Consider the following 288,358-nt stretch of genomic DNA (forward strand, 5'->3'; position numbering starts at 1 on the left):
GACCCGCACTCATTTCACATTACATTCAATTTACCAACTCTATTCAGAATATTTTGTTTATTTATGTAGAAAATATTTAAAGTACCAGTGGAACATTCACAATCTTACTCTTCATTTTCCTTGCAATTGGTCTGATCTTTACTACGATCTAGATTTTATTGTTTAATCTTTATTGCATCCCTTGTTCCTTTTATTTTTTCTCCTGCTGCTTAGACTTAAGGTTTCATGGTTTGATGTGTTGTATTTTCACTTGTGGAGCTCTACCTACAAACATGTACTATTTTTTCATTTTAGATTTAGATTTAGATTTAGAGATACAGCGCAGAAACAGGCCCTTCGGCCCACCGGGTCCGCGCCGCCCAGCGATCCCCGCACACTAACACTATCCTACATCCACTAGGGACAATTTTTACATTTGCCCAGCCTATTAACCTACATACCTGTACGTCTTTGGAGAGATTTATTGTGAGAAACTACAGTGTTTTCCAATGCCTCTATGTGGAGCTTAATCAGAATTAATTTACCTACAAAGAGACAAAATAGAAAGTCTGTGAATCTTTTTTGGTTGGTTTTCTTGGTGTTAATGACATTCCTTCATGTTACCCTTATTTCCTTTGCCTACCTTCCTTACCAATGGCACAACACCTGAGATTTTACATTTAATTTGATTTGTATCAGTGCATTTGGTGATTATTGCTTGCCTCAGTGGATGACCCCAGTACTCAGACTACAGAAACGTTCTGGGCTTGATTTCTGGCTGCTACCTGGTGGTGGTTTTGGCAATGCCAGATGATATTATGGTTTGCTATTACAAATTTCCTAGAAAATTCACACAGGTGTAAACAATATGACATAGAAATGAGGAACTACAGATGCTGGTTTACACAAAAGGACACGGAGCGCTGGAGCAACTCAGCGGTTCAGGCAACATCTCCGGAGAACATGGATGGGCCGAAGGGCCTGTTTCAATGCCATATGACTCTATGGATAGGTAATTTTTAGGGTTGGGACCCTTTGTCTCGACCTGAAATGTCACCTATCCATGTTCCCCAGCAATTTTGCCTGATCTGCCGAGTTACTCCAGCACTTTGTTAACAATATGACAATTAGTTTGATTCTCCTAAGAGAGCAGGACCACATGGCAGTCTGACTTTCAATGAGCTGAGATAATGGAGAGCTTTCCTAATATCAGTACCTTATGTAGCATTTCATCCACAGTTGGGAACAGTTTCTCTGTTGAATCCCTTCATAAATACAGCAGGAAATGAAAGAATTACTAGCTTTGCAAACATCATGAGCAGCAGGGTATTTTATTTTACCATTTTCCTAGTTGCTTTCTGACAGAAGTTTAATCCACTGCTCAGACAAAAAAAATTTGTCCAACACTAGACCATCGGTGAGCTGAACCAAGGTAAATCTCCTGCCATGGGGACTAACACAAGGGAAATCAAAAGAGGGGAGGGGTGAGGGGTGAGGTAACTGGTCAGTGGAATCTGATTGTGGAGGGTGGAAAGGGATTGAATGCAGAATCAGTTAGTGAGACTGAAGGGCAGAGGGACCATGAGGGGTGGGTGCAGAATTTTGCAATTGTTTAGTAGCTCAGCAGTCAGTACTGCGCCACTCACAACTCCAGCCACCAGCATTCAATCCTGATTTCAGGTGCTGGCTGTGTGGATTTGCGTGTTCTTCTTATAACCATATAGATTTTGTCGAGGTGCTCTGGTTTCTTCTCAATCTCAAAGACATGCTAGTAGGTTAATCGGCCACGGTAAATTAACATTTTCTATAGATTAATGGCAGGATAATCAGGGAAAATTTATGGAAGTTTGAAGGTAGAGAATTGTATGGATGGGAATGCTTTGTGATCTAGCAAAGAATTGATGGGCCAAATAACCTTCTTGTATATTATAAAACAAAAAGGTTTGCTGGGAAGAAACGTCTCTACGGTTTCTAGATTATGACCCGAGCAATAAATGCACTTATACAAACTTACCTCCTTTCACCCAATCGATTTCCCAAAGGCTAACGATACCCACACTATTACAATTAAGATAAATTTACCAATGAAATAAAGCATGCACCCTCTTTAAAATATCTCTGAGTATTGACCCACTTTTTCAAATATACTGGACACCTGTCCCTCATTGTACCCCTGTTAAGACTGAAAGGACGTCTGTTTGAGATCAGTGAGCACAATTGAAGGTGTATTCACTCCATGTGGATACAGTATTAGATGGAAAAGGAATGATCAAGTGATCTCAGTATGTGTTCTGAAAGGAAACGTCTAAGGTAACTATGAAACCTTAGATTTGACTATGAAACTGTAGATGAGAAAACATTTCTTCACACAGAGAGTGGTGAGTCTGTGGAATTCTCTGCCACAGAAGGTAGTTGAGGCCAGTTCATTGGCTATATTTAAGAGGGAGTTAGATGTGGCCCTTGTGGCTAAAGGGATCAGGGGGTATGGAGAGAAGGCAGGTACAGGTTACTGAGCTGGATGATCAGCCATGATCATATTGAATGGCGGTGCAGGCTCGAAGGGCCGAATGGCCTACTCCTGCACCTATTTTCTATGTTCCTATGTTTCTATGAAAGGAGCTTTATTACAAAATCATCGACTGGACTACTGCAACAGCCTCCTCTATGGCGCACCCTCAAAAATCATCAATAAACTTCAATACATTCAAAACTGCGCTGCCCGTCTACTCACACACACCTCGATCCGTGACCATATCAACCCCGTCCTTTATAAACTCCACTGGCTCCCCATCCCCCAGAGAATCCAGTACAAAATCCTCCTCATAACATACAAAGCCCTCCATAACCTGGCCCCATCCTACCTGACCGACCTCCTCCACAGGCACACTCCCACCTGCACCCTCCGCTCTGCCGCTGCCAATCTCCTATCCCCCCACATCCGGACCAAACTCAGATCCTGGGGGGACAGGGCTTTCTCCATCGCTGCTCCCACCCTATGGAACTCACTACCCCAAACCGTTAGAGACTCCTCCACACTCACCACATTCAAAACATCACTGAAGTCTCACCTGTTCAGTACTGCCTTCAACCACTGAAGGTCACCTCACCTTCTGTCTCCTTTCTCTGTTCATTTATTTATTTACTTATTTATCTATTTATTAATTTCCCTATGTTCTCAAAATCTCTGTAAAGCGTCTTTGAGTATATGAAAAGCGCTATATAAATAAAATGCATTATTATTATTATTATTGTAATCGGTTACCAACATGTGCAGCGTGAATGTATGTTACATGTTTTCTAAAGGGAACTGAGTTCCTTTGATTTTGTGGCCTCAGCAGATCACCTTTGGGTGCAGAAGCTTTCGGTACAGCAGCCTGAAGTCCCACCTCATTGTACTTGTACGTAAGACAATAACTCGACTTGACTTAGAGGTCAACAAATAAAATCAACATTGGAAACGTAGCAACTACAGGTGCTGGTTCACATAAAAAGTCACAAAGTGCTGGAGTAACTCAGTAGATCAGGCAGCATCTCTGGTGATCATGGATAGGTGATGTTACGGTTCAGGACCCTCCTTCAGATTGATTGTGGTGAGGGTGGGGAGGCGCAGGGTGCCGGTAGAAGGCTGTAAGAGAGCCTGGCAAGTGTTGGTTGGATACAAGTGATGGGGGTTGGTGGGGGGAGGGTTGATAGGTAAATGGTTGGACAAAGGCCAGAGATGAAGAGACAAAAAGCATGGGATAAGAATAGAATAGATGTGAATTATGAAGGCTGGGGAAGGAATATAGGTGGAAGGGGACAGAATACATGGGGATGGGGGGTGGGGGGTGGGGGGTGCGGGGGGGGGGGGGGGGGAGAGGGGGGAATAAGTGGGGGGGGGGTTGTTGTAGCAGATTAGATACCTAAAACAGGAGAATTCAATATCCAAAATCAACAGTGGAATGAACTGTGGGAACTACTGAGCTCAAATGCCAGGAAGATTGGGACCGCCATGAGAATAATGAAGTCCAAAACTTACTAACTGTGCTCTGCGGCTAGTTTGAGCTGCACTGAGGAGATTCCAGTGGCAGGACAGTATCTCACTGACATCATGAATTGACCCACAGATCCCGAAATGCTTCAGATCTATGACACGAGCCCACTGATTCCAATGGGATTGTTGGACAATGGGGAATAAAGGGAAGTAATGAACCGTTCTCTTAATTACTTGTGGTTTATTTAATTTCTTCAAATATTTAGTCATGTTTTTAAGTGTTTCAATTAATTATTTTTTTTAAATTTTTTTTTCTAATCTTTTATTTAAATTATTATAAATTTGAAATATTTCTGAATTGAGTTTTGTTTACAGATACTGTGCGGAAACAGGCTCTTCGGCCCACAGAGTGTCCACACCGACCAGCGATCCACACATATTAACATGGCCCTACACCCACTAGGGACAATTGTTACAATTATACCAAGCCAATTAACCTGCAAACCTGTACGTCTTTGGAGTGTGGGAGGACACCAGAGATCCCGGAGAAAACCCACGCAAGTCTCAGGGAGAAACGTACAAACTCCATACAGACGAGCACCCATAGCCAGGAACAAACCCGGGTCTCTGACACTGTAAGGCAGCAACTCTACTGCTGTGCCACCGTGCTGCCTTAAAGACATGTTAGAGACATTCAAAAATGTTTTTAAACTCTCACTGATTTGACAACCAGAACATCTGGAAATGGTACTTTACCAGTTGAGTGGTTTTGTGGGTAGAGCCCATTGCAGCCAAGCTAAGGCACTGCTGCTCCTCAGGGATTTGTCACTTGGCTCTCTGATTAGATGGGCCTTCTGGATTAGGTTATGGTAAATTCAGGAGAGGAGTGGCTGTGGGCAATGAGTAGACAATAGACAATAGACAATAAGTGCGGGAGTAGGCCATTCGGCCCTTTGAGCCAGCACCGCCATTCACCGTGATCATGGCTGATCATCCACAATCCAGAGAATGCTCATCTCCATTCTAAATGGCCTATCCCTTATTCTTAAACTGTGGCTCCTGGACTCCCGAACCAGAACCAGGGGCCACAGTTTAAGAATAAGGGGTAGGCCATTTAGAACGGAGATGAGGAAAAACTTTTTCAGTCAGAGAGTTGTGAATCTGTGGAATTCTCTGCCTCAGAAGGCAGTGGAGGCCAATTCTCTGAATGCATTCAAGAAAGAGATAGATAGAGCTCTTAAGGATAGCGGAGTCCGGGGGTATGGGGAGAAGGCAGGAACGGGGTACTGATTGAGAATGATCAGCCATGATCACATTGAATGGCGGTGCTGGCTCAAAGGGCCGAATGGCCTACTCCTGCACCTATTGTCTATTGTCTATTGTCTATTGTCCCCCAACATCAGGAACATGTTTCCTGCCTCTAGCGTGTCCAATCCCTTAATAATCCTATATGTTTCAAAAGATCCCCTCTCATCCTTCTAAATTCCAGAGTATACAAGCCCAGTCGCTCCAGTCTTTCAACGTACGACAGTCCCGCCATTCCGGGAATTAACCTTGTGAACCTACGCTGCACTCCCTTAATAGCAAGAATGTCCTTCCTCACGTTTACAGAAGGACCTCTTTGTTCCTATACTCAACTCCTCTTGATATGAAGGCCAACATTCCATTGGCTTTCTTCACTGCCTGCTGTACCTGCATGCTTCCTTTCAGTGACTGATGAACTAGGACACCCAGATCTCGTTGTACGTCCCCTTTTCCTAACTTGACACCATTCAGGTAATAATCTGCCTTCCTGTTCTTACCACCAAAGTGGATAACCTCACATTTATCCACATTAAACCTCATCTGCCATGCATCCGCCCACTCACACAACCTGTCCAAGTCACCCTGCAACCTCATAGCATCTTCCTCACAGTTTACACTGCCACCCAGCTTTGTGTCATCTGCAAATTTGCTAATTTTACTTTTAATCCCTTCATCCAAGTCATTAATGTATATGGACTTTATTGTATGAAGTACATGGACTTCCTCATCGGCAGACCACAATCAGTAGGAATTGGCAACATTTCCTCCATCAACACAGGAGCACGTCTGAAGAAGGGTTCTGACCTGAAACGGCACCCATTCTTTTTCTACAGAGATGCTGCCTGACCCGTTGAGTAACTCCAGCACTTTTTTGTCTATCTTTCGGTAAAGCCAGCATCTGCAGTTCCTTCCTACACAGGAGCACCTGACGTCTGTGTGCTCAGTCCCCTGCTCTAGTCTCTCTAAACCTATGACTGTATAACCAGACACAGTCTTTAAATTGCCATCTTTAAATTTGCCAATGATACAACAGTTGTTGGATGAATAATGACTAACAATGATTCAGAATACAGAAGGGGGATTGAATGGTGCCAGAATGACAATCTTGCTCTTAATGTCAGCAAATTCAAAGAGCTGATTGTTGGCTGCAGAAGGGGAAAGTTGGGGGTCAAGGAACCTGTCTTCATCTTTGGAAAGGCATAGAGAGTCAACAGCTTCAGGTGTGCATGTCTCTTAAGATCTGTCCTAGATGCAGCACATTGATGCGATCATAAAAAAGCTCATCAATGCTTCTATTTCCTTCGAAGGCTGAGGAGATTTGATAGTTCGCCGAATGCTTTATTGAACTTCATCAGGTGCACGGTAGAGAGCATATTAATTGCTGAAGCATTCAGGAATGAAGGAAACTGCAGAAAGTGGTAGACATTACCAGGGTCCCGATGACCATTGACGGGATCTACAATAGACGCTGCCTCAAAAGGTCAGCTAATATTTTCAAAGACCAATATCATCCTGGCCACACTCTCATCTTGTTACCACCACTGAGAAGAAGTTATAGGAGCCTGAAAACCATGACCCCCCAGGTTCAAGTCCAGCCTCTACCTGGAAACTATCAAGCTCTTGAACACTGCATAACACCAACCACTACCTCAGGAACTATGACCTACATACTATACCTTGGTTTTGGTTGCACAAAGGACTTTACTTTTGCATTATTATAGTCTGGTTACCTGGTATTACTGATTATTAATGTATGGTATTATTGATTGTTGTATATTTATTTATGTACTTTGCATTAATGTGTCTGTAAAGCTGCAACAAGTAGGAATTTCATTGTTCCATTGCCGTACGGCAATTAAACACTCCTGACTATTGACAAGGATACCATGGCATTAAAATTCTAGCCATTGCTTAAATTTGTTTAACCTTTCCCTGTGCAACTGTGGGAAGTTGAAGGAATGGAAATGGGATTAATGATCGAATTCTCATAACAGGAGATGACAGAATTGATAGCTGCGCTTAACCAGACCTTTTTCAAATATTAAATATCTCAACAAACTGCAGGTTTCAACTATTTATAATATGTTTGGCAGGGCCACCGACATGCAGCCCAAACACCTGGATTCAATCCTCTCTGAGAACAACATGAGCAGAGCGTAATGCGTTCAGTATGTCGACACCAGTTCCCTGCCAGCCTGGCAGAAAGGGTAAGTGAGAGCCAAAGTGCTGGAGGAACTCAGGGGGTAAGGCAGCATCTGTGGAAGGAATGCTTAGGCAACGTTTCGGGTTGGGGCCCATCTTCGGACTGAATGTAATAAGGGGGAGAAAGCAGGAAAAGAGAGGTGCAGGCAACACAGGGCTTGGCAAGTGAAACGTGGATGCAGGTGAGGGAGGTTTGATTGAAATACGGGTAAAGTAGGTGACAAAGGCTAGAGATGAAAAGGAGACAAAATGCAGCACGGTGACGCAATGTCGAGTTGCTGCCATTCAGCGCTTGCAGCGGCGGAGACCCGGGTTCGATCCCGACTACGGGCGCTGTCTTTACGGAGTTTGTACGTTCTCCCCGTGACCGCGTGGGTTTTCTCCGAGATGTTCGGATTTCTCCCACACTCCAAAGACGTACAGGTTTGTAGGTCAATTGGCTTGGTAAATGTAACAATTGTCCCTTGTGTGTGTCGGAAAGTGTTACTATGCGGGGATCGCTGGTCGGGGGCAGACTCGGTGGGGCCGAAGGGCGTGTTTCCGCACTGCATCTCTAAAAAATAAATACATTTTTTAAAAGGGCGATAGCTATGGGGAGAAGAGGAGTGAAACGCAAAGCCAGAGTGAGGGATATAGGCAGAAAGAGACAGAGGTGGGAAGGGGGGTTATGAAAAGAGCCAGAAAGAGAGCAAGTATAGTGGGAGAAATGTGTGGGAGAAATGGGTGGGGGGGGGCACAGGAAAAAGAGAGGGGGAAGAAAGCTGATATCTAAAACTGGAGAATTCAATGTTCATATCGTTGGGTTATAAGCTACCCGTGGAATATGAGGTGGTGTTTTTCGAGTAATGAGAGATGAGAAATAGTCATCTCAATGGCACAGCTACACAGAGAGTAGCTGAGCCACTAAGTCTAGGAAAGGTCCCAATGCTTGGCTGTGGGGCAGGGATGAGTGAACTGACCTTAATTGTGGAGGTAGGAGCATTGTAGAGCAGTGGGGGCGGGACAAAGCCTGGCAAATAAGATATGGGCTCAGCAGCATTGCATTAAGGTGGGAGGTATTGTCATGTCCTCCTGCTCTTAATTACAACACGACAGGCTTTGTGGCGCATGGTGCATGAGGGCAGTACAAAGCTTCTGTGATTTCTCCCCGTGATCAAATGGTCTGCCAGCTATCATTTGGGTGCTTTAGACAATAGACAATAGACAATAGACAATAGGTGCAGGAGGAGGCCATTTGGCCCTTCGAGCCATTCAATGTGATCATGACTGATCATTCTCAATCAGTACCCCGTTCCTGCCTTCTCCCCATACCCTCTGACTCCGCTATCCTTAAGAGCTCTATCTAGCTCTCTCTTGAATGCATTCAGAGAATTGGCCTCCACTGTCTTCTGAGGCAGAGAATTCCACAGATTCACAACTCTCTGACTGAAAAAGCTTTTCCTCATCTCAGTTCTAAATGGCCTACCCCTTATTCTTAAACTGTGGCCCCTTTGTCATCTTGCTTCTTGGAAGTATAACTGCCATGGATTGCACAACTTTATAAATGGGTACTACTCTTGGACAAGTGTGACCATGCTTGCATAGAAAATGAAAATGTGGGTCGGTGTAATAGGCAGCTGATGTGCAGGTCCTTATGATGAATGGTTGCCGGGAGAGATACTGGAGGGCATCCAGCACTGTGGAAAATGCACCAGCAACTGCCCAGAGGACAGGGCGTGAAAAGATTCGGTGGGAAGGAAATAAATCTTGGGCAATATAGGTCATCTGCAATCTCACGCCTCACACGGTGCAGAAACGGAGATCCAACCCAAAGTCTCCCACACAAAATGGGATGTGAAAGATCTATCTTCTGGGTGCGCTGGGACACATCCTCAGTGATGTGACCTGGGGTCATTGGGTGTTTCGGGTCTCACAATGTCAGACACCCTGGCCCAGGCGACCCAGCCGGGGTTGATCAAAAAGCTGTTAATTAGCAGAATTTAATTTCTGGATGAGCTATTTGTGCTTCATTAACTATTGTGAAGCACTGGCAAGGCTGATTGGGGCAAGTGTTCCACCACACGTCCCCAGGCTGGAACTATCCTCTGTTATCTCCTGCAGGAGTGAGAAACCTTGCAGAATGGAGCAACATTTAAAGGATTTTTACATTTCCAGAAGGTATGCCAGAGGGAATTGTAATCACCAGTTACATCTGCAGAGTAGACATCCTCACAGAAAATAATCCTTATGCAGAATCAGAATCTTTAAGTGAGACGTACTCATTCGGAAGTGGAGGGATGTTATAACTTGCCGTGAAATTAATTGGAGCAGTGAGCCATTCATCCACCTTGCTTTACGTGAAGTTCAGGATGGCACAGTGCCACAGTGGTAAAGTTGCTGCCTTACTACGCCAAAGACCCAGGTTCGATCCTGACTACGGGTGCTGTCTGTATGTTCCCATCTAACCGCAGGGGCTTTCTCCAGATGCTCCAGTTTCTTCCCATATTCCAAAGACATGCGGGTTTGTAGGTTAATTGGCTTCTGCAAATTCTTCCTAATGTGTAAGATAGAACTAGTGTAGAGTGATCGTGGTCCGTGCGGACTCAGGGCAGAAGGGTCTCCATGTTTCCATGCTGTAACTTTAAACTAAAGTTCAGTTTAGTTTATTGTCACGTGTACCTAGATACAGTGAAAAGCTTTTGTTACTAAATTAAACTAAAAAGTCTTGTGCATCTCCAGGGCTCTCGGACTGATGATTCATTTTAAGGATTGTGGTATGGAGTGGGTCACTATTAATTGGAGATTTTCATTTTACAAGTTACTTATGAACATTTTGGTTAGCTAGGTCTTTATATCTCATACAACCTGCCTTCCTCCACTGCGCAGCTGATGGATGAGCGAGGATATCCTATTGGTAGCCATCTTCTCCCTCATACCGCTCTGCAGCAGCTGGCTTGGGATCTCCCTAATGTGGATAAGTGTGAGGTTATCCACTTTGGTGGTAAGAATACGAAGGCAGATTATTATCTGAATGGTGTCAAATTAGGAAAAGGGGACGTACAACGAGATCTGGGTGTCCTAGTGCATCAGTCACTGAAAGGAAGCATGCAGGTACAGCAGGCAGTGAAGAAAGCCAATTGAATGTTGGCCTTCATAACAAGAGGAGTTGCGTACAGGAGCAAAGAGGTCCTTCTGCAGTTGTACAGGGCCCTAGTGAGACCGCACCTGGAGTACTGTGTGCAGGTTTGGTCTCCAAATTTGAGGAAAGATATTCTTGCTATTGAGGGCGTGCAGCGTAGGTTTACTAGGTTAATTCCCGGAATGGCGGGACTGTCATATGTTGAAAGACTGGAGCGACTAGGCTTGTATACACTGGAATTTAGGATGAGAGGGGATCTTATCGAAACGTATAAGATTATTAAGGGGTTGGACACGTTAGAGGCAGGAAACATGTTCCCAATGTTGGGGCAGTCCAGAACCAGGGGCCACAGTTTAAGAATAAGGGGTAGGACATTTAGAACGGAGATGAGGAAAAACTTTTTCAGTCAGAGAGTTGTGAATCTGTGGAATTCTCTGCCTCAGAGGCAGTGGAGGCCAGTTCTCTGAATGCATTCAAGAGAAAGCTAGATAGCTCTTAAGGATAGCGGAGACAGGGGATATGGGGAGAAGGCAGGAACGGGGTACTGATTGAGAATGATCAGCCATGATCACATTGAATGGCGGTGCTGGCTCGAAGGGCCAAATGGCCTACTCCTGCACCTATTGTCTATTGTCTATTCTCCCTGATCTTCCACCACTGACATCAGACCCAAGATTGTGCATTGCATAACTTGAGGAAATTCAGCATGTCGCTGCATTTGGTCCCACCTTACCAGTAATTTTTCCTTACTTTTACATGACCCACCCCAACTGTTCCACAATGAAAAATAACCTTTCCCCCCTCCCCTCTCTCTCTTTCCTGTCTGGCATCATCAGAGTGTGCACCCATTTCTCCCACCATCTTCCACCCACCCAGTCCTCCTGCTCCTTTGCCCTCCTCCTCCGTATACTCATCACCCATCGCCAAGTCACTAATTTCCCTTTTATTCCCCCTTTCTAAGCCTACCCTTGTCTCCTTCCATCTATATCCCTCCCTCTGACTTTACATTTCCCTCCTATAGAGTCAAACTGTGATACAGCATGGAAACAGGCCCTTCGGCCCAACTTGCTCACACCGGCCACCATGTCCCAACTACACTAGTCCCATCTGCTTGTGTTTCGTCCATATCCCTCCAAACTTGTCCTATCCACTTACCTGTCTAACTGTTTCTTGAACGTTGGGATAGTCCCAGCCTCAACTACCTCCTCTGGCAGCTTGTTCCATTCACCCACCTTTGTGTGAAAAAGTTACTCTTCAGATTCCTATTAAATCTTTTCCTCTTCACCTTGAACTTATGTCCTCTAGTTCTTGATTCCCCTACTCTGGGCAAGAGATTCTGTGCAACTACCCAATTTATTCATCTCATGATTTTATACACCTCTATAAGACCACCCCTCATCCACCTGCGCTCCAAGGAATAAAGACCCACCCTTCTCAACCTCTCCCTATAGCTTAGATCCTCTAGTCCTGGCAACATCCTGGTAAATCTTCTCAGAACCCTTTCAAGCTTGACAATATCTTTCCTATAACATGATGCCCAGAACTGAACACAATAGTCTAAATGCGGTCTCACCAACATCTTATACAACTGCAACATGACCTCCCAACTTCTATACTCAATACTCTGACTGATGAAGGCCTTTTTGACCACCTTATCTACCTGCGACTCCACCTTCAAGGAACCAAGCACCTGTACTCCTAGATCCCTCTGCTCCACAACACTCCCCAGAGTCCTACCATTCACTGTGCAGATCCTGTTCTTGTCAGACATCCCAAATGCAACACCTCACATTTCTCTGTATTAAATTCCATCAACCATTCCTCAGCCCACCTGGCCAAGGGTCATAGCATTTTCCCTGCAGCCCTTCTTGAAAAGAGGCACAACATTTGCCACCCTGCAGTCATCCGGCACCTCTCCTGTATTTAAGGACGACTCGTAAATTTCAACCAGGGCTCCTGCGATTTCCTCTCTAGTTTCCCACAATGTCCTCGGATATATCTGATCAGGCCCTGGAGATTTGTCTCTTTAACTGTCACCTTTCTGTCTCCTTTTCATCTCCAGCTTTTGTCACTTACTCCATTCATGGAGTAAAATCCTTCAAATTCCTTCTCACCTTTTGCCACCTACCACTGGCCAGCCTTCGTCCCACCTCTACCTCTCTTTTCCAGCTATCTTTCCCCTACTACCCCCCTTGGAAAACCTAAACTTGTGAATACATTGTTAATTATGGAGCTTCAGTTCGGAAATAAACTAGTTTAGGGAACAACTTTGTCCAAGGCCCCACGAAATCACAAGGAGTTGTGGACGTAACCCAAACCAACCTCCATTCCATTGACTCCATCTGCTCTTCATGCTGCCTCAGGAAGGCTGCCAGCATAATCAAGGACCAGTCTCACCCTGGTCACCAACTCTTCTCCCCTCTCCCATCAGGCAAGAGGTGCAGAAGTTTGAAAACACATTCCTCCAGATTCAGAAACAGTTTCCTTGCAGCTGTTATCAGGCAGCTGAACTGCCCACTCATCAGCTAAAGTGCCATCCTGACCTCTCATCTACCTCATTGGAGACCTTTAAACTATCTTTAATCGGACTTCATAGGACTTCAATGTTATATCTTGCACTGAATATTGTACCCTTAATCATTTATCTGTGCATTGTGGACAGCTTAATTGTATTCACTTATAGTCTTTTTTTTGAGAGACACAAAATGCTGGATTGCTGATTTAAACCACCATTTGCAGTTCCTTCCTGCACATTTAGTATTTTCTTTGACTGGATAGCAAGCAAGCAAACGCTTTTCATTGTACCTCGGTACACGTGACAATAATAAACTGAACTAAATTAAACTAAATGTAATACTTCTGAAGACTTTCTGAAGATAGACTCTTCAGATACGGCCATGTTGTTGCATCTTTCTCCATGATCTTTATCCATGCTGAGTGATCAACCATGCCCTAAACAGTGCTCCAGTGATGCAGTGCTGCCAACATTGTCATGACTGAGGCACCTTTTTTGCATGAGTATTTCTGCAGATAGAACCTCCTGTTAGTTGTGGCATAGTCTGTGAACTTTGGAAAATATTTCCATATTGTATCTGTACATTGTGGACGGCTTGAATGTAATCATATATTGTGTAGGAAGGAACTGCAGATGCTGGTTTACACTGAGGATAGACACAAATTGCTGGAGTAACTGAGCGGGACAGGTAACATCTCTGGAGAGAAGGAATGGGTGATGTTTTGGATCGAGACCCTTCTTCAGACTGAGTGTTAGAGGAGAGGGTGACTACAGATTTGGAAGGTGTTGTTTTCACACCTCACCCTTTCATATCTATACTCTCCCTCTCCCCTGACTCTCAGTCAGAAAGGACTCGACCTGATACATCACCCATTCCTTCTCTCCAGAGATGAAGTCTGTAATCCTATATTGTCTTTCCACTGACTGGTTAGCACGCAACAAAAGCTTTTCATTATACCTCGTGACAATAAACTAAACTCAAAACTATTTTGAGTTGCTTGAACTCACTTCTTAAAATACCCAGATCAGCAGAGGTTCCACTTAAATAGTGAAAACAAGACCAATGTGTTATGATGTATTTCATGTATTACAAAAAGTGTTTCATGATGGTTTTTGGGAGAGCTTTCTGCTCCATTGTCTGTTGCCATGGATGGAAATGCATATTGTTTGAATAATTACCTAATTTGAAGCTGTGTACATAAAGCCCAGTCCAATTTTGCATGGTTTTATGCAGAAATTAACTCTGGTATGATCTGATACAGATAAAGTTAAAATTGGATGGTGAATTTTCAAAAGAAACGGGCAGTCTGTAGTCCAGATTCTAGGTAAGTTATTTAAGGTCGTGCCGCTATTTTACACAGTATAATTCCAGCCATCTGGCACCCATGGAGAATGGGGGGGGAGGGAAAGGCATGGGGAGAGGGGAGGGTGGGGTTCCAGTGGCATGAGAATTCCTTCAAAAGATTACACCACACACTCTTCAGTGCATACATTTTTAAATAAATTGCCAAACAATATATATCATCATAAGTTCCCAAACTATATATCACTACTGGTGATATCCCCTCCACAGCGTCCAGCCTTATAGTTCCCCGGCCCTGCACTGCCCGCTTCTTTCTCCGTCCCAAGATCCACAAACAGGACTGCCCTGGCAGACCCATTGTTGCTGCCTGCTCCTGTCCCACGGAAATCATCTCTAAATACTTGATCCCATCCTATCCCTCTTATCCAGTCCCTTCCAACCCACATCCAGGACACCTCACACGCCCTTCAACTCTTCAATAACCTTCAATTTAAGGGGCACCATTGCCTCATCTTTACCATGGAGAGCCAGTCCCTTTACACCTCCATCCCCCACCAGAAATGGAGAGTCTCAAGACTCTCCAATTCTTCCTTTAGCGGAGACCCAATCATTCTCTCTCTGCCTGATGGAACTGGTCCTCATCCTCAACAACTTCTGTTTTGACTCCTCTCATTTTCTCCAAGATAGAAGCGTAGCAATGGGCACTCGCCTGGGCTCCAGCTACGCCTGCTTTCTGTTAGTTAGAACAACAGTCCCTGATCCAATCCCCCAACTCTATCACTGCTACATCAACGACTGCATCGAAGTGGCCTCTTGCACCCACGTAGAACTCGTTGATTTCATTAATTTTACCATTAACTTCCATCCTGCCCTCAAATTTAATTGGACTATCTCTGACACCTCTCTCCCCTTTCTTTATCTCTTTGTCTCCATCACAGGCGACTACCACAGTTATCTGGACAACACTTTTTCCTACCCTTTCTCTTGCAAAGGCACTATCCCCTACTCTTAGCTCCCATGTGGCTTTCCATTCCAGGAATGTCCTCTTTCTTCAGTAAACGTAGTCGTCGTCCCCCCCTGTTGTCATAGATGGATCCTGATACAACCTCTGTTTAAGAGCCATTTAGGCAGGCACTTAGATAACAACACACAGAACGATTTAGGCCCAATGCAGCCAAATAGTCCAGCTCTCTACTGTACAATTCTCTCATTCTATGACATGCTTTAAGATGTGTTACAGGATTTTTCTTACCTCTATGCCTGCTTTTTCTGAAGCTGCTTTGAGTCTGACATTCAAAGAGCTCCATTGAGGCTCCAACTGGATTCTTCTGATTCATACTGAGAGCTGAGACCTCTGCAATGAGCTCTCAGCGTTAACTGCGCGAGCGCACTGAGCACAACAATCAGGTCAAAAACAAATATTTTTCCCAACTGGATGCTAATCCTCTGCACAGTATCTATTCAGCGCATCAATGAAATGGGAATAATCCGATTTCTGGACATAAGTGCATTCTAATTAAGGCTGATAATAAAGAAGCCTCTGATCAATATTATATTTTAGATTAGTAATAAATGAATAGATATATTGAGGAAAGCCATCACTAAGACACTAAATTTACGGCAACGTGAGACAGATTTGATGAAGCAGCAAGCCTTTTCATATCCATCATCATATCTCCTTATATATAACATTTTGGTTTGGCCTCATTAGAATACTGTGCGCAGTTCTTGTTCCCCCAATACAGGCAAGAAGTGGAGGATTTAGAGAGGGTGCAGAAAAGGTTTACCAGGCGACTGCCTAGATTAGTGGGAATTAGTTACTCTGTAAGGAGAGGTTGGGCAGTAGTGTAATGGTAGAGTTGCTGCCTTACAGCGCCAGAGCCCAGAGTCAGGTTCGATCCTGACTAAGGGCGCTGTCTGTACAGAGTTTGTACGTTCACCCCATGACTGCGTGAGTTTTACCTGGGAGCTCAGGTTTCCTCCCACATTCCAAAGCCATACTTTTATTACTTGTAGGTTACTTTTGCTTCAGTAAAAATTGTAAATTGTCCCTAGTGTGTGGGATAGTGCTAGTGTATGAGAATCGCTGGCCAGCACAGACTTGGTGGGTTGAAGGGCCTTTTGTCGTGCTGTATCGCTAAACTAAACTAAACTAAAGTAAACTAGGATTGTTTTCCCTGGTGCGTTGGAGGCTAAGGGGGGACTTGATAGAAATTCATAAAAATTACATGAGACATTAATTGGGTAGACAGTCAGAATCTCGTTCTGTGAGTGGAAATGTCACACACCAGAGGGCATTGTTTTAAGGTGAGAGGGCGAATGTTTAAATGCTATGGGAGGGGCAAGTTTTTTTTTACATAGGGCTGAAGGGCCTGTTCCTGTGTTATACTATTTGTTTTTCTATGTTCTATATACCTATCCTTTAATATAGTTGTTTCCTTTACTTGTAACTTTCTCTTCTACGTGATCCCATGCAAAAAAATCACTCCAGATTGGAGTGCAGCTTTGGAGGTGCTGAAGATGGCAGCACACCGGAACAATATAATTGTTAAATTATTAAAAAAGGGGAGAACATAATTCCTGAAATTTGTTTCAATTTGCGAATTGAGGCCAAGCAGAAATCTGCTGCAATTTATGATTTGAACTAGACTTACAGTTTCTGCACATTAAGGCATTAATTTTAAATATTGATCTGCTAAAACAGTGAGGGAAAGAATACTGCAAAAAAAACATTACCATCATTTAAAAACCAAATGACTTAATTCTCCAATACAAATTTCCCAACCTATCCTACCCATGTACCTTTGGACTGGTACATGGATATGTTAGGTTTAGAGGGTTATGGGCCAAGTGCGGTCAGGTGGGATTAGTGTGGATGGGGCTTGTTGATCAGCGTGGGCAAGTTGGGCCGAAGGGCCTGTTTCCACGCTGTATGACTCTATGACTCGAAATAGTTTCAGCTGCAACTGTATTCATCTATTAAATCAGCAGAGTGATGTAACACGATTGAACTGCTGAATGACATACATGATTAAGCATTAGCATTAATACATCCAATTCTTCCAGAATATTGGTATTGTGCTTTACTCTCAAACCTTTGTTGCAGTCATCTCTAAGATTTAAGCCAGTCTCTTTCCTGTGCTCAGAAAATATTTAATGATTCCTATCTCCTTACTAAGGAGACTGATAAATGACTAAACTTATTATGCATGTCTGTTATGTGATGTTAATTTAACTTCAAAGTCAAATTGACCTGCATGTTTGCAATATCTTTTATGTAGCATGTGCCACAGCTGTTAAACACCAATCCCCCTGGCTTCAAGTATCTCAATAACAAGGTGAAAGGTGTACTTTGTAGCTTGATTGTGAGCACATGTGTGTGTTTTAGTTTCACGATCTTTCAGTATATATCAGCTTGATGCACTATGCATGGGAGCCTCATGCAATGGGTTGGATTATACCAGCGTTATTTCACCATTCTGAAAAAGGCCAACTTCTTTATCTAACCGCTATATATCTCCAAGCCTCTTTGCATTTTAAAAGTGAAGACTTACAAATCTATAAAAGCAACTTTTAAATCCATAATAATATTTTAGTTTAGATACAGCATGGAAACAGGCTTTCAGGCCACTGGGTTCTTGCCAATCATTGACCACCCGTTCACATTAATCCTATGTTATCCCACTTTCCCATCCACACTCAGAGCATTTTGACAGAGGCCATTTAACCTACAAACCCACACATCTTTGCGACATGGAGGAAAACGGAGCACCTGGAAGAAACCAACATGGTCACAGGGAGAATGTGCAAATCCACACAGACAGCACCCGAGGTCAGAATTGAATCTGCGTCTCTGGCGCTGTGAGGCAGCAGCTCCACCTGCTGCGCCATTTTTTATTTCTGTAATAATTGTTATAGAAATATGGAAGATGCGGGGAAGCCAATATGTTACATTTATAGAAGGGACAAACTTTCCCCATTTTTACTCCATCTTCAACCTGTTTTTCTCTGTAACTATTTCCCAGTTCTGGTGAAAAGTTATTGACCTGAAATTTTAAGTCTCATTCCCTGTCCACACGTGTTGAGAGTTTCCAGATTTGCTGCCTTGAAATTGAACAGTACAGTGTCTGTTTTTGTGCAAATAGTGCCTCGAATGAATTAACCTAGAATCAGATCATTCCAGTGTCAAAGCGAAAACATGAGAGTATAGAAGGACCAATTTTATCACAGTGGTCCCCTGAGTACAGTGGTCTCAGGCAGTGGGCTTTGAAGAGTTGAGGGGTTTTGGTAAGGAGGGCCTGTGAGTACTTTTCAACATTGGTCTTTGGTTGGATAGTGCAATGATGGCATCAATCAATGGATGATGAGAGAGTCATAGAGTCATACAGAAGGGAAACAGGCTCTTCGACCTTGCTGCCCAAGATGCCGAACTAAGCTGGACACATTTGCCTGCGGTAAATATTTACACTTCAAGTATGCTGGGAAGTAGATACAGTATTTAAGTATTCTTAAAGAAGCCCTTTATAAATTAAAAGTATGGCAGATGAGCTTAGTTCCATGTATTTCAAGTGGGTGAGACATTCCTTCTGGACTGGATGACTACAACCATGGACGATGTCTCTAGTTTGGCCAGCTTGATTGCTAGGTTTCAGACCTTGAAGACACTACAGGAGGCACAACCCATCTTAAGGAAAAGGAGTCAGAGAGGGATCACCAGTCTGAGGAAGGGGATCAGCCAGTGCATAGGGAAAGTTCAAAGTGCATATCGTGCCCAGAAAGGTTTCTCTGTATTGGCAAACGGTGGGGCTGAAGCGGTCACTGTCGGCCAGAGCTAAGACCACGACAGGGTGGGTACCTCAGCTGTATAAGTGGGGTAGGAGTCAAGTCAAGTCAAGTCAAGTCAATTTTATTTGTATAACACATTTAAAAACAACCCACGTTGACCAAAGTGCTGCACATCTGTTTAGGTACTAAGGAAAAAATGAAACATACAGTAGCACACAAACATAACAGCACATACAAAACAGTTCACAGCGCCTCCTCAATGGGCCTCAAACGCTAGGGAGTAGAAATAGGTTTTGAGCCTGGACTTAAAGGAGTCGATGGAGGGGACAGTTCTGATGGGGAGAGGGATGCTGTTCCACAGTCTAGGAGCTGCAACCGCAAAAGCGCGGTCACCCCTGAGCTTAAGCCTAGACCGCGGGATAGTGAGTAGCCCCAAGTCGGCCGACCTGAGGGACCTGGAGTTGGAGAGGTGGGTTAGAAGATTTTTGATGTGGGGGGGGGGGGATGTCCATTTAGGGCTTTATATGTGAATAGGAGGAGCTTGAAGTTGATTCTGTACCGTACAGGGAGCCAGTGGAGAGAGGCCAGAATCGGCGTGATGTGGTCCCTTTTACGGGTACCCGTCAGGAGTCTCGCTGCGGCATTTTGGACCAGTTGCAGGCGGGACAGGGATGATTGGCTGATCCCAGTGTATAGGGAGTTGCAGTAGTCTAGGCGGGAGGAAATGAAAGCGTGAATGATTTTTTCAGTGTCGTCGAATTGGAGGAATGGTTTGATTTTAGCTATGGTACGAAGTTGGAGGAGCAAGAGCGCAAGGGTAACAGTGACAGGTAACTAGATAGTGAGAATAGTTGGGCTCTTCTGCAGTTGTGGATTGGAATCCAGGAAGGTGCGTTGACTCTCTGATGCCAGGGTCAAGGATGTCACACAAAAGTTGCAGGACATTATTAAGGGTGCAGGCCAAATGGCCAGAGGTCTCACTGTTATGAAGTACCATAGTTGCAATTAAGTATGAGGTCCTGCATTATGAATTTGGGAGCAAGGTAGTAGATTAAAAAGCAGGACGGCAGTAATCTCTCTATGACTTCCACCGCAATGCACTACAGAGTAAATGAAGTGACTGCTAGTTGTTATGAATTTGGGACATAGAGTGTGTACCATGAAATATAAAAGTAAAGTCAATCCAGTAGGCAAAACATACTGTATGTAGGCAAGATATGGTATATGGGAGAAATACAAGGCTGAATTGTTTATTTTAATGTATGTCTGACTCATAAGACTACATCAGGAAATATTTCTGTGTAAGTGTTCATGTTGTCTTTTCAAATATATATCCAGCTGTAAGTTCAATTGTTTTATGGTTGTGGATCTTTTGCATTCATTCATCAAATGGCTGAGTACTCTTGGAACATACATTGCATTCAGCAATTAATCAAATTATCAGTGCATAGAATGCTCAGAAATCTGCAGTTACTTCTATAGCATATTCAAAGTTTTGGTTTACACCTGTCACCAATGTGTCTTTTGGACACTATTTCCTGGACAGCTCAATGGAACCTTATCCTATCAAGTTGCAAACGCGCTCAGTGTTTGCAAAGACTGAGGGAGGTTATTCTCATTTCACGGTGAATTTACCTTTCCTCTTGTTCCGTTTGAGTTAATTCCAGAGATTTGCTGCAATTTTCTGGTTGGGTTGTTGCAATCCAACACTAATTTTTGTTTTGTCGATTGTCCCTTTGTTCTCGAGCAAGTCGCATGGTCATATTGGACCACCCAAGGGAAACAGCAGGATGGAATATTATGTTCAAACAAACTGCACCACCTCTGCCTTGAAACCAGATATAAAAGCAAGGAAAACCTGAGGCACTCACAGCTGACTTATCATTGTTGTTACATTTTGAAATTGAGCAGTACATTGATTCATGGGACTTCCAGCACTCCTCTCTTTTCTGCTATTGTGAGGTATGGATTGATCAATCATTAAGTGGCAGGAATCTTTGCTCATGTATTTGTGTGAGATGAATGACAAGGTCAGCATTTACTGTCCACATCTAATTGCAGAAGAGGCAGAGGCTAAAGTTTCAAGTAAGCCAGCGTAAGGAAAGCAGATTTCCTTCTGTGATGGGTGTTAAGGAACCAGGTGTTAGTTTCATGGTTACCGTGAAGGATCAAGCTTTTTATTCCTGATTAATTTAATTACCTGGATTTAGGTTATTCAGCTGTCGTGGTGATGTTTGAACTAATCTCCAAATCAATTTCCAGGACTGTGGCCACTCATATTCTAATTTAATCACTGTGCTTCTGAATCATTACCGAACTCTCTTGCTTCTGAATTCACTCAGTATTTACAAAAAAAACTTGAAATCTCCACCCACTCCGAGTCTCTGTACCTTCTACTGAAACAAGAACTCATCCTCTGGCATTTTACAACTTTCCAAAGTCAACACTGTTCAAAAATGTCATTTAATCAGCATTACCGGTATTTTTGTGTGGTTCCCATTAGTGCATTTATTCATCTTGCTTTATCATCGCTTTTTCCTTTGATCCTGTCTTTCACACTCTTGCATAGATTCCCTTCTCTCTTCCCCTCCAGATTTCTTCTGCATCTTTAGCCTATTTACCTTTAACTTCTACCAGTGATAGTGAAAAGCCATTGACCTGAATTCACCTACTCACTTTTTTGTCCACAGATGCTGCCCGACTTGCTGAATGTTTCACCGGACTCCAGAAACTGAATTTTGTAGTACCCATTTAGAATGCGTAAGCAGCGCATAAAATGAGTTAGCCAGGGTTTTCTTTAACTTAGGGCTTATCATCCCTCTATCTCCACAGATATTACCTAACCCCCTGGTAACCGTCAACAGTTTGTTTTTAACCTGAAGTAAGATTGCTCTAGTGTTCATTACTATCGCAGTTGGTGCCAATCAATAAATTGAATGGCCAACTCCCCATATGGCGGTCTCAAGTTTTACTGCCATTTATGTAGCATCAGGAGCACACCTAATTATGTTATTATTTGCCTAAGCCCTTTTCTACTCTTGCTGCCATAAATAAAGTGCCCTCCATAATGTTTGGGCCAAAGACCCATCATTTATTTAATTGCCTCTGTACTCCACAATTTGAGATTTGTAACAGAAAAAAAATCACATGTGGTTAAAGTGCACATTGTCAGATTTTATTAAAGGGTATTTTTATACATTTTGGTTTCACCATGTAGAAATTACAGCTGTGTTTATCCATAGTCCTCCCATTTCAGGGCACCATAATGTTTGGGACACATGGCTTCACAGGTGTTTGTAAATGCTCAGGTGTGTTTAATTGCTGCCTTAATGCAGGTATAAGAGAGCTCTCAGCACCTAGTCTTTCCTCCAGTCTTTCCATCACCTTTGGAAACTTTTATTGCTGTTTATCAACATGAGGACCAAAGTTGTGCCAATGAAAGTCAAAGTTGTGCCATTATGAGACTGAGAAACAAGAATAAAACTGTTAGAGACATCAGCCAAACCTTAGGCTTACCAAAATCAACTGTTTGGAACATCATTAAGAAGAAAGAGAGCACTGGTGATCTTACTAATCGCAAAGGGACTGGCAGGCCAAGGAAGACCTCCACTGCTGATGACAGATTTCTCTCTAAAATAAAGGAAAATCCCCAAACACCTGACCAACAGATCAGAAACAGTCTTCAGGTGTGGATTTATCAATGACCACTGTCAGCAGAAGGCTTCATGAACAGAAATACAGAGGCTACACTGCAAGATGCAAACCACTGGTTAGCCGCAAAAATAGGATGGCCAGGTTACACTTTGCCAAGAAGTATTTAAAAGAGCAACCACAGTTCTGGAAAAAGGTCTTGTAAACAGATTAACTTATATCAGAGTGATGGCAAGAGCAAAGTATGAAGGAGAGAAGGAACTGCCCAAGATCCACAGCATACCACCTCATCTGTGAAACACGGTGGTGGGGGTGTTATGGCCGGGGCATGTATGGCTGCTGAAGGTACTGGCTCACTTATATTCATTGATGATACAACTACTGATGGTAGTAGCATAATGAATTCTGAAGTGTATAGACACATCCTATCTGCTCAAGTTCAAACAAATGCCTCAAAACTCATTGGCCGGCAGTTCATTCTACAGCAAGACAATGATCCCAAATATACTGCTAAAGCAACAAAGGAGTTTTTCAAAGCTAAAAAATCGCCAATTCTTGAGTGGCCAAGTCAATCACCCGATCTGAACCGAATTGAGCGTGCCTTTTATATGCTGAAGAGAAAACTAAAGGGGACTAGCCCTCAAAAGAAGCATAAGCTAAAGATGGCTGCAGTACAGATCTGCCAGAGCATCTCCAGAGAAGACACCCAGCAACTGATGATGTCCATGAATCACAGACTTCAGGCAGTCATTGCATGCAAAGAAATACTAAACATGACTACTTTCATTTACATGACATTGCTGTGTCCCAAACATTATGGTGCCCTGAAATAAGGGGGTTATGTATAAACACTGATGTAATTTCTACATGGTGAAACCAAAATGTATAAAAATTGCCTTTATTAAAATCTGACAATGTGCACTTTAACCACATGTGATTTCTTTCAATTACAAATCTCAAATTGTGGAGTATAGAGGCAAATAAATGATGGCTTTGTCCCAGACATTATGGAGGGCACTGTGGGAGCTTCTGGGTGCAAACTACTGTCATTGAATGTCACAGTACAATGGGTATAGATTAATTGAAAGTTACAGAATGGAAACAAGTTCTTTGGCCTGTCAAGTCCATGCCCACTTTCAATCACTTGTTCACACACTTGTTCATTCAATTAATCACTTTTGCATCCACTCCCTACACACTAGAGGCAATTTACATAGGCCAATTAACCTGCAAACTCACGTCTTTGGGACGTGGGAGAAAACTGGAACAGCTGGAGGAAACCCACATGGTCCCAGGGAGGACGTGCAAACTCCACAGATAGCTCCGGAGATCAGGATCATACCCGGGTCTTTGGCGCTGTGAGACAGCACAACCACTGTGCCAAGTATTGATGAACTGAGGAACCAAGTCCAATAAGGGCCGGTCGGAACCATGTGCACCCTGTTTTAGTGTATGTTTCTGGGTGCAAACCTAGAATGACTTTTCATGTGGATTTTTGGAGAAAATCTTGATTTCTTTTGCAAACAAACCAAATGCAATTCATTGCAATTGTCCATTTATCTCTTAATGTTAAATTGAGGATCAACAAAGCCTTATAGAATAAACAAGGTAATCACTACAAACATGGCACAACAGTTGTGGAGACATGACTACACCTTTGATCAAGTTGTAAATATTGTGTATTGTCTGTCTTTTGTACTCATCTCCCTATATTCATTTATTTTGCAGTCAATGGAATGAAATGTCAAAGGGCAGTCCAACTGGCTTGCTGATACTCTCATAAATATTCAGGGGAAGCCACTAATTCTAACTATTTCCACCTCATTTTAAGGACTGTCCTATGTGCAGTGGTCTAATTAGACAGTGCAGTGGGAATTATACAAATGTGATATTTGTAGATTCACTGCTGCTTTGGAAAACCGTTCCAAATTGGCTTGTTAACAAAAATACAAAATGAGAATTTCTAGAGTCAACTGAATTATTTTAATATTCTTCAATAAAACAAAACATGACCATTTATTGCTAAAGATATTCTTTACAGATAAAATTACTGTTTTGGAAAATTAGTAATCAATTAAAAGTAATTTTACAATACCTTTGTTCAGCATTGAAACAAGTAATAAAACAGTCATAAAATCAGCTCCCCAGTGCATTAAGAAAATAAATCAAAAACATTTTTCAACTGTATTTTTATTTTAGGCCAACTCTCAAATCATAATAAATAAGAGAACTCTAGTGTATTTTATGGGCAATAAATTGTTCATTTCTCATGCAATTTAACAACAAGCAGAATTTAAATACACAAGAACACTGGTAAACAGTGTAATTTTGACACAAAAGAAAATTATTCTTGGCAATAATATGTAACAACAGATCTGGGTAACTTCAGAATCACTGAATAGATTTAGAATGTACAATCTATTTAGCCACAATTTGATTTTATAATTTATCTTTATACGGCTTCCACTGTGGTACATTTCAAAAAAGTAAACTCCAGAATTCCAGTAAGTTATCGGGACCCACATACCCAGTGTTTCAGTTGGTGGTTAAAAGCATATTGCAATGCACCACTAAATAAAATAAGGTGAAGCAAAAGGCTCTCCCAAACATATCCATCAATTTGTTTTTCACAAGAGATCACTGTAAAAGATAAAGCTTTTAGTCACTGTCACTGGTTAAGGTTGTGGGTGGCTGTTGATAAATAAACCTGCAAACTGTACCCGTTTATACAGGGTTTTGTCGATTCTTTTTGCTTTAAGTTAGAAATTCATGTTCTTCAACTTACAGGGCAACTAGAGGAATGGGTTTGGGGTGGAGTAAAGGGTAGACTTTCCATATAATTTAGCTCCCCGTTCCCAATTATACCTACAACCTAGAGCATGCAATTTTGTGCCAGTTCGGAAAAGCATTTGGCTGAGCAGATGCGACCCACTGACATCACAAAAGGGATCTCACAGCATTTCGACTATCAGTTGGAATATTCTCCGACGAGAATAAATCCGACCAGCAATTAAGGTTTCTCTAACTATGCACACCATATTGGAATTAATTATTCTTGAGGGACATTATCTGTGGTGGGTACTTTGGTGACATAAGACAAAACACCCAAATGAATGAACTACATTGTTGAGTAGAGAACATTGTTGAGAATCAAAATGATTCTCAAGGTGGAAAACTGCCTTGAAGACATTCCTTCACAAAGATTATTCTGGAGAACACACCACTCTCGAAGGGAGTAAATATTTTGAGCTTTCAGTTTGTGCGCTCGATTCAAATTCTTCATTTTGGGACTAAATCTGGTTTCAGTGAGCTGCCACTATTTAAAAGCTGACACAGGTTCTACATTGGTGGTGGTGGTACGGGGGCATGGGGCAGGGCAAATATTTCATTTGCCATCCATACCTCCAATTACATTTTTGCAAATCTGAGTGATCTCCTGTGTTAAGCCAGAAAATTCCAGCCAGCACCATTTCCTTAGGACCTCCTTGAGCATGGAAGTGATATATGTTATGGACTGGGCTGTTTAAATGCCCAGGAGGTATACTGATACCAAAAAAACTAATCTTCTTAAGTTCACAGAAAATCTTTAACCTTTGGATAAATATGTTTTGTTTTGGAATGTCTCTTCTATTCATTTATGGCCTCTGGTATCCCATTAGGATCTACAGTTTTGGCTGATATCAGCCAGGAGTCCTGCTCCACTGCAGTTTTAGTGGCACAAACCAGACCCAGATTTTCAGGTCCTAAACATGCACTTTACTCCTATGCACCATTATTTAAAAGAATTGTGGAATTACATCTCCAGGATGATATAAAAAAACAATTCCCTCAAGCACAGTCAAATTGACATGTTATCTTTTTCCTTAAATAATCTTTTGATTAGCAACGAAGGACAGTGACTTGGATCTTTATCAATAGTAATTAGTAGAATTAAAATTAAGGTCTACAGTTTCTTAAGGACTTTATGGACACTACATTCCAGTTAGCAGCAATTGTGTACAGATTTCAAAAGCAGTACAGCTTATATTATATGGGATTGTGTTTGGTGTTAGATTTTCTGGAACTAATTTAAGGAGGGTGACCGGTCTGTATTCCACATGAGCTCTATATAGGGCCATTTTGTTTGCAAACAGCGCTTGATGGGAGTGTCATCAGTTCGCACCATTGGATCCTCGAAGCCCATAACAATAGCAGTTCCCTCGACGTACATGACCTTTTGAAGAAGGAACATAAGTTACTCTAATAGCCCGACAAACTGAAGTGTTTGGTCAAACATATATGTAAGTGCTTTAAATTTACTACATTTAAAAAAATAATGCAATTGATTTATATTTTTGGGTAATAGTTAAAACGTCATAAACTCATATCTTTCCCACCTGAAACAAATATTACATTCATGAGTAGAAGGACGAACACATATACAGAAAATAGCCATTCATCATGAACCCTTTTAGTGCTAAGCACAGCTGTGTAAGGTATACTTAATCCTTTGACCTCAGGTACAAAGCTAATGAAATGAAAGAGATCACGAGGATTCCAAACTAAGAGGTGAGAGTTATTTCAGCTCCCAAGCTCAGAGGCTGATAAATGATAAAAGGTCATTGTGTCCTGTTTTCTTTTCAGCCGAATCCTAATTATTCCCAGTGGTTGGTAAAAGTTTGTTTAAGGTAATAAAGAAGTGTTCAATCAACCTGTTTTTCCTTTAGTGGAGAATGTACCGTGACCTCCTTTAGAGGTGTTTGGGACACTGAACCACCTTACTAATATTCCACTTAAATTATTGTGGTATAGGTGTTTAAATGTTACCAAAAGTAAACCTTATGATTACACAAAACTTCTTATTCTGTTCAATTAAAGACTGTATAGCCGCTCTTTCAAAAAGACCACACCAATATCGAGGACCATTTGACCTCCTGTTGTGCTCTATGATTCTTCCAGCAATAATATGGCTGTCAGAATCCTTGTCCTTGTCATTCGGTAACAGTAATGCAGTGAAACAACTTCAGAGCCTTTATGATAATGCTTTTGTTATATTTGTGATCAATATAGACGATAAAACCATATATAGCTTTACATAACTTATGTGACTACATATTCGAACCAATGGCTTCTAAAGTGAAAGCAATTATAGTTACTGAAGGCAGACACAAGGAATTGCAGATGCAGGTTTACAAAAAAAGAGTAAACCCCGCTGGAGTAATTCAGCGGGTCAGGTAGCATTTCTGGAGAACATGGATAGGCGACGTTTCAGGTTGGGACCCTTCAGACTGATTGTGATAGGTGGGGAGAGAGCTGGAAGAGGTGGGAGCAGGACAAAATCTGACAAGCGATAGGTGGATACAAGTGAGGGTGGGGGATTTGATTGGCAGATAGTTGGATAAAGGCCAAAAATTAAAAGATAAAAAGTGTGAGGTGAGAATTGTGACGGTGAGACAGAGCTTCACATGCACCTCCTCTAACCTCAACTACTGTATTCAGTGCTAGTGATGTAGCCTCCTTTACACCGACGAGACCAAGCGAAGACTAGAATCATAGTGTGGAAACAGTCCCTTTGCCCCAACTTGCTCACGCCTACCAACTTGCCCATTTACACTGGCCTGTGTTTGGCCCATATCTCTCTAAACCTATCCTATCTGTGTATCCGTCTAAATGTTTCCTAAATGTTGCGATAGTACTTGCCTCAACTTCCTCTTCCAGCAGCTCATTCCATACACCTACTAGTCTTTGTGTAAAAAAAGTTACCCCTCAGATTCCTATTAAATCTTTCCCCCCATAAACCTATGTGCTCTGGTTCTCGATTCCCCTACTCTGGGCAAAAGACTTTGTGCATTTTTTCTTTAGACTTTAGAGATACAGTGGGGAAACAGAACCTTCAGCCCAGCAAGTCCTCACCGACCAATGATCAATCCATGCATAAGCACTATCCTACATACTAGGGACAATTTACAATTTACTGAAACCAATTAACCTACAAACCTGTACGTCTTTGGAGTGTGTGAGGAAACCGGAGCACCCGGAGAAAACCCACCTGGTCACAGGGAGAACGTACAAACAGGATCGAACCCGGGTCTCTGGCGCTGTAAGGTAGCAACTCTACCGCTGCGCCACTATGACTATTAGGCCACAAGGTAACTGTTTTGCCAAATACGTGCTCAGTCTGCCAATGCTCGCTGGATCTCCGGGTTCTTAACCATTTTAACTTTCCATCCTATTTCTCTCCTGGGCCTCCTCCATTGACAGAGTGAGGCCACACACAAACTGGAAGAATAGCACTTATTATTCTGCATTGGAGCTTAAAACAGTATGAACATTAGATTCTCCAATTTTAGGTTTAGTTTAGAGATAGAGCGCAGAAACAATGCCCTTCAGCCACTGAGTCCGCGCTGACCAGCGATCCCCGTGCACTAGCATTATCCTACACACTAGGGCCAATTTACAATTCATACTGAAGCGTATTAACCTACAAACCTGAGCGTCTTTGGAGCGTGGTAGGAAATCGGAGCTCTCGGAGAAAACCCACGGTCATGGAGAAAATGTAATATGTACAGACAACGCGCATAGTCAGGATCGAACCCGGGTCTCTGGTGCTGTAAGGCAGCAACTCTACCGCTGCGCCACCGTAACTAACCAACAAACCATAACCTCCTCCCCATCTACTTTATCCCTCTCTCTTCTCTTGTGTCACACATAGATATGCACCTATTTCTCCCTCCCCCCCCGGTCTGCTTTCACCCATATTCCTTCCTCTGGGTTCATAATTTGGCCATCTTCTCCCCTCGTCTCACATTTTTCTTCTTTTCATCACTGGCCTATGTCTAATCATCTGCCGATCAAAAATCCCTTTCACTTGTATCACTTGCTTTTATAAAAAATTAAGACTATTTTAGCTCACCTTTTCACTGTGGTTGGACTGCTTCAATCCATTGTAATGGTAAACTGTAAATGATTCTGGAATAGTAGATTCCTGAAAAAAACAGTAAAATGGGAGAATTTAACATGAATTTTGCACCTGTTTTCCAAAACAGATATATCTTTTGATTTTGATCATAAAAGTTAATACAGCACAGACAGGTACCGTTAATTTCTGTATATAAAATATATCTTTCATTAAGAAATATCACTCAAAGATTAAGATTGTTGCATTGGATGTTTATTTAATCTTTATTTTAAAATGTGGGGGTTGCTGGTCAAGCCAGCATTTATTGTCCATCCTTATTGCCTTGAGAAGGCAGTAATGAGCCATTGCTCTCAAGGATCACTGCAGTGCCTCTGGTGAAGCAGCCCCAAAATGCTGTTTCTTAGGGATTTCCTGAGTTTATACTAGCAATTAAGGAACAGCTGGAAAGAGTGCAAAGACGATTTACGAGGATGTTGCCAGGACTTGAGGGAGTTGTAGGGAAAGGTAACACAGGCAAGGACTTTATTGCTTGGAGTGCAAGAGGCTGAGGGGAACAGATAGGGTGAATGCAGTCTTTTACCAAGAGCCTAACATCTCATAATGTCATAGTCATACATCATAGAAACAGGTCATTTGGCCTAATTTGCCCACACCGACCAACTTGTCTTATCTATACTAGTCACCCTGTGACCTGCCTGTGTTTGTCCCATAACCCTCTCAGCCTATCCTATCCATGCACCTGTCCAAATGTTTCTTAAACATTGTGATGGTATCTGCCTCAACTATCTTCTCTGGCAGCTTGTTCCATACTCTTGTGTAAAAAAATTACCCCTCATGTTCCTGCTATAGGAAGGATGTCATTAAGCTGGAAGGAGTGCAGAGAAGATTTATGAGGATATTGTGGGATGGGGTTATAGGGAGAGGTTGGGCAGGCTAGGACTTTATTCCTTGGAGGGCAGGAGGCTGAGGGGCGATCTTATAGAGGTAAATAAAATGAGAATAGATATGGTGACTGCACAGAGTATTTTACCCAAGGTAGGGGAATCAAAACCAAGAGGACATGTGTTTAGGGTAGAAGGTTTAATATAAATAGGAAGGGCAACCCTTTCACTCAGAGTGTGATGGGCATATGGGACGAATTGCCATAGGGGGGTAGATGAGGCAGATACTTTAACAACATTTAATAGACTCTTGGACAGATACATGGATAGGAAAGGATTAGAGGGATATGGGTCAAGGACAGGCAAATGGGACCTAGATGGGGCATCTTGGTCAGCATGGATAACTTGGGCTATTGTGCCTGTTTCCATGTTGCATGACTATAATTTATCTTCACATTAGGAATGATGTGTGATTTGGAGAGAAGTTGGCATGCCGTGGTGTTTTGAGCTGTCGCTGCCTTTGAAAGAGTTTATGGATTTGTGAGAAACTGATGGTGTTGCCTAAATGATTAATTGCAGTGCATTTTGTAAATCAAACAAACTGCAACAATACACAATCATATGACCCTGTAACCTGCACTAAGGCTGTTAGGGAAATGTCCTTGGCCCAACCATTTTCATCTACTTCACCACTGACCTTCCATCATGTGGTCAGAAGGGGTATTACACCTGTGTAATCCCATTCACAACTCCACAGAAAATAGAGGTTCATTCCATATTCAGAAAAGGAGACAAATAGCATTCAGGCCAAACATGTGCCAGGCAATATCCATCTCCAGCAAAAGGCAGTTGATATGTTTAGCCTTGATATTCAATGGAATTACTGTTACTGAACACTCCACCTTCAACATACTCAGACTATCAGTATTGGTGGTGAAAATAAAAATGGCATTGTTCTGTATTGGGATATATGAATACAGAGCTGAGTAACCTACACTAAATAACTCACCTTCTCACATATCCCATACCACCATTCATAATGATTCTGGAATAATAGATTCCTGAATACATATTTCTTTCTTTCTCATGGATAAGATATACTGTGACAAATGTCCATATTTCCAGTTTTTGTAGCCACTTCCTACCTTTAGCTAAATGTTCTCCCTCATTAATAATGACCTGTGGCAGGACTGCCAAGCTTTGAAATGCTCAGATATTTGTAGCGTGCTTTCCTTTGCCTATAGTATGCTTAATTTGCTGCCTGCATGCATATTCTCCTCTGCTACAGCTCTATTGGGTTAGCATGTTATTTTGGGATCTTCTTACCCCTTTGCCATAGCTTTATCTGGTTAGCATGTCATTTTGGGCCTGTTTGTTCCCATCATGCTCTTCTGCACTTCCTATTGAACCAGAACTGATACCATACCTTGGAGAATAATGTAGAGTGAGGGTTACGCCAGGTTCATGAGGCTATGGATTCTCATGTAACACACCTCTGCTACTGATTGGCAACAAGGCCTCATGGATGTTCAGTTGCGTGTTGCTAGATCCAGGGACACTTCTATCCCATTTAGCATGATGGCAGTGTCACACAACATAATGTGTGGTGAGTAGGAAGGAATTGCAGATGCTGGTTTAAACCGAAGATAGATACAAAAAGCTGGAGTAACTCAGCAGGTCAGGGAGCATCTCTGGAAAAAGGAAAGGGGTAATGTTTCGGGTCGAGATCCTTCTTCTGAAGAGATGCTGCCTGATCCGCTGAGTTACTCCAGCTTTTTGTGTCTATAATGAGGAAGGGAAGCATGATGTTGATCAGGATGATGTTCCGTGTCCATATTGATCAAATGGCACAAGGTTTATTGATGACCAGAGACAATGTTCAGGAGACATTTGTTGGTGGAGCAAATAAACCCTTGGACGGCAATAATGGAGGAGTCCATTATGGGCACAATGTCCATTAAATATGATTCTGTAAGTACAACTATATCATGCTGTTTCATGACTAGTATGCGGACAACTCACTCAACTTCAGCACCTAGGTTGATGGTGGGTGATTTTATCCTCTTTATATTTGTGATATAAAATGTGACAATGAGGGGAAATGTGACAATAAAATGGAAATGCAGTGCATGGTGTGGAATGTCTGGAGCAAATAAACTAGACGGAGGATGTATCGGTTGGGATTAGGCTTGAGGTTCCCAAAATGTAGTAATCCCATTAGAATCTGAATACCTAATGGAATTTCTAAAATAATAAATTATTACTTTTGAATTTCATGGCATTTATCTATTTCTTAGTTAACATGGGAAAAAAGTAGCCACTTCTCGATATAAACTAAACAGTTATACACGACATATATTTTTCAAGCTTACAATATAAAGTCCCTTTTATTGCTTTGATAATGGCTAATATTTTAATAGTAAAAAAAAATATTTTTCTTCTCTTCCCTCTCCACACCAACTGGAATCTGAGTGGAAAACCTAATCCCAGCTCTTTGCTATTTCAGGTCTGCTATTCAGGAACTGCATTTGTTGTGGCTTCACTGGCCTACAAGGTTTATCAAAGATAATTATTCACCCACTTAATGCTTCTCCCACCATTGCAGCTGGAGCCAATAAATCATCATGTTGGGATCATGATGCACCATTGCACAGCTCCACTAATTACAATTAAAATTTGAACAGATTAAAAAATAGAACTCAATGTATAAAATATCATTACTGAGATAATGATAAATACACAAATTTATATCCCAAAACATTCCCTGCAAAGCCTTCAAGTGACCATTGCGACTAATCAATGTGAGAAGTACAAGTAATTACGTCAAAGGTTACAGGGAGAAGGCAGGAAAATGGGAAAAATGGCACGAGAGGGAAAAATAGATTAGCCATGATTGAATGGCGGAGTAGACTCGATGGGCCAAATGGCCTAATTCTGTTCCTATGTCTTATAGTCTAAGTATAATCCCACGTGTGAATTAAGGTTCTTAGAGACATCAGCATTAAACAATTCTTAGGCATTTGATTTTTCGGTTGCAAGTTGTAAACCTGAGAGGTTGTCCTGTCGCTAAAAATAATAAGCAGCATCAATCATAGTACTTACAGGGACATTGAATAATCATCATATATCCCTTCTGCTTTCATCCTCCTCCTAAAATATTTTTTATCTCTGGCTCTTTATTTCTTTCTTCACAACTTGCCTGAGATTTGAAAAGTCCGTTTTCTCTCCCTTTCTGTTGCTCTCCAGTTACAAAAAGGGAGGAAAAGTAATGGGTTTAGGGTTCTACTTTAAGCACTGTTTGATCAATACTCTGAACAAAGGAGGAAAGGAAAGGGAATGTGATCTTGTGCAATTCTGTTAATAAGTGCAGGAAACAAGGCAGGTCAGTGTAAGCAACACTGCTTGAGCAGATTGCACAGAAAGTTTAATGCCGAAAAGGAGAAAGGTATTTTTGGCCTTGGCAACAGATGGAAGAATATCTGGAATGTAGCGAACTATCTCTAACCTCAAAATTAAATGGGATGTGAATTTAATAAAAACGGATGTGACAACCAAGTAATGGTAGCAAATGTAGCTATATTTATACTAATAATAACTATAATTTCCCCATGAGGCCTTAAATCAGCCATCCCTTGTTTATTATTTTAAGTTATGAACTTACAAAGGTTGAAGATTTCTTTTGTTGGCCTTTTGATATCAATTTCCGAATGTGAATTTCTACTATCATTAATCATACCACATATTGTGTTGGTTCAAAAGGCATCCTTTCTCAGACAGTATATGTACAGATTTTAAAAAAAAATCTTGGAATTAAATAATTAATTGTCATTGTTGACAATCTCAAAAAGGGAAAAGGCTTGATTCTTGCTTAATGCTTGGAACAAGCAGCATATTTATTTTTCACTCTTGTTTATTCCTACATGCCTCAGAATTTCCAATTTCCACAACACAAAGTAGAATGCTGAAAACTGCAAATTCAGAAGCTCAAAAAAAAAAACCCAGCATGGAAAATCCATGGTTCGTTCAGCCAAACTCAATGAACTTTCTTTAAAGAAGTCAGTTTCAGCTGCAACAATTCAGAATGAATAAGGGTGTTTTGGGGATGTGGAGGCAACCAGTGCCATGGTGAAGAACAACGTTAAACCACCCATTGACAAAGGAGCACAAAGGTTGCTCTAGGAAAAGATCAAAGCAAATGCATGTAAAGTCAACTTTCAAGATAAAACAATGGGCTCCATGGTTGAAATAACTTAATGCAGGGGTTCCTTTAAAGGAGCCATTTGTTAAACATAATCATGCTAAAGCTGGAGAGTTAATACCACCTCATATGTTATAGACAATAGACAATAGGTGCAGGAGTAGGCCATTCAGCCCTTCGAGCCAGCACCGCCATTCAATGCGATCATGGCTGATCACTCTCAATCAGTACCCCGTTCCTGCCTTCTCCCCATACCCCCTCACTCCGCTATCCTTAAGAGCTCTATCCAGCTCTCTCTTGAAAGCATCCAACGAACTGGCCTCCACAGCCTTCTGAGGCAGAGAATTCCACACCTTCACCACTCTCTGACTGAAAAAGTTCTTCCTCATCTCCGTTCTAAATGGCCTACCCCTTATTCTTAAACTGTGGCCCCTTGTTCTGGACTCCCCCAACATTGGGAACATGTTTCCTGCCTCTAATGTGTCCAATCCCCTAATTATCTTATACGTTTCAATAAGATCCCCCCATATCCTTCTAAATTCCAGTGTATACAAGCCTAATTGCTCCAGCCTTTCAACATACGACAGTCCCGCCATTCCGGGAATCAACCTAGTGAACCTACGCTGCACGCCCTCAATAGCAAGAATATCCTTCCTCAAATTTGGAGACCAAAACTGCACACAGTACTCCAGGTGCGGTCTCACCAGGGCCCGGTACAACTGTAGAAGGACCTCTTTGCTCCTATACTCAACTCCTCTTGTTACAAAGGCCAACATTCCATTGGCTTTCTTCACTGCCTGCTGTACCTGCATGCTTCCTTTCAGTGACTGATGCACTAGGACACCCAGATCTCGTTGAACATCCCCTCTTCCTAACTTGACACCATTCAGATAATAATCTGCCTTTCTATTCTTACTTCCAAAGTGAATAACCTCACACTTATCTACATTAAACTGCATCTGCCATGTATCCGCCCACTCACACAACCTGTCCAAGTCACCCTGCAGCCTTATTGCATCTTCCTCACAATTCACACTACCCCCCAGCTTAGTATCATCTGCAAATTTGCTAATGGTACTTTTAATCCCTTCATCTAAGTCATTAATGTATATCGTAAATAGCTGGGGTCCCAGCACCGAACCTTGCGGTACCCCACTGGTCACTGCCTGCCATTCCGAAAGGGACCCATTTATCCCCACTCTTTGCTTTCTGTCTGTCAACCAATTTTCTATCCATGTCAGTACCCTACCCCCAATACCATGTGCTCTAATTTTGCCCACTAATCTCCTATGTGGGACCTTGTTGAAGGCTTTCTGAAAGTCGAGGTACACCACATCCACTGACTCTCCCCTGTCAATTTTCCTAGTTACATCCTCAAAAAATTCCAGAAGATTTGTCAAGCATGATTTCCCCTTCGTAAATCCATGCTGACTCGGAATGATCCTGTTACTGCTATCCAAATGCTCAAGAGTGGCCATCTTTAGCTCCCACTGGCATGGGTGGCACAGTGGTGCAGAGGCAGAGTTGCTGGCTTATAGCATCAGAGACCCGGGTTCAATCATGACTATGGATGCTGTCTATATGGAGTTTGTACATTCTCCCTGTGACTGCATGGGTTTTCTCCGGGTGCTTCCCACATTCCAAAGACAGGCAGGTTAATTGGCTTCTGTAAATTGTCCCTGGTGTTCAGGATGTGAAACTGGGTTAACATAGAACTAGTGCACGGGTGATTGCTGGTTGGCATGGATTTGGTGGGCCAGAGGTCCTGTTTCCACACTGTACTTCTAAACTAAACTAAAGAGGCCAGCCATTTTAATCCTCTTCCCATTCCCAGACCATCTGTCCTCAGCTTCCACCACTATCAAGGAGAGACCAAACAAAAACTAGAGGAAAAGTACCTCATATTCTGCCTGGGTAGTCTGTAATCCAATTGAATGAATATTGAATTCTCCAATTTCAGACAACCTGAACCCCTGACCCCTTCTCTCTCCTCCTATTCACCTTCCCCCTCACACCTCCCTTCTTCACACCCACAGCTCCCTATACCTTATTTATTTTACCTTCCCCTCACCGAGCTACCACACTCCTCCCAATGGATTCCCTCTCCCCCCTCCTGTCACTGCTCGCTAATCCCCACCATCATTTGCATCTGCCATCATCCCTCCACTTGTTCTCCTCTTTTCTTAGTAGATTCCAGAATCTGCAACCTTTTGATGCCTCCACCTATCACTTCCCCATCTCTACTGTTATTGCCATACTTCCCAATCCCACCTGACCAGTGTCTACTTCCCCTCTACTCTTTCAGTCCAGATGAAGGGTCCCCCACCAGAAATGTTGGCTGACCATTTTCCTGCAGGCCAGTTCAGGGCCCAAGCCATTTCATAACACCAAATCTGATTGAATTATAATATAATGTAATCATTCAGGTTTATCCACCAATGAAAAAGTAATTATAAACATCTTTCTAATTCCCTAACCCACAAAATTCCACATGGGCCCTGACTAATTTCAGTACTTTTATTTTGATCGATTGCTGCTTCACAGATATAATCTTGGTCTTGAGTTATTGATAAAGCAGATACCCATGCTCTATCTACAGCAGAATTTGATTCTCAGTCCTTGACCATTACTCTTAGCAATAGTGCCCATACCAGCGGGTAAAAATATTTTGCTTGGAGATTTAAGACTGTCCACTAGAAAGTCAGAATGATGCAAGTTCCATTGCACTGTATCTCATGGTGCTATTGCTTGTCCTCTCCTAACTCATGCACAGACTGTGCAATCAAAATTGAGCAGTAAATGTAGAAAATGGTCAGAAATCTTTTAAAAAGATGTGGTATATGAAAATCTCACTGAAACACTGTGAACCTGAAAGGCTAAAATAAAATGTTTAAAAGATGCAGATGTTATTTTCGAGCTCGTTAATCAAGTTATTCTTCTACCCTCAATTCAGAACTGTACCGAGAAGTCAGGAAATAGGTCAACATGATCTTTTGGCCAGGGAATCCTGGAATCATGATTTGCTTGGATAGCACGCAAAGCAATGTTTTTCACTGTATCTCGGTACACGTGACAATAAAAAAACAATGTTAATCTTGCATACGAGGAAGGTGCTAACAAGATGGGGGGCTGGCAGGTGGGGGCCAGGGGGAGGTAGTATTTGCCCAAAGAAAATTCTGGATATTTATTATTTTACAATTAATCTGCAATTCGTGGATTTTAGCATCTGAAGGAATATATTATGTGTAAAGCAGTCTCTGGGCTCAGATTACCTCGGTTTCCGTTGAACCTTGCTCTCTAGAGTGTTAGAACCCCCAACGACAATACAAGTTTTATAAACACAGCATGTTTTTCTATTGGCAGTGTGTATTGGGAATTCAGCAAAATTCACCTCAATAAATGAATGCTATAATTGATTGCTAAAGTATGATGGTTGATTTTCCTTATGTTTTTTTGGTTCAGTGGGTTCTCTTTCTCCTCCCTACCGAAGCTTCAAATACTTTTCAATTTTGCACCTGGTAGATCAGAGCATTAACATCATCTTCGGAGTAATCAAATGTAAATATATGATTTTAAAATCCTGCAAACATTATTTTGTTAAAATGTGAAATCAGACATTTTACCTGCTCAGGAAAAAATTCTTGTAGAAATGTTCCCAATAAAATGATGCCTAGTCCTTCTGGGTCTAATTTGTTCTTCATAATGTTCACACTGAAATAGAGAAAACATTTCATTGAAATAGTCATACGAAATATGTTATGCAGACTCTAAACAGAGATTCTGTTCATCATTGTGCAAAACATTCAAAGGCACTTGGAGTTTAACAAAACTAAACCAAGTGATGCTGGAGATGTCCTACGTTTTGGGGTACTTTTTCCATGGAAGCAAAAATGCCAAAGCTTTAGAGCGTTTCCACCATGTGTAAGATGCAAATCAGAAGTCTGATGGTATGCTCTCCACATACCTGGATGAACATCCCATTGCATGTTACACATCCAACACCTTGAACAGTTATTCCCACCATCATGTGAGTGCATATTCTATAAGATGCCATGCAGTGGCTCACCAAGGCTTCTTTATCAATGATCACGGCTGATTTTCTTCTGTACTGCCACTTTCCTGCACTAATCACATGATCCTTGATTCCCTTAATACCCAAAAATCTTTCCATCTATAATATGCTCCCTGGTTTAGTCTTCAAAGCCCTTCTGCGTACCTTTCACCCACTTGCTTATCAAGAATCTATTTACCTCCGCCTTAATAAAATTCAAAGACTCTGCTTCCAATGTTGATTAGTAAGGATGTCAGGGGTTGTAGGGAGAAGGCAGGAAAGGGTTGTGTCAGGGGTTGTAGGGAGAAAGTAGACTTGATGGGCCGAATGGCCGAACTCTGCTCCTGTGACCTTATGACCAAATGTCCTTTGAAGAGGAAAATTCCAACGAGCCATGCCTCTGATAGAAACAAATTCAACTTTTCTCTGTCTTGGGATACAGATCAAACAAAGACACAAAATGTTTGAGTAACTCGGTTGGTCAGGCAGCATCTCCGGAGATCATGGGTAGGTCATGTTTCGGGATAGAGATCTGCAGATACGTTTTCAGGCCCATTAATTTCTATCATCTTTTTATCATACTTTCTTAAAGGCTCCCTACCTATAAGATAATAAATTGATCCTATCCTATTTCAGTTCTAGATCTAAAACAGCTTGTTCTATATTTCCAGTCTGAAAAAGGGCCCTGACCTGAAACATCATCTTTCCATGTTCGCCAGGGATGCTACTTGACATGCTGAGTTACACCAGCACTTTGTGTCTTGTTTTGTAAATCAGTTTCCTGTTTCTGAAATTCCTTGTTTCTACATCTTACTATGCAGTTTGTTCCTCCACATACTAATCTAAAATATGACCCTGCTTGAAAAGATTCCTTCACAAACACTGGATTGTGACCATTCCACCCGTGATAATGGTGCCAATCTTTGGAAACAAACCACTGCAAATAAATTCTTCAGTGTTATTTCTGAGCTAAAGTAAGTGTTAATAAACAGTGGAAGGAAAATCCAAACATCAGGATTACCATGAATAGTCACTTTCGAATTGATGCAAACATTTCTGGGTTTATGTGTACAGTAAAATCAAAGAGTAAAAAGATCACATTGCTCCAACTATTTCAAATCTTAGCTCATTGTTCCTGATCCGTCTCTCCATAACAGTGATGCCAGAATTAGACTGAAATTGGCTCATTTGCCAGCACAATCTGGTACTATTCAAAACTACTTGCTTTGCATCGCCTTTTTTGGGAGAAAAACTCAGATCAGGTCATTCGTGCTTCTTATGCAAGCATAGAGAGTGAAATCCAGAGATTCCACCTGTCAGCCTTTGAAAATTGTACTGCATTGCTCAAGGGGAAAAAATCCACTGATTAAGTAGATATGCCCTGAATATATTTAGCTTCCAACAGGATCTTAATTTTGATACTTGAAGTCAAGAAAAAGGAGCAATAGTTGGAAGGTAAGCATGTGATGATTAACTTATCTTACAAAAACAAGACCATGATAATAAGCAACCATAGGTTCAAAGGCATAACTTACGTTACCCTAAACTTCACAGGAACAAAGATAGAAGTTGATTTTCATAACTTAAAATATGACATACATGTGTATTTTCTTATTTTTGCAATCTCAGTACACGTTGATGTAAACGGTTTGTATACAATTAATATGAGACTTCAGACACTGAAAATGTAGAAGTCTTTTGAATGTATTAATCAAGAATTCAGCTCTGGGCAGGAGAAGATTATTAACTGGACAGCAGTTGGCAACCACAATTTTATTTTAAAAGATTGATATAATTAAAAAAAAATAAAAATTCTAACAACAATCGTAACTGGGTTGCATTTGTAATTAGATTTTGATAATCTGCTTTGCTAAGATTTACACTGAAAATGGTTATTGCTTTAAGACATCGCTATTCATTTCTTAAGCCAGTGTGAAGAAAATGACATTAGAACGTGTAATGATAATCAGGAATAAATGGGTTAAATTGGTACGTGCAGAGTAACATGTTCAGTGCATAGGGACTGACGAAGTAGTCACTGTGGATCGAGTTGAGGAATTGTAAAGGTAAGAAGACACTAATGGGAGTTATCTAAAGGCCCCCAAACAGTAGCCCGGATATAGGGTGTAAGTTGCAGCAGGAGTTAAAACTGGCATGTAACAAAGGTAACGTCACTGTGGTTTTGGGGATTTCAATATGCAGGCAGATAGGGAAAATCAGGTTGGTTCTGGACACTAAGAAAGGAGTTTGTAGAGTGCCTCCGAGATGGATTCTTAGAGCAGCTTGCACTGGAGCCTACCAGAGAGAAGGCAATTCTGGATTTAGTGTTGTCTAATGAACCAGATTTAATAAGGGAACTCAAGGTAAAGGAACTGCTTGGAGGTAGTGACCATAATATGATTAGTTTTAATCTGCAATTTGAGAAGGAGAAGGTTAAATCAGAAGTGTCAGTGTTGCAGTTGAACAAAGGGGACTATGAAGGCATGAGAGAGGAGCTGGCCAAGGTCGACTGGAAAAGGATCCTAGCACGAATGACAATGGAACAGCAATGGCAGGAATTTCTGGGCATAATCCAGAAGATGCAGGATCATTTCATTCCAAAGAGGAAGAAAGATTCTAAGGGGAGTAAGAGGCAACCGTGGCTGACAATGGAAGTTAGGGTTGGAATAAAACTAAAAGAAAAGATGTCTAACATAGCAAAGAGTAGCGGGAAGCCAAAGGTTGGGGAACTTTCAAAGGACAACAGAAGGTAACAAAAAGGTCAACACGGCCTGAAAAGGTGAAGTACGAGGGGAAGCTGGCCAAGAATATAAAGAAGGACAGTAAAAGCTTCTTTCGAAAAAGATTAGGAAAGACCAATGTGGGTCCCTTGAAGGCAGAAATGGGTGAAATTATAATGGTAACAAGGAAATGGCAGAAGAGTTGAACAGGTACTTCGGATCAGTCTTCACTAAGGAAGACACAAACAATCTCCCAGATGTACTAGAGGACAGAATATCTAGGGAGACAGGAACTGAAAGAAATTTGTATTAGGCGAGAAATAGTATTGGGTAGATTGATGGGACTGATGGTCTGCATCCCAGGGTACTCAAGGAGGTGGCTCTAGAAATCATAGACGCATTGGTGATCATTTTCCAAAGTTCAATAGATTCAGGATCAGTTCCTGTGGTAGCTAATGTTATTCCATTTTTCAAGAATGGAACGAGAGAGAAAACGGGGAATTATAGACCAGTTAGCCTGACATCGGTGTGGATAAGATGTTGGAGTCAATTATTAAAGTAATAACGGCACATTTGGATAGCAGTAAAAGGATTGGTCCAAGTCAGCATGGATTTATGAAGGGGAAATCCTGCTTGACTAATCTTCTGGAATTTTTTGACGATGTGACAAGTAAAATGAATGAAGAAGAGCCAGTGGATGTAGTGCATCTAGACTTTCAGAAAGCCTTCAATATGGTCCCACACAGGAGGTTTGTGAGCATAATTAGAGCACATGGTATTGGGGGTCGGGTATTGACATAGATAGAGAATTGGTTGGCAGACAGGAAGCAAAGAGTAGGAATAAACGGGTCCATTTCAGAATGGCAGGCAGTGGCGAGTGGAGTGCCGCAAGGCTTGGTGCTAGGGCCGCAACTAATTACAATATATATTAATGATTTGGATGATGGAATTAGATGTAACACTAGCAAGTTTGCAGATGACACAAAGCTGGGTGGTAGTGTGAACTGCGAAGAGGATGTTAGGAGGTTGCAGGGTGACTTGGACAGGTTGAGTGAGTGGGGAGATGCAGTATATATAATGTAGATAAATGTGAGGTTATCCACTTTGGCGGAAAAAAAAGGAGGCAGATTATTATCTCAATGGTGTCAGATTAGGTAAAGGGGAAGTGCAACGAGACCTGGGTGTCCTTGTACACCAGTCACTGAAAGTAAGCGTGCAGGTACAGCAGGCAGTGAAGAAAGCTAATGGCATGTTGGCCTTCATAACGAGAAGATTTCAGTATAGGAGTAAAGAGGTTCTTCTGCAGTTGTATAGGGCCCAGGTGAGACCACATCTGGAGTATTGTGTAGTTTTGGTCTCCTAATTTGAGGAAGGCCATCCTTGTAATTGAGGCAGTGCAGCGTAGGTTCATGAGGTTAATCCCTGGGATGGTGGGACTGTCATATGGGGAAAGATTGGAAAGACTGGGCTAGTATTCACTGGAGTTTGAAGGATGAGAGGGGATCTTATAGAGACATATAAAATTATAAAAGGACTGGACAAGCTAGATGCAGGAAAAATGTTCTCAAAGTTGGGCGAGTCCAGAACCAGGGGCCATAGTCTTAGAATAAAGGGGAGGCCATTTAAAACTGAGGTGAGAAGGAACTTCTTCACCCAGAGAGTTGTGAATTTGTGGAATTCTCTGCCACAGAGGGCAGTGGAGGCCAAATCACTGGATGGATTTAAGAGAAAGTTAGATAGAGCTCTGGGGGCTAGTGGAATCAAGGGATATGGGGTGAAGGCAGGCACAGGTTACTGATTGTGGATGATCAGCCATGATCACAATGAATGGCGGTGCTGGCTTGAAGGGGCAAATGGCCTCCTCCTGCACCTATTTTCTATGTTCCTATGAGGATAGGATCAATTGCTCAGGTGTGTTTAAATGCCTCCTTATTGCAGGTATAAGAGAGCTCTCAGCACCTTGTCTTTCCTCCAGTCTTTCCTCCAGTCTTTCCATCACTTTTGGAAACTTTTATTGCTGTTTATCAACATGAGGACCAAAGTTGTGCCAATGAAAGTCAAAGAAGCCATTATGAGACTGGGAAACAAGAATAAAATTGTTAGAGACATCAGTCAAACCTTAGGCTTACCAAAATCAACTGTTTGGAACATCATTAAGATGAAAGAGAACACTGGCGAGCTTACTATTCGCAAAGGGACTGGCAGGCCAAGGAAGACCTCCACAGCTGGTGACAGATTTCTCTCTATAATAAAGAAAAATCCCCAAACACCTGTCTGACAGATCAGAAACACTCTTCAGGAGTGGATTTGTCAATGACCACTGTCCGCTGAAACTTCATGAACAGAAATACAGAGGCTACACTGCAAGATGCAAACCACTAGTTAGCCGCAAAATTAGGATGGCTAGGTTACAGTTTGCCAAGAAGTATTTAAAAGAGCAACCACAGTTCTGGAAAAAGGTCTGATGGACAGATGAGATGAAGATTAACTGATATCAGAGTGAAGGCAAGAGCAAAGTGTGGAGGAGAGAAGGAACTGCCCAAGATCCAAAGCACACCACCTCATCTGTGAAACACGGTGGTGGGGGTGTTATGGCCTGGGCATGTATGGCTGCTGAAGGTACTGGCTCACTTATCTTCATTGATGATACAACTGCTGATGGTAGTAGCATAATGAATTCTGAAGTGTATAGACACATCTGCTCAAGTTCAAACAAATGCCTCAAAACTCATCGGCCAGTGGTTCATTCTACAGCAAGACAATGATCCCAAACATATTGCTAAAGCAACAAAGGAGTTTTTCAAAGCTAAAAAATGGTCAATTATTGAGTGACCAAGTCAATCACCCAATCTGAACCCAATTGAGCATGCCTTTTATATGCTGAAGAGAAAACTGAAGGGGACTTGCCCCCAAAACAAGCATAAGCTAAAGATGGCTGCAATACAGGCCTGGCAGAGCATCACCAGAGAAGACACCCAGCAACTGGCGATGTCCATGAATTGCAGACTTCAAGCAGTCATTGCATGCAAAGGATATGCAACAAAATACTAAACATAACTACTTTCATTTACATAACATTGCCATGTCCCAAACATTATGGTGCCCTGAAATGGGGGGACTATGTATAAACACTGCTGTAATTTCTACATGGTGAAACCAAAATGGTTTATTAAAATCTGACAATGTGCACTTTAACCACGTGATTTTTTTCTGTTACAAATCTCAAATTGTGGAGTATAGAGGCAAATAAATAAATGATAGGTCTTTGTCCCAAACACTGTATTTCCGATGTTCACTCTGGTAGAAAGATTGCTGTTGAGGTAAACATTTTATCATCAGAAATTCATGTGCTCTAGTTCTTTTACAAGTCAGCCTCATGCTTTTGCAATTTGTTTCAGAGGTTGTATTTGTGCATAATATTTTTTGAGGATCCGGGAGATTCAACTCTTTTAGAATCAAAATATTATCATAGAATCACCCTAATTAATCTCCATTGGAAACATTTCCAGTTTCAACTGCTTAAAATCCCGGTTGGGCGGACTATCAAATTATTTGTACAAAAGATTGTATGGTTATCAAATTAGTTGTCCCTATTTGTGTTCCCTCCAACTGTAGATATCTTAAATGCTCAGAATTATATGTCAATTTATAAAACTAACTTAATAAAAGCTCAAAGGAGCTGAAAGAAAACTGATACAGAGCCCAAAGAGCTAACAATTTTGAAATTGTGGCCTGTAATTTGTGAAGACAAGGCAGCACAAGTGGAGGAGTATGAACTTTCCCTGAAGTTAAGGAATGCTTGCACCAATCCTCCCAACATTTATTTTTGTTATATTCAAAACAATTAGGAAGTTGGATTCTGGTTAGGAATAATGTTGTATTTGTACAAGAAATTAAACTATAATTACACATTTAAGTCAAAGTCAGGAAATTAAACATATAAGTAAGAAAAAAACATAATTTTGCTGTTACAATTTATAAATGAAACATATTTTAAAGCATAATAATACAGAAAACACTTACTACTCAGGTTCCGACACCAAGTCCAAGGCTCTCATCACATCCTCCAGCAAAGTGTCTGGAATAAATCCATTATCTGTAATGAAACAAAAAGATTGTTGTTTTGATAACCTCAGAATCTCACTGAAGGACACACAAATACGGACCAGTTTATCATCTTCTGTCAGAACAGATAAAGATCAGAAAATCAAATTGCTGAAGCTTAGTAATTTTGCTTGCTACATGTTGCAAAGAAATGCAGAGTGTCAAACATTTAGAAGCATTCGAGTCAAACTATGGTAGCGCTACACAGCATGGAAGCAGGCCCATGCCACCCAAGTTGCCAAACTAAACTAGTCCCATTTTCCTGCAATTAACGATTAATTAGAATTAAATCTCTGCAGGTTTTGGCTTTAATTGTACCTTTAACTTGAACTATTCAAGGAACAATCCTGTGTAAAAATTCTGAATCAATGTAACACTCTACCCTTCAGATCACAAATGGATATCCATTGAACTAAAAATTCTCGAGTCATACAAAAATAGTCTGCCGGTTTCATCTAATCTACTGGCAATCAACATTTATTTTAATGTTAAGATTACATTAGCTCATCCCGACTCTTCAGCATCAATCCAAAAAATATATTATGAAATTAAGAATTAACAATAGAGCTGTGCAAAAAACACAAGCACACCATCAATAATAATTGCTTGCAATGATCTGGTCAAATTAAATTAACTTCATGATTTTTGAGTGATTATCTGCAATGTTCTCACAGTTTTGCTGATGAAGATGGAGTGCGATTTGAAGTGCTCTAATTCAATTCAGTCAACAGGGGTCAGAATTAAAAATATTGGTTACACAAAGATCTTACAAAAAATTGATGAAACCACTCACTTGCCACACAGAAAATAATACTGTCAGCTTAGTCACTGATAACTTATGACTCAATAATTATTCATTTAAATAGTAAACAGGATATTTGGGATGGTGCTCCCTTTCCAGAAATTTACTTATGATAAACTGTGTCATTATATAGCAAGGAAAAACTTTTTATCGTGCAATTTTTAAGAAAGCAAAAACGTAACAATTATAGATATTTGTAGGCCTTGCAGCATCTGCTCTGAATAAGATCAGTTTATTGTATTTCAAGTCCACCCTTGCCTATTCCCTGTACTCTCCAATTTCCCGGTGTTCAAAATCTAAAAATTAACTGTAGATGCTGGTTTACATCAGATAGACATAAAATGCAGAACTAACTCAGCGGCTCAGGCAGCATCTCTGGAAAACATGGATAAATGACATTTCGGGTTGGGACCCTTTCTTCAGACTGATTGTAGTGGGTGGGGCAGGGGGGACTGGAAGCGTGAAAAATAAAGACGAAACAAGGACAGTTCCCCTGGTACTCACCTTTAACCACACCAGCCTTCGTATTGCACAGATCATCCTCTGACATTTCCGTCACCTCCAACGTGGTTCCACCATTAATCACAGCTTCACACCTCCATCCCTCTCTGCCTTCCATAGACACCGCTTGCTCCGCAACTCCTAGGTTTACTCATCCCTTCCCACACAAACTACCACCTCCACAGGTACTTTCCCCTCCAACCACAGGAGATGTAACACTTGTCCTTGTACCTCCTCCCTCAACTCCATCCAAGGATCCCGATAGCCTTCCAGGTGAGACAGAGGTTCACATGCACCTACTCTAACCTCATCTACTGCATCCGGTGTTCCAGATATGGGCTCTAGTACATTGGCGAGACAAAGCGCCATCGTTTCTCTGAACATTTACGCTTGGTCTGCCAAGGCTTGGATCTTCCAGTTGCTAACCTCTTTAACTCCCCTTCTCACTGACCTTTCTGTCCTGCGCCCCCTCAATTGCCAGAGTGAGGGCCACACACAAACTGGAGGAACAGCACTTCATATTTTGCTTGGATAGCTTATAACAATGGCATGAACATTGAATTATCTAATTTTAGGTAACTTCTACAAACACCTTCCTCCCAAAAAGTTTTCTTTATCCTCCTGTCAAATGCCACAGGACAGTTTTCTGCTATAAAGAACTTTAGAAACATAAGTTGTTCTATCCCCTCACAGATACTGAATAAGACCTTCAAGCATTTATACTTTGTTTCAAATTGTTATTTGGCCTTTTAGCTATTTTAGTGAGTGATTTCAATTGAAGTTTATGAAGGGTTTACAATAGTAAAATAAAATCAGTCTTTTATGTTAGTTATTTCCATCATTCCCACTATATTAACTTCCTGTTTTCATTTTTATTTTATGATTAATTGGCATTGAGGAGTTAAGCGGTAGAATCATTGAAAATTATGACACAGGAGGCAGCGATTTGGTAGTTTCCATGACAGTAGTTTAACTGCAGTATGTGGTCAACATCTGGTGTTCTTTAATGGAATTGTATCAATTTACATCAATATCCCAATGCTGCTGTTTTGCAGCTGGATAGCTCCAATGTATATCTTATTTACCTTGTTAATTCTTTTAGGGGACTTAAATCATCAAAAATAAGTGAATAAGGACCTGGCATTAATGAGGCCCATATTCAGTTATTTATGCACTCCAGTCCAGAGGAAGGGTCTCGACCCAAAATGAGACCGCATTTCCTTCCACGCATGCTGCCTGACCTTCGAAGTCTCTCTAACAGTTTGTTTTTTGCTCTGGATTCTAGCTTTTGTAGCCTTTTGTGTACCCAAGCACTTTATGTTTTTAAATTGTGGATAAACTGCAAGGTGTGAAACTAGGATGCGACATCTGCAAATTAATCTTGAGGTCTTTGGCTATAATGGTGAAGGCATCAGGGCATGCTATCTGGAGTTTGTTGACTGTGAATTCCATTGGGAGGTAAGAGGGGCGATATTTCATTGGTAGATATTCCTGGTGCACAGGAGCGAACGTTGGACAAGACCGCCACTTCAGAGCACTGCAAAGAGTTTACCATGAGGCAGACGCTGGCGCCTCCCCCTTTACCCGATGACACCGTCGGGTCCATGCAACGGATCGAGAAACCTTCAGTCTGAAAGGTTGCGCCTGAAGAGCTGGAGGTGAGCCATATCACTGTGAAACACAGTGTACAGCATTCTCTCATGTCCCTCTGGTTAAGCAATCTTCTACTAAGTCTTCAATCTTATTTTCTAAGGACTGTACATTAGCCAATAAAATGTTTAGTTCCCTCCGCTTCATTCTTACTTTGCAGGCTACCCCGACAACCATGTTTTCAAGGCAACTGAGAGGCCCACTCGTTACCTCCAGGTACTGTACTCATTGTTAATGTAGGTCGTGGATTAAACACAGATTAAAGAGCTACAGATCAACAAGGGTTAGAACATTAACGTCACCAGATACCATTTAAAATCAGTACCCCAAAAAGGTGAGGGAGAAAAGTGAAACTTGTGACAGAGCACAAGTTTCACAATGCTCAAAATTTAAAGCTCTATCATTTCAAGGAAGCAGACATCTGTTTATAACCAGAAGAATCAACTAGAATGTACTTTTGAAAGATTAGTTTATTTTACAAGTCTTCTGCCACTACATTCACAAAGATCATCAATGCACTAACTTAAAAGAGAACAAACAAGTTGAAATGTAATCTTAAGATTTGCTTATTAAAATAAAATGCGAGAGTCAAGGACCAGAGGACATTGCCTCAGATTAATGAAGTGCCCACTTAGGCTGCAATGATGATTTTTTTTTTCCCCTCAAAGGCTTAAGCCTTTGAATTACTAAAAACGTAATTCTTGAATATATTGAAAGTGAATAGTTTTAATTGGTAAGGAAATCAAAGGTTATGTGCACAGGGTGGGAAAGTAGATTTATTAGATTGCACAGCAGGCTCGAGGGGTTGAATGACTACCAACTGTTCATATTTCTTATCACTTATGATATAAGTACAAGTTACTACCAACATGGTTTCAGAAGATCTGCCCAATACTTAAAGGATTTCAACTTGGTAACTGATATGACCCAAGGATTAAGACGTCAGAACTGGAAAAAATGCCTGCCAACTTAACAATCTTGCATAATAATTTTTCTTTTTAAGAATTGTTACCAGTTATGAGGTGGAATAGTTTATATATTGCTTTAATGGTATAACTAAAGTGCCCTCCATAATGTTTGGGACAAAGACCCATCATTTATTTATTTGCCTCTGTACTCCACAATTTGAGATTTGTAATAGAAAAAAATCACATGTGGTTAAAGTGCACACTGTCAGATTTTAATGAAGGCCATATTTATACATTTTAGTTTCATCGTGTAGATATTACAGCAATGTTTATATATAGCCCCCCATTTCAAGGCACGATAATGTTTGGGACACAAAAATGTCATGTGAATGAAAGTAGTCAGGTTTAGTATTTTGCTGCAAATCCTTTGCATGCAATGACTGCTTGAAGTCTGCGATTCATGGACATCAACCAGTTGCTTGCTGGGTGTCTTCTCTGGTGATGTCTGCCAGGTCAGTATTGCAGTCATCTTATTCCACCAGGTGGTACTGTAATGGCAGCCTCGCCTACGAGGTCTGTCTGTCTTTTTCGTCAATTTTTGTTATTTTTAGTGTGTTTTAAAAGTATGTGTTAATGTTCTCTGAATTGTTTGCCGTATCGTATCTCCAGTCGCTCTGCGGCCTAACATCTTTGAGCTGGAGGCCGTGCCCAGGACTGATTTTGAGCCCCACCGCGGGGCCGTGGACTTCCCAACAGAACGTGCGATCCCTTCCCTGGGATCGACGCTCCAACCGCGGCCTGTGGACCTCAACATCGAGGAGTCTCGGGTGGAGACCGGTGTTGGGAGCTCCAAAAGGCACAGAAGATCTCGACCAGCCCCGACCCGGGTATGATTGCTCGGCGTGGGGGAGCTTCATCACCCTGATGCGGAGGCCCCTAACGCTGCTGGCTTCGGGGGCCAAGATCGTCCTGTCAATGAAAGGCTCGAGGTCCCTGACCACGGGAGAGCAAAGAAGGGAAGAGATTGAACTTTTTTTCGCCTTCCATCGCAGTGAGGAATGTGAAGTTACTGTGATGGATGTTTATGTTAAAATGTATTTTGTGTGTTCTATTGCTTTTTATTGGTATGATTGTATGGTAAATGAAATTCATCATATGTTGCAAAACATACTTGGCTAATAAAGTATGATCATGATTATGATCTTTAGCTTATGCTTGTTTTGGGGGCTAGTACCCTTCAGTTTTCTCCAGCATATAAAAGGCATGCGCAATTGGGTTCAGATCGGGCGATTGACTTGGCCACTCAAGAATTGACCTATTTTTTGCTTTGAAAAACTCTTTTGTTGCTTTAGCAGTATGTTTGGGATCATTGTCTTGCTGTAGAATGAACTGCCGGCCAATGAGTTTTGAGGCATTTGTTTGAACTTGAGCAGATAGGATGTGTCTATACACTTCAGAATTCATTATGCTACTACCATCAGCAGTTGCAACATTAATGAAGATAAGTGAGCCAGTACCTTAAGCAGCCATACATGCCCAGGCCATAACAACATCACCACCGTGTTTCACAGATGAGGTGGTATGCTTTGGATCTTGGGCAGTTCATGTTCTCCTCCATACTTTGCTCTTGTCATCACTCTGATATAAATCAAACTTTGTCTCATCTGTCCACAAGACCTTTTTCCAGAACTGTGGTTGCTCTTTTTAGTACTTCTTGGCAAACTGTAACCTGGCCATCTATTTTTGCTGCTAACCAGTGGTTTGCATCTTGCAGTGTAGCCTCTGTATTTCTGTTCATGAAGTCTTCTGCGGACAATAGTCATCGACAAATCCATACCTGACTCCTGAAGAGTGTTTCTGATCTGTCGGACAGGTGTTTGGGGATTTTTCTTTATTATAGAGAGAATTCTTCTGTCATCAGCTGTGGTCTTCCTTGGCCTGCCAGTCTCTTTGCAAGCTCACCAGTGCTCTCTTTCTTCTTAATGATGTCCCAAACAGTTGATTTGTGTAAGCCGAAGGTTTGGCTGATGTCTGTAACAGTTTTACAGTTTCCAAAGGTGATGGGAAGATTGGAGGAAAGACTAGGTGCTGAGAGCTCTCTTATACCCGATTGAAGGAGGCAATTAAACACACCTGAGCAATTACAAACACCTGTGAAGCCATGTGTCCCAAACATTATGGTGCCCTGAAATGGGGGGACTATGTATAAACACAGCTGTAATTTCTACCTGGTGAAACCAAAATGTATAAAAATAAAAATACCCTTTAATAAAATCTGACAATGTGCACTTTAACAACATGTGATTTTTTCTATTACAAATCTCAAATTGTGGAGTACAGAGGCAAATAAATAGGGGATGGGTTTTTGTCCCAGACATTATGGTGGGCACTGTAAATTGGTTCTAACTGCTGATTTTAAGTATTGCCTGGTAACACGATTTTTTTACTCAAATATGGTGTAACTCAGAGTGATATAGCGTTGAAACAGGCACTTCGGCCCAACTTGCCCACGCCGGCCAACATGTCCCAGCTACACGAGTCCCACCTGCCCGCGTGTGGTCCATATCCCTCCAAATCTGTCCAATCTATGTACTTGTCTGTTTCTTAAACGTTGGGATAATCCCTGCCTCAACTACCACCTATGGCAGCTTGTTCCATACGCCCACTACCTTTTGTGTGTAAAAGTTACCCGTCAGATTCCTATTAAATCTTTTTCCCCTTTACCTTAAACCTATGTCCTCTGGTCCTCGATCCATTTACTGTGGGCAAGGCACACGGTGCATTTACCCCCTCTATTTCTCTCATGATTTTCTACACCTCTAAGATCACCCCTCATCATCCTGCACTCTGAAATGGCTCTAATTGCTGATTTTTAAGTATTGCCTGCTTACACAAGTGTTTTGCTCTGTATATTAATAATTCACATTTCATACCAGGTAAAGTTCATGTGAACTTAGAGCATAAATTGCTGCAGCGTAGAATAAATTTGCATTATGTCACTGCAATTAGCCCCATTTTCATTTCCTTTTTTGCATGATTCACCAATATAATACATGCTTATGCCTATTGGTAAGTATTTTTAATCCCACAGTAAAGCAATATGTTTCAAAAGAGATACGACTGGGGGTAGGCAGGAAATCCCTGAAGCAGCATGTTTAAAATGTTGCATTTGTCTCATTAGTCACCAGTAAATGAAAAAAAAACTAATGGCAAGCCAATTGTAGCAGGGATATCAGTCGGGATGAATAAAGCAGATATACCACAGGGAAAAATGAAACTCCAGGTTTATTTTGTTCACAATGCAACCTGATTCAAAAGCTTTAACATCACAAAGCTCAGCATTAAACTTATTTATCATAGATAAATTGTGTATGTGGATTATTTATATTATATTAATCATTTATTTATATTTATATATTTTCTATATATATATACACATATACATATATAATATAAATATAGTACTTCTCAATAAAACTGCTTTCATCTGTTAAAAGAACTTCAGTAACATATTGTGGGGTTTATTTTGGCATTCTCTATGTTGAGACCAAACAACAGATACTACAAAAGATATTAAAAGCAGCAGCAAAATACATCAATAATCTGAAACTGAAAGCACACCATAGTTAGGAGTGCTTTTGTTGTAAGCAAAGAATAAGATCATACTTCCTGCAATTGTCAAGGGAAATTCTCAATTACAAAACCTTATTTGATGGCCCTGGACTAAATGAGAAATGGCATGCACTATCTCTGAACCCTAATGTGACAATAACTCATCCTTTAGAGAGAAGTAGTGTGCAGAACTGATTTTACATCTGTTTTACTGTGTTGATATTTTGTGGCATATGGGATTAAGAAAATATCTGAAAATTACCAGTACCCAATTTAATTCTAACTTTGCCAGTTGAAATCTGAGTAAACCATATCTATTTTACAACATATCAATCAATCAAACAACTATACAATACCGAGAAGATTATTTGATACGTGGTGAATTAAATTTCAAAAAAATGTTTAAAGGGAAAGAAAATCCTCTATGTTCAGAAAAGTGAAATAAAAATATACATAAACATTTTAAAGAAAAATAAACAACTTTTCCTCTGTGGTGACTAACCATGTCAAGGCTTATTCTTCTGAAGCAGCTGCAGTGACATATCTGAAAAGTAACAGCCTAATACCAATTTTGCAATTACATTAAAAAAAATAATATCAAAAAATCTGAGACAACATCTTAAGGAGAGGTATTCTAAGCTCAACTTTATCCTTAAACTGTCAATCGTTCAATAAATCATGGTTACACATTAACTGAATTATGCTTATTTATGGCATTAGCTTTGGCTTATGAGTCAGAAAGTTGCAAGATCAAGTTCTACCCCAGAGGCTTAATAATACCACCTAGTACTTCAGTGTAGCACTGTACAAAGTGCCAATCTCCCTTTTCCGATGAATGGAAAAATGTTTTGCACAACTTACAACCCTTAGGTGGAACACAAAGTGCTGGAGCAACTCAGTGGGTAGGGATCATTTCCAGAGGACATGTGATATGTGCTGTTTTGGGTCTAGCCCCTTCTTCAGACTTACAAACCTTAGGCCAGTTCTGTCTGGAGTGCCCCAGTACGTTTTAAGTTTGTAGGAAGGAACTGCAGATGCTGGTTTAAACCGAAGATAGACACAAAAAGCTGGAGTAACTCAGCAGGACAGGCAGCATCTCTGGAAAGAAGGGACGGGTGGCCCTTCTTCAGACCAGCAATCTCCACCATTCTTTCTTATTTCAAGCAGAAACTTTATTCCCAAAACTGGATCCTGACTGGAGAGGCCTTTGCAGGACAGGACTCTTATGTTGAAAACCCAAGTGCCAACCCCACATATTGTCAGGCAGCCATGCCACAAACTCAGTCTGGTTGGCACTTCAAAAAGACTGGGAATCTCTAAGAATTTCTGACAAACAGGCATTCAAAAATAAATGCAACGAATCTTAACTTTATTCTCTGACAGATAAAGTCTGAAGAAAGGTCCTGACCCGGAACGTCACCTATCCACGTTCTCCATCGAGGTTGCTTGACCCGCTGAGTTATACAAGGACTTGGTGTCTTTTTTTGTAAACCAGCACCTGCAGCTCCTTCCTCCTACATAACTGAAACAATCATTAGACTTAATCCTTGCATATTACAGAGGAAAAAGATAGAAGAAAAAGAGGTGGATATGTAAAAAGGAAACAGGCCCTCTGGAGGAGCGTAGCTGAAGATTTCTTGTGGTCTTGGGCAGAGCTGAAACCAAACCAAGCTATGATGCAACCAAGAGTATGCTTTCTATGGTGCATATGTAGTTATTTGTAACAGGCACTGGCGACATTCCGTGTTTCCTCACTCTGTTCAAGCATTGATGTGCCTTCTTGGCTGGTGTATTAATGTGGTAATATTTGTGCCAAGGAACTTGAAGCTCTCAACCATTTCCACAAACGCACTATTGATGCTGATAGGGGCATGCATTCTACCACACTTCCTGAAGTCAATTATGGCTCTTTTGTCTTGCGACAATGAGGGAGAAGTTATTGTCCTGATATTGCTATAAACAGTGTCCTGCACACGGGGCTAATGTAATCAGAATGTAGGTTCATATGGATGAATTAAAAGACCAGTATACATTTGATATTTCACAATCTCAGAACATCCCAAAATATCCTACAACAGTGAACACACCACAAGAGGTATCTCATTGGCTGTGATGCAGTGCCTACATAGAAATTTGGAACTGAGGAAATCAATGTATAAAATTACCACTAAATAATCAGAACAAATTTTGATTGTGATCAGGCTGGCAGAGGCACCGGCCACAAATAAAATGTCTGTACTCTCCGCCAAGTCACAGCTTTTCATTTATTCACAAAATGCTGGAGTAACTCAGCAGGTCAGGCAGCATCTCGGGAGAGAAGGAATGGGTGACGTTTCGGGTCGAGACCCTTCTTCAGACTGATGTCACAGCTTTTCATTTGTCAGACTCAGATGGCCAACGTAGATGCTTAAAGCACCCAAATCTCTAGTGGCATTATGTAGCCTGTCAAAACAAAATTGCTCAGAAGGGACAGGTTTTGCTGTAAGCTTCATTTTAAGAACAAACTGGATGGAAACAAACCATTTATCATGGTATCCTTGAGGATGGCCATAAAAAATGAGTCAGTTTTTCAATGTAAAATATGTTCTACATTCGGTTTATTCAAAGCTTTTGTTTCAAAGCTAATTAAGACAAATGCTGATTTATGCCTGAAACAATTTGAAAAGCTAGTTGTGTATGGCCTGGCCAATTACTCTGACATGCATGATAGTTGTCACAATATTAAAATATGAAGACTTTGGCTCATCTTTCACTATGGGAACAGTTTAACACTTAGTCTGTTTATATAAACATGATTTAATATGAAAAATATTTTGAGGCAGTTTTCCATTGCTAATAATTGTCAGCTTAAAAAAAGATCCAAACTCTGTAGATAAACTGAAATTTGTTTCAAACCTGGTAAATATGTTACGATGTACACCTACAAATTTGGCGCATGTCAAATTTCTACATTTAAAAATATGGTAAACCTTTGTGGCACAATCTATTGCTGGTTTAGAACAATTCAATAGACTTAAGGTTTCTAGACAGTAAATCCGTAAATATGCACAATTGCAAAAGGGGGTTTAGGCTAAAGGCACAAATCTGACAGTATGTTATCTTTTGGCAAATATCATTCAGAAGGTAAAAATTGCTAAATCTACTGAGCTGCGAGCTGATAATGACTTCTATAGCTTGTCTCAGTTCACAAAGGACAGATCTTGCTGAAGCAAGCGCATTGTCCAGACTCCTGGATCCATTTGCTCATCATCTCCCTCATCACTTTGATCCACCTACCAATTCTGTCCTACTCATCTTTTACACTTTTTTAACACTATTTTCCCAATATACTCAGTCCTGACCAGGGTCCTAACCCAAAACATCAACCACACCTTTGCCTCCATAGATGCGGCTTGATCAGCTGAGTTCCTCTAGTGATTTTTTTGCTCACTGCGTAGACTTGCTGCCCTGATGCGCCACCATCGTAAGTTTTTTGGAGGTGGAGAGCAAAATAAACTGACCTTCTGCACTCAAGACACATCCAGCAAGACAGAACAGGCTGAGTATAGTGCAGGCCAAAGGTAGCACATCACTGAAGCCTTTCTCACAGAATGGCCTGAACAATCTGTGGTTCAATTATCAGAGGCATTTACAAACTGAGCAAAGAGTTAAATTCTCAATAATTAAAATGAAAAATAGCAATTAATTCAATACATAAAAATTAAAATAATTCAAATAAATAGCTTTAAATAGTGCTAAATACAAGCAAAGGAGAAAGTTTTAAAACAGGGATATAGGACGGGAACAGGCAGCAAATCCTAGAAGCGTGCTTTGAATTGATGGCCAGTGTATTGAATATGCTGAAAGTCTGCTGAAACAATTGGTTGGGAGATTCACTGGACATTAATACAATAATAAAATCTATGGCAGAATTCTAATCTTCAGCCATTATTCAACTATATTCATATTTCCACCTTGCCCAGCAAAAATAAATAGTACCATTACCTGTAAACGGAATCCTGTCTAACTGTAAAAATCTATATTCAACTTTCATTCTTATTTGCCATTAATGGCCCTAAACATGCATGCATATTTAACACTTTGCATCCTGTTTGCAGAACATGTTAATTTCCTTAGAATGCGACCATTTCAGTCAGTCAGGTCTTTGCTGGTTCACTGATGCCATTTCGCCTCTCATTTTCCCAGCAACTATTCTCCTTGCATTCCCATCAATTCCCCCAGATTCTACCCTTCACCTTACACTGGGAGTACTTTACAGTGAAAGTTAACCAACCAACTTGCTCGTCTTTGGGATGTGGGATGAAACTGGAGCATCCAGGGGATATCAAAGCAATTACAGAAAGAGTGTGCAAACTTCACACATGCAGCACTGGAGTTCAGAATTGAAGTGGGAAGAATCACAAAACTGAGACAGCAGCTCTACTAGCTATGAAATCATACCAAAGACTTTACATCAGAAGTAAATTTGGAAATTGGGCATGTCTTCAACGACTTACCAATTTCTGTACATGAACCACAGAAAGCATGCTATCTGGAAGCATCACAGTTTGGTTTGACAATTGCTCTGTCCATGGCTGCAAGAAATTGCAGAGAGTTGTGAATGCAGCTGATCCATCACACTAATCAGCCTCCAACCTCCATAATTGACTATCTAAACTTCGCTCTGCCTTGGGAAAGTAGTCAATGTAATCAAGGACCGTAACAACCCCATCTCCTTCCCTACTCTCCCGTTGGGCAGAATATGACGTTTGAAAGGAAGTACCATCAGATTCAAGAATAGCTTAAAGTAGAAACAAGGAGCTGCACATGCTAGTTGACAAAAACAAGACCGAAGTAACTCAACAGATCAGGCAGCATCACTGGAGAACATGAAGTAGTAATATTTTGGTTCTGGACCCTTCTTCAGACTCCCTGCAATCCTGCAACTAGAATCTGAGGAGGGGTCCCGAAACGCCAACAATCCATGTTCTCCAGAGATGCTGCCCAATCTGCAGAGTTATTCCAGTATTTTATGTCTGTTTTTCCACCCCCCACCCCCCCCCGGATAGCACACAAGACAAAGTTTTTCACTGTACCCAGTACATGCGGCAATAAAAACCAATCTGCAGTGTTACTCCAGTATTTTATGTCTGTTTTTCCACCCCCCCCCCCCCCGGATAGCACACAAAACGTTTCTCACTGTACCCAGTACACGCGACAATAAAAACTAATACGCTAGTAGGCCACTCTTAAGCACATTGTAAATGTGTTTAGAGGAAATCTAAACCTGCAGGGCCAAATAGCTGGACAAGAGGTAGAAAATCCAAGCAGGATGTCAGGATGTGGAAAAGAAACATGTGTTAATAACAAGGAGTAGGAAGAAGCAAGTTTGAATAATAGTGAACGAATGGTGGGTTTTCTAAGAGGTGAACATTTTGAATTCTTAAGATAGGAGGCTAATGAAGATCAATATTATAAATACAAGAACATTGTACTCCGATTTTTATCAAGACCACTGCCAAAACACCCAAAAATGAGCTTCATGCAAACCACATGCTATATAACTTATCCAACTGCTTGAATGGAAAATTTCAATTATGGAGGAGCAACTGGGGTTACTATCACAGGATGAAAGGAAACTTAGTTAATGTGTATTACATTGAGGCCCAGACAGTGTGTACAGAAAGGATCTATTTCCTAAAGAAGCAAGAATAGTTTTGGAGAAAGAAGCAGTGAGGATTAACAGAGAGTTGAGAAGTTAACACCTTGCAAACCAAGCCTGATCCCAAAACCAAGCCTGATCCCAAAACCAAACAAAAATGGCAGACTGCCGCACGAGACACAATCTCTCATTATACTTCGGTAGATGAATGAGCCATAATATTATGCCATTGACTGATGACAGGAAATTAGGAATAACCTTAATTCTTCCTTGGTTGCAATTGACACATTGGCTTTTGCATGATTCTATGTTTAGTTTCTTATTGTCACGTTTATCGAGGTACAGTAAAAAGCTTTTGTTTGCATGTGATCCAGTCAAAGAAAAGACTTTACGTGAACACAATCAAGCCATCCACATATACAACATTTAGTAAATGTTGCTGTTGAAATAAAGATTTAAATGAGTGAAACTATTGTCATGGATGACAGCAGAACCTCTTCTTGGACCTGCGCATAAAGAGTCATGATGCATCATACACCATCTTGCAAGAAATACATTGGAAATGATAGCAGCTAAAGAATTATTTTTTCACACAAATACAATTGACCAAGTCAGTACACAATTTTCAACGATATGGTGGTTCAGTCAAGCTCCTGGAGAGCAATGGATGGATTGGTCGTAGAAAGAGAATGGCAAATGCATGAGGGCATCTTGATACAATATGTGAAACAGCAAGGATACTGAGTGATATTACTCATTAATTACTCTTTCTGACATGGGCCTCCTCCTGTGCCATAGTGAGGCCCACCGGAAATTGGAGGAATAGCATCTCATATTTCGCCTGGGCAGCTTGCAGCCCAGTGGTATGAACATCGACTTCTCCAACTTTAGATAGTTCCTCTGTCCCTCTCTTTCCCCTCCTCTCTCCCAGATATCCCTCTATCTTCTTGTCTCCACCTATATCCTTCCTTTGTCCCGCCCCCCTGACATCAGCCTGAAGAAGGGTCTCAACCCGAAACATCACCCATTCCTTCTCTCCTGAGATGCTGCCTGACCTGCTGAGTTACTCCAGCATTTTGTGAATAAATATCTTCGATTTGTACCAGCATCTGCAGTTATTTTCTTATATTACTCATTAATGGTGATGCAATCAGCAACAAACAGAAAGCCCGGGTTATCAGCACAAGAAATCGCTATGGGACGTCCTCAACGCTCATCTTTTTCTTTGCCATTTACCATTAAGCAAATGGATATTCATAAAAATGGAAGAAAATGTTAAACTATTGCATTTCCCTAACAAAATGTATTTCTTGCTTCCATTCCCAGGTGAAGGAAGCTCAAATTGATCCTGCCGAAGGAAAATACCATAATTTGGAGCCGAGTTTATATACGCAAAGGTGTTCAAGAGAAATAAAAGCCTCTACCCAAGATTCGAAGGTCCATTCCAGATCCTGCTAATTACCAACACTGTGATAAAGGTGAAAGATACGGCAACATGATTCATGCCTCACACTGCAAAAGAGCCCCAGAGCACATGGACAAAGAAGGGAGGAATGTGGAAATCTTATAGAAACATATAAAATCTTATAGAAACATATAAAATCTTATAGAAACATATAAAATCTTATAGAAACATATAAAATTCTTAAGGGGTTGGAGAGGCTAGATGCGGGAAAATTGTTCCCGATGTTGGGGGAGTCCAGAACCAGGGGTCACAGCTTAAGGATAAGGGGGAAGTCTTTTAGGACTGAGGTGAGAAAACATTTCTTCACACAGAGAGTGGTGAGTCTGTGGAATTCTCTGCCACAGAAGGTAGTTGAGGCCAGTTCATTGGCTATATTTAAGAGGGAGTTAGATGTGGCCCTTTTTGCTAAAGGGATCAGGGGGTATGGAGAGAAGGCAGGTACAGGCTACTGAGCTGAATGATCAGCCATGATCATATTGAATGGCGGTGCAGGCTCGAAGGGCCGAATGGCCTACTCCTGCACCTATTTTCTATGTTTCTAAGCACCAACCCCATCTGTACATGGAAATAATGGGCATTAGGACTTTGCTTCCTTGTGGGAATAATAATACCTGTAATTGCATGTAAATCTCCCTGCATAAGTCACACAAATACACTAGGGAAAATAGCAATGGATAAGGATGTTGGCTTTGTTTGTTTGCAAAAAAGGGAGGAACATACACTTTAATAGGGTCCAAATGTTGCATGTACATTCCTGACAATTCTGAGGAAATAGGTAACCTATTGGACCGTATCCGAAAAGTTGAAAAATTAATGGCACTAAGTTCTTGGGGAACCTCTGTTTGGGAAGGAAGGATGGTTTGGGTCTACAGGCCAGTCAGTATCAGGGCTGATCATATTCCTGGTTATTATCTTTATCCTGTATTTGGTGTTTGCCCTGATGATGTTCTGCGTGACTAGAAGCCGCAGCTGTACCAGCAGGGGCAGGCACCATAGTGACAATAACAATCCCAGAGACCTCAGAGAGGCAGTGACTGAAGAGATGGAAAGACTGTAAAATAGTTAGATTAGGGATCTAAAAGAGGACAAAAGGGAGGAATGTGGAAATTTGGAAAAAAAGGGGCAACAGTTTGCAAAGGTTAATGGGAAATAAAGCCATGTGGGCAATTTCAGAAATCTTCAGAATAGGAGACCACATCTTGCATAAGAGTCACAAAGGGCATCTATTGGTCAAGACAAGAGTGTAACCACACAAACAGGATGTCAGAAAGACGACTTCTCTAATTGCTAAATTAAGAAAAAAAACATATATGATAATTATACTTTTGTTGCTATTCTAATTCAGCTGTTGGACAAAGCAGTACTTGGGGAAGCAACATCAGATACTCCTCCATCAGCTTTTGTAACTGCACCTAAGAAGGACCATTGCATGATTACATGGAACTTGCTTATTTGAGTGCATAAATATGCTGCAATTACTGCTAATTATTGCTAGACAAGACTTTCACTAGGCACTCTCCCCTTGTATGCAAGCAAAATAAAGCTACAACCTGATGGCCATGTGTTTTGTGTGTATATGTTGTGTTCAAATTATTCATTACTTAGCATTCAATATTGCTGTCAGCATTTTCCATAACATTTCTTTTGTTAAACTGTAAGGATGCATTTACATGCTTTGACCAATGTGCCTCCACATGGTAGGCAAAGTATCATAACTTTGTAGACTAAGCTCCTGCAGAGATACAGCATCAAAAGCAATTTGAAAAGTTTTCTTCATTCTCCTGCACTCAAGATATTAGTTCATTTTCAATACATAATTCATACGACATTTTAAAATTTAAAAGTGAAAATATTTTATTCTCGGCTTAAAACCCATGTAAAACCAATGAACTGTATATTAATTTCGAGGATAAAATGGATCTTTATTTACTGATGAAAACCTGGTAGTATCTCTACTATAGTCTATTGTGTCGCACATTTCTCTCTATCACCTTGTCACCAAGACTTGCCATGGAAAAATCACAGTACTTTCATTGTCAAAACATTTGTACCCCTCGTCAAAGTAATCGAAAAAGCTCTTAATTTTTTCAATCCATTGCCCGATCAGATCTCAGACACTGTTAATTTGTCCAGATCTGTATTAATCAATTGGTATTAGAGTATGCTCAGTGATAGGAACAAGACTTAGAACAACGTAAAAACTTCACAGTCAAGTTACATTTATTTTATTATAAATAGCTCAGGATGCATTGGAGAGAAGGATTGTGCATTACAAAATGTTTATTCTCAATGGTCTACAACTAATTCAATTCCTGTATTGCGATATATTGTGATAATCAGCTGTGTCTGATTATGACAGGTGCTCATTATTATGACTGTTAGCCTGACAAACAGTAACAAGAATAATCTTTGATTGGAGCTGTTCACAATGCAACGATTTTAAATAGCTGGAAAATTATGATCTATTAATGAAACTAAATTACCTTCAGGATCATATGTTTGGAATACTCTTCTAGCTTGCTCCCAAGGAGATTCGGGGGCAACTAAGGACATCTCCTAGAAAATAAAAGCATGCCATATCTCAAAAGACCATTGTTTAGGTTCTGTCACAGAATAACATTATGATTTGCATTGAAAATTGTGCACAAGAGCATTTCAAATTGTCAATAATAATAATAATATATTCCTTTATTCGTCCCACACCGGGGAAATTTACAGTGTTACAGCAGCAAAGTGGATAGCAAGAGATCATACATTATAAATAGAAGATACATAAATTGTCATCAGTTTTCCGTGGGCTCTTAGCTGTTATTGTTGACTCGTGTGCTGGGAGCAGTGCTGGTTGTGCAGTCTCACAGCAGCGGGAAGGAAGGACCTCCTATATCTCTCCTTCACGCACTTGGGGTGAAGGAGTCTGTCACTGAAGGAGCTACTCAGTGACAATAAATACAGGTAATCAAATGCAACATCCTAAATAAAAAGTACAGTGTGAAACAAATGGCTCTTGTATATTTTTCCATGCCCAAAATTGGATTCTATTCTAAAAGTCTTCCTCATATTTAATACCTATTTTTTTAAATTCATTATAGTTTCTTTCAACTTTACCTAAGCTCAGCAATGCAAGAGGGGTTTGTCAAAAACAGGAATTTCCAGACATAAATTCCTATAAATTCAATCTAGCAAAATGAGAGCGAATTGACAGAATGAAAGTTTGCCATTTAGTAAATTGGAATTCCAACATGAGATACAAGAACAGAAGAATCACAACTTCCTAGCCCACTTTTAAGAGGCTTACAGAAACACCAAAGTCACAGGGACACTGAAAGATTGAGAACTGTGTAACTTGGTGTCAAAACAACAACCTCTCCCTCAATATCAGCAAGAAGGGATCATGATTGACTTCGGGAAGTGAAGCAATACATTGATGGTGCCAAAGCAGAGATGGTCGAAAGCTTCAAGTCCTAAGAAATAAATATCACCAGGAACTTGTCCTGGACCAGTCACAATAAAGCTATGGCCAAGAAAGCATACCAATATCTCTACATCTTTGAAGGCTCAGGAAGTTCGGCATGTTCCCAACAACCCTCACCAACTTCTATAGATGTGCCATAGAAAGCATTTTATCGGAATGCATCACAACCTGGTTTTGGAACAGCTCCATTCAAGGCCACAAGAGATTGCAGAGTTGTGGATGTAGCCCAGACATCACACAAACTAACCGCCTTTCCATTAACTCCATCAATTGGACATGCTGCCTTGGCAAGACGGCATAATTAAGGACCAGTATCACCCCAGTCACTCCCTCTTCGCCCCTCTCATATCAGTACAGGTTTAAAAACATGTACCTCCAGATTCAGGGATAGTTTCTTCCAGCTGTTATCAGGCAACTAAATCGTCCTCTCATTGACTAGAGTGTGGTGCCTACGTCAAATCGATTTCATTGGAGGCCTTTGAACTATATAACCATATAACCATATAACAACTACCGCACGGAAACAGGCCCGTTCGGCCCTACCAGTCCACGCCGACCACTTTCTCTGACCTAGTCTCATCTACCTGCTCTCAGACCATAACCCTCCAATCCCCTCTCATCCATATACCTATCCAATTTACTCTTAAATAATAAAATCGAGCCTGCCTCCACCACTTCCACCGGAAGCCCATTCCATACAGCCACCACCCTCTGAGTAAAGAAGTTACCCCTCATGTTACCCCTAAACGTTTGTCCCTCAATTCTGAAGTTATGTCCCCTTGTTGGAATCTTCCCCACTCTCAAGGGGAAAAGCCTACCCACGTCAACTCTGTCCGTCCCTCTTAAAATTTTAAAAACCTCTATCAAGTCCCCCCTCAACCTTCTATGCTCCAAAGAATAAAGACCCAACCTGTTCAACCTCTCTCTGTAGCTTAAGTGCTGAAACCCAGGCAACATTCTAGTAAATCTCCTCTGTACCCTCTCCATTTTGTCGACATCCTTCTTATAATTTGGCGGTAATAGGACTTTATCGTGCACTAAATGTTGTGCACTTTATCTGTGTACTGTGGATGGCCTGGTTGTAATCATGTACAGTTTTTTCTTTAACTAGATAGCTTTTTAGCTGTATCTCAGTACACATGAAAATAATAAACAAAACCAAAGCCACATTCCAGAACACATCTTCCACACCCTCACTCCCTAACCACCATAGTTAATTTCTGCGAAATAGAATCACTGAAACTTCTTGTACACGGTCTTTTTGATTTAGTTAACATTTAATTATAATATTAAAAAATACCTGGCCATTTTAGAGGTGCATAACCGACATATGTAAGATAGCAGTTTACCTTTGGGAAAATACTTGAATTCCATTCATTTAAATTTAAAAATCTTTGTGAACAAACTGTTGCAAAATAATGAAACAATGTTTTGTTTGGAACGATGATATCTGTAAATCATTGAAAGGCTATTTCTACAATCTGGTTTAAAGTATTCCGGGTAGGATTTCCAGTGTTCATTGCCGTGAGAAAATTTGCATTTGGCATCGGACACACATTTATAAATCGCACTGCTCTAAACTTCTTTCCATTTGAACAAAACTATGTAAAGATTCATTCTCTGCTAAAAAAAAGTATTTGTCTTTACTGGAGCCATTTATCATTATAAAGTTATACTGTGGCAAACGTTTTCTACGCCAATACTTCAGCTCCAATGTACAGCAAAGAAACCATAATTTCAGTGGCTCAATAAAGACATTAAAAATAAAGTGTTTTTGGCAACTTGGTATCTTCTAAAGTAAAGATACTTTGTGAAAAATATCAAATTGTCAACGTTGACTGTCCATTTTTAGTTTGGAGATACAGCGCGGAAACAAGCCCTTTCGGCCCACCGGGTCCCCGCCGACCAGCGTTCCCTGCACATTAACACTACCCTACACACACTATGAACATTTTATTTTAACATTTACCAAGCCAATTAACCTACAAACCTGTACGTCTTTGGAGAGTGGGAGGAAACCGAAGATCTCGGAGAAAACCCACGCAGGTCATGGAGAGAATGTACAAACTCCGTACAGACAGCACCCGCAGTCGGATCGAACCTGGGTCTCTGTCGCTGCATTCGCTGTAAGGCAGCAACTCTACTGCTGCGCCACCGTGCAGCCCTTTGCCTCCAAAAAATGATGCCTGACCTTCTGAGCTTCTTCAGAAGTTTTTGCTTTAGATTATATCATCAGCAGTCTCTTGAGTCTCCAGTTCCACGATTAGCAGATTGCCTCCTACTTTCCTAAACTCTTAATTTTTTTAATAGATGGGTCCAGACATTCATGTATGCTCAACACATAGCATTATAAGCCACACCAATCCCATCATCATTTAATATTAAACTATAATAATAGAACCAGTACCATGAGAATGCAGAAATCTCACAGGTGATAGAATTTTTCCTCCCTGGTTTACGAAGCTATCAGAATTCTTGACTGAATCACAAACAAAATGGTAAGATAAAAGTTTGGAAATCTTTATTTTACTAGATTCCTGAAGCCAAATAAATTCACATATTTTGTGGGAAATATTAAACTGAACTGCAGCCCTTTTCGATGGGCAGAAAAAATCCTGTGACACCATTTTGAAAACCATGAGAATTAACTCTGGTTAATATTTATCATTCAATCAATGTCATTGAAGGTCGATAAGAGGTTAATATATTCAGTCATCACACTTACTTTATAGGAGTTTGCCACACAAACTGCTTCCCAAGTTGACATACTTTACAGCACTGGCTGCATTTCAAAAGTACATAATTGACATGTCCTGAAGCTAACAAAAAGGCTCTGTACAAATGCAAGTCCTCATTTATACGTGCCTTCAATTTAGTTAATCTATCACACATATGATATGCAAAATGCTTTTTAAATAATTTGCTTTTGAATACAGTAGATACATTGAATTATGTAAAATAATTTGACTGTATCAACTTTGCCTATAAATCAGGTTTAAACCTGATCAGCCACAAAAAACGTAATCAAATTGGTACAGATTATTCCTTCCTTTATATGTAGAAAACAATATGAAAAAAGTTACAAAGTGCTGGAGTAACTTAGCAGGTCTGACTGGGAGTCCCAACCCAAAAGAACACTCATCCATGTTCTCCACAGATGCTGCTCGATCCACTGAGTTACTCCAGCACTGTGGCTTTTGTTGTAAACCAGCATCTGCAATTCCTAATTCGCATATCACTGTACCTTAATTGGTACACGTGACAATAAAAGATCTTTAAAACCTTTGTTTCTATATTGATGAAGTTTTGCCTGACAGGCATTCGAATAATTGAAAAAATAGACACAAAGTGCTGGAGTAACTCAGTGGGTTAGGCAACATCTCTGGTAGAAACAAAGAACCACAGATGCTGATTAATACACAAATGGACAAAGTGCTGGAGTAACTCAGCAGGCACAAGAAATGCTGCCTGACTTGCTGAAGTACTCCAGCATTGCGCGTCCTTCTGGTATGATGATTGTTTATCTTAAGTAGTGGACACAATAGGGGGTTCATAAATGTAGTGGAAAGCATCTGGCAAATGACAAAAAAAGTCCACTTTGACTTCAAAAACATAATTAATGAACAGAAATTTGCATTAAATAATTGTGCAGGTTTCCCAACTGTTGAGTTAATTTGAATTTTCAATCTGCTAAGATTAAGTTTTTTTTTGCTGGCAAATCAATCTGAAGTAAATACTGCAGCCCCGGCCACAGGTTGCAAATTCAACCCACCATGGAAGTCCCGATGAGGTCGAGATTGGCTGCCTTGCACAGCCTAGGTGCCACATTTTCGGGGAGACTTCCAGGGCGGGGGGATTTCTCACGGAACCCCTAGCAACCTCTAGCGGCCGAATTGACAAATTGCAATTACCAACTGTTTCGCGGAAAAACGTGACGCGAAATCGGAATGGCGGAAATGAAATAAGAAAACAGAAACTTTCTGTCAAATTCAGAAGGGTTGGGAGGGGTGTTAACTGTATATTCACTCCTTACATTTAACCCTCCAAAGTGGAACACCTCACTTTTGCTCAGGCTAAACACCATCTGCCATTTCTCCGCACATTTCTGCAGCTCATCCTTATCCCCTGTATGTGACATCATTCCTGCAACTCCTTTAGTTTCACCAGCAAACCTACTCGCCAACCTAATATATATACACATACACATATATATATATATATATATACCCAAAACGTCACCCATTCCTTCTCTCCCGAGATGCTGCCTGACCTGCTGAGTTGCTCCAGCATTTTGTGTACCAGCATCTGCAGTTATTTTCTTATATATATATATATATATATTCAATCAGAACATCTACCTTCCACCACAACCTTCTGTCTACTATAAGCCAGTTCTGAATCCATATGACCAAGTTACTGCGAAACCCATACATCTTAATTTTCTACCATGAGGGACCTTATGAAAAGACTTACTAGAATCCATGTATACAACATCTATGCTCTACCTTCATCAATCTCCTTTGTCACCTCCTAACATTTGACATCCCTAAACAGATTGAATATTAAAAGTGAAAAAATGGTTGTGCTTCATGTGGTTCAAAATAGTTTTAAGGACAAAAAGCTATGTAGGAAGTGGAAGCAAGGAATGCAAAAGGCAAAAGCCAAGAAAACAGCAGCCAATTTCTTAAAATGGCAGCATGGTTTCTTTCAACTATCAAACTCAGTTCTTGCTCTTGAATGAAAATTACACTAGAAGCTTATATAACAAATGGAATTCAGAAGAACATTAAAAAAATAAACAGTGATCAATCTAACAGCATCAGCTGATTTAAATCCATATCTACTGACAAAAATCCAGCTGTTTTAAAGATTACAGATCAAGAGATTATGCATGTTAGGTTCACGTTTCCTATGAGCAGGCAATTTTTGTTGCATTGATGATGGCAATAAATTTTTACACATTAAGTTCATGGAGGGAATGGAGTGTGCTACAAATCTGACATACCAATCCCCAGGCTCAAATCTCCAATAAGTGCATGTCATACAAAACAATGAAAGAGGGATATAGTTTCAAATGTTTACCCCATCATCCGAGCACAACATTTAAAAAAAAATGCAAGTTATTGCTATATCTTATTCAGGTCGTGACTGCATCATCCAATCACACATTTTGTTTTACTGTCAAAAGCCAAACCAACCTTGGATACATTCAGCTTTGTTTTTTGCTATTCTATATTCTTCATGAGCTTGCATTATAAAATAACACCCAAATTGTAAAATAATACCAAATTCGTGTAAAAGGCCTTTATGTATTTCCCCAATTCTGCAGTTATATGAGCAACTATGCATTTTTCCCGTACTTAAGTTCCATAGGGGGCGCATAGAAAACTTTAAATTTCTGCAATGTCCACAAAATAACAAAACCTCCATCTGAATTTTGATGGTGCTGCTTGAGAAGTAAATATTAGCTAATAGCCGACAAGAGCCCCAACTATTCTTTGACTAGTACCAACACAACTTCCACTAAAAACAGTTTCCGGATGAGCTTCAGAAATATCTCACTGACAGTATTTAATTTGAGGATAGATGCCACGGAAGTAGTTTGTTCTTTTCAGCCCTGCAGTAAACTTACCTCGTGCCAGAGATGACTAAGTAAGTTTTGAATGGTCCAATGAGACAATTGTAGTTAACATGCTAAAACAACCTTTGCCTTAATATATTTGAATGGGATTAATCTTATTTCCATTAGTGCTCCGCAATCTCTCCAATATCAATAAGCCATGAAAAGTGTTGGCATTCAGAAGGCTGAGTGGAATTATATGTAAATACACCCAAATTGTCTACCATCCAATTGGTTTTCTAGGGTAGAAGGCAAACAGCTAACTCAAAAGTCTGAAAGAATAATTTTTGTATTTGTAATCATGCAAAGAAAAGATCAAGTGAAAATGGATTTTAAGCAGATTAATTTGAAAAATGCAAATATTCTTTTGACCATTTCAAGTGTCCACAATTTGGGGAAGAAAACATTGCAGCAAATAAAAAGGAAACAAAACCTGGATTAAATGCAATTTAAGGGCCGGTCCCACTTTGGCGATTTTTAAGGTGACTACAGGCAACTAGGCTGGCGCCGCACGGTCGCTGGTGTGTCACGGGCGTGGTCCTGAGTAGTCTCCAAAGAGTCGTAGCTTTTTTCTGGTCGCCGCGGAATTTTCTCCCTGCTCGAAAATATTCGGCGACTGCTGGCTTGACGCCAATGATCGAAGCTTGTCGTCTCCTGTCATGGGCGCTGTCATAGGTTGTCGCCAGGTGACAGGTTGTCGCCGGTACTGACGACGGTTATCCGCCTTTTATAAGAATTTTGTTTGTTTGAATAAAGTAAAGTTTGGACATTTTGACAAAAGATTGATGTTTGAAGTTATTGTATTTCAGAGTAGTTTCTCATGGCATCTCTTTCAAATATTTTATTTATTTTGACCAATAAAACAAAAACAAACAAGTATTGCACTGCATTGAAAAGCAAACTCTTTTCATTTATTTTGACATTGCACTGCATTGGGTCTCTTCAGGGACAAGGGCTTCAACCACACAGACCTCTTCTTGGGCTTCTTCTTCCCCATTCTTCTTGTCCTTCTGTCGCAGAATTTTAAGCATGAGGGCCGCTGCAAGCAGCAGGGCTTGTTCTTCTTGTAAGAGCAATGCCATCATATGTTGCTCCATGGCAGTCATGAAGCAGAATGATTGAAACCTTCCCACACCCCTTTGGTGCCAAAATGACGTGAAATTTAAGAATAAGGGGTAGGCCATTTAGAACGGAGATGAGGAAGACCTTTTTCAGTCAGAGAGTGGTGAAGGTGTGGAATTCTCTGCCTCAGAAGGCAGTGGAGGCCAGTTCGTTGGATACTTTCAAGAGAGAGCTGGATAGAGCTCTTAAGGATAGCGGAGTGAGGGGGTATGGGGAGAAGGCAGGAACGGGATACTGATTGAGAGTGATCAGCCATGATCGCATTGAATGGCGGTGCTGGCTCGAAGGGCTGAATGGCCTACTCCTGCACCTATTGTCTATTGTCTTAAATGGCTACAGTTGTCATCAGTTGTGACCGACAGGGTCGTAGCTTTGTCAAGGGTGGAGGTAGGTTGACTTCGGTTGTCGTAGCTTGTCGTAGGCGCCATCGTAGGTGGACGTCCTAAGTCACGACGACTGGGTCGCCGGTTGTCGGTAGCTTACCGTCGACTAGGTGGTAGGTTGTCGTAGCTTGTCGTAGACAATGTTGTAGACATAGTCGTAGGGGGAGTCCAGTCGCCGGTTTTTCGGCGATCTGCTACGACTTTGACAGTCGCCGGCAGTCGCCTTAAAAATGGCCGAACTGGGAAAGGCCCTTAAGTAGTTCCTCTCATCCGAGATTACAGGAGTTGGTTAAAATAAAAAAATCGGGAGAATGTTGGATGGAGCTTAGGAGAATTGATCTGTGTAACTTCTGCCAGATTCTTTATTTAAGGTCTACCATTTGTGTTTGTATAAGAATATTTTCTTTTGTTTAAAAAAAGTAGACATAAAAAGGTAAAAATTAACAAAAATTTCAGATACGTGAGCAGTTTGATGAAATATCTCAAATGGAATGAGTCTAGACAGCTCCACTACATAATTTGGCATTTCTTAAAAGTTGGCAGGAGAAAATGTAAACAAAGTGTGAACAGACCAAGGATTCAGAGACCGTTTGGATTTATTTAAAAAATCAAGCTCACTAAATCTATTTAAGCATGATCAGAAGATCATTGGTATGATGCACTTTGATTTCAATATGTCGTGCACAAGAAATTACTGAACAAAATTAGAGTTCAAAAAGGTATATTGCTTGGAGGAGAACCTGTAGATGGTGGCACTTGCATGCACTTGTCCTTATGGTGATACGGGTCATGTTTGGGAGATTTGTCAAAGAAGCCTCAGTAAATGAGTGCTTTGAATTCTGTGAATGGAATACAACAACCAACGCACAGTGCCAGAGGGTGTCACAGTTAGCTGGTAGGTTTGGTATCAGCTGCTTTATCTTGGTGTTGTTAGAACTGCACTAATCCAGACAAGTCGATTTTTCTCCGCTGCTTCAGATTTAGACCAATTTCTTGCAGATGGCGAGGGAAGACAATAGACAATAGACAATAGACAATAGGTGCAGGAGTAGGCCATTCAGCCCTTCGAGCCAGCACCGCCATTCAATGCGATCATGGCTGATCACTATCAATCAGTACCCCGTTCCTGCCTTCTCCCCATACCCCCTCACTCCGCTATCCTTAAGAGCTCTATCCAGCTCTCTCTTGAAAGCATCCAACGAACTGGCCTCCACTGCCTTCTGAGGCAGAGAATTCCACACCTTCACCACCCTCTGACTGAAAAAGTTCTTCCTCATCTCCGTTCTAAATGGCCTACCCCTTATTCTCAAACTGTGGCCCCTTGTTCTGGACTCCCCCAACATTGGGAACATGTTATCTGCCTCTAATGTGTCCAATCCCCTAATTATCTTATATGTTTCAATAAGATCCCCCCTCATCCTTCTAAATTCCAGTGTATACAAGCCCAATCGCTCCAGCCTTTCAACATACGACAGTCCCGCCATTCCGGGAATTAATCTAGTGAACCTACGCTGCACGCCCTCCATAGCAAGAATATCCTTCCTCAAATTTGGAGACCAAAACTGCACACAGTACTCCAGGTGCGGTCTCACCAGGGCCCGGTACAACTGTAGAAGGACCTCTTTGCTCCTATACTCAACTCCTCTTGTTACGAAGGCCAACATTCCATTGGCTTTCTTCACTGCCTGCTGAACCTGCATGCTTCCTTTCATTGACTGATGCACTAGGACACCCAGATCTCGTTGAACTCCAGGTTAGTCATTTGTTGCAGAGCATCCAGCTGCTGACCTGCTCTTGTAGCCACAATATTTATATGGCTGGTCTAGTTACAGTCTAATATATATATAAACTGTATAAAAGCAAATGCTTAATATTATGAAGCTAACTCAGGTGGCAAAATCAACTTGCACAATACATACAACTGAGGCTCAATTCAATGGAAGCTGCACATCTTCAGTTCGGGTGCTTGCTTTCTACAACCCAATTACATATTCAAAATATGAGGCACATTAAATTTCTAGTGATTTATTATGATTAGTACTGCAATCAGAAAATCCATAAAAGTTTAAAAATAAAGTATGAAACATATCACTGCCATTACCGTGTTAACATTCACTCAAAATAAAATACTTTTCCTCCTGCCAATTTCAAAAACTTGACATTCTCTTGTTGCATTCATTCCTTACTTGGAAAAAATCCTTACATGGACTTTAGCAATCACAATATGCAATGTAGTATGACTGATCTCTGAAAACATGCACTTTGGTACAGCATGTTCCAGAAACAGAATTATACAACTTCCTTTCAATTGCACAAATCTAATGTGCTATCTAAAATCTTGTTTTAATAAAATATTTACAAAAAGTATGTTATTCCAAGTTCCTGCTGGATTATTGTAGTTCTAATAAAAACAAAGATTTTATCCTGAAAATTAAATCAGATCACATTGGCTTTTGGATTGATTGGATTTTTCAAATTAAAATGCCGTCAATGCAAGTTACATGTTGTCTAAATAAAGTTAAAGTGGAAATAAATCAAAAACTTTAGTCGTAATTTTAAACAAACATTAAGTGGGAAACTCAAATCAAATATACGGGGTTAATAAAAATAGATGCGCATAATGCACCCCATAACATGCATCTTTTAGGAATCCAAGATTTTCATTGTTGCTTCTCTCACCATACAAATGCAAATGATAATAAACTCAACTTGACATGAAGAAATGGCCTTGCTGAGCCAGTTTTATACATCCCCAAAATAGTATAACGCAAGCATAATGAATCCAAAACCAGCTTGGTACCAATTGTACAGCACATCAAAAAAGTGAAGGACATTGTACTACAGTGCAAAACAAAGCCGAAAACTGGAGACAAAGATATTAAAAGCTGATTTGAATAGAAAAATAAGGACCACGAGAAAGTTTAAACTACAAGGCTCTCTAAACTATGCTTCAAAGTAAAAAGTTCAAAGGAATAAGTCCTACTTTCTTCAAATAGTATCAATCCAAAAAGATATATTAATATGATGCTGCAAAATATCTCAAACTATGTACAATATGATTTGATTGTGATACCATGGCCTTCACATTTAATTAATTTCTCAAGAGATCAGAATCATACAAATTAAGACTAATTTGTGCAGGATACCCTCTGTTATTCATTTGTGTATACACACAGTCCCATGTGAATACCATTTAAAAATATATATTTATTTGAATAGAAATTATATTGACAGGTTTGATTCATATTTGGCCTAACAACACCTCTGTAGGTTTGCAATATTCTTCCATTTCCCAAAAATACAATTCTCTATTAAAAACATCAATTTTGAAAACATTCTTTGGATAATTTCAGATTAATTGTCTAGCGTGCAATAAAGGAACAGTGAACTGGAGGAAACCTTGAAGGGTCTCGACCCAACTCCAGAGATGCTGCCTGTCCCGCTGAGTTTATCCAGCATTTTGTGTCTATCTCAGATGAAACCCACTCCTGGATTTCCCTTGCGTAATGCAATTTGGAAACATATCACCCAAGTTGATATGTGACCCTTAGATGCAAGAGAAGCTGGTTGAGCAGCCAATCAATTTCCAAACTAGAAATTAACTTCCATATTTCATTACTCAAAACATTTTGTAGAATTGAAGCTAAGAACACAGCATACAGATGGGATTAAAGTAGAATCTGAAATATCAAACATGAAAAAAGAATGGATTGAGAATGCTTTTCCCTATAGCAAAAGGGTTGTTCAACAATAATTGAGTCTTGTTTAAAAACAAATTTTAATCACCAAGGTATGTCCATCAATGGAATTCAATTCAGGCAAGGACAAGGTGTTGAATTTTTGGAAGTTAAACCAGTGCTGGACCTTCATAGTGAATGGCAGGGCCCTGGAGAGTGTTGTAGAGCAGAGGGATCTAGGAGTGCAAGTAAATTTTTCTCCAAAAGTGGCGTCACAGGTGGATAGGGCAATGAAGTGGGGTTACGTTTCGATAGCATGCATCAGTAAAGGCAGAGTAACAAAGTTGGGACATAATGCTACAGTTGTACAAGACACAGATGAGGCAGCACTTGGGAGTATTGTTTATAGTTTTGGTCACGCCGCAGTAGAAAAATGCCATTAAACTGGAAAGAGTACAGAGAAGATTGATGAGTATGTTGCCAGGACCCGAGGGCCTGAGTTATAGGGAGATTTAGATGACGATCATTGCTGTCTACTTGCAGAATAATGGGAAGCAGCTGCGTTTTTACACAATTACAATCATTTTCAGAACCAACCAATGGGCAGCGGTAGAGTAGCTGCCTTACAGCGAATGCAGCGCCGGAGACCCGGGTTTGATCCTTTACGGATACTTGTCTGTATGGAGTTTGTACGTTCTCCCCGTGACCTGCGTGGGTTTTCTCCGAGATCTTCGGTTTCCTCCCACACTCTAAAGACGTACAGGTTTGTAGGTTAATTAGCTTGGTAAATGTAAAAAATGTTCCTCATGGGTGTAGGATAGTGTTAATGTGCAGGGGTCGGTGGTCGGCGCGGACCCGGTGGGCCGAAGGGCCTGTTTCCGTGCTGTATCTCTAAATTAAACTTCAAATTTAAAGTATTGCCACTGCTGGAACAGCAAGTTTTAAGTTTACACCCACGATCACTTTAATTACACAGTGAACACTGCCAAGGTACTTTTTTTCCCCACTAACTTTTCAATTTGTAGAATCCCTAAACAGCATGAAAGAAGCAGCACTTAAAGCCAAACTTGTAATCCAGAATTATATACATATGATATTATATTTTCAGCAGACAACACTTCAATAAATCCAGCCAATATCTATCAAAGGTCTATTATAGCTGGAAAATGCTATTTGGATTAGCTACCATCTCCACAGAATATGACATGCCAGGAAGATTCTTTCCAGCAGGGTCACTGAGGAATAACAGGCAACTAAAATATGAAACGCTTCTTCTTAAAAAGCAAATTGTTCTTTATCCGTTTCAACGACCTCTGGCAGCTCATTCCATATACCCACCACCCTAAATGAAAAAGATGCCCCTCTGGTACATATTAAATCTTGCCGCGCTCACCTTAAACATATGTCCGTTTTTGATTCCTCTACTCTGGGAAAAAGACACTCTGCATTCATGTTCGTGCAACATCCTCATGAATGGGGGAGTCCACAGTTATGGGAAAGGGACAGGAAAGTGGACCAACGGTTAAGATCAAATTGGTCATAATCTCATTGAGTGGTGGAGCAGGTTTCAAGGCAGAGAGGCACAGGCCTGTCCTTATTTAATGTAGTCATTCTTTGTTGACCATGCTGTAAATTATTTTGTTTTGGATGGGTGATGGGAAGTCTGTGGGAAGAGATCTTTACAGACAAATGTCAAATGCAATAATCCTTGCTGCTGTTCAGTGTATGGACATCCCTTGGATAACAATAAAAGCCGAAAAAACAATCACTCAAGATTTGCAACACTTGTGCCCATATCCCTTATTTATGGTATTCTCAACCCTGGCTTTGACTGTACTCCCGGCCCACACTAGAGACCCATGTTCCTGACCTGAGAATTCAGACGCCGAATTCAATTGAGAATACATTCCTGACCCAGACCTTGGCACCAGCCACACCAATTATTGATGATTTGTGTTGGCAAATAGTAAAATATCAAATGCAATTCAGCTCATGGCAAACTGGAACCATTGGAGGGCACAGCCAGTAAAACACAGACACTGCCAGCACTGTACACAGCCTTCGGCCATTTTACAACAGCTGAATTGCAACAGCACCTCCAGTTTAAATTCCATTTGGGATATTTTGGAGGACCAAGAACCAGGAACCGATTACATTTTACAACAGCTGAATACAAGGCCACGAAAAGCAATCCTGGTTATAGCTTTTCTATTACTCAGGAATTGGAGCACAGTGTGGCTACACTAATATGGAATTTAAGCATTTAAGAATTTAAGAATATAACATAAATATCCAAATTTTGGTTTCACATTGGTTATTCTCTTTCAGCACCAGACTTTCCTGTTAGAAACAATGCTTTTTTTACTGTCTGGTATTAATGATGAGATGCTGTAGTACACACTATTATACCAGATCAGTAAATTACAGCTACTCTGCACTCTTTATATGATTGTCCACTTTATTAATGTGGTAGATAATATTCCAGTTAGCAATCAAACTCATTGATAAATGCTGCGAGTCCAGCTTCTACAGATGCACCATAGAAAGCATTCGGCTAGATGCACCATAGAAAGCATTTTATCAGGATGCATCACAGCTTGGTTTGGGAACAGCTCCATCCAAGACAGCAGCATAATCAAGGACGAGTCACACCCTGGCCACTCCCTCTTCTCCCCTCTCCCATCAGGCAAAAGGTACAGAAGTGTGAAAATGCACACTTCCAAATTCGGGGAATTTCTTCCTAGCTGTTATCAGGCAACTGAATCATCCTACCACAACCAGAGAGCAGTGCTGAACTACTATCTACCTCTGATGATCCTCGAACTATCTTTGATCAGACGTTGCTGAGTTTACCTCGCAATAAACGTTATTCCCTTATCATGCATCGATATACTGTAAATGGATTGATTGTAATCACTATGCTCTCTTGCAGTGATGTACTGGGGGCTGGGAAAATTTTCTTCCTGCAAACAGTGGCGCACAGGTGGCACGGTGGCGCAGCGTTAGAGTCGTTGCCTTAAACGGCCAGAGACCCGGATTCAATCTTGACTACGGGTGCTGTCTGTACGGAGTTTGTACGTTCTCCCTGTGACCATGTGGGTTTTCTCTGGGTGCTCTAGTTTCTTCCCACATTCCAAAGACACGTAGATTTCTTGGTTAATTGGATTCTGTCGATTGTAAAATTGTCCCTAGTGTGTAGGATAGTGCTAGTGTATGGGGTAATCACTGGATATCTCCAAGGTCTAAAGTCAAACAAAACCATCTTCCATTATGCAAAGCATGACTCCAATAGATTAGGTTCCCCTTGATGTTTACCAGAGATTCTTGATTCCAAACTTGACATTTAAGGCAGCATTTGAACAATAATCCCTGGATTATGTTTAGATCATGACTAGGATCATCCTCGTATTACTACGATAATATAGACGCATGGTAAAAAAACACCACACTGTTAAAATTTATATGGAAACTAATACTTAAAATGCTTTAAAAGAACTAAATAAAAAACAAAGTCACCAAATCACAAAAGTTGGATTTTAAGAAAAAACAGGAAAAGTCAAGAGCTTTAGGGAGCAAATTCCAAAGCATTGTGTGTTTTGGCAGCTGAAGGCAAAGCAGCCTACGGTGAAGTAATTCACTTTGGAGATGAACAAGCGGCCAGAAACAGACACACTGATATCTAAGAGGGCTATAGTGCTGGAAGACATTAAGGAAATAGTGCAGACCAAGACCATAGATTAATGTTAAATTAAACATTGTCTACACTGACCAAGATACCTCATACAAGCTGGTTCCATTTGCCATCATCTTGCTCAGATATCTCCAAAGCTTTCCTATCCATGTACTTGCCCAAATCTATCTATCTATCAATATATATATATATTTGTTTCCGAAATATAGATAAAATGGTACACGATAGCGCAACAATTTTAGGCCCACCTTACACTCCAATGGCCTGCGGTTCAAATGGTTGATAAATTTTTAAAGTTATTCACTTTTTAAACTTTAATAAATCGCTCCCATTTGCCTTGCCCGTCAGCCGCCCCTGCGCAGTAATACCTCTGTGTTCGACGTCACAATGTGAACCCAACAGGTCCGCGCCTGCACAGTTGAGGCCCGTTGATCTAATACTTGTGTTCATCTTGCCTCACAACAGGAAGATGGCCGCCGGATCCGCGCATGCACAGTTGGGGCAGGGTTGCCATTTTGAGATTGCCATTTGATTGGCTCTACCACCTGCCCCTCACGTGGAGTCCGGCGCATCCTGATTGGCTCCTGCCACTCCCCCCCTATGTGGGGTTGATTGATTGGCTCAGACCTCCCGCTCAACGTCCGATTGGTCGCTGTTCCGGGTCCCACGTGGGTGGAGCACCACCCTGATTGGTCGCCGGCTCTTCCTGCTCAAAGTGTGCTGGTTGTCTCGCGGGGCTTCTTCCCGCTCAAAGCAACGGCCGTCGCCATTGAGCTGCCGCTGCAGGAGAGGTTTGGACCCAGCGGGTCTACGGGTCACTCTGGCCGCCCGGGGCCGGGTTGAGTGGCTCCCTCTCCCCCCTCGCCCGCTCCCGGGGGAGACTCTCCGGCCGGCAACAGGTCTACGGGGCGTTAGTTGGGGGAGGTTTGCTGGGCCTGCAGGAGAGGTTTGGACCCAAGGGGTCCACGGTCGTCTAGTGTCTTTTAAATCTGTTATGGTACCTGTCTTGCTCATTTCTACTGACAGATTGCTTCATACAGACACTACCCTCTCCCCTCTCTCCTTAAAACAATGCCTTCTAGTTCTTGATTCCTCTAACCTAGTAAATTGACTGTGTGCATTCACCCTATCTATCCCCCTCATGATTTTATACATTTGTATGATCACCCCTCAGACTCTTGTGCTCTAAGGGAACAAGTCCTCACCTACCCAATATTTCATTTGCTCAGGCTGACAAGTCTTAGCAACATCCTCGTAAATCTTCTCTGCACTCTTTCTAGCTTTATGGCATCTTTCCTGTAGCAAGGTGACCAAAACTCAACACAATAGTGCAAGCGTGGCCCTATTGTCTTATACAATTATAGCACAAGTCTATACCCTGACTAACGCAGGCCAGCATGCCAGAAGCCTTCCTCCCCACCCGAACATGTGACGCCACTTTCAAGAACTATGTACATGCACTCCTGGATCCCTCTTTTCTACAACACTTCCCAGGGCCATACTATTCACTGTATAGGTTCTGCCCTGCTTAACCATCCCAAAATGCTACACCTCGCTTATCTGAATTAAACTCTATTAGCCATTCCTTCGACCACTTTCCCAGCTGTTCAAGATTCCGCTGTAATTTTTGATAACAAAGTCATTCTCTTTGTTTTCAGTGTCATCTGCCAACTTACTACTTACCCCATGACCATTCTCATCCAAATCATTGGTAGATGACAAACAGCAATGGACCGAGCATGGGTACCTGAGGCACACCACTATCCACAGGCCTCCGGTCTGAAAAATAATCTTCCACCACCACCCTCTGCTTCCTACCATGAAGCCAATACGACGTCCAGTTAGCCAGCTCTCTTGGGCTCTCATAGAATTTAGCCTTCCATGCAAATCTTAAAGGCATTGCTGAAGTCCATTTGGACCAAATCTATAGTCCTGCCTTCATATTCCTTGTTACCTTCAAAAGCTCAATCAAATTAATGAGACAAGATTTCCCAAGCACAACCATGCTGACTATGCCTGATTAACACATCTTTTCAAATGCATATATATCTTATCCCTCTCCAATAGCTTACCTACCACATACGTTATGCTTATTCATCTATAGTTCCCAGGTTTTCCTTTGCAGTCCCTCCTAAATAGAGGCACAACAATAAAAGCCACCCTCCAAGTCTTCTAGTACCTCACCTTGTCCAATGATAATTCATATATCTCAGCCAGGGTTCCTGCAATTTCTCTTGCTTCTCAAAATGTCCTTGGATATACTGATCATGCCCCAGATATTTTAGGCCATCAGGCATCTCCTCGGTTGTAATATGGACTGTCCTCAAAACATCACCATTATTTTCCAAATTCTCTTACCTTCATGTCTTTCTCCATGGTAAAAATAGGAGAAATTTTAAATGATCATGTCCATATTCTGAGGCTCTGTACATAGATGATACTTTCCATCCTGTGGGGCTCTATTCTCTCTCCGTTAGCCTTTCCCCTCTAACATACTTATGAAATTTCTCGTGCAGAAACGTTTTCAGGTTTTTAAATAGTGTAATATTCACACAATAATATAATGGCTACATAATACTAATACAATAATCATCTGTTATGGCGTACGAGTCTCCTAAAATCTTTTACTTTCCAATCTCATCGCAAGAATACATCCTTGTCCCACGTATTTCTCATCGACGTGTTGCCTTGTGACAGCATTTTTGCCAACTAAATTCTACCAGAAAAGTAGAGACTAGAAAGTGTTGACATATGAGAATTTAAACTTACTCCCTCAGCTAAAATCAGAGATTAGTGCTTTTATCATATCATATATATACAGCCGGAAACAGGCCTTTTCGGCCCTCCAAGTCCGTGCCGCCCAGCGATCCCCGCACATTAACACTATCCTACACCCACTCGGGACAATTTTTACATTTACCCAGCCAATTAACCTACATACCTGTACGTCTTTGGAGTGTGGGAGGAAACCGAAGATCTCGGAGAAAACCCACGCAGGTCACGGGGAGAACGTACAAACTCCTTACAGTGCAGCACCCGTAGTCAGGATGGAACCTGAGTCTCCGGCGCTGCATTCGCTGTAAAGCAGCAACTCTACCGCTGCGCTACCGTGCCGCCCCGGTACGGAATTGGAAATATATGAACTTGATCCAATGCTTCATTTGTTAGGCAAAAAGTAGAACAGAAGGAATTTACTTTGTGAAGATCCATTCCATTCTCTCTTCCCAGTAACTGACACCCACAGAAAATATAGGCTTGCCATCAGAAGATATCAATACTATTGCAAGCTGTGCCTTGTTGCTGTGTAAAGTTGATTTAAAAATGGTTTGGCTTCTGGCCTCTGGTGTGTTTCTCCAAGTGCCCACAATTGAAAATGAATCTACTGCATCCCAAGTTAGGTCAGAGGTGAGACTTCTGGAGAACAGAAAGACCCTCTAACTATGAGCAGTGACAGTGTAGGGATGCAAAACGCATTAATTCCCACCAACATCAAAAACCCACTCATGAGATTACCCCAAAAAACAGAGTGCAATTGAGAAGAGAGAAACCTGATGCTGCTGATTGGTTTCATCTCTGTCAGCAGGCTCATCAATTTTATCTGGTATAACAGCTGAAACAGCACGCCTGCTTTGTAAAAACAAAAGGCTACTGGGCCATCCTAGACATGCTGGAGACTATTCCAAGTTATACAGTTGAATTTATTCAGTTCTTTACAATTTAATTCAGATTAGGAACATTTAATCTATATATTAAAACTCTCGTTTGTTTGTTCCTGAACTGCAGCCAAAACGGTACATGATAGCACAACAATTTTAGGCCCATCTTACTCACTGTCAACCCTTTGGTGCTAATGGAAGAACTTTCATTGAAATCGGTGTTATATTTTTAAATTATTCACATTTTAAAGTTTAAATCTTTCTCCGAGGGAGGGGGGGGGAGGATAAGGGGTGTTGAGGGGGATGGAGTGGGGGAGAGGGGGACGAGAGAGAGCTGGGGGGAGGGAGCTGGGGGGAGGGAGCTGGGGGAAGGGAGGGAGCTGGGGAGGGAGGAACAGGGGGCTGGGGGGAAGGGGAGAGGCTGCTGCACCAATGCAGGAGAGGTTTGGACCTAACGAGTCCACTTGGTCTAGTCCTTTATAAATTAACCACACACGTTGGGAGATTGCATAAGAATAGAATAAATTCAAGTTAAAAATGTTATCGCAATTTCTGAAAATATCCAGATCCAATTTTGAGAATTCCGAATTAGAATGCATGGATAGCACACCATAACTATGTTTATTGTAAGAATTATTTTAGAAAAACTACAATTCAGATATTTCAAATACTCCACAATACAGCACAAAGATATAAATAGTTTATTTTAAAGTCAAGTCACAAATAAGCAAACAAAACAAAAATTGCAAGCTACAAAAATTAAACATAAATCTTAAGCTACTTGACTGCAGTGTCAAACAAGAAAAAATAATAATCTCACTAATTTGACAAGTATTGAGCAATTATGATGGGAATTCTGAAATATGATCACCTTGCACCATTCTCAAAATACAAAAATGAAAGACACCAAACATTCAGAATCCGTCAGTCAATTAGATTCCGGCAGAAATTGTAATCATTCTATAACTGCATCTATAAAATAGAAACACAAATGTATTGTCTTCATTCTCAGCATTTCATTGCATTTTTCCCCATTTTCAGCTGTCACAAGTCAGTATGGATTGGTCTCCCTCAACCAACCATGGTTTGATGCAAACAAATGACTCATTAGATATATTTTGAAGCATCCTTTGCTTGTAAGACCAAAACAATTTCAAGCATGGGGCAATGTGGCAAATAGCATTTGCCAGGCAAAAGTAACAGACAATGATATTCATCAAACAGGGGCCAGTATATTGATTTATAGGGCATTATTAAAATTAAATGCCAGTAATATCCCAGATGTCACCACAGATCAAAAAAATCAAAGGTTATAGTAAATATTACGGCTAAATGAGCACGTCACTTGCCGATCACCTCCTCAGAGATTTTGAACCTACCAAGTATGATCTCCACCTGCCTTTATGAATGTGGTACCAAAACAATCCAGGTCAAGGCGGCCCACTTAATGGGTGGTGCATCCACCTATCAATCACTGGTTCAATGCTACTAAAATGTGCACTATCTACAAAATACATTCCAGTTATTCAGCAACCCATTAATTCATAGCCCACTAAAGGTGGCATCACTGGGTAGTAGCAGTCGTAGTAGTACCCTATCCATCACTGGATAGGGTAGTAAAGAAGGCATATGGTATGTTTGTCTTCGTTGCTTGGGGAATTGAGTACAAGACTGAGGAAGTCATGACGCAGCAACATAGGATTTTGGCTAGGCCGCATTTGGGGAAACTGCAGAGGACATTTACCAGAATGCTGCCTGGATGAAGGAGTTCAGCTACAGGGAGAGGTTGTATATACTTGGATTGTTTTTTTCTGGAATGTCAGAAGTTGAGGGGAGACTGCAGAGATAAAAAACATTGAGGCATAGATAGGGCAGACAGTCAGAACCTTTATCTCCCAGGGTGGAAATGTCCAAAACTAGAAGGTGCGAGGGAGAAAATTTAATGGAAATGTGCAGAATAAGTTTTTGTTTTTTTACAGAAGGTGGTGGGGGCCTGGAAAGCATTGTCAGGGGGAGGTGGTGGAGGCAGATAAGGTAGTGGCTTTTGGATTTGCAAATGGGACACAAATCAATGCTGAATTCTGGAATTTCTAACAATTTTGAAGCATCACTGTAAATGTAAAGGAATTGAAGGCTACAGATCGTAAGTACCTTCTCTCGGAAACAAGTAACTGGAATTAAAACATGACTTTCCACATCAAGTAAATGGGGAAAATAGGAAAATTAGTAACAGAGATGTACGTTTTGTAAACAAAAGTTTACAATTTGGTATTTGTAATATCTGTAAACTATATAATTTGCTAATTCAACAATTGACCAATACTTCCAATTTGGCCGTCAGAAAATAAAACTCAATTGTCTTGCCTTACCCAACTAGTCTGGCATACCATCCTACTGCTCAGGCTTTACAGACGTTGATCACATGCTTGAATAATGCGGAAAATATCAAGTGCTGAATTGGAAATAATACTTCTCAAAATAGAATCAACTATTCACAAAAAATATCAGCAAAAATTAAATAGCATTTATCCATTTTTTATCAGAGAGGATAGGATTACCTTAGCAAAGAAGACAGTTAGATGAGTTTCACTGCCAAGTATCCAAACGGGAAATTTCGGCGACTTCAGGTATGTTCCTACCTAGAAATGAATAAAGATCATTAAAATATTGTACAAGATACAAGGCACATAACACGAGATCACAAGTCTGGCGGCATTGCCACCAAAATCTACTTAAGCATTCTTTATACCCCAAGTTGTTTCAAGGTGAAATGTAGACAGCAAACATTTAAAAATAGAATCATACAACATGTTATCTCAGTAAAACCAATGAACTGCTAGTGGACTTTGGAAGAGGAAGGTGAGGACCCACAATCCTGTTTATATCAACAATGGTGGAAAGAGTCAAAAATGAATGTTTCCAAAGATCTTTCCTGGACCCAGCACACTGATGCAATTATAAAGAAAGCACATCAACACCTCTATTTCCTGAGAAGATTACAGAAATTTGGTACGTCAGATAGGATTCCCTTGAACTTCTACAAGAGTACAGTAGAGAGCATATTGACTGGTTGCAACCCGGCCTGGTTCAGCAACTTGAATTCCCAGGAACGAAGAAGACTGCAAAAAGTTGTGAACACTGCAGTTAATCATCGGCTCTGACCTCCCCATCGTTGAAGGGATTTACCAGAATCGCTCCCTCAAAAAGGCAGCCAGCATAATCAGAGACCCACACCACCCTGGCCACACACTCATTTCACCCCTGCCATCAGGAAGAAGGTACAGGAGCCTGAAAACGGTAACTTCCAGGTTCAGGAACAGCTTCTTCCCTCCAGCCATTCGGCGATTAAACACTCCAACTTCAAATAAGCTCCGGAGACTATTATTATTATTATTTTTTGTGTGCACATATGTGTAGGTGTGTATACATACAATGATTTTTTTTCTCTCTCGTCTATTATATTGTTTACAGTCTCTCGTCTATTATATTGTTTTACTATGTTCACATATTGTGTTGTGGTGCTGCAAGTAAGAATTTCATTGTTCTATCTGGGACATATGACAATAAAACACTCTTGACTAAGTTGAGGCAGAAGGCAATGTGGGATAACATTATGCAGGTGCAAACAGGTGATCCTACCTTGAATGGTAAATGTGCTCTGAGTAATGCCAGCGACATTTTATCCCATTTTTCACCCCCACCCTTAATCTTGATTAAGGTTCATCCACCTTATTTTTTTAAAGTCACCTTCCCAAATGTTAGCGGAAGTGACTTTGCAGGGCTCATTGGAAAATATCTGCTGAATTCAGTGGCTATGTCAATGTGAGGACTTGCTCTGCCTTTATTCCTACATTTCCCTGCAGGAGAAGCTTGTTGCAGAAAATCAATGTGAAAAATTGATGTTGTAAATTGAAGTGCAGAATCACAAGCAAGTTAGAATGGGAAAAGATTTGTTCTGTAAAAGGAGGTCAGGAAGCCAAATCCCGTTTTCAAGCCATCTGGTAATTTAATGGTAATATTGTTAAAAAAATTACAGTACTTATAATTGGACAGCTGCTGTGGTGAGATTTGAATTCATGTCTTTGGTTGATTAATGCTGGCTTGAAGTTAATCTAGGCTAAAACAACATTGATTATGTAGTCTGGAAAACTAGGGCCATGAAAATTGCACATCCCAAATTGAGGGCTTGGATGAAAGACTTCACTTATGTCCAGAAATGAGGAAAGATGAAGACTTCAACGCCTTAAAATAATTTATTGAAAGACAATTCTTAGAATCAAAGTAAATCAATGCTAGCTGCATTGATAATATTTTGATATTTCTTTAGAACGTTAGGATTCTTAGATGAAATAATGGGCAAATAGGTTAAACAGCTATTTCAACCAATTACCACAGTGCAAGGGGTGATACATAGTACACAAATGATAGGAAAGCAAGTGTAAAGAAACAGAAAGTCACAACAATTGTGACATGTAGTTAATAACAGTTGCAAGGTTCACCTGTATTTTTACTGCACACAAGCGAGTATCACATAGCCCGGCTGACAATACAATAGAAAAACTGATAAGTTAAGAAAGCGTAGAAGACCACAAGGACATTGCTAAGGTTGGTGAAATTCAGTTAAAGAGGCAAGATCATGCATACAAAATTATGAGATGAAAACAAGTGAACAGAAGACACTCAGTCCCATCACTAAAACAGGCAACCTGGGAAAGTTTAAGACAACACTGTGTGGAAAAAATATTTAATTTTGTTGGGACACAAATGAGAATAGGGCTGTGCAAACCTTTTTTTATTCAGACAGTGGAAGTGTCATATCATATCATATCATATATATATATGCAGCCGGAAACAGGCCTTTTCGGCCCTCCAAGTCCGTGCCGCCCAGCGATCCCTGTACATTAACACTATCCTACACCCACTAGGGACAATTTTTTACATTTACCCAGCCAATTAACCTACATACCTGTACGTCTTTGGAGTGTGGGAGGAAACCGAAGATCTCGGAGAAAACCCACGCAGGTCACGGGGAGAACGTACAAACTCCTTACAGTGCAGCACCCGTAGTCCTGGAACATGCTCCTTGAAGTGTGGTAATAGAAACTCTGATCACATTCACAAAGTACCTGGATGACTACTTGATGTGTTCTAATGTACAGGTCAGCAAATGTGGGATGATGGATTAGCACAAATTGCTTTTTTGGTCCACATACAAAAACTGGACAGAATGACTTCCTTATGTGTTATGATTTTTTATGATGCGCAATGCTAACTACTGATGCAACTGGCAGAATTGGAGAAATCAGTTTGAACAATAAATTATTTGCCCAAATTTAAGAGCAGTTACAAACTTGCTTGGATTTTGGCATTATGATTACACGGGTTTCCAGACAAAATTCCAAGCGTTTTTATCCATAGCAACCCCAAACTAACCTTGATTTCCCAAACAACAAAAAAAATTGTTGGCTTCAAATGGAACCTTACTGGAGAAACACAACTAAGTTTAGGATATTCAGAATTGAAGACTTGGAAAGCCCTTAAACCCATAAAAGGACAGACTAGCACATTTGAATGTCAACTATCCATTGCTATACAAAATATAGCAAAGAAAAAAATAAATTCATCCAGATGGAATTTACAAAAAAGCTTCAGCACATATAATGGTTTGACCTACAATAAATGTTGCACATATTTAAAAGAGCAATTTATCAACAACCATTTCAAAACACCGTCTTTGCAAAATTCTTAAGAAAGAGTATAGGCCAAAATATTTCTATAATTGGTCAAAAATGTTCTGTTTATATTATAAACGTGTGGAACTTCAATTTACTGCAAAATATTTGACAATGAAGATATTTGCAGCACTTTAGTGAATTAAGTCGTAAAGTTAAATTGACCAATTTGAATACTGATATTGAAGTCTCCATTAAAGTGTTTCACAAAGCTGAGCAATTGTTGGTACTCAGAATATTTATTTTTGGTAAACAGTGCCCCAAACAGTATTGGTTAAGTACTACACCTTAAACCAATGATCTCTTTAGAACATCCAATTACTGTGACTTAATATAGGGAATCGTATTGCTCTACACCTATGCTTATTACCGAGCGACCATAAGAATGAATTAATTCTTGAAAAATTATGGACAATTTACTTGGGTAACAAACTTCAAAAAGGATAAAATATTCTTCTATTACGTGGGTTTGATTGATGACTGGCTTGAAAACAGACCCTAATGCCACAATAGAAACCAACCTAAAATTTAAATGCCTTTACATTTTTAGGCACCATTGCAAGAAGACAAACATTACTAAAATCGAACTCATTATTTTTGCACTGTTAGTTCAGTTCTAACTACTTACCTTGCAATAACGCAAAGACTCCATTAATGTCAGAAACCCTATAGTACCTTGATTTCTTACACCATGAAGTTCTGAAACAAAACAATCATAGCAGTTGGTTTAGTTCAGGAATAGCATGGAATTCATGCATGATGCAAGAAAATGCATAACATTAAAATGTACGTACTAGACATTATCATTTTCAACTGATTTCATATGGAAAGAACATTAGATATGAAAATTATATTTGGTACAGTTAAACAATACCATTAAATTATAGCAAATTTTATTTTGAAGATAGACACAAAAAGCTGGAGTAACTCAGCGGGACAGGCAGCATCTCTGGACCCCATTTCGGGTCGAGACCCCTCTTAAGACGTTGCAGTCTGAAGAAGGGCCAAGACCCAAATCGTCACCCATTCCTTCTAATCAGAGATGCTGCCTGTCCCGTTGTTACTCCAGCTTTGTGTCTATCTTCAGTTTAAAACAGCATCTGCAGTTCCTTCCTACAAAATTTATTTTGCCTTGAAGAATATGTTGGCTATGGAGATTTGAAGTTTGTAAACTGGCCTTTATGCCCAACATGCCCTCGTCACGGAAAGTAACACCTCGTTACTCTACATGGACAGGTATACAGCGTGGAAAGGTTTAGATGGATGTGGGTCAAGTGGGACTAGCTTAGATGGGGCATCTTGGTCAGCATGGACGAGTTGGGACGAAGGGCCTATTTGCACACGACATGACATTGACACAAAGTGCTGGAATAACTCAACATAGAAACATTAAAAAAACATAGAAAATAGGTGCAGGAGTAGGCCATTCGGCCCTTCGAGTCAGCACTGCCATTCAATATGATCATGGGCTTTTCCCCCCTTGATTCCCTTAGTCCTAAGTGCTAAATCTAACTCTCTCTTGAAAACATCCAGTGAATTGGCCTCCACTGGCTTCTGTGGCAGGGAATTCCAGATTCACAACTCTCTGGGTGAAGAAGTTTTTCCTCATCACAGTCCTAAATGGCCTACTCCTTATTCTTAAACAGTGACCCCTGGTTCTGGACTCCACCAATATCAGGACATTTTTCCTGCATCTACCCTGTCCAATCCTTTAAGAATTTTATATGTTTCTATAAGATCCCCTGTCATCCTTCTAAATTCCAGCGAATACAAGCCCAGTGGACCCATTCTTTCATCATACGTCAGTCCCGCCATCCCAGGAATTAACCTGGTGAACCTATGCTGCACTCCCTCAATAGCAATAATGTCCTTCCTCAGATTAGTCCAAAATTGCACACAATACTCCAGGTGCAGTCTCACCAGGGCCCTGTACAACTGCAGTAGGACCTCATTGCTCCTAAACTCAAATCCTCTCGCAATGAAGGCCATTGGCTTTCTTCACTGCCTGCTTTACCTGCATGCTTACTTTCAGTGACTGATGTACAAGCACACCCAGGTCACGTTGCACATCCCCTTCTAATCTGACACCATTCAGATAATAATCTGCCTTCCTGTTCTTGCCACCAAAGTAGATAACCTCACATTTATCCACATTATTTAATACATCTGCCATGCTTCTACCCACTCACCCAACCTCTCCAACCTGCAGCCTCATAGCATCCTCCTCGCAGCTCACACTGACACCCAGCTTGTGTCATCCACAAATTTACAGATGTTACATTTCATTCCCTCGTCTAGATCGTTAATAATATTGTAAACAACTGGTGTCCCAGCACTGAGCCTTGTGGCACAGCATTGGTCACTGCCTGTCATTCTGAAAAGGACCCATTAATTCCTACTCTTTGCTTTGCTTCCTGACTGCCAACCAGTTCTCTATCCATGTCAATACCCTACCCCCAATACTGTGTGCTGTAATTTTGCACACTAATCTCTTGTGTGGGACCTTGTCAAAAGTTTTTTGAAAGTCCAGATACACCACATCCACTGGCTCTCCCTTATCCATTCTACTTGTTACATCCTCAAAAAATTCCAAAAGATTAGTCAAGCATGATTTTCCCTTCATAAATCCATGCTGACTTTGATCAATCCCATCACTGCTTTCCAAATGCACTGCTATAACATTTTAGTAAACAATTCCAGCATCTTCCCCATTACTGATGTAAGGCAAACTGGTCTATAATTCCCTGTTTTCTCTCTCCCTCCTTTCTTAAAAAGTGGTTACATTGGCTACCCTCCAGTCCAGAGGAACTGATCCAGAGTTGAGGGAACATTGGAAAATGATCACCAATGCATCCACAATTTCTCAGGTCATCTCCTTGAGTACTCTGGGATGCAGACCACCAGGCCCTGGGGATTTATCTGCCATCAGTCCCAACACCATTTTCTGACTAATGTGGATTTTCTTCAGTTCCTCCCTCCCACTAGATCCTCGGTCCCCGAGTATTTGTGGGAGATTATTTGTTTCTTCCTTAGTGAAGACAGAACTAAAGTACTAGTTTAACTGTTGTACCATTTCCTTATATCCCATTATAAATTCACCTGTCTCTGACTGTAAGGGATCTACATTCGTCTTCACTAATCTTTTTCTTTTTACATACCTATAGAAACCTTTAGGCAGTTTTTATATTCCCCACAAGTTTCCTTTCATGCTCTTTTTTCCCCCTCTTAATTAACCCCTTTGGCCTCCTCTGTTGAGTTCTAAATTTCTCCCTGTCCTCTGGTTTGCCGCTTCTTCTGACCAATTTATATGCCTCTTCCTTGGCTTTGACACTATCCTTGACTTCCCTCGTCAGCCATGGTTGAGCCACCTTCCCAGTTTTATTTTTTCACCAGACAGGGATGAACAATTTCTGGAGTTGATCCATGCGGCCTTTAAATGGTCGCCATTGCATCTCCACTGTCAATCCTTTAAGTATAATTTGTCAGTCTATCCTAGCCAATTCCCGTCTTTTACCTTCAAAGTCTCATTTATTCAACTTCAGGACCCTAGTCTCTGAATTAACCATGTCACTCTCCATCCTAATCCAGAATTCCACCATATTATGGTCACTGTTACCCAAGGGCCCTTGAAAAGAAGATCGCTAACTAATCCTTCCTCATTACACAATACCCAGTCTAGGCTGGCCTGCCCTCTAGTCGGTTCCTCTACATATTGATTTAAAAAAACCATCCCGTGTACATTCCAGGAAATCCTCCTCCTCAGCACTGTTATCAATTTGGTTGGCTCAATCTATATGTAGATTAAAGTCACCCATGATAACCACTGTACCTTCGCTACACGCATCCCTAATTTCCTGCTTGATGCTATCCCCAACCTCCCCTACTGCTGTTTGGTGGTCTGTATACCACTCCAACAAGCATTTTCTGCCCTTGGCTATTTTGCAGTTCTACCCATACTGATTCTACAGCATCCAAGCTAATGTCTCTCCTTGCTATTGCATTAATCTCCTCTTTAGCCAACAATGCCACCCACCTCCTCTTCCTTTCTGTCTCTCCTTCCTGAATGTCGAATACCCCTGCATGTTTAACTCCCACCCTTGCTCACCCTGAAGCCATGTCTCTGTAATTCCAACTATATCATATCCCTTAACTACTAAATGCGCATTCAATTCATCCACCTTATTTCAAATGCTCCTCGCATTAAGGCACAAAGCTTTGAGGTAAGTTTTTCTTATCTCCCTTCTACCTTTTGCTTCTGTCCTCCTTTTATGGCCCTCTGTCCCCTTGCATGGGGTCCCATCCCCTTGCCGTTAGTTTAAACGTGACCTTTCCTATACTCTTTCCAATTAGCTGTACGGATACGTGTCCACGTAGTTGACTCCACCCCCCACTTTTTAGTTTAAACCCACCTGTGTAGCACTGGCAATGAGTGACATTATGGGTTGAGACCCTTCTTCAGACTCCAATCTGAAGAAGGGTCTTGACCCGAAATGTAACCCATCCTTTTTCTCCACAGATGCTGCCTGAACCGCTGAGTTACTCCAGTACTTTGTGTATCTTCGGTAAATACCATCCGCAGCTCCTTTCTACACACTATATGACTATGACTTTATTTACACTAATCCTGCACTTGCCCGATTGATGAAATGGACTAAATTCCTAGTTGCCTTGGACAAGGCATAGGATAAACCCCAGCAGCTGTACCCTACCACCTCCCCCCCACCCCTTGATAACTCAAGCCCTGCAATCCAGTTAATAACCTTGCGCATTTTTCTGCACCCTTTCCATCAACACATCCTAATATTGTGGTGACCACAATTACACACAATTAACGAAACTTGCCTCAACTCATCGTCAGTGCCTTGTCCGAAGAAGGCAACATTTTAGTGACCTACCTACCCATGTTTCAATTTTCAGGAAACTGTACACTTGTATTCCAAGGTCTTGCTGATTGACAACACTTCCCACAGCCCTAGTATTCGCTGTATTGGTCCTGCCCTCGTTTAACTATGCAAAACGCATCATATTGCATTGTCCAAGTTGAATTCCACTTATCTTTTCCTTGCCCATTATCTCGGTTGATCTCTATACCGTTGCAATCTTAAATCTTTTTCACTGTCACCGAAACCATCAATTTTGGTGCCACCTACAAATTTCATATCTACTAATGTCAAACATTAAATGCACACATAAACTGTGTTTACCTTTAGTAAAGGTTAAATGAAAGAAGCCCAATTCATTAAACTAAAAAGATTCTAAATGATATTAACTGGGCAGATTCTGAGAAACTATTTCTTCTAGTTGGGCAGTCTACATTCAAGCAAGTAGTTGCAGGTTAAATAGCCAGAAAGGATAGGTTTAGAGGGATATGGGCCAAACGCAGGCACGTGGAGATGGGACATGTTGGTCGGTTTGGGCAAGTTGGGCCTGTTTCCATGCACTATGTCTATGACCATGCTGTCATTTAGAACCAATTCATAATTTCTTGAATAAAATGTGAATTTTTGAAGTTTGTTATATTCATGGGTTACAGGTGCTCAGTCAGTACTACAATATTCAAAATATCCTGAGATTGCATGCAAACACAGGTGTGGTAAGGCATTAGAAAGGACTCTGCATGGCAGCGGAATACTCTAATTCTACTTCCAGTTTGATATTTTTAATGGGGGCCCATAGAAGAAAAGAAAGGCATGCCAAGTTTAATTTGTGTCTTTGAAAAGCAGCATCTTAAACTGAATAATAAGTACAAGATTGAATATAGTTTTAAATAAAGGGTCACAGTTTGATAGTCAAAACATAAATCACTTTTAGGGACTAAACTGAAATATACTGTGCAACATCACCCTTTTAACGACTGGCTATGCTCAAGAAATAATCTCTGGTGCCATCTAGTGGGCAAACTATTGCAAGTTACTTTTGTGAAGAACTAATTTTGGTACAGACTTCTGGTACAGTGATGTTGGGTAGGGAGCTGCAGGATTTAAATCCAGTGACAGTAGAGGATGAATAATTATTTCCAAGTGAGGAGCACGCGAGCCTTCCAACAGTTTTTTTGTTTTAGATGTCAGACTTCTTGGTGTATTGTTCAAACTCCACTTCAGGCAAGGAATGGGAGCATTGGAAAGACTTGGGCTGTCAGGTTTTGAGTCACGCACTGTACCAAACCAAGTTGTGATACAACCTGATAGGATGCTTTCAACGATGCATTTGTAAAAGCTAAGAGCCGTTGGGGACATGAAGAACTGGCATGTAGCTTCCCGACTATCCCGGTAGTCTCCTTTTGGCTGTAGCTTCTATACGGTTGGCCCAGGACAAATTGTCAGTAAAATTTACACGCAGGAACTTGAAGCTCGCAACTGTTGTTGCCACTGATGTTGATTGGGGCATGTACTCCATCTCACTTCCTGAAGTCAACAACTACCTCCTTTGGCTTACTGGCATTGATGGAAGAGGTTGTTGTCCTGACACATCATACTAAGCTAAGCAGATGTGTAACTTTTTTTTTTTTTGTAGGTGACGGAAATGTTGGCGGATGATTTGTTGGATACGCTGGCTGGTGGGGTGGAAGGTGAGAACGAGGGGGATTTTGGTGTCGCGTGCTTGCGACGGTAAGAGTAGGAAGACAACAGGCGAATACGTGGCTCGGGATGTAGACCAGAGACTCAGATTTGTAGACCATTGGGATCTCTTCTGGGGCAAGGTCACCTGTACAAAAGGGACATATGCATCTGAACTGGAGGGGGACCAATATCCTTGCAGATAGGTTTTCTAGTACTATTCGAGAGGAATTTAAATGAGAGAGGCAGGCGGGTGGGAACCAGGGTAGTAGGTCAGAAATTGGATGGAGTGATGGGAAAGTAAAGGTTCGGACCAGTAAGTCTCAAAGGAAGGACAGACAGGGAAAGGTGAAGGAATATGGTAACCCAAATGGGCTGAAATGTGTTTATTTTAATTCAAGGAGTATTGTGGAGAAGGCAGATGAATTTAGAGCCTGGATCAATGTTTGGGACTATGATGTTGTGGCCAGTGAGGCAATATGATTAAGAGAGGGACACAACTGACAGCTTTGTGTTCCATGGTTTCAATGTTTTAGTCATGACTGATAAGGAGGCAAAAGAGGAATTGCGCGACAGATCAGGGAGCCTGTCATGGCAGCACATAGATAAGATACTGGAGGGTTCATCTGCTGAAGCAATACGAGTACAGCTTAGAAATAAGGAATGTGCGTGCACCCTAACGGGGTTATACCATATGACCCCCAATAGCAAGCAAGAGATAGAATAGACATGTAGACAGATTACCAAAAGTTGCCAGAGCAACAGGGCTGTCACAGTGGGTGACTTTCGCTTCCCTAATATTGACTGGGACCTGCTCAGAATTTGTGATATGTATCTAAGAGGCTTTCTTGAAAAAGTGTGTGGACAGATCAACCAGAACATGTGTGGGGAAATGAGGCAGGTCAGGTGACAGTGGAAGAGCATTTTGAGGATAGTGATCACAACTCCACAAGCTTTAAAATTGTTTTGAACTGGGGGAATGCTTGACCCTGGAGGAAGGTACGAAATTGGAGCACGACAAACTACCACAAAGGTGATCAATGATGATTGGGCCGTGGATGTTGTCTACATAGATTTTAGTAGGACATTTGATAAAGTCCCAAGTGGTAGGCTGATTCAGAAGATTAAGAACAGTGACTTGGCTGTATGGATTCAGAACTGGCTAACTGACTTATCAGTGATTCAGATCATTGGTAAGAAATAAATTGTCACTGTAGTCCTCACCTGTCTGTGACAAAATATTTGGTCACGTTTGAAACAAGGAGGGGGATTTTGTGGAGAATGCCCAGGGAACTAGGATCAATATTAAAGAACAGAACCTCAAATGACCTTGTGAACACAAGAGCCACACACAAATTAGCATAGTGAGGAACAAATTAAATAAATGATTCAAAACACGTGGGAAGGTCAATTTTCCAATTTCTGAGCAATAATGTAAATGGTATGGAGAGCTTAAAAATAAAAATAAAATATGGGAAGCAGCAAACCACAGCATTAAAAAACATTTCAAAAGATTTCGAAAATGATCAAACTACATATCATTCTCCAAACAGACTTACTCATTCCAGAGCACTCTCTGTCACCATCCCATACATTTAGAACTGCATACCCAGTCAGCAATAAATTGATCAGGCTTTGGCTGGGAAAGAAAAAGAAATAGTCAATTCAAGATTCATAAACTTGTTTTTTCTTGCTTCACAGATGCTGGATACAGCTCGCGGAATGGAAATTTGCCCTTATGGAATTTACAAATCACTACCGCAATAATTGGGATACAGAATAGAAAATGCGATTTTGTGATATTAATGTGGTAAGATCCAGTTTATTTCCCCACTTTTATTTCTTAACTTGTAGATATGGTTTGAGTTATGAAAAAAAATCACGATGGGTGTTATTTTCTAGGAAAACAATCTTGGATTTCCAATTTCCAGTAGTCGTGTTACCCGATCACTTGGGTCTTCTCCTCAACACAAATAAACCTGTTTTCCCCAGTCCTCCCTCCTCCTCTACAACTTATATCTGTTTTCCCTTTTTTTCAGTTCTGATGAAAGGTCATCAATTCGAAACTTTTAACTTTGTTTTTTGCTCCGGAGATGCTGCTTGACCCACTAATTCACTGTCTCAGTACTGTCAATCTTTCCAGGCTCCCAAAAATAGAAGAGGTTTTGATCAAAAATCATATACACACCATCTGCAAGTTTCAAAGTACTGATCTATGGACATCTGTACATACAAGCGAATTCCCATTATATCACCTCCACTCCAATCTGAAAAGGTCCCAATCCAAAATGTTGTCTGTCCATTTCCTTCCACATATGCTGCCTGACCTGCTCAGATCCTCCAGCAAGTTTATCCTGTAGATCCATGTCTGGTTTTACTGTTGTGCACCCGGTCCATAATCCAGGCCGGGTTTTGTACTGGGTTACACTGGAATCAGGCGGGAGACTGGAGGTAATGGAAGCCAGCATCTGTACTGTAAGGCCCTGCTAATAAAGGACTTGTATATATACCTGAGTGCCTCTCAATGAACACACTCACAAACATGGTGTCAGAGGTGGCCGTTATTTAGCTTTTGGGTCACCACAATTTGTTTCCTCAAGACTTTTGACGTCTCTAGCCATGGCTGATTCTTTTCGGAAGCCTGATCCACTTGTCTTCGACGGCAACATCGGTGAACGTTGGCGCACCTTCGAGGAAGATTACGATGTATTCATTGCTGCTGCACACCACGACAAGAATCCCCACGTACAAGCATCTATTCTCCTCAATCTTGCAGGTTTGGAAGCAATCCGTCGGGCGAAACTCTTTGTTTATGCTGAGGCTGTGCTGGATGCGGCTGATGCAGTTATCACACCTGCCGAGACGATACACGACCCTGTGTGCCTTAAGAATAAATTTCGGCAGCTGTGTGCTCCGCAGACTAACCTTATCATGGAACGGCACAAATTCTTTACATGTTCCCAGAAACCGGGTGAGCCGGTTGAAGCCTATATCAACTCTTTGAAATACGCCGCGTCAAGTTGCAGATTTGGTAACCTCTGTGATGAACTCACGAGAGACAGGCTGGTGTGTGGTATCACCAACGACAAATTGAGAAGGAGCCTTCTGCGTGATTGCGATCTTACCCTCGCTAAAGCGATTAGCACCTGTCGGATTTATGAATTGACGGATGTCGACACAAGGACTTTGAGTGCCGTGCCTCAGCCTGTTTTCCGCGTTGACTCGACGGGACCATTTATCAGAAAGGAACGTCGACCGTTCAAAGTGACACAAGCCCAACCTGGCAGGGCTGGCATCAGCCTCGTTAGTGATTGCACTAATTGTGGTTACTCTCATATAGCCAAACGGGAGAACTGCCCGGCTTTTGGACAGAATTGTCATGGCTGCAAACGGAGAAATCATTTCTTGAAGTGCTGCAGAAGTTCCAAGACGATTGGGACAACACAAGCTGTACATTTGATACACCCAGAGCCTTCACATGACTTATCAGATTGTGATACTGTAAACTTTAATACACCTTCAGTGGATGGAATTCGCCTCAATGCACACTCTGTCCGGGGCCAGTTAATCAAGCACAAAGATCCCATGGTCACATTAAAGATAAACAATGTGCCTGTTGTTGTGAAAGTAGACACAGGTGCGGCGTGCAACGTCATATCTCTTGCCGAGTTTTCAAGGCTTCGTAGAGCTGAGGAATTAAAAACATGTGACGCAACCCTCCAGGCATACGGGGGGAATGAAGTGCTTCCTATTGGAGTGGTGGAGCTACGGTGCCACCTCGCAGCACAATCGTACAATTTACAATTTTACGTTGTTGATGGCACAGTCGTGCCTCTCCTTGGCGTTGAAGCATGTATCAACATGGGACTGATTTCATTCGGCAAGGCCGTGCATCAGCTTACGCCACTCCCAGACTCCACACAACAGATCCTCGCGAACTATAAGGATCTTTTCAGCGATGAACTGGGCAAGCTGCCTATCACTTACTCAATGACTATTGACCGGGATGTGAGACCCGTGGTCCGCCCTGCTCAACGCATCCCAGTTGCCATGCGAGACCGGGTCAAGGCAGAGCTTGACAGGATGGAAGCTATAGGAGTTATTACTCCTGTCACGGAGCCCACTGACTGGGTGTCCTCGATGGTGGCCGCGACCAAGAAGGACAAGCGGGAGATACGTATATGCATCAACCTGCAGGATTTAAACACTGCACTCAAGCGACCTCATCACCCGATGCGCACTGTGGAGGTGGTGGCCGCACACATGGGCAAGGCCACAGTGTTCTCCGTTCTCGATGCCAAGACCTCGTTCTGGCAAATTCCCCTGGACCACAAATCATCTCTGCTCACTACTTTCAGCACATCCTTCGGACGCTACAGATTCCTGCGGATGCCGTTCGGGATTAACGCGGCCAGTGAAGTGTTTCAACGCTCTATGGAGCAGCTCTTCGACAGATGCCCATGTGCGATTGTTGTCGATGACATTATCGTGGCGGGTAAGGACGTGCAGGAGCATGATGTTAACTTAACGAAGGTACTCAATCGTGCCAGGGAGATACACTTAAAACTCAACCCCAACAAGTGCAGGTTCCGTGTCAACAAGGTAAACTATGTAGGACATGTTTTCACCAATGAGGGCCTCAAGGCTGATCCTGAGAAGACAGCAGCCATCAGTGAGATGGCAGTTCCGACTGACGTCACCAGCCTACAGAGGTTCCTGGGCATGGTGAACTATCTTGGCAAGTTTATTCCTCACTTTAGTGAACTCTCCGCTCCACTGCGACAGCTATCTCACAAAGACATTGCATGGACGTGGGATGAGCAACAACAGCGGGCTTTTGACGCTCTCAGACACCTGATGTCGTGTCCTCCCACCCTGGCATATTTCGACGTCAATCGACCAGTTACGCTGACCTGCGACGCATCCCAGTATGGACTCGGTGCTGCGTGCCTGCAGGATGGCCAGCCCATTGCTTATGCCTCAAGGACCATGACAGACGCGGAGACACGCTACGCACAAATCGAGAAAGAACTGTTGGCGGTTGTCTTTGCATGTGAAAAGTTCAACGATTACATTTTCGGCAAGGCTGCCATTGTGGAGACCGATCACCAACCACTGATTTCCATACTGAACAAACCACTCCATGCTGCCCCGGCGAGACTGCAGCGTATGCTGCTGCGTCTCCAAAAGTACGACATTACACTAACCTACAAACCCGGCAAGGACATGCACCTAGCTGACACCCTGTCCCGTGCGCCTAGGAAGACCTCTAACGAGCATGCTGCCGAGAAGGATTGTTTTGATGTAATGATGGTCGATCATCTCCCCTCGTCTTGTTTGGAATTGTTGGTGGCACACACGGCAGAGGACGACACGTTGCAGTCGCTTGCGTCCATCATTCGACGCGGTTGGCCGAGCATATCGCATATGGTACCATTCTCTGTACAACCGTACTTCCCCGTTAGAGATGAGCTGGTTATCGAGAACGGGGTCATTATGAAAGGCCACAAGGCGGTGATCCCTGCCTCACTACGGCAGCAGTATTTTGACGCAATACATAGGGGCCACCCTGGCGCTGAGGCAACGGTTCAGCGAGCCAAAAGTATGTTTTTCTGGCCTGCTATGTCTGACTACGTGCACCAGAGGGTGCAATCATGTGCGGTGTGTAACAGTTTGGCCCCACATCAGCAAAGGGAACCACTTTTGCTGCACCCGGTTCCTGATTTACCCTGGTCCTCTGTGGCCACTGACATTTGTGAGTGGCGTGGCAATCAATATCTGGTTCTGGTGGATTCCTATTCTGGATGGTTCGAGGTCGATTTGCTCCGCACAGTTTCCTCAGCGGCGATAATTCAAAAACTGGCGAGACATTTCTCGGTCCATGGGTCTCCTCACACCCTCATGTCGGATAATGCCGGTCAATTTACCAGTCAGTGTTTCAAGGACTTTGCCATGCGCTGGGATTTTAAACACATCACCAGCAGCCCGGAGTATCCACAGTCAAACGGGCTAGCCGAGAGGGCTGTCCGTAGTGCCAAACAGGTCATGGAGAGATCCAGAAGAGCCGGGTCTGATGTATTCCTGGATCTCCTCAATCTCCGTAACGTTTCACGTGACCCGGTATTGGGTTCGCCGGCCCAACGATTGATGTCCAGACAAACTCGTACCACCCTTCCTGTTGCAAGACACCTGCTGCAGCCCCATGTTCACGAGCCCCAAGTTGTTCAGGCTCAGCTGCAACATAAACGGCAGATCCAGAAGGCGTATTACGACAGGTCTAGCCATCCTCTTCAGCCTCTGTCGGGGGGTCAGACGGTCCGTCTGCAGACCCAGAAGGGTCATGATCGTCTGGGTGTAGTTAGTGGGACCTGCCAGGAGCCGCGGTCCTATCTTGTCCAATCGGAAGGAGGAACCTACCGGCGGAACAGAAAACACCTTCTACCGGTGAATGAGCCGGTGCCATCTCATCCGCGTTCACATGGCTACACGGAGGTCGCAGATGGCGGGTTACAGACCAATGGAGGCCAGGCGTCGGCAGACCACAAGCTGGTCTTAACACCAACAAAGGAGCCGGTGATGGAATCACCCATGACTTCACTGGTGCAGTCTCCTGTGCAGAAGGCCGTTGCGAGATCAGTGCCGTTTGAACCACCACCCATGGTGCTGACACCTACAATGGGTACGGCGGAGGGCTGGTATTGTACTCGTGCAGGACGGGTCTGTAAGCCCAATCCCAAGTACCAAGACTGTGGCTAGACACTTGCTATGGACTCTGGTTAATTACGGTCGTTACCGTTCCCCTTTTGTTTATCTTACTCGAGTTGTATCCTCCTCTGTTTAGCGTTGCCGTGGTTGTCTTTTCATCCCTTGTATTAGGATGGGGGTAAGTTGTAAGTTGTAGTTGTTTCATATTGTTATCTAGTTTGGGGGGGCTTATGCTTAAGAAGGGGGATGTAGATCCATGTCTGGTTTTACTGTTGTGCACCCGGTCCATAATCCAGGCCGGGTTTTGTACTGGGTTACACTGGAATCAGGCGGGAGACTGGAGGTAATGGAAGCCAGCATCTGTACTGTAAGGCCCTGCTAATAAAGGACTTATATATATATACCTGAGTGCCTCTCAATGAACACACTCACAAACAGTTTTTACTTAGGATTCCATCATCTGCAGTCTATCGTGTGTCCAAAATATTTTAAATATAAGCAAACACCATGCCTAAATTTCTGCCAGCAGCACAAGCTCAAATTGAATGAAGGTTAATTTATGAAAAAAATCCTGTAAAGAGGAAATTCAATCTTCTGTATAAATAATCGTTATGGTCAGAACAAGCATGAATTTGATACAATTCTCATTTGTACATGTACAAGGCCAATGTACAAACAATGCATTCAAAAATTCAAGGGTGTACAAAAATAACGAACCAGCCAAGATACACATACCTTATTTGTCACACAAACTTTATAATCATCAGTTTAAAAATAGGAAACAACAATCACCCTTCTACTGGTCAATTAGCAATATTTAGTTTATGACAATGTGAATATACCTTTTGTCTAACATGCAAATTCTGAATGCTAAAAATGAAGTAAAAGCAGCTGCTTATTTGGCCATGGAACCCAAGAAAATTTGACATTTAAGGTTTTTTTTCCCCAGAGTTGTTCAAATATAATAAAAACAATTCCAGCGCAGAGCCAAATAGCCTATATAGCTCCACCATATTGCTATTCTTGAAGAACAATGGCCTCATTAAGCATTTCTGTTCTCTCAATATCTGATTATATCTGGGTAACACAATTAAAACGACAAATGCGAGATATTCCGCCAGCTCTAACAATTGCAACATACACGGTCAATACTACCCAGAAAAAGACTTAAATTAGGAATTAGCGGCAACCTCCAGCCTACCGGCTTATTGTTTAACAAATTACTACAGGATAATCCTCCATCATTCACCACGACCAACAGAGCCCAATTTCAAAAGTGGATATTATAAAATAGTCTTTGAGAGATTTACTTAACACTTACCTTCCATGACCATACACAGGGTCAATTAAAGGTTCAGCTGCATCTTCAATTTCATTTCTAATGTTTGCGATGCCCTAAAATAAAAACTTATTGTTAATAATAACTATTGTATTATTCAATAATACAAGGATTAAAATGACAGAACAATGTTACTCATATGGCTACTACACAAATAAGCCAGTGGTCCAACAGTGGGGAAAGTTAAAGTAGCAAATGGCTTCAGCTGCAATCATTTTTATAAATATTTAATACAAATTTGAATACAAAATTCAGTCAACATTCAACTATTAAATTAGGTGGAAATGGGATTCAGTTTAATTATTACCTGTAAACATTAATGTAAGGAATAATGTATTATAGTGAACTGACCTTTGTTAAAATGACAGAATAAAGAAAGAGCAGGACTCCAAACCGATTCTTCCAGGTTGAATACTGATTTAAAACTGCTTCCTTTAGCTCTGCAACATTTGCAAATGTACGCTTTCTGAAAAATTGAATTGAGAAATGTTGTAACAAAAATTCATCCTTACTGACTTGCATCATCATCTTCAAAACATTACTTCAAAACATCATCTTTAAGGCTCAAATTAAAATAGAGTAGTTAAAGGTAATAACTGGAATCTATCAGCGAATGAAAGATGCCATTTCTGCAACGTTATTTTATACAACGCGACTTGTATCTTTAAGCAAATCGTTTGCTAACCTGGGCCATCAATTTTGTAAAATCCCAGAATGGGGGGGAGAGTAGTTTAATCTGTTGTAGGAAATTCAGACTCACCTTGTAAAATACTACAGCATGGTTCATTTAAACTGATTAACTCGGCACTGATTAATTTAAACTAAAATTTAATTTTTTATAAACATGGGAAGGATTGAAAACGCACCTAGTCAATGTCAGTTCTGTAAAATAAAAAAAGTCTTCCTCATGATTACAATGACACTGCCACAATAATCATCCCCCTAGAACCACCCCCCTCCAAATTGCATCGAATGGCGCTTCCTTCGATACAAATGTGTCAACACTGCAAACTATACTTTTCATCAATATTGGAACATAGGGAGAACAAGACATTAACACAATGTCAATCCCAAGTTTAAAACAAGAGCAAAGGGCAGCCTTCAATTTAAGTAACAAAAAGCAGCTCTCGTGTCCAATATGCAAAATTGCTAAGTTAAAGAGTGTAGCATTGATCGTCTTGAGACACGTAATTTTTAAGCATTTGCAGTCTTCCTTTCGTATTAGCATCTGCTTTTATTAAAAAAGCCATTGACTCAGAGGATCGGATCCAAGAGTAGATTAGAAAGAGTTTACATTGCTTTGTCTACATACCAATTTCTGAACATCCACAGGAGTCTTTCTGCTCAGACATTGCAATGAAATGCTGAAGTGCTTATTATTTCTGAACATTGGCTTGCAAATTGCCATGGCTCCAAACTGGTGCCATTGGGCTTAATTTAATAATTTATTATAGGATCTGCTAAAATTATAGGTTGCCGCATCATGTTCCATAAAATAGAAAAGATCGAAATTCAGTCTTACTCTTGGTAAGGATTTCATTTAGTTATGCCAAAGGTATGGCTCATTCCGATAATAACACTATTTTGAAAGCATATAGGTCTGCATTTCTTGCAGATATGTGGTAAATATATATTTAATATATTTTTTAATGCACATATTTGCAAATCTTACATAAATGTAAGCATCTCATATGTCCAAGATGCAGAAACATAATATTGCACTTGGTTGCAAACAGTGTTGTCCACTCGCAAACAAAACTAAAACTAGAAGCACAACTCAAATCATTTTGCCACGAATAGAAAAACGAGTTCAAACAATTCATATCTTTTCCATGCCTCTTTTGGACAGAATGGATATTTGGCAATAGTTCAAAAGGCTTGGTAGCACATTTTCGAAACATAGCTTTAAAACTATCCATTCCAACCTCTACCCTAATTTTCTCCACTCAGGAATTTACATGTCTGAACTAATATTTTCCTTCAAACCTTCCTCAATCGTGCTATTATTGTATATACAAATATAGTTGCTCTTTAAAATAACAAGTTTGCAATATGTGCAGTTATTTGGATATCATTCTTATTTGTTCAAATTTTGTGATATTCTGAATCAAAGATGAGTTTAATTTAATTTCAGCAAGCTTTGTAAATTTTTTTTGATCAAACAATTCCAAGTCAAGCTCAATGTAATTTTACATATTTGAACACTTCAATTTTTTATAAATTTAAGTGTCTTTAATTTAATTTCCCCTGCACATTCTGCCAGGCAGAAACAAACCAAGAAGATTAAGCAAATTTGTTGCCTAAAATTCATTTCACATTGAAGAATTAGTAATTCAGCTTGCTAACCCAAAGATTACTTTTGCTGTTACACATAGGTAGGTGATCATATTTCAAATATTAGTAGGCTAATACAAATTAGTTAATCTCAGTTTGGACTGTGGTAGTGCTACAAATTATCTTTTGTGCAATGATTCCCAATTGTATTTTTGTGAATAATGACATCTACACCAACATTTATACCAACATTTACTATGCATCATGAAAGCAATTGTGCAATATGTCAGTGTGGGAGATTGCACTCCATCAAGGAGACAGCAATTTTCAGAAAAGAAAGATGATATTGAAGAAAGAATGAAGGAAAAAATATCATTTGCTAAATAACATTACAACAAAAGCATTATCAGTGCCTACTTAAGTGACCTAGTAGCAGTGAATTACTTACTGAATCAGTGTATGAAATCGCTCAGAGCCAAGCTCGTCTGCAGCCAAGGCAGCTATACACAAAACCAGACACTTTTCAGCACCACAGACAGCAATAAAACAAACAAGATTATACATTGCAAAGCTGTCACAAAGCATTCAGTGTTAAGGTTAATTTACGTAAATTGTGAGCTGTTCCTTAAGTTATTTTGAAAAGTTTTGTAATAAATTTTTTAACTGCTGAACATTTCTAGAATGAGCCTTCTTGCATTTTTAAATCATAACAAATGAAATTTCAATCACACTGATATTTGCTGGAAAACAGCTACTATGAAAAGAAAAACATTCCAATATTTAGCAAATAAAATGCGCTCAACTCAAAAACTACAAACTTATTGGCTTAAATTTATTCACAAATAAATTATCATTGTGCAGCTCATAACTATCTAATCTTGGATTTTTAAAAATCAGATGTTACTTTCCCTACATTAAGGAAACATGTCTATACTCATTGCAAATTGCATTAACTTAAGCTTTACTGGAAACTTCTGGATTGAGTGAAATTCTAATTATATTGACAGTCGAATAACAAATTAATTCCTCATTACACCTGCCCCCCAAATCCTATTTTAATTCCAGTAGTAAAACAAAGTTTCCCTTTAGAAAACACCGCACCAAATAACATTGCCAGAAAGTGGATTCCATGCCAGTAAATTTCCATTGTCGATCTTATTCCAAACTAAAAATTGCTCATCAGATTCATGCCATTTTTCAGATGTGTAAAAACATCCAACTTGCCTAACAAGCAAAGTGAAAGGTTTAATGAGGTTAGCCCAGCGCCCTCGCAATAGTGCATGTGCCGAAGCCTGATTATATTTTCTTAAAGGGTACTGTAATTAAGATCATCTTTTCCGAAAAATTAAAAGTTTGTGGTACAGATATGATTAAGCTTAATCAATTTGAAATTCATCACACCCTTCAATGAGTCAGGAAGTCCTTAGGTTTATTGACAAACGGATATTTGAAGGTGAAAACCTCTGACCTGACAAAATCTCAGTGCACTACACAGCAGTAATCCCTATCCTCCAATATGTTTTGGGATCAGGACTACTTGCGGCTTAACCCCAAGGCATTTGAAAGAGAAAATTAATCATGGAAAAGTAAACATGATTTTTGGAAATCATGTTTGATCAATTCAATGGAGTTATTTGAAATAATTTGCTTTGGTGAAATTTGGAAATACATTATGCATAGGTTTCCCAAACAGAATAGTACAATGCAGGAACAGGCTCTTTGGCTCATCATGTCTGCACCAATCATGCCACCAATCTAAACTAACCCCACCTGCCTGCACATAGTCTGTAATCTTCTATTCCTTGCCTGTTCATGTCATTGACATTTTATCTGTTTCTTTAAATTTCCCTTGCAATCAACCAGGACAATGACTACTGTGTGCAAACAATTTTTGGGTTGTAGGAAAAGGTGAAAGTACACTTTTAATATATGAAAAGTCATAATGCAATATCTCTGGCTCTGAAATCCAATGGCCACAATAATTATTTCAAAATTTGATAAAAACATTAAAATCGAGATATTGCACCATTGACGTGCAAGTAATGATATTTAATACTGAGGCTTTTATTTATTGTATCTTTCAAATTTTCATCGTGACAGCAAAGATCCTATGAGCTGATGCTAAAAGGAAATGGGGAAAAGCAAAAACAAACTAAATTGTCATTGGCATCTTTGTTCAACAATATCAAACATTGTCATTTAGCTCTTGAATGCAAAATCCAGACATTTATCTCCCTCAGTCCCTGTGGGGCAGTCCCCTGTGCTTTTCTGTAATTTCTTGCTTTCAAAGTTGTTTCCTGTCATGATACATTTCAAAATTCAAGGCACTTATTACACTGCAACAATTATACCAGGTGATTTTAATCATAATCAAGGTACAAAAACTGGATCATTATCCAGGCATCCAACAAGGCAAGCATTTGAGAATAAAGTAACACAAATCATACAAGAATGATATATCATTTCACAAGTTGACCTACTAAATTGATTAAATATGTGCACTGCACTGGCTAGAGGCCATCAACAGACATCACCTGTTTTACAATACACTCATCCAGTTTCAGTTCAGGGAGTGCTAAGCAAAATTTTATTACATGCGACAAAATCGCACTAACCTGAAAGAGGGCAGGACGACTACAGTTACATTACACGGATGCCTGAATTTCATTCTGGTAAAAAATATCCAGGGTTGTAGTCCAAATTTGATTGTTGAACAAAGTACAGAACTTTCTCAAGTCCGCTTTCAACAATTAAGATTACAAAATAATATTTTCTATTACTTACCTCAAGTCCCTATACTTTCCTATCATTAGAAAAAGAAAGAACATTTTCCTGACACCTTGAACTCATCCAGTTTGCAATGCAACTTAAGTAACATAATTTACAAAATCTGGGCCAAGTGCATTTGTATAAAAGATTTACATTTCAAAATTTTAGATGGTTATATACATTAAAAATAATGAATGATTCTAATTTTAATTTTAAAATTGTCAACATGCACACTACACACGTTAGACAAGCAAAAAGCAAAATTGTTTCTTCAAGAAATGTGAATATTCACCATGATATATAATTATTTATCCAAAAAGGTGGTTTCTTACAGAGCTGTTCCTCTTCAGTCCCTTGACTGGACTCTGGGTGATTTTCAGAAATACTGGCATGTTCTTCTGATGCTTTTCCTCTTGCCCACATTACCAAACAGAATGGGCTGGAGTTATTTATTCTCACAGTTTCTAGAATCTCACTCAGAGTAAGGCAGAAAAGATGCTTAAGCTCTTCTTCTGAAAATGATAGAAATTTAAAACCTGTATTTATATCATACATAATCAGCTATACATTGACAAAACCAAGATAATTACATAATGATGAACTGAACAAACAGCAATGATGCAGAGCATTTGAACTGACTCAGCAATACTACCTTCATCTCTCTGACAGAAGGTTGACATCAAGCATTAATCTTGGATGGAATGATTAAAAAATATTATTTGTATATAGTTCCCACCAATGGGATAAGATTAATGGCCAAATTATGAAGCCTTAAACAAATTGGAGGAACAGCACCTCATATTTTGCTTGGGTAGCTTACAAACCAGTGGTATGAACATTGAATTCTCTAATTTTAAGTAATTTCTATTTTCGCTTGCCTCCCCTTCGCCTCCTTCCTCCACCGTTAGACATTTTACCAGTTCCACAGTTCTGCATTGTTTCTCTCTTGAGGCCACACCTTCCTTAGCCAACAAGGGGCCTATCAGGCACCGCCCTGACCGCAATCGTTTGTGGCCAACCCTGATTGGTCCTGGACTTTTCTCACCTCCAGCTCTTCAACCTAGCCCACCCCCTACTTTCAGTCTGAAGAAGGGTCCCAACCCAAAACGTCACCCATCCTTTTTCACCAGAGATGCTACCTGACTCAAGTGAGACAGAGATTCACTTGCACCTCCTCCAACCTCATCTACTGTATCTGTTGTTCTTGGTGTGGACTCATTGGTAGTATATCAGTGAGACCAAGTGCAGAATTGCCAATCGTTTTCCCTGAACACTACGCTCAGTCTGCCTTGGCCGACACAATCTCCCAATTGCCAAACATTTCAACTACCCTTCCCATTCTTTCTGTCCTAGGTCTCCTCCACACGCAAAGTGGAGGAACATCACCTCATATTCTGTTTGGGTAGATTACAACCCTGTGGTAGGATGGTTGATTTCTCTAATTTCAAGTAACCCCCGCATCCCCCCTCTCTCTGCCCCTACTCCACCGTAATTGTCCTGCCAATTCCACAGTTCGCATCCATATATCCCTTCGTTATCACCTCTTCCATAGTTAACAATGGACCATTGCAGGCTGCACCTTTCCTTGGTCATCGGTGCCAGCTCTGATTTGTTCTGAACCGTTTCATACCTCTGGTTCCCCCCGGCTCTCCGTCTGTAGGGTTTTGACCAGAAACCTCATCTAATCTAGCATTTTGTCTATCTTCGGTGTAAACCAGCACCTGCAGTTCCTTCATACAATACAATACATCTTTATTGTCATTGTACCCAGGGGTACAACGAGATTGGGAATGCGCCTCCCATACGATGCAATAGTTTAATTAATTTAGACAACAGCAACCCAACGAAACAATTGTAACAGTTTTATAAATAATATTCATGCTACCTGGCCCACTGAGTTACTACAGCAATTTGTGTCTATCTTACATATATTGTTAGCAGAAGGATATGCTAGTCAGACAATTAATAATTGGATTTTTAAAACTTACATCCCAATTTCCATCATTTATATGGCACATCAGGGGTGTGATAAAATCTTATCAATTTGCCTGGATGAGTGCATGAGCAACAATACTCAGAAAGCTTGACACTATCCAGCACAAAATAGCTGCATTACCAGTTTCCCCATCAAACACCCTAAACCACCAGTTGTAGCGTGCACCACCTTGAAGTACACTGCAGTTACTCATCCAGGTTATTCAGAGCACTTCAGTGGTCCACAACCTCTAGCATCATTTTCTCTTGGGATACACAGGAACCAGTCCTTTTTATAATAAATCTGGTGGCTTTGTAATATTTACTCATAAATCCTGTTTTTTTTCTATAAAGTGAATTTGAATTCTCAGACTGCAGCAATATAATTCTACCTATTTTTTGTTCATGTATCTGGATTTTTAATCCAGTGATTTCACCATTATACTGGCAAGTATCCAAAAAAAGACTAATGTACAAAAGGATACTTACAACTTCAGGAAATTTCATCATTAAAAAAATAAATAATTTGATAGTTTGCTGGTTGTTGCGCAGGACATTTTCCCTGCTTTGTCAGAATTAGATGTTTCAGAAATCAGTGTCATTCAACAAAGTCCAAGAGCAGGTTTGAAAATGACCTGTTTCATTATAAATCATGTTAAGCCTGAAATCACATTTCAGTTGTGAAGCACACCACTTATTTTCTCTCTCTTGATCCAGTACAATTCAAGTATGTTCAGCGATATCTGTATTTTTAAAAATCAGTTAATGGCCAAGAAATGGAGATCAATTTGAAAAATATTTATATTACAATCACCTCAAAGTATGTAAAATTCAACCAGTGTGAGCAAATTCATCTCATGGGAAAACATAGTAAACTAAGATCTACAAATTTGAATAATGCAGATTGGGCAAATTGATATGTTAAGACAAGATACCTGTACAACTTCGCCAATTTTGTTTCTCTGAATGAAACAGGAAATTCTTTAAAAGATAAGCCTGAAAACAAAAACAATGAAATCATGCTAAATACAAAGTGAATGAAGTATGTGCCATCAAGAAAAATGAACCTATGAAAATCACGCAACATGTTTATCAGCAAAATTAGCCATTATTTTTCCTTTTGTACTCCAATCTTGACATCGCAAAATCTCTATTAATTATATTAACCAGAAATCTTAATTTGCTTTTTCTCTCCTCAGATCCAGTAAGTTTCTAGCATGTTCAGCAATTTCTGTATTAAAAAATTCTGTTAATGGCCATTAAAAACGCAAATAAGCAGTTACATTTATACAATCTAACAATTAAAAAAATTCTGAATAAAGATGAAATTTCAAACCCATCCTTCCTGCAACCCAATCCAATTAATGAGGATTCTGATTAGCAAATAAACTAATTTAAATACTTCGAAGTTAGAGATCAAGGATCCAGAATAACAATTTTTCCAAAAGAAACAATGAATAATGGAGGCTTGGGCTACGATAAAATAATATAGAACTGTCCCTTCTTCACAACACGGGAACGGGCTCTCTGGCCCATCATGTTCACGCCAATAAAGATGGCAATTTGAACTAATCCCGCCTGCCTGCACATGGTCTATACTTCACCATCCCTGGATGTTCAAGTGCTTGTCAAAATGCCTCTTAAGTGCTGCTGTAATAGTTGCTTCTCCCAACTCCCCAGGCAGCACATTCCAGGCATTTACCATTGTAAAAAAAAAACTTGCCTTGCAAATCTCCTTTAAACTGCTCCCCCCTCACCTTACGTCTACACTTGATAGTATTTGACATTTCCAACCAAGGAAATAAATCTCAATATCCAGTATCTATGTACCTCTCATAATTTTATATTTCTTTAGGTCATCCCTCAGTATCCGTTGCCACAGAAAAAAACAATACAAACGTGGCCAACCTCTCCTTATAGCTGATAATCTCTAATCCAGGCAACATTCTGGTTAACCTCCTCTGCAACCACACCAAAATTTCCACATCCTTCCTGTCGTGCAGCAACCAGAACTTCACAGAATTCAACAAATGTGGTCCAAATAAAAATGTGGTAAAGTGTTAAGCACCTCACTTACCAACTTTTATACCCAAAGGTAGACACAAAATACTGGAGTAACTCAGTGGGTCAGGCAGCATCTCTGGAGAAAAGGAATGGGTGACCCGAAACATCATGTGCGGCACGGTAGCGCAGCGGTAGAGTTGCTGCTTTACAGCGAATGCAGCACCGGAGACTCAGGTTCGATCCTGACTACGGGTGCTGCACTGTAAGGAGTTTGTACGTTCTCCCCGTGACCTGCGTGGGTTTTCTCCGAGATCTTCGGTTTCCTCCCACACTCCAAAGACGTACAGGTATGTAGGTTAATTGGCTGGGTAAATGTAAAAATTGTCCCTAGTGAGTGTAGGATAGTGTTAATGTACGGGGATCACTGGGCGGCACGGACTTGGAGGGCCGTAAAGGCCTGTTTCCAGCTGTATATATATGATATGATATGATATCACCCATTCCTTCTCTCCAGAGATGCTGCTTGACCCACTGAGTTACTCCAGCATTTTGTGTCTACATTCGATTTAAACCAGCATCTGCAGTTTTTTCCTACACAACTTTTGTACCCAATGCCGTGACCAATAAAAGTGTGCCTAAAATCCTTCCTTACCACCCTGTCTATGTGTTGTCACATTGCAAGCTATGGACTTGTGTGGAAAAATTAACATTGTTAAATGGTAATGCATATTTGATTTATTGATTAAAAATGACACATTACTCCATTAGTCAGGCCATAATGCCTTAACGACAACTAATGATTGTTAAAATTTAAACTGAGGGTCATAGGAAACCTACTAGAAAATCCTCACAAGCAATACCCAAAATGGCTTAGAAGCGTGAACATGTGTGTCCATTTATATATTCCATGTAAGTAAATTTGCAACATAACAATGAAGAGCTACAAACTGCTATTTGACGCATTATACCTGAACAGGTGCAATCACTGCACAGGGGCCACCTTCAAACTGTTCCAAAGCCGTGGCTTCTGATTGACTTAAAACAAAGCCTACAAGGAAAATATTGAAAATGGTTAAAAAGACTTGCAATGAACCAAACTGTCCCCAATAAAGAGGAGTTGACATTTCAGAATCTAAAGAATTTATGACACAGGACTATTTAGCCCATTACGTCCATGGAAATGACAAAAATGATGCCCAGTATAACCTTATCTTCCAGCATGTTGATCCATACAAAACAGGCCATGGCTGGTGTACTTTAAAAATGAAGATTTCTGCCATAACACCATTTCAGGCAGCTAGTTCCAGACCCCGACCATGAATGGAAAACAAAGTTTCCTCATTGCTTCTAATCCTGCATAAATCTATGCCAGATCTTTTAAACACCCAACCACCCGCTGCTCACCACTTCAAGAAAGGGCATCATAATTATTCTATAAAGGTCCCTAGACCTCAATTTAGTCTTACCTCGGCCTCCTGAATTTTAAGGAAAGAATTGCGCTGTTCGATTTTTCCCTCAGCTAATTATTCTTCCCATCCTGGCAACATCTCAACATCTTTCTTGTAATTTAGCCTTGCGAAGTCTTTGCAGTACCGAAGCTTAGGTCAACGTCACTGTTCTAATATTCTGTGTCTTGACTAATAATGGATGATATCCCATATGCCTTTTCAAAGATTTTATTGGCTTTTTCTGATGCCTTCAAGGATCTGTGGAAACATACACTGCCCCCACTGTTCCTCCAAACCTTTTCAGCATCTATATACTAAAACTCTTGTTTGTTTGTTGGGGGGAGGAGAGGAGGGGGGGGAGGAGAGGAGGGGGGGGAGTGGATGAGGAGAGGGTGCTGCACCAATGCAGGAGAAGTTTGGGCCCAACGGGTCCACTTAGTTTGGTCTACACATAAATCTTTTGATGTCTTATAATAATGATACAACACCATATATTCTGGTACAACTGGCTTGATTATGGAACAAAATGAAAACTGCTGGGAGAACTAAGTGGTTGAGTTGCATCTGTTGATGTAAAAGGATGATTGATGTTTTGAAACTACTCAAAACGTTAACCATTCCTTTGTCTCCACAGATACAGCTCAATGCACTAAATTATTCGGGCAGTTTATTTTTTGGCTCCAGATTCCAACATCTGCAGTTCGTTGCCTTGTTTATAGGTTGGACCAATGTATAGATTGGTCATGTCAAAGAGCAGTGTTGCAAAAGCACTCGAGTTTTAGTATTACTAAAAAAAGCAAGGTCCGTTACATGAACACAGGAACAGACCAATAAACTAAAGTTTAACAAAATTAACCTAGCATCTTTACTGCAAGGAAAGCACACAAATGAACATATCCTTTAAGTCATAAATGTCAGTGTTGCAGCACAGAAACAGGCCCACAGGCTATCAGGTTAATGGCAACATTTTTGCCCAACCACAGTAATCCATTGCTTGTATACCTATTGCAGGATAATCACCACTTTAAGGTATCTTGAAAACACAACCTAAATATTTCCCAAAACACTCCAGACACAACATGCTGTACTTGGCATAAAGACCAGGAGGAGTCATTATTCTGCTTTTAAAAAAAATCATAAGATATAACAAGAGATGCAATATCTGGAATAGGGTTGGAACACTCCATCTACTGGTTCAGAAAGGACACAGCGTCCTACGATCTTCATCAGTTTGAAGGGTCCTAACCAGAAATGTCACTTATCTATGTTCTCCAAAGATGCTGCATTACTCCGGCACATTGTGTCTTTTTGTGTAAACAGCATCTGTAGCTCCTTGTTCCCATATCTACTGCTCAGGGTGGTCTACCAAAAACGTTCATTCTGATTCTCTTTCCACATATGCTGCCTGACCTGCTGAATGTTTCCAGCATTTTTCTCTCTATTACTGACCCGTAGATGGCTGCTGCCGACAGTATAGTTGAAACTACACACTCAGAAGGCAGGGTGTAGGAAGGACAACAGGGGTGCAGAGGTTTATTCACAAAATGCTGGAGTAACTCAGCAGGTCAGGCAGCATCTCGGGAGAGAAGGAATGGGTGACGTTTCGGGTCGAGACCCTTCTTCAGAGGTGCAGAGGTGTTGGAAAAGGGACAATGAACAGCAGTCGACAGTCGAATAATCGACGTGAGCCCAGACCCCACGGGGGAAAGGAAGGCGTGGGGAGGATTGAAGAGTTGAGTATAGGAGCAAAGAGGTCCTTCTGCAGTTGTACAGGGCCCTAGTGAGACTGCACCTGGAGTACTGTGTACAGTTTTGGTCTCCAAATTTGAGGAAGGATATTCTTGCTATTGAGGGCGTGCAACGTAGGTTTACTAGGTTAATTCCCGGAATGGCGGGACTATCATATGTTGAAAGACTGGAACGACTAGGCTTGTATACACTGGAATTTAGAAGGATGAGAGGAGATCTTATCGAAACGTATAAGATTATTAAGGGGTTGGACACGTTAGAGGCAGGAAACATGTTCCCAATGTTGGGGGAGTCCAGAACAAGGGGCCACAGTTTCAGAATAAGGGGTAGGCCATTTAGAACTGAGATGAGGAAAAACTTTTTCAGTCAGAGAGTTGTGAATCTGTGGAATTCTCTGCCTCAGAAGGCAGTGGAGGCCAATTCTCTGAATACATTCAAGAGAGAGCTGGATAGAGCTCTTAAGGATAGCGGAGTCGGGGGTATGGGGAGAAGGCAGGAACGGGGTATTGATTGAGAATGATCAGCCATGATCACATTGAATGGCGGTGCTGGCTCGAAGGGCAGAATGGCCTACTCCTATTGTCTAAGATAAGACACAAAATGTTTGGAGTAACAGCGGGTCAGGCAGCATCCCTGGGAAGGGGGACTGGCGAGGTTGGGGGGGTCGAGACCCTTCTTCAGACCCGCTGCGCTGCGGGAGTGGGGATTGAATGTCGGGCTGAGCCTGCAGTGGACGCGGAAGGGCTGGTTGGGAGGGAGGGAGGCGCCCTCTGGCCTTGGCCTCCGCCCGCCCGCCGGCCAGCCGGCCAGCCGGGGTGGGACCGCTCGCTACCTTGGGTCCATCTGCGGAAGACGGAGTCGGAGAGCGATCCGCTCGGGCGCCTCCCCCACACCAGCTCGGCCAGCTCCACGTTGTACATGTCACAGCCGGAGCCGCCTGCTGCTGCTGCTGCCGCTGCTGCCGGCGCCGGGCCGCGCCAAGCCCGCCGTGCCTGGTGCCCTCTCACCCGGCCCAGTCCGGTCCCCTGTACCCGCCGCCGCTGCCCCTTCACTCGGGCGCCGCCAGCATCTCAGCAGCGTCGCCACATCCCGGAACCTCCGCTCAGCGGCACCGGAAGCGGCGCCCGCGCATGCGCCGCTCAGATCACGTGACCGCGGGACGCTGCGCCCGGGCGGCCAATCAGCGCCGGGGTGAAAAGGTGTTGGGGGGGGGGGGGACCGTGACCGTTCACAGACTCCTTGAGACCACAGTGTCTCACTCTGGGACCAGTCACAGATCCCCTGTGTCTCACTCTGGGACCAGTCACAGATCCCCTGTGTCTCTGGGACCAGTCACAGATCCCCTGTGTCTCTGGGACCAGTCACTGATCCCCTGTGTCTCACTCTGGGACCAGTCACTGATCCCCTGTGTCTCATTCTGGGACCAGTCACAGATCCCCTGTGTCTCACTCTGGGACCAGTCACAGATCCCCTGTGTCTCTGGGACCAGTCACAGATCCCCTGTGTCTCTGGGACCAGTCACTGATCCCCTGTGTCTCACTCTGGGACCAGTCACTGATCCCCTGTGTCTCATTCTGGGACCAGTCACAGATCCCCTGTGTCTCACTCTGGGACCAGTCACAGATCCCCTGTGTCTCACTCTGGGACCAGTCACAGATCCCCTGTGTCTCTGGGACCAGTCACTGATCCCCTGTGTCTCACTCTGGGACCAGTCACTGATCCCCTGTGTCTCTGGGACCAGTCACTGATCCCCTGTGTCTCTGGGACCAGTCACTGATCCCCTGTGTCTCATTCTGGGACCAGTCACAGATCCCCTGTGTCTCATTCTGGGACCAGTCACTGATCCCCTGTGTCTCTGGGACCAGTCACAGATCCCCTGTGTCTCTGGGACCAGTCACTGATCCCCTGTGTCTCATTCTGGGACCAGTCACTGATCCCCTGTGTCTCTGGGACCAGTCACTGATCCCCTGTGTCTCATTCTGGGACCAGTCACTGATCCCCTGTGTCTCATTCTGGGACCAGTCACAGATCCCCTGTGTCTCATTCTGGGACCAGTCGCAGATCCCCTGTGTCTCTGGGACCAGTCATGGATCCCCTGTGTCTCTGGGACCGGTCACTGGTCCCCTGTGTCTCATTCTGGGACCAGTCACAGATCCCCTGTGTCTCATTCTGGGACCAGTCGCAGATCCCCTGTGTCTCTGGGACCAGTCACTGATCCCCTGTGTCTCTGGGACCAGTCACAGATCCCCTGTGTCTCTGGGACCAGTCACAGATCCCCTCTGGGACCAGTCGCAGATCCCCTGTGTCTCTGGGACCGGTCACAGATCCCCTGTGTCACTCTGGGACCAGTCGCAGATCCCCTGTGTCTCTGGGACCAGTCGCAGATCCCCTGTGTGTCTGGGACCAGTGCACGTTCTTGTGGAGGCTTGAACGTCGCAATGCGCTTTCTCAAATAGTTTCCCTGCCAGTCCTGTGCCTGACATTCGTTGCAATTTTTTTAAATTCGTGTCATCACAGCTGTTTGTCAAGCGCGAGCATAATTTAGTGCCACTCAGCAGGTCAGGCAGCATCTCAGCTCAGGAGAGAAGGAATGGGTGACGTTTCGGGCCGAGACCCTTCTTCAGACTGAAGAAGGGTCTCGACCAGAAACGTCACCCATTCCTGCCAGACCTGCTGAGTTACTCCAGCATTTTGTGAATAAACACCTTCAATTTGTACCAGCATCTGCAGTTATTTTCTTACACTATTTTAATGCCACGTCGTTGGCCTCTGTAAGATCCTTTAGAGTGCATGTGTCATGCAGCATGTCACAGCTCAGGAGATGTTCCATAGTCTGGAGGCCCCGTCCACACTCCCACTCTGCCGCATCTTCAGTGTATCCCCACTTCAGCCTGTTCGATTTGCTCCTCCCCATGCCTGTCCGCAGTCTGTTGAGACTGCGCCAGGTTATCCACGGTTGATCGGAACCTGGTGGGAGTTTCTCAGAGGGATTGATTGCCATGTGAATGTCTTCTGGAGATTTCTCTAGTCTCTCTTCCCCGAGTTTGAGCCTTCTGGACAATGCACTGCAGTCCAGGGGATGGACACAAGAGAGGAAACTTCTGCGTGATTTCAAACACTGAGGTAGCAAAGGGTGGTCATGTAGGGGGTGTCTTTCATCTTCTGATTGAGGCATTCTTTTTGACTGGCTACAGCTCTTCTGATTCCAGGAAGTGCAACAAAAGGATCTGCATGGATCAAAGGCTTTTGAACATGTATCTGCAAGAGGAAAATCTACAGTAAATGGCATGACTTTCAGGACCATCGATGTAGAGAGGGAAGATAGGCAAAAAAAGCGGGATAACTCAGCGGCTCAGGCAGCATCTCTGGAGAGAAGGAATGGGAGAGGGATCCTTGGGTGCATACGTGAGCTGTTGCACCTTGAGAGGTCGAATATAAACTTTGAATGTAAGGAGAAAGTATACAGTTGACATCAAGGCCCTTAACAATGATGTGCAGAGGGATGACACAAAGGGATGAGGTGGGGGTGAAGGAAGAGGGATTTTTATAACTGTCGATGTCCTTAACATGGTGACTCTTGCATAATTGTACTGTTTGCAAACAAGGAATCTCACTTTACCAAGTACTCGTGACAATAAAGTATCAAAAGATTTGAATGAAAAAGAGAAATACAAGTAAAGAAAGCAAATGTAGCAAGTCAAATAGGTAGTAAAGAAAGCAAACACAATGATAGCATTTATTTCGAGAGGTATACAAAAACAGGATGTAATGCTGAGGCTCTATAAGGCGCTGGTCAGGCCGCATTTGGAATATTATGAGCGATTTTTGGCACCATATCTGAGGAAGGATGTGCTGGCTCTGGAGAGGGTCCAGAGGAGGTTTACAAGAATGATCCCAGGAATGAGTAGGTTAACATATGTTTGATGGTACTGGGCCTGTACTCGCTGGAGTTTAGAAGAATGAAGGGGGACCTCATTGAAACATACAGAATAGTGAAAGGCTTGGATAGGGTGGATGTGGAGAGGATGTTTCCATTAGTGGGAGAATCTAGGACTAGAGGTCATAGCCTCAGAATTAAAGGACGTTCTTTTAGGAAGGAGCTGAGGAGGAATTTCTTTAGTCAGAGGGTGGTGAATCTGTGGAATTCTTTGTCACAGAAGGCTGTGGAGGCCGTCAGTGGATAATTTGAAGGCAAAGATAGATAGATTCCTGATTAGTACAGGTGTCAGAGGTTATGGGGAGAAGGCAGGAGAATGGGGTTAAAGGGAGAGATAGATCAGCCATGATTGAATGGCGGAGTAGACTTGATGGGCCGAATGGTCTATTTCCGCTCCTATCACTTATGATCTTATGAAATACTTGGGGAGAGAAAATTAGTATTGATATCAGCAATGTTGTACACAAGAAAGCAAACAAAATCAATAGAAGCAAGAGTAGGTCATTCTTTGAGCCTTCTATATCATTCCTCAAGATCAAGGCAGTTTTTCCATCTCAGTGCCATTTTTCATCGTTATCCGATGAGTTTTTTAAAATCCAGAAACAGATCAATCCCTGTTTTGAATAGACAATAGACAATAGACAATAGGTGCAGGAGTAGGCCATTCAGCCCTTCGAGCCAGCACCGCCATTCAATGCGATCATGGCTGATCACTCTCAATCAGTACCCCGTTCCTGCCTTCTCCCCATACCCCCTCACTCCGCTATCCTTAAGAGCTCTATCCAGCTCTCTCTTGAAAGCATCCAACGAACTGGCCTCCACTGCCTTCTGAGGCAGAGAATTCCACACCTTCACCACTCTCTGACTGAAAAAGTTCTTCCTCATCTCCGTTCTAAATGGCCTACCCCTTATTCTTAAACTGTGGCCCCTTGTTCTGGACTCCCCCAACATTGGGAACATGTTTCCTGCCTCTAATGTGTCCAATCCCCTAATTATCTTATATGTTTCAATAAGATCCCCCCTCATCCTTCTAAATTCCAGTGTATACAAGCCCAATCGCTCCAGCCTTTCAACATACGACAGTCCCGCCATTCCGGGAATTAACCTAGTGAACCTACGCTGCACGCCCTCCATAGCAAGAATATCCTTCCTCAAATTTGGAGACCAAAACTGCACACAGTACTCCAGGTGCAGTCTCACCAGGGCCCGGTACAACTGTAGAAGGACCTCTTTGCTCCTATACTCAACTCCTCTTGTTACGAAGGCCAACATTCCATTGGCTTTCTTCACTGCCTGCTGTACCTGCATGCTTCCTTTCATTGACTGAGCAGTCACAGTGTGTCATGGACAGAATTCTAAAGGTTCACCAGCTTTTGAATGATGAAAGTTCTCCTTATTCCAGCCTGACACAATCCATCCTTTAACCTCAGATTTTGGCCCGAGTCGGGAAACATCTTCCAATCATCTAGCCTGTCAGGCTCTTTAACATTTTTGTAAAGTTAAATCTTAGAGAATACAGTTAAGTCAGCATAATCTCTTGCACACCAAACCTGCCATACCTGGAACCAATCTAATAAATATTTACTACATACCCTCAAAGCCCAGAACATTCTTTCTGTGAGATCTTTAAGGAGATCAAAAATATACACACATGATGTTGACTCACGAAGGCCCTGTATAGGTGAAAATGGGACTGCCAGCATTTTAATGGATACAGGTAAGAACACAGTGGATAGATCTCATGGATTAGTAGAATTGAAGAATGCATGATAAGGAATAGGAAAGAAGCCAGAAGAACAATAAGATCAAATTTAAGGAAGGGAAAACTGATGTGTCCCACTGTCCTGGGAAAGCAAGGGATGGGATAACAGGTACCCAAGCAACGAGGTTTTCGTTTAAAAATTAATGCGATCCTCACACTTAGTTGAGATGAGGATACAGTTTTGGTCTCCTAATACAGTTTTGGTACAGTTTTGTGTACAGTTTTGGTCTCCTAATCTGAGGAAAGAACATATAAAATTCTTAAAGGGTTGGAGAGGCTAGATGCGGGAAGATTGTTCCCGATGTTGGGGAAGTCCAGAACCAGGGGTCACAGATTAAGGATAAGGGGGAAGTCTTTTAGGACCGAGATGAGAAAACATTTCTCTTCACACAGAGAGTGGAGAGTCTGTGGAATTCTCTGCCACAGAAGGTAGTTGAGGCCAGTTCATTGACTATATTTAAGAGGGAGCTAGATGTGGCCCTTGTGGCTAAAGGGATCAGGGGGTATGGAGAGAAGGCAGGTACAGGTTACTGAGCTGGATGATCAGCCATGATCATATTGAATGGCGGTGCAGGCTCGAAGGGCTGAATGGCCTATTCCTGCACCTATTTTCTATGTTTCTATGTTTCTATACAGGAGACAGGGGCAGATGTTTCAGGAATATAGAAGTGATCGAGAAATGAAGCATTTCGCTGTGATTTCCAAAGTGATCTAATGTTAAAAAGCCGTGTTTTAGATGAGAAAAGATTTTTATTTAGTTCAGCCAGATCTGGTGGTCCACTTTCCACTTTCAATAGTCAATAGTCGTTTATTTGTCACATACACATAAATGTGTAGTGAAATGAAACATTACCCGCAGTTGAAACAATAAGACCAATAAGAATAATCAATAAAAATGCAATAACACATACAATCATACACTAACACCAAACAAAAGAAACATCCATCACAGTGAGTCTCCTCCAGTCCCTTCTCACTGTGATGGAAGGCCAGAATGTCTTTTCTCGTCCCTGCCGTCTTCTCCCGAGGTCAGGCTGTTGAACTTGCCACGTCAGGGCGGTCAGGGCTCCCGACATTGGAGCGCCGCGCCGGACGGTGAAAGATCCACGGCCTATTCCAGGCCGCGCCGGACGGTGAAAGGTCCGCGGCGGGCCGACCCAAGCCCCGCGATTCGGGGCGGGCGAACACGCTGCCTCTGCCGCTGCCGGAGCTCCCGATGTCGGCCCCCACCGAGGGGCCTGCGGGCTTCCGACGTCCACGCGGCCCGCGCCAGAGCCTCCGGAGACGAGTCGCAGCCGCTCCCGCAGCATCCGCAGGCAGCCAGCGCCGCAGGTGGTGAGTCCGGGCCGTGGGCTCTGCGAACCAGAGCCCCAGGTGGTCCCAGGTGCATGGCCGGTGGTAGGCCGCAACGGGAACGGAGACACGACACAGAAACAAGTTCGTGTCTCCGTTCGGGAGAGAGAATTTTTTACAGTTCCCGTTCCCTCCCACCCCCTCCCCCCCACATAACATACAAACACTACACCATATTAAAACTACAATTCATACAAAAACAACAAAAAACACAAAAGACAGATGGACTGCAGGCAAGTCGCAGCTGCGACGGCAGCGTTGGCTCCCTCACATCGTGCTTCTAGTATTCTAATTAGGCTGGCACATCTCATCTGAAAGACCTCACCCCTGACTGCAGTACTAGTGGAAAGGAGGCTTAGGTGCTCATCTGGTGGATGTTAATGATCCCACAGATCTGATGAAGAGCAGAGGTTACTTTTCATCTTTTGGTCAACATTTCCCCAACATATAACATAATAACAGTCTGAAGAAGGGCCTCGCCCAAAACGTCATCCATTCCTTCTATCCACTGATGCTGCCAGTTCTGCTGAGTTACTCCACTATTTCCAACATACACATAATAAAACTGATTTTTTTCATTTATTTCACTGTTGTTTGTAGAACCACTGTGGGACTTTTATTTTCAATTACTGTCACACAGTTTTCTTTTAAAGACACAGATTATTTCCTGACCACTGTTATGGTACTGATTTGTTTTTATTGGACTAATGTACTTTGCAATATTGCCATATTCCTCCCTTGTGTCTGTTAAAATAGTCAATCCTGTTTTGAAAACTTGTTTTAAAATGTCCTTATGTTCTTTTTGTTTCCCATAGGGTTTATGTAATTTTTTTTTCTCTTCTAGCCCAATTTAAATTGAATCGAGAAGCTCCTTGTTTTACTTCCACACGTTTCATTCATGCAAAGAATTATTAAACCGTAAAACACAGAGATCATTTACTCTTTTTTGTCTGTGCTGACTCTTTGATTGAGAAAGTCATTTATACTGAATCTTATCCTCGGTCTGATGATTTTTCCTAGACAATTTCCTTTTGAACTTTACCATTTACTCTATTTCCATAAACTCATACAGCACTAAAACAGACCCTTCAGCCCAACTTACCCATGTCCTATCTACACCAGTCCCACCTGCCTGTAGTTTACCCATATCCCTCTAACCCTTATCTGTCCAAATGTCTTTTGAATGTTGTTATAGTACTGCCTCAACTACCTCTTAAGGTAGCTCATTCTATATAACCAGCACCCTCTGAGGGTGAACTGCCCTTCAGGTTCCTATTAAATCTTTCTCTTTTCACCTTAAACCCACTGTAGACCCGTGGTGTAGTCCAGATTATTTGAACTTGCTGTTGAAATTTTTGTTCCAATTCCCTAACTAGTATTTTGCTAACTACCTAAAATAGACAATAGACAATAGGTGCAGGAGTAGGCCATTCAGTCCTTCGAACCAGCACCGCCATTCAATGCGATCATGGCTGATCACTCTCAATCAGTACCCCGTTCCTGCCTTCTCCCCATACCCCCTCACTCCGCTATCCTTAAGAGCTCTATCCAGCTCTCTCTTGAAAGCATCCAACGAACTGGCCTCCACTGCCTTCTGAGGCAGAGAATTCCACACCTTCACCACTCTCTGACTGAAAAAGTTCTTCCTCATCTCCGTTCTAAATGGCCTACCCCTTATTCTTAAACTGTGGCCCCTTGTTCTGGACTCCCCCAACATTGGGAACATGTTTCCTGCCTCTAATGTGTCCAATCCCCTAATTATCTTATATGTTTCAATAAGATCCCCCCTCATCCTTCTAAATTCCAGTGTATACAAGCCTAATTGCTCCAGCCTTTCAACATACGACAGTCCCGCCATTCCGGGAATCAACCTAGTGAACCTACGCTGCACGCCCTCAATAGCAAGAATATCCTTCCTCAAATCTGGAGACCAAAACTGCACACAGTACTCCAGGTGCGGTCTCACCAGGGCCCAGTACAACTGTAGAAGGACCTCTTTGCTCCTATACTCAACTCCTCTTGTTACAAAGGCCAACATTCCATTGGCTTTCTTCACTGCCTGCTGTACCTGCATGCTTCCTTTCAGTGACTGATGCACTAGGACACCCAGATCTCGTTGAACATCCCCTCTTCCTAACTTGACACCATTCAGATAATAATCTGCCTTTCTATTCTTACTTCCAAAGTGAATAACCTCACACTTATCTACATTAAACTGCATCTGCCATGTATCCGCCCACTCACACAACCTGTCCAAGTCACCCTGCAGCCTTATTGCATCTTCCTCACAATTCACACTACCCCCCAGCTTAGTATCATCTGCAAATTCTCGCATGGTTTCGCCTTTTTAGTGTAAACTGCCTCTCCCTATTTATGAAGGAGTGTAGGAAAATAACTGCAGATGCTGGTACAAATCGAAGGTATCACAAAATGCTGGGGTAACTCAACAGGTCAGGCAGCATCTTGGAGAAAAGGAATGGGTGACGTTTCGGGTCGAGAACCTTCTTCAGACTGATGGAAGACAGATCAGTCTGAAGAAGGGTCTCGACCCGAAACATACCCATTCCTTCTCTCCAAGATGCTGCCTGACCTGCTGAGTTACTCCAGCATTTTGTGATACCTCCCTATTTATGAAACCCATTCATGAACTCTTTCATAATTGTAATATATTTTTTATGTAACTTTCTCAGTCTGGGAAGAAAAACGCTTTATTGTAAGGTCCTCATTCCTGCTATCATTTTCATAAATTATCTCTGCATCTTTTTTTAGATCTTAAGATCCTCTTAACGTATGGTAACTGGAATCAGTTAACAGCCAAGCCACAATTAGTGAAAAAATGATTAAGTTCCTTGCCAGAACTGTACCTCTTAATAAAAGCTAAGATTATTATCTTTTTAGAAATAAAGAACTACAGATACTGGTTAATACACAAAAGGACACAAGGTGCTGGAATAACTCAGCAAGTCAAGCAGCATCTCTGGGGAACATGATTAGTTGATGATTTGGGTCAAAACCCTTCTTCAGACAGCATTTCAAGTTGAACAAAGGCAGAAAATGCTGGAAACAATCAAATCTTGCAAAATCTGTGTTAGTAGAAACTGCAGATGGTGGTTTACACCGAAGATATACAAAATGCTGGAGTAACCAAACAGGACAGGCAGCATCTCTGGAGAGAAGGAATGGGTGACTTTTTGGCGCCAGACCCTTCTTCAGACTGAATGGACTCAGTGAAGTTTCTTCTGGGACCTTGAATTTTGAAGAGAAAGAGAGAGAGGGAGAGAGAGAGGGAGAGAGGGAGAGAGAGAGGGAGAGAGAGAGGGAGAGAGGGAGGGAGAGAGGGAGGGAGAGAGGGAGGGAGAGAGGGAGGGAGAGAGGGAGGGAGAGAGGGAGGGAGGGAGGGAGGGAGGGAGGGAGGGAGGGAGGGAGGGAGGGAGGGAGGGAGGGAGGGAGGGAGGGAGGGAGGGAGGGAGGGAGAGGGAGGGAGAGGGAGGGGGAGGGAGAGGGGGAGGGAGGGGGAGGGAGGGAGGGGGAGGGGGGAGGGGGGGGGGGAGGGGGAGGGAGGGGGAGGGAGGGAGAGAGAGAGAGAGAGACACACACTGGCGAATTGTGCAACAACAGAAATCGTTCTAAACATAAAATAGAAGAAAAAGACTAAGCAAAGACTAAACTGCACTGGAAGTGATTGCCTGCAGTACACGGCGTGCCCCCCCAGTAGGCATTGCATGGCAACAGTACGGGTCAGGGGTCGTGACCTCGCCTGCCCATGCAACCCCACTGTATCTGTCAGCCACATGTGGAAGCAGTTGAGTGACCGAATATTTAAGATAGACACAAAATGCTGGAGTAACTCAGCGGGACAGGCAGCATCTCTGGAGAGAAGGAATGGGTGATGTTTCGGGTCGAGACCCTTCTTCAGACTGAATATTTAGTCCGAAGAAGGATCTCGACCCGACACTTAAACTATTCCTTCTCTCCAGAGATGCTGTCTGACCCGCTGAGTTACACCAGCGTTTTGTATCTATCTGCGGTTTAAACCAACATCTGCAGTTCGTTCCTACATATTTACTTTCCGCAGCAGGTATCTTGGGGGATAAAGGGTGTATTCTGACTGCAAGCGTGTTTCAGAGGCTGAAATTAATGGGTTGAAACAGTCAGTTGTGACAGTTTAAAGTCATGCTTATGGATAATGATTTTTTAAACTAATGCAACATTTTGTTTCTACCAACACGTGGTCATTTCATTATTCTCGGGATGTTTCAACTGGCATGGAGTGATTTACTGTTTAGGGAGTTGACCACTGTAGGATCTTAGTAAAAGATTCACACATGGATTCATACAGCACAAGAACAGGCCCTTCCGCTCAACTAGTCCATACCGACCAATATGCCCTGTCCAAACTCGTCTCATTTGTCCACATTTGGACCATATTCCTTCAAACCTTTACTATCCAAGTATGTCCAAATATCTTTTAAACATTGTTATTGTACCTGCCTCAACCATGTCCTCTGACCAACATAGACACAAAGTGCGGGAGTAACTCAGCGGGTCAGGCAGCATCACTGGAGAAAAAGGATAGGTGACGTTTCGGGTCGGGACCTTTCTTCCGACTGAAAGTCGGGGTTGGGGGGGAAGAGCTAGGGCGAGAGAAGACCAGGACAAATCTGAGCTGGATGGTATCTCCTCTGGCAGAATGTTCCATACACTGTATGCAGCGCCCTCTGTGTGAAAAAGTTGCCCCTTGGGATCTTATTCAACACTCCCCCTCTCACTTTAAACCCATGCCTGCTAGTTCCTGATTCCCTTGCCCTGAGGGGAAGGGCAGGGATATCAAAAGCAAGAGGGCATGGGTTTAAACTGAGAAGGAGTAGTTTCAAAGAGGATCTGAGTGGACAGTTTTTACCACACATTTCTGGCGTGCGGGTAGAGTGGTGGAATTCAATATAATCATTACTTTTAAGAGGCAAGACTGAGAAGTATGTGGACGAATGGAATTAGGATAGATGGGCAAAAATGACAGAATGGACATTCAGTGTTGTACAGCTCCATGAGTCTGACTCCATTACACGGAAATACAAATGTTATCAAAATCATGTAATGTAAAGAAGTAATTGGGATAATATTTTTCTACTAAATAGATCACTAAATAGAAAATTAAAATTCTCTTTCCTTGGAAGAAAGCGTATGTTCAAAATTGAATTTGTACCACTGAGATAAATAAATTGTAGACCTGAAGAAGGGTTCTGATCCAAAACACTGCCTATTCATGTCCTCCAGAGATGCTATCTGATCTGCTGATTTACTCCCAACAAATCGTGTCTTTTTTTGGGAACCAGCATCTGCAGTTGCTGTGTTTACATAAATTGTTAATGTTTTCATAAATTTTGGAAAGCAATTTTAATTGAGATTTAGCTGCTTTGTTTTCATTTCTGCAGATATTAACCGGCTGCAGTCATGCAAATGTAATGTTATTATTGTCTTTAAAGTTTTAACGAAGCAATTTGTACTGCATTCTATTTGTTTTTGTTGAAGGACTTAAAATGGCTGGCTCAAATGTTCAGGAGAGGATATGACTGAAAATGGAAAAAAATGCCCGGAAGAAAGCAAATATTCAGTTCACCAGTTGATGGAAAAAGTAAGCAGTTTTCCTGAATTTAAACAAATATCGTTTTTGAAATTTACAATATAATAAATGTTTCTTTGAAACATTATAATCAGACAAATGTGGAATTACAACCTATGTGTACACAATTAGCCATTTAGGTTTTCCAAGATAAAGACTATCCTGTTTTCACCTACCATTTATTTTGCTACCTGCCGGCACCAACATGTTATTGGCAAACTTGGCTTCACTGAAAAGTGACAGTGTCTGACCTTAACAGAAAATGCTCACACAGATCTAGTCATCTCGCATTTTGGTTGCTGCCAAATATCAGTTTTAAGAGGTCCATTTGGTTTTGAAGTATTCCCATTAGCACTAAAAAGGACTTTAAATATTTTATATTGCTTGAAATAAAGATTGGAATATGGTTGACCTTTAAATGGCCTGGCAAACAACTAGGTGCAAGGGATGGCCAATAAATGCTGGTTTCGGCAGCAATGCACAGACAGTAAAAAAGTTGAATATATATAGAATGTAGAGGTGCTTAACTTTGGACGAAAAAAATCATTAATTTTGGGGGGAAAATGTATTTTATATTTTAACATTTCTGAAGGAACTCGAAGCAGACCTATTAAAATTAGTTTATTAGGGTGAGGAAATTGCTGAGCAGTAACTATGGTTCACCTTGCCATGAAAAACACATGTATCCAATTCGGTATCACAACATATTTTTGTGACAGAAGTTTGTGTATTTACTGGAAATGTTAATCAATTCTTTAGTTTCTTGAGATTGCACTGGTGAAAGCATTCAGCATTAAGGAGCAAGGTACGTAGGTGGCATCTGTGGATTTCACTGTTGAATTGCCCATGAGTTACTTCCAGAGGTTGGCAGTTTCACATTCTCTGTCATCAAAGTAGCAAAATCCAGGCTATCATTCTTTTTCTCTGCTGTTAAGGCTCTCTGTAGTAATGATTTTATATCTGTTGTTTCCTATGGCTACTTACAATACTGCTCCATTTTTTTAAATGTCCAACTACCTTTGAGTAGAAGCCCCAATTTTGTCAAGCAAATCCCTCTTGCCTGTATCCATCTATCATTTGCCAGGCTTCACCCTGACCCGCTCCATCCCCATTTCTTTTCCAGCTTTCTCCCCTCTACCTACAATCAGTCTGAAGAAGGGCCCCAACCTCAAACGTCACCTATCCATGTCCTCCAGAGATGCTGCCTGACCCAATGAGTTACTCCAGCACTTTGTTTTTTTTGTAGTTCGTAGATTTTCTGTAGCAAAGGGATACCCATCGAAAATCTGTTCCATGGTACGCTGGAACACCTCACTGGCAGAGTTGAGTCCGAACGGCATCCGTAAAAACCTGTAGAGGCCAAAAGAAGTGCTGAAAGTGGTTAGCAATGAAGATTTATAATCAAGCGGAATCTGCCAGAAAGAGCTCTTGGCATCCAACACAGAAAATACCATTGCGTTTGCCATGTGTGCAGCCACTTCTTCCACCGTGCGCATGGGGTGGTGTGGCCTTTTCAGAGCAGCATTCAGGTCCCTCAGATTGATGCTTTATACGGATTTCTTGTTTGTTCTTTTTGTTGGCCGCAACCATAGACGACACCCAATTGGTCGGCTCCATCACTGGCCTGATGACATCCAATGCCTGCATCCTGTCCAGCTCAGCTTTGATCCGGTCTTGCATAGCCAGGAATGCGATGTGCAGGACAAACAACAGGTCTCACATCCGGGTCCAATGTCATTGAATAGGTCACTAGGTGCTTCCCAAGCTCGTCAGTAAAGAGATCGCTATACTCCGTAAGAATTTGGTGTGGAGTATCATCTTTAACAGGGGTCAACTGGTGTACATCCTTGCTGAACAAGACCAGCCCCATTTCCTGGCATGCACGAAGTCCTAGCAGTGGCACAGTACCTTCCTGGACAACATAAAATGGAAGTGTGCATAACTGTCCCTCTAGGTGGCACTGCAACTGCACCATTCCAACAGGTTTGATTTTGGTGCTACCATACGCAATTAGGGTGGTGGCTTTACTGCACGATTTTAATTGTTCACCATCCCGCAGACTCATAAAGGATTTACTCGACATCACGTTGCACTTAGCACTTGCATCAAGTGCAACGTGATGTCGAGTAAATCCTTTATGAGTCTGCGGGATGGTGAACAATTAAAATCGTGCAGTAAAGCCACCACCCTAATTGCGTATTTCTACTGAAACACCATTAACGTGTATGGTGACCATTGCTTCGTCACTTCTTACTCTTTGTGCAACAAACGAATCCATTTACAGCGTGATCCCATCAACACCGACCGTCTCATCGGCACTGCTGTCGGTTTGATCTGATTGTAACTGGTGAACAAGCTGTTTAGGTTTCTCCCTGCGATAGGTCTGTTGTGTGGATTTGCAGCAACTCCTGAAGTGGTTGCGTTTTCTACAGGCATAATACTGCCAACCAAAAGCTGGACTCTTTTCCTTTTGCGCTGCATGGTTGCCTCCGCAATTGTTGCAAATGGCAATAAATCGTGTCCCAGCCTTTTCCGACTGGATTTTCATCGTTATCTCAGGCTTACGTTCTCTCCGGAAACCAGCCTGAACAACATCAATACTTGTGGCAGTTCACTGCACAATAGTTAGCATTTCATTATGCGCTTCGGTCATCTCGTGACCTTGACAGGTAAAAATAACCTTAACCAATGTCAAGGCACAGTCACGCAGAAGTACCTTCCTTAGTTTACCGTCACAAATACCACATACCAGTCTATCTTTGATAAGCTCATCACAAAGCCCTCCAAACCTGCAGCTCCTTGCTAGTAACTTTAAAGTGTTAACGTATGCCTCAATAATCTCACCAGCCTTCTGATTCCAGGTGTTGAACTTGTGCTGTTCCATGGTGAGATTAATTTGAGGGCTGCATAACTTGAAATTTCCTCTTGAGACATTGAGGATCCTCTTTCGATTCAGCGGGGGTGACAACCTCTTCTCCACCTCCCACGGCAGGGTGCCTCACCTCCTCCGCATACACAAACGATCTTGCACGTTCGATAGCCTCCTGTCCCGCAAGGTTGAGAAGCTAATGCACTTGAGTGTGGGGTGGCTTGTCGGAGTGTGCGGCTGCGATGAAAATGGCATATTCCTCCTCGAAGATGCGCCATCTGTCGCTGATGTTGCTGTCGATGATGAGTGGGTCCGGCCTCCGGAATGCATCAGCCAAGTTCGTTTGGCAAACAAACTTATCGAGCTGTCTTGCAGAGAAGAGAGTGAAAAATCACGAATCTCCAGCCGATAGAGTTCCGGATCAATACTTCTGACACCATGTATGAAGTTGTGTGAATCACGACAAGTAGTTTAACTTCATAATGTGCTTTATTAACCATGAGGCTGTAGACCAAAGACAAAGCCTGTACATTCTTTCAGAATACTCCTCGACTGACTGAACCTCAATAGCACGCATGCGCCAGATGAGATACTCCAGGAACATTCTAAATGAATACCCGACATGGATCCTCATAAATCTTCTCTGAACCCTTGCAAGCTTGACAATATCTTTCCTATAACATGGAGCCTAGAAATGAACAAAATTCTAAATGCAGTCTCACCCACGTCTTATACAACTGTAACATGTCCTCCAAACTTCTGTGCTCAATACTCTGACTGATGAAGGCCAATGTGTCTAAAGCCTTTTTGACCACCTGATCTCCCTGCGACTCGACCCTCAAGGAACCATGCACCTGCACTCCAAGATCCCTCTGCTCTACAACACTCCCCAGAGGCCTACCATTCACTGTGTGGGTCCTGCCCTTGTTAGACGTCCCAAAATGCAACACCTCACATTTCTCTGTATTAAATTCCATCAACCATTCCTCAGCTCACCTGGCCAATCGATCAAGATCCTGCTGCAATCTTTCACAACCATCTTCACTAACTGCAAAACACCCACTTTTGTATCATCATCAAACTTGCTAATCTTGCCCTGTATGTACTCATCCAAATCATTGATGTAGATGACAAACAGTAATGGGCCCAACACCGAACCCTGAGGCACACCACTAGTCACAGGCATCCAGTCTGAGAAGCAACTTTCCACCAATTCCCTCTGCTTCCAATATGCTATCCATTAAGCCTTCTCTCCTTGGATCCCATGCATTCTAATTTCCAGAGCAGCCTACCATGCGGAACCTTGTCGAATTCCTTACTGAAATCCATGTGTACAACATCAACAGCTCTGCCCTCATTAACCTTTTTGGTTACGTCTTCAAAAAACTTAATCAGATTTGTGAGACACAACCTCCCACGTACAAAATCATGCTAACTATCCCTAATCAGCCCTTGCCCATCCAAATGCCTGTATCACCTATCCCTCAGAATATTCTCCAGTAAATTTCCAACTATAGATGTTAAGCTCGCCGGCCTTTAGTTCCCAGCATTTTCCCTGCAGCCCTTCTTGAATAGAAGCACAACATTTGCCACCCTCCAGTTTTCCGCCACCTCTCCTATATTTATGACTTGTAAATTTCAACCAGGGAGCCCACAATTTTCTTTCTAGTTTCCCACAATGTCTTTGGATATATTTTATACCAAATGTAATCGTGGTACATTTTCATTTAGTTCTCCTATGATCTAAAAATAAAAGTCAATTATTCAGCCATCTCCAAAGGAAATATTTTCAAAAGATACATCAGGGATGCAAAAAAAGATGCAAGGAAACCTGGAGGTTTGTCTACCTTAAGGTTTAAGGTTCCCATTATAACTTCTCAAATTCTGCCTTTACTTGTTACTGTTTTCCTTTTCTTTTTCACCTTCCCTCTCAGCTAACTGTATTTGGCTTATTTCTCATTTGAATTATTCACCCAATGTGCATCAAACAGCTTTTAACCTTACATCATATTCTCTAGCTTGTTTGTCATCCAAGGAGCTTTGCCTTTGTTTTTTCTGTTTCCCCCTTGTGAAAATGTACCTTGCCTACACTTGAAACATCTCCTTTTATAACGGTCACAAATTGTTCTGACATATTTTACCTATCAATCTTTTGTTCCAATTTGCCTTGGTAAGATGCAGTTACACTATTGAAGTTAGACCAATTATGTAGTTCTACTTTTGTGTCTAATTTGATATCCAGTACAAGTTTCCTTGCATCTTTTTTTGCATCCCTGATGTATCTTTTGAAAATATTTCCTTTGGAGATGGCTGAATGATTGACTTTTATTTTTAGATCATAGGAAAACTACATGAAAATGTACCACGATGACACTTGGTATAAAATCTATTTTATTTGGGGAAATGTGTTACTAAATTTATTTCTGCATTTTGCACGGTGGCGCAGCGGTAGAGTTGCTGCCTTACAGCGAAAGCAGCGCCGGAGATTCAGGTTCGATCCTGACTACGGGCGCCGTCTGTACGGAGTTTGTACGTTCTCCCCGTGACCTGCGTGGGTTTTCTCCGAGATCTTCGGTTTCCTCCCACACTTCAAAGACGTACAGGTATGTAGGTTAATTGGCTGGGCAAATGTAAAAAAAACTTGTCCCTAGTGTGTGTAGGATATTGTTAATGTGCGGGGATCGCTGGGTGGCACGGACCTGGTGGGTCGAAGGGCCTGTTTCCGCGCTGTATCTCTAAATCTAAATCTAAAATTTTCAGGCTGAGGAATGCATGGACGACTTAAATTTTGAACTGGCACAAATATTCTGTCATCGAGCTTTGGACATGTAGCCCAACAATTTGACCATGCTCGATATGATGGGCAATATCTTTGCAGAACTTGGAAACTCAGAAAAAGCAAAAGAAATATCCTTATTGGACTGGTTTACCCATTTTGGTTTGAGTTCAGATTTTTAAATTACCTTTTTCAACTAACTTTTATAAAATTATTAATTAAGTCCTCAAGCAGTTGTTGTAGGGTGCAATCACCAACTTATCCAATCTTGTGGAGAAAATTACTAATATCACTCTTCATTTTTGGATGTTGCCTGCATTGGAGGACTCTAGTTATGTGGAGAACTCCGAGCCTGTGCCACAGCCAGGACAACGGGCCTTTATGGTAACGTTAAGACTATATTGTTAATAATGTTGAACTTGAATCACACAAAATGGTCCCTGAAACATGGCAACTCTGTGTGCTTGAAACTCCCTGGTCCACTCGTCCCTTCCCACCCAAACCACCCCCTCCCCAGGTACTTTCCCCAGCAACCGCTGGAGATGCAACACCTGCCCCTTTACTTCCCCCCTCGACTCCATCCAAGGACCCAAACAGTCTTTCCAGGTGAGGCAGAGGTTCACTTGCACCTCCTCCAACCTCATCTACTGTATCCACTGTTCCATGTGTCAACTTCTCTACATTGGCGAGACCAAGCGCAGGCTCGGCGATCGTTTTGCTGAACACCTCCACTCAGAACGTCTTAACCTACTTGATCTCCTGGTGGCTCAGCACATCAACTCCCCCTCCCATTCCCAATCTGACTTTTCTGTCCTGGGCCTCCTCCATTGTCAGAGTGAGACCCAGCGCAAATCGGAGGAACAGCATCTCATATTTCGCTTGGGTAGTTTACACCCCAGTGGTATGAACATTGACTTCTCTAACTTCAGATAGCACTTGGTTTCCCTCTGTATCCCATCCCCTTCCCAGTTCTCCCACTAATCTTACTGTCTCCGACTACATTCTATCCTTGTCCCACCCCCTCCCCTGACATCAGTCTAAAGAGGGGCTCGACACGAAACATCACCCATTCCTTCTCTCCCAAGATGCTGCCTGACCCACTGAGTTACTCCAGCATTTTGTGTCTAACTCTGTGTGCTATCTTGGTATAATCTATTATTGATTAGTAAGGGTGTCAGGGGTTATGGGGAGAAGGCACGAACATGGGGTTGAGAGGGAAAGATAGATCAGCCATGATTGAATGGCAAAGTAGATTTCATAGACCAAATGGCCTAATTCTGCTTATACAACTTATGAACTTATTCTTGCACTCTTGAAGTATGTTGGTGCTTATGTATAGTCAGATTTTTTACAAAACTATATGCAAAAAAGAAAATGTCACTGTATCTAGGTACATGTACAGAACAGTACATATAAGTACCATTGAACCCATTGATTTCATTATTCACCAGTAGTTATTTGCTTCATCCGTTGTCGAGGTGAACTATTCCACCAGAGGGAGCTGTTGGATTTATGCAGGGTCTGTTCGCATCTTGATTCATGCATTGGAAAGTGGTGCTCCATGATTGAGGCATTCATCAGGCATTTTTATGCTTGAAGGTGAAAATCTTAAGCCATTAGTTCTACAGCATGGAAACATGCCCTTTGGCCCAGCTTTCCAATGCCGATCAAGTTGCCCCATCCACGCTAGCCCCATCTGCCCGTGTTTGGCCCATATCCCTCTAAACCTTTCCTATCCATACACCTATCCAAATATCTTTAAAATGTTGTTATGGTACCTGCCACAAACTACCTCCTCTGGCCACCTTCTGCATGAAAAAACTGCCCCTCGGGTTCCTATTCAATCTTGCCCCTCCCACCTTAAACTTATATCCTGTGGCTCTTGATTCCCCTACTCTGTGTAAAAAAAACTATGCATTCTCCCTGTCTCTCTCCTTCATTTTTATACACCTCTATAAGATCACCTCTCAGCAACCTACGGCCCAAGGCATAAAGTCCTAGCCTACCCAACCTCGTTAAGTTTAGGTTACGTACACTTCAAGGTCTGCAGCCGGTTGCAACAAGGCAGCTCACCACCATCTTCTCAAGTGTAATCAGGGATGGGCAATTAAATGCTGGTTTAGTCTGTGACGCCCACATCCTTTGAATGAATTTAAAAAGTTGCATATTATTGCACTGTGCAGGTTTGATTTGGGATATTTTGTTGCGGCAATAATTAAAACAGCAAATTTAAAATAACATGTTTCTTTGACCCTAGTGAAAGTGTTTCAGAAAGCTGTTAGTTTGAGCCCTGATGAAGGCCACACTAAACACATGTACTTGGGCCAGTCAGTATGCACTGTGGCCAAGAAGCGGTACAGTACTTCAACAAAGGCATTGAACATCTGAGTAAAGACTACCAAAAGCAGAAGGAGATGGTGAGCAGCAATCTTTGAAGATTTCTCAACTTGTAAAACTAAATGACTTTATAAGTCTTCATCTAGTGTTGTAAATGTTTTATTTTTGAGCCGTCAACTTACCGCATTGTTCTATGCGTCACAAGCTTGAACGATATAATCTTCAATTAAAATTTAGTAATTATCTGAAATAATGACATCATTTTCATAGGGTGCACTGGAATACAGAGATATCTCTGGATTGATCTAAATGCACATTGCTTGCCTTAAATACAATTTTTGCAAGCTGAAGTCTGATTTTCACTATTTAAAAAAAAAAGCAGAATGAGAATATTCAGTCTAAATTTCAGTTTATTGAAGTACAATGGCTAACAACTCTAATAAGTCATAAGAGGTCAAACAATACCAAATTATTTACGTGATGCAAAATGCCCACGTAATTGTTGCTTTTTTATGGCTAAAGATGTTAATTTGCATTTCATCCTTACAGTGTGTTTTGGCAAAAACTGAAAGAGAATTATTTTTAAACACTACCAAACCTGTTCAAGGCAGTGTGATTATATTCTTTAATTTCTAATCTAATGCTGTGTGTGAATATGATCAGAAGATTTTTTAATAACCTTTGAACTGTTGTTGAAGGCTACCAATCATATTTATAGTGCAATCAAGAAACCAGTTGCTGTTAGCTTTTGGGAAAATGATTGGCTGTGATCACATAATTACACAGATGCACAGCACAGAAACAGGCCCTTTGGTTGACTATGTCAATGCCTATCCAAAGCAATTGCATTAACCAGTAGAAACAAGAAAATGCAGATGCTAGTTTACAAATAAGGACACAAAATGCTGGAGTAACTCAGTGGGTCAGGCAGCATCTCTGGAGAACATGGAGAGGTGACGTGTCGGGTTGGAACCCCTCTTCAGACTGAAGAAGAATCCCGACCTGCTAAAGTTACCTATCCGTGTTCTCCAAAGATGCTGCTTGACCCGCTGAGTTACACCTGCACTTTGTGCCCCATTTACTCGTACTTGGTCCATAGCCTGCAATGGTTTTAACAAACAGAATATAAAAACAGGGATGTAATGCTGAGGCTTTATAGGCAGTGGGCAGACTGCATTTGGAGTATTGTGAGCAGTTTTGGGCCCCATATCTGAGGAAAGATGTGCTGGCGTTGGAGAGGGTCCAGAGGAGGTTTACGAGAATGAATCCGGGGATGATTGTGTTTAATGTATGATGAGTATTTGACAGCACTGGGCCTATACTTGCTGGAATCTAGTAGGATGAGGGGGACTTCATTGAAACTTACCGAATAGTGAAAGGCCTGGATAGAGTAGAGATGCAGAGGATGTTCCACTAGTGGGTGAGTCCAGGACCAGAGGATGTTCCACTAGTGGGTGAGTCCAGGACCAGAGGATGTTTCCACTAGTGGGTGAGTCCAGGACCAGAGGATGTTCCACTAGTGGGTGAGTCCAGGACCAGAGGATGTTCCACTAGTGGGTGAGTCCAGGACCAGAGGATGTTCCACTAGTGGGTGAGTCCAGGACCAGAGGATGTTTTCACTAGTGGATCAGTCCAGGACCAGAGGCCACAGCCTCAGAATAAAGGAGGTACCTTTAGAAAGGAGAAGAGGAGGATAATTGATATTTTTAAGGTGTAAATTGATAGGTTTGTGATTCATAAGGGTGTCAAGGGTTATGAGGGAAAGGCAAGAGAATGGGGATAAGAGGGAAAGATAGATCAACCATGATTAAATGGCAGAGTAGACTTGATGGGCCAAATGGCCTAATTCTGCTCCTATAATTTATGAACATAAATCAAATGCTTGTCAAAATACTTCATGTATGCCTTCACCACTTTCGCAAGAGGTATGTCAAATGATATTGAAATTGGCCTTCCTTCAATTCAGATTGGCCTTTCTTCAATTGCGGAGGGAATGGTCTCTGTGGAAGACGGAATGGGGTGGAGATGGGAAAATGTGGCTAGTGGTGGGATCCCGTTGGAGGTGGCGGAAATTTTGGAGGATTTTGTGTTGTATGCGACGGCTGATGGCGTGGAAGATAAGGACTAGGGTGACTGTCTCTGTTGCGACCAGGGGGAAGAGGGGCAAAGGCGGAGCTGCGGGGTACCGAGATGACACGAGTGAAGACCTCATCTATGATGGGAGAGGGGAACCACCGTTCCCTAAAGAATGAGGACATCTCGGATGTCCTGGGGCGGCACGGTAGCGCAGCGGTAGAGTTGCTGCTTTACAGCGAATGCAGCGCCGGAGACTCAGGTTCGATCCTGACTAGGGGTACTGCACTGTAAGGAGTTTGTACGTTCTCCCCGTGACCTGCGTGGGTTTTCTCCGAGATCTTCGGTTTCCTCCCACACTCCAAAGACGTACAGGTATGTAGGTTAATTGGCTGGGTAAATGTAAAAATTGTCCCTAGTGGGTGTAGGATAGTGTTAATGTACGGGGATCACTGGGCGGCACGGACTTGGTGGGCCGAAAAGGCCTGTTTCCGGCTGTATATATATGATATGATATGATATGATATGATATGGAACACCTCATCTTGGACGCAGATGCGGCGTTGGGAGTTGGGGATAGAGTCTTTACAGGAAGCAGGGTGGGAAGACGTGTAATCGAGATAGTTGTGGGAGTCAGTAGGTTTGTAATAGACATCAGTCAATAGTTTATTTCCTATGATGGAGACTGTCAGATCAAGAAAAGGGGAGGGAGGTGTCGGAGATGGTCCAAGTAATTATATCATTACAGAGCATGGAAACATCCTTCAGATCACCTCGTCGTTGTCGACCAAGATGCCCCAACTGTTAAACACATTTGCATGCATATGTCCGTATCCCTCTAAACCTTTCCGATCCATTTACCTTCCAAATGTCTTATAAATGTTGTTACTGTACCTGTGTCAACTACTTTCCCAGGCAAATACTCAGTACCCACTGTGTGTAAAAAAAAAATTGCCCCTCGGGCTCTTATTAAATCTTTCCCATTTCACCTTAAGTCTATGATCTACAGTTCTTGATTGGGTAAAAGAAGATGCATTCTCCCTACCGCCCCCCCCCCCCCCGCCCCCCCCCCCCCCCCCCCCCGCCCCCCCCCCCCCCCCCCCCCCCACCCCTCACGATTTTACACCACTCTCTCAAATCACACCTCACCCCTCATCCTACTGTGCTCTAAGGAATAAAGTCCTAGCCTGCACAATATTTTCTTATAACTCAGGCCTTCGAGTCCTGTCCACATACTCTTAAACCTTCTCTGCACCCTTTCCGGCAATATCTTGAGCGAGCGTTTCTCATACTTTAATAGCATTGGACAACAACATATGATTTCTGTCTTGTAATTGGTATCAATTGTCCTTCTTCACAAAAACAAATTTATTTAAGCAAGGTTGAGTACTTCTTAAATGGCTCTTGATGGTGCTTAGTTCTATGCTGAGAATGTGATTTAAGATTTTGACATTTTGGAATTGTTTATCTAATGGTTCTTGCCTTTGTGTTCAGAGAACATTTTCAGAGAGTGCTGTGAAAAGCATTTTCAAGTGCCACTTCAAATCATAAAAAAACATATTCAAAGTATTGAGAGAATTTAAAAGCATTAAAACGGTTGAGAGAACTTGAGAGGACTGTAAGAAGGTGTAGGACTGATTCAAGATGAAAAGGAAATCTTGTGGGTCATAAAGGAAATTGCAGAAGTGTTAAATTGCCTGCATTAGCAGGTAATTATGGATGTGGAAATCAAAGCGCCCAAAAAGATTACTCTTTTACATGCAAATCAGTGTAGGAATAAGTAAATAATGGAGATAATAGCATGGTTGATTTCTGAAGGATTAATTCTATATATATAATGGGTTGTATTTGAACCTGGCTGGTACCAGCACTCTGGCAGAAAGATTCAAGTCAAGTCAATTTTATTTGTATAGCACATTTAAAAACAACCCACGTTGACCAAAGTGCTGTACATCTGCTTAGGTACTAAGGAAAAAAATGAAACATACAGTAGCATGCAAACAGTTCACAGCGCCTCCTCAATGAGCCTCAAACGCTAGGGAGTAAAAATAGGTTTTGAGCCTGGACTTAAAGGCTGTGATCATCACATGATGAAGGTCTGGAGGGGAGGAGAGCAGGAGTGGAAGTTAAGGCATTTGTACTAATAATTAAAAAAAACAAATGAGATGGCAGAGAATAGACTAATAGTTAGCCAGTACAAGTAAAAGAAAAGGTAAAACTTAAGCCTGTGATTATTTTTGCAGAAATTATGAGGAAAATATTCGAGCAAGTGACCTGGTAAAAAGTGTATGTTCAGAAAAAAGTGCTGTTTGTAACCATGTACATAAGAAATATTGAACGAATGGCAAGCGTGTTCAACTTGGGGACATGAAGTGGAGCCATAAGATATCAAAGACTAGGAGAAAATAAACCAGGAAACTTGGTAAAAATGATGAAAGTTGGGGAAACGCTTAGATAATTAGGATGATGTCATGTCAACATTGAGGTCATAAGGTCATAAGTGATAGGAGCAGAATTAGGCAATTCGGCCCATCAGGTCTATTCCGCCATTCAACCATGGCTGATCTATCTCGCCCTCCTAACCCATTCTCCTGCCTTCACCCCATAACCCCTGACACCCATACTAATCATGAATCTATCACTGCCTTAAAAATATCCATTGACATGGACTCCACAGCCTTCTGTGGCAAAGATTTCCACAGATTCACTACCCTCTAACTAAAGAAATTCCTCCTCATCTTCCTTAAGGAACGTCCTTTAATTCTGAGGCTTTGACCTCTGGTCCTAGACTCCCATCCTCTCCACATCCACTCTATCCAAGTCTTTCACCATTCGGTAAGTATCAATGAGGTCTCCCCTCATGCTTCTAAACTCCGAATGCAGGCCCAGTGCCGTCAAATGCTCATCATATGTTCACCCACTCATTCCTGGGATCATTTTTGTAAACCACCTCTGGACCCGTTCCAGAGCCAGCACATCCTTCCTCAGATATGGTGCCCAAAATTGCTCACAATACTCCAAATGCAGCCTGACCAGTGCCTTATTGAGCCTTAGCATTACATCCCTGTTTTTGTATTCTAGCCCTCTTGAAATAAATGCTAGCATTGCATTTGCCTTCCTTCCTACCATTTCAGCCTGCAAATGAACTTTTTGGGAATCCTGCACCAGCACTCCCAAGTCCCTTTGCACCTCCGATTTCTGGATTCTCTCCCCATTTAGAAAATAGTCTATGTCTTCTATTCCTACTACCAAAGTGCATGACTCCACACTTTGCAACACTATATTCCGTCTGCCACTTCTCTGCCCACTCACCCAGCCTGCCCAGGTCCTTCTGCAGAGTCCCTGCTTTCTCTACATTACCTGCCCCTCCACCTATATCATCTGCAAACTTGGCCACAAAACCTTCAATCCCCTCATGCAAATCATTAATATACAACGTGAAGAGCAGCGACCCCAGCACTGAGCCACTGAGCAAAAGCCACTGCTCAGTCCCCTTTGCTCAGTTGTCATACCGACACATCTGATTTCATCTTCTCCCTCTCAAATTGCAGGTTGAATCTTATCATGTTGTGGTCACTAGCTTTTAGTGGCTCCTTTACCTTGAGTTCACTTATCAAATCTGGTTCATTACAATTCGCTAAATCCAGAATTGCCTTTTCCCTGATAGGCTCCACTACAAGCTGTTCTAAGAAATCATCTCGGTGGTACTCTACAAATTCCCATTCCAGTACCAAGCTGATTTTCCCAGTCTACCTGCATATTGAAATCTCCCATGACCACCGTAACATTATCTTTCTTACATGCTGATTGTATCTCCTGATGTAACTTGTACCCTCTATCCTGGCTTCTGTTTGGGGGCATGTAAATAACTCCCATTAGGGTCTTTATACCCTTCCAATTTCTCAGCTCTACCCACAATTACATCTTCTGATCCTATGTCACCCCTGGCGAAGAACAGAATTTTATTCCTTACCAGCAGACCTACCCAACCCCCTCTGACAACCTTTCTGTCTTTCCAATACGACATGTAACCTTGAATATTCAGCTCCCAGCTCCGATCCTCTTGCAGCTACATCTCTGAAATTCCTACAACATCATACCTACCAATTTCTAACCGTGCTGCAAGCTCATCCACTTTGTTTCTTATACTACGTGCATTCAAATACAACATCTTTAATTTGGTATTCACTTCCCTTCCTCTCGCACCGGTCCTGATTTTACTCAACTTTACTCTCATCCCTTCTTAAACTTCCTGTCCTATTACTTCTGGAGACTTCTGCAACTTTTCCTGCACTCTCTTTCCCTTTAACTCGACCCTTATACTTCCAATTTGTAGACCCCACCCCCTCACCCGCACCCCAGCTCTATCTACGGCCCTGGTATAGGGTTTGCCAGGAGTCTGGTCCCAGCCGGGTTCATGGAGTCCGTCCCGTCGGAACAGTTCCCTCCTTCCCCAATACTGGTGCCAATGTCCCACAAGTTCAAACCCACTACTTCCGCACCAGTCTTTGAGCCGTGCGTTCAACTCTCTTATCTTCCCAACCCGATGCCAATTTGCCCGCGGCACAGGTAGCAATCCAGAGATTATTACCATCTAGGTTCTGCTTTGCAATTTGGTGCCTAACTGTACAAATTCCCTTAGCAGAACCTCTTTCCTCCTTCTACCTACATCATTGGTACCTACATGGACCACAACGATAGAATCTTACCCCTCCCACTCCAAATTCCTCTGCAGGTCTGATGAGATATCCCAAATCTGAGCACCAGGCAGGCAACACAGCTTTCCGGACTCTCGATCCTCAAGACAGAGAATAGTGCCAATGCCCCTAACTCTATTCCCAATGACAACAACAAATGAGCCAATATAATGAGGGAGAAGTAGGATGTGGGAACATTGGGTAAAATGACGAAATAGGCAAATATTTTAAGACTGCTGGTGCATTGTATACAGATCATAATGTAGCACCTGGGAAATGTTTAATAGATAGAATGGATTTGAGGAACTCGACAGCCCGCTGATGTATCTTTTGTTCCTTGAAATTAATTTTGCCGAGAAAAGATTACAAAAATTGTACTCCAGAACAGAACAGAAGCACGTTTGAAAGTGCGCTAAATGGAAAAGGCTGTGGTAGAGTTGTAAAGCCATACAGCACGGAAACAGGCACCTCGGCCCATCTTGTACATGCCAACCTAGTTCGCATTCTGGGCTAATCCCATTTGCCTGCATTTCGTCCTCATCCATCTCAACCCTTCCTATATGTCTGTCTAAATGTATTTTGAGTCATCATTTTATCCACTTCTATAGCTTCCTCCGGCAGTTTATTCCAATGATAGACTTTCCTCTGAATGGAAACATTGTGATATGTTATCATTCATCAAGCTAATTTAATCTTGACTCCGAATGTTGCCTGTCCATACCCTCTCCAGATGCTGCAGGGTTTAGAGCGGCTTGGTGGCACTGTGGTAGAGTTGCTGCATTACAGCGCCAGAGACCTGGGTTCGATCCTGACTACGGGTGGTGCCTGTGTGGTGTTTGTATGTTCAAAGAAAACACACAAAGTGCTTGAGTAACTTAACAGGTCAAGCAGTATCTCTAGAGAACATGGATAGGTGACTTCTTCAGACCAAAGAAGGATCTCGATCTTGAAACATGGCCTATCCATGTTCTTCAGAGATGATGCCTGCCCGCTGAGTTACTCCAGCACTTTGTGTCTTTTTTTGTAAACCAGCATCTGCAGTTCCTTGTTTCTGTCTCCTCTCCTGTGTTCACCTGTTGCTTGTTATCTTTCCCCCCCACCCATTTGACCCCCCCCCCCCCACGCCCTACCTCTTTGTACTGGGTAATTCCCCTCTTGTCTTTCAGAATAAATGAAGGGTCCCAGCCTGAAGTATCGATTGCCCATTTCCCTCCATAGAGGCTGCCTGACCTGCTGAATTCCTCCTGCATCTACCTCTTTTTTGTTACAGATTTAGGGCTCTAATGATTGTAGATCTCTCTTTGTTACCATTGCACTGGTAAAGTATCAGTGACTTTGGCAAATGTTCTAATGCCGCTCATGGCACCTGATTCTAGGATTATCATTTAAAAAAATAATCCACAATTGAGTCTTGAGCTTCCATTGCAAATAATTTTTCAAGATTTAAAACTTTGAATCAAGTTTAAAAATGTATAAATGAAAAGGTGTTGATGATAAAAGTGACTGCAGTTATTGAAGTCGTTAATCTCTTTTTAGGAAGGAAGAGTACCATTTCAAAAATACCATGTTAATTTCCCCGGTGTGGGACGAATGAAGGAATATATTATTACTGAGTCTAGTTGATTGTTAACTAATAAACCACTGAAATGTATTGACCTATGGCACATTCAGATCATAAGAGTTGATAAATCAAGAGACAAAAGCAAGTCAATGTTGGAGACATCATTGTGTGGTATTGCTCATTGTGTTGAGTGTCAGGGCACAACAGGCATTAAAAAAAATATGGGGAGTTATTATAGAGTCAAAGAGTCATACAGCATGAAAACAGGCCCTTTGGCCCACGATGCCCCATCTACGCTAGTCTCCCCTGCTTGCATTTGGCCCATATCCCTCCAAATCTTTCCTATCCATGTACCTCTTCAAATGTCCTTTAAATTTTGTTACAATACCTGCCTCAACTACCTATGGCAGCTTGTTCATATGCCCACCAACCTCTATTATTATTCATTTCAAGATGATTGTTCAAAATGTTGGGTAGCGGGTGGTCTATATTTTAGCCACCGTATGATTGCATAGATGGTAATAGATGGATGGGAGTGAATTAGAAACTAGTTATTGCAAATGAAAGATTTTATGTGACCCCCGAGAATAAAAATGAAATTAACACAGCTTATAAACAAGATATTATGTAATAATAAACACAGAAGGTTATTAATATTTGAAGCAGCTTTAATCCGCAAACATAATGGAGCTATTTCTTTGGGTCACAAAATTGTACCATTAATTTTGAACCAGTTCTGCTGAAATCAATAACTTGCAATGTCCACGTGTATGTTTATTTTGATACTTCTATTTGTTTCATTTATGGTATTGTTTTTAACAAATCTGCCTGGGCTCTCACCCTTACTGTGCTTGCTGATCTTCATTCACATTGGATCTTGTATTATCTTATTATTCAATATTGCCAGACTCTTCCTTACCCCTGCCCTTTTCGTCCATGTACTGTAATCCACCCTTGTCCTTGCAACATCGGAGATATCTGCTTTAATTAGTTCTAGTATTCCTTCTGCTCTCTAGATGTATTTCTTTCCACCACTGTCTGGCTTGCCTTGGCCGGATGAAGGGTCTCTGGACAGGTCACGATATTAGAGTCAGCATCATTTAGCATGGAAAAAGACTCATACGGCTCATTCAACCAAGATGCCCCATCAAGTTAGTCTCATTTGATCTACATTTCTCTAAACCTTTCCTCTCCATGTACCTGTCCGAGTATCTTTTAAATGCTGTTATTGTACCTACCTCAATTATTTAATCTGGCAGCTTATTCCAAATACCCACCACATTTTGAGTGAAAACTTTGCCTCTCAGTTTCCTATTAAATCTTTCCCATCTCATCATAAACCTATTTCCTCTGGTTCTTGATTTCTCTAGCCTGGGTCAAAGACTTTCTGCATTTATGTTATCAACTCCACTCATACTGCAACTGCTTTATAAATGCATGGTGTTATTGTGCTGCTGTTGTAGGAAAAAGATTAGTTATAATATATTGGTTCATGAATCAAATATATCTTGCCATATAGTTTGGTCCTATATTGCTTTCTGAAGAATTCTACTTTTTGTTCCAGTCATGGAAAAGATAAGAGCGATTGTTGATTTTAGAAAGAAAAATAACAGCTGTTCAGTTTGCAAAGAAATAGTCAGCCACACACAAAGATGATGGATTCATTAAACTGCAGACAATCACTCAATAGATATCCAACTGATAAATCTAAGTGAATAGTTATGGTATTGAATTGTATTTATAGCTCAGAAGCAGGCTATTCTGCCCAGTAGGTCCTTGGTGCAGTTTGTACATCACACAAGACTCTTCCTATTCCTCCACTAACTCCATTATTATGTATGTTCATTCTTTGTTCCTTGGCTTTGATTTATTCAGATTCTGCTTAAATGCATTTATGGTAGATGCCTCAACTAACCTTCTTGCTGTGGGGCACATCACACCATTATCACGTTGCACAGTTTAAACTTATTATAGAGCTCATCACCTGAAATTTCTGCAGAAGATTCCATTTGGGATTGTCAACATTTGTCTATGTTCTTGTGTGATGGTTGGGAATCAAACAAGCATCCCAAACTCCCACATCTGTAGTATCCTCACACAGGCGCCAGTGTGGGGCTCCTCAATGTTGGACCCCTCATTGGGTGGTATTGCTCTTGATGTTATGTGGCGCAATGCAGACCTCTGTAGTTTTCATTTGCTACAGCTGGGAAATCTATCCACAGAATCTGTGCCAAATTGCATCTTCTGCAGGAACAGCCAAAATGTTCATTTCAATGAAGACGAAGGAGATACATTGCATTGTTTTGATTTAATCATGTTTGACAAATCTGTAGCGACCATAGAAAGTGGTCCTAGTTGTCGAACCCTCAGATTGGCCAGCAAGGTCACGTGTGGGTGCGACCGTAGGGATTGGTCCAGAGAGCGACATCGCTGATTGGACAGCGTTGTCATGTGCGCTTTTGGCGCCCGAAAAGAGTTAGTTGGGAGACGTCTTCGAAGAGGACAGTTAGTTTTAATGGTTGTCTGTAATCTTGTTAAGAAAACTTTGTAATCGAATATTGCTGTCGCAATAAACTTCTTCAACAAAGAACAAGTTTCCAGTCTCGCCATATTGGTGACCCCGACGTGATCTGGGCGATCACCAACCATGAATGGACACGACGCCCCGTTGTTGGCTGCTGCGCCCGGCACACCAGAGCTAAGCGCGGTCAGCGTTCACCTTCCATCGTTTTGGACACATCAACCACAATCTTGGTTTGTCCACACCGAAGCCCAGTTTCACTTAAGAAACATCTCGGCAGATGCGACGAAATACTACTACCTCGTCAGCGCTCTATCGCCGGAGACGACCACACGCGTGATGCGGTTCATCGTAAACCCTCCCGCGGAAGACAAGTACGAGGCCATGAAGGCACTGTTACTACGAACCTTCGGGTTCAATAGGCAGGACAGAGCTACGAAACTTCTGCACCTACCGGATCTCGGAGATCGGCTGCCGTCCGTTCTCATGGCTGAGATGTTAATGCTAGCAGGAGAACATACGGATTGCCTCATGTTCGAGCAGGCATTCCGAGAGAAGCTTCCAGAAGATGTCAAACTTATGCTCACGGATTGTTTTTTTAAGGACCCCATGGCATATGCAGAAAAAGCTGATGCGCTCATGGCGTCCAAATCGAAAGGAAGCGGTTCGATCAACAAGGTCTCGACATCAGTGACCACGCCACAGCGACATCAAGATGGCGCCGCGTCTCCCGCCATTTCTCCAAAAGCCCGCCAAAAGGATCCGCACAAGCGCGGCTGGAGCTATTACCATCTACGATGGGGTGGAGAATCCCGCAACTGCCGCTCACCTTGTACATTCGCGGGAAATGCCTCGGCCGATCGTACATAGGGGCAGTTGCGATTGGCCAGAACCGACGCCTCTACGTCCGAGACCGATTCACGGACACAGAATTTTTGGTGGACACGGGAGCCATTGTCAGTATAGTGCCACCGACTGACCTTGAGACCAGATCGGGTAAGACAGGTCCTACCCTCATCGCGGTTAATGGCAGCCCCATCCGCACATTTGGTACACGGAAGATGTCCCTGGTTTTAGGCCTCCGCACGTATGAATGGCCATTCATTATAGCAGACGTCAGCCAAGCGATCCTAGGCGCAGATTTTCTCTGGGCCTTTTCACTGGTCCCCGACGTCCGCGGTAACGACCTCCGACCCTCCGCCAGCGATGAGCCCGTTGCTCCGACAACCGCCACCCCGCCCAGCCCAACTGTCCAGGCCGTCGTCGAGGCCCCCGACTCGTATGCTGAGGTCCTGGCGGTGTTTCCAGAGCTGCTCATCCAGCGTTTCGACGCCCTTTCGGCCAAGCACGGCGTTGTCCACCACATCCGCACCGAGGGTGCCCCCGTTTTCGCTCGGGCCCGGAGGCTACCGCCTGACAAGCTGGTGGTGGCGGAAGCTGGAGGAAATGGGAATTGTCCGTCAGTCTGACAGCCCGTGGGCCTCGCCGTTGCATATGGTCTCCAAAGCATCTGGGGGGTGGAGACCATGTGGCGATTATCGGCGTCTCAACACTGTCACCACGGCTGATCGCTACCCCATACCACACCTGCAGGATTTCTCGTCTGGGCTGGAAGGTGCGGTGGTGTTCTCCAAGATCGATTTGGTGCGAGGATACCACCAGATTCCTGTGCGGCCGGAGGACATACCAAAAACTGCCACGATCACTCCGTTTGGGTTGTTCGAATGGTTGCGCATGCCTTTCGGTTTAAAGAACACGGCACAGGCTTTCCAGCGACTGATGGACCGTGTGGGTCGGGGTTTACCTTTTGTGTTTATTTATTTAGATGACATCCTGGTCGCCAGCCCCTCAGTGCAGGAACACCTGGTCCACTTGCGGACTGTATTCCAGCGGCTCCAAGACCACGGGCTCATTATCCAACCCTCCAAGTGTCAATTCGGCCTCCCTTCTCTCAATTTTTTAGGGCACAGAATCACCCCTGCCGGCGCCACCCCTTTGCCCGAGAAGGCTATCCGAGCCCACCACAGTGAAAGGTCTGCAGGAGTTCGTAGGTATGGTTAACTTCTACCATAGGTTCGTCCCGGCAGCTGCGCGGGTCATGCGCCCGCTCTTCCAGTGCCTTGCGGGTAAACCTGTAGAGTTGATGTGGTCCCCGGCCGTGGAGTCGGCTTTTGCAGCAGCTAAGGCAGCTTTGGCAGACGCCACCATGTTGGTCCACCCAAGCGCCTCCGCCCCCACGGCCCTGACGGTTGATGCGTCTGACGTGGCGGTGGGTGGGGTTTTGGAGCAGCAGGTTGGTGGCCTTTGGCAGCCCTTGGCGTTTTTCAGCCGGCAACTGAGTTCGGCTGAGCTGAAGTATAGCGCCTTTGACCGAGAGCTCCTGGCCCTCTATTTAGCTGTTCGTCATTTCAGGTATTTCCTTGAAGGCCGCCCATTTGTGGCCTTTACGGACCATAAACCATTAACTTTTGCTTTTTCCAAATTGTCCGACCCATGGTCGGCCCGCCAGCAGCGGCACCTGACTGCCATCTCTGAGTTTACCACCGATGTCCGTCATGTCGCTGGTAAGCTTAATGCCGTTGCTGGCACCCTGTCTCGGCCTGCTTTTCCCCCCATTTCAACGGTGGACTACGAGGTGGATCCCCAGGAGCTTGCGGAGGCACAGCTTCTGGCAGATACCGCCTCGGCATACCAGTCCACCACTTCGGGGTTGAAGTTGGCTCAGGTAGCCTGCGGGTCCAAAGGCACTAAAGTCTGGTGTGAAGTTTCCCTTCCCCGTCCCAGGCCGGTAGTGCCGTCCTCCCTTCAGCGCCGGGTTTTCGATGCCATTCACGGGCTGGCGCACCCGTCCATCCGCTCCACCTCTGCTTTAGTAGCCGCTCGGTTTGTATGGCATGGCCTGCGTAAACAGGTAGCTGTTTGGGCCCGTTCCTGCGTTCCCTGCCAGACCGCTAAAGTCCAGCACCATGTCCAGCCCCCGGTACAGGAGTTTGAGGTCCCAGCGGTCCGTTTTTTCCACATTCACGTGGATTTAGTCGGGCCCTTGCCTTCCTCCCGGGGCTACATCCATCTCCTCACGGTGGTGGATCGGTTCACCCGGTGGCCAGAGGCTTTCCCATTGTCAGATACCTCTGCTGCCTCTTGTGCCAGGACTTTGGCCCTCCATTGGGTGGCACGTTTCAGGGTTCCGGCTGTTATTACCACTGACAGGGGGCCACAGTTCACATCTACCCTCTGGGCCACGCTAGCAGAGCTGTACGGTTCCCGGTTACAACACACTACAGCGTACCACCCTCAGGCTAATGGGCTTGTAGAGAGGTTCCACCGTCAACTCAAGGCGGCCCTCAGTGCGAGGCTTGAAGGCCCGGACTGGGTAGACCAACTTCCCTGGGTCCTTCTGGGCATCCGGACTGCTCCTAAACAGGATCTCGGTGCTTCGTCCGCGGAGCTAGTATATGGCTCGCCACTTCGAGTACCCGGGGATTTGCTTCCGGACCCCTCCTGCCAGCTGCCTCCAGTCCCGTCAGTCTTAGCATCGCTCCGGGCATGTGTGGGTTCCCTGGCCCCAGTTCCGACTTCACGTCATGGGTGTTCCATGGTACACGAACCACTTGCCCTGAAGGACTGTGAGTTTGTATTTCTGCGTAAGGATGCCCATCGTTCCCCGTTGCAGAGGGTCTATGAAGAGCCGTTCCGGGTTTTGCGTAAGGGGACGGTTACCTTTACCTTAGACGTAGGCTGCAGGAGTGAGCTCGTCTCGGTGTCCCGGCTTAAACCTGCGCACTTGGATCCGGACCGCCCAGTCCTGGTCGGCCAACCACCTCGGAGAGGCCGGCGTCCGGCAGTTCCGATCAGTCCAAGACCCCCCGCTCCGGCAGTTCCACCAAGTCCGGAATCCCCTGCTCCTGTGGTTCAGGCTGCCCCTCTCCTTACTCGTTCTGGTCGCGAAATCCGGCTCCCTGCTAGGTTCCGTACCTCGGGTTCTGGGGGGGGTCATGTAGCGACCATAGAAAGTGGTCCTAGTTGTCGAACCCTCAGATTGGCCAGCAAGGTCACGTGTGGGTGCGACCGTAGGGATTGGTCCAGAGAGCGACATCGCTGATTGGACAGCGTTGTCATGTGTGCTTTTGGCGCCCGAAGAGCGTTAGTTGGGAGACGTCTTCGAAGAGGACAGTTAGTTTTAATGGTTGTCTGTAATCTTGTTAAGAATACTTTGTAATCGAATATTGCTGTCGCAGTAAACTTCTTCAACACAGAACAAGTTTCCAGTCTCGCCATAAATCCATTGATGTTCTGTGGGTTCTCATCTGGGAGGGTAGAGAGCAGGAACCAGTCGTGGAGATGGTGAATTTTAAATTTAAAAAAAGCTTGACTTTATAGAATAAAGTTATTGTAAATCAATGATTTGGCCGAGGGAGCCATATATGTTTCCAAGTTTGCTGATGGCACAAAAGTAAGAAGGATTGGGAATAATAGTTAGAGTCAAACATCTACACAGCATGGAAACAGCCCCTTCGGGCCTCCTTGGCCAGGCTCATCAAGTTGGCATACTGGGATGGTTCCATTTGGCCCATAGCGTTCTAAACCCTTCCTGTCAATATATCTGCCCAGATGTCTATTAAAAGTCATAATTGTATCCGCTTCTGTAGCTTCCTCTAGTAGCTCATTCCAGATCCAGACTATCCTTTGCATGAATAATTGCCCCTGGGGTCCCTTGTCAATCTCTCCACTTTCACTTTAAGCTTATGCCCTCTAGTTTTAGAATCCTCTACCTTGAACAAATATTGTGGGTGTTCACTTTATCCATGCCTCTCATGCTCTTGTATACCTCAATAAGGGCAGACCTCAGCTTCCTACACATCAAAGAAAAGAATCCCAACCTGTCCAGTCTCTCCCTACAACTCAATTACACAAGCTCTGGTAACATCATGGTGAATCACTTCTGCACGCTTTCCAACTTAGTGACTACATCCTTCCTGCAGTTGTACAGGGCATTGGTAAGACCACACCTGGAGTATTGCGTACAGTTTTGGTCTCCTAATCTGAGGAAAGACATTCTTGCCATAGAGGGAGTACAGAGAAGGTTCACCAGATTGATTCCTGGAATGGCAGGACTTTCATATGAAGAAAGACTGGATAGACTCGGCTTGTACTCGCTGGAATTTAGAAGATTGAGGGGGGATCTTATGGAAACTTACAAAATTCTTAAGGGGTTGGACAGGCTAGATGCAGGAAGATTGTTCCCGATGTTGGGGAAGTCCAGAACAAGGGGTCACAGTTTAAGAATAAGGGGGAAGTCTTTTAGGACCGAGATGAGAAAGTTTTTTTTCACACAGAGTGGTGAATCTGTGGAATTCTCTGCCACAGAAGGTAGTTGAGGCCAGTTCATTGGCTATATTTAAGAGGGAGTTAGATGTGGCCCTTGTGGCTAAAGGGATCAGGGGGTATGGAGAGAAAGCAGGTACGAGATACTGAGTTGGATGATCAGCCATGATCATATTGAATGGCGGTGCAGGCTCGAAGGGCCGAATGGCCTACTCCTGCACCTATTTTCTATGTTTCTATGTTTCTATGTTTAGCTGGGCAACTAGAACTGCATACAGTACTCCAAGTGGGATGACACCAATAACGTACAGCTGCATCATGATATGACAAATTTTGTACCCAAATTTAAACATATTCAATTCTGTGTTTTATCTTTAGTCTGAAGAAGGGTCTCAACCCAAAACATCACCCATTCCTTCTCTCCAGAGATGCTGCCTGTCCCGCCGAGTTACAGTACTCAAGCATTTTGTGTCTACCTTCTGTGTTCTAAAGTATATGTTGATTTTCGAGTCATACAGCGTGGAAACAGGCCCTTTGGCCTAACTTGCCCACACCGGCCAACATGTCCCAGCTACATTAGTCCCACCTGCCCGCGTTTGGCCCATGTCACTCCAAACCTGTCCCGTCCATGTACCTGACTAACTGTTTCTTAAACGTTGGGATTGTCCCTGCTTCGCCTACCTCCTCTAGCAGCTCGTCCATGCACCCACCACCCTTTGTGTGAAAAGGTTACCCCTCAGATTCCTATTAAATCTTTTAACCTTCACAATAGACAATAGACAATAGGTGCAGGAGTAGGCCATTTGGCCCTTCGAGCCAGCACCGCCATTCAATGTGATCATGGCTGATCATTCTCAATCAGTACCCCGTTCCTCCTTTCTCCCCATACCCCCTGACTCCGCTATCCTTAAGAGCTCTATCTAGCTCTCTCTTGAATGTATTCAGAGAATTGGCCTCCACTGCCCTCTGAGGCAGAGAATTCCACAGATTCACAACTCTCTGACTGAAAAAGTTTTTCCTCATCTCTGTTCTAAATGGCCGACCCCTTATTCTTAAACAGTGGCCCCTGGTTCTGGACTCCCCCAACATTGGGAACATGTTTCCTGCCTCTAATGTGTCCAACCCCTTAATAATCTTATACGTTTCGATAAGATCCCCTCTCATCCTTCTAAACTCCAGTGTATACAAGCCTAGTCGCTCCAGTCTTTCAACATATGACAGTCTCGCCATTCCGGGAATTAACCTAGTAAACCTACGCTGCACTGCCTCAATAGCAAGGACATCCTTCCTCAAATTAGGAGACCAAAACTGCACACAATACTCCAGATGTGGTCTCACCAGGGCCCTATACAACTGCAGAAGGACCTCTTTACTCCTATACTCAACTCCTCTTGTTATGAAGGCCAACATTCCATTGGCTTTCTTCACTGCCTGCTGTACCTGCATGCTTCCTTTCAGTGACTGATGCACTAGGACACCCACATCACATTGTACGTCCCCCTTTCCTAACTTGACACCATTCAGATAATAATCTGCCTTCCTATTCTTACCACCAAAGTGGATAACCTCACACTTATCCGCATTAAACTGCATCTGCCGCCCTTAAACTTATGTCCTATCATATCATATCATATCATATATATACAGCCGGAAACAGGCCTTTTCGGCCCTCCAAGTCCGTGCCGCCCAGTGATCCCCGTACACTATCCTACACCCACTAGGGACAATTTTTACATTTACCCAGCCAATTAACCTACATACCTGTACGTCTTTGGAGTCCTCTGGTCTTTGATTCACCTACTCTGGGCAAGAGACTCTGCGCATCTACAATTTATGATGCAATCTTTTTTAGTATCAAAAGATATCAACGTAATCAGACAAAGTCAACAGTTTTGTTAAAGGAAATTATTTTTGACAAATTTATTGGGTGTCTTTGAAGAGGTTGAGCATGCAGCGGATACATGGGAACCAGAGGACCTTGTGTACTTAGATTTCCAGAAGCTATTTGATAGGATGCCACATCAAAGGTTAGCGCGGACAATAAAACCCATGTTGTAGGAGGTAACATGTTGGCAGGGAGATAAGGTTGGCTGTGTAGCAGGAAACAGAGCCAGGCATAACTCTGTCTTTTTCTGCTTGGCAAGACTTAATGAGTGGTATGCCAGAGGAATCAGTGATGGGCAGCGACTTTTCACCATGTTTGTAAATGACTTGGATGAAGGCAATGGTCATCAATTTGGGCAGGAATGTAAATTGTGAAGCTGACATAAGGGGGGTACACATGGAAATGGAAATGGCTTAAGTGAGTGAACAACGATCTGGCAAATGAAGTGTGAAGTGAAAGAATGTGACATTATCCACTTTAGCATGAAATAAAATAGAAGCAGAATGTACAAACTGTGAAATATTGCAGAGTTTTAAGTTGCAGAGGGATGCGGGATTTTGGGAGTGGGATGTAGGAGTCCTAAAGCATGATTTGTAGAAATTTGTTTGGAGATACAGCAAGCGAATAGGAAAGCTATCAGACAGGAAATTGAATGACAAGGGTAGGGATGTTTTGCTTCAGTTACAGAAGCCATTGTCAAGACCAAATTTGAATTACTGTGCACAAACAGTACACACTACTGCCTGCTTGTTTAAGGAAGAACGTTAATTCATTGGAAGCAGTTTAGAAAATCTTTCGTTGAAATTTAAGCCTGCCCCTCTTTGCTCCTCATCACTTACAGGCCCGTTCTCACCCGTCCCTGTCTCTTCTTTATACTGGGTGTCTCCCCTCTCCACTCTCAATCCAGATGCAGGGTCTCAACTTGAAACATGGATAATTCCTCTCCCCCCAACAGAGTTCCTCTAGCAGTTTGTTTTTGATCCAGATTCTAAAATATCTGCTGTATTTTAATGTCTTCAGAGAAGCTTCATTAGATTAATAAGTTAGAAGAGTGAAATTGGACACTGAAGAATCTTCATAAATGGTCATGGAGAGGATGTTTCCTTTATGTAGGAGAATCTGAAACTGTAGGTCACTATTTAAAAATGGGGGGCTCCCCATTGAAGACCAAGATGGGGTGCAAATTTTTTTTCTCCCATCTCATCATGAGTTTTTGGATTTCTTTTTCAAATAGGATAGTGGAAGCAAAGGTGGGTAGATGTATGATAAGCAAGGGGGTGAAATCTTGCCAAAGGTAGATATGAATGCACAGTTTGTGGTTATGTAATCTTATTAAATGCAGGTGGAGGCTTGATGCAGAGTGGACCATTCGGACTCATAAGTCATATGTTCGTACTTTTTGGTTGAAATTGTATGTTTGAGACTTGCAGAAACATTATACCTCATTGACGTTTTTGGACAATTCGACCCAGGCATGTGGCTTAACTTGCCATCAGAACACAAACCTACTTCCATCCAAAGTCTGAACATCTTCTCTGAAGTATAGTCACAACAAGGAAATGGGGTCTGACTTCAGAGGATGTTCAGACTTTAAATGAAAGCAAATTACCAGGCTGGTGGCTCAAAATTCATTGGAAAATTCAGGCCATGATAATTTAATTAAATTTTTGGCCTCCCCTGCAAGGTGGAACCCTCATCTGTGTCTATCTTTTGTTGCTTTCATAATCATGAAGACCTCTATCAGGTTACTCCTTAAGGGCCTGTCCCACTTTAGGCGATTTTAAGGCGACTATCAGCGACTGTCAAAGTTGTAGCAGATCGCCGAACTTTTCTTTTACCCGACGACAATGACCACGACAATGCTGAGTCAGGTCGAGATTACAGCATCTTCGTGAAATTCCCACGCTGGCAATGCTTCTCCGGCGTCGTAATTTTCGTTGAAATCACTGACGTCCGTAAGTAATTGAGAGTTTTGAACTATAACATCTTGTATGGGTTACTTAAACACCAAGCATCACTGTAACAAGGCATAAACTGGATTGACTTCCAGTTTACTAATAGCTGTATTAAAAAAAGTGATTTTCAAAGTGGTTAAGTGGATTTTTGTGAAAAGTGTGTGGGCATTCTTTGAAAATGTACGGGAGATGCATATCTGATTTCTGGGTTGCATATCTGGGTTGGAAGCCCACTTTAAATGTAATGGCTAATGGCCATAAACATCGCGAAATTCCCACGCTTACCTGACCGTCAAACTGTCGCCTCCAATCTACCTGTCAAATGTCCTGACGGTAAATAAATTGGTTAAACACAAGCATTTTATGCTATTTTGAAAAGACTTTACTTATTTTAATATAATGTGCTTCTAAATGCATCTAAGGGAACCTATCAAACCTGGGGACAGCATGCGACAGCGCCCGCAATAAGCAACGATACCTGGCGACAAGCCAGCTGTCGCCGAGAAATTTCACTCCGGATGATTTCTCAGCGACGCGCTGAGATCCACTATGATTCTTGGAAGACTCCTCACGATCATGCCCGCAACACCTGGCGAACTGTCGGCGACAGCCTAGTCACCGGCAGTCGCCTTAAAATCGCCTAAAGTGGAACAGATCCTTTAGTTCCCTCCTTTCTGTTTAAAATAGCTCCAGATTTGTTAAGTTTGCAATTTTAAACGCATGAGTAATTCAGAAAATCTATGCTAAGATTGGGTTGTTATACAGAGCAATGAAGCTTATCTTTATTCCAATAATTCTGGCGACTTATGTGATTTCCTTCTTCATTTATGGTAAAATCATTCATTGGACTGAACATGAAATCCAGTTGATGTGTGATAATGACTTTGCTTTCCTTTGAATTATTAAGGGAGCTGAATTACAGTAAGTCCTTCTAGAAGCTTGTTTATCAATGCAAATAGAGATTCGGTTCGGTTAATGCAAAATTACTTTAGTTATGTAATCAGTTGTAATTGTACTATTAACATGGCAAAATGTTTATCTCCATGAGATCACATCCATTTTATTTTCTTCACAGTTCAGAGGATGATGCTCCAAATAAATGTAAAGCAGCTTTGGAAAATGCCTTGAAGTATGATCCTGAACATCCTGAAGCCTTGTTATCTTGGCTAGTTATCTTTTCAGCACTGAACAGCAATGGGTATAGATATTGTGATTTTAATTTCTTTTGGTTGAATCACTAATTTGACTTTTGATAGCACTATATTTTCCTATAATAATAGATATCTACATCGCTATGCACTATAAAGTCATAGTCATACAGCACGACTATAGTCATAGTCATACAGCACGTCTAAAAGCCCTTCAGCCAGTGTGTCTTTGCCGAGGAGAATTATATTAATCCAATTTTATTCCCAACACATTCCCATCAACTCACTCAAACTGTACTATTCATCTGCACAATGTACACCAGCCGATTAACCACCCAACCTGCAGATGATTTGGGATATGGGAGGAAAGCAAAACATCTGGAGGAAATCCATGCAATCACAGGGGGAGGGTGCAAACTCCACACAGACAGCACTGGAGGTCAGGAATGAACTTGGTCACTGGAGCTGTTATGCAACAACTCTGTTAGCTGTGCCACTGCTCTGCTGGTGGTGCATTAGTCTAAACCATAAACAAAATGTTTGTGAATAAAGCAAATATATATTACATTTACTATTATTATTATTATTATTATTATTATTTATTATTACGTTATTAGATCATGTAACTTGTCCAAAAATGTGTTGCTGTACTCATTATGCCTTTATATTTAGCTGCTATTTTTCTTAATAAAGCTGTGTAATGCTTGGTTCATCTTCAAATTGTGTGACAATTACACTTAAATGTTATCTAACCTTAATTTTTATCTGTAATACATGCCACAATAGTAATAATTGTAAGATGACCTGTTTTTGTTTTAATTAAGGAAATAGCAGGCATTGGCATGTTGAATGTTTAAGTCTTATACACTTAATAGAAAATGTTTTGGCCATCACACTTTTTAATGCAGTTCATGCTACAAGGAACCACCTGAACATTATTGGAAATATCACTGATTTTATAGTTATTCGCATTGGGTGATGAAGGGCACTTACGACCTAACTGACATTTGTTTGAGTTCAATGTTTAGGATATTTTTAATCTCTTCAGCAACAATATTTTACTGTTCAATTCTCATGCAAACATGGACAGTGAAGTAAAAGAAAGATGTAAGTTTTTAAACTAAAACATTTTAAAGGAACTGTGATGTCATGTTTTTATGTAGAACACAAGAGTAAGTGTGTGATTTCCTCTCATTTGCAATGCACACTTTCTCCAATCATCAATGTAAATTGACAGTTTGGTTTTTCTATCCAAAATGAGACATAGAAACGTAGAAACATGGAAAAAAAAGGTGCAGAAGTACCCCGTTCCTGCTTTTTACCCCATATCCCCTGATTCCTTGATTCCTCCCCCCTCGACCCCATCCGAGGACCCCAACAGTCTTTTCAGGTGAGGCAGAGGTTCACTTGCATCTCCTCCAACCTCATCTACTGTACCTGCTATTCGGGGTGTCAACTTCTCTACATTGGCGAGACCAAGCGCAGGCTCGGCGATCATTTCGCTGAAAACACCTCCGCTCAGTCCGCCTTAACCTACCTGATCTCCCGGTTGCTCAGCACTTTAACTCCCCCTCCCATTCCTAATCTGACCTTTCTGTCCTGGGCCTCCTCCATTGTCAGAGTGAGGCCCAGCGCAAATTGGAGGAAGAGCACCTCATATTTTGCTTGGGTAGCTTACACCCCAGCGGTATGAACATTGACTCTCTAACTTCAAATAGCCCTTGCTTTCCCTCTCTCTCCCTCCTCTCCCCCTATCCCAGTTCTCCCATTAGTCTTACTGTCTCCGACTACATTCTATCTCTGTCCCGCTCACTCCCCTGACATCAGTCTGAAGAAGTGTCTCGACACGAAACGTCACCCATTCCTTTTCTCCAGAGATGTTGCCTGTCCTGCTGAGTTACTCTAGCATTTTGTGTCTCATAGAAACATAGAAAATAGGTGCAGGAGTAGGCCATTTGGCCCTTCGAGCCTGCACCGCCATTCAATATGATCATGGCTGATCATCCAACTCAGTATCCCGTACCTGCCTTCTCTCCATACCCCCTGATCCCTTTAGCCACAAGGGCCACATCTAACTCCCTCTTAAATATAGCCAATGAACTGGCCTCAACTACCTTCTGTGGCAGAGAATTCCACAGATTCACCACTCTCTGTGTGAAAAAAAACTTTCTCATCTCGGTCCTAAAAGACTTCCCCCTTATCCTTAAACTGTGACCCCTTGTTCTGGACTTCCCCAACATCGGTAACAATCTTCCTGCATCTAGCCTGTCCAACCCCTTAAGAATTTTGTAAGTTTCTATAAGATTTCTCCTTTGATTCCTATACTATATCTCCTTTGATTCCTTTAGCCCTAAGAGTTAAATTTAACTCTCTCTTGAAAACTTCCAGTGAATTGGCCTCCACTGCCTTCTGTGGCAGATTTTTTTTTCCTCTCATCTCAGTCCTAAATGGCCTACCCCTTATTCTTAAACTGCGACCCCTGGTTTTGGACTCCCCCAACAATGGGAACATTTTTCCTGCATCTAGCCTGTCCCATACTGATTCTACAGCATCCAAGCTAATGTCTCTCCTTGCTATTGCATTAATATAAGACAATATAAGATTAAAAAATAGGAGCAGGAGTAGGGCAGAAATCAGATGTAATTGTTGGCCTCCCCTTTACTTGAGTGCCTGATCCCAATAACCTTGATTTCCCAAGAGTACAAAAATACATCTATCTCAGGTTTTAATATAATTATAAAAAAACATGAAGTGCAGGAGAAACTCAGCAGGTCAGGCAGCTTCTCTGGTGAACAAGCAAAGGTGACGTTTCAAGTCAGGACACTTTTTCAGACTGATTGTGGGGTGAAGGATTGACGAAAGCTGGGAAGAGGAGAGGTAGGACAAAGCGTGGCATGCTCGTAGGTGAAACAAAGGCCAGAGATTAAAGCGGAACGTGTGAGACAGGCTGATTAAAGAGATGAAAATTATGAAGCCAGAGTAAGGAATATAGGAGGTGGGGGTGGGGTAAGAAATTAGGTGGGAGTTCAAGTGGGGCACAGAGGAGGGGAGGGGTGGGAGGGGAAGAGGGGGTATGGGGGAGAAAGGAGGGGGGGAGGAGTTGTAGGAGTACACTATTGTAACTATGATATAATCATACCTTCTTAGTTAATACATTTCATGGCCCAGATCATGCTAATCTGACTCACTATTTGCATTCAATTGCTGTGCTAACCCTGGGCTGCCTTTGCCTGTTGCCGGGTGGCATGAAGACCATGCCAGAGGCTCTTTGGAGTGGTCCAGGCCATAAATGGCCTCAGGAGACCAGGCAGCGAAACATGAATTCCCAGCCTCAGCAATGCCCTTAGCAGCAAACTGCTGTCAAAAGATGTTTCTCACTGTTTTAGACATGTCTCTGATATTCAAAGGCTTAAGAGCAGGTTAAATGGATTAAAGTAACAATAGAGAAAAATATTTAAAAATGTGAAGCATATTATTTATAGCACGAAGTGTTGAAGTAACTCAGCAGGTCAGGCAGCATCTCTGGCTGACATGGATAGGTGGCGTTTTGGGTCGGGACCCATCTTTAGAATGATTGCAGGAGAGGGGAGATAGCTGGAAAAGTGGTGTGGGCAGGACAACGCCTGGCAAGTGATAGGTGGATACAGGGATACGGGTGAGGTGGAGGGGTGGGGGTTGGTTGACTGGCAGGTGTATGGGCAAAGGGTAGAGATGAAAAGGGTGACAATGAAACATAAAGCCAGGGGGATGATTATAGGTGAAAGGTGGCAGGAAGTAACAGGGTTTGGGGAGGCGGGAAGAAATTGGAGTGAGAAATGGGTATACACTTGGTGGGGGGGGGGGATGGGGGTGTATTATTTATTAAGAATACAAATAGAAAGTGAAACTAATATTTAAAGAGAAGCTGAACTTTTAATGATGATAATTGATTCAATTAAAATGAAAGAGGCCATTGGTTTTGGGGGCAAACCAGTCACTCAATTATTTCCATTCTGGAGCTATGACTGGACTCTGAGGTGAGTCTCATGGTGGAGCGTGTGGTCAATTGCATGTAATCTTCAACATGTTCTGTGCTGCCAAGCTGCAGTGAGCTGACGTAGAAATCAAGGATGCGCTGAAGAAAGGAAGTTAGATGCAACGTCACCAAATGCAAAGTGCAATCTAACCCATCAATAGCACCTTCTTCAGACTTCGAAATGAAGAAGGGTTTCCACCTGAAACGTCACCTATTCCTTTTCTCCGGAGATGCTGCCTGACCCCGCTGGGTTACTCTAGCTTGTTGTGTCTATCTTCGATTTAAACCAGCATCTACAGTTCCATCCCACACCATCGACAGCACCTGCAGCTTTCTGTAGTTGTGAATCCCAAGGATTCACAATGCCTTGATTTAAAAACAAAATCCTCTTCATCTCTGTCTTAAATGGGAATTCTTTTATTCTGACTCTAAGACACCTGGTTCTAAATTTTCTCGTGAGAGAATCATCTTTCAGTGATATATTCAGTGTAGTAACCCAGTCAAACCACTCAGAATATTTTATATTTCAGTGAGAACATCCAGGAATAGAGCCAACATTTTCACAGAATACAGCCCTTTCATCTCAGAAATCAATCTGCAGTGCCTGCTTTAAATAGCTAGACCAAAAATGCATTTCAGCATCCATGCACGGTTTAACAAAGTTAAAGTTGTCGGATAATCTCACTAACATTTTCTTCCATTCCTTTTGTGCTAAATATTGAACACGGTTTTTAGCAGAGGACAAAGTAATTCTGCTCCTCCAGGCTACACCATCATTTTGCAAGTTCATAGCTGTTCTGTATCTCAACTCCATTTTTATCATTGAGGAATACATCTCCATATACAATAATGAATTTGTGTGGCAGAAAGCATACATTCAGTATTAGTACAGTGACTTGGACAGGTTGTGTGAGTGGGTGGATGCATGGCAGATGCAGTTTAATGTGGATAAGTGTGAGGTTATCCACTTTGGTGGTAAGAATAGGAAGGCAGATTATTATCTGAATGGTGTCAAGTTAGGAAAAGGGGACGTACAACGAGATCTGGGTGTCCTCATGCATCAGTCACTGAAAGGAAGCATGCAGGTACAGCAGGCAGTGAAGAAAGCCAATGGAATGTTGGCCTTTATAACAAGAGGAGTTGAGTATAGGAGCAAAGAGGTCCTTCTGCAGTTGTACAGGGCCCTAGTGAGACCGCACCTGGAGTATTGTGTGCAGGCCTATTGTCTACAGGCCTATGCGCAGTTGATATCATCAGGGTCTAGTATTCTGACTGGGGAATGATTTATTATTGTTGTGAGCATGACCTGGCTGTAATGCCATATTGTTTTAACCTTTATAAAGCAGTTGCTCACTGAACCTTGTGGAGTGACTCTCGTTCTGCACCAACTGCATGCTGTCCAAGCTCAGTGCTCTGATGTCATTGCTTTTGTGTTTGGTAATTGAAAATCTTTATTCTATATGTTTTCACTGGCACAGAAGAAGCACATTGATTTGTGGTGGTTTATTCACCACAGCTGATAAATCTGGCTTGGAACCATGTCTTAGACAATAGACAATAGACAATAGGTGCAGGAATAGGCCATTCGGCCCTTCACCACCATTCAATGTGATCATGGCTGATCATTCTCAATCAATACCCCGTTCCTGACTTCTCCCCATACCCCCTGACTCCGCTATCCTTAAGAGCTCTATCTAGCTCTCTCTTGAATGCATTCAGAGAATTGGCCTCCACTGCCTTCTGAGGCAGAGAATTCCACCGATTTACAACTCTCTGACTGAAAAGGTTTTTCCTCATCTCCGTTCAAAATGGCCTACCCCTTATTCTTAAACTGTGGCCCCTGGTTCTGGACTCCCCCAACATTGGGAACATGTTTCCTGCCTCTAACGTATCCAACCCCTTAATAATCTTATATGTTTCGATAAGATCCCCTCTCATCCTTCTAAATTCCAGTGTATACAAACCTAGTCGCTCCAGTCTTTCAACATATGACAGTCCCTTCATTCCGGGAATGAACCTAGTAAACCTACGCTGCACGCCCTCAATAGCAAGAATATCCTTCCTCAAATTTGGAGACCAAAAATTGCACACAGTACTCCAGGTGCGGTCTCACTAGGGCCCTGTACAACTGCAGAAGGACCTCTTTGCTCCTATACTCAACTCCTCTTGTTATGAAGGCCAACATTCCATTGGCTTTCTTCACTGCCTGCTGTACCTGCATGCTTCCTTTCAGTGACTGATGCACTAGGACACCCAGATCTCATTGTACGTCCCCTTTTCCTAACTGGACACCATTCAGATAATAATCTGCCTTCCTATTCTTACCACCAAAGTGGATAACCTCACACTTATCCACATTAAACTGCATCTGCCATGCATCCGCCCACTCACACAACCTGTCCAAGTCACCCTGCAACCTCATAGCATCTTCCTCACAGTTCACACTGCCACTCAGCTTTGTATCATCTGGAAATTTTCTAATGGTACTTTTAATCCCTTCATCCAAGTCATTAATGTATATTGCCATGGGAGAGGTGGGACCAGTACAAACAGGACGGTCTGCACCTGAGCTGGAATGGAACCAATGTCCTAGGGGGAGTGTTTGCTAGTGCTGTCGGGGAGGATTTAAACTAATGTGGCAGGTGGATGGGAGCAGGAGCAGAGAGACGGAGGGGTGTAAAATGAGGGTAGAAGCAACAGGTAGCAAGGTGAAAAGTAAAAGTGGCAGGCAGACAAATCCGGGGCAAAAATCAAAAAGGGCCACTTTTCAACATAATTGTATAAGGGGTAAGAGAGTTGTAAAAACAAGCCTGAAGGCTTTGTGTCTCAATGCAAGGAGTATACGTAATAAGGTGGATGAATTAAATGTGGAGATAGTTATTAATGATTATGATATAGTTGGGATTACGGAGACATGGCTCCAGGGTGACCAAGGCTGGGAGCTCAACATCCAGGGATATTCTATATTCAGGCGGGATAGACAGAAAGGAAAAGGAGGTGGGGTAGCGTTACTGGTTAGAGAGGAGATTAAAGCAGTGGAAAGGAAGGACATTAGCTTGGAGGAAGTGGAATCGATATGGGTAGAGCTCCGAAACACTAAGGGGCAGAAAACGCTAGTGGGAGTTGTGTACAGGCCACCTAACAGCAGTAGTGAGGTTGGGGATGGCATCAAGCAGGAAATTAGAAATGCGTGCACTAAAGGTGCAGCAGTTATAATGGGTGACTTCAATCTACATATAGATTGGGTGAACCAAACTGGCAGGGGTGCTGAGGAAGAGGATTTCTTGGAATGTTTGAGAGATGGTTTTCTAAACCAACATGTCGAGGAGCCAACGAGAGAACAGGCCATTCTAGACTGGGTATTGAGTAATGAGGAAGGATTAGTTAGCAGTCTTGTTTTGCGAGGCCCCTTGGGCAAGAGTGATCATAATATGGTAGAGTTCTTCATTAGGATGGAGAGTGACAAAGTCAATACAGAAACAAGTGTTCTGAACTTAAAGAAAGGTAACTTTGAGGGTATGAGGCGTGAATTGCCCAAGATAGACTGGCGATTGATGCTGAAAGGGTTGACGGTGGACATGCAATGGAAGGCATTTAAAGGTCGCATGGATGAACTACAACAAGTGTTCATCCCAGTTTGGCAAAAGAACAAACGAGGAAAGTATAATGAAATATATAGTATATATATATATATATATTTATAAATATATATATAATGAAATGAAAGTATAATAAGTATAATGAAAGCAGCGGTAGAGTTGCTACTTTACAGCGAATGCAGCGCCGGAGACTCAGGTTCGATCCTGACTACGGGTGCTGTACTGTAAGGAGTTTGTACGTTCTCCCCGTGACCTGCGTGGGTTTTCTCCGAGATCTTCGGTTTCCTCCCACACTCCAAAGACGTACAGGTATGTAGGTTAATTGGCTGGGTAAATGTAAAAATTGTCCCTAGTGGGTGTAGGATAGTGTTAATGTATGGGGATCACTGGGCGGCACGGACTTGGTGGGCCGAAAAGGCCTGTTTCCGGCTGTATATATATGATATGATATGATATGATATGAAAGGTAGTGCATCCGTGGCTAACAAGAGAAATCAAGGATAGTATTAAAACAAAAGATGAAGCATACAGATTAGCCAGAAAAAGTAGCATGCCAGAGGACTGGGAGAAATTCAGAGTCCAGCAGAGGAGGACAAGGGGCTTAATTAGGAAAGGGAAAATAGATTATGAGGGAAAACTGGCAAGGAACATAAAAACTGACTGCAAAAGCTTTTATAGATATGTCAAGAGGAAAAGATTAGTTAAGACAAATGTAGGTCCCTTCCAGTCGGAAACAGGTGAATTGATCATAGGGAACAAGGAGATGGCAGACCAATTGAACAAATACTTTGGTTCTGTCTTCACTAAGGAAGACATAAACCGTCTGCCGGAAATAGCGGGGGACCGGGGGTCTAATGAGATGGAGGAACTGAGGGAAATCCAGGTTAGTCGGAAAGTGGTGTTAGGTAAATTAAATGGATTAAAGGCAGATAAATCCCCAGGGCCAGATAGGCTGCATCCCAGAGTGCTTTAGGAAGTAGCCTCAGAAATAGTGGATGCATTAGTGATAATTTTTCAAAACTCTTTAGATTCTGGAGTAGTTCCTGAGGACTGGAGGGTAGCTAATGTAACCCCACTTTTTAAAAAGGGAGGGAGAGAGAAAACGGGGAATTATAGACCAGTTAGCCTAACATCGGTAGTGGGGAAAATGCTAGAGTCAGTTATTAAAGATGTGATAGCATCACATTTGGAAAGTGGTGAAATCATCGGACAAAGTCAGCATGGATTTACCAAAGGCAAATCATGTCTGACGAATCTTATAGAATTTTTCGAGGATGTAACTAGTAGAGTGGATAAGGGAGAACCAGTCGATGTGTTATATCTGGACTTTCAGAAGGCCTTCAACAAGGTCCCACATAGGAGATTGGTGTACAAACTTAAAGCACACGGTATTGAGGGTTCAGTGTTGAGGTGGATAGAAAATTGGTTGGCGGACAGGAAGCAAAGAGTAGGAATAAACGGGTCCTTTTCGGAATGGTAGGCAGTGACTAGTGGGGTACCGCAAGGCTCAGTGCTGGGACCCCAGTTATTTACAGTGTATATTAATGATTTGGATGAGGGAATTGAATGCAACATCTCTAAGTTTGCGGATGACACGAAGCTGGGTGGCAGTGTTAGCTGTGAAGAGGATGCTAGGAGGCTGCAGAGTGACTTGGATAGATTAGGCGAGTGGGCAAATGCATGGCAGATGCAATATAATGTGGATAAATGTGAGGTTATCCACTTTGGCGGCAAGAACAGGAAAGCAGAGTATTACCTGAATGGTGACCGATTGGGAGAAGGGGAGATGCAACGTGACCTGGGTGTCATGGTGCACCAGTCATTGAAAGCAAGCATGCAGGTGCAGCAGGCAGTGAAGAAAGCGAATGGTGTGTTGGCATTCATAGCAAGAGGATTTGAGTTTAGGAGCAGGGAGGTTCTGCTGCAGTTGTACAGGACCTTGGTGAGACCGCACCTGGAGTATTGTGCGCAATTTTGGTCTCCTAACCTGAGGAAAGACGTTCTTGCCTTCGAGGGAGTACAGAGAAGGTTCACCAGATTGATCCCTGGGATGGCGGGACTTTCATATGAGGAAAGACTGGATAGACTGGGCTTGTATTTGCTGGAATTTAGAAGACTGAGGGGGGATCTTATAGAAACATATAAAATTCTTAAGGGGTTGGAGAGGCTAGATGCGGGAAGATTGTTCCCGATGTTGGGGGAGTCCAGAACCAGGGGTCACAGCTTAAGGATAAGGGGGAAGTCTTTTAGGACCGAGATGAGAAAACATTTCTTCACACAGAGAGTGGTGAGTCTGTGGAATTCTCTGCCACAGAAGGTAGTTGAGGCCAGTTCATTGGCTATATTTAAGAGGGAGTTAGATGTGGCCCTTTTTGCTAAAGGGATCAGGGGGTATGGAGAGAAGGCAGGTACAGGCTACTGAGCTGGATACCATGTGCTCTGATTTTGCATACTAATCTCCTATGTGGGACCTTGTCGAAGGCGTTCTGAAAGTCAAGGTACACTACATCCACCGGCTCTCCTTTTGGGTCAATTTTCCTAGTTATATCCTCAAAAAATTCCAGAAGATTAGTCAAGTATGATTTCCCCTTCGTAAATCCATGCTGACTCAGAACGATCCTGTTACTGCTATCCAAATGCTCCACAATTTCATCTTTTATAATTGACTCCAGCATCTTCCCCACCACTGATGTCAGACTAACTGGTCTATAATTTCCCGTTTTCTCTCTCCCTCCTCTCTTAAAAAGTGGGATAACATTAGCTACCCGCAAATCCACAGGAACTGAGACTGAATCTATAGAACATTGGAAAATGATCACCAATGCGTCCACGATTTCCAGAGCCACCTCCTTAAGTACTGGGATGCAGACCATCAGGCCCTGGGGATTTATCAGCCTTCAGTCCCATCAGTCTACCCAACACCATTTCCTGCCTAATGTGAATTTCCTTCAGTTCCTCCGTCACCCGAGGATCTCTGGCCATTAGAACATCTGGGAGATTGCTTGTATTTTCCTTAGTGAAGACAGATCCAAAGTACCGGTTCAACTCATCTGCCATTTCCTTGTTCCCCATAATAAATTCCCCTGCTTCTGTATTCAAGGGACTCACATTTGCCTTAACTATTTTTTTCCTCTTCACATACCTAAAGAAGCTTTTACTATCCTCCTTTATATTATTGGCTAGCTTACCCTCTTACCTCATCTTTTCTCCCCGTATTGCCTTTTTAGTTATCTTCTGTTGCTCTTTAAAAGACTCCCAATCCTTCCAATCTTCATTGCTATGTTATACTTCTCTTTTATTTTTATGTTGCCCTTGACTTCCCTTGTTAGCCACGGGTGTCTCTTACGCCTCTTAGAATCTTTCCTCCTCTTTGGGATACATTGATCCTGCACCTTCTGCATTATTCCCAGGAATACCTGCCATTGCTGTTCCACCGTCTTCCCTGCTATGGCCTCCATCCATTCAAATCTGGCCAGCTCCTGCCTCATGCCTCTGTAATCCCCTTTGCTATACTGTAATACTGACACTTCTGATTTTCCCTTCTCCCTCTCAATTTGTAGAGTAAAACATCATATTATGATTACTGCCTCCTAATGGCTCTTTTAACTTGAGTCCCCTTATCAGATCAGGTTCATTACACAACACTAAATCCAGAATTGCCTTCTCCCTGGTAGGCTCCAGTAAAAGCTGTTCTAAGAATCCATCTCAGAGGCACTCTACAAACTCCCTTTCCTGGGGTCCAGTACCAACCTGATTTTCGCTGTCTACCTGCATGTTGAAATCTCCCATAACCACTGTAGCATTACATTTGCGACATGCCAATTTTAGCTCTTGATTCAACTTGCACCCTATGTCGAGGCTACTGTTTGGGGGCCTGTAGATAACTCCCATTAGGGTCTTTTTACCCTTAAAATTCCTAATTTCTATCCATACTGATTCTACATCTCCTGATTCTATGTCACCCCTTGCAAGGGAGTGAATATCATTCCTTACCAACAGAGCGACCCCACTCCCTCTGCCCACCTGTCTGTCTTTTCTATACGTTGTGTACCCCTGAATATTCAGTTCCCAGCCCTGGTCCTCTTGTAGCCATGTCTCTTCAAAAGTATTTTATTATTTATATTTAAAATCTGGGAAAAAAATAACGTGCTTCTGCATTTACAGGAAGGGAAAACCTACCTGATGAAAAGCATAAAGCAATGGTTACCAAGGTTTGAGCAAACAGAGTCAGAAGTAACACATGACTTCAATGATCTGGATCCATCGCAGGTAATATGATGAAGGACTGTTGTCGTCTTCAGTCCATCCATGTTAACAATAATTGTTATAGAAACAACGAACTGCAGATGCTGGTTTACAAAAAAAATAAAGGCACCAAGTGCTGGAGTAACTCAGTGGTTCAGGCAGCATCCCTGGAAAACATGAATACGTGGACTTTTCGGGTGGAGACACTTCTTCAGACTGATGAAGGGCCGCTTTGTCTTTGATCTTTCTCAATTCTTCATCCCTGTTCTCCAGGGATGCTGCGTGACCCACTGAGTCACTCCAGCACCCAGTCTCGTTTTTAACAATGGCTATTATTTGAACTACCACAGATTGTGCAGAAATCCTGACAAGATATTTGAATACATAACAAAAGATTAGTATTCCTTATTCTGTGGCGAAATATGTTTTATTTGAAGTTGAGTGATTATGTTCGCCTTAATGTAACAGCTGAAATTGGACAGCTTTCCCGATAGCTTCTCAAGCCTATTTGCTGAGCACGGCCAAATTGTTCCTCTGGCAGATGTCAAGTAATATGCACTTGACCGATGTAAAGATGGTATGTAGATTAGCACTCAGCCATTGAGAGCACATTTGGTGCAGAAGAGAAATGAGAAGACCCTCAATTGAACATTTTACGATACTTGTTACTAGTATTGGCCTTCTCAGTTAATCTATATGAAGCATAATACAGATTTACAATAACATTTTGCTTATTTGCAAAATATCAGCATAGACCCAAGTGTCTCCCATTGACAAAACGATGACGTCAGAGCTGGGAGAAGGATGGGCACATTGAAAGGTGCAAGCTAGTCACATGGATCTCCTGATAGTAATTACTCCGCAATGTTAAAAGCAATGACACCTTTTCTTGTGTTTACTGGCTACATGGTATAGTATTGGTAGTTTTGTGAATAGACATGAATTGCAGCAATTAATCTTACAGTTTCTTGAAGAAAGATAATCAAGATTGTCAGATAGTGAAGATGGTCGTCAAAATGGCACTCAGACCCTTCTTGGTTCCTCTAAAAGGTGACATTGTTATAGAAAATAATTATTTTTGAGTCATTTCATGTTGATGAAGCCTAATTTTTAGAATTTTTTATACCTCCAGTCCACACAAAACGGAAACAATAATTTAAACAAGGTTGCTTTAATTTGATATTACAGAAATAAAGTTAATTTATATGTGTGAGGTCACATTTTCTTAAAATACACAACATGGAGGCTGATAGCATTTAAAAAATATGTTAAGCAAGGACATGCACAAAATGTTATATAGCCAAGGCAATTTAATTGCGTGTTTAGACATTAGGTTTGATTGAAAAAGGGACATTGATCTTAAACATTTTCTTCTGAAATATCAGTGAATGGAAATTAAACCATTTTCAATTTAGCTGTTCTGTGTATTGAGGATTGGCAGATATATTTCAGCGAGGCTGGGCTTGGGGACTTTGAAATATATCTTCTGGGCTCCTGTTCAGTTGCAAGTATTAGAGAAACAATTGTGCGCTGAACGAAGCATTTTAATTGTTTTTTAAACATAATATACTATGTATTCTTTTTTTTAAAAAAAGTATACCTGTCGATTGGTGAAATCTATGTTGTTAAATAGATGTGTTATTAACACCAAGGTTTTGGAGTGTTCAGCTAGATTGTGAAGATTTCTGTTTGACACTATAAATTTTATTGATAGCCACATTAGAATTAAAAAAAAATCAAAAGAATGAGAATGAAATGACCAAAGAATAGCAAATGACTTCCAAACCAGATGATCGATTTCCTATATATTTACTTAGCTATACAAATTCTAATGAAATTATGCCTGGTTTCTCCATTAATCTATTTTGTTTACATTCTCTGTTTTTTATATTTTGCTGTTCTCCTCCTGCATACAATGCATTTATAAAATAACAGACCAGAGCTAGATGGCAGTGATGAGCTTCTAGTGCACACTGCTAGCAAAAAGCATCATACTTGCATGGAAAACAATGGAGATGCTTTTTGGAATACATCGATAGGGATTTGTTAGTAACGATCTGATTCTAAATGGGGAAGTTCTGCTCAGTGGCAAGACTTGCCTGACATATCGGGACCATGAGTTGGCCTGAATAAGGTTTGCTTACAAAATGATTGAATAAGAAATGATAAAAATTCTAAATTACCGGAAAACCCTATTAATGTAAGAGATTCTGTAGGGCCTGATTTGGCTTGATCTACATGTGGATGATCTCTTCCAATTTCAACCATTTCACTGACAAATGATGTCCTGTAGAAGGCATGACTTTGATGTGCACAATCTTCAATTCTCAGTTAACAATCAATTATGTTAATGCCTTCCATAAAAACAGAAAATGCTAAGCAGATCTGGTAACTTCCTAGGATGGGGAAATGGAGTTAATATTTCAGGTCGGATAACTATTCAGAACTTGTCATTGATCCAAAATATTAAATCTATTTCTCTTTGCTTTATTTCAATTTTTCAGCATTTGGCTTTTGTATTACTGATATTCTTCAGAGACCCGGCTGCCTGTCCCATTTCTGCACTTATCTTCAACCACATCTTAACATTCATGGCTTTGATCTTTCAGTTAAAGAGAACTTTCTCACTTTCTTGCTTGATTTGTCTCCATGAAAAATAATATTCCTTTGTTTATTATTTAGGTCACCTTTCGCTGCTGGACCACCCTCTTCTCTCTAGCTAACTTCCCTCTTCGCTCTCAGTCCTGATGTAGGGTTTCAACCCAAAAAGCCGATCAATCCTTTCCATCCACAGATGCTGCTAGACCCCATTGAGTTCCTCCAGCAGATAGATGTATTGTCTTTCCGCTGACTGGTTATCACGCAACAAAAGCTTTTCACTGTACACATGACAATAATAAATAGGAATAATAGAAAAACCTTATCTATGCCCTACATGATTTTATAAACTTCATTAAAGTCACCCCACTGCTTCTAGGCAACACAATCCCAATTATATCCAGTTTCTCCTTGTTTCTCAAGCCCATTTCTTTGTAATAAACTTGTGAATCTGTACACTCTCTAACTTCATCACATCCTTCTGATATAATGGCAACTGGAACTGCACGCAATACTCCGAGTGCAGTCTCTCTAATGCCTTGTGCAGATGGAACGTGACACTTCACCTCATGTCCATTCCCGCCACAGATGTTGCCTGACCCACTTGGCTCTCCCAGCACTTTGTTTTACTTAAGATTCTAGCATCTGCAGTTTCTTGTGCCTCCAGCTCAACTCTTGTACTCATTACCTTCCAGTGAAGGCAAGCATGCTGTAAGCCTTCTTCATTACCCTGTCTACCAGTGTTGGCTTTCAGGGAGCAATGTATTTGCATCCCTCGGTCTCTCTGTTCTACAACATTTCCTCGGCCCCTATGATTCACAGTATCTTACCCTGGGCCTAACTTCCCAAAAAGCATCACTTCACACTTGTGCAAGTTAAATTATATCTGCCAATGTTTTGCGTACTTTCCCTGATGATCTTGATCCTGTTGTAACTTTTAAAGAGCAACAGAAGATAACGAAAAAGGCAATACGGGGAGAAAAGATGAGGTATGAAGGTAAGCTAGCCAAGAATATAAAGGAGGATAGTAAAAGCTTCTTTAGGTATGTGAAGAGGAAATAAATAGTTAAGACAAATGTGGTTCCTTTGAAGACAGAAGCAGGTGAATTTATTAAGGGGAACAAGAAATGGCAGACGAGTTGAACAGGTACTTTGGATCTGTCTTCACTAGGGAAGACACAAACAATATCCCAGATGTACTAGTGGACAGAGGTCCTAGGGTAACGGGGGAACTGAAGGAAATTCACATTAGGCAGGAAATGGTGTTGGGTAGACTGATGGGACTGAAGGCTAATAAATCCCCAGGGCCTGATGGTCTGCATCCCAGGGTACTTAAGGAAGTAGCTCTAGAAATCGTGGATGCATTGGTGATCATTTTCCAATCTCTAGATTCATGATCAGTTCCTGTGGATTGGAGGGTAGCTAATGTTATCCCACTTTTTAAGAAAGGAGCGGGAGAGAAAATTGGAAATTATAGACCAGTTGGCCTGATATCAGTGATGGGGAAGATGCTGGAGTCAATTATAAAAGAAGAAATTACAGAACATTTGGATAGCAGTAACAGGATCGTTCTGAGTCAGCATGGATTTACGAAGGGGAAATCATGCTTGACTAATCTTCTGGAATTTTTTGAGGATGTAACTAGGAAAATGGACACGGGAGAGCCAGTGGATGTAGTGTACCTGGACTTTCAGAAACCCTTTGACAAGGTTCCACATAGGAGATTAGTGGGCAAAAATTAGAGCACATGGTATTGGGGGTAGGGTACTGACATGGATAGAAAATTGGTTGGCAGACAGGAAACAAAGAGTAGGGATTAACGGGTCCCTTTCAGAATGGCAGGCAGTGACTAGTGGGGTAGTGCAAGGCTCGGTGCTGGGATCGCAGCTATTTACAATATACATTAATGACTTAGATGAAGGGATTAAAAGTAACATTAGCAAATTTGCAGATGACACAAAGCTGGGTGGCAGTGTGAACTGTGAGGAAGATGCTATGAGGCTGCAGGGTGACTTGGACAGGTTGTGTGAGTGGGCAGATTTATGGCAGATGCGGTTTAATGTGGATAAATGAGATGTTATCCAGTTTGGTGGTAAGAACAGGAAGGCAGATTATTATCTGAATGGTGTCAAGTTAGGAAAAGGGGAAGTACAAAGAGATCTGGGTGTCCTTGTTCACCAGTCACTGAAAGTAAGCATGCAGGTACAGCAGGCAGTGAAGAAAGCTAATGGAATTTTGGCCTTCATGACAAGAGGAGTTGAGTATAGAAGCAAAGAAGTCCTTCTGCAGTTTTACGGGGCCCTAGTGAGATTGCACCTGGAGTACTGTGTGCAGTTATGTTCTCCAAATTTGAGGAAGGATATTCTTGCTATTGAGGGCGAGCAGCGTAGGTTTACTAGGTTAGTTCCCGGAATGGCGGGATTGTCGTATGTTGAAAGACTGGAGCGACTGGGCTTGTATACACTGGAATTTAGAAGGATGAGAGGGGATCTTATTGAAACATTTAAGATTATTAAGGGATTGGACACACTAGAGGCAGGAAATATGTTCCCAATGTTGGGGGAGTCCAGTACCAGGGACCACAGTTTAAGAATAAGGGGTAGGCCATTTAGAACGGAGATGAGGAAAAACCTTTTCACTTAGGGAGTTGTAAATCTGTGAAATTCTCTGCCGCAGAAGGCAGTGGAGGCCAATTATCTGGATGCTTTCAAGAGAGAGTTAGATAGAGCTCTTAAGGATAGCGGAGTCAGTGGGTATGGGGAGAGGGCAGGAATGGGGTACTGATTGTGGATGATCAGCCATGATCACATTGAATGGCTCGAAGGGCCGAATGGCCTACTCCTGCACCTATTGTCTATTGTCTATTGTCTAATCCAACATATCCAAGACAAAGCAACCCTTTTGGCTGATACTCCATCAACCATTCTAAATATTCATTGCATTCACCACTGGTGCAAGTGTATCATCTGCAAAATACACCCTTGGATGCTCTGACAGAGTCTCCTGAACTAATGACTGCTACCACCAGGGCAACAGGCCCTTGGGAATAACCACCACTTTCAACTTTCCTCCCACATCGCTCTGTTGGAAATATACTACTGGTTTTAAATTCTGGAACACTTTACCCAACAACATTTGAGAATACAATACCTTATTGGAAGGACCTTGGCATTTGAAAAGACAACCCTCTGCTATCTTCTTGAGGATAATTAAAGTGGCCAGTGAGTGCTGACTTTGCCAGAAATGCCTAGATCCTGAGCAGATTTGTCATTTTTCTCCGCTGTTGAAACATATTTAATATTTTCAAGTTAATTTGTTAATCTTGCCCATTTGTGAAACATATTTTAAACTTGGCTTTCTAAATTCATGCATCACTTTAATAATTACACTTGTTTTAATTTTAATATGCTAAAATTGCTTTTGTTGGCCAACTCGCAATTCTTCTCCTTTCTTGTTTCATGAACTAATTGTGAGATTTAATTACTTTAACTTAGCCAATACATTTTGCTGCTGCTGAAAGAAGAAGAATTTAATATACACGTTTTCAATATTTGGAAGAAATTATGACTTGAATTTGTTTATCTTTAGATAGATTAAAGCATTTCAATGTGCGTTGAAGAGAGAGAAAGTGGACATAAAACCATTGACAGTATAAAGTAAGCCGCTTTTATGAAAGAAAATAATTAATTTGCCTTGGATTCATGTAACTTGACTTTAATTTATTGAAAACAAGAAATTAAACAACTGTGGATTGTTGGTGACCAGTTAATTATATTTTTCTCTATCCGAACAGTTAATTGAGAAGATAGTAATTATTAATAGGGATGTTTTGAAATTTTTTGTTATACTTTCAGAATTTTTGTTATTTGTCTGTTTTTAATTTAATTTACATTAATGATATCAAACCAAAGAACTTTTGGGTGAACATGTATTTTTCCACTCTTTCAAATGTTTTGAGAAGAGTTTACCCTTGTATATTGCAGTGCTACATTATCTGTTCAGAACTCACTAAAGTATGGTGGTTAAAATTGTTAACATAGAATATAAAACATGGAAAGGTACAGCACAGAAATGGGTCCTTCAGCCCACAATGTTTGTGCCGAACTTGATGGCAAAATAAATTAATAAATAAATTGATCTTAATTAAAGAATTAAGAAGAAGCAAATTATTAAATTTAAGTTGAATTATTAAATTGCTGGATGATAAAATGTCATATCAAGCCAGATATCTGGAATGTCCAGATAACTTTTGACTGCGTTGTCAGCAAAAGTTTCACAGAAGCTTTGCAGATACGTCGGTCAAGTTTGATAGGAACAGTGAGATTCATGTTATGAGCTGATACAATTAGGGTTAGTTTTAAAGGAAACTGCTAATGTTCAGCAGCTCACAGATCAATAAATAACAAATTTTAGCAGTTGTGTAAGAAGGAACTGCAGATGCTGGTTTAAACCGAAGATAGACACAAAAAGCTGGAGTAACTCAGCAGGACAGGCAGCAACTCTGGAGAGAATGATTGGGTGACGTTGCGGGTCGAGATCCTTCTTCAGACTGGTTAGGGATAAGGGAAACGAGAGATATAGACATTAATTTGGAGAGATAAAGACAATGAATGAAAGATATGGAAAAAAGTAACGATGATAAAGGAAACAGGTCATTGTAAGCTGTTTGTAGGGTGAAAATGAGAAGCTAGTGTGACTTGGGTGGGGGAGGGATAGAGAGAGAGAGGGAATGCCGGGGCTACCTGAAGTGAGATAAATCAATATTCATACCACTGGGCTGTAAGCTGCCCAAGCGAAATATGAGATGCTGTTCCTCAGTTCTGAGACGTGAAGTTGCAGTTGTCAATATAACGGAGACACCAGGAACTGCAGACAGAATTTAGAACAGTACAGCACAGAAACAAGGCCTTTAGCACACAATGTCTGTGCTTATCATAATGCCCAAATAATCTGCTCTGCCTGCACATGATGTATGTCTCTCCATTTCCTACACACCTATGTCCATATCTAAAAGGATCTATTATTCACACTTTCATATCTGCTTCCACCACCACCCTTGGCAGTTTATTCCAGGCACCCACCACTTTGTGTAAAAGATAACGTGCCCTGCACAGCTCCTTTAAAGTTGATCATTAATATGTACAACGAATAGCAAGGGTCCCAGCGATACACCACTGATCACGGTTCAATCACGAAAGCAACCCACCACCATCACCCTCTGCCTTATATCAACATGAGTTGAGTATAGGAGCAAAGAGGTCCTTCTGCAGTTGTACAGGGCCCTAGTGAGACCGCACCTGGAGTACTGCGTGCAGTTTTGGTCTCCAAATTTGAGGAAGGATATTCTTGCTGTTGAGAGCATGCAGCGTAGGTTTACTAGATTAATTCCCGGAATGGCGGGACTGTCGTATGTTTAAAGACTGGAGCGACTAGGCTTTAATACACTGGAATTTAGAAGGATGAGAGGGGATCTTATCGAAACATATAAGATTATTAAGGGGTTGGACAAGTTAGCGGCAGGAAACATGTTCCCATTGTTGGGGGAGTCCAGAACCAGGGGCCACAGTTTAAGAATAAGGGGTAGGCCATTTAGAACGGAGATGAGGAAAAACTTTTTCAGTCAGAGAGTTGTAAATCTGTGGAATTCTCTGCCTCAGAAGGCAGTGGAGGCCAATTCTCTGAATACATTCAAGAGAGAGCTAGATAGAGCTCTTAAGGATAGTGGAGTTAGGGGGTATGGGGAGAATGCAGGAACGGGGTACTGATTGTGAATGATCAGCCATGATCACATTGAATGGTGGTGCTGGCTCGAAGGGCCAAATGGCCTACTCCTGCACCTATTGTCTATTGTCTACTGTCTATTGAGTTTAAGAGTTGATGCGAGCTCCCACCTTAACATTTCAATTAACATTTTTATATATTTTAATGACATTTCAAAAAGCATTTAAACAACTTTAATATTTTTTCAATGTCTGCATATCAGAGACATTACAAGGCATTGCAAGTCTGAAGAAGGGTCTCGACCCAAAACGTCACCCATTCCTTCTCTCCTGAGATGTTGCCTGACCCACTGAGTTACTCCAGCAATTTATGATACCCACATTTCATATGCCATTTAGTGATATTTCATACACTGATAAGAAATCACAAACAGACAAATCACAAATTATTCCAGTGATCAAAAACTACAATAACGAAGCTTCACTCTGTTTGCAATTTCACTCCATTGGGTTTTAAACATATTATGAATCCATTTAAAAATTTGAGATCTGAAGGATAGGATTAATCAAAGTAATCATCAAATCTGTCACAATAATAGTCTGTGTCGTGACTTGAATGTTACCTTCACATTCAGATGCAGTTAAATCCTAACTTAGTCTTTGCAGGAAACAAAACAACATAAGGTAGTGAAACATTTTAGCTGCATGCCTCCGGTACAATAGGTTTGCAATAATCCTTGCCAGTCAAGTTCTTACGTTAACAGAAAAATATTATGGTTGATTAGTAAAGAGGGCAGTAAACTGAGAAACAATCATACAAAAGAGATTTGTGTGCATATTGTTGCGGATTACTTTGTCTTTAAGCACACAGTGATTAAAAATTCCTTAACATATAAAGAAAGAAATAGCATAAATAAACAACAGAAGCAAACTCCATTTTTGTAATTTTTGTTTTTACATAACATGAACAAACAAGCTCATTCTGAATGACTGTAGATTTGAATCTAGATTTCAGTCGTCTATTTTTTTTCCTCCAGTGTTCCTTTAATTTGTGACAACCATGTTGTTAAACTTGTTAAACTCCGGCACTGGACCGTTTCATGTAAATGGTATAGAATAAAAGATAGAATCAAACAATCTTACCTCATATTCATTGAACTTCAAGCCACAGCTTTGCTGCAGTTATTCTGGATTAATAAGGGGGAAACAAATTCTGAAATATGAAGGAAAATAGTGTTTGCGTCAGTTTGTTTCATTGTATAAACAAATGCAATATTTCTGTGCTGGCTTTATAGACTGTTGCAACACATTTAAACCGGGCCATTCCAGGCACATTTTCATATAGGAATGGCTTTATTGCCATAGGAACAGAATATCCACATCTTACCATTGGAATGGAATATCCGCAATACTCTGAAATTGGAGTTCAAAGTGGGGACTGAGCACAGACATCTATGTGGGGAATGTCAGCGATAAATTCCGTTAATTCAGCCTGCCTTAGGATGTATCTCGTGAGCTTTCCTCACACCACTGCTCACCCAATTTGGATGCACACATCTAATGAACCAAGCCTCCCAATCCGGAAAAGAAGTTGCACGATGCTAGAAAGCTCCAGTGTGATATGGTCACAGCCAGCATACCCCTAAAGCCTTACCCTTGATGTGAATGGAAAGAAACAAGACATGGGCGAGTTCCCCAATTCCTATCAATGACTGCAATGCCTTGTAATGTGTCTGATGTGCAGACATTGAAAAAAATTTAAAGTTGTTTAAATGCTTTTTGAAACATCGTGAAAGTATATTAAAATGTTAATTTAAATTTTTAAATAAAACAAAGACACTTTTTTTTAATCTGCAGGTCACCAGTGTTAGCTGGTATAGGATCAGAGAAGCAAGTCATGCTGGGAAATCTTGCATGAACTCCAGGCAGCACAGCAAAATGACAGATATATTGACAACGACAACAATACACAAAGTGCTGGAGTAACTCAGCAGGTCAGGAATTATCTGCGGAGGGAATGGACAGATGATGTTTTGGGTCTGTAGCCTTCTTCACACTCAAGTAGGGTCCGTCGTCTGTCCATAGCCTCCACTTTTACTGCCTGACCCGCTGAGTTACTCCAGCACTTTGTGTCTTTTTTTGTAAACCAGCATTTGCAGTTCCTCACTTCTACCTCCACAGATGTGCCTGACTCGCCGAGTTCCTCCAGCACTGCATTTTGCTCAAGATTCCAACAGTTCAATGGATGTCATGGACGTCAGCAAAGCCACTGACAATGTCTCACACGGGAGGCTGGTGCAAGAGCAAGAGGCCATGGAATCCAAGGCAATTTGGAATCAAAATTGGGTGGATAATAGACAATATTATTAAGGGATATCGAGCCAGCACCGCCATTCAATGTGATCATGGCTGATCATTCACAATTAGTACCCCGTTCCTGCCTTCTCCCCATACCCCCTGACTCTGCTATCTTTAAGAGCTCTATCTAGCTCTTTCTTGAAAGCATCCAGAGAATTGGCTTCCACTGCCTTCTGAGGCAGAGAATTCCACAGATTTACAACTCTCTGACTGAAAAAGTTTTTCCTCATATCCGTTCTAAATGGCCTACCCTTTATTCTTAAACTGTGGCCCCTGGTTCTGGACTGACCCAACATATGTGGAGGAGCTGAATGAAAAACATGGTTTAGGCTCAATGTAACTTGACAGAGAATCAAAAACAGGCAGCAAGGATTGCAAAGGTTGAAGTGTTTATTGTATGAAACATGTAAAACTGGCTGGAAGAGCTTGGAATTTGTTGAATCCGGACTTAACAAAGACTTCATATTATATAAGTGGGTGGTTTAAGATGAGAGGGGAAAGATTTAATAGAAACCAGTGGGGCAAAACCACACAAAGGATGTTGGGTATATGGAACGAGCTGCCAGAGGAGGTAGTTGAGGCAGGTAATATAACAACATTTAATGGACATTTGGGCAGGAACGTGGATCAGAAAGGTTTTCAAGGATATGGACCAAATGTGGGCAGGTGGGACTAGTGTAGATAAGGCATCTTGGTCAACGAGGGCATCTTGGGCCAAAGTCAAGTCAAGTCAATTTTATTTGTATAGCACATTTAAAAACAACCCACGTTGACCAAAGTGCTGTACATCAGTTTAGGTACTAAGAAACGAACATACATTGGCACACAAACATAACAGCACATACATAAACAGTTCACAGCGCCCCCTCAGAGGGCCTCAAACTCTAGGGGTAGAAATAGGTTTTGAGCCTGGACTTAAAGGAGTCGATGGAGGGGGCAGTTCTGATGGGGAGAGGGATGCTGTTCCACAGTCTCGGAGCTGCAACCGCAAAAGCGCGGTCACCCCTGAGCTTAAGCCTAGACCGCGGGATAGTCAGTAGCCCCAAATCGGCCGACCTGAGGGACCTGGAGATAGAGTGGTGGGTTAGAAGATTTTTGATATGGGGGGGCAAGCCTATTTAGGGCTTTGTATGTGAATAGGAGGAGCTTGATGTTGATTCTGTACCGTACTGGGAGCCAGTGGAGAGAGGGCAGAATCGGGGTGATGTGGTCCCTTTTACGGGTACTCGTCAGGAGTCTCACTGCAGCGTTTTGGACCAATTGCAAAAGGGCCAGTTTCCAAGGTATATGACTCTATCATATATATTTTTATTCTAGTTAGTTCCTCTGTGCGAAGCAGAAGTGGGAAAGTGATCTATTCTTCATTATGTAAATGTGCCTCCTCATGTCAATTAAAAACTGGTTTCATTGGTGTCTTGGGAGATGCCTGGGGTCTACATCATCCAGGCCTCTTTACTGATGAGTGAATTGTGGATATTGTTAATTAGGTTATAGAACTTTTAAAATACATTTACAGAAAGAATAGAGTAAGATATATTCTGAGATAGTATCCAAAGTTTTAAATCACTTTATCTTGACACAGACACCAGAAAAAATAAAATGTAGCAAATTTGTGAATAAATTGTCATCTTCCTGATCAGATATTTCTGCTTATAATTTAAGGAATTGTGTTCATTGAATTACTGATGGTGATATAAACATTTTGACGTTTTTAAAAATTAGTTTCTGTGCAAGTATAATCATTTTTTCCAACTTTTTTATTTTGCTTTAAAAATGCGTGATGCCTAAAAGCTGCGAAAGCTCTTTATATCTGACAGGAAGAAGTTCCCTTCAATTAATTAATTCTGTTTGACAGAGGGCGGCGCGGTGGCTCAGCGGTAGAGTTGCTGCCGTACAGCGCCAGGGGCCTGGGTTTGATCCTGACCACGGGTGCTGTCTGTATGGAATGTGTACGTTCTCACTGTGGCCTGCGTGGGTTTTCCTCGGTTGCTCTCGTTTCCTTCCACACTCCAAAGACATACAGGTTTGTAGGTTAATTGGCTTCGGTAAAGATTGTAAATCATCCCTCGTGTGTAGAATAGTGGTAGTGGGCGGGGATGGCTGGTCAGCATGGACTCGGTGGGCCGAAGGGCTTGTTTCCGCTCTGCATCTCTAAACTAAACTAAAGTTGGAAAGCAATGAAATGCATCTAATTTAAAGGTTAATAACGAGCGATTTGATGAAAATACCTTGGAATTTGAGGGGAAAATGCTACTACTTGCATAGAGTCACAGAGAGTGGTACAGTGTGGAAACAGGTCCTTCGGCCCAACTTGCCCATACCGGCCAACATGTCCCAGCTACATTAGTCCCACCTGGCTCATATCCCTCCAAACCTGTCCTATCCATGTACCTGTCTAATTGTTTCTGAAATGTTGGGATAGTCCCTGCCTCAACTACCTCCTCTGGTAGCTAGTTCCATACATCCACCACCCTTTGTGTGAAAAAAGTTACCTCAGATTCCTATTAAATCTTTTCCCCTTCACCTTAAACCTATGTCCTCTTGTCCTCGATTTACCTAGTCTGGGCAAGAGACTCTGTGCATCTATCTGATCGATTCCTCTCCTGGTTTTATACACCTCATCCTCCCATGCTCCAAGGAATAGAGTCCCAGCCTACTCAACCTCTCCCTATAGCTCAGACCCTCTAGCCCTGGCAACAACGTTATAAAACTTCTCTGTAGCCTTTCCAGCTTGACAACATCTTTCCTATAACACGGTGCCCAGAATTGAACACGATACCTAAATGTGGCCTCACCAGTGTCCTATACAACTGCAACATAACCTCCCAACTTCTATACAATACTCTGACTGATGAAGGCCAATGTGCCAACGGCCTTTTTGACCACCTTATCTACCATGCACCTGCACTCCTAGATCCCTCTGCTCTACAACACTCCCCAGAGCCTTACCATTCACTGTGTAGGTCCTGCCCATGTTAGACTTCCCAAAATGCACTACCTCACATTTCTCTATATTAAATTATATCAACCATTCCTCAGCCCACCTGGCCAATCAATCAAGATCCTGCTGCAATTTTTCACAGCCATCATCTCTATCTGCAAACCACCCACTTTTGTATCATCAGCAAACTTGCTTATCTTGCCATGTATGTTCTCATCCAAATCATTGATAGAAACATAGAAACATAGAAAATAGGTGCAGGAGTAGGCCATTTACGAAGGGGAAATCATGCTTGACAAATCTACTGGAATTTTTTGAGGATGTAACTAGGAAAATTGACAAGGGAGAGTCAGTGGATGTGGTGTACCTCGACTTTCAGAAAGCCTTCGACAAGGTCCCACATAGGAGATTAGTGGGCAAAATTAGGGCACATGGTATTGGGGGTAGGGTACTGACATGGATAGAAAATTGGTTGACAGACAGAAAGCAAAGAGTGGGGATAAATGGGTCCCTTTCGGAATGGCAGGCAGTGACCAGTGGGGTACCGCAAGGTTCGGTGCTGGGACCCCAGCTATTTACGATATACATTAATGACTTAGACGAAGGGATTAAAAGTACCATTAGCAAATTTGCAGATGATACTAAGTTGGGGGGTAGTGTGAATTGTGAGGAAGATGCAATAAGGCTGCAGGGTGACTTGGACAGGTTGTGTGAGTGGGCGGATACATGGCAGATGCAGTTTAATGTAGATAAGTGTGAGGTTATTCACTTTGGAAGTAAGAATAGAAAGGCAGATTATTATCTGAATGGTGTCAAGTTAGGAGGAGGGGGAGTTCAACGAGATCTGGGTGTCCTAGTGCATCAGTCAATGAAAGGAAGCATGCAGGTACAGCAGGCAGTGAAGAAAGCCAATGGAATGTTGGCCTTCGTAACAAGAGGAGTTGAGTATAGGAGCAAAGAGGTCCTTCTACAGTTGTACCGGGCCCTGGTGAGACCGCACCTGGAGTACTGTGTGCAGTTTTGGTCTCCAAATTTGAGGAAGGATATTCTTGCTATGGAGGGCGTGCAGCGTAGGTTCACTAGGTTAATTCCCGGAATGGCGGGACTGTCGTATGTTGAAAGGCTGGAGCGATTGGGCTTGTATACACTGGAATTTAGAAGGATGAGGGGGGATCTTATTGAAACATATAAGATAATTAGGGGATTGGACACATTAGAGGCAGATAACATGTTCCCAATGTTAGGGGAGTCCAGAACAAGGGGCCACAGTTTGAGAATAAGGGGTAGGCCATTTAGAACGGAGATGAGGAAGAACTTTTTCAGTCAGAGGGTGGTGAAGGTGTGGAATTCTCTGCCTCAGAAGGCAGTGGAGGCCAGTTCGTTGGATGCTTTCAAGAGAGAGCTGGATAGAGCTCTTGAGGATAGCGGAGTGAGGGGGTATGGGGAGAAGGCAGGAACGGGGTACTGATTGAGTGATCAGCCATGATCGCATTGAATGGCGGTGCTGGCTCGAAGGGCTGAATGGCCTACTCCTGCACCTATTGTCTATTGTCTATTGTCTATTGTCTATTCGGCCCTTCGAGCCTGCACCGCCATTCAATATGATCATGGCTGATCATCCAGCTCAGTAACCTGTACCTGCCTTCTCTCCATACCCCCTGATCCCTTTAGCCACAAGGGCCACATCTAACTCCCTCTTAAATATAGCCAATGAACTGGCCTCAACTACCTTCTGTGGCAGAGAATTCCACAGACTCACCACTCTCTGTGTGAAGAAATGTTTTCTCATCTCAGTCCTAAAAGTCTTCCCCCTTATCCTTAAGCTGTGACCCCTGGTTCTGGACTTCCCCAACATCGGGAACAATCTTCCCGCATCTAGCCTCTCCAACCCCTTAAGAATTTTATATGTTTCTATAAGATCCCCCCTCAGTCTTCTAAATTCCAGCGAGTATAAGCCTAGTCTATCCAGTCTATTGATGACAAGCAGTAATGGGCCCTGCACCGAACCCTGAGACACACCATTAGTCACAGGCTTCCAGACTGAGAAGCAACCTTCCACATCACCCTCTGCTTTCTTCCATGATGCATGCAGAACTCGCACTGATTTCCTACAAAAGTGCCCTTGGTTCAGGATTCCTCAATGGACGTGCCTGACTAGCGAAGGACTGAGCTCACTGACTGCCCTTTGCCAGCCCCTTCCGAATTGCTCTGATATTGGAGTCCTCGTGGAGTCGAGCAGCAGGGCAAATGGTTGCAGCAGTTTCCTGGCACTTAAGTTGGGGAAACCTCTGAAACACTCTGAGACTTAATGCATTAACAACAACTCCATTCATTTCAAATGAGACAAGCGACTGCAAGGGGATAATTATTTTTTGAATTTACACGGTATAGTTAAATGTTCCTAAATATTTAAAATTGTCCACACCACATGTTTTTCCACATGATTTTATATTCAAAAATGGACCTGGAAGTATATTCAGCTCATGCACATTTTTTTCCCTGCAGCAAAATAATTAATAAGTCTTAAAAAATCAGTTCGAATTGCTGGATATTTTTTCATGAAGCACTCTTGAATTGAGAGGAGTGTACCAATTGTTCGTTGGATGCTTTCAAGAGAGAGCTGGATAGAGCTCTTAAGGATAGCGGAGTGAGGGGGTATGGGGAGAAGGCAGGAACGGGGTACTGATTGAGAGTGATCAGCCATGATCGCATTGAATGGCGGTGCTGGCTCGAAGGGCTGAATGGCCTACTCCTGCACCTATTGTCTATTGTCTATTGTCTAATTGAGCACTTTTAGAAGTAACTCACATTGGCATCAGAAATTCTTAATTCCTTAATTAATTAAAGGTCAAAAACATTCATTCGAAATTAATGTATGAAATCTGCCTGGCATTTTAATTGATTGGTTAGACTGATTAGGTCCTCAGAGTAATTCATGATTCCCCCACCATTTGAAACACAATGGATTAGAAACTTATTTGCATTGGCATATACTTCATAACATCCAGGAATAATTTTGCCTACTCTGCTATGAGCTGCTGAGTTGGATTCTTTTGTTCAGTCGTGTAATTTTCTGACTCAGTGGGGGTCTTCTTACTGAAGGTATGCTGGGCAGGTTGTTTGCCTGCTTCTGTGGTCTAGCGTTGACCCCACTGCCTTTTCTGCAATCACTTTCACTTATTTTTCTTGGCAGATTTCAGCAGGCTATGTTATTCGGGGAGTTGAGAGTTTGCAGGGCAGTCACTCGTGGAGCTTATGGCAGCTGGTTAACAATACATTGCTTTTTGTTTTTTCAATTTATTTAAAATGCATGCAGGTTGGTGAATGGTTTTATTTCTCCAGGTGTGACCTGAAATGAACGTCGTACTGAAATGAACATAGTACTGAAATTCAGCATCAAATTCAGCGCGGAAGTTGGATATCACAGAATTAAGAAAATAACTTCAATTTTTCTTCCTTGTCCTTGCATTGTGTTTTAAATAAGTTCCACCTTCATTTTGTTATTAAACAATGCTGAAAATCTGCTTTATAGACACTGAGTTTGCATCGGGACATTAAAACAGAAAATGCTGGAAATACTCGGCAGGTCAGGCAGTATTTGTGGAGAGAGGACCAGGGTTAGGAAAGGTTAGGAAATGAACATGTTTTAAACTATAGAGAGGGCGGAGTGAAGAGATCAAAGGTTGGTGAATGGTTGTTATTCAGAGGTGATCTGTTTGGAGGGGATGTAATTAGAAAATGGATGATGACAGAAAAGAGGAAAAAGAAATGCTGGAATGGTGGGATACAAAACACTATCATTCTTGGAAATCTGAACTAAAGAACACCAGAAATACCCAGCAGTTTGGGCAATTTTTTTAATTTGCACGGTTCCAAGACACTAGTGTTTGTGATGTGGGCTTGACTATCCAGAGGAACCAAACACAGATTGTGTGACTGCTTTGCCGACCATCTTCATGCAGTCCACAAAGGAGACGCTGACCTATTCTCTATCCCACTCCCAATACATCCCAATTGATTTTGGCCTGTTACGCTGTTGCAAAGAAGCCTGAGGAACAGAATTTTATTTCCTGATGGTCCTCAACATTGAATTCAACAATGCAAATAACTGAAGGTATTTATTCACAAAATGCTGGAGTAACTCAGCATCACAGGCAGCATCACAGGAGAGAAGGAATGGGTGACGTTTCGGGTCGAGACCCTTCTTCAGACTTCGGGTCTCGACCCGAAACGCCACCCATTCCTTCTCTCCTGAGATGCTGCCTGACCTGCTGAGTTACTCCAGCATTTTGTGAATAAATACCTTCGATTTGTACCAGCATCTGTGGTTATTTTCCTATAATGCAAATAACTGGATCTTCAATTTGCAAGAGAACTGGCAAATTTTGTTGAAAGGTTATCAATTTGTAAGATTCATTCAATGCTTTGGTTTGATTTTTTCCTAGTTTTTTTCAACTGTATATCCTTGGCAATCATTTCACATTGAACTGAAGTTGGCATTGCAACTGTACAGGAACAACTTGCGTAGACACACAACTAGTTCTGGTGTACATTGTCCCATGATGGAGTATCCAGTGCTTTCAACTGTTTCTCAATAAGAGTTGGAGGAAATCAAATCGGCTAAAACTGATTTCTGTAACAGAGGGGATCTCAGGAGGAGGCTAGGATGGATGATTCACTTGGCTTCTGTTTTTTGTTTGTTTCAGCCTTGTTTTTGTTTTAACACTGACATGTTGATTTAGTGATTTTGCTCAATCTGAAACCAAGGTGTTAAATCAGAACTGTCTCTCTCCATCTCTGTCTGTCTCTGCCTCATGGGGGAGAGGATGATTTCCTTCCACTCTGGTTCTGAGGGCGAGAGTAAATGGGGGAAATAGATGGCAGTTAGCAGGTATTTATCCATTTCCTCTCTCCCACCAGAGTGCTTCAATATGCGAGTAAGGAATTAATAACAAGAGACTTAGCAAATTGTAATGGAATTGGGTAAAGACAACATGGATTTGTGAAAGAGAAATCTTGTTTGACAGATCTGTTTTTGAGGTTGTAATCTGTGGTGAACTTGTGAACCTCTGGCAGACCTTTGATAAGGTTCCACATAAGTGATTATTAAACAGAATCAGAGTAGGTGTGATTGACAGTAAGATAGGGACATGAATTGAAGAGGAGATAATGGACAAAAACAGACATACTCGGAGTAATGTATTATTTTCAGTCTGTTCATGATATGAAGTTGTGCAATTGTCTGAGTGGTGATGTTGACATGGCTGTTGGAATATAATGTGGATAGAGGTGTCACCCTTCTTCATAGTCAAAAGTAGAAAAGAAAAGCAATTTTTTAAATGAAAAAGATTGAAACGTGGCACCAAGGTTGACTTGTAAAGAAAATCTCTGAAAACTAAGATTTAAGCAATTAAGAAGACAATCAAACAACATGGATATGAGTTCAAGACGAAAGATGTCTTAATGAAATTATAAACTGTCTGCGGAAACTGCAACTGGAGTTTATGTGCAGGCCTGAACTCCCTACTTTAGGAAGGAGCTCCCTACTTGCGATAGGCAGATTGCAACAAAGATCTACTAAATTGATTCATGGTAAGGTGGGGTGAATTTTATGAGGAATGTTTAACAAGTATGTGCCTATGCGCTCCAAAATGTGGAGGGATGTGTGGCATAGGGGATGATGCCACGTCGCCAGTGACCACACCGACATTTGCAGTTGGGTGAACGTGCATGGTATGGTTGATTTAAAGTGACAATAAAAGGTCCAGGTCCACATAGGGGCACTGTCTCTTAACGTCAGTGTGCCTGGGAGGGGGTGTTGGTGACCCTGGGCTTGTCTCTGCTGTTTAGCCAAGGCCTCAAGTGGAGGCCTTGGTGATCTTAGCTTTGTCCTGGCAGCTCAGCCCTGGTCAGAGACTGCACTGTGACCTCAGGCTTGTCCTTGCAGTTCACCCTAACCATGAGTGGAGGTGCTGGCGGTCTCAGGCTTGTCATGACAGCTCAGCTTTGGGGCTTAAAGAGGAGCTGCCGGCAGTCTCAGGTCTATCCTGGCAGCTCAGTCTATGCCTGATTTTGGACGCAGGCCCTCGTTGTCTGTTGGCACGTAAGAGGCACTGGCCATCTCAGGTTTGCCCCAGCCAGTCAGTCTTTGCGTCAGGTGAGGCGTTGGCTGTCTAGGGCTTGTCCTGGGAGCTTAGTCTTGTCAGAACGAATGGATGGCGTCCCCTCCCTTGGATGCTGCTCGGAAACACATCATCGGCAGACAGGCCAGGAGAGAACAATCCTCAGCATTAATGAGCCGAGGCCACAGTTGTGTCCAAGTAATAAACCGCATTCCAGAGGGTCAGTAGGTAAATATTTTCAACAGCTGTCAAGACTACAATTACCAGTGTGTGATAAAATAATTCATTTTCAGTCAACTTCATTTATTAATTTTAAAGAAAGATTTACAATTTTGTGTCAACTAAGCACCCAGGATACTATCTCCACTGAGTTCATTGGTTTTGGCTAAAGTTGGAGTTGTATAATTTGGAAAAAAGATTCCTGAGTTGGAGAAAGGAAATATATTTGGGTTTTAATCGTGATTGTAGTTTCCAGTCTCTGCCTGTAAACTGCTTGTGGTTGAAGAATGTTTCTGAGAATCCGGACAGTGAGTATTTGTTGACTATTTGATAATGGAGCATCACTACTTTGAAATTAGTTTGCAACATATTGACATCAGCTAATTCGGATCAATGTGGTCTGCATACCAATGTACATTTATCTTCTGTGACTCCAGGAGAATTCCTAACCTTATAAGGTTGCATGACTACATTTTTAATTTAAAAATATGCTCCATTCAAAGAGTAAAGGGCCTGTCCCACTTAGGCGATCTTTTTGGCGACTGCCAGCGACTGTCAAAGTTATAGCAGATCGCCAAACTTTTCTTTTACCCGATGACAATGACCACGTCAGGTCGAGATTCCACCGTCTTCTGAAACATCATGAAAATTCCCACGCAGTCAATGCTTCGGCATCCTGGTTTTCGCTGAAATCACTGACAAGTCAGCATCCCTGTGTGCTATCTCAGATGCACGGAGGCAGAAAGGAAAGCTCTTTAGCGGGTAGTCCATAGAGCTCAGAGGACCATCGGAACACAGCTACCAGCCTTGGAGGGCATCTACAACACACGATGCCTCAGAAAAGCCACCAGCATTCACAAAGACTCTTCACACCCCTGCAACAGTCTATTCGAACTCCTTCCATCGGGCAGACGATACAAGACCTTCTACGCCCGCACCTCCAGACTCAGGAACAGCTTCATCCCCAGGGCCATAGCTGCTATGAACCGGTCCTGCTGAGCCGGATGGTCACATCGCACAGTGATCCGGCACAGATCTACTTGCACTTTATTCTGTCTTAAAACTGTTACAATTTGTTTAGTTGGGTTGTTGTTGTTTAAATTAATTCAATTATTGCATCGTATGGGAGGCGCATTCCCAATCTCGTTGTACCCCTGTACAATGACAATAAAGATACATTGTATTGTATTGTATTGTAAGTACTTGAGAGTTTTGAACTATAACACCTTGTATGGGTTACTTAACCACCAAGCTTCACTGTAACAAGGAACAAACTGGATTTACTTCCAGTTTACTAATAGCTGTATTAAAAAAAAAAAATTAAAAGTGGTTCAGTGGATTTTTGTGAAAAGTCTGTGGGCATTCTTTCAAAATGTAAGGGAGATGCATATCTGGTTTCAGGGTTGCACATCTGGGTTTGGAGCCCACTTTAAATGTAATGGCTGAGGCCAAAAAATCGCGAAAATTCCCATGCTTACCTGACCGTCAAACTGTCGCCTCCAATCTACCTGTCAAATGTCCTGACGGTAAATAAATTGGTTAAACACAAGCATTTTATGGTATTTTGAAATGACTTTACTTATTTTAATATTATGTGCTTCTAAATGTATTTTAAGAGAACCTATCAAACCTGGGGAGAGCATGCGACAGCGCCCGCAATAAGCAACGATACCTGGTGACAAGCCAGCTGTCGCCGAGAGATTTCAAACCGTTTGATTTCTCGGCGATGCGCCGAGATCCACTATGATCTTTGCAAGACCCCTCACGATCATGCCCGCGACACCCCGGCGAACTGTCGGCGACAGCCTAGTCACTGGCAGTCGCCTTAAAATCGCCTGTGGGCCAGGCCCTTAACTGATTATTAGATTATTGGACTATTTATATTTCTATCAATGTATATAAAATCTGAAAAATATTATTCAGAGAATAAATTGAAACTGACAATATCATTCTCCTTCATATTTCTAATTTTCATTTATAAGCTTATTTATTGTAATTTTCATTTATAAGCTGTCTCATTTCTTGTCTTTCTCTTTGGTCTACGTAGTCTGTGAGGCATTCACAACCAGCTTTCTCCCAGTCCTCCTCCATCAATTATACTTTACAGTCAGTCTTTAATCTTTTCACTCTCCTCACCCCCAGCTTGCATCTCCACAGAAACACACATCTTGGGTTTGGAGCTCACTGCAGGTGTTAATTTATCTTGCTGTTTGACTCTGTGTATTGGATTTCCACTCTCCATTTCCAAAGTAAAATATTTAGCCTGAGTAAATTACAGAATGTAAATTGTTTAACTGATATATATCAGGTTCAAAACCTGTCAAAGTAACTAAATACTCGGCAAAGAATCCAAATAGAGCAGCGCTGTGCATGTTTATCACACGTCGTGTGGCTTTGGGATTGAGGTCCAGCTGTGATGAGACTTAAGCCCAGTTTCCTTGTGTGCAGTTTGTCTTGTCAGCTCTGAGATATGCTCATCCAGAGGGAATCAAAATCATAGCTTATATATTCTGCCCAGGATGCCTCCAAGCTCCTTCATGGAGGAGAACTCGTGGAATTACACAAAACATTACTTAGAAATAATAGGAAAATTTAATTATTAAGTAGATTTGTCACAACTATTCTTTTTTTTTTTGTTGAGCATTTTGTTTTGTTGGGAATTAAACAACTTATTGCTGTTGGAAAATGTCAGAGAAATTGTAGAAATGGTAATGTTTTGGTGCATGGCTTTTCTTTAAAACAATGACATTTTATTTAGTTGCTATACATCTCTTCAAAAATATATGTGTGCATTGAATTGGGTCTGAGATCTCTGTAACATTGTATTGGGTAGATCATATTAGAGCCTTAGAATGCAATGTAGCACAGGATTTCACAACGACCACCCCTCACCATACACTCAATCCTCAATCCCCAGCAGGGGGCAATTCTGGTGTCTATTTTAATAGAAGCTTAGACTTCTTCACTTATTGGCCACCTAGAATGGGTGAATAATTAAGGCTGACAGCCTCCAATGAAAGTCTTGCAAGAATGACCATAGACCACATGTCAGCCACTAGGAAGATGACCTGTGCTGCAGAACATGCAGAACAGGGAAAGCAACACAGTGCACGGAGGGGGAAAGAGAGACAGGGGATGTCTGTGTGTGTCTGGAAAACAAACTATCTAATCCTTGTTGAACTGCAGGAATTGGAATTGCACATATACTAATTCTGATCAAAATGGTTGCATTCTGGTTGACTTTGGATTGTGGGATATAAATGGGCAGCATTTACCACAGCAGTAAGGGTTATATCATAGCTTTCCTTCCACTGGACCTCGAGCATACATGTAGTGACGCTGAGGTCATAGCCACAGAATTAAAGGACATTCTTTTAGGAAGGAGATGAGGAGGAATTTCTTTAGTTAGTGGGTGGTGAATCTGTGGAATTCTTTGCCACAGAAGGTTTGTGGAGTAAGTGGATATATTTAAGGCAGAGATAGATAGATTCTTGTATAAGTACAGGTGTCAAAGATTCTACAGATTCTTCATAAGTACAGGTGTCAAAAGTTATGGGGAGAAGATCAGGAGAATGGGGTTAGTAGGGAGAGATAGATCAGCCATGATTGAATGGCGGAGTAGACTTGATGGACCGAATCACCTAATTCTGCTCCTATCACTCATGACCTTATGATCTTTTTGGTAGATTAAGAAATTTAGTAACTATATGCTAAATGTTGGGCCTCACTGCCTCTTTATTTTCCTATGTTCAAAACTGGAAGGATTCAGATTTGGAAAATTTGGGTACATCTCAGTCCTTTGGATATCTAGAATGTTAATCAAGATTATGAAAAGGACATTGTACCTCTGATGCATTTTTACAGGTTTCAGGTTGTCCCAGAACACATTAATCTTTATACAGTATTTAGAGAAGTCACAATTGCAGGGTAAGAGTTGCAACAGTTTGTGCACAAGAAATTTGGACAATTAGAGGTTTTTTAACGAGTTAATCTGTTACGATGAGATTAATTCAGGAATCAGTGGTGGCCAGAACACACATTCTCTGTTCTGATTCGAAATGACCTCTTTTACATCCACCTGGGACAATAAACAGCCTATGTTTAACACTCTTCCTAAACCTAACTTAATTGACAGTGCATAGTATCTTCAGTAGTCCTGATCCAAAACGTAGTCTATCCATGTTGCTTGACCCAATGAGTTACTTCAGCGCTTTGTGTCTTTTTTTGTAAACCAGCATCTGTCGTTCCTTGTGTCTTCAGTAGAGCAATCTGTATTGGCTGCATGACAATTGGATGCTTGTCCTCTTGTGGTGCAATATCTACTGGCTTTATGTCTCCAGTTCTCCTAATCGTGAAATTCGGTTCCTCTTTATTAATTTCAGAAACAAACAGGGATAAAGCTAGCTAAAGCATTTGAATGGATAAAATTTCCCCCACATTATTTCGTTTAGGTCATGTATATTTTTCTGATTGACTCTGTAATCTGGATTAGAATTAAAATAGTTTGCCTGCTTCTGTGGCAAGTGTTTATACTATATATGATAAGAAAATAACTGCAGATGCTGGTACAAATCGAAGGTGTTTATTCACAAAATGCTGGAGTAACTCAGCAGGCCAGGCAGCTTCTCAGGAGAGAAGGAATGGGTGACGTTTCGGGTCGAGACCCTTCTTCAGACTGACCTCTGATATATGATGGTGATTTGGAGAGCAATGCAACTTCAGAAAACTCATAAAATTACATTTCTGTAACTTTGTGGTGGAAACATTATGATGAGCAAATTGAACTAGAGCAGAAGGAAAAATAGACAACCATAAATGATTGAGGAGTTGTATCTGTGTTGTACTTGAGCAGGTAGCTCACTTACCAATTTTCAAGTTTTGTCTTCCTCATATTCATTTAATGGCATTTTGTGAATAGGCCAGACCTTCTGACTCAGTGCATTTCGCCTTTTCCTGGGAGGTCTTTGCTTCTTTAAATTTATATCAAGTGGTTTCTTGCATGTATTTTCTGGAGAAACTCCAACATAGAGATGAGCTCATTGGAAACAGCGGTACACACGGAAAAAAAAGATTAGATCGAGACACTTAATAAGAAAAACAGAGTAAAAATTACATGCTTATTGATGTGAGATCTCAGGATTTACACAAGCTGTGTAGCAAATGTCACTGAAAAATCTAATCTTTGTTCTCAACTGAAATATCCGAATTGGACGCTGTGTCATGTAATTTTCTGCCTGAATTAGAAAAGCAGACAAAATGATTTATTTTTAAACGGAATCACATTTACGCTTAATACCAACTGTCAGTTGTACAGTATTTTATTTTATTTTTTCAGATAACACTAGTAACTTTTAATAATTTGCCCCATGTACTGGGGTCATCCACTGGAGTGACTGTCTCCTGTTCCTGGAGTCGTTTTTCATTTTACCTTTTGCCATACGGTGATTTTTCCACTCTAGCCCAAATGTTACTGAATTTATTAAATCTAATTTCACAATTTGCTGTGATACAATTTGAGCTCTGGTCTAGAACCATGAACACTAACCTTTAATCTACAGAAATTAACAGCTTCATTTGGAAAAATTACATGAATGGAGCATCATTGCACTCTGTTAATCTTAAACATAGTGCATTTCACTGTATAAATCAAATGATGTACGATACTTAATCTGTGCCTCGGAGAGTTTTGTCTCAGCTACTGATAGCAGAAGTGCATTTGCAAAGCTAAGTAACGGCAATCTACTATGTGTAGGAAGGAACTGCAGATGCTTTTTTACACCGAAGATAGACACAAAATGCTGGAACAACTCACTGGTACAGGCAGCATCTCTGGAGAGAAGGAACGGGTGACGTTTTGGGTGGAGACTGAAATGTTGTCCATTCCTTCTCTCTAGAGATTCTGCCTGCCCTGCTGAGTTGCTCCAGCATTTTGTGTTTATTAAAGACAATTTAGTATCTATTAAAGACAAACTATTATCCATATATACCCGATTCAAATTATTTTGAGAACTGACTCAGAATAAAATAAGAAATGTGAATAGTCATAAGATACTCAATCACTTTCTTCATGTAATTCGGTTCACAACGATCAACTAAACTCCAGATTGAAATGTGTTTGATTGTGAGGGAAATCTGAAGGAGCCTAGTTGATTTTGATAATTGTTGTATTTAGTAGCTGAACGAGAGCACTGTAAAAGGTTGGCATTCCTTATTTTTTTTGAGTAGAAATTATCTGTAGCTCCTTGGGTGGTGGTAATTTTGTAGCGTTTTCATATAAGTTTTCATTTTGGTTTAGGAAGATTTGGGGATTATTGTATGATTATATATTAAACGTCTTTGGAATTGATGCACTGTAATGCTGAGAACTATATTCTGCACTTTGTACTTTCCCTTTGTTCCATCTGCTCCATCTATAGTACTGGTCCACCACTGATTTTCTTGCATTTGATGGTCTGGCACCTCCTTTAATTTGGATAAAATTACGAGAGCATACTTAAAATCCAACCCCCCCCCCCCCCCCCCCTCCCTCCCGGAAGTCCCCCTGATATAATGGCGCCTGGGTCGAGTGAGGTGGCCGACTTTGACCTCATTGACCTCTTCCACAGCCGATCGACGGGTCGAATTTGCACCCTGCGGCCAGGGCTCTGGAATTCCAGCCTGGCTGGGGCCGGCAGATCCATTCCCATGGTTGACCTACTTGGCTGATCGGCTGGTCGAATTTGCTCCCTGCGGCTGGGGCTCCAGAACACTGGCCCGGCTGGAACTAGTTGGCCCATTGGCGACCTCCGAGGCTGACTTTGCGGGCCAAAGTCTTGGCACCTTGGCTGTCTAGGAGGTACTGTCGGAATTCTCTTGGAGGCCATGACTTCTGTTGGTCTGACAAAATTAATAATACAGAAAGGCTCTGGAACCAAAGGTGTCGGGAAATCGGTGGTGGACCTGTACTTGAGTTTGACTTGATTGTGTTTATGTATAATATCATCTGATCTGTTTGGATAACATGCAAAGCAAAGTTTTTACTGTACACGTGACAATAATAAACCTAAACCTAAAATCTTTCAGATCGAGGTACAGTATATTAGAATTTTAATCAAAGAATGATTACAGCACAAGAGGAGGCCCTTTGGTTCATTGTGTGTGTACTGGTTTTTGACCAGAACAACGTATTTCTTTCATCTCCAGACCCTTCTCCATTGTTGTGCAGTTTCTTTTCCTACCATAGATTTAGTCAGTTTTCTCTATAAGGCCATCAGATCTGCAGGCAATGCATTTTCCACAATGTCACTATTAATTATTTTCTCCCTTTCTTTTATACCTGTGACATCTGGTCCTTGACCTCACTACCTCTGGGAACAACCCCCTATCATGCATTCCCTCCAAATCCATCATTTTATCTACGTCTATCAGATTTCAGCTCGTCTTTCTCTTGAGAAAGTGGTCTCAGCCTCTATAGTCTATTCATGTAGACTATTCAATATCATCCCTCCTCCTCCTTCCTGCCAAAATATATCAAACCTCTTTGCATTAAACCTCATCTGTCACATAGCTGCCTGTTAGAGCAGCCTGTTTATGTCCTGTGATAACCTATCACTATAGTTATAGAGTCATACAGTGTGGAAATAGGCCCTTTGGCCCAATTTGTCCACGCTGACCAACATGCTCCATCCACACTATTCCCACCTGCCTGTGTTTGGCCCATATAGCTCTAAACTTATAGTATCTATTTACCTGTCCAAATGCTTTTTAAAAAAGTTATGATAGTACCTGCATCAATTACTTCCTCTGGCAGATCATTCCATATACTTACCACCCTTTATCTTACTTATAACTATTATTTATTTATCTTATGATTTGTATTTTCCTACCTTTTCTCCTTGTTCTATATTTTTTATGCTCTGTGTAAAGCACTTTGAATTGCCATTGCTGTATGAAATGTGCTATATAAATAAAATTGCCTTGCCTTGCCTTTGTGTAAAAAACAATTGCCCCTTAGGTTCCTATGAAATCTAGCCTGCTCAACCTCTCCCTATAGCTCAGGCCTTCGAGTCCTGCAACATCCTTGTAAGTCTTCTGTACACCCTTTCCAGCTGAACAACATCTTTCCTATAGCAGGGGTGATCAAACTGAACACAATATTCTAAATGTAGACACACCAATGTCTTGTACAACTGTAACATTACCTCCTAACTTCTATACCCAATACTTTAACTAATGAAAGCCTTCTTGATGACTTTATCTACCTGTGTTCACAATACAACTAAGTTTGTGTATTCATCGTTCACAATACAACTAAGTTTGTGACATCCGTAAATTTAGAAATTGTCACTTGCACCTCAAGTCTTAATCATAATATAGACCAAAGAAAGCAATGGGCTTCACACAGGTAATACCCATTATTAATAATAATAATAATAATACATTTTATTTATATAGCGCTTTTCATATACTCAAAGACGCTTTACAGAGATTTTGAGAACATAGGGAAATTAATAAATAGATAAATAAGTAAATAAATAAATGAACAGAGAAAGGAGACAGTAGGTGAGGTGACCTTCAGTGGTTGAAGGCAGTACTGAACAGGTGAGACTTCAGCGATGTTTTGAATGTGGTGAGTGTGGGGGAGTCTCTAACGGTTTGGGGTAGTGAGTTCCATAGGGTGGGAGCAGCGATGGAGAAAGCCCTGTCCCCCCAGGATCTGAGTTTAGTCCGGATGTGGGGGGATAGGAGATTGGCAGCGGCAGAGCGGAGGGTGCAGGTGGGAGTGTGCCTGTGGAGGAGGTCGGTCAGGTAGGATGGGGCCAGGTTATGGAGGGCTTTGTAGGTTATGAGGAGGATTTTGTACTGGATTCTCTGGGGGATGGGGAGCCAGTGGAGTTTATAAAGGACGGGGGTGATATGGTCACGGATCGAGGTGTGTGTGAGTAGACGGGCAGCGGAGTTTTGAATGTATTGAAGTTTATTGATGATTTTTGAGGGTGCGCCATAGAGGAGGCTGTTGCAGTAGTCCAGACGGGAGGTGATGAAGGCGTGGATGAGGGTTTCTGCAGCTGTGGAGGAGAGGGATGGACGGAGACGGGCAATGTTTTTGAGGTGGAAGAAGGCTGTCTTTGTGATGTGTTTGATGTGTTTGTCGAAGGAGAGGGTTTGATCAAGGATCAAGGATTCACCTTCCTCCTGTCCTGAAAGCCATTATTCACCATGGCTTTCAATTGTCTGTTACTTAACCAACTTTATTTCCATATTGTCAATGGTTCTTTAATGTCATGTACTTCAGCCTTAGCAACAGATAATAACCCTGTAATGCGGCACCTTACCAAAAGCTTTGATGCATGTACACCGCATTCAATATGCCTCACATCCAATATGCCTTGGTAAGTGCAAATCTGGTCATGATAAAGGCCTCTTTCAGATTACAAAGCAAAATATATTTTTTATTATACTCATTTTTTTTAGTAACGTTTGATATTCCCCATGCATAACACCATGAAGGGTATCTGATGAAGCATTTATTAACACATTTAAATCAGGAGGGAATGACCACAAGTTAGTAAATCAATGATATCCATATTTATTGAACTTTCCGCACTGATTTAAATGTGCTCAAGTACAACAATAACAATCATATTACACTTATAGCAGTGCTTATAAATAATTATGTATATGATGAGGCAATGTTGTTTGTTACCATGATTTTGGAAATGTTATTACACTCTATTTGTGCTGTTAAGCTTTTTCCAATGAAGATGTGGGATAGGTTTTTGAGGATGTTTTTACTTTTTGTCTCAATTTTGTTGAATGATTCGTTGAATTGTTTGCTGAAGTAAACGAAGATCAGAAGCAGACTTTCTGCTGAGTGTACAGAATGGCAAAATCATTTAATTCCAAGGGTACCAGGAGTCTTTGTTCTTGATTAATCCTTGTTTGGCTTCTGTGTCAAGTCTGTTAGATTAAATTAACACATTCTGTTTGCTTTTGTGGCTTTGACCACAGCCAACCTTCAGTTTGTAGAAATAATCATCTTTCCAATGATTTATTGATTTTACTTTTTTATCTTTTCAAGTGACATTAACTTAGTGTTTTGCCAACCAACCACTTAAATTCTTAGGTGCAAATAGCCATCATCAATAATTTGTATCATCCCTCAGATTGGATGGCTGACAGTTTGGCATGGCGCGAAAGTGTTGGCAAGAACAATGTGTTCCTGCCCTAGAATGGAGTTTGTGTTCAGAACTTTCTCATTCATGCAAGAGTGCATCTTTGAGTCAAGATAATATTGCCATTTTCACACAAGGTCATATACTGAAGTTTAACCAGTCTTGAAGAAGGGTCCTGACCCCAAATATCGCCTATCCATGTTCTCCAGGGATGCTGCCGAACCAGCTGAGTTACTCCAGCACTTTATGTCTTTTTTAAACCAGCATCTGCAGTTCATGGTTTCTCTATTTCTTATACTGTTTGTTTATGTAATAATCTTTAAGTTATTTCAAACCAAAATTGGCGGTGGCATTTCATCATTTGTTGAAGAAAAAAATTGACGCAAACATTCTAATAGATTTTTTAAAATTATGCCGCAACAGTATTGGAAATTAAATAAACAGTTTTACAAAATAATAAGAATCCACAACAAAACAAGAACACAATTTTTTTTTCTTGGGTGACAGTTTAAAAAAACGTTTATTGAGAAAGTTTTCTCAATACATAGAAACATAGAAACATAGAAAATAGGTGCAGGAGGAGGCCATTTGGCCCTTCGAGCCAACACCGCCATTCATTGTGATCATGGCTGATCATTCGCAATCTGTAACCCATGCCTGCCTTCTCCCCATATCCCATGATTCCGCTAGCCCCTAGAGCTCTATCTAACTCTCTTTTACATTGAGACATTGAATATCTTCAATGTCTCAATATAAAGTCTCAATATGAGACATTGAATACCTTCAATGTCTCATCCTTTTCACAATTTGTTTCTGTATATAATGGTCATTTACTGTACTAATGATCCAAAGACATGAACTCAAATATTCTCTGGGGAATTTAAAATTAATTTATTTAAAGTAAAAATCTGGAATAAAAGAAGGTAACATCCATAATACTGACCATAAAATGGTCAAATTATTGTAAAACCCTGCTTGGTTCGCAAATGATCCTTAAGGATGGAAAATTATTATCCTTGCCTGGACTGTCCTGCTTGTGACATCAACCTACAGCTTTTATGGCTCTTAATTGGTCTCTGCAAAACCTAACAAACCATTCGTATTAAAAACTCTGAAGGTCAGGGGTTGAAGATGTTCGGCTGCCATCACCTTATAGGCAATTAGAAATGGCTAACAAATGTTAGGTTTGCCATTGGCCCCATATGACTGAATTAATTTGTTGTCTCATTTCCTGATACATTTTGCTTATTAAATAACAGCTACACTGGACAAAATCCATTACGTGGGCAGCATGTGACTACATTTGACAAACATTTATGTACAGCATGTTGAAAGTGCCATTTAAATCAAAAATATTTTTTTCTTCTTCAACCCAACTACTCCACAACTATCATTGCTAACAAATTATGACCCTCATTTTGGGAACCTAAAGTTTGTACAGATAATGCCCATTTGCCTTCAGTTATGGAGTGGGTCAGTGGGGGTCAGAGGGGGGATAAGGGGGATTGAGTGGGGGGTTGAGGGTGCTACAATACAGGAGGGGCTTTGGGTCCAGGGCTCACTCACTCACACCCTCACCCTTTCCTTGTCCCCCCTCTACGAGGAATGGGCCCAACGAGTCCACTTGGTCTAGTATATTACTAAAACTCTCATCTTGTTTGTCCCATTTGTGCATTTCTTGTGCATTTCTTCGGTGCTTTTTTGTTCTGTTTGTTTTCTTTCACCCACACACACGATAGCGTGACAATTTTAGGACCACATATCTCACCTTTGTATTGGGCACATTTTCATCCGTGGGGGGGGGAGGGGTGGAGTGGGGGTGGGGGGGAGGGGAGGGGGACAGGGGAGTGGGGGTGGGAGAGGAGGAGTGGGGAAGGGTGGGGGAAGGGGGGGAGTGCGGTGTAGTGGGGGTCGGGGGAGTGGGGGTAGGAGAGGAGGATGGGGAAGGGTGGGGGAAAGGTGGGAGTGGGGGGGTAGTGGGGGTGGGGGGGGTGGGGGGAGGGGGGAAGTGGGGGTGGGGGAGTGGGAGGGAGCGGGTGGGGAGAGGGGAGCGGGAGGGAGGGAGTGGGGGAGGGGAGAGGAGGGGGAGTGGGGGAGGGGAGTGGGGGAGGGGAGGGGCGCGGGAGGGAGGGAGGGAGTGGGGGAAGGGGAGAGGAAAGGGAGTGGGGGAGGGGAGGGTGCTAGACCAACACACGAAAGATTTTGGGGAGTTTTAAGGGGGGTTGATGGGGGATGGAGTGGGTTAGTGGGTGGTGTGCGAGGGAGAGGGAGGGGGAGGAGAGGAGGGGGGAGGGGAGGAGGGGGGATGAGGGGGATGGAGCGGGTGGGGGAGAAGGGGGATAAGTGGGGTTGAGGGGAGATGGAGTGGGTGAGTGTGGGAGGGGAGGGTGCTGGACCAATGCAGGAGAGGTTTTGGGTCCACGGCTTGCTCTGGCAGCAGCACTGGTGGCATGGGGTGAGGTGAGTGGCACTCTCTCCCCTTCCCTGTCCCCCCTCGCCCGCCCATGGCCCCAGGGGACACTCCCCGTAACGGGCTTCATCAGTTGCCCCAGTAGCGGCCCGCATGAGAGATTTGGACCCAATGGATCCACCTCAGTTTAGTATATATATATATACACACACATATATATATATAAACATAGCACAAAAAGTAAGGAAATTTGTGTTTGGTAGATTATTTTTTTGTTGTAACAATGATTCTTGGCAATAAATCTTATACCGTTGGAAAGCCTGTTTATTTCCCTTTTAAATGGTGCCACATTTGTAAGGAACATGCATTTGTGGGATGAGCAGCAGAGCTGAGTATGTGGGTTGCGCCCATGAAAAATCTGCCAAATCTTCTCTGCGGAGAATAGGAATAAATGCACCTTATTTTCTGGGAGGCAGGCAGTGAGTGAGTGCAGAGGAATGAATACTTGTGCCTTAGCTTTCACAGTATATATCAATTACTTGGATTACATAGAAACATAGAAAATAGGTGCAGGAGGAGGCTATTCGGCCCTTCGAGCCAGCACCGCCATTCATTGTGATCATGGCTGATCATCCACAATCAGTAACCTGTGCCCAACTTCTCCCCATATCCCTTGATTCCACTAGCCCCCAGAGCTCTATCTAACTCTCTCTTAAATTCATCCAGTGATTTGGCCTCCACTGCCCTCTGTGGCAGAGAATTCCACAAATTCACAACTCTTTGGGCAAAAAAGTTCCTTCTCACCTCAGTTTTAAATGGCCTCCCCTTTATTGTAAGACTGTGGCCTCTGGTTCTGAACTCCCCCAACATTGGGAAAATTTTCCCTGCATCTAGCTTGTCCAGTCCTTTTATAATTTTATATGTCTCTATGAGATCCACTCTCATCCTTCTAATCTCCAGTGAATACAAGTCTACTCTTTTCAATCTTCCCTCATATGACAGTCCCGCCATCCCAGGGATCAATCTCGTGAACCTACGCTGCACTGCCTCAATTACAAGAATGTCCTTCCTCAAATTAGGAGACCAAAACTGTACACAATACTCCAGATTAGGGAACTAAATGTAACATTTGCAAGTTGGGAGGAGGAAAGGAAGAAGGTCAATGCCTCTACATGCTCAGAAGATTGAAAAGATTCGGCATGTTGTTAAATACTCTATCAAACTGCTACTGTTATACGTTGGAGAGCATACTTACCTGTTGCATCAGGGCATGGTTCAGTAACTCAAAGAACCCCACCATCCTGGCCATGCTCTCAGCGAGCTGCTATCATCGGGTGGAATTTACAGGAGCTTGGGAACCGTGACCTCCAGGTTCAAGAACAGACTTCTTCACACCAACCACCAGGCTCTTGCACCACCCTGCACAACCCGAACCACAGTACCTCAACAACGATCTACTGAGGTTGATCCACTTGCTTTGGTTTGCACTGCTACCTAGTTGTTATCTGGTTGCCTAGTATTACTGATAATTTATTGTATTATTGTTTATTATGCATTAATTTGTGGTGTGGTGTGGTGTTTCATATGCTTGTAAAGCTGCAGCAAATAGCAGTTTCACTGTTCTGTTCCTGGTGCATGTGATAATTAGACACTCTTGATTCTCTTCACTCTTGTGAGATACGGTGAGCTTTGAGGAGGATGCAAAGAGGCTCCAATGTTATTTAGTACAATTAGCATCCAAATGTATGTCACATCAGCATATTGGGTTGAGGTGAGAGGGAGGAGGTGTAATGGGAACCGGAGGGGAAACTTTGCTCACACACTGTATCTTCACTGAGATGCCAGCAGAGGTGGTGAAGGCAGGAATGGAACAACATTTAAAAGGTGTAAAATGGCATAAAAGGATGTGGAATTATTGCAGCCAAGTGAGATTAGTATAGATAGACATGGTGGTTGGCATTGACATGGTGGGCAGAAGGATCTGTTTCTATGTTGTAGAACACCATGACACTTTGTGGGTAAATATGAAGTTTAATGCTGAAAACTAAAAGCAGATTATGATCTGAATGGAGATAGATTGGAAAAAGGAGGAGGATATGGGGAGAAAGTAGGAACAGGACAATGAAGGCAATGATCAACCATGATCATGTTGAATGGCCGTAGCAGGTAAATGGACTGAATGGTCTATTGTTACTTCTGATTTAATGTTTCTTGCTCCTATTTTCTAAGTTCCGAAATGATTCCGTTTAATATTAGAACATTGCTAATGTGCAGAATAAGATAATGTTGATATATGCATCAGTACCAACCTCTTATTTTCCTCTTGCCATCTTGCTCCCTATATTAGAAGTTGGTGACAAAAGGATTTCAATGTAGAATACTGTCCAGCAACAAATAAACTGTATTGCTCTTGCCCAGAAATTAAGCTGGTTCTTTATGAAGGATTTGCTTTGTAATCAACAAGGACCAGGGATGACAATTTTGCAACACTTTAAATAACTAACTTACTTTTCAAGGATATGTTAATGTGAAAACCAGCTTTGCTTTTTTTTTAATCTCTTCGCATTTTACGGAGTAACTGATGATGTTTAAATTAAAAGGTCTCTCAATGTTCATATGAATGGAAGTCTCTAGTTTAGAAAATGTATGAAATACCAATGTGATCCTTTCTTCCACTTTTCTCCTTCTCTTTGTACACTTAATTCTCCTTAATTTCTTGCACTCTTTGAAAATACATTTTACCTGGTACAGAAAGTGTCTTTGTTTACAACATGTACAAAATACCAGGTGTTATTTTTGAATTAAAGCTCTCATTCTCAATCTGAGCGTTGATGTTGAAATGTGTCTCCATGTTTGAGTTTTTTTAACCAGTAAACTTTAAGAGACATTATTGGTCCACAAATCATTATCTGGCACATCAATAATACCAATTTTTTTAAATAGTTTTGTTGAAATGCTGAAAATGTACATTATAATTGTTCATTGAAGTTTTCTGTTAAGCATTTTAACATGTAGCTTTAAATGAAACTGAAGCCGAAACATCATCGATTCTTTCAATCCGGAAATGCTGTCTGTCCTGCTGAGTTACTCCAGCATTTTGAACTATGAAGCAGTCAACACTTCATGGCCCCCGATGAGCAACAGAAAGGGAGGAATGGATTTCAGTATCATGATGACAGCACTGAGGTGATATTGTAGCTGTTTGAACAGCTTCTACCACATTCAAATGTTCAGCACCAGAACCGTGTGGACCCAAACTTCTAGGGAGAGAACGCATGGCTTACCACTTCCTCCTGCATTGGTTAAGTGATCTGTGTTCATTGTCGTTCACTTCTCCAACCTAACACTGTATCATGCAAAGTCTTTTGAACGTGAGCTGTTGGTTATGAGAAATAGACATAAAAAGTTGGAGTAACTCAGCGGGACAGGTAGCATCTCTGGAGAGAAGGAATGGGTGACGTTTCAGATTGAGACCCTTTGTCAGTCCCCATCCGAAACGTCACCTATTTCTTCCATCCAGAAATGCTGCCTGTCCCGCTGAGTTACTCCAGCTTTTTGTGTCTATCTTCGGTTTAAACCAACATCTGCAGTTCCTTCCAACACTGTTGATTACGGGTGTTGGTTTGAATGTTACTATGTAGTTATCATTGCTTTCTTGCTATTGCAGAGAGTTGTGGATATAGCCCTGTATGTCACATATCCAGACTCCCCACCATCGACTCCATCAACACTTCATGGTGCCTGTGAAAAGCCGTCAACTTAATCAAACACTTGTCCGACCACGGTCATTCCTTCTTCTCTGTGCTCCCTTTCAACAGAAGATACAGAAACTTGAAACCACGCACCACCAGACTCGGGAACAGCTTCGTTCCCTCTATTATCAGGCTTCTGAATGGTCCATCCATAAGCTAGGGTACTGTCCCATTCAAGTCTACCTCATTGTGGATACTAGATTTTCTCTCTAAAACTGGTGCGCTACAATGCTGAGAACGATATTCTGCACTCTAAATCTTTTCCTTTGCTCTACATATTGTACATGTTTAGGCTGGTTGTATTTTTGTGCAGTATTATCTTAATTGATTGAATAACATGCAAAACAAAGCTTTTCACTCTTCCTCGGTGCACGTGACAATAATGTATCTAAACTTAGCCACTGCCATTCAGGTTGGACTATCTGCAGGAATAAAGATTCAAGGAATGAGTTCTGATGAGTAGAGAAGAGTGAGATGCATATTTACAAACCTGTGCCTTGTGTGTCAGAAGGGATGATAGAATTAGGAGAGAGTTGGAATTTGAAAGGATTCAATGCTTATCATTGTTGGGTATATATGTCTTAAATGGTCTCAGTCCATCTTTGACCACAGAATCTGGACTGACCACCCCAATAATGTCACCTTGTCATAATCATAATCATAATCATACTTTATTAGCCAAATATGTTTTGCAACATACGAGGAATTTCATTTGCCATACAGTCATACCAATAAAAAGCAACAGAACACACAAAATACATTTTAACATAAACATCCACCATTGCGACTCTTCTACATTCCTCACTGTGATGGAAGGTGAAAAAAAGTTCAATCTCTTCCCTTCTTTGTTCTCCCGCGGTCGGAGGCCTCGAGCCTTGCATTGATGGGGCGATCTTACTCCCGTAGCCGGCGGCGTTTGGGCCCTCCAAATCAAGTCGATCAAGTTTCTGCATCGGGGGGGAATCTCAGCTCCCCCGCGCCCGGCGATCTACCCCGGGTCAGGGCTAGTCGAACCTCGTGCAGCTTTGGAGCTTCCCAACATTGGTCTCTACCCAAGACTGCGTGCTCCTTGATGGTCAAATCCACAGGCCACGGTTGGAGCATTGATCCCAGGCAAGGGATCGCATGCTCTGATGGTAAGTCCACGCCCCGCGGTGGGGCTCAAAGTCAGTCCCGAGCAAGGCCTCCAGCTCTATGATGTTAGGCCGCAGAGCGATTGGAGATACGATCCGGAAAACAATCGCATCTCTGGCAAGGTAAGGGATTGTTCATTGTTTAAATATTAGTGAATGGTAGGGTTCTGGGGAGTGTTGTAGAGCAGAGGAATCTAGGCGTGCAGGTATATAGTTCGTTGAAAGTGGCATCACAGGTAGATAGGATGGTCATAAAGGCTTCATCAGTCAGAGTATTGAGTATAGAGGTTGGGAGGTAAAGTTGCAGTTATATAAGATATTGGTGAGGCCACATTTAGAGTAATGTGTTCACTTCTGTGCACCGTGTTATAGGAAAGATGTTGTCAAGCTGGAAAGAGTGCAGAAAAGATTTACGAGGATGTTGCCAGGACTCGAGGGCCTGAGCTATAGGGAGAGGTTAGGACTCTATTCCTTGGAGCGCAGGCAGATGAGGGGTGATCTTGTAGAGGCATAGAAAATGCATGAGAGGAATAGATTGAGTAGAAGCGCAAGGTCTCTTGACCAGAGTAGGGGAATTGAGAATCAGAGGAATAGGTTTAAAGTGAGGGGGGAAAGATTTAATAGGAACCTGGGAGGTAACTTTTTCACACAAATGGTGGTGGGTGTATGGAACGAGCTGCCGGAGGAGGTAGTTGAGGCAGGTACTATCGCAACATTTAAGAAACATTTAGATAGGTCATGGTTAGGACAAGTTTGGATGGATATGGGCCAAACGCAAGGCCGGTGGCAATAGTGTAGCTGGGACATGTTGGTTGGTGTGGGAAATTTGGGCCAAAGGGCCTGTTACCACGCTGTATGACTCTGGGACTCAATAACTATGTGAACTAGTTTGCTGCTGACATCTGTTCTCTGCCACCATTTTTTGTTTTGGAAAGTAAAATATGTTAATGAGTTGGATCCAACGAATTGGATGGCATGCTATCGTGTCATGGCTGATCTGTCAAAGATGGGCGTGTAGCATGGAATACAAATGGGTAGTTGGGCACACAAGACTCCCAATCCTGAATGATACACATTTTTGTTATATGAGTGATAGTTGGATGTTGTATTTAGCAGTGTGAGCACCTTCTCAGTGGTGCAGTTGATGGGAAATAGCATTTCAAGATGCATTCGCTGGCTTTGACCATGTACGCTGGTTCATTGAACATCCTTCAGCGTTACTGAAGCCTTGCTCTGTGTCCTTTCATTTTGGGACTCAACTATTTGAGTTTTCCTTCACCAGTATCCAATCTCTGTACATTTAGTGCTCATTCAGGTTTTACAGTCTACACTGACTTCTTCACCTTCAATGGAAGATGCTTTGAGCCCGAGGCTGTTAGAAGGTTTTAAAAAATATATATTCTATCCTTATTTTCAAATTTATTTCAAGTTCTTGCCTTTTTTCTAATTATAGCCTTTTCCAATTATCAGATATAATCTTTGATAGATTTCTTGCATCAAATTTTTCCTTTTGCTCTATCTATTTGAGTCTGACTTGATTGTATTTATGTACTGTATTATCTGATCTGATTGGATAGCATGCAAAACAAAACTTTTAGCTGTACCTCGATACACGTGACAATAACAAACCTAAACATTGGTGCAATATTACCATTTCAGTCACTGGGCGATAGGGAGCTTACAAAAAAATGGAACCACTGTGTGCCTGTAAACATATTTTTCTCTTGAGAGAAAACAGGAATTAGTTATTTGGTGAGTTGAACGCCACTCAGGCATCACCTTTGCATTGTTCTGCACAACCAAGCTATGAATATAAATTTTTAATTTTCATAGCTTTTATTTGGTATTAGTTTTAAATTGAAATTTTCATTATTGCATTGCATTTCGGAACACATTTCAAGGTGATATATTTTGAGACGTCTTTTGCAGTGAATTGTAAGGCACTGGTGGCCGATTAGGAGAAGGGGAGATGCAACGAGACCTGGGTGTCGTGGTACACCAGTCATTGAAAGTAGGCATGCAGGTGCAGCAGGCAGTAAAGAAAGCGAATGGTATGTTGGCATTCATAGCGAGGGGATTTGAGTATAGGAGCAGGAAGGTTCTGCTGCAGTTGTACAGAGCATTGGTGAGACCACACCTGGAGTATTGCGTACAGTTTTGGTCTCCTAATCTGAGGAAAGACATTCTTGCCATAGAGGGAGTACAGAGAAGGTTCACCAGATTGATTCCTGGGATGGCAGGACTTTCATATGAAGAAAGATTGGATAGACTCGGCTTGTACTCGCTGGAATTTAGAAGATTGAGGGGGGATCTTATAGAAACGTACAAAATTCTTAAGGGGTTGGACAGGCTAGATGCAGGAAGATTGTTCCCGATGTTGGGGAAGTCCAGAACAAGGGGTTACAGTTTAAGGATAAGGGGGATGTCTTTTAGGACCGAGATGAGAAAGTTTTTTTTCACACAGAGTGGTGAATCTGTGGAATTCTCTGCCACAGAAGGTAGTTGAGGCCAGTTCATTGGCTATATTTAAGAGGGAGTTAGATGTAGCCGTTGTGGCTAAAGGGATCAGGGGGTATGGAGAGAAGGCAGGTACGGGATACTGAGTTGGATGATCAGCCATGATCATATTGAATGGCGGTGCAGGCTCAAAGGGCCGAATGGCCTACTCCTGCACCTATTTTCTATGTTTCTAAAAACTGTCTGTGAAGAGAGGGACCTTGGAGAAAATGTTCATAGTTTCTTGAAAGTGGCAACATATGGCCAGGATGGTCAGGATGGTCAAGAAGGCACGTGTCACACTTGCATTCATGGGTCAGGGCAGAGAATGTAAAAATTAAAGCAGTGCATTGCAAATTTACAAGACTCGGGTAAACCACACAAAGTATTATATGCAGTCTGGTCACCACACATTAAGAGGGATGGATGTTGTTGTGTTGGAGTGTGTGCACAGGAAATTAACATAATGGTGGGCTGAAACAAGTATATAAAATTGTAGATAGGGTTGATTGGTCAGAATTGTTTTCCATGATGAAAAATATCAAAACCTGGAAGGCATGGTTGAAGGTGAAAAGGTGTTTATAGGGCATCTGAGAGGAATGTTTTTTTACACTAAGAATGGATAAGATCTGGAATTTGCTGCCAGTAGAAGTGCTGGAATTAGACAGGCAATTAAATAGGCAAGGCATAGGAGAATACAAACCTAGTGTGGACAAAGTGCATCCAGTACAGTGGCAAATAGGGAGGATGGACACATTGGTCTGAAGGGTCTATTTCAGCGTTGTGCCACTCTATTTTGATAAATTATGAATGATAAAATTGAAAAGCTTTAAATGGCTCTCATTTAAAAAGGACAAACTGTTCTTTTGCCTTTTCAGTGTTGGTGTGGCAACTACTTAATGAGCATTCGATCACCTTGGAAAATCTGTTGATTTCTGATTTTAAATGGGCAGCAAGGTGGCTCAGCAGATTAAATTCAGCATTGATAAATTGTATTTCTGTTTGTTGAACTTCTGCTATCATTTGTGTGCACTGATAAAAATAAATAGGCTGCCTTTCTGGTATTAGCATAGTCTTTTGAAGATTGACAGTAATATCTCAACAAAGCTGGTTTTGAGTCTGATGTTCATTGAAAATCTGCATTATGTTTAAATTGTGAACTGAAAGACATGAAGCATGTTTGGGAATTGCACTGATAATGTAAGCCTTTGATAGAACGTATGTGTTAACTTGGGAAAAAATATTTTTAAGAAGTGTAAATCTTCATCCTAAAGTGAAAAATAAATGCAGTGTGAGAAATGCAGTACAGTCTTCTATTTAATCATCTTCCATGACAATTATTTCCTCAGATGACTTATGAATCTTTACCTCATTTGTCCAAGTTGCTCTATGCACAGGTATAAAATGATTTTCACTTTGCAATTATGACAAATAATTTGTTTCTCTTTTGCAGTATAATTTCCTGTGAATTATCAGTAAATTTATAGCCCTCCAAATTGTGAGCTTTTTGCTGCAGAGGTTTGGCATCATTTGTTTAGCTTAAAGCTAAATCTCTTTAATCAGCAATAAACATTTTATGCCACTCCAGGCAACATGCTGTGCTCTCCGAGATAACAAATTAGATGCCAGCAATTTATAATACGTTTGGGTTATTACACAGATTGAAGCAGTATTTAATGTAGCCGGGTGTATTCATTTTTTTTTCTCTTGCGCTGTGCCAAACCTGTGTATGAAATATCCTTTTGTTTATCTAGCTGTAGCTTATATAGTCCAAAATTAGCATGCAAAATGAAAGAAAATGTAGTATATTTCCTACAATATAATCCACCCCCCCCCCCCCCCCCACCCCCCGTCCCCAACACACAATACTTTCTGGTCTCATGGGGTGTTTGGAAGGGATTGGAATTTGGGATTTTGGGGAAGATTTGTGGTGTGTGACAGTGTGAGCTGACACTGTTTCAAGTACGTCAGTGAAAATAAGGATATGTTTGCTATTGAATTAGCCTTACTAATCGGGGAAATGTGACAGCAGTAATCGGAGAGGACTGGATACCGGAGGGTACGTCTATGCAGGCATCACAAAATGCTGGAGTAACTCAGCAGGTCAGGCAGCATCTAGGAGAGAAGGAATGGGTGATGTTTCAGGTCGAGACCCTTCTTCAGACTGATGTCAGGGTGGCAGGACAAAGAAAGGATATAGGTGGAGACAGGAAGACAGTGGGAGAACTGGGAAGGGGGAGGGGAAGAGAGGGACAGAGGAACTATTTAAAGTTGGAGAAGTCAATGTTCATACCACTGGGCTGCAAGCTACCCAATTGAAATATGAGGTGCTGTTCCTCCAATTTCCGGTGGGCCTCACTATGGCAGTGGAGGAGGCTCATGACAGAAAGGTCAGACTGGGAGTGGGAGTGGGAGTTGAAGTGCTCAGCCACCGGGAGATCAGGTTGGTTAAGGCGGACTGAGTGAAGGTGTTGAGCGAAACGATCGCCAAGCCTGCGTTTGGTCTCGCCGATGTAGAGAAGTTGACACCTGGAACAGCGGATACAATAGATGAGGTTGGAGGAGGTGCAGGTGAACCTCTGATTCACCTGGAAAGACTGTTTGGGTCCTTGGATTGAGTCGAGGGGGAGGTAAAGGGACAGGTGTTGCTGTTCCAGTAGTCAACCTCTCTACATCGGCGAGACCAAACACAGGCTCGGCGATCGTTTCGCTCAACACCTTCGCTCAGTCCGCCTTAACCAACCGGATTGCCCGGTGGCTGAGCACTTCAACTCCCCCTCCCACTCCCAGTCTGACCTTTCTGTCATGGGCCTCCTCCACTGCCATAGTGAGGCCCACCGGAAATTGGAGGAACAGCACCTCATATTTCACTTGGGCAGCTTACAGCCCAACAATATGAACATTGACTTCTCCAACTTTAGATAGTTCCTCTGTCCCTCTCTTCCCCTCCCCCTTCCCAGTTCTCCCACTGTCTTCCTGTCTCCACCTATATCCTTTCTTTGTCCTGCCCCCCTGACATCAGTCTGAAGAAGGGTCTCGACCCGAAACTTCACCCATTCCTTCTCTCCTAGATGCTGCCTGACCTGCTGAGTTACTCCAACATTTTGTGATACCTTCGATTTGTACCAGCATCTGCAGTTATTTTCCTACACAACTCTACGCAGGCATTATGGGTTGAGTTAAAAAACATGAAAAGAGCAATTACAAACAAAAATATTATATAGAATTATGAGAAAGCATAGATGGGGTAGACGGTCAGAACCTTCTTCTTAGAGTGGAAATGCCTAACACCAGAGGGTATAGCTATAAGGTGAGAAGGGGAAAGTTGAGAAGGTGGAGATGTGCGGGGTAAATTTTTGTACACGGAGTGGTGGGAGCCTGGAACACACTGCCAGAGGTGGGTGTGGAGGCAGATACGATAGTGTTTTTTAAGGTACTTTTACATAGGCACAGGGAAGTGCAGGGAATAGAGGGACATGGATCACGTCAAGTCAAGTCAAGTCAAGTCAATTTTATTTGTATAGCACATTTAAAAACAACCCACGTTGACCAAAGTGCTGTACATCTGATTAGGTTCCAATGGAAAACAAAATGAAACATACAGTAGCACGCAAACAGTTCACAGCGCCTCCTCAATGAGCCTCAAACGCTAGGGAGTAGAAATAGGTTTTGAGCCTGGACTTAAAGGAGTCGATGGAGGGGGCAGTTCTGATGGGGAGAGGGATGCTGTTCCACAGTCTAGGAGCTGCAACCGCAAAAGCGCGGTCACCCCTGAGCTTAAGCCTAGACCGCGGGATAGTGAGTAGCCCCAAGTCGGCCGACCTGAGGGACCTGGAGTTAGAGAGGGGGGTTAGAAGATTTTTGATGTAGTGGGGGGGAGTGTCCATTTAGGGCTTTATACGTGAATAGGAGGAGCTTGAAGTTGATTCTGTACTGTACGTACAAGCAGATGAGATCTGTTTAACTTCGCACAAACATTGTGGGCCTGTTCCTTTGCTGTAATGTCCTACGTTCTAATTCTGAAATCAATTCTTTAGGGTTAGATGATAAGAACAATTTAGCAATGTAAGAAAGTGGAACATGAGTAACATTTGATTGCTTGAGCCTATTCCACCATTCAACAAGATCATAGCTACTTTTCTCCCTCAACAACATTTTCCTTCCCTTTCCCTTTGGTTCCTCTAATATCCAGAAATTTACAAATCTAATTTTTATATATAATTAATGACACAACATTTACAACCTTCCCAGGAGAGAATTCCAAAGGCTCACCACCTTCTGAGTGGTGAGTATTTTCCATATTTCAGTCCTGAAAGGCTTTCTTCTTATTTTGAAAGTGTGATCCCTCCTATCAGGATCCTCAGCCAGGACAGCACTCTCATCTGATCTACCCTGTCAAGATGAAAAATCTTGTATGTCGCCTGCCATTTTTCCAAACTTCTAAAGTAGAGACCAGATGTACTCAATCTGTTTTCATACAATAAACTTGCCATGGCTCGAATCAGTCTAATGAATCTTCACTGCACTTCCTCCATAGAAAATGTATTCTTTGTTTCAGGTGAGAAGACTTTTGGGCAGCATGGTGGCACAGCTGTAGATTGCTGCCTTACAGCGCCAGAGACCCGGGATCGATTCTGACCACGGGTGCTGTCTGTACATACTTTGTAAGTTCTCCCTGTAACCACGTGGGTTTTCTCCGGGTGCTCTGGTTTTCTCCCACATTCCAAAGACGTGTGGATTTGTAGGTTAATTGGCTTCTGTAAGTTGGCTCTAGTGTGTAGGATAGAACTAGTGTACATGTGGTCGCTGGTTGGCACGGACTCAGTGAACCGAAGGGCCTGTTTACATGCAGTATCTCTAAACTAAACTAAACAAAAATTGAACACAGTTTTCCAAGTATGGCCCCACCAATGTCATGTATGCTTGAGGTAAGGCCATCTCTACTCCAGTATTCAGGTCAGTCAGCAGTAAAGACCAACGTTCTTTTGTGTTCCTAATTATCTACTGCACCTCAATGTTACCTTTCAGTGACTTCTGAACAAGCATATGCCAGGTTCCTTTGAATGTAAATATTTACCAACATCTTCCCATTTACAGCATTTCTATTTTTATTTAGTTCAAGCGGATTTCCTCGGATTTTCCCATAATGGAACCCACAATATGTAGCATAGATCACAGGCAAAGTGAATTAGGTGAAAGACTTGATGGGGATCTACCTTTTTTGTTCCATTTTTGTTTTGGTCCTTCCTTTAATGGCAGGGATTAATAGGCAGTGAGCTATTCCCTTAAGTGATTTCACCTCTTCTTCTCATGCAAATTCATGGGGTTGTGGATGACTTGCTTCAACTTTTGTTGTGTGGGGTTTAAGGTGGCTAATAGGGCAAATGTTGGACATTCAGACACTGCTGGTGGTCGGGCCAGAGGGAATGAATCAGGTATCTGGATTAAAAGGAAGTTGGTCCTATCCTTCTGTAGTTTTCCCTGGGCTTCTTCATGCTCTCAAAAAAGATGAATTGAGGTACTCAGTGCCTTTGTGATGCTCCTTTTACCTTTTGATCTGTCATGGATCAATGATTTCTACCGGTGCGGCATTCCACTTTTTTCAGAGGTTTTGAGCTCAAGTTTAAACATTACCTCCTCCTGCTGGGAATCTCTTGCAGTTACCTACCTTGGTGTAGAATATAATTTTTGGGAGTCAGATGTTGGGCATGTGAACTCTATGGCCTATGAATTATGCTTCCTGCTAATGGCAGTCCATGTCTCTGAAGTGTACAAAAGGTTGGGAAACATTTACTACTTAATGACCCATTTAATTCTTTGTCAGATTTCATCATTAATTTCTGCCTCTTGCGGAGAGGCTACTCCCAAGAAAAGGCAAGTGATCCACATTTTCTAGGATATTATTATGGACATACATTGTCAGGTTCTTGTGTTGTGCAGTGTGGGAAGTTGGTAGAAGACATTTGTTTTGCAGATCATTAATTCTCTTGTACAGTTCAGCTGATATGTTCTCTATTTTTGGTTCTCAGTAGGGTGGATTCTTGAGCGATAGATGTGGATGATCTTGAGAGAACTGAAAATGTACATGTTGGGATCTCCTACTCTCCTTCTCCTGGTTGCCAGGCATAAAAGTGCAAGAAGTGATTGTTTAGAAGAAAAGAGATCCAATGGTTATGGAAAAACTATGATAACTGTCCAGTCGATTAAATGTCCCATTGTCCTGCTGCAAACTCTGAAAATCCTAGCTTATACCTTTACATAGTACATTTGTTCATTTTATGATTTAAAAGTCATACTTCTGTGAACTCTTCAGAACTTTAGTAAACAACCTCCAGTATTAAATATTTTTAAAACTGTCAGTTTAAAGTGCAGTGCTTTAAAATTTGCTAATATTTTTATCTCTCTCTGAAAATTCTAACCACATAACTATTTTTAGTAATTTTATCTTTAAAATTTACTTTTAACCATTTGAAATTAATTTCTTCAAGTAAGGCTGCTATTCCTTAATTTGAAACAATGCTCTACATTTATCTTATTTTTTGAATTTAATATTTAATGTAATTTGTGTTAACCATCTTCTTGAAAAACCATCTTCATCACAGGTTCCTGAGCGGGATTTATCCTGCACTCGTACAGAACCGAAGTCTGTTAGATCACCTCTTAATGAAGGTTACATGTTTCAAGGTTTTCATACACTCTGGACCCTTGTTACGTTGCTGCCTTGGCAATGATGTACACCAACAATCACTTAACATTAAGGCAGAAATTGAAATAAAAAATGTTGTCATAATGTTCATATTTCTTCTCAAATCTTGCATCCTTGTTTATCCCTTGATCTATTTTATTGCTCCCTCTCTGAATTCTCTGCAAATAGCAACTTCTTGTGTTCACTGTGAAAATGTGAAGTGCTTTTGGAAACATTTTTGTGTGATTTACTTGCAATGCAGATGGAATTATTTAAACCTTGTGACCTTCTCACTTTGCAAATGCAAAAATAGCAAATGAGCAAATTTTGCAATGAGTTGGCTTTTCAAAGTAATTAGATTTTGGAACTGATTTAACCTTTAACAAACACACATACATGCACATACACAAACCATTTTTGTTGGTTCCATTATTCTTGGTCTAGTTTATTGTTTTTGAGCAGAAAAAAAATCAGTGCTGAGCCAAAATCTTTAAAGTGCAGTTGAATAATTATGTAGGTTAATTGACTGGGTAAATGTAAAAATTGTCCCTAGAGTCTATAGGATAGTGTTAGTGTGCGGGAATCACTGGGCGGTGCGGACTTGGTGGGCCGAAAAGGCCTGTTTCCGCGCTGTATCTGAAATATGAAAAAAAAAGAAAAAGAAAATACTAAAATATTTTGAGATTAGATTTCTGCATTTTGTCTGAACAAGGCCCGGATAAAAAGATTTGTGGTCTTTTTGTGTAGGAAAGGGAGGGATTGGAACTATGGTACAAAATTGTCCAGAAGAGACAAATATGACTGCACCTAGAAAGAGTAAGACATCTGATAGGTGTTTTTAATAACCTTTTTTCAGTATGCTTCATTTTATTATACAATCTGGTTTTATAAATTATTATATTGGATTTTAAATACTTTTGTGGAACTAACAAACCTATATATTTCAAACATTTGTACAGCTATAAAACCTTGAATATGAGTATTTGGGGTTAAGTATTAGTAGCAAACACAAGCAATCAAAGTGTATAAATTATTAAACTAAATCTTTCTAGCCATGGGATTCTCAATCTGTAAACCAGACGTGGTAACTTTTTGTTTCTACTTTAGTTGAAAGCATTTGGGGATTTGTAAGTAACCATTTAATTTAGAAAAAGGTAAATTTATATACTAAAACTCATTTGATTGTTTGTTTGTTTGTTTGTTCCTGAGCTACAACCAAAATGGTACACGATAGCACGACAATTTTAGGCCCATCTTACTCATCGTCTTCCCTTTGCTGCTAATGGAAGAAGTTTCATTGAAATCGGTTATATTTTCAAAGTTATTCACATTTTAAAGTTTAAGTCTATCTCCTAGGGAGGGACGGGGAAGGAGGGAGGGAGTGGGAAGGAGGGAGGGAGTGGGGGGGTGGAGGGAGGATAAGGGGCGGTTGAGGGGGATGGAGTGGGGGGGAGGGGAAGAAGGGGAGGGGAAGGGAGAGGGGAGGGGGAGGGAGGGTGGAAGGAGGGGGAGGGAGGGGGAGGGAGGGAGGGAAGGAGGAGGGGGAGGGGGAGGGGAGGGGGGGTGGAGGGAGGTAGGGATGGGGAGAAAGGAGGGGAGGAGGGAGGGGGAGGAGGGAGGGAGGGGAGGAGGGGGGGGGGAGGGGAGGGGGATGTATGGGCAGCCAGATCCAACTTATGCCATTCCATTAGTTTGTCAAGACCATTTGCTTAGATTTGTGCATTAAGAAACTTCAGATACAGATTTTATAAAATGTAGATGATACTATTCCTAGCTCAATTTGCATATTTGAATTTAATTTCTCTGAGAAGGCGAGCAAGAGCAGCATTTGTAAATTTTATTGTTTGGTGCTGATTTTGTAAACTTGAGTAACAAATGTTTCATGTAATTTTTGGATCTAATATGCTGGAAATGTAAAATGTTTTCAGTGTTGCTTATCTTTCATTTTGAATTCGAATACATTCCAGCCAATGAACAATTATATGGTGTATATTAGGTTTTTAAATAGGCACATGGTTGTGCAGGGAATGAAGCGGTATGGTTGACGTGCAGGTGATGAGATATGTTCATCTTGGCATCTTGTTCGGCACAGCCAATGTGGGCCGAAGGGCCTGTTCCTATGCAGTACTGTTCTATATTCCATAAAAATATATATATATTAGGCAGCTCAAGGAATACTGCTTAACTTGCAAGTAAATTACACCGCAAGCAATGGTGTTTGAATAATGACAGAAATATAATCTGCATATGTAAATACTGGAAACAGCATGTTAATTTATTAGCATAATAAAAGTCTGATTGCTGTCCTGATTATAGGGGTCATTGATTTTGTTATTCAAGCTGTCCCAGTTTCACTGCCACAACTTTATTGGTAGCTCGTGCTTATTGAGCATAGGAGTTGCAGAGTTAAAATGAAACGTGTTCTGTACTGTCATGTATCTTTTTGATTAGTTCATGATTCTTAATTAACATAAAGGATCTGCTTCACTTTTTTCTATTCCATTCCTTAGTTTACTACTTTGTGGAACACAATTTATGATGCATTGTATCTGGCTTAATAAAAAAAGTTGAAGATGCAAAAATTAAGGTTATATTTGCATGAAGAGACCTTGCTGTGTGAAATAAATTAAAACAGCATGTAAACCCTTTTTTTTGTCTGCTTAAATCTGAATTATGCAAAATCACATAAATACCAGGCTAGAATATAATAATAATAATAATACATTTTATTTATATAGCGCTTTTCATATACTCAAAGACGCATTACAGAGATTTTGAGAACATAGGGAAATTAATAAATAGATAAATAAGTAAATAAATAAATGAACAGAGAAAGGAGACAGTAGGTGAGGTGACCTTCAGTGGATCTTTGTTGCAGTAACCGGAGAAATTCATTAAATTGTGATGTTGGGCAGAAAACAAGGTGATTTAACATTATTTGCCCTGCTGTAAAAGAATTTGACATTTTGTATGTTGATTTTGTGTGCATAATATTCATTGCCTGCAATAATGTCACTCCCTTTAACAGCCCAGAGTAAAATGTGTTAACCTGGCAGCCTCTTGTTATTATTACTTTTCATCTCACACAGTTGATTTATATTCTGAATTCTGAATAATAAATGCTGGACTAAAACTTGCTGCCAACAGTAAGCAATCCAGTTTCGTGTTGACCTACATGTATGCATCAGCTTGCCTTTTTGGATTCATTGTTGTGCATTTGTTTTCCAAAACTGTTCTGATCCTCAGTTGAGATTTTCACAGTGGTGTGATGCAATGCCATTGCGCAGAAGGGTCAGAACAATCCCGCCCTCAGAATAGCCCATATCAGTGGGAGTGCAGTTGGATAATTCCTGGTTGAGAGCGTCCAACCAAATTGGGGTTTCTTCATCTCTATGGGGACCCCAAACGATGAAAATAACCTGAGGAAATCCTGTTTAGTTCTATGTGGAGCTGCTGGCATTTCCTGGGATTTATTGGCTTAGTAAGTTTGCTGTTACCATTGATCATTTTACTGGATCTTGAGAATATGAAATCTGACTTAATGCGATTGATTGGTTCATTCCAGGAAAAAGAACAGCTGTTTGCAAAGAAACTTTACTTTAATACCATATAGTACACACACGTTCCGTAGATGATGGTCTTACTTTAAACAGCACAGAAACGGGCTCTTCAGCCCAACACGTTCATGCTGACCTTCTTGCCTATCTGCACAAATCCAATTTATCTACATTACTTCAGTAAGCTTCTATGCATTACCTATTTAAATGCCTGTCTAAATATCTTGAAAACATATTGATTATGCCTTATTCCATCACCTCTATTGGCAGCAAGTTCCGGATATCAGTTACTCCAAGTGCAAAAGCAAACTTTCCTCTTAAATCTCCTTTAAAATTCTTTATTTTCAGCTTAAATCAGTGCCCTTTGTTTCTGATATCCCTACCATGAGAAAACAATTCTGTCTATCTACCCTATCGATGCCTCTTTTATAATTATATATGCCTCTATCATGTTGCCTCTCCGCTCCTTTTGTTCCAGCATCTTTGTTACTCTAAACTTAATTGTTCCAATGCAGACCTTGTTCAGCTTTCATATTTTGTGACAGAAAAATGTGCCTTGTGTGCCATAATTATCAACAATTGTCTTTATCAATCACGTGCTTGCTGGTCTATTGTAACCCCTGGCTAAGCAATATGCCAATATTTAATATTTTAAGAATAGTTTTCAAATTTCCCCAAGGCCGTGACTTTCCTATATTTAGACAGAAGAAACTGTTGATGCTGGAACCTTAAGTAGAACGCAAAATGGTAGAGTAAGTCAGCAGGTGAGTGAGCATCTCTGGAGGACATGGATATGTGACATTTTGGGTCAGGACCCTTCTTCACATAGTTCTTCCAATATTTATTTTCTCTAGCCCTGTAATAATCCAAGATATGTGCTTTATTCAATTCTAGTCTTCCACCTTTAATTGCTCCTCTTTAAATAAATTTGCTTGAAACTACTGGGCCCATGAATTCTGGGATTACCTCTTTGAACCTCTCTCTACCTTGCACTGCCCGTACAACTTGCCTTAAAACCTAGATTCTAACTAAGCTATTGGTCATCTAACCCAATATTTCCTTGTATGGTTTAGTGTCGGAGTTTGTTTGGTGGTCTTGTGAAAGGCATTGAATCATTTTACTACATCCAAGATACAATATAAAAATGGGTTGTTTCCAATTATTCCCTTCAAACCATCTGTAGTTGGCTCAATCAGTGGCTGAAATTGCTAGTTATACATGGAATTGTAGCATAATGAAAAACGTAACGAATAAATAGCTTACGAGTCTTTCCCTTTCATCATTCCCCCTTTGTCCTCCCCCTGTTCACCACTACCCACATCCCTCCCCCAGCATAACATTTCCGTCTTCCTCTCCACTCCTCTCTTATCGGATACCCTTTTGTCTCCCTTACACCTTTTAACCTTTGTCACTTACTCGACCATCTACCAAACAAACTCTACTATCTGTATCCACTGATCACTTGCCAGGCTTTTCCCGCCTCTTCTTTCTAACTTTCTCCACCCCTACTCCTATCAATCTAAATAAGGATCCCCACCCAAAATGTCGTCTATCCATTCCTCCACAAATGCCGCCTGACCCATGAGGTTTCTCCTGCACCTTATGTGTTGATCAGGATTCCAGCATCTGCAGTTCCTTGTATCTCCTGGTTTGTCATTTCCATTGCATGTATCTCAGGTAGAACAGTTATTATTTTTATAATCCAGCTCCAATCATATTTTATTGGCCCTATGTATCTCTATTTTCCAGCATACAGCTCAGATGATTAATATCTGTAAGTGCAAATAGAAGCAATGGAATTCAATGAAGCAAATATAGTCTGCAATTTTATCAAAAATATTTTGTGCTTACAGAATTAATTGATCCAACATTACCACACAAAATACTATTGCTTGAGCAATCAGTAAAGGAGTAAACAGGCACAAGTAAACAACTTAATTCCCAGATTGAGTATCACTCATTTATTATAGAAAGACATTTTGAAATTAATGAGATAGTTCCACTGGCTTCATATTTATTATGATTGCTGGAAGTGCCCTAATTACAACATTCAATGCTTAAATACAACATTGTTGCAAAGAAAAATAAGTGCTAATTAGAGTTGGCATAAATATACCATGGTTTTGGCAAGTTAAATTGCTCTTCTTTCAAATTGCTTTCATTTTTAGGCTCGTGATCCATTTGATAGAATCCGTGATTCCTTGAAATGTTTGTTTCCACCTTCACTATCAATTTTCAAATCAAAGATGTAGGGTGGATGGTGCTGCTTTGTGTCCATGTAGCACACCTGAGTACAGGTGAATGGCTGTGCAAGCCTTTATTTGAATTTTACAACTGAAGACCTTAACAGTTTTAACAATAGAAAATGCTGGAAGGAGTCACAGGGTTAGGCAGCAACTAGAGTTAATGTTTCCGGGTGAAGACCCTCGGTCAGTTCCGGCAAGGGTTGTGCAACGTAAAATATTAGGTTTCTCTTCTTGCACATTCTGCCTGACCTGCTGAGTGTTTCCACCATTTTCTGTTTTTATCTTGGATTTTCAGCATCTGCAGGTTTTGCATTAGACAATAGACAATAGGTGCAGGAGTAGGCCATTCGGCCCTTCGAGCCAGCACCGCCATTCAATGTGATCATGGCTGATCATTCTCAATCAGTACCCCGTTCCCGCTTTCTCCCCATACCCCCTGACTCCACTATCCTTAAGAGCTCTATCTAGCTCTCTCTTGAATGTATTCAGAGAATTGGCCTCCACTGCCCTCCGAGGCAGAGAATTCCACAGATTCACAACTCTCTGACTGAAAAAGTTTTTCCTCATCTCTGTTCTAAATGGCCTACCCCTTATTCTCAAACTGTGGCTCCTGGTTCTGGACTCCCCCAACATTGGGAACATGTTTCCTGCCTCTAATGTGTCCAACCCCTTAATAATCTTATACGTTTCGATAAGATCCCCTCTCATCCTTCTAAATTCCAGTGTATACAAGCCTAGTCGCTCCAGTCTTAATTCTCATTTTCTCATGGCAGATTTACTGGTTCCAAGCACAAAGTCTGTATGGAGCAATAGAAATGTACACATAGAGTCATAGAGATATACCACACATAGAGATATACCACTTTGCCGAACTTGTCCATTCTGATTACGTTTCCTCATGAGGTATTCCCACTTGCTTATGCTTCAACTGCTTCAAAGCTTTAAATAAGTCCTTTTATTGTCATGTGGACAGAGATAAAGTGAAATGCTTGTTCTGCCTGCTAATACAAACACATTGGTATATAGATCCTCTTCTAAAACAGCACAGTAATGTTCTGGCATCATCTTGCAACTACCAAGTCTCTGTTTCGTCCAGTCTAGGCCTAAGGAAACACGCAATTCTTATCTTCCACACTTTAAGGCCCAGTGTTCTTTGGCACTGGATCGATACAGAAGGGGTTGGCCTAGTCCAGCACGATGCTATTGATTCTTTCCACCACCGCTCCGTGCAACTGCCGTAGGGTGCTCACAAATGGTCTATGCTGTAGGGTATCCTGCCACCATCTTTGCCAGCACCACAACTCTAGATCGTGGTGAACGCATCATCCATCAACTCCACCAGCTGCCCCTCCTCTTCAATGCACTGAAGTCAACATGTCTTATATAATAAATTATCAATAAAGTTCTATCGTATCATATCGTATCGAATGTCATGCCTGCTGAGTCCGCTGTGGAACAAGAGGGAGCCTACCGAGGACGTAGGAGGTGAACTCATGGACCGCTCACAACCGGCAATCCTCTCCTTGTCTTCCATCTCAAAATTTCTTGCCGACCCATATTCGTCCAATCAGTTCATGTTCATGTACCTGGACAAGTGTCCTTTTTAAAAAGTATCTGCTTCTCCCACTTTCTCTGACAGCTCGTATGAAAAAAAACTGCAGATGCTGGTTTAAATCGAAGGTAGACACAAAATGCTGGAGTAACTCAGTGGGTCAGGCAGCATATTAGGAGAGAAGGAATGGGTGATGTTTCGGGTCGAGACCCTTCTTCAGAAGTCACCCATTACTTCTCTTCCGAGATGCTGCCTGACCCGCTGAGTTACTCCAGCATTTTGTGACTACCTTCTCTGACAGCTCGTTCCATATCAACAACACCCATCCATGTGAAAGTTGCCCTTCAGGTCCTTTTTAAATCTTTCCCCTTAAATCTATGCCCTCCAGTTTTAGACTCCCCTACCTGGGCAAAGACTGTGTGCATTCATTCTACCTATGCCCCTCATGATTTTATAAACCTCTGAGGTTTTCAGGAATTCTGTGAACTATTCAGGAACAGTTTTTTTCCCAGCTGTTTTCAAGAAACTGAACGGTCCCCTCATTAGTTACTGCGCAGTCCTGACCTCCCATTTGCTTCATTGGAGACCTTTGAAGTTTTGCAAAGTTTGATTAAAGATAACTCAATGTATATCTTGTTGATTCCTTTACCTTTATCTAAAATGTTGTATCTTTTATCTGTGCACTTCGGACAGCTTGATTGAATTCATGTATAGTCTTGTTTGACTGGCTATCACGCAAACAAAAGCTTTTCACTGTACCTCAGTACACGTGACAATACTCAACTAAACTAAACTGAGATCATTCTTCAGCCTCCGAACTCCTCAGAAAAATAGATCTAAGTATGCAGCCTCTCCAAACCTTTCAGACCCAGTAACATCTTTGTAAATGATTTTTGCATTCTTCCTAGAGCAGGGTGACCAGAGTTGTACACAGTATTCCAAACATGGCATTTCCAATGTCTTGTACGTGATGTTCCACCTCCTGCACTCACACCTTAACAGATGAAAACAGGCGCTCCAAACACCACCTTCACCACCCTGTGCTACTTGTGTCACCACTTTCATAGAAGTATGTACCTGCGCCCCAGGGTTTTTCTGTTCTACAACACTCCCCAAGCCCCTAAGATTTACTGTGCATTTCCCACCCTGGTTTACCTATCCAAAGTGTAACACCTCACATGTACCTGAAGTAAACCCCATCTGCCATTCCTCAGTCCATTGGCCCAATTGCTCAAGATATCCTTATAATTGTCAATAACAATCTTCACATAAAATAAGGAGCTAGGTAAAAGTCATGATGATGCATTATAGACCTCTGGTATTGTGTGTATTAACTCAACACAGACTTTCCAGATGTGTAGCTTTCAGCAAACCATTCTAAATTCTCCTTCATATGCAGGAGAGTGTGATAGTTCAATAAAGCAATAACTGAAATCAAAGAGCCAATTTGTGATAGTAGTTAAGGACCTTTTGAGCATCAACCACTCTGTGAATGGTAATGAAATAAACCCAGTGCAGTTCGTACATTTATTGCACAGATCAATTATGCAGAACAAATAGTCAAATATTACAGGTCCACAAAGATAAAAACAATTAAACAGGACAAATGAAAAGCTCTTGTTTTAGCGATCCAGAATGCAAATATAATATGCTGTGTGAAAAATCGTGTCAACTATTCACTGGCAGGAAGCCGTGAAATCAATACAAATTTATCTGCTTTGGGATCCAACTATAATCAAAATGAAATCAGCATCAACTAAGATACAATAATCAGATTTAATTTAGATGAATTGCAAATTACTTTCAACTGAGAGGGATATTTTTCTCTTCATATTAAAAATGATCGCATGATAGAAATGTTATAAAACGTACCACTGCTGTATCATATCATATCATATCATATATATACAGCCGGAAACAGGCCTTTTCGGCCCACCAAGTCCGTGCCGCCCAGCGATCCCCGCACATTAACACTATCCTACACCCACTAGGGACAATTTTTACATTTACCCAGCCAATTAACCTACATACCTGTACGTCTTTGGAGTGTGGGAGGAAACCGAAGATCTCGGAGAAAACCCACGCAGGTCACGGGGAGAACGTACAAACTCCTTACAGTGCAGCACCCGTAGTCAGGATCGAACCTGAGTCTCCGGCGCTGCATTCGCTGTAAAGCAGCAACTCTACCGCTGCGCTACCGTGCCGCTTCTGGATCACGGATCCACACAGTGAGGTGTGATGAAGACTCAGTCTGCTGGCTTTGGTCAGTGTACTTGAATTGGAAGAAGGCATTATGAATTTAGACTCTTTACGGCCTCATGCAGGCAGCTCTGAATGACAAGATTGACTTTGTTCAGTGGACTAAATGAATACGTCTGTTATTTTGGACAAAACTACAACAGATGATGGTGTTTGGAGCAATATATAGAAGTGAAAGAGAGGAATCTGATAGAGGCTGGTAGGTGATAGGTGGAACCAGATAAGGGAAGGATGACGGGGAGATGACACCAGAATGGGGAAGGGACAGGAAAGGTGAATCAAAGGAGAAGGAATTCAGGCAGATAGGTATGTGAGTGATGGTCAGGTGGAACTAGGGAGGTTGATTAGTTAATGTGGGTGGAGGGATGGGGGATGGATGGAAAAGATGAACAAAGGGAACGAGACCCTGGGTGGATTTGTGGATGTGGGAGCAGGAAAGAAACGCAAAGGTAATGGAATAGGACAAAGACTTTAGATTGTCTTTGCAAAGCATTTTCACTTGATTTGAGTATTTTGACTTTCTTTTAAGTTCTCAAGTGAAAATAAAATAATTATTTTGCAAAAGATGGAAAAAATGAAGTATTAAAGTGGGAGTAGAATATTTTATCTATTACAATGTGTTCCCCCCTCCCCTCCCCCCCCCCCCTTTTATTGTTAGGAGTATGCTGAAATTGGAGGCCTTTGGTCAATCTAAGTTTTGACATCTTTATTATCAAAATAAAAGTAAATAATATTGTTGGGGGTAAAGATTGGTTAGAATGACTTTAAGGCGAACTAATGGAAATATTGAGTCAAAATTTGCTGGCTTGGTTTTATTGTCTGGATTCTCCAACTATTCTCACCTCACACTTGCACCAATCTTATCTCATAACAACACAGAAGAAGGCCATTTCGCCTGTTAGTCCATGCTGGCTGTCAGGAGCAATCTCATCAGTTCCATTTCCCTGTGCATATTCCTTTGAATTCCTGCACCATACTCTCTCCCACACATACCCATCAACTCCCCTTTCAATTTTTCTTACCTGCACATTTAGCCCTTTAACCTGATGAAACCTGAGAGATTTGGGAGCAGGTCACAGTCATAGAACATATAGGTTCTGAATGCTCAGAACCCAAGGTTAGGATTAAACCCAGGTCACTGGCACTCTTTGGGTCGGCAGCACCAACTGCTATACTATGTTCCATCCTGCTCCAGGTGTGGAGAACTTGTCTTGCTAGCCTGAAACTCCCCATTTCTAGGGGCATGGTCTATGAGAAGTGAATGTGATGTAGTTGAAAAGCCTCACCTCTAAAAAGCCTCTGAAATTATTAACTATTGGTAAAGACTTGTACGACACAATCTTCATGTAATCAGCGGACATAGTTTAGTTTACCTTAATTCTTTATTGTCACGTGTACCAGAGTTCAGTGAAAAGCCTTTGCTTGTGCTGTGTCTCTAAACTATACTATACCACTGGTCAAATTAAGTCAATAACCAGCTGTTTACTCTCGCAAATGGAATTCAACCACTGAAATGTTTGTCATGAAATCGCATTAACAGCAATGAATTAACTTAACCAAAAGGTCATAACCTTGAGGTATGTCAGAGTGTCCAAATGTATTTTCTTACTTGTTTAATATTGTTGTTAAGTTACTGCGCCATTAATTCAAATCCCACTCAACATCCGTGCCATCAGGCTGACATCCTCCTTACGGTCACAATGATTGAAGAACATCGTTTGCGAAGAAATAATAAAATTGTATGCTTACCATAAAACGTTATGGGCACTTTTTCCATCACTGAACCCCTAGTTACATTTGATGACTTCTCATATACGGAACATCATTTTTTCAGAGATGTTCTTTAATACCAACATTTTAAATTGATTTTCAGAGTTGATGGTATCACTCTTTACGAAAGCCTAGAGTCATAGTGTGGATCCACAATTTCAGTCGTGACGCAGAAACAGTTCCAAAGTTATCAATTAAATTGCTTTCAGCAAAATGACAAAGTTTTTTGGGGGAGTAAGAGAGAAATTTTTGCAAGTCAGTTTTGATTAATTTTCTGAATTTCTATTCAGGAATCTAAATAGATATGTTCGGCTATAAAGTCATTCAAAAGTGTGAACTTAACCTGTTCATTTATTTTTAACTTGAATGTGCATTATAATTTTCAACATTTCAGACAATAATTTGGATTGATGCAAAGACATCATGGGAGTTTCAGGGAAGCTGATTGGAAGCTTGGGGGGGGGGGGGGGGTGGGGGGGGGGAGGGCAGATGTTGCAAATCCAAAATAAAGGCAGAAATGTTGAGAACATTCAGCAGGTTTTGCAACCTGTTGGGCAAGAAAGTTTTAACTATTGAATGACCTCAAAAAAACTTGTGACCAGCTCATTAATTCTGGTGAAAAATCATTGAGTTGAAATGTTAACTGTTTCACTCTTCATAGCACCACCAAACCTGACCTCCAGTTTTTGTTACCTCCATTATTATTATTGTCAGGTGTACCGAGATACAATGAAAAACTATGTGTGTGTGCTATCCAGTCAAATCATACCATACATGTGTACCGTCAAGGAATGCTTGACCCTGAACTTATATCCTAAGCAAAACAACAATTTGTGTTTAATTTGGTACAGTCTAGCCAAGCAATCAAGGAAGAATGTTGAATAATTCAACATAGTTGTCCTGAGACTTAACAAAATAAGTTCAGTTTTTATCATACGATACGATAGAACTTTATTTATCCCAGGAGGGAAATTGGTCTGCCAACAGTCATCAAACACAACAAGATACATGAAACATGAAATTAAAGTGATGAGTGGAAAGTCCAGGATTGGGGGATGTGCAAAGATTGGGGGGGGGGGGGAGGAGGAGGGGGAAGGGGGGTCAGTCTGCCCCATGACAGAAGGGGGAGGAGTTGTACAGTTTGATAGACACAGGTAAAATTTAGGGATGAGATGACTTAATTAAATTTTGATATGAAGAAGATATATTGAAGTACTGTGTTCAGATTTGTTCACTCTGTCACAGGGAGGATATCATTAAGCTGGAAAGAGTGCAGAAAAGATTTATGAGTTGCACATCTTCGTCCAAATAATATACTATGAACACAACAGATTTAACAAGTTGATACAAGTACAAAATAGTTTAAACAGTCTGCCTCTTCCTATTTGAAAATGTGTGCATAAGTTGGAACTTGTCACTCATTTTGGCCTAGTTGAGGAGTTGCTGGGCAATGCCAAGTTGATAAGAAAAGACAGCAGGTAAGACATTGCATATAAACATAGCACAAAAAGTAAGGAAATTTGTGTTTGGTAGATTATTTTTTTGTTGTAACAATGATTCTTGGCAATAAATCTTATACCGTTGGAAAGCCTGTTTATTTCCCTTTTAAATGGTGCCACATTTGTAAGGAACATGCATTTGTGGGATGAGCAGCAGAGCTGAGTATGTGGGTTGCGCCCATGAAAAATCTGCCAAATCTTCTCTGCCAATGCCAAACAGCTTATTCTGCCATTGACTCTTGTTCGGTGTTGTTTGGTGGATTGGATGATTGAAGTCTGAAGAAACAAGACATATTGGCAATTTAACAATTTATTCATTTAATAAACAGGAGCCTCAGTAGCGTGTGGAAGAACCATACACAGCCACAACAGCCTGGCACCTCCTCCTCATGCTGGTCACCAGCCTGGTCACACACTGTTGTGGGATGGCATCCCATTCTTCAACCAGCATTTGTCACAAGTCAGCCAACGTGGTTGTGTTGGTCACTCTGGCACGAACAGCAAGCCCAAGCTGATCCCACAAGTGTTCAATGGGGTTGAGGTCAGGACTGCTGGCAGGCCATTCCATCTTCTCCACTCCCAAATTCTGGAGGTAGTCTCTGAGAAACCCTGCTCTGTGGGGGCGAGCATTGTCATCTTGGAGGATAGAGTTCGGTCCCAGACTGTGGAGATATGGGATTGCCACTGGTTGCAGAATCTCATCTCGATATCTTTCTGCATTGAGATTGCCTCCAATGATGACAAGCCTCGTTTTTCCAGTGAGGGAGATGCTGCCCCACACTATCACACTGCCTCCACCAAAAGATGTTACTCTATCGGTGCAGCAATCAGCATAGCGTTCTCCGCGTCTTCTCCACACTTTGACCCTATGATCCAACTGCCGTAGGCAGAATCTGGACTCATCGCTGAACATAACGTTCCTCCACATGTTCAGGTTCCAGTGCACGTGTTGCCGACACCAGCGCAAACGGGCCTGACGGCGAAGGGCAGTCATGGCAGGCCTCCTGGCAGCCCTATGAGACCGGAGATCGGCTGCGTGCAGTCTGTTCCGAATTGTCTGGGCAGAGAGCCGTCGGCCATATCGTCCTGCAAACCTTGACTGCAAATCTGTAGAAGACAGCCTACGGTTCCTAAGTGCTGACAGGGTGAGGAAACGGTCTTCTTCGGGTGTCATCTTCTTGGGACGCCCACTTCGCGGCCTGTCTCTGACATCCCCCGTTATATGGAACTTGGCCTTCACTTTGGAGATGGTACTAGGGCTCACTCCAAATAATGCCGCAACTTGGTTTTGCGGAACACCAGCTTGAAGTTGCCCTATCGCACGGGCCCTATCCAGATCAGTCAAACGTGGCATGCCGATTCTTGGAGCAGACACCTACTGACCATTGTAGCAGGGCCCATGCTCACAGATGCTGCCAATCAGGTGCCAATCAGGCACCTGATTGTCAGCACCTGGGGGTACCAGAAGCTCAAAACAAGAGTCAATAGCAACAGCAGAATAAGCTGTTTGGCATTGGCAGAGAAGATTTGGCAAATTTTTCATGGGCGCAACCCATATACTCAGCTCTGCTGCTCATCCCACAAATGCATGTTCCTTACAAACGTGGCACCATTTAAAAGGGAAATAAACAGGCTTTCCAACGGTATAAGATTTATTGCCAAGAAGCATTGTTACAACAAAGAAATAATCTACCAAACACAAATTTCCTTACTTTTTGTGCTATGTTTAGTTAGAACCCTTCTCAATAACAGAGCAGGCACTGGATATATAACAACCGTTGCTTCACCACCTCACGCCTGGAACCACTTTACTAAACATTTTCTGTGTTCTTTCCAAAGCCTTCATGTACTTCCAAAAATGTGTTGCTCGGAAGTGGTCATAGTCTTCCATCTGGGGTGGAACTCATTTCCTTATTCTAGATTCAATTAATTTCCTGGTTTTTGTACTCTGTCTTTATTTTTAAAAACCCAGTATCCTTTCTACTTTATTGTTGTGTCCACCTTGTACTTCCAATTTCAAATGAGAACATAAGGAAATAATAAAAAAGAATCTAGTCATAGTTCTTGAATCTTCTACATCGGGAGTAGTTTCTCTCTATGCATCCTCCTCTGTACTCTGCATGCGTTCCTCATGATTTTTGCTTGTTTCTCCATTCTTCCACTTAATTGAAGCTCATTATCTCCGGAATAATTTTTATAAAATCATACAACGCAGAAATCGGTAGCCTGATCGCCCACCTCATCCGACCTTGATGCCAAACTACACTGATCCTGCTTGTCCACAATAGGCCTGTATCCTTTTACATTTTTTCTCACCAAGTACTTCTCCAAATTCCTTTTAAATGTTGTCATTGTATCTGCCTCTACTGCCAGAGTCTAACAAGAGTCGGGAGTCAAGAGTTTTTAATTGTCAAGTGTACTGAAAACGGAATAGTGAAATTCTTACTTGCAGTAGCATAACAGCTCTGTAAACACAGTACACATGGATAACATCATAATAAAAACAAGTTCAATAAATTAAAAAATAACACAATATTAGCGTACTTTAAAAAAGCCCAATGTCCTAGTGCAATCAAGACAGTTCATAGTTCATAAATTACTTGTTGTTTATAGCGTTCACGAGCCTGATGGTTGTTCGGAAGAAGCTGTTCTTGATCCTGGAGGTCACGATTTTCAGACTCCTATCTATACCTTCTTCCCGATGGCTGGAGTGAAATGAGAGCGTGGCCAAGGTCTTGTGGGTCATTGATTACACTAGCTGCCTTCTGAAAAAGCCTCTAAAGATCTTCCTACATTTCTCCCTTCATACCTTAAAGCTGAAGCCTCTAGTTCATAATTTCCCAAACATGAAGCAAAAACAACGTATCAATGCCCCTCATAATTTTGTAAACCTCTATAACGTCATCATTTAGCCTCATACATTCTGGTGAGAATACACCCAACCTATTCAATCTTTCTTCATAACAATAGCCCTCCATTTCAGAAAACATCTGATGGCTCTCTTCTGCACTCTCTCTGTCACTATCCTTTCAGCGGTGTGGTGGCCAGAACAGTGCACAATACTCTAAATATGGCCAAACCAAAGTATTATAAAACTGCAGGTCGGGCAGCATCTCCGGAGAGAAGGAATGGGTGACGTTTCGGGTCGAGACCCTTCTTCAGACTGAAGAAGGGTCTGGAGAAGGGTCTCAAGAAGGGTCTGAAGAAGAGTCTGAAGAAGGGTCTCGACCCAAATCGTCACCCATTCCTTCTCTCCCGAGATGCTGCCCGACCTGCTGAGTTACTCCAGCATTTTGTGAATAAATCGATTTGTATCAGCATCTGCAGTTATTTTCTTATATTATAAAACTGCAGTATGATTTGCCAACTGTTATACATGCTGCCTCATCCTATGAAGACAAGAATATCAAACGCTTTCTTTACTATGTGGGTAGGGGACTGGAAGCTAGAAAAGGCCAGCATCAGAGGACCTCAAGAAGAAGGGTGGAGTCCACAATGGCTCATTGTTACTGCAGTTTGCATGTTGTTGTTGTTAATACATGGGCCATTATGGACTCCACCTTTCTTGAGGTCTTCTGTGGCTGGCATTGATTTGTTTTGGCCTTTTCCCGCCTCCTGACCCCCCCCCCCCCCCACACCCACCCACCTCTATCTTTGAGTCTGGAGCAGCTCTGAAGAAGATGGATAAGCTCTCAGCTCACCCATCTTCCCTGTGAAGCTCCTTGCATTGAAGTGAATGTAGTAAAACCTATTGCTTCCTCACCTGTTCTGTCACTCCCACTGGCTTTTGTTGGCTTTGTCTCATAATCTCTTCTGTACCTGATCCAAATCTTTCACGTCTTGTCACATCCAGGACAGAACACGAGATTTGTGTTCTTCATTTGTGGCTGAAGTCGTGTTTCGTTAAAGTCCGTTGTGATTTGTCATTCGCTTATGTTCTATGGCACTAATTACAAATTCCAAAGTCACTTTTTCTCAACCTGTCCTTTCATTTACAGTGAACAGTACACGTTTATCTCGAGATCTTTTTTTTCTCAGACCCTTATAGAATTGTGCCCTCTATGTTATTTTGCTATTTTTTGCATACCAAAATGTAGAACTTCATATTTGTCAGCATTAAATTTATCAGCCACCTGCCTGTCCATATCTCCCAGAAAAGTATTATTATTCTCCTCACAGTCCACTAAGTTTTGTGTTGTCTGCAAAATTGGGGATTGTGACCTCTGTGCCCAAGTCCAAACTATTAATATCTGTTAGGAAAAGCAATGGCCCTGTGACTGACCCCTAGGAAATTCCATTGTATACTTCTCTCCTGTCCAAGAAACAGCCTTTCACTTCCACTCTGTCATTCAGCTAATTTACTGTCAGGTGCAGTCATTTTTCTGCAATAGCTTTCAATCATGAGGACAGTCCTATTGTGTGTCACCTTATCACATGCCATTTGAAATTCACATATGACCACATCAATGACCTCATCCTCCTTGCTACAATTTTTTAAATTTTTTAAAAATTAGGGTAGGAATAATAAGCTTTGGCTTCTGCCTACACTTTTTTTTTTTTTGGTCAGAAAATATGTGTGATTATATTGTTTTATTTTTCGATACAATGTTTTTTGCACTATTTAACTTTCACAACTATATGGTCAATCTGTTGTATTGTATTGACCGGAAAAAATTATATATATTTTTTAAATTTAAAATAAAATAAAAAAATAAATAAAACATCAAATCAAATTAGTTGGGTCTGATTCGCTTTTTAAAAAAAGTATTCGTGCTGACTTTCTCTGAAGAGTCTATGCATATCCAGATGCTTGTTAAATCTATCCCGGGTGATTTTTAGAAGAACTTTACCCCCCCCCAAATCCCCACTCTATACTGAGGTAAAGAGACTGACTCGTCTGTGTTTATTGGGTTTGTTTGAACATGAGTGTAACTTTTGCACTTCCCACTATTCTAGCCCCAGATCCAAAGATGATTGGAAGATTATGGGGTACTTTCATGCTCCATTGCAGTGTTAAACTGGATAGCAAAACATCTGGAGAGGCAGGATAGCTATAGTCTGAAAGAACTCAGCAACTCAGGCAGCATCGGTGGAGGGAAATGGACGGAGAATGTTTCTTCCGACTGATGCAGTTGGGTGGGGGGGGGGGGGGGGTGGGAGCAAGCTGTTAAAGAGAGGTAAGCATGGGTGATAGGTGCACAGGTGAGGAGGGGTGATTTTCAAATGGCTGGAGTAAGAGACAACTCCTAGAGGTAAAATGGAGACAAAAGATTCAAGATTCAAGATTCAAGATTCAAGATAGCTTTATTTGTCATCCAATATTGGACGAAATTCAGTCACCCACAGTTCAACAATAAAAGCATTAAATAAGCATTAAAATTACACAACCCCAAAAAAACCCCAAAACACAGTCCAACAATAAAAGCATTAAATAGGCATTCAAATTACCCAACCCCAAAAACACACAAAAAAGAAACATCCATCAAAGAAACATCCATCACAGTGAGTCTCCTCCTCCAGTCCTCTCCTCACTGTGATGGAAGGCCACAATGTCTTTCCCTTCTCCTGCTGTCCTCGCCCGCAGCCAGGTTGTTGTGGTTGCAGGCCGCACCGGACGGTCCACAGCGGGCCAAGCCCAAGGCGAGTCGCAGCCGCTCCCGCAGCCTCCGAAGACGGCCGGCTCCGCTGATGATAAGTCCGATCCGGGGCGGGCGAACACGCTGTCGCTGCCGCTGTTGCTGCACGTCGGGGCGGTCGTGGCTCCCGACATTGAAGCCCCCGCCCAGCAGAGAAATATCCCGCGGCATATCTTAGGCCGCGCCGGACGGTGAAATGTCCTCGACCCAAGCCCCCCGATCCGGGGCGGGCGAACCCGCTGCCGCTGCCGGAGCTCCCGATGTCGGCATCCACGCGGCCCGAGCCTAAGGCGAGTCGCAGCCGCTCCCGCAGCCTCCGAAGACGGCCGGCTCCGGTGATGGTAAGTCCGATCCGCAGGCTCTGCGAACCAGAGCCCTGGAGGCCGACAGCTCCAGGAGTTGGGCCGATGGTAGGCCGCAGCAGGAACGGAGACACCACCCAGGAAACAAAGGTCGGGTCTCCGTTCGGAAGGGACACATATTTACAATGTTACAGTTCCCCCCCTCCCCCCCACATACACACATAGTACACAAACACAAAAACACCACATCACAACTACAATTAAGACAAAAAAAACAACAAAAACACAAAGACAAATGGACCGCAGGTGAGCCGCAGCTGCTAGGGCAGTGCCGCCATTTTGTCAGATAAGGAAGAAAGAGGAACAGTGAAATGTAAAGCCAGAGGGACGGATATTGAGGAGAGGGTAAAGAGGGGGGGGGGGGAATAAAAGGAAAGTGGGGCACTTGGAGTGTGAGATGAGCAGAAGGAGGAGAGGGAAGGAACAAAATGACAGTGTTGGTGCAAAGAAAAGGAGGATTTAGGTGTTTACTTGAAATGAGTGAATTCAATCTTTGTGCCATTGGGTTGTGGGCCATCCAGGCAGAATATGTAGTGCTCTGATAATAAGATTCTGCTGTTGAAATTTTAACTGCACATTCAGTGTGCGTAGCTGCTTGATGGAGACTTGATAAGATTAATAGCTCTCATGGTTATTGTTATGTTACTGCAAAATCTGGGTCAGTGTTGTAGTTCTGATCATGTCCTTCTGGTCATGTTCGTGGGCTGCCTTGCATTGCAGATGACGGTGTTGGTTGATAAATTCCAGTTTCAAAAATAAAAATCAGTGAGATATGAATAGTTATTGCCAGTAAATTAGGATCTGTCTTATCTTAACTAGTATCCGGGGAAGTGAATTTAACTTTGCTATTAAATGCTTGTGAAATGACTTTCGATTTGTTGTTTACTGAAACCATCCACTGAATAAAAGTTACTGGAGCATGTGAGTGGCCATAAGAAATTTGCAACTGGTCTTCAAGCACCCAAACGCAGTTTGCCGTAAATCTTCTTATGCACTATCAATCACAAGGTTTAGTTTCATGAAGGATTTTGTAATTCCTTAGTAATGATCAGGGAGTTTTCATGTGTATCTTTTATGGGATTTACTTGCTGTTGAGAATTCTTAATATATGTATTGTGAGGTCTTGTTGTGAATTGGAGATTCTTATTTTTATCTGATACTTCCAATATTTAGAAAAATCTTTCTTTAATTTGAAAATACTCCAAAAAGCCACGTTTATTTTACAGATGGAAAATCCCGGACAAAAAGCTATTGGAAATGACAGAGGGTGCATGTATAAGCAAAAATAAGAGTAAATGGGATGTATTCTTAAAGGTCCGTCCCACTTAGGCGATTTTTTAGGCGACTGCCAGGGACTGTCACAGTCGTAACAGGTCTCTGAAAAACCGGCGACTGGACTCCCCTACAACAATGTCTACGACAAGCTACAACAACCTACCACCTAGTCGACGTCAATCTACGGCAAGTTACCGACAACCGGTGACCCATTTGTTGCGAGTAGGGCGTCCACCTATGACCGCCCCTGACTACACAGGCGACAACATACGACAACCAAAGTCAACCAATATCCACCCGCGACAAGCTACGACAAGCTACAACCCTGTCGGCGCTAACTGAAGACAATTCATGTCATTTTTGCCTCCAGTTTTGACGCCGGTACTTGTCACCGGTTGACGTAGGTAGTCGCCAATGGAATTCACCAAAGTCAGCACCGGCGACAACCTACGTCACCTGGCGAAAACCTGGCGACAACCTGGCGACAACCTACGACAGCACCTATGTGAGTATAAGTCAAGCTACGCTCATTGACGTCAAACCCACTGTCGCCAAAAAAACGTTCAACATTCTGAAAATCCAGCGGCGACCAGAAAGCCGCTACGACTCTTTGGAGACCACTCACGACCATACAGGCGACACCCCGGCGACCATGTGGCAACAGCCTAGTCGCCTGTAGTCGCCTAAAAAATTGCCTAAGTGGGTCAGGCCCTTTAAGAAAATGAAAGATGGCGTTTTCAAGGGTTTCAAGGTTTCAAGGTCAGTTTATTCTCACATGTACCAATTAAGGTACAGTGAAATTCAAATTACCATGCAGCCATACCAAAAAAAATCAACAAGACGCACAACTACATACGTTAATATAAACATCCACCACAGCGGATTCCCCATGTTCCTCACTGTGATGGAAGGCAATAAAGTCCAATCTCCTTCCTCGTTATTCGGGGCAGTTGAATCATCCGCAGTCAGGGCGATTGAAGCCCCCACGTCGGGGCGGTCGAAGCCCCCGCTTCGGGTCGATTGAAACTCCCGCGTCAGGGCAGTCGAAACTCCTGCAGCTTGGAGTCCCCGATGTCGGTCTCCAACCAGGCTGCGTGATGTTAAAGTCCCGTAGGCTCCCACAGTTGGAGCCCCAAAGACGACCCCCCAACACGGATCGCGAACTCCGTGATGGTAAGTCCGCAGACTCCCGCAATGGACCTGCTGGTCGATCTCCAGCAAAGGCCGCCAACTCCAAAATGTTAGGCCGCAGTGCGGACTGAGATACAATACGGAAAATATCGCATCTCCGTCGAGGTAAGAGTTTAAAAAACAGTTTCCCCCAACTAACTGCCCCACCCCCCACCTAAAACAACCAAAAGAACACTAAAAAACATACATTTAACACATACAAAACAGACACAAAAAAGGAAAGGACTGACAGACTGTTGGCGAGGCAGCCATTGCTGCCGCCACCCGGTGGTTTTCAAGCCCAGAAACAAGTTTGTAAGTTGGAACTAGACACATCTCTTCTGCGGGCCTCTCCTGGGGCAGCCCCCCTCCAACTGACGATCCTGCAACCCTCTCCAACTGATGAAGCCTGTTGCCGGGCGGGGAGTGTCCCACGAGGGAGGGCAGGGTGGGCGAGGGAGGGCAGGGAAGGGGAGAGGGAGCCACTCACCTCAGCCCTGTGCCACCAGCGCTGCAGCCAGAGCGAGCGGTGGACCCGAAGTCTCTCCTGCAGCATGGTGGCGATCGTTGGCGAAGGGCAGCGAATGGTGGCGATGGGCATCTTGTTGGATCCTCTGCCACCGCGCTGCACTATGGGAGGAAGGTCAGGCATAGGGCACGCTGGGACGGGCAACGGCCTTCCAAGCAGGGAGGGGGGGGTCTGGAGGAGTGCATCTATTAAAGTTAGCGGCAGCTCGTGGGCTCAGCAGCCCGCTCCCCCTCATTCGCCCCAAGCCTCTCCAAACTCTTGATTTTCCTACACAATTGCAGTAATGGTGTCCCTATGGGAGCCCCAGCAAGGCTTCAGCTAAAGGAGAAGCAATATCACCTCATTCTCGGGGCCACTCGTGTCAATCACTAGTGAGCTTATCTCATCATCCACAAAGACAGCACAGTAGTCCAGTGGTACAGTTGCTACCTTACAGTGCCAGAGACCCGGGTTTGATACTGACTATCGGTGCTGTCTATACGGAGTTTGTACGTTCTCCCTATGACCACGTGAGTTTTCTCTGGGTGCTCAGGCACCATTCTTTCCACTACACACCTGCCAGCTTGGGCATCACTAATGTTTTTTTGCAGATTTCTTTATTAAGGCCCATTGTAAATTTTAACTGACAGGTGTACAAAACTCAGAAGTTATGTACAAACTCAGAAGAGAGCAACAGAGATATTTATTTTGAAACCTTTTTACCCAATTTTCTAGTGGGCCGGCAATGAAGCCCTGGTCCTAGGTTTCTGTCTTCCCAAAGCCGTCATGTAACTGAATGCAAGTAACTATTCCAATGGGTCACCAGCAACAATGCACTTGCCCAGCTCCCACCCACCAGCTCTGTCCAGTTCCTGCCTCATGAAGAAGTATCTCGACCTGAAACATCACCCATTCCTTCTCTCCAGAGATGCTGCCTGTCCCGCTGAGTTACTCCAGGATTTTGTGTCCATCTTTGGTTTAAACTAGCATCTGCAGTTCCTTCCTACTCATAATGGTAGGTTTGGCCTGAACACTGTTCATGAAAACTGGCTGAAAGTGACCCATGTCTCATGACCCATGTCTGAATAAGGGTCTCGACCCAAAATGTCACCCATTCCTTCTCTCCAAGATGCTGCCTGACCTGCTGAGTTACTCCAGCATTTTGTGATGTCTCATCCCAAGTTAGCCTAATGATTACAAATCTATCTCAACCTTAAAGTATACGCAATAACTGTGTGTATAGAATGAGCTTCGAGAGGAGGTAGTTGAGGCAGGTACTGTAACAGTGTTTAAAAGGCACCTGGACAGGGACATGGATCGGAAAGATTTAGAGGGATATGGGCCAAAAAATGGGCAAATGGGACTAGCTGAGATGGGGCATCTTGTTCGACATGGATGAGTTGGGCTGAAGGGAGTTTGTTTCCATGCTGTAGGACTCTATGACTCTAAATATGCCTCATGCACCAACAATTCTCCCTAAACCTCTCTGCTTTTCCCTCTTCATTAATTCTTTACATTGTGACATGCTTCTGGTCAGATCCCCATATATTTTTCCTGCCTCCTTACAACACAGAATTAGTCCATTCCCTTGGCATTCAGAATATTCCAATTAATTCTATTTCCCCACTTGTAGCTGTTATTTTCTGATGACCTTTTTGGTGCTTTTGAATGCTCTACTATGTTCAATAGGCTCAAGGAAGCGGAGAAATAGAAAAGCTATCCTTAAGCCTTGGTTTTAACAGCATTAATCGTTAGGCTGTGTAGAAAGGAACTGCAGATGCTGGTGTATACCCAAGATAAATACGACCTGCTGGAGTAACTCAGCGGCTCAGGCAGCATCTCTGGAAAAAAAGGATGGGTGACGTTTCAGGTCAGGACCCTTCGTCAGACTTTCTTAGCTCCTCTCTTTGAATAGTTTTGGAGATTAAGTTGGAGGCTGGTTGGCAGCTTATTTGCAGCTGCTGAATTGTATTCCACAGATGTTCTTCCATCACCGGTCCATCATTTCAATGTCAAAATATCTCTGTTGGACCTGCTGTGTACTGCACTGAAATTTTCATGCTCCACTGAGCAGAAAGAAATTAAAAATATCCCAGCAGAAGCAAGCATAAATTTGTGACTCTGAAAATGTGCATGTTTCTTTTTTAATTTTTGATTTATTTGACTCAAACATCAGCGCTATAATGAAGAGACAAATGTCTTTCCTTTCAGCAATATTAATATATTGATTGATTGAAAGATGCAGACTGGAAACTGGTCCTTGGACCCGTCAAGTCCACGCAACCATTGATCACCTGTTCATGCTAGTTCTAGGTTATTCCACTTTCACATACACTCCCTAAACACCCGGGGAAATTTACAGAGGCCAATTAACCAACAAACTCGCACGTCTTTGGAATGTCGGAGGAAACCCGTGAAGACACAGGGAAAACATGCAAACTCCACACAGATAGGACCTGAGGTCAGGATTGAACCTGGCTCTCTGGCACTGTGAGACAATGCCTCTACCCACTGAACCACTATGCTGCCCTTTAATTATATTTTAACTATTGTTGAACAATTTCAAACCTCATTTGTCTAGGCTTCTTCACTGCTGTTTGTCAGCAATATAAAATCAAACTTTAATTATGAAGCTACAAATGGTCTATTTTAGGTTTAAGCTTGTTTATGCTGTTGAAGGTTTTTCAGTTATTAATGTTTTAAGGCTGCAATAAAATTGAGATGAAATTAATGTATATTGTTGCACTAATGACTGTTATGGCCCAAACCCTTTGAATTTAATGTAGCTCTTGTAATGATATCCCAAAATTCTCATCACTCTTAATTATATGGATGGTCTTTATTTCTGAATAAAACTCCTTAATACTTAACACACTAAAAAAAACTGCCAGTACCTTGCTAAAATAAGTTTCATTGAATGAGAAAGACAGCATAGAAGCTTGTCAGTGATAAGAGTTTAATACAAGGCATGAACAAGAACATTGAAACTCACTTATGGATCTCTTATCTGCAGTTCTGCTGAGTGATGAAAGCATTGAGATTCGAGAGGACTCGAGCCTCAAGCTTGGCAGACGATGGGAAATGGAAAAAGTGACTTCTGTTGCCCTTAATTTGAGATATGTTTTCAAATGGCTGTAAACTGTGGACAAGCTCAATAGAGAGAAATTGTTTTTTTGAAGTTTAAATAGATTATGGGCATATGGGGAAGCGGAGAATACTTAGTTTGCATGGATTTTATATGTCATGTCTGGGGGCCTGCATTCCCCTTGCCCCTTTGAAATATCTCAAGTTTTGGATGTGAGGAACCTGTGGGTCTGTTTATATTCATGTTCACTTCACAGTTTTTTCACGATCAAATAATTCAAACAAAAATCAATTAAAAAAAAAAAATCAAATGAAGCAAACAATCACAATTCACAATCAAACGATTGTGTATGAAGAAGAGTGCCGACCCGAAACGTCACCTATCCATGTTCGCCAGTGATGCTGCCTGACGCACTGAGTTTCTCCAGCATTTTGTGTCTCGCTTCGGTTTAAACCAACATCTGCAGCTCCCTCCTACAACAGTTAGAATCTGTAGAGATATACAGCAGCACCTTACAGGCAGAGCCCCGGGTTCGACCCTGACTAGTTTTAGTTTAGTTTAGAGAAACAGCGCTGAAAGAGGCCCTTCGGCCCACCGAGTCCGCATCGACCAGCGATCGCCACACATAAACACTGTCCCACACACACTAGGGACAATTTACATTTATACCAAGCCAATTAACCTACAAACCTGTACGTCTTTGGAGTGCGGGAGGAAACCGAAGATTTCGGAGAAAACCCACGCAGGTCATGGGGAGAACGTGCAAACTCCATACAGACAGACCTGTAGTCAGGATGGAACCCGGGTCTCTTGTGTTGTAACACAGCAACTCTACTGCTGTGTCACCGTGCCACACCATGGATGCTGTCTGTACGGAGTTCCTACATTCCACCTGTGACTGCCTACGTTTTGTCAAGATGTTCTGGTTTCCTCCCACATTCCAAGAAACAAAATTTCTGGTTCAGCTACTCCGGCACTTTGTTTTTTTTCTAAACCAGCATCTGTAATTCCTTGTGTCTCCCTTCTTTCATTTGTTTCTTCAACGAGTCACTGAAACATTGTTGCAATATTAATATTGGAATGCTATGTCCTCACTTTATCTTGAATTGAAATCCATTTTAAATGCAACTTTTTTCTGTATTTTTATCTGTGGGGTCCCTTCCTTCTCTTCATTTTACTATCTACTAAAATGAAAAACAGAAAATGCTGAAACTGATGAAAAATCTTCAATGCAAAACATTAACCCTATGTCACTTTCCATAGCTGCTGCCGAGCCAGCTGAGTATTTCCAGCAGGTTACATTTTTATTTCAGATTTCCAGCATCTACAGGTTTTTTCTGATTTTCAATTACTGTCTCTTGAATATGTTTATATATTTTTTGTCCTTTTGTTTTGACTTTTAAAATGTTTGCTGCTCTTCTAAAATTTCTCAACACGTTTAAATCCTATGCAATTAATTAGGTAGATAAATTTCACTTGGAATGAGCATTTGATTGAAGATTAGCATGTGTATAAAAATATGATACTGGAGAGATTTTTTAATGTTATTTTCATTTGTATGCAAAAGTATACTCTGTTTACTCGATGGGAAAGTTTTGCTTGTATGTGGTACTTCATATAGCCACGCAATACATAATATAAACTTATGGTTCCAGACTTTCTTCAACTGTTGTAAAATTAAAATTTGTTTTTGATTTTGACCCATAATTGAACACAAAAATGTGACATTTTTTACACATCATAACTTATGTGAAAATATATACGTATCGTAATGGCCTACATTTGTCTAAACAATTTTTTTTTTAGGACCTTTGATATGCCTTTCCAAACCCGACTTTGCTTGGAGAAATTAGTTGCACATATTCATTTGGGAGAGTAAAAAATATCATGCTCATGTACGTAACTTATCGTGTCCTGAGAGTTACGTACATAAGATGCCGTTGGAAATCATGAAAAATGAATATTTTTCGGAACGATGCTCAAGCCAAGTAAAAAATATATATGTCCAAAAATTCTTAACTCAACATACTTTAAAGCAAACGAGACATAATGTGCTTACTTTGTTCTCCGTGTCCAAATCGTTACGTACATAAGCAGGCATCATTAACCCGCTGTTTTCATGTCTGGTGGATCTGTCAACTTATAAAAACATTTTATAAGTAAGTGTAAGTGTAGTTTGTCAGTTTTCTGCTGACGGTGCTGCAGCCTGATGCCCCTTCGTGTCTTCGGAGCGTCTGCTGGTTAAGTACAGGAGACCTTCAATTGTCCAGCGCTATCTTCCTAATGAAAGTTGCCCATCGGACACCATCTTGTTTGCGTTTCGAAAGGTAAGATTATGTTTGTATTTTAAATGTATTTTGGGGGAAATACTAGCCGAGTCAGGTCGAGATTACCGTGTCTTCTGAAACATCGCGAAAATTCCCATGCTGTCAATGCTTCTCCGGCGTCCTAATTTTTGCTGAAATCACTGACAAGTCGGTAAGTACTTGAGAGTTTTGAAATATAACACCTTGTATGGGTTACTTAAAAACCAAGCTTCACTGTAACAAAGAATAAACCGGATTTACTTCCAGTTTACTAAGAGCTGTATTAAAAAAAAATGTTTTAAGTGGTTACGTGGATTTTTGCAAAAAGTGTGTGGGCATTCTTTGAAAATGTAAGGGAGATGCATATCTGGTTTCTGGGTTGAATATCTGGGTTTGGAGCCCACTTTACATGTAATGGCGGAGGCCAAAAACATCGCGAAAATTCCCACCCTGTCAAACTGTTGCCTCCAATCTACCTGTCAAATGGCCTAACGGTAAATAAATTGGTTTACTGTCCAATTTCATTGTGGACCGCCACGGATAGGATGTATAACTACACTTTAATGAATTAGAAAAAAGAAGTTCTACCATTGCAATAAAATGCCATTGAGACACCATGTTACCTACGTTAACACTTTTGTGGTAAATTTTAAATTACCTGAAAAAACTACTTGCGGTTGTGGAACTATCTTTCTTTCTTTTTGATAGAGTCAGACGGTTGTCAAACTTGTAAATAAATGTGTTTGGATTGGTTTTTACAACAATTAATTTTTGGGTGTCTATGTCACGCTTCTATGTCCCAGTATCATATTTATACACATATGCAACAGGAGTATTCCTTTACATCTTTGGCTTTGCAAGTTGTATCAAAAAATTCAGATGGATGATACATTCTCCCAGAAGCAGCCAGGTGAAGACCTTTTAACAACAACTGTGGGAATGATAAAACAGATGTTATAGTATCTCAGTTCTCAATATTTTGCTAAAATAAAAAGCACTTATTGGGCTTACATGGGCTTGAATGAATCCTGACAAATGTCTGTGATAACATTTGCAGGTAAGAAATTCAGCACTCTGTTCCATCGATATGGTGGGAGCTTCAGTCTTGTAGCTCTCCATTATTAAATAAAGTTCTCAGTTCTTGGTTCGTTCCTCAAGTGAAATACCATAAGTGCTGTTTTGTTTGTAAGATGAAAACTGATGATATTCAATTCTCTGCTGTTGACTTTTGACTTTGGTGAAATGGCGTTGGTTCAGTGTGGATACTGTCAAACTCCAGGGGGAATGTGGACAAAATGTTTGTAAATGGGGAACTTCCGAGAATTCTTATTGTAAGTTCTATTGGTTCCTTTTAATGATAACTCATTGTGCTTTAAGGCTGATTGATTATTAGCTGCTGACAAATAATTGTGCAATAGATGACTTGGGCGCAATGACTCATAAGTTCATAAATTATAGGAGCAGAATTTGACTATTCGACCCATCAAGTCTACTCTGCCATTCATTCATGGCTGATCTTATCTTTCCCCCACAATCCCATTCTCCAGCTTTCTCCCCATAACCCCCGATACCCAACCAATCACTAATCTGCCAATCTCCGCCTGAAAAATATCCATTGACTTGGCCTCCTCAGCCTATTGTGACAATGAATTCCATAGATTCACCACCCTCTTGGGATTACAGTATATTCCAGCAACATTGAACTCCTGTCTACTTCCCAACACTGGTTAGATCAAACTCAGTTTCCTGGGTTGAGTTTGACTGAATGTGTATGATATGGTCTCATGTTAGGATGGGGCTAGCCATTCCCGGATTTGTAGTACTTCCTTATGCATCTGTGGGGCTATGAGTGAGAACTTTATTTTCCTCTGATATTTCAGTTGTGCATTTCCCATGTGCATTTTGCAGTGGGACAATTCAATGGATAATGAGTAAGAATGATTTTATATTTTGACAGAGCAGGAGTATTGAAGGCAACCTGTGTTCACCTGCAACTGACCAGTATAACAGTGGCTAATTTAGTATGAATCTGCAGTAAAATCTGGTGTGCATGAACCTATCTATCTATGGTGTTGCATATATTAACTTACTCATCGGGTAAACCAATAAACTGTAACAAAAGTGCACTGATCTCATGAATGGATCATAATATACCTTTAATAGACAATAGACAATAGGTGCAGGAGTAGGCCATTCAGCCCTTCGAGCCAGCACCGCCATTCAATGCGATCATCGCTGATCACTCTCAATCAGTACCCCGTTCCTGCCTTCTCCCCATACCCCCTCACTCCGCTATCCTTAAGAGCTCTATCCAGCTCTCTCTTGAAAGCATCCAACGAACTGGCCTCCACTGCCTTCTGAGGCAGAGAATTCCACACCTTCACCACTCTCTGACTGAAAAAGTTCTTCCTCATCTCCGTTCTAAATGGCCTACCCCTTATTCTTAAACTGTGGCCCCTTGTTCTGGACTCCCCCAACATTGGGAACATGTTATCTGCCTCTAATGTGTCCAATCCCCTAATTATCTTATATGTTTCAATAAGATCCCCCCTCATCCTTCTAAATTCCAGTGTATACAAGCCCAATCGCTCCAGCCTTTCAACATACGACAGTCCCGCCATTCCGGGAATTAACCTAGTGAACCTACGCTGCACGCCCTCCATAGCAAGAATATCCTTCCTCAAATTTGGAGACCAAAACTGCACACAGTACTCCAGGTGCGGTCTCACCAGGGCCCGGTACAACTGTAGAAGGACCTCTTTGCTCCTATACTCAACTCCTCTTGTTACGAAGGCCAACATTCCATTGGCTTTCTTCACTGCCTGCTGTACCTGCATGCTTCCTTTCATTGACTGATGCACTAGGACACCCAGATCTCGTTGAACTCCCCCTCCTCCTAACTTGACACCATTCAGAACCTTAACGTTTGTAAGGTGGTAATTGCAGATTATATTATGAAAGCAGGCCGAATAGGTTACAGCCATCTTTCAAAATGTGACCTCAGCTGCAGTTATGTTTTTGAATATGTAATCTAAATAGACAATAGGTGCAGGAGTAGGCCATTCAGCGCTTCGAGCCAGCACCACCATTCAATGTGATCATGGCTGATCATTCTCAATCAGTACCCCAAGGCTTGGGCTAATGAACTGCAAACAATCATGCCATTCTGGAGATTTTTAAATTGAGTTAATGAAATAAATCTGGGATAAAAGACAAGGTATCAACAGTGGTTACCATGAAACAAAGATTGGGTAAGGCAATTAAGACCTTATTCAAGAGCACCAAATACAGTGATCACTGGGAGCAATCGAGGAGATTGCTCAATGAACAAAGATTCATCTACTCCTTATATACATTTTTTTCCTTTGATGTTTTGTTTATTGCCGAAGGCATTTTAGGTTTTCCTTCTTCCAAATGGTCTTATAACAAATACATCGTGCACTTCCGAAAGACACAGCAGAGTAAACACAGCCCAATTCCACACCATTACAGACAAGCAAATGTCCTGTTACCCTTTTGACCTTATTTTATTGTTTTATGATTGCCATTTGTCCTTTGACAACAGAGAGCAGAATCTGACTAAAGTAGACTGCAGTGTCAGTTACGCATGTTCAGTTTCAACCATCTTTAAGAATTATTATAACACATGAGGACTTAAAGCATTTTTTAGGCATTCTACCTATCCCTTGCAACTTTTCAATTATCTTTCATTTAGAGATCCAGCGCGGAAACAGGCAATTCGGCCCACCGAGTCCGCGCCGCCCAGCGATCCCCGCACATTAACACTATCCTACACACACTAGGGACAATTTTTACATTTTACCCAGTCAATTAACCTACATACCTTTACGTCTTTGGAGTGTGGGAGGAAACCGAAGATCTCGGAGAAAACCCACGCAGGTCACGGGGAGAACGTACAAACTCCGTACAGATGGTGCCCGTAGTCAGGATCGAACCCGAGTCTCCGGCGCTACATTCGCTGTAAGGCAGCAATTCTACCGCTGAGCAACCATGCCGCCCACAGCAGTGCTCTTTAGTTGTACCAAAATCACTGCACAATTCAATAATAATGAAATGAGTGAATAATTAAATGAGTCACTGACCAAACATTCAGTGTTGCAAAGGCACCTCCAGTCAATGCCGTCCATAATGTTTGGGACAAAGACCTATCATTTATTTATTTGCCTCTGTACTCCACAATTTGAGATTTGTAATAGAAAAAAAAAAATCACATGTGGTTAAAGTGCACATTGTCAGGTTTTAATAAAGGCAATTTTTATACATTTTACAGACAATAGACAATAGACAATAGGTGCAGGAGTAGGCCATTTAACCCTTCAAGCCAGCACCCCAATTCACTGTGATCATGGTTGATCATCCACAATCAGTACTCCATTCCTGCCTTCTCCCCTTATCCCTTGACTCCGCTTTCTTTAAGAGCACTATCTAACTCTCTCTTGAAAGCATCCAAAGAATTGGCCTCCACTGCCTTCTGAGGCAGAGAATTCCACAGATTCACAACTCTGAGTGAAAATGTTTCTCCTCATCTCTGTTCTAAATGGCCTATCCCTTATTCTTAAACTGTGGCCCCTGGTTCTGGACTCCCCCAACATCGGGAACATGTTTCCTGCCTCTAGCGTGTCCAATCCCTTAATAATCTTACATATTTCAATAAGATCCCCTCTCATCCTTCTAAAATCCAGAATATTCAAGCCCAGTCGCTCCAGTCTTTCAACATATGACAGTCCCGCCATCCCGGGAATTAACCTCGTGAACCTACGCTGCACTCCCTCAACAGCAAGAATATCCTTCCTCAAATTTAGAGACCAAACTGCACACAGTACTCACAAGGGCCATGTACAACTGCAGTAGGACCTCTTTGCTCCTATACTCAACTCCTCTTTTTATGGCCAACATGCCATTACCTTTCTTCACTGCCTGCTGTACCTGCATGCTTACTTTCAGTGACTTATGACAAGGACACCCAGGTCTCGTTGTACTTCCCCTTTTCCTAACTTGACATCATTCAGATAATAATCTGCCTTCCTGTTCTTGCCACCAAAGTGGATAACCTGTTAGGTTCTGAGGCACACAGGAACTGGACTCAAATGCACGACTCACACACAAGAGTCAATTTGGAGAAAAAAAAGGCGTTCTTTAATTTCCAAATTAAAGAACACTGCGATACAAACCAAAACCCTAAACTTACTTAGCTACAAAAAAACATTAGTTACAAAAATACTTACTAGGATACTCACTAACTATACTACGCTTGACAAGAACTTGGAAACAATGCGAGTAAGTCGAGAATCAATGACTGAGAACACATGAATCACAGGACAAAGGGAGGCGTGGACTATATATACACATGAGGTAAGGGCACACGGGTGGAAACAATCAAGGCGGGGCTGACAATTACAATGGCAGGAAGTCAAGGGACCTGAAATGAGATAAGAGGTAAGTTTCACCTTAAAACAGGAAGTGAGCGCGAGACTTGACATGAGTGATTTTAACTTGACGAACCGCACTAAGGACAAGACGTGGACATGACGTGACATGGGAATCTAAACACAGAACATGACACAAGACTAACAGATATGACGGGACATTACAGTACCCCCCCCCCCCCCCCCCCCAACTCCTGACGGTCCAGGCTGGTCAGGATGAGTCTTGTCAAAGTCCTTGATCAAAGTCTTGTCCAAAATGAAGCTGGCAGGAATCCAGCACCTCTCCTCAGGACCGTAGCCTTCCCAGTCGACCAGAAACTGCCGACCGCGACCTCTCTTGCGGACTGCAAGAAGTGCCTTAACTGTGTAGACCGGACCACCGTCGATGAGCCGGGGGGGGGGGGGGGGGGGGGGGGGGGGGGGTGGAGGGGGCTTGGAGGCGGGCACAAGTGCACTTTCCTTGACCGGATTTATTTTGCTGACGTGGAATGTAGGGTGAACCCTTAATGACCTGGGGAGTTGTAGACGGACCGAAACAGGGTTAATGACTTTCGAAATGGGAAATGGACCCACGAACCTTGGAGCCAGCTTTCTGGCATGGACGTGAAGTGGCAAGTCCTTTGCAGACAGCCATACCTTCTGGCCTGGGCGATAATGCGGAGCGGATCTGCGGTGGCGGTCGGCTGCCGCTTTCATCCGGGACTGACCCCGGAGTAGAACCCTCCGAGCTCCGTCCCAGATTCGGCGACAGCGTCGGATCATGGCGTGGGCAGAAGGCACCGTCACCTCACCCTCATAAGCCGAGAACAAGGGGGGCTGATAGCCGTAGGCACACTGGAAGGGTGTGAGTCCCGTGGCAGCCGTAGGAAGCATGTTGCGTGCGTACTCGACCCAGATGAGATGGTCGCTCCAGGTGGTCTGGTTCTGCGCGACCAGACAGCGCAAGCAGGTCTCGAGCTCCTGGTTCATCCGCTCAGTCTGGCCATTGGATTGCGGATGGTAACCAGAAGACAGGCTGACGGTGGCACCTATGAGGGAACAAAACTCACTCCAAAACTTGGACACAAACTGAGGGCCTCGGTCCGAGACAATGTCTGCAGGGAAACCATGGATACGGAAAACGTGAGACATCATTACCTCTGCCGTCTCTTTGGCAGAGGGGAGCTTGGCCACAGCGATAAAATGTACCATCTTTGAAAATCGGTCTACCACCGTCAGGACAGTTGTGTTACCTTTGGAGGCCGTCAACCCAATAACAAAGTCAATAGAGATGTGGGACCAGGGCCTCTGAGGGACTGAAAGTGGGTGCAGCAGGCCCGTCTGGAGGGCTTGCTCCTTGCACAGACTGGGCAGGCGGCCACATATTCAGCTACATCCTTCTCAAGTGAAGGCCACCAAAAACGCTGTTTAACCACAAAAACAGTTCTCTTGGCACCTGGATGGCATGTGAGCAGGGACGTGTGAGCCCAGTGGATTACCTGGGGGCGTAATGTCACATGAACAAACAAACAGTTAGTAGGACAGCCACTCGGTGTTGGAGTCTCATCATTAGCCTGCTTCACATCTGTTTCGATCTGCCAAGACACCGCTCCTACCACACGGTTAAGTGGCAGGATGGGTTCGGGTTCTCTGGTATCAGGATCAGGGTCATAAAGTCGGGACAGGGCGTCTGGTTTTGTGATCTGGGAAGCGGGCCTGTAAGACAGAGAAAAGTTGAACCTACTAAAAAACAGAGTCCATCTGGCCTGACGTGAGTTGAGTCTCTTGGCTTTACGGATGTATTCCAGGTTCTTGTGATCTGTCCATACCAGAAAAGGCTGCTCGGCCCCTTCCAGCCAGTGCCTCCACTCCCCCAATGCGGCTCTGACCGCCAGCAGTTTTTTGTTTCCGACATCGTAATTCATTTCTGCTGGGGTCAACTTACGTGACAGGTAGGCGCAGGGATGAATCCGGTTGTCCTTCTCCGCTCTCTGGGAAAGTACCGCCCCAATCCCCTCGTTGGAGGCATCCACCTCCACAATGAACTGTCTCTGGGGATCTGGGATGGTCAGAACAGGAGCGTTGGTGAACAATGTTTTGAGGCGCTGGAAGGCAGCTTCAGCCTGAGGATTCCACTGGAACTGTGTCTTGGAAGACGTGAGAGAGTGCAGAGGAGCAGCAACAGCACTGAAGTCTCTAATAAAACGTCTGTAAAAGTTTGCAAATCCGAGAAACTGTTGCACCTTCTTTCTGTTAGTGGGGGTGGGCCAATTGGCCACCGCACTGACCTTACCAGGGTCCATCTGGATGTGGTCGGCCGATATAATGTAGCCCAGAAAGGACATTGTGTCTGTGTGGAAGTCGCACTTCTCGGCCTTCACATACAGACGGTTAGCTAGGAGCTTCTACAACACACACTTGACATGACGCTCATGAGACTGTATGTCTGGAGAGAAGATAAGAATGTCATCAAGGTAGACAAAAACACACTCATTGAGAAATTCCCTGAGGACCTCGTTCATAAAAGCTTGGAAGACTGCGGGGGCATTGGTTAACCCGAACGGCATCACCAAATACTCATAGTGCCCGTTAGGGGTGTTAAACCCAGTTTTCCACTCATCCCCCTCTCTGATTCTCACTAGGTGGTATGCATTCCTTAAGTCTAGTTTAGTGAATACTTTGGCTTTGTGCAACAGTTCAAAAGCAGAAGACATCAAAGGAAGTGGGTAACGATTCTTGATCGTAATCTCGTTTAGGAAGCTGTAATCTATGCAGGGACGAAGTGACCCATCTTTCTTGCCCACAAAGAAAAACCCCGCGCCTGCTGCCGAGGAGGACGGGCGAATAATGCCTGTCCTCAGGGAGGACTCAATGTACTCATTCATCGCCTTCCTCTCGGGGCCGGATATGGAGTACAGTCACCCCTCGGGAATAGGGGCCCCCGGCAGCAGGTTGATAGCGCAGTCGAAAGGTCGATGAGGAGGTAGGGTGGTGGCCCTGGACTTGTTGAACACCTCCTTCAGTTCATGGTAACAGGGTGGAACCTTCGACAGATCGGGATAGTCATCATCATCATTAGAAATCTTTATTTCTTCAGATTTAAGAACATTTATTCCCAAAACCGCCCCGATCTTCCCGTAACTCACCCCTTTGTTCACTGGTTCAACAAGACATGATTGTGTGCACTCAACCCCCCATCATCTGATCTTACCAGATCGCCAATCAATCTGAGGATTGTGTTTCTGCAGCCAGGGGAAACCAAAGACCAAGGGATGTTGAGCTGAGTCAAACAAGTGAAAAGACATTATCTCCACATGGTTTGCATTGAACATGACTTTGACAGGTTCTGTACGATGAGTTATCTCAAACAACTGACGTCCATCTAAAGCGCTCGCCACAATAGGTTGTAACAAGGGCACAGATTTAACCTTACACGATCGAGCTAGAGTCCAGTCCATGAGACTCTCATCGGCTCCGGAGTCGATCAAAACCCCCCCGAGTCACAATTTGCTGATTCAGAATGAGGGTTACCTGTGTCAGAGGTCGAGGAGGTAAGTCCGAAACGGGGAATTGACTCACCAGTGTCCTCCTTTTCACTGGTGAGCCACCCCTTTTACCAAGCAGTCGGCCAGACGGTGTCCTTGTTGACCGCAGTAAAAGCAGGCTCCGTCCTTCAGGCGGTGCTGTCGCTGCTCCGGAGTCAGCCTGGTTCGTCCTAGCTGCATGGGTTTCTCCAACGGCTGAGAGGGCGCTGTTTTCTCCGGCCAGCGATGGACAGGGAACGATGACTTCTTCGGTGTGAAGGACCCGGAGGAGCGCCCCTGGTGATTGGGAGGACGATCAGCAGCCTGGTGTCTTTCCTTTTCCTTTATCCTGTTATCGACACGAGTAGCCCTGGTAATTAATGTCTCTAGATCACTGGGTAACCCAAAAGGTGAAAGTCTGTCCTTTATAGCCTCCGACAACCCATTCATGAATGCATCCACTTGTGCAGGCATATTCCACCCACTGTCTGCTGCAAGGGTTCGGAAGTCAATGGCATAGTCTATCACTGGGCGAGTGTTCTGTTTTAGCTGCAGTAAGACTCGGGAAGCTTCCCTAGCAGAGGAAGTGTGATCAAAAATACTGCTAAATGTTCTTTGGAAGAGGTCTAGATCCTGGCAGACTGTGGAGCCCCGAGACCACTCCGCAGTGGCCCATGCTGCGGCTCGTCCCGTCAAATGGGACACAATAAATGCTACCCTGGCCTGGTCTGAGGGGAAGTGTGCAGGGTTATGCTTGAAGTGGAGATCACATTGTACAAGGAATGATCTACAATTCTCAGAGTCTCCAGAGAACTTATCTGGTGAAGCCAGGCGTAGAATCAGCGTGGGGTTCGCAGGCGTGGCCGGAACAGCAGGCGGATGGCCGGCTGGAGGTTCAACGTGAGCCAGTGGAGAAGCTGCCGAGGTTGGGTCGAGACGAGCCAGAACCCGATGGAGTTGTACAGCGAGGTGGTTAATCTGGGTCGTCACTGATGACTGGAACTCGCCTTGTCGATCGTTCAGCTCGCGCACCCCGTGACTGACTGAGCACAGCTGCTCCTCCTGGTGCTGGATCTTGGTGCCCTGGTTGGCAAGGGCTGATTTCCAAATCTTAGAGTCGGCTGAGTCCATATTATGGCCAGTTCGTTCTGTTAGGTTCTGAGGCACACAGGAACTGGACTCAAACGCACGACTCACACACAAGAGTCAATTTGGAAAAAAAAAAGGCATTCTTTAATTTCCAAATTAAAGAACACTGCGATACAAACCAAAACCCTAAACTTATTTAGCTACAAAAACATTAGTTACAAAAATACTTACTAGGATACTCACTAACTATACTACGCTTGACAAGAACTTGGAAACAATGCGGGTAAGTCGCAAATCAATGACCGAGATCACAAGACGAACTGGCACAGGACAAAGGGAGGCGTGGACTATATATACATGAGGTAAGGGCACACAGGTGGAAACATTCAAGGCGGGGCTGACAATTACAATGGCAGGAAGTCAAGGGACCTGAAATGAGATAAGAGGTGAGTTTCACCTTAAAACAGGAAGTGAGCGCGAGACTTGACATGAGTGATTTTAACTTGACGAACCGCACTAAGGACAAGACGTGGACATGACGTGACATGGGAATCTAAACACAGAACATGACACAAGACTAACAGATATGACGGGACATTACATAACCTCACATTTATCCACATAAACTGCGTCTGCCACGTATCCGCCCACTCACACAACCTGTCCAAGTCACCATGCTGTGGAATTTAGACATGGCTTAATCATTCCACACACCACCCTGATTGGGAAGCATGTCACCATTCTTTTATCATTGCTTAGTTTAAATTCTGCAATCCCTTGCCAACAGTAATGCTAACAGCAATGCCAAGAGCATTGTGCAAACACTTTCACCAGTGTTCTTGATTAGTACAGGTGTCAGAGGTCATGGGGATAAGGCAGGGAAATGGGGTTGGGAGAGAGAGAAATAGATCAGCCATGATTGAATGGTGGAGTAGGCTTGATAGGCAGAATGGCCTAATTCTACTCCTTTTGACCTTATGACCAGAAGGACAGCGGTGGTTCAGGAGATGGGCTGATCATTTCCTTTTCAAAAGCAATGGTCAGATCTTGAAAAATGAATACCCCCAAAAAGTGCTGTAATATTCATGGATTATTGAAAAAAATTGGCTGAATGCTATTCTAAAGTTCTCTTTTAAAAAACAGCACATCAAAGTAATGCATTCTAACACTGTGGTTCACTGGAGACAAGATCATAGAATCACCCTAAGAGTCTTTAAAAAAATAATAATGTTCAAATGATATTTTGCAGTCATCGTGCTAATACTTTATGGTAATTTGACATTCTTACGAGAGCATCACTGAAAATGGATGAGTATTGGTTTTATGGTTTCATCCAGAACTTCATCACTGATTGTTCAGCCCTACATTTTTTTTGCTTGCCGCAGGAATAGAGGGATGTCAGCCCTTAAATCTGTAGAAGGTAAATGAGATTTCAGAAAGGAAGATCAATATGTCTTAAGGACTACTGTCAGGGACCATTAGCACATAAACTCAAGCTGTGGCATGTGATGTGAATACATGCACCAGCAGATCCCAAGTTGACAGCTGAATAGCAATATTTCTGAAGGAATATGCTTCCTAGCAATGCCACACATTTTGCTTTAAAATATATTTTTTATAATCACAAAATATTTCCAACAAAGAAACAGATGACATTTCCTTTTGGACCCATGCCAGTGCCTCCAGTTTAATCAGTCTGCCTCTCACCACTCTTCATCTGATCTATTTCCTCTTCTTCAGCCTTTATCTAGCTTCCCCTTAAACGAATCTGTGCTATTTGCTTCAACTTGCACTTTTGATAGTGAGCTCAACAATCTAATCCCTTTTTGCCATCAGTAGTTTCTCTTAGATTTTTTGTGACATTCTCATATCGAACATCCCCGAGTTCTGGTCTCACCATCATGTAGAAGACTCCCCTCCACCTTTATCTCTTCAAACATTTTTTTATATTGTGATCTCGAACAAATCACCCCTAAGTCTTACAATTTCCGGAGAACAAAAAAGCCATTAGTTCATTGAATACTTTCAGTTCTACAGTTAATCTTGCAATTTCTATTTTTTTACACCTTCATCTTGATGTATGCTTTGCTGTAGGAGAAGGCATGGCATAGTGACGCAGTGATAGAGTTGCTGCCTTACAGTGCCAGAGACATGACTACAGATGCTGTCTGTATGGGGTTTGTACGTTCTCCCTGTGAGCACATAGGTTTTCTCTGGGTACTCCAGTTTCCTCTCACATTCCAAAGATGTACAGGTTCATAGGTTAATTGGCTTCTATAAATAATAAATTGTCCGTAGTGTAGGATAATGATAGTGTTCGGGGTGATTGCTGGTCGACCCGAACTCGGTGGGCCGAAGGCCTGTGTCGATGCTGTGTCTCTAAAGTCTGAAGTCTAAAGATTTTTTAAGTAAATTGCTTCTTTTACTTATTGAAATTCTTTTGATAATGGATCAGTGAAATTTAAATCATAGATACCCTGTTATAGGAAATATGTTGTCAAGCTGGAAAGGGTACAGAGAAGATTTACGCGGATGTTGCCAGGACGAGAGGGTCTGAGCTATAGGGAGAGGTTGAGTAGGCTGAGACACTATTCCTTGGAGTGCAGGAGGATAAGGGGTGATCTTGTAGAGGTGTATAAAATCATGAGAGGAATAGATTGGGTAGATGCACAGTCTCTTGCCCAGAGTAGGTGAATTGAGGATCAGAGGACAAAGGTTTAAGGTGAGGGGAAAAGATTTAATAGGAATCTGAGGGGTAACGTTTTCACACAAAGGGTGGTGGATGTGTGGAACAAGCTGCCACAAGAGGTAGTTGAAGTAGGGATTATCCCGACATTTAAGAAACTGTTAGACAGGCACATGGATAGGACAGGTTTGGAGGGATATGGACCAAATGCGGGTGGGGAGAACAGTGTAGCTGGGACATGTTGGCCGGTGTGGGCAAATTGGGCCAAGGAGCCTGTTTCCACACTGTATCACTCTATTTCTATGACTCTATGATACATCTACACAATCTTAGAATAATCTGTGTGGGTGAGTTGGACACATTGGAAGTGGAACTGGAGGGCATAAACATTCCCATCAATTCCCCTATTTGATGTCCATAAAGCAGGCTTCGAACTTTACCATTGTCATTACTAGGGCCCCTTGCTGGTGAGTAATGATTTTATCACAGCACATCAGTGAGGGCCATTAGAACTATCAAATATGTTTATGCCAGCAGCATTTAATACGCTTATGGTGAGGACTGTTATCCCAAAGTGTTTGGAAATTTTAATTTTTTTAAATCTCAATTTTGCAGTTCAGATTCATTTTCATAGAGTTTGGCTTTAAGGACTTTAATAGCAAAACATTTAGAAATGTTGATTTTTTATTTTTTTAAATCTCAATTTTGCATTTCAAGGTGGTGCTAGTGCAGTGATTTGTGAGCGAGAACAACATCAGCACAGTTATAGATTTGAGCTGGTTAAAAAACAGACACAAAGTGCTTGAACAGCCACAAAGTGCTGGAGTCAGGTAGCCTCTCCACCCTAGTCATCCTACTCGTTGTGCTGTTCACATCCATTTATCTCTTCGTTATCACCTCTTCCCCAGCCAACATTGGGCCATTATGGGCTCCACCTTTTGATTATTTGTTGTCAGCCCTGCTTTGTTCTGGCCTTTTCTTACCACCAGAACCCTCCCCTCTACTTTCAGTCTGAAGAAAGGTCCCAACCCGAAACGTCACCCATCCTTTTTCTCCAGAGATACTGCCTGATCTGCTGAATTACTCCGACACTTTGTGTCTATCTTTGGTATATACCAGCATCTGCATTTTCTGTCCACACATCTCCGGAGAACATGGATAGGTTACATTTTGGGTCAGGACCCTTCTTCTGAAACTGGAAAACTGATGGTCCTGACCACAATGCCATTTTCATAGAATTGGTCTTCATGGAGTTGTATCCCAAAATGTTTGGAAATTTTAGTTTTTTTTTTAAATCTCAAATTTTCCTTTACAAATTATAGGAAATCAATTACTTTTTCATTAATTTTCTTTCTTAATTGTTCATATTCTTGAGATTTCACCATTCTGCAATTAAATGCCTTTTTTCTTCTATTGATGATAGTTGGAATTGAATTTTAAATGTGTGAGGCTGCTGAAAATCAATTTCTCCTCTCACACCCTGCATTTTGATTCTTCTGCTCTGTGCCACTAATAAAGCAAGGCAGTGGAAAGACAATGAAAATCCCTGGCACATCACACCCTGAAGAGAAGACAAGCTATTTATTTGCAAATGTTGTTCTGTGTAAATTGACTGCAAAGCTGTCTGAATAAACAAATGATTTGCCTGAAAGCAGTATGTTCATTTGAAAACAGTGGAGGTATAAATCAAGGGAAGTAATAACGAAATGGACTGGGGAACTGAAATTATGAAGAATATTTTTGGTGGATTTTAGGTTTTGATTAACGGCCCATATTCAGCATTGTGCTGCAGCATTGCTCTGACCTGGAATTATATTAAGTTTCCTGTGTCTGTACTTCTGAAGAAAAATTGAAAAAACAAATAAAACTCCAGATGTTGGAATCTGAAACAGTCTGTCAAGTAGCACGCATGGAAAAGAAACCTGTTAAATTTGCTTTCTGCTTTCTGCAGATGCGGCTTAACTGGCTGAGTTATTCCAGCTTTTCTTACTTTGAAATTCTGCAGAGGTCAAATTCTCAAACCTGACCTTTCCTTAGAATAGTTACAGCATGGAAACAGGCCATTCGGCCTAACTTAACAGGCCCTAACTATGCCCCGTCTACGGTAGTCACAACTGCCTGCATTTGGCCCATAATCCTCTAAACCTTTCCTATCCATGTACCTATCCAAATGTCTTTTAGATGGTAAATAGAAATATTTGATAACAACCTGATCAAATTATTTAATTTCAGATAATTATTCACCTCTTTTTTAGCAAGCTCTATTCCTTTTATATTGCACTTAACGGGTTATATCTAATGTGTTACCTGTGTACATATAGATGGAGACAGGGAATGTGGTCATGCACAGCACCCTATAAACTGAGACAAGCAATTGATTTCTGCCCAAATTTTTATTTTTCCCCACATCATCCCTCCAGTTTTCAACATTTCAATCATTCAAAAACATTGAGTTTTATTGATGGTGTGAAAACATTTTTTTATATATACCTAACGGCTGCGGCTCGCTAGCAGTCTGTTCGTCTTTTTTCCTTTTTTTTTGTTGTGTGTCGGTGTTGGGATGGTTTTTGTATTTTTTTTTTGTTGTTGTGTATGTGTGGGGGGTGGTGGTGTGGGTGGGGGGGTGGCGGGGGGGGTGAGGGAAACTTTTCTCTTCCTCACGGCGCGGGGTGCGGCTCGGCTGCGGGGCCTAACATCGCCCGGTGCGGCTCGGCCGCTGGACTTTACATCGCCTGGTGCGGCTTGGCCGCTGGACTTAACAGTGCCCGGTGCAGCTCAGCCGCGGGACTTAACATCGCCCGGTGCAGCTCGGCCGCGGGACTTTACGTCGCTGGTGCGGCTCGACCACGGGACTTTTCATCGCTGGTGCGGCTCGACCACGGGACTTTTCATTGCTGGTGCGGCTCGGCTGCGGGACTTAACATCGCCCGGTGCGGCTCGGCTATGGGACTTTACATCGCTGGTGCGGCTCGACCACGGGACTTTACATCGCCCGGTGTGGCTCGGCTGCGGGACTTAACATTGCCCGGTGCGGCTCGGCTGCGGGACTTTACATCGCTGGTGCGGCTTGACCACGGGACTTAGCTGCGCAAGGCTTGGTCGCGGGGCCTTTCATCGCCCGGCTCGGCCGCGAGACGTTTCAGCGCCCGGTGCGATTCAGCCGGGGGGACTTCCATCCCCTTGCGGGGACTGTGTGGGTCGGTCAGGGACGAGCTGTCTGTCCGTGGGCGTGGGGAAGAGAGTGGAAGTTTTGTTGCCTCCATCACAGTGAGGGGGTGTTTGGAGTCACTGTGATGGACGTTTGTGTTGGGGCTATGTGTCTTGTGTTCTTTTTTTCTATGACTGCTATGTAGTTTCGTTCGGTACTTCGGTACCGAATGACAAATAAAGCTCTGTTATACTGTTATACTGTTATACTGTTATACTGTTAACTTCAATTTTATCCGCCTTTTGGGTCCACAAAAGTTTAAATGAACAGATTACCTTTGAACTCCAGACTCTGACGTTATACAGGAAAATGTAAACATCAAAATTTCATACAGCACAGACGAATGAATACCAGAAGAATGTAGGACCGAACCGCCTCACGTTTTCACCTGAGCAGACCCAAGAGTCTCTCTGCAGTTTAGTATTTAATCTTTTGTTTCTTTGTTGTAAAGCTTTGGAGCTTTAGTTCATTTAAATCTCCATTTTATTTTATTAGCACGAGGATTCACTTCATTGCCACAGTACATGCAGCAAAATGCAACATCTTTGTGTTAACTTTCTTTGAAAGTTTCAATGATAACAGTAACAAATACAATTTTGATTACAACTCTTTTATTCTATCTCCAGTATGCAGTGTACCTAAAGTATTTAAGAATATTAATACCTGAACTTTTTTCACCAAGCTTTGCACTTTAAGGCAGAGGCATTGACTTTTATTCACTTGCACAAAGGGTTCCTTCACACTAATATTTACAAATTGCTTTTGTTGAATATAAATATAGAAATCATGGTGGGTCCAGCTAGCCTCTTATGGCAGTTCTCCTTGAATAGCTTTCCTGTTTGCACCAAATCATTTAGGGCTGACCTGTTGCATCTTCACTTCCTTAGCACCACATGTTTCATGGTTTCACACCAAGCATGAACTAGGAAAAAAAACCTGCAGATGCTGGTTTAAATCAAAGGTAGACACAAAATGCTGGAGTAACTCAGCGGGTCAGGCAGCATCCATTCCTTCTCTCCTGAGATGCTGCCTGACCCGCTGAGTTACTCCAGCATTTGGTATCTACCAAGCATGAACTGTTGGGCTTGCCTCTTTGCAATCTTAATATACACCGTGTTTCTGTTGCCGTTTTCCATTGTAGAGCCGCTGAAGTGAATTGAAATGCGAGGTTAAAATAATGAAAACTAAGTGGCATTAATTAAAACTTTGGGGAATTACAGTGAAATTCATTAAAATATAACTGAAAATGGGGAAAGCTGTGTAAAAAGTGTGCAGGTGTACCAGAGATAGGAAGACTGGCAAACTCAGGAAGGCAGCAAAGGGAATTGGTAGAAAATATTACTGATGGAAGAGGGAACACTCAAGAAACAACAGTTAGTATTTCTAGAATACTAACTTTCCTATTTAAAGAATCTACAGTTCCTTGTTTCTGCATTCCTACTTAAAACCTGTTTCTGACTCCTTATATCAAAATGAGAGGTAGAATTTCAATACTAGATGGCTGGATTTTGATCCTGAACCTGAACTGCCAGCCATCACATCCCAAAGATGTGCAGGTTTGTAGGTTAATTGGCCTCTGTAAATTCCCCCTAGTGTGTTGGGAGTGGATGGAAAAGTGGGATAACTTAGAACTAGTGTAAATTGGTTGGCGTAGACTTGGTGTTCCAATGGGCCTTTTTCCGTGCTGTATCTCTAAACTAAACTAAACTAAACTAAACTAAACTAAACCATCTCCAGTCTTGTAGAACCCAAAGTGGGGACGAGTGAATAGTAAAGTTAATTAAAATTAAAGTTAATTATTAAAATCACTTTTGGGTGGAGTTGCTGTTTAAATCAAAAGATATTAAAAAGTTAACATAATGGTATATTTTACCCCTGAACACTCCTCCACTACACTGGCTCAGAAATCCTAACCACCTATTTGCGTGTTTCAGGGGTCCAAATCAAGAAATATAAATTAGAATATTAAATTCAAAGTCAAGACGTATAGACAATAGACAATAGACAATAGGTGCAGGAGTAGGCCATTCAGCCCTTCGAGCCAGCACCGCCATTCAATGCGATCATGGCTGATCACTATCAATCAGTACCCCGTTCCTGCCTTCTCCCCATACCCCCTCACTCCGCTATCCTTAAGAGCTCTATCCAGCTCTCTCTTGAAAGCATCCAACGAACTGGCCTCCACTGCCTTCTGAGGCAGAGAATTCCACACCTTCACCACCCTCTGACTGAAAAAGTTCTTCCTCATCTCCGTTCTAAATGGCCTACCCCTTATTCTCAAACTGTGGCCCCTTGTTCTGGACTCCCCCAACATTGGGAACATGTTATCTGCCTCTAATGTGTCCAATCCCCTAATTATCTTATATGTTTCAATAAGATCCCCCCTCATCCTTCTAAATTCCAGTGTATACAAGCCCAATCGCTCCAGCCTTTCAACATACGACAGTCCCGCCATTCCGGGAATTAATCTAGTGAACCTACGCTGCACGCCCTCCATAGCAAGAATATCCTTCCTCAAATTTGGAGACCAAAACTGCACACAGTACTCCAGGTGCGGTCTCACCAGGGCCCGGTACAACTGTAGAAGGACCTCTTTGCTCCTATACTCAACTCCTCTTGTTACGAAGGCCAACATTCCATTGGCTTTCTTCACTGCCTGCTGAACCTGCATGCTTCCTTTCATTGACTGATGCACTAGGACACCCAGATCTCGTTGAACTCCCCCTCCTCCTAACTTGACACCATTCAGATAATAATCTGCCTTTCTATTCTTACTTCCAAAGTGAATAACCTCACACTTATCTACATTAAACTGCATCTGCCATGTATCCGCCCACTCACACAACCTGTCCAGGTCACCCTGCAGCCTTATTGCATCTTCCTCACAATTCACACTACCCCCCAACTTAGTATCATCTGCAAATTTGCTAATGGTACTTTTAATCCCTTCGTCTAAGTCATTAATGTATATCGTAAATAGCTGGGGTCCCAGCACCGAACCTTGCGGTACCCCACTGGTCACTGCCTGCCATTCCGAAAGGGACCCATTTATCCCCACTCTTTGCTTTCTGTCTGTCAACCAATTTTCTATCCATGTCAGTACCCTACCCCCAATACCATGTGCCCTAATTTTGCCCACTAATCTCCTATGTGGGACCTTGTCGAAGGCTTTCTGAAAGTCGAGGTACACCACATCCACTGACTCTCCCTTGTCAATTTTCCTAGTTACATCCTCAAAAAATTCCAGTAGATTTGTCAAGCATGATTTCCCCTTCGTAAATCCATGCTGACTCGGAACGATCCCGTTACTGCTATCCAAATGCTCAGCAATTTCGTCTTTTATAATTGACTCCAGGATTTTCCCCACCACTGATGTCAGACTAACTGGTCTATAATTACCCGTTTTCTCTCTCCCTCCTTTCTTAAAAAGTGGGATAACATTTGCTATTCTCCAATCCACAGGAACTGATCCTGAATCTATAGAACATTGAAAAATGATCTCCAATGCTTCCACTATTTCTAGAGCCACCTCCTTAAGTACTCTGGGATGCAGACCATCAGGCCCTGGGGATTTATCAGCCTTCAGTCCCATCAGTCTACCCAAAACCATTTCCTGCCTAATGTGGATTTCCTTCAGTTCCTCCATCACCCTAGGTTCTCCAGCCCCTAGAACATTTGGGAGATTGTGTGTATCTTCCTCAGTGAAGACAGATCCAAAGTAACGGTTTAACTCGTCTGCCATTTCTTTGTTCCCCATAATAAATTCCCCTGCTTCTGTCTTCAAGGGACCCACATTTGCCTTGACTATTTTTTTCCTCTTCACGTACCTAAAAAAACTTTTGCTATCCTCCTTTATATTATTGGCTAGTTTACCCTCGTACCTCATCTTTTCTCCTCGTATTGCCTTTTTAGTTAACTTTTGTTGCTCTTTAAAAGAGTCCCAATCCTCTGTCTTCCCACTCTTCTTTGCTATGTTATACTTCCTCTCCTTAATTTTTATGCTGTCCCTGACTTCCCTTGTCAGCCACAGGTGTCTCTTACTCCCCTTAGAGTCTTTCCACCTCTTTGGAATAAATTGATCCTGCAACCTCTGCATTATTCCCAGGAATACCTGCCATTGCTGTTCTACCGTCTTCCCTGCTAGGGCCTCCTTCCAATCAATTTTGGCCAGCTCCCGCCTCATGCCTCTGTAATCCCCCTTGCTATACTGTAATACCGACACTTCCGATTTTCCCTTCTGCCTTTCCATTTGCAGAGTAAAACTTATCATGTTGTGATCACTGCCTCCTAATGGCTCTTTTACCTCTAGTCCCCTTATCAGATCAGGATCATTACACAACACTAAATCCAGAATTGCCTTCTCCCTGGTAGGCTCCAGTACAAGCTGTTCTAAGAATCCATCTCGAAGGCACTCTACAAACTCTCTTTCCTGGGGTCCATTTCCAACCTGATTTTCCCAGTCTACCTGCATGTTGAAATCTCCCATAACCACCGTAGCATTACATTTTTGACACGCCAATTTTATCTCCTGATTTAACTTGCACCCTAAGTCGAGGCTACTGTTTGGGGGCCTATAGATAACTCCCATTAGGGTCTTTTTACCCTTACAATTTCTCATTTCTATCCATACTGATTCAACATCTCCTGATTCTATGTCACCCCTTGCAAGGGAATGAATATCATTCCTTACCATCAGAGCAACCCCACCCCCTCTGCCCACCTGTCTGTCTTTTCTATACGTTGTGTACCCCTGAATATTCAGTTCCCAGCCCTGGTCCTCTTGTAGCCATGTCTCAGTGATCCCTACAACATCATACTTGCCCATGACTAACTGAGCCTCAAGCTCATCCACTTTATTTTTTATACTACGCGCATTTAAGTACAACACTTTAACTTCTGTATTTACCTCCCCTCTCACATCGTTCACAATTGGCCCTGCCCTTAATTTCTTTTCCGCTCTAGAACTTCTGTTCCCATTCTTCCGAGAGTCTTTTGCAATATCTCCTGTATTCCCTTTTACCTCATCTTCATATTCACAATTTGTTAACCCCTCCCCCCCACTACTTAGTTTAAAGCCACAGGTGTCACACTAGCAAACCTGCCTGCCAGAATGTTTGTCCCCCTGCTGTTAAGATGCAACCCGTCCCTTTTGTACAAGTCACCCCTAGCCCAGAAGAGATCCCAGTGGTCCAGAAATCTAAATCCCTGCTCTCTGCACCAGTCCCTCAGCCATAAATTCATACCCTCTATCTCTCTGTTCCTGGCCTCACCAGCACGAGGTACCGGTAGCAGTCCGGAGATAACTACCTTCGACGTCCTACTTCTCAGCGTTTTTCCCAACTCTCTAAACTCCCGCTGTAGCACCTCCTTCCTCTTCCGCCCGACGTCATTCGTGCCCACGTGCACAACGACTTCAGGTTGATCGCCTTCCCTCGCTAGGATTTTCTGAAGCCGGTCTGTGATGTGTTGAACCCTGGCACCAGGGAGGCAACAGACCATCCTCAAGTCCCTCCTGCTGCCACAGAATCTTCTATCCGTCCCTCGGACTATGGAGTCACCGACCACTACGGCTCTTCCAGACTTCGGTCTCCCCTGTCGTGTATCCTTGCCAACAGGTCCGCCACTCGGACTGGAAACGTCTTCTGCCCCGACAGTTCCCAAGAGGGTATACCTATTTGCAATAGGCACAGCCACTGGGGTCTCCTGTAGTCCACGTCCACTCCCCCCGGAAACAGTCTCCCACCTTCGCTCGACCTGGACCCTTGGCGTGACAGCCTCACAATAGGTCCTGTCGAGGAAACTCTCGCATTCCCGGATGGTCCTGAGGTCATCGAACTGCCTCTCCAACTCCACCACACGTCCCTTCAGGAGCTGCACCTGGACACAGTTCTTGCAGGTGTAGCTCCCAGAAGCTCCCGCGACGTCCCTGTCTTCCCACATCCTGCAGGAAACACACCGCACCAACTTTTCCGCCATCACCTTGTGCCTATAACCAGCTCTGGCTTAAAACAATGGTATCCTCCTCACCTCAGCCTCCTCGCCGAAGACTCGCAGCCAAAGACTCGCACTTTTCTCACTGGGCACTACTCGCAGCCAAAGACTCGCACTTTTCTCACTGGGCACTACTCGCAGCCAAAGACTCGCACTTTTCTCACTGGGCACTTCCCTCACTGGGCACTTCCCTCACTGGGCACTTCCCTCACTGGGCACTTCCCTCACTGGGCACTTCCCTCACTGGGCACTTCCCTCACTGGGCACTTCCCTCACTGGGCTGCACCCTTTTGTGAGCCTTGCTTATATCACCAATTTAAATTGCCTGATTGTCCAATTTACCTGACTTCTCACTTAAACTGCCTGTTGAACTGTGATTAGCACTTACTTTACTGCTCTGCCAACGGGCGTCCTTGCTCTGCTCCCGGACTTTTCAAATTGACTACTACTTCCTTTTGGCGCTCTTTTTAAACTGCCTGTTGAACTGTGATTAGCACTTACTTTACTGCTCAGCCAACGGGCGTCCTTGCTCTGCTCCCGGACTTTTCAAATTGACTACTACTTCCTTTTGGCGCTCTTTTTAAACTACCTGTTGAACTGTGATTAGCACTTACTTTACTGCTCAGCCAACGGGCGTCCTTGCTCTGCTCCCGGACTTTTCAAATTGACTACTACTTCCTTTTGGCGCTCTTTTTAAACTACCTGTTGAACTGTGATTAGCACTTACTTTACTGCTCAGCCAACGGGCGTCCTTGCTCTGCTCCCGGACTTTTCAAATTGATATCTTTTGAGAAAATGAAGATGGAAAGGAAAAGGAAAACTTTTTGCATTGTATTTCATTTCTGAAGAAATACTCTGCACTCCTTTAAAAGTATTTTTTCAAATACCAAAGAAATAGCTTGGCATTGAATACTTAATGTGTTGTAAATCATTTACTTACTCTGAAATTACCAATGCCAATTCTCTGTGCATGTTAATGGGTAAATAGCACAATTTGGTGCAACTTTGTTTTGTAATAACACTCTGCGAGGTATTGATTTAGCACATCTAATGGAGTAACAGAGCAAATGAAACAGTGTGTTTGAGATTTTAGCATTTAACTAGTCATGTGTGATCCGTATAGTGTCATATCTGATATACTCCAAAACAAAGGTGAGCACCCTACACTCATTGATCTTGATAAATACCTGTGACAGTATATGAATTAAAGATTGAATGTCCTGTAGTATAGTAAAGAGTTGACTTTGATGCCTAAGTTTGTGGTTGTTTCGATCAGAATAGTTAATTGTCGCATTGCATCAATTTGGAAAATACCATTGCAGATGTACTTTATACTTTTTTTGGAAAGGCTGTGGTAAAATGTATTAACATTTTGCTAAATCTTTCTTTCCGGCTCTGCCATTCAAAATGAATCAAACCGTTTCTTATGAATAGTGAAGAGGTTCATATTTCAAGTATCAGTGGGGTGCACTCAGATAATAAGCGCAAACATTGTCAGTGTTACACTGTGAGATTTCTGCACTGTGGAAACAATTATTGTTAAACATATTGAGCTGTCAATGGCCGGCAGTTTTGATCATTTGCAGTTTAGTGCTGTGTTTGTAGCAGTTTGGAAGGAAACATGCAGTGATTGGTTAGAAGTGTAAAAAGTTTTCGAGAAAGAGTTTTCATTGTTGAGCTTTGTTTTTGAAACTGTCATTTTTACCATGAGATTTAACAGCAGGCATCCAGATGTATTTCAATTATGGTGACATTTTGTAAATCCTCTGCAGATTTTAGCCTGGAGTGTTTGCAAACACTTACATAGAAAGTGAAGGATTTAAAAGTCAGCATTATTTAACCCTCCAGCAATTTCTGGCCTGCGTGCATTCCTAATTTTAACCAAATCACTTTATTTTACCAATTGTAAGAAAATAACTGCAGATGCTGGTACAAATCGAAGGTATTTATTCACAAAATGCTGGAGTAACTCAGCAAGTCAGGCAGCATCTCAGGAGAGAAGGAATGGGTGACGTTTCGGGTCGAGACCCTTCTTCAGACTGATGTCAGGGGGGCGTTACAAAGGAAGGATATAGATGGAGACAGGAAGATAGAGGGAGAACTGGGAAGGGGGAGGGGAAGAGAGGGACAGAGGAGCTATCTAAAGTTGGAGAAGTCAATGTTCATATCGCTGGGCTGCAAGCTGTCACCTGTAATTTTTGGAAATTAGGAGGAGGAAACATGTCACAAACAAAGTGTATAAATATTTCTAATCTCATTATTTTTGTGAATAGTCTTAGATATTTTTTATAGGATGATTATGACTGGGTTCATCTGCCTTTAAATCACTTCACTCCTGATTTCACCAAGAACCCACCTGATGTGAGAAGTTCCTTGAACCAAAAAGTTTTCTTTGAAATAAGGAAACTGATGTCTGGAAAAAGGAAGAAATTAAAGTTGGAAGACGAGTTTGAGAGAAATCAGACATTTTATTTTTTTGGTAAGTTATGTTATAGCTGTACAAGGTGCTGGTGAGGCTGCATTTGGAGTACTTTCTTTAGTTTTGGTCATCCTACTATAGGAAAGATGTTGTAAAGCTGGAAAGAGTGCAGAAAAGATTTACGAGGATATAACTCAGGACTTGAGGGCCTGAGTTATAGGGAGAGGTTGGGCTGGCTGGGACTTCATTCCTTTGGAGTGCAGGAGGATGAGGGGTGATCCTACAGCATTTTATAAGATCATGAGGGGAATAGATAAGGTAGATGCACAGACTTTTACCCAGAGTCGGGGAATCAAGAACCAGAGGGAAAGATTTAATAGGAATCTGAGGGGCAACTTTTTCACACATAGGGTGGTGGATGCATAAGTTTCAGTTTAATGTCACCTGTACCGAGCTACAGTGAAAAGCTTTTGTTGCATGCTAACCTGTCAGCGATTAATGATTACAATCAAGCCATTCACAGTGTACAGATACATGATAAGGGAATAACATTTAGTGCAAGATAAAGCCAGTAAAGTCCAATCAAAGATAGTCTGAGGGTCACCAATGAGGTAGATGGTAGTTCAGCACTGCTCTCTAGTTGTGGTGGGGTTCAGTTAACTGATAACAGCTGGGAATAATTTGTCTCTGAATCTGGAGGTGTTCGATTTTTACACTTCTACACCTTTTGCCCGATGGGAGAGGGGAGAAGAGAAGGCCAGGGTGTGACTTGTCCTTGATTATGCTGCTGGCCTTGCCGAGGCAGCGTGAGGCATAAATGGAGTCAATGGAAGGGAGGTTGGTTTGTGTAGGAAGGAACTGCAGATGTGCAGGAAAGAACTGCAGATGCTGGTTTAAATCGAAGGTAGACACAAAATGCTGGACTAACTCAGCGGGACAGGTTAGGTTGCATCCACAATTCGCTGCAATGTCTTGTGGTCTTGTATGGAATTGTTCCCAAAACCAAGCTGTGATGCATCCTGATAAATTGCTTTCTACGGCGCATCTGTAGAAGTTGGTGAGGGTTGTTGGGGACATGTTGGGGATAAGCCTTCTAAGGGAGTAGAGGCGTTGGTGTGCTTTCTTGGTCTTTGCTTTAATATGGGTGGCCCAGGAGAAGTTGTTGATGATATTGACTCCTAGGAATTTGAAGTTCTCAACCATCTCTACTTCGGCACCATCAATGCAAACTGGGGTATGTGAACCTCTTCGCTTTCTGAAGTTGATCACTATCTCCATTGTTTTGCTGACATTGAGAGAAAGGTTGTTGTCTCGACACCAGGACACAAGGTTCTTAATCTCCTTCCTGTACTCCGACTCATCATTTTTGATATCAGGCCCACAATGGCAGTGTCTTCTGCAAATTTGTAAATTGAATTAGATTTGTACATGGCTGCACAGTTGTAGGTGCACAAGGAATAAAGAAAGGGGCTGAAAATGCATCCATGCGGAGCACCAGTGGTGAGGATTATCATAGAGGATGATTAGTCCCCTATCCTCACTGATTGGTGTATGTTGGTCAAGGTCGAGGATCCAGTTGCAGAGATGAGTGCTATACTCCAAGTCCTGCGAGTTTGGTGATGAGCATGGATGGTATAATGGTGTTAAAGGCAGAGCTGTCATTTATGAATAGGAGTCTGACTTAGGCGTGTCTCTTATACAGGCGTTCCAGGGATGAGTGCAGGCCCAGGACGATGACATCCTCCGTGGACCTGTCGTAGCCGTTCGCGAATATAGTGGGTCAAGGCCATTGGGTAGACTGGATTGACTGAATGTGAGGAGAATGCAAAATATGATTCACGTTGGATTAGTTTAGTTTAGTTTACTGTCACGTGTACTGAGGTACAGTGAAAAGCTTTATTGTTGCGTGCTCTCCAGTCAGTGGAAAGACTTCACACGATTCCAATTAAGCCATCCACAGTGTACAGATACTGGATAAAGCGAATAACGGTTAGTACAAGATAAATTCCAGTAAAGTCTAATTAAAGATAGTCTGAGGGTCTCCAATGAGGTGAGAGATAATAGGTCAGGATCGCTCTCAAGTCGGCGATAGGATGGTTCAGTTGCCTGATTAAAGCTTTGAAGAAACTGTTGCTGAATTTGGAGGTATGTGTTTTCACACATGCCTGATTGCCTAATGGGTGAGGGAGTAACCGGGATGAGACTCGGCCTTGATTATGTTGGTGGCAAGTCTCACCCTGGACAAATTAGGGAATGGGAAGAGTTTTGGTATTTTCAGTATTCAAGGAATGGAGACACAAGAGACTGCAGATGCTGGAGTCGTCAGCAGAAAGCAAACTGCTAGAGGATCTAAGTGAGTCAGGTTTTCTCCCCTCTACTCCAGTCTTAGAAACATAGAAAATAGGTGCGGGAGTAGACCACTCGGCCCTTCAAGCCAGCACCGCCATTCAATATGATCGTGGCTGATCATCCAAACTCAGTACCCCGTTCCGGCTTTTTCCCTAAGTCCCTTGATCCTCAGCCCGAAGAGCTAAATCTAACTCTGAAGGGGTCCCCACTTTGCCCGTTCATTTCCCTCCATAGATGCTGCCTAACACACTGAGCTTCTCCAGCAGTTTGTCTTGTCCAGATTCAATACTGATTCTCTGACTCCGAGTGCCTGTAATGATAACTATTGTGAAAATTGAAAATGTCATGTCGCTTCAGAGACCTTTTAAGGTGCAGTTATCCTGCAAAGTGGTTTCAATTTCATAGCAACGCAAATGTCATAGCACAACTTCAGAGCCATGTCCAAATGACTCATCGAGTGCGGTTTGCAGACGTTCTTAAGGGAAACTTCTTCCTTTATGCTTTGCTTTGGCATTGTGAGGAGCAAAACATCAAGTGGTCAGGAACCTTCAGCATTTTGTCAGCTGAAGAAGATTCTTTTCAATGCTTGAGAGTACAGCTTTGTGTCCTTCGTTTTCTTAATATTTAGGGACTAAGTTGGATAGCACAGAAAAACATAGCCAGGACCGTTGTAATGCAGTCAGCCCAGGAATTCATGTCTTTTGTATAAATTGTTAAAAGTTGCGCTCTCGATAGCACATCTCTTGCTGTTCAGAACATAGTACAGTATATTTACCCATCCTTTCGCCCCAGAGATGCTGACCCTGGTGAGACCGCACCTGGAGTACTGTGTGCAGTTTTGGTCTCCAAATTTGAGGAAGGATATTCTTGCTATGGAGGGCGTGCAGCGTAGGTTCACTAGGTTAATTCCCGGAATGGCGGGACTGTCGTATGTTGAAAGGCTGGAGCGATTGGGCTTGTATACACTGGAATTTAGAAGGATGAGGGGGGATCTTATTGAAACATATAAGATAATTAGGGGATTGGACACATTAGAGGCAGATAACATGTTCCCAATGTTGGGGGAGTCCAGAACAAGGGGCCACAGTTTAAGAATAAGGGGTAGGCCATTTAGAACGGAGATGAGGAAGAACTTTTTCAGTCAGAGGGTGATGAAGGTGTGGAATTCTCTGCCTCAGAAGGCAGTGGAGGCCAGTTCGTTGGATGCTTTCAAGAGAGAGCTGGATAGAGCTCTTAAGGATAGCGGAGTGAGGGGGTATGGGGAGAAGGCAGGAACGGGGTACTGATTGAGAGTGATCAGCCATGATCGCATTGAATGGCGGTGCTGGCTCGAAGGGCTGAATGGCCTACTCCTGCACCTATTGTCTATTGTCTATTGTCTATTGCCCCGCTGAGTAACTCCAGCATTTTGTGTCTATCTTCGGTGTAAACCAGCATCTGTAGTGCCTTCCTATACATAGTATATTTATACCTCCCTTTTGTTTCCTTTTAGTCAGCTAATCTGCACAATGGTACAGCTGGTAGAGCTGCTGCCTCTGCTGCCTCATTGCGCCAGAGACCCAGGTTCAATCCTGATTTCAGGTGCTACCTGAGTGTGGAGTTTGCATGTTCCCGGGTGCTCTGGTTTCCTCCCCATTGCAAAGATGTGCGGGTTTGGTTGTCAATTGGCGTCTGTAAGCGAGAGTGGATGCGGAAGTTGGGTAAATTAGAACCAGTGTAAACGAGTGATCGCTGGATGGCATGGACTCGTTTCCATGATGTATGTTTCAATCAATCAATATGTTACTCCCAAACCACGAGTGTTTATTAACCTTTGATGTAGCACCTTTTAAAAGTACTTTGTAGAAATCCACTCGTAATTCATTCATAACAGATAGTCACTGCTCAAAGTGATGCTGCCAAACTTGAATATATTAAGCATTTTCTATCTTATTTTCACATGTCTGGCATCTACTTGGTTTTCATTCCCATTGGGGTTGTTGACCTTTCAGGAGGGATAAGATTGGAAATACATTAGTTATCAAAATAACTGAAATTCCTTCCATTTGTAGGTTTTATGTAAATATGTGTAAACTTGGGAAAACAAATTTTATGATGGTGTCCACTGTGCTTTGTTTTTTTTGTTGCAGAATATAAGAATCTTAGGTTGTATGTTATTTGAGGGAAGATGCATTGGAATTATTTTTTTGTTGTATATTTGTTTTCTTGGATTGTGTACATTGCTAACAAGTTATTGTTTATTAGTCATCTCTCTCTTGTGTGGGGTTTGGGGAATATTTTTACATCATCAGTGATCACTCAAAGTCAAGGATGATTGTCCTTCTGTCGGGCCTCTCAGTGAGATGGCTGAAGAGGCCAATGCTGGAGCCACAGTGGTCACATCCCTCCAGGTGGACACTTGTGCGAGTCATGCTTTAACGTGGGGTGACTGGTGCATGGGCAGCCACCACATGCTCCTTGACAGAGACTGACTTGGGTCGAGCTACACCTGCTTGGGAGTCTTTCCCTGCTATAGCATTCTTTGTCCTCCTCAGCCGTTGTGGTGCTCCAGGTGCTGGCCAGCCACCATGCTCCAGCTATTCTACCATTGAGGTCTCCTTCTTGGGCCACGCTTTGTCAGGGATCTGCCCGCCATGGGTGACCTTTCCAGAGCATAGGACCATTCCGTTTAGCTCTCACGATCTTAGGCACATGCAAGTTTTTCCTCCACGACAAGGTGGCAACTCTCGGTGAAGACTACATGCATTACAGTACAGACCAGATGGTCTCAGAAACATCTCCTACCAGAGGTCGTTGGTAAACATTATGAATCCAATTGGTATATATTCACCACAATGAGAGTTTGGCATTTGCATACAAGGTCATTTGCTCCAGAAGTTAAAATGCATGTATTAGTAGTGGAGATACCACAAAGTGTGCCAAAGGTTATCGGAGGAAGGCAGGAGAATGAGGTTGAGAGAGAAAAATAGATCAGTCATGATCGAACAGTGGAGTAGTCTAGATGGGCCGAATTGCTTAATTCTGCTCCTCTGTCATATTGGTCTTATAGTCTTATAATTGGCCTTTAGTAACCAGAGTCATAGAGTGATATAGCATGGAAACAGGTCCTTTGGCCCACATTGCCCATGCTGACCAACATGCCCTATCTACACTAGTCCCACCTGCCTGCTTTTGGCACATTTCCTTCTAAACCTATTCTATGCATGTACCTGTCCCAATGCTTTTTAAATGTTGTGATAGTACCTGCCTCAATTATCTCCTCTGGCAGCTCATTCCATATACCTACCATCCTTTGTGTAAAAAAAGGTGTACTTTGATTTATTTTCTTGTGTCTTTGTTCAAGATTGTTTTTATAGATTTAGATAGTCTGAAACTTTGTTTGGCTGGAAGGAAAGTGTCTGAGTTGAATAGAATGCATTCAAAAGTTGTGGTTTACAAGTAATTGGATTATTCTCAGAAGGTGATGGATCTGGTGATTAACTTTGTGGTGATACATATTCCAATAAATAAATTACTGTGCATGATCGTGGGTCAAATGATCTATTATTTTGGTAGATTAATATGTAACTGGAAGATGGATAATAAATGGTCTTGTTATACTGTCAAAAAGAAGGTGATAGATAGACAAGTCCCTGATTAGACCCTTGGAGTTTGATGACTGTTGATTTGAAATTACTAAAATGTTATCTAAGCTTTGGGCACCTGTGGATAACCTCATTTTGGGCGAATGGTACAAGCTAAATTGTGTGCACTAATTGAAAGGAATCAGAATGGGCCAATTCAATTGGAGGTACAGTTTCAAAGTGATTTTCAGCATGGAGAAATAGAATGTGTTGATCTGGTAAACTTAGCACAAATGTGTGTCTTACAATAAATGACACCGTGTTATTTTTATCGACACTGTGAGGTAATGGTAGGACGAATACCTGTCTCTTTGGAGGTAAAGTTGTTCAAAACTTAATTAAATGTCCATAAGGCTGACAAATGTGAACAGTGTTTTAGGATGTTTCTCTCTGGTTGTATATTGATATAGAGAGATACTGACTGGGATCAAACCCTTCAGCATACCATCCACACCAACCTCCCATTTACACTAATCTTGCATTCAACCCTTTCTTTTTTAATTAATTTTACAATGGCGAATTAACCTACCAACTTACACGTCTATGGGATCTAGGAAGAAACCAGACCCATGGTCAGGATTGAACCTGGGTTTCTGCCACAGTGAGGCAACAGCTATATCAGCTGTGCCACTCTGCTGCCCTCATGAAACAGCAACTAGAATTGAATTTCTTGAGAAGAGGAAAATTAAGAGGAATTGATGAGCGATCTTTATGATTTTAATAGAGATAAAAATTTGGTTCTGCAAAAGCTCTCTGTTGATCCTGGGGTTTGAAGTCTAGAGGTCTCAACTTAATGATAATAGCAGCAAGAGGGGCTAATTATCCAACGTTAGTAAAGGATTACTAATTGATGGAAAGAAACTGGCTGGTAGATCAATAAATTGTCAAAGAATTAGATGGATTCCGATTGACAACAGAGCAATTTGTTGTGGGAAAGAAGCAATTCTGTAATTTTGCAAGGAAGTCACTTGGACCAATAGATTCTCCCATTAATATTACCATGTCACAATATTATGTGCTCCAATTAACTCTGCTACATGATGAACCACAGTCTCTTTATCATTAAAAATATACGGCATGAATGACGGGTTTTAAAACATTTATGAGAGGCTTTGGGAGTATCACGATCTCTGAAAGGCAGAGGCTTTGTTTCTTCCTGGGGTGGCACATAAGTATTTAAAAAAATACCATTTGGAGGAACATTATTTAGTGGTATAAATGGAATCGAGGTGGCAATATATTATTACATAAAGTGGCAAAATGTTGAGTGGAGATAAAGCATTAATTTTTTAAATATATAAATATATTGCCAACCAATATTACAAGTAGAAACCAAAAATAATAAATTAATCCTGAGTTGACATTAAACAGATAAATTTGACTGACTTGGGTGATGGATGGATGGATTTTTTAACATATTATCTCTTCCAGCTCATTTTAACCATAGGTTTTATTGTTTTTTTAAATTTAATGCAGTTCTGTGCTTATTGCTTGCTACATTTGGAACAATGAATACTTTTCAATTGCTTTGGCTATAAATTGCTTGGAGATACCTTGATGGTGTGAAATGTGCTATATAAATGCAAATTCTTTTTTCCTATCCTGACCTATTAACTTCTGACATGAACATCAATTTATCAGTTGGTTTTATGTTAAATTTAGCCACTAAGCAGTTATAACCCATTCAAGTTAAATACCATTATGCAGACAGTAGCTGCTTATTAAAATTTGTATAATACAGCTTTTTTTTCAGTATCATCAATCCATACATTCTATAACATAAATTGGTATGTCATCAGCCAATCTGTTCTTAATCTTCCAATATACCACTTTATATTTTCCTGTTGCAGCATTTATGCATGTGCAGAGAAAATTTACTGATGTGGCTGGCTAGCAAGAATCACGAAGCAGGCAGAAATAGGCCATATTTTTGGTTGGGATGATGTGTTACAACATAAAACATAGAATAGTACACACATGAACAGGCCCTTAGACCCACAGTGTCTGCATAGACATGAGGCCAAATCAAACTAATCCCTTCTGCCTAAACATGATCCATATCCCTCCATCCTCTGCATATTCATGCAGCCATCTAAAATCCTCTTAAATGCAACTTTTGTATCCTGCTTCCATCACCACCCCTGGCAGCGCATTCTAAGCACCCACCATTGTCCACCAGCTGGACCCATCTGTTCATCACCCATACACCTATCTACCTCCGATTCTTCTCCCTTTGTTCACCTTTCCTATCCTCTCCCTCACCTAGTTTCATCTGCCTATCATCCCCCGCCTCACCTTGTATCGGAGGAACTGTCCTAACCTGAAACGTTGCCTATCCATGTCCTCCACAGATGCTGCCTGACCCGTTGAGTTATTCCACCTTTCACCGACCAGCTTCAGTTGCAATTCCCCTCTCACTTTTATGTGCTGGCTATCTTCCTTCTACACTCTCAGTCTTGATACAGGGTCTCGTCGTGAAACATTGTCCTTACGTTTGCCTCCACAGATGCTGCTTGACCCGTTAAGTTCTTCCAGTGATTTATTTTTTCTGTAAGATATTCCTGGGATTCTGTGATTGCATCCAATTCAGTACATAGCTTCCAATGTACCTGCCATTTCCACAACTCTCTACAGCAAACATTAAATTCAGATGAGGGTCTCGACCCGATCTTTCACCCATTTCTTCTATCCAGAGATGCTGCTTGACAGCCGAGTTACTCCAGCATTTTGTGTCTTTCTTCGGTGTAAACCAGCATCTGCAGTTCCGTCCTACACATTAAATTCAGATGCTTTGACATTTGCCAATGCCAATGAATGAATGATGCAGAGAAATGTTGGAGGTTTAATAATCCTGTCATCAGCATTCATTATCACAAAGCTGTCAAGGGTTTTCTGGAATCCAATTAAATTACTTTTTTATATTCCGATGCTGCTGTCCACAGCAATGGCAGCATACATACTCAAAGAGCCAATTTAAATTATGTGGAAGGTTAAAGAACCTCTTTCAGGTTGCTGGAAGCAGCCTGTGACTCACAGGATGATATAATTGCTGAAGAAGCTCCACAGTTTATGCTTGTTAGCTGTCCAGTGATAAACCCATTCAATCACAGGTATTTTTAGAGCATAGAACATAGTGCAATACAGCCCTTCCGTCCACAATGTCTATGCCGAACATGATGCCAAAACCAACTCTTATCTTCTTGCACATAATCCTTATCCCTCCATTCCCTGCATATCCATGTGCCTATCCAACATTGCCTTAAATGCTGTGGAATGTAACCTGTTGGTACAGCAGGTAGTACAGGTTTAGACAAATGAACTTAATTTGAGGAAGGACATCCTTGCTACTGAGGCAGTGCAGCATAGGTTCAGGACGGTAAACCCCGGTATGGCGGGACTGTCATATGAGGAAAGATTGGAAAGACTGGGCTTGTATTCACTGGAATTTGGAAGGATGAGAGAGGATCTTATAGAAACATATAAAATTATAACAGGACTGGACAAGCCAGATGCAGGAAAAGTGTTCCCAATGTTAGGGGAGTCCAGAACCAGGGGCCACAGTCTAAGAATAAAGGGGAGGCCATTAAAGCTGAGATGAGAAAAATCTTTTTCACCCAGAGAGTTGCAAATTTGTGGAATTCTCTGCCACAGAAGGCAGTAGAGGCCAATTCACTCGATGAATTTAAAAGAGAGTTAGATAGAGCTCGAGGGGTTAGGGGAATCAAGGGACATGTGGAGAAGGCAGGCACAGGTTACTGATTGTGGATGATCGCCATGATCACAATGAATGGCGGTGCTGGCTCGAAGGACCAAATGGCCTCCTCCTGCACCGATTTTCCATGTTTCTATGTTTCTATGTAACACAAAGTGCTGGAGTAACTCAGTAGCTCAGGTAGTATCTCTGGAGAACATGGATAGGTGGCATTTTGAGTTGGGATCCTTCTTCAGACTGATTGTCGGAGGGACGGGGAGCAGAAAGCTGGATGAGAAGAGGGGCGGAATGAAGCATGACAGGTGACAGGTGGATGCTGGTGAGGGGGACTCTCATAGCGAAATGGTTGGACAAAGGCCGGAGATAAAAGCAGAGGGTGTGACATAAAAGGATTGAAGATTTGTGAAATTTGAAACCAGAGGAACTAATATATGGGGAGGGGGAGGGGAGAAATAGATGGGGGTCCAGCTGGGACACAGGGGAGGGGTAGAGGAGGAAGAAAGGGGGGGGGGGTGTGGGGAAGAAAAAGGGAGGGGAAGGGGGAGGGGGGCGCGGTATGAGAGGTTACCTAAAACTGGAGAATTCCATGTTCATACCATAGGGTTGTAAGCTGCTCAAGCAGAAAATGGGGTACTGTTCCCCCAGTTTGTAAGTGGCCTCACTGGCAATGGAGGAGGCCAAGGACAGAAAGGTCAGCTTGGGAATGGGAAGAGGTGGACCGCGCACAAATATTCAGAAAAAAACTGTTGCCAAATTTATGCTTGGTCTTGCAAGCACTTGGTCAGCACTTTGTGTCATTTTGTCCCTTGTGTAGGTGGTTTTTGGGAGAATCAGAGGGGAGTTGCTGTGCATTTGAGAGAGAATAGGTTTCAAGTAAATGAGTGGGAGAATAGGATTGTGCTGTGAGTCAGCATAGACTTGACAGTCTGACCGGTCTTCTTATATTGTAGAATCAGAGAGTGATAGAGCACGAAATAGACCTTCAGCCTAACTTATCCATGCAGACCAGGATGTGCCATCTAAGCTACTCCCATTTACCTGTGTTTAGCCCATATTGCACTAAACTTTTTCTATCCATGAATCTGTCTAAATGTCTCCAAGCTAATCCTGGAGTGCAGGTCTTAAGTATTATTTGATTCCTTAGCTTTTGCTGTATCCAATGCTCTCATCCTTATCTTGCTATCATAAAGTGGTGCTAACTGACCTAAGGTATCACAAAGTGCTGGAGTAACTCAGCAGGTCAGGCAGCATCTCTGGAGAGAAGGAATGGGTGACGTTTCGGGTCGAGACCCTTCTTCAGACTGATGTCGGGGGGGCGGGACAAAGAAAGGATATAGGTGGAGACTGCAAGACAGTGGGAGAACTGGGAAGGGGGGGGGGGGGGAGAGGGACAGAGGAACTATCTAAAGTTAGAGAAGTCAATGTTCATACCGCTGGGCCACAAGCTGCCCAAGCGAAATATGAGGTGTTGTTCCTCCAATTTGCGGTGGGCCTCACTATGACACTGGAGGAGGCCCATGACAGAAAGGTCAGACTGGGAGTGGAAGGGGGAGTTGAAGTGACCTAAGGCTGGCTTCCCTAACCATGGGGATCATTGGAGGAAGTCAGGATGTCTCATTCATTTAGTACTCTGCATGCACATTATGGGGAATGCTTCATCTACACAAGCTAGGCCTTAACGAGGTTAAAGATTTGCCTGACGTTGTCCTGCCCTTATTTCTCTTCCAGCTTTCTCATCCCTTGTACAATCAGTTTGAATAAGGATCCCAACTGGAAATGTTGTCTATTCATGTTGTCCAGAGATGCTGCCTGAGCCGCTGAATGACTCCAGCATTTTGCACCTTTATCTTCACTTTTCGTGATTTTTTGCACATTTTAGAAAGAGGACAATGAAATATTTATTGGAAACATTGGAATATTTTCACGTGGGCTGAGCGAAGGTGTTCTGCGAAATGATCGCCCAGTCTGCGTTTCGTCTCACCGATGTATAAAAGTCTGCAGAACACCTTCGCTCAGCCCACGTGAACCAACCTGATCTCCCGTTTGCTGGACACTTTAATTCTCCTTCCCATTCCTTCACAGACCTTTCTGTCTCGGTCTCCTCCATTGTCAGAGTGAGGCGAAATGCAATTTGGAGGAACAGCATCTCATATTTCGCTTGGGTAGCTTAGAGCCCAATGGTATGAATATTGATTTCTCTCACCAGGTAGCCCCAGCTTTCCCCCTCTATCCCTCCCTCACCCAAGTCACACTAGCTTCTCATTTTCACCCTACAAACAGCTTACAATGGCCTGCTTCCTTTATCATCGTTACTTTTTTGCATATCTTTCATTTATTGTTTTTTATCTCTCCATATCACCGTCTATATCTCTCGTTTTCCTTATCCCTAATCAGTCTGAAGAAGGGTCTCAACCCAAAAAGTCACCTATTCTCTCCAGAGATGCTGTCTGTGATGCTGAGTTACTCCACTTTTGTGTCTGTCTAACAAGATTGACTGTTTCCAGTCAGCTTGATCACAATGGAATGAGAATTCCACAGATTTCATGACAGTTAAATTAAATTACCACCTTGTCTGTTTTAATCGCTTGGATATATTTATGGAAATCACTTTGTTTATGGTTTTTTAAGGTAAAAGACATTGCCGAAAGCTAATGAGATATCTCTGTGTGCTGTAGAAACATGCAAAATGGTTTCCCTCTATGATCTTATCTCCACGAACACTGTTAGACTCTGTTTTAATGTTGAATTATGGAACCTTGAACTTTCAACCACAAAACCAGCTCTGAATTCTCTCTTCATGTCCTTTCTTCCCTTTCTATTTCACTCATATTTATCCATGCTTTTTAAATATTTTCTTTGTTGATGTTGAGATAATTTAGAAAAATAAGAGAATACTTTCAAAAGCTTCATCAAAGTTTAGTTGAGATTAAATTGGTGGCGGCATGGTGGCGCAGCGGTAGAATTGCTACCTTACAGTGCCAGAGACCCTGACTACGGGTGCTGTGTGTACAGAGTTTGTATGTTCTCCCCGTGACCTCCGTGGGTTTTCTCCAGGAGCTTAGGTTTCCTCCCACACTCCAAAGACATACATGGCTAAATGGCTTGGTTAAAATTATCCCGAATATGTGTAGGATAGTTTTAGTGTGCGGGGATCACTGGTCAGCGTGGACTCGATGGGCCGAAGGGCTGTTCCGCGGGTATTTTTTATACTAAACTAAGTGATTTCACACAGATGAATGAAAGAGAGAACTCCATTGTCCTAGAGTCATAATCATAGTCAGACAGCATGGAAATAGGCCCTTCAGTCCACCTTGCCTGTGTACTGAGCTACTCCCATTTGCCTGCATTTGGCCCATTGCCTTCTAAATCATTCCTATCCATATATCGTGCAAACGTCTTTTAAAAGTCATAAATGTATCCGCTTCAGTAATTTGAATGTGTATCCAAAGTGTGTTTTCTTATGTTTTAGATAAGCTTCAGTAAGTTTATTAAACTAAGGCAAGAGGCTATAAATGAAGGTTTCATCTGTATTACAATCAAGCCTGTTTCCAAATTAGTGGCCTTCAGCAAGAGGTACATTTGTTAAGCAAGATAGGGATCTATTAAAATTTGAGCAGGGCTGAGGCTCCACAAAACAGCTGAGGCAGGAATAAGGCTTATGCCACTACAGATTGGCAGGAAGAGTTTACATTTGGCATTTTCAGTTTTGTGGTGGATGTTTTTAAGGGTCACAGCTTAAGGATAAGGGGGAAGTCTTTTAGGACCGAGATGAGAAAACATTTCTTCACACAGAGAGTGGTGAGTCTGTGGAATTCTCTGCCACAGAAGGTAGTTGAGGCCAGTTCATTGGCTATATTTAAGAGGGAGTTAGATGTGGCCCTTTTTGCTAAAGGGATCAGGGGGTATGGAGAGAAGGCAGGTACAGGCTACTGAGCTGAATGATCAGCCATGATCATATTGAATGGCGGTGCAGGCTCGAAGGGCCGAATGGCCTACTCCTGCACCTATTTTCTATGTTTCTATGTTTCTATTAAGGACAAATTAGAATGATAATGTAAGGTATGAGCACAGAAAGAGTTTAGAATATGTATAATTTAAAAAATGGACATGTAGTTATTCTTAAAAACTACAACGTTAAAAGTAGAACAATGTAAACATGATTTGCTTTTAAATTTTGCCAGGATTTGTTTGAGGTTAACGGTTGCATGCTTTTCCCTGAGGATGAGTGTTCGGGCTTCACCAGAGCAATTTGGTGATCTAATCTCAGCCTGCTCTCCATTCTGCCATTCCCAGGGAAAGCCGCACCATTGGAGCTGCACCCTATTGAATGAGATATTATACTGAGATATTACCCCTTCCTTCTTGTAGATATAAACAATCCCTTGGCAGTATCCGAAAAAGAGCAGTATTTTGAATGTCATTGTCACATTAGGCATTAAGTTCCCCTGCAATATAACAAATGTGACAACACAAAGATTCTTAACTGGATGTGCATTGGAATGTCCTGGGCTAAATTATTCCTACATTAATGCTAAAGTATAAATGCTAGTTCTTTCCTCTTGCTTCCAATTAAGTAGTTATGGTTACCCACCTTGATATTTGCAGCTGACAGCTTTCACGGCACTTTGCACCATTAATACCAATTCCTCAAATGATAATTAAGATAATATTAATGCGCAATTTCTGTATCTCTGGGTCAGAATCATTGTTTTACAATGGAAACAGGAAATGCTAAGGTGTTGGCTCATTATAAGTGGTATTAATGGCAATAACATTTTGCACAATTAATCTTTGTAAAATGAAGAATACTTAAAACAAAAGAAAAGAGGACCAGCATGGATGTATAATCTACATTAAAACATTATCCTAAACATATGTGGAAAATGGTAATTCAGATTAATTTTATGAAATGCGTGCATGCGTGCGAGCATAATTTTCATACAATATGTTGCAAATCTGCAACTCATTTTCACTCTTCTTTTGAGGCTGAATATAAGTGGTGTATGTTCTACTGGTATTGAAAGTCAATCAAATAATACTAGCAAAACAATTAATGTAGGAATAATTTATCTTAAGATAAAACATCTTTGACAGAAAGTTCATTCAGGTAATTGATTAGAAACATAAGATTTGTTTTTTCAGGAAACTATCTCTTTTATGAAAAAAAGTTAAAACTATGAAAAATTTGGACATGTTTTGAATATTAGGTCATTCAGGTCAGTAGTGACAATTGTCAATACTAACATTTTGAAGTTTTTGCCTTTGTAGATTTCCATTTACACTTGGCCAGCTCCATTGGCATCATATTCGGCACAGACATTGTGGGTCAAAGGCCTGTTCCTGTGCTGTACTGTTTGTTCTACAGGTTTGTTATTTGCATGCACAATGCCAGATTCCCAAGACTGAATTCGAAACTCTGTGATGGGAAGAGATTACCAGGCGAATAGAAAAGAGATTCAAGGATCATTGAAGAAATGTAACATTCCCATTGACCTTTGAAAATTTCAGGTCCATCACATCTCAAAGTGGAAGAAGCTCATTCAGGGTGGTAATAAGAACCTTAATCCATTAGGATCACCCAGAAGCCTTGCAAGCATAGAAGGATTTAGAGGCTTTGGAAGGGGTGCAAAAGAGGTTTACCAGAATGTTGCCTGGATTAGATGATATTAGTACTTACACCCCAGCGGTATGAACATTGACTTCTCTAACTTCAGATAGCTCCTCTGTCCCTCTCTTTCCCCTCCCCTTTCCCAGTTCTCCCACTGTCCTCCTGTCTCCAACTACATCCTTTCTTTGTCCCGCCCCTCCCCTGACATCAGTCTGAAGAAGGGTCTCGACCCAAATTGTCACGCATTCCTTCTCTCCTGAGATGCTGCCTGACCCGCAGAGTTACTCCAGCTTTTTGTGATGCCTTAGTATAAACAGCGGTTGGACAGACTTGGATTGTTTTCTCTAGACTAGAGTATCGGAGGTTGATGGGAGACCAGATTGAAGGATATAAAACTATGAGAGACATAGATAGGGTGGACAGTCAGGGTGAAAATATCAATGACAAGAGGGAATAACTTTAAGATCACATGGGGGAAAGTTTCAAGGAAAGGTGCAGAGCAAGTATTTTTACACAGAGAGTGGTGGATGCGTGGAACACACTGGTCTGTGGATTCTTGAGTTTCTAAAACTCACAATCAGTTGGAAGTTTAAAACCAGTTTGATAAGCCTGGTCCAGGTTGGGCACTAGGAGATTTTATCTGAATACAAAAAAGTAAACTTTCAAAATATATTTACGAGTCTCCCAGTTGCTAACTAGCTTAACTCCTCTTCCGATTCCCATATTAACCTTTCTGTCCAGGACCTCCTCCGATGCACGAATGAGGCCACACATACACTGGAGGAACAGCACTTCACATTCCATTTGGGTGGCTTACAACCTAATGGGATGAGCATTGAGTTCTCCAATATTACGTTCCCTCCCACCTTCCCACCTTCCCACCTCTCCCTCTCCTTCATGTGGCCCACCACAGTGTGCACCGATTTCTCCCACTATCCCGCATACCTTTCCCCTTCCTTCCTCGAGCTTTGCATTTCACTCCTTTTTATCCTTGACTGACATCCTTTTGACTCCCTTTCACTCAGGCTTTTGACCACCCATCTACCGATCAAACCCCACTCACCTGTATCCGCCTGTCACTTGCCTAACTTTGGCACGACCCCCACCTCTCTTCCAGCATTCTCCCCCCTGTTACAACAATCAGTGTGAATAAATATCCTGACCCAAAACATCACTTATCCACATCCATCAGAGATTAGAGCACATGGTGTTGGGGGTAGGGTGTTGACATGGATAGAAAATTGGTTGGCAGACAGGAAGTAAAGAGTAGAGTAAACGGGTCCTTTTCAGAATGGCAGGCAGTGGCGAGTGGAGTGCCGCAAGGCTCAGTGTTGGGGCCGCAACTGTTTACAATATATATTAATGATTTGGAAGAGGGAATTAGAAGCAAAACTAGCAAGTTTGCGGATGACACAAAGCTGGGTGGCAGTGTGAACTGTGAAGAGGATGTTAGGAGGTTGCAGGGTGACCTGGACAGGTTGAGTGAGTGGGCAAATGCGTGGCAGATGCAGTATAATATAGATAAATGTGAGGTTAGCCACTTTGACGGCAAAAACAAGGAGGCAGATTATTATCTCAATGGTGTCAGGTTAGGTAAGGGGGAAGTGCAGCGAGACCTGGGTGTCCTTGTACACCAGTCACTGAGAGTTGGCGTGCAAGTACAGCAGGCAGTGAAGAAAGCTAATGGCATGTTGGCCTTCATAACGAGAGGATTTCAATATAGGAGTAAAGAGGTTGTTCTGCAGTTGTATAGGGCCCTGGTAAGACCACATCTAGAGTATTGTGTACAGTTTTGGTCTCCTAATTTAAGGAAGGACATCCTTGTAATTGAGGCAGTGCAGCGTAGGTTCAGGAGATTGATCCCTGGGATGGCGGGACTGTCATATGAGGAAAGATTGAAAAGACTAGGCTTGTATTCACTGGAGTTTAGAAGGATGAGAGGGGATCTTATAGAGACATATAAAATTATAAAAGGACTGGACAAGCTAGATGCAGGAAAAATGTTTCCAATGTTGGGCGAGTCCAGAACCAGGGGCCACAGTCTTAGAATAAAGGGGAGGCTATTTAAAATTGAGGAACTTTTTCACCCAGAGAGTTGTGAATTTGTGGAATTCTCTGCCACCGAGGGCAGTGGAGGCCAAATCACTGGATGGATTTAAGAGAGAGTTAGATAGAGCCCTAGGGGCTAGTGGAATCAAGGGATATGGGGAGAAGGCAGGCACGGGTTATTGATTGGGGACGATCAGTCATGATCACAATGAATGGCGGTGCTGGCTCGAAGGGCCAAAGGGCCGAATGGCCTCCTCCTGCACCTATCTTCTGTGTTTCTATGTTTCTATGCTGCCTGACCCACTCAGTTATTCCAGCACTTTGTGTTTTTTTTTTTAAACCAACATCTGCAGTTCCTTGCTTCTCCGTCTGAATTAAGGAACTGGTCTCTAAGTAAAGTGTGTCCAGTCAGAATTGGTCATTAACAGGCGTTCACTGGTACTATAACAATTGTCCTATCCAAATTGACTCCATAGGATGCTATTTTGTATACTTTTAAGAAAACAGGTATTATTATAATTTCTTTTTGGCATTTCTCTTGAAGGAAAGTAGGTTCACTTTATGTATACACATGTTAACAGTGTGAAAACATCTGTTGTAGAATTCAGGAACCAGTTCTTATCTCTGATACTGTTTGATGTGCGGCTGGCCTGGCGATTGAATGTTGAATCATTTAAAAATGTATTAATACTGTAGGTGGAGAGAGGAAAGGTGGTTAAAATGATATGTGAGCACAGAAGGCAAAGGGATTAGAACAGCTGCTTCTGCAAGCTAAAGTTAGTCACGGACGAGAGGAGGGGGGAAACCTATTGTACTTTTATACAGTTCTGTGAGTCTTGAATGAAGAAATTGTTATTTTGCAACATAAATCTTACCGTAGACGGAGACAATAAGTGGACTGTAGAGAATGCTAATGTGTCTGAGAAAGATAGAAAGTTTATAACAGTAAAATCATACCTCTACAGAGTACATTGCACCATTGGTCTGTGGTAGAATACAGTATAATGAGGTTACATGTGTAGAATTTAGAAATGTGGTGGGGTTACATGGGTGGAACTTAGAATCAAAGATAGACACAAAATGCTAGAGCAGACTGAAGAAGGGTCTCGACTTTAAACATCACCCATTCCTTCTCTCCAGAGATGCTGCCTGCCCCGCTGAGTTAAGGGCCTGTCCCACTTAGGCTATCTTTTTGGCGACTGCCGGCGACTGTCAAAGTCGTAGCAGATCGCCAAACTTTTCTTTTACCCGATGACAATGACCACGACAATGCCGAGTCAGGTCGAGATTACAGCGTCTTCGGAAACATCGCGAAAATTCCCACGCTGTCAATGCTTCTCCGGCGTCCTGGTTTTCGCTGAAATCATTGACAAGTCGGTAAGTACTTGAGAGTTTTGAACTATAACAACTTGTATGGGTTACTTAAAAACCAAGCTTCACTGTAACAAGGCATACACAGGATTTACTTCTAGTTTACTAATAGCTGTATCAAAAAAATAATTAAAAGTGGTTAAGTGGATTTTTGTGAAAGGTGTGTGGGCATTCTTTGAAAATGTAAGGGAGATGCATATCTGGTTTCTAGGTTGCATATCTGGGTTTGGAGCTCACTTTAAATGTAATGGCTGAGGCCAAAAACATTGGAAAATTCCCACGCTGTCAATACTTCTCCAGCGTCCTAATTTTCGCTGAAATCACTGACGAGTCGGTAAGTACTTGAGAGTTTTGAACTATAACACCTTATATGGGTTAGTTAAAAACCAAGCATCACTGTAACAAGGAATAAACTGGATTTACTTCCAGTTTACTAATAGCCTTATTAAAAATAATAATTTAAAAAGTGGTTCAGTGGATTTTTGTGAAAAGTGTGGGCATTCTTTGAAAATGTACGGGAGATGCATATCTGGTTTCTGGGTTGAATATCTGGGTTTGGAGCCCACTTTAAATGTAATGGCTGAGGCCAAAAATATTGTGAAAATTCCCACGCTTACCTGACCGTCAAACTGTCGCCTCCAATCTACCTGTCAAATGTCCTGACGGTAAATAAATTGGTTAAACACAAGCATTTTATGGTATTTTGAAATGACTTTACTTATTTTAATATTATGTGCTTCTAAATGTATTTTAAGAGAACCTATCAAACCTGGGGACAGCATGCGACAGCGGCCGCAATAAGCTACGATGCCTGGCGACAAGCCAGCTGTCGCTGAGAGATTTCAAACCGTTTGATTTCTCGGCGCCGCGCCGAGATCACTACGATCTTTGGAAGACGCCTCACGATCATGCCCACGACACCCCGGCGAACGTTCGGCGACAGCCTAGTCACCGGTAGTCGCCTTAAAATAGCCTGAGTGGGACAGGCCCTTAACTCCAGCATTTTATGTCTATCTTCCATTTAAACCAGCATCTGCAGCTCTTTCCTATGAACTTAAATCAAGATGGGTATGATTACTTTGATGGGCTTGTTTTATCGGCCCCCTCAATAGTCATGGGGAATTAAAGGACAAATATGTAGGGAGATTGTCGATAGTTGTAAGAATGATTGGTTCGCAAAAATAGGTGATCTTAACTTCCTGCATTTTGACAGGGAATTAGTGTGCCGATCTGCTCTCCCCATTATAGGAAGAATGTGGAGATTTTGGAGAGGGGCAGAAGAGTTTCACCACACAAAATGCTGCCTAGATTAGAGGATATTAGCTATAAGGAGAGTTTGGACAGACTTAGATTATTTTCCCTGGAGTGCCAAAGATTGAGGGAAGATCTGATGGAAGCATATCAAATTATGAGAGGCATAGATAGGGTAGATAGTCAGAACCTTTCTTCCAGGATTGAAATTTAATAGACTTGGGGGGAGGGGGGGGGTGGGTGAGGCAGGGCAAGGAACTCAAGCATCAGTAGGTAACACTTTGGGAACAGTGACCAATAATTCTATTAGTTTCAAAATAGCAATGGAAAAGATAGGACTGGTCTCTCAGTTAAAATCCTAAATAGAACAAGACCATTTTGAAGGTATTGAACAGGAACGTGCAGAGGTCGATTGGGAGATGCTGTTTACAGATAAAGGAACATCTACCAAGTGGGAGACTTTTAAAAGTGAGTGTGGGAAGGTTCAGGGTCAGGGTCAGCATGTTCCTCACAGTGAAATGCAAAGCTGGCCTTCACTAGAGATTCAGAAAAGATTCACAAGTATTTTAGGAGGACTCGAGGGCCTGAGTTATAAGGAGAGGCTAGATAGGTTGGGACACTTTCCCCAGGAATGGAGGAGGCTAAGGGGTGACGTTATAGAGCTATACAAACCATGAGAGGCATAGATAAGGTAAAAAGCCTTTATCCCGGGGTGGAGCAGTATAGAACTGGAGAGCCTAGGTTTAAGGTGAGAAGGGAAAGATTTAAAAGAGACTTGAGGGGCAAATTCTTCATGCAAAATGTGGTGCATGTATGGAATGAGCTGGCAGAGGAAGCTATAGAATTGGGCACAATAGTGATGTTTTAAAGATATTTGGACAGGTGCATGGAAATGAAAGGTTTAGAGGGATATGGGCAGAATGCAGGCAAATGAGACGAGCTGAGGTATAAAACCTAGTTGCCGTGGATAAGTTGGACCAAAGGGCCTGTTTCTGTGATGTATGACCATATAAGCCTATAATGGTGAAATAGGTCACTTTGCAGTATGTGTGCGAGTTCTTTCAAGTACTCTTTGCACTGCTGCGTTATATCATTTGTTCCAAGATATTTGGGAACAATAAAATTAGATGATTTCTAAGTTTTGCTATGGAGACCACATAGACATACAAACAGATGACAAAACCTGCTTGTTTAGAAAATATAAGGCTAATTTGACAGGTTAGAAGAACAACCTAATCGGTGTGTCATCTACTTCTCGGGATTTGCATTTATATCAGCATCACGTTAAAGTTAATATAAATTCATTATGTTCTTAACAAGGAGACGCATTGCTGTAATTTCTCGGATGTGATGATTTACAATATTATTAGCAAAGTAATGATCGGACGACAGCCTCATAGTGGGACAGTTGCTTTGCCTGCAGAAAACAGTATGAATTCTGACTAGGCATTTCCCTGCAGTTCAGACACTTGTTTTCATCCCGACCTCTGGCCTTTTCTCCTGTAAATAGGTGTTTGGGGAGAAAAAAAGAGCAAAACATGAAGAAAGCAATGAAACAAAGCCAGCTCCTTTCTGAGGCTGTCTTGTTGAGTGGGGTCGCTTTGTTTAACCATGAAAAAGGACCTGTACGGGCCCCTTCACATTTTTTTGGATCCAAAAGCTGGATATACTGTATCATATGTTTCATTTTTTGCTGCTGCAACTCACTGCCCTTTCCCGAGCAATGCAATTCCATCAGTGATTGAAAGATAAAAGATCACAAATTAATACAGTCTGCAACAATTGGATCAGTATTTCTTGTTTTGTTACTTTGTTCTTAAACTGTGCCTAGTTGACTATTAGTTAGCTGTAAAATATTTCCCATTTTAATGAGTCTTTCATGATCTCCAAGTTCTGGAATTTACATTTACCTGTATTTCTTTGCGGTAATTTTGCATATCATACTAATACAGACTTGGTATCAGGGTTGTCAGTGGCAGACCTGACATTTTACCACAATCCTTAATGTACGACAATATTTTATACGTGAAAAACTACCCTAGCTAATACATTCTTTAAAACAGTACAACTTTAAAAATCAGTCAGGCTCCAAAAATCTGGGACAAATAAGGAGCATCAGTTTAATTT

At 42.2% G+C, this 288,358-nt stretch overlaps 1 protein-coding gene across 4 annotated transcripts; it reads right to left on the reverse strand.

The window, feature by feature from the left end:
* Positions 1–24,937: 24,937 nt before the first annotated feature.
* Positions 24,938–115,542, reverse strand: mindy3 (MINDY lysine 48 deubiquitinase 3). Of its 4 annotated transcripts, none has more exons than XM_078417179.1 (15): positions 115,267–115,542; positions 112,206–112,285; positions 110,169–110,229; positions 107,592–107,771; positions 104,939–104,990; positions 102,568–102,682; positions 102,199–102,272; positions 95,732–95,811; positions 88,244–88,314; positions 84,442–84,522; positions 62,746–62,818; positions 45,603–45,675; positions 38,432–38,519; positions 29,724–29,795; positions 24,938–27,044 (listed from the first exon to the last, which is right to left on the reverse strand). In XM_078417179.1, the coding sequence occupies exons 1-15, from the start codon at positions 115,352–115,354 to the stop codon at positions 26,895–26,897; spliced, it is 1,338 nt and encodes a 445-aa protein (XP_078273305.1). In that variant the 5' UTR covers positions 115,355–115,542; the 3' UTR covers positions 24,938–26,894. The 4 variants fall into 4 exon arrangements, with proteins under 4 accessions (XP_078273305.1, XP_078273294.1, XP_078273314.1 ...); XM_078417168.1 differs by having other exon boundaries at positions 107,592–107,795; XM_078417188.1 differs by lacking the exon at positions 107,592–107,771.
* Between the last annotated feature and the right edge of the window lie 172,816 nt (positions 115,543–288,358).

Source organism: Rhinoraja longicauda, chromosome 2 (genome assembly GCF_053455715.1).
Source record: "Rhinoraja longicauda isolate Sanriku21f chromosome 2, sRhiLon1.1, whole genome shotgun sequence".
Taxonomy (NCBI): Eukaryota; Metazoa; Chordata; class Chondrichthyes; order Rajiformes; family Arhynchobatidae; genus Rhinoraja; species Rhinoraja longicauda.

Bases quoted from the DNA above. Each gene is read 5' to 3' on its own strand.
- mindy3 (XM_078417168.1), bottom strand. From the start codon at position 115,354: ATGTACAACGTGGAGCTGGCCGAGCTGGTGTGGGGGAGGCGCCCGAGC. The intron at 107,796-110,168 runs GTATCTTGTCTT...ATATAAATACAG, and splicing joins AAATTGGCGAAGTTGTACAG to GTTTTAAATTTCTATCATTT. The intron at 84,523-88,243 runs GTAAGTAGTTAG...ATTCATTTCTAG, and splicing joins AGTCTTTGCGTTATTGCAAG to GTAGGAACATACCTGAAGTC.